At 40.3% G+C, this 260,992-nt stretch overlaps 3 protein-coding genes across 11 annotated transcripts in view; 2 read left to right on the top strand and 1 right to left on the bottom strand.

The window, feature by feature from the left end:
- LOC121318559 (CD9 antigen-like) overlaps nt 1-28,640 on the top strand; it is a 29,001-nt gene extending 361 nt beyond the window's left edge. Inside the window, exons 1-8 of one of the 2 annotated variants that reach the window (XM_041255354.1) lie at nt 8,352-8,495; nt 21,312-21,414; nt 23,516-23,613; nt 24,554-24,628; nt 24,963-25,064; nt 25,357-25,449; nt 26,121-26,204; nt 28,458-28,637. In XM_041255354.1, coding sequence (XP_041111288.1) covers nt 8,430-8,495; nt 21,312-21,414; nt 23,516-23,613; nt 24,554-24,628; nt 24,963-25,064; nt 25,357-25,449; nt 26,121-26,204; nt 28,458-28,523 — 687 coding nt within the window. In that variant the 5' untranslated portion in view covers nt 8,352-8,429 and the 3' untranslated portion in view covers nt 28,524-28,637. Of the gene's footprint in view, nt 1-8,351; nt 8,496-21,311; nt 21,415-23,515; nt 23,614-24,553; nt 24,629-24,962; nt 25,065-25,356; nt 25,450-26,120; nt 26,205-28,457 lie in introns of those variants that run through there. The other variant, XM_041255355.1, reaches the window with a different exon arrangement.
- Nucleotides 28,641-82,218: 53,578 nt separating this feature from the next.
- LOC121318556 (epidermal growth factor receptor kinase substrate 8-like) lies at nt 82,219-180,179 on the top strand. Of its 8 annotated transcripts, none has more exons than XM_041255352.1 (23): nt 82,219-82,474; nt 104,543-104,626; nt 105,212-105,295; nt 131,345-131,419; nt 132,142-132,218; nt 139,593-139,660; nt 139,999-140,160; nt 141,062-141,211; nt 144,444-144,526; nt 146,042-146,181; nt 148,397-148,470; nt 152,635-152,761; nt 154,297-154,385; nt 154,739-154,813; nt 154,911-155,059; nt 156,233-156,413; nt 157,012-157,046; nt 165,216-165,327; nt 166,206-166,352; nt 171,388-171,616; nt 172,841-173,036; nt 174,017-174,149; nt 177,826-180,179. In XM_041255352.1, exons 4-23 carry the CDS (start codon nt 131,370-131,372, stop codon nt 177,937-177,939), a joined length of 2,391 nt encoding a protein of 796 aa, XP_041111286.1. In that variant the 5' UTR covers nt 82,219-82,474; nt 104,543-104,626; nt 105,212-105,295; nt 131,345-131,369; the 3' UTR covers nt 177,940-180,179. The 8 variants fall into 8 exon arrangements, with proteins under 8 accessions (XP_041111286.1, XP_041111279.1, XP_041111280.1 ...); XM_041255345.1 differs by having other exon boundaries at nt 157,012-157,145; XM_041255346.1 differs by having other exon boundaries at nt 105,209-105,295; nt 157,012-157,145.
- A 1,327-nt stretch (nt 180,180-181,506) lies between these two features.
- On the bottom strand, nt 181,507-234,180 carry LOC121318558 (receptor-type tyrosine-protein phosphatase O-like). The gene is made up of 27 exons (XM_041255353.1): nt 233,749-234,180; nt 215,856-216,123; nt 213,944-214,102; nt 213,181-213,333; nt 212,479-212,913; nt 212,159-212,320; nt 210,686-210,882; nt 209,629-209,752; nt 206,845-207,038; nt 205,528-205,639; nt 203,522-203,685; nt 202,785-202,905; nt 201,980-202,113; nt 198,269-198,398; nt 197,398-197,518; nt 196,122-196,190; nt 193,205-193,288; nt 192,198-192,233; nt 190,471-190,552; nt 189,462-189,552; nt 188,061-188,137; nt 187,320-187,454; nt 186,698-186,820; nt 184,926-185,080; nt 184,120-184,255; nt 183,305-183,426; nt 181,507-181,631 (listed from the first exon to the last, which is right to left on the bottom strand). The coding sequence occupies exons 1-26, from the start codon at nt 233,842-233,844 to the stop codon at nt 183,322-183,324; spliced, it is 3,663 nt and encodes a 1,220-aa protein (XP_041111287.1). The 5' UTR covers nt 233,845-234,180; the 3' UTR covers nt 181,507-181,631; nt 183,305-183,321.
- Between the last annotated feature and the right edge of the window lie 26,812 nt (nt 234,181-260,992).

Below are 260,992 nucleotides of genomic sequence, written 5' to 3'. Positions count from 1 at the left end.
GGATGGTGCATTGCTATAAACATTTCAACTAGCGTTTGTTGGAGTTTCTAGAGACATGTATGACAAGTAATTCGAACATTTAAGGAGGGAGGACCAGTTTCAAGTGGTGACTTTTAGTTTGTTTGGGCGTGGCCGAGTTTCTAGTTTCAGGTGAGTCTAGAAAGACTTGATTTTGTAACACGACGCAGTTCTAACTACCTTTTCATGTTGTGGGGATAGCTTTTTTTTTTTTTTTTTATCTAAATAGCAAAAAATAAAAAAAATAAAGTTGCTAGTTTAATGTTTCAAAATAAGAACCCAACACCTATAACAGCGCAAGTTGTATCTCTTGAATTAGTACATGTTTTGTCAACATAACATGTTCACGTTACGTATTCAAGCCACTGTTGTATTAAAGTCTAAAGAATTGTCGTGGCCCAGTTTAAAATACCTAGTCCAAGTGTGTAAAATGTGAGTATAAACTACTAGCGAATGAGGATTGATGTATTTATGTTTGTGTTCTTTCGTCACTTATAAATAATTGCCTATATGGCTATCTTAAAGAAGGCAGTTACGTACGTTCGTTTAAAACATTACCAAGGTAAACCATGAACAGATGGGTATGGATTATTCTCGGTCGAGCAATAAATAGGAGCATTTAATCCAATTATATGAGCTCAAACCTGGTTCGTTAACTCCGGGCTGTAATTAAATTGAGGGTAATTCCCTTAATTGTGGAATTCTATTAGGCAACAGGCAGCGTTTGTTTTGTTGCTTTATTTTGGAAGTATGCCCTACTGCGAATTGAGAATTCATCTCTTTATAAAACTGTAGCCAAAATGACTTTAAAACTCGACTAGGATATTGTGGAGCATTCTGGCCACAACAGAGTGCTACATTTGAGGGATACAGAATAGGTACTCTAAAATACTGTACAATTTCGTATATATTTATAGGCAGTTGTTTACTTCTCTTTCCTGCGTTCTTTTGACAGTGGCCAGACTGTGTGCTGGCTTCTCAGTTTACATTCTTAAAAGGTGGTTCCATTTCTCCTTTCCACTTGTTACTAAATTTCTAGGTTGTTGTTATTACTTAGGGATGGACATAAAACTCCTGTTGCATAGTAGTATCACCCATTCCAGGTTTTAATATTACTAGTTTGATTAGCCACAATTTACAGGTGACAAGCTCTATTAAATTCAGACCAGGAATGGATCGAACTGTTCTGCAATGGGAGTCTTGTTTCCACCGGTTACTGTATAAAATATAAACAAAGATCCAAAATGTTTTCAACAGAATTTGTGGGCTATTATAATATTGCTAGTGTTAATAAGATAAAAGAAAATGAATTGTAAAATCTTGTTACTCACTATAGGTCACTTATGGGACCACTGGCATTGTGGGATAAATTGAACCCACTTTCCACCTGTAGCGTACATGAGGTCTAAACCAAAGAATTACTTTAAGCTTGTCATAGAGATTATGTCCAACAGGGATACAATTGACAGTGGTGGAACTCAATAAAGACTGATTTTCTTCAGCTTGTTTTTAAATAAAAGGTTTGTTTTTTACTGCCCTGTAATGCTCATTTGTGTCACATCTGATATAATGCTTAGATCCAGCCTCACAAGACATATTAGTTTTGCCTGGGCATTAGCAGAAGAATTGATAGAAAATGTATATTGAGAAGTGAAGGCGTGTTTACAGCATGCAGGAGGTACAGCAGACTAGATGCATTCTGTGATATGGGAACTAACAGATACAAGTAACAGTCTTTCTATCCAATAAACTGTCAAAGTTTTAAAACTTTAAAACCCATAGGTCTTCTTTGGAGCATACACACTGTGTTAAATACCCAGATACCCAGGTCCTTTTTGTGTAATATTAATGTGTTAAGTGCAGGATACATATTTAAATACTATATAGTACACATACATTTAATCCCTTCAGCTCTGTAGACTTGCGTAACCTTTTTCAGTACTGGAAATGTCAAAATAATAATAATAATCTGTCTGAGTTCAGTTATACTTTTTATTTAACCCAAAACAAAATAGGTAGGCCTGAACGTTTCGTAAGTGTGTAATGTTTTTTCTCATACTGATTGAATTTTGTACTTTACACCTTACGCATTATAGAGTGTAACCCAACAGGGTGTTGTTTGCGTTCTGATTTGGTTCCTGAGAAGAATAGTCACAGCAGTTCTTATTGAGGTGTATTTACTGCTGTGTGTTATTGTTTCCTGTAAAACATTGCTATCCTGTCAGTTAAGAAAAGGCTTAATGCAAAGCTTGTGTTAACGTTGTCTATGCTTACAACTGCGTTGCCATATTTTCTACATTTTCTTTAAATTCTGAAATTTAATAATTGATACCTGGGTAGTTAAGAGACCTGGGTCAGGTCATTTAAAACCCAACAGGTACCTGTGCCAACCTCTAATATTAATATAATAATGTTGATTTTGTAACCTACTAACCTTGGGATTTCATTAAAAAGATTATTTATATGCTGCTTCCACTGCACTTTTGCATAATCCAGGGATGGAAATAAGACTCCTGTTGCATAGCAGTGTGATCCATTCCTGGTTTTGCTGTGAGTTTAATAACACACCTGGGCTTGTTTCACACAGTTTCTGTTGCATTTGTCTTTGCCCTGCTAATCGTTGATGTTCTCTCACTTGAGGAAACTAACACAGTTGGCTTGTATTGCAAGCTCCATCGTGAAAAGTTGTGAAATAAAAACAGGCACTGGAACTGCAACAAGACTCAAGTGTGTAAACAACATTTAACCCTACTCATCCTGGTTACGTGTGCAGGCACAGTAATCATTGTTTTCACACAAACAGAATCGACTTGTTTTTGTAGTACTGACTCCATGTTTTGGTTTGTATGATTTGATTTCTGTTCAGTAGTTTCACCAAGTAAAGTTTAAACTGCCCTGCTTCAGTTTTGAGAAGAAATCATGATAGCTATTGTGCTTCAGCATCCCCCTACTGGTCAGACGTCCCATGAGACTCCTATTGCATAGTAGTTTCACCCATTTCAGATTTTACTGCGAACTTGATTAGCCACAGTGTATAGGTAACAAGCTCAGGTGTGTCTTGCTAAGCTCATAGTAAATCCAGGAATACATCAAACTGCTTTGCAATGGGAGTCTTATTTTCGTCCCTGGGCTCTAGAGGAGGTGGGGGTAGGTGTAGGTGAGTGTTTGTGCTGTGATTTTTGTATTGTTTAGCAATGGTGTAGTGAAGGCTAATGCTTAACCCCCACATAGTTATTCTTTTGTTTGAGCCGCTTGTTTTGGCCCTCATGCCGTGTTTATTTTGTTCCTGGTTTTGTGCTTGTTTTGTTAAATAAATATGTGCATAAGTGCTTAAAGTGCAGCTTTCTGTCTCTGGGGCTCTGTCCTGCCGGTAACAGCTTGGCCCGTGATTCTACCCTTATTTCGCAGGGTGAATTAAATTCTAAGAAAAATGGTTTGTTTTGTTTTAAACTAAACTGATATGTCACTAAAATCATTCAGTATGTTATTTATTTGCTTGTTTTGTTTATGCCTTTTTTTAAAGTACATTAAGTGGTTACTACTGTACAATTCAAAGATCAATCCCACCCCCGATTGCTCTCTCAGTGTAATTGTGCAAAAAATCAAAGTGGATGTTAAATATTAGTTAATTATTTATTCATTGTTTTATTTATAGATTGCCATGGCAACCCCCAAATAACCTATTGTAACCCTTGTTCAGCGTGACTACAGAGCGTGATTAAATCAAGCATGTGGAAACTACGCATAAAGCAGCCCTATTATATCAAGCAACTTGTCTTTTGTGATTGCCTTTGAACATAAAAATGGCCTCTTCACAATAACCTTTTTAAATCACTCATAAAAATGTATTTTAAGGGGCTGATGTAAGGATCAATCAATCTGCAGTATTTTATATAGCGCCTTTCATAGTGGACCACCATTACAAAGCGCAGTAACAACAACAAAATCCATAATACTTCAAATACAGAAATGCATATTGCATTTTACAGGCTGATATATATAAAACATAATACATTAAATAGTGGAAAGTACACAATGCATGATAGCAGCATAATACATGAAATAGTAGCAGCAGCTAATAGCAGGCGTAATGCAAACAGTTGCGGCTGCAAAATCCAAATTGCTTCGCAGCTAGGTGATTATTTTGCACTGCAGCCTATGCAAGCTTAAGAGGTGTGCAAATTACTCAACACCCACAAACAATGAGTTGCAGTGATGATAATGAGGGTTGCAATGAGTGCTGCCTGTGCATCAGGTTATTTAGCGGCTGCACTTACAGCCCAGAGGTGATGTAAGTTAGGAGTACAAAGAGCAGTAGGTGCTGTATGAGGTTTCTGGAGCACGAAAGTCACATGGAAAGTCGCAGGAAGGGCAGCAAAGTCCTCTTGATGTACAGAAAAGAAAGTAAGTTTCCTGAGGAGGAGCTGAGAGTCCTTACAGCTAAGGTCACTCCGCATGAAATTGTTATATGGAGAAGACTCTGCCAATATCAGTTATTCTACCTGGATGGTGGAGAATGTCAATGCTGTCTGTTACCAGGAGGGCAGTCAACCAGGTGATGAAAAAGCTAAATTCAGCTATTAGGTCTTGGATGACCTGCAGAGTAAGACAATAATGCCTTACCACCACATCCTCCAGTATTCCAAACAACGTCACCCTGGGTTTGAATATGAAGGGTCTTCTCCGTACTTTTTCATGCTTTTATTTTGTATTACTGTTTTTATGAATGATTTGTCTCTTTTGCCATTGATTTTTATAATGTTATTTCTTTGCTGCCTTCTCCAATCCAGTTCCCCCTTGAAAAATGAGCTGTATATCTCAAGGGTTCTGTCTGTTAAAAATATTTCAAATGGCAGAGAAGGTCCTATTTGAATGGCTAAACAAGACATCATTTCCATTAGGGGAATAGATTGAACCTTTCTGTGCACTGTAAATCACTAGTGCACCACTCTGGCACTCAAGATTCAGTCCAGTCCAAGTCTTTATTCCAACAGGACAGAGGCTGGGTGTGAACCGGCAACACCGCACAGTGCAAGCGAGCATCTGAACTACAATGCAAAAGAGCCAGGCTGGTTTTAGAGCTTCTAAACTCATAACCCCAACAGGAGAGAGAATCCGTAACGGCAGTGCATAAGTGGTCCAGATTACAAAACACTTAAGAGACCCCTGTTACCACTTGAGCTCCGTATACATAAAAAACACACTCACAAAAAAGAGCTTTGTTGTTCTTGTCCTTATTGGTGAATGTTTGCATAGTTTTACAGCTTGTCTCAAGTTTTAGGTATGAATTTAGACCTTGATTAATTGCTAATCTTGGAGTACTCTGTTAGACTAGGTAAGGCAGTAAAAGGTTAGAGGTAATCTGTGCAGGGATGGACATTAGAAAGTGACACAGGAGTTCCAATGTAATTTTTGTTCCCATCCAGTCCCATCAGAATTTTTCCCATCCCGTACAATTCCATACATATAATTTGTTTTCATTCCCGTCCAATCACATCTTGTCAAAAAATGCCCGGTTCCATCCCATCCTGTGATATTTAAGAAAAAGAGACTGATTTCTTTTAGCCTCTTGCTGTACGACATACCTTTCAGGCAGGATATTTTTCCGGTTACCCGTGTTTTTCATTCTCATCCTGTTCCCAGTTTAATTTAATATGTCATTCACTACAACCACACAAATCTACAACGTTTTGTTATCACAGTGTGTTGATAACCAAAACAAAAACTTGAGGGCTTTTGAGTTTCACTCCAATTTGAACTCCCAATAACTTTAATCTGATTATTTGCTGAAGTTGACATATTTAAAATAAGTTTAGGTATTTTACAGTTTTACTGTAAATGTTAGTTGCAATCAACGATGGCAAGATGCAGTGGGGTTGCACTGAGTGGGTGGGCCAGTGATATCACTAAATGGGGTGTGTCAATTAAACTGTCTTGGTAAATATATGGATACCCAGAAGTCTGAGTGTGCATTTGATTGGTTTAATTTTACAACATCTCATATTGTTTGGTTTTAATATTACAACATCTAAAGTTCTTGTAGCTCGTCTGACAAATAATGTACTGCTCTTCCTGCAGCCTTTAGTGTTGCTTCCACCTGTTCCTGCAGCCTTCAGTTCTGCTTCTGTCTGTTCTTGTGAGATTTAAAATGCTTTATTCCTTGTCCCACCCGTTCCTGCCAGTTTAATTTCCGTTTCCATCCATTCCTGCAAACATAAAGAGAAATACCCCAGCCAGGGCTGCTTTTAAACTTTATTCGATGGAAATACTGAACAGAAATCAAGCTTGTATTAAAACCTGGAATAGGTTTACTGAAGTAAAAAATAACAATGGTCATGCTTGCACTGTTTCTCAGTAGTGACTTAATTGGTTTCCTCTTACATCACTGTGTCCCTCCAGTGTCACATGTCCATGTTGCTTACATTTCTCTTACTGTTGTGTATTGTTTGAAATGACCCACAGGGGTTCTGGGTTATGTGGTTCCAATTAGGTATATGGTGACAGTTACTAGGTTGATTTGAAAATGGGGTACAAGAGAAATCACTTAATGAATATTGTGCACAATACCCTGCCGACGGCTGAAGTCTCTGCGGCAGGATGAAGACGTCTGCCTTGCCTTCCAGTGACTGAGTCCAGCTGTGCTGAAGCAGGAGAGGAGGAACTCAGACTCTGAATAATAAGTGCAAGTTAGTTCTGCTCAACTATCTAATGTTTTGGCCTGTGCATATTATTTTACTCGTAAATGTATGCTATCAAGGACCGCTTTTGTAAAGACAATTTGTCTATATACATATGAAACAGGTGGGGTTTGTTACGTGCGTGGGTCATCACTGAACAATACTGAGGCAGACACAGAGCTTTGGGTGTTGACATGCCACACAGGCGCACAGATTTAATTACAACACAAGTGCTGCCACTAGGATACCAGCAATGGTAACCCTAGTGTCACATTTAAAGCAAACAAAGCTAAAAATAAGTTTGGCAAGCACAAGTCTCACTAAAAGGAACGTCTCTCTTCAGGAACCTACAACTCTACGATAACCCTCTCCTATACTGTTTGGGATCAACATCCCCTACACTGACCTACTTCTGGGCATTCTACGGGAACTCCTGCCTCTCCAGACAGCCTCGGCTCAGCAATGCCTTCACGAGCACCATCTCGGAGTGGAAGGGTTTTGTGTAGTTCCTGCAGAGCGGACGCTCTCCTGCTTGATGTTAACAAACACAAGCTTTTGCTCAGCGCCCCTCTGAAGCACTGGCCATACAGTAGCCTCGAGCTGTGGCACAGAACTTTTTGAGCTCGGCTCCGCGCAGCTGGCCTGGGCACGCCCCCCAACCAATCCGGACCACCTGATCAGCAACTTGCTCAATTAATTCCTTAGCAACGCATCCCAGCTGCTTCCATAAAGGCATGTATGCACTCGAGAACCAGCGACGGGGTCGCCCAGTCACAAAATACTTGTTAAATGTAAATGCTTGTTAAAGTCAGCAGCTGGTTGTTCACAAGCTTTGATAGAAACAGATAACCAAACAAAGTTCAATCAGCACTTGCAAACATTTTGTTTTAAAGTTTCCTAATAATACTAAATCGCATGCAGTGAAGCATTTGCCAAAATACTATATATACTATAATATTTTATCCTGTGTACAGATGTCTTCCCTTAAATAACACCACTCCTAATTCCAATGTTAAAAAAAAAAAAAAAAAAAAAAAAAAAAAAACACATACCTGTTTCCTTTAAGAAAATATTACTGAAATTACAGAAATAGAAAAGATGCACTTTTGTTTGTAATAGTGTCACCATGACACTGCACCTGTGTGCCTCTGTCCCCAACGGCATGAGATGACAGCTTACACCAGGGCTTTCCAAACACGGTCCCGGAGAGCCATTCCACTCCAGGTTTAACAGGTAAAACGAGATAATGAACAATTTCAGGGTCTGGATGGGTTCAGCACAATTAAACAATTTGAACAGGGTTGGAACAAAGAGCAGGAGTTGTGGGCCAACTTTGGACACCCCTGTCTTTTATACAATAAGAAAACACCCTGCAGAAGATGTGTTCATAAGAGGAGGAGGAAAAAAGTATATCTAAAGTGCATTAAACATATTTGGGGTTAAATGCCAGGATTGATGACAGACTAGTATTTTGTAATGGCCTGGTTATTTGAAACCACATTTTAAATGGGGTTTATTTAGGGTGTAATTCACTTCAGTTGGAGTAAGGTGAATGAATACACGTCATGCTTGCAGCATGGCTGGAGGCAGTAGGAGGAGAGGCTGCTAAGGTAGTGGTTTGGGTGTGTCTGTTTAACTCCAGCCGTCAGAGCACAGGGAACCATTTGCAGCTCAGATACAACTAGAGCAGGACAAGCCAATCCTCCTTGTAAAAATCTCCGAACCAAAGAGAACATGGCCGTTACAGGAGGTACAAACTGCATCAAATACCTGCTGTTTGCGTTCAACTTTATTTTCTGGGTAAGTCTTTCAAAAAATGCAGTCTGGAGTCATTAATGAAAGATGTGTTTAATGTAATGTGTGTTGTTTAGGGAGCTCTGGGGGAAGCCAGACCTTCAGTGCATTACAAGTGTTAAAGTATTTGTTTATTGCACTAATGTTACTGTATGTGTGAAAACCAAAAAGTAATTGAGTCAGGGTTGTTCAGTATATGTAGTTGCTTTTCTTTTGATCTCTGACTGTTTTGAGGTAACTCTCAAGGTCACTAACAGTCTCTTATCGAGCACCACAAACGTTTTGGTTCATGTTGTCATGTTTTGCTTACCAGTCTCGCATAGCTTTCTTTGTGTGTTTTTTTTTTTTTTTTTCTTTTTACTGTGCATGGGCAAGATTTCCATTAGAATTTCTTGTTAATGATTTACAGGTTGTGAAATTACTTTTATTAGCTGACAAAATGAATTGAGAGTTGAAAGAAATCAATTAGAAGTTGAAAAACATTCATCTTGAATAAAAGCTGAGTAGTCAGGGGTTTAAATTTACTGGCTCTGCTTGGGTGTAGTCTGTCTGAATCGCACCCACATTGTAAAGATGGCATCATACACATCACAGGGTATGAAACTGTTTTATTTAATTTTGGGGGGGGGGTTGTAACTCGTAAGTTGAATGAAAAGGAAACCTGTTTAGTAAAATAATATGGTTGTCTTAGTGAAGGCAGACGTTTGAGGTAAGACTAGTTGAATACAATTATTCCAAAAGCTTTGAAGTAAAACATCTTGCTTTGTTTTCTAAACCTGCTGTCTAGTTTACCAGCCTCATTCTCTCGTCTTTTTATATTTATGGGTAGCAAATCCTTGCGGGAATGTGTTGTCCTGTTTGAATCTGCTCCTCCAGGGGAGATTTCCCGAATCCGTAGGAGGGGAGGGGTCACAGCAAGAGCAAATGTTACTATTAATGAGTAATGCAAAAACTGCTTTTACCGTCACTTACATTAAACCCTTGGTCAAAAACCAAACCGGGTTGGTGTTTATACTGGTCTTTAACCCCAATCCAAATATTTGTGTGCTGAAGAAACAAATAGAGGTGTATTCAGATAATGGGAATGGAGCATCTGTACACTGCCATGGTTTAAAATATTGAATGGGAACTAATTTTAAAAGTAATTTGTCTTACTTTCAAAGACATGAATACAGTTAAGGGATTCATGCACACTGTTAGAGTTTCTGGCTTTCTCACAGTCCCCTTCTTTTAATGATTTAAACTACAGTGTTTCAACTATATGGAAATCAGACTCCTATTGCATTGCAGTTTCATCCATTCTAAGTTTTGCTATGAACTTCCTTAGAGCCACAGTGTGTATAGGGAATGAGCTTAGGTGTGTCCTAGTAAAACCAGGAATGGATCAAACTGCTATGCAATGGGAGTATTTTTCCCATCCCTGCTGTTTGCAATACAGAAGCTGTAACGACATGGATTCAAAAGAAATATGAAAACATTGTCTTGTATGCTTTCACTAAAGAATGGCCCTGTGCCGTGTTCAGCGGAGGAAGTTTGTTTTTATTTCAGAATGCCTGGCAAGGTTACCCAACTTAGCAGCACTCTAATATTCTGAATGTGGCCTCATAAAGGATTTGAGTTCATTTTTCAATACGAGCAAACAAGAAAAACCTGTAATTACATGGCTGGCATTCTTAAACGGTTTCAAATGTGTAGTCCCGTTTGATGGTGGCTGCTTTCAGGTTTCGCTGCATTGAAAAGATTAAGTTGGTTAGTTTGGGCGGGACCACAGGCATTCCGGGTTTGATTGTATGTTTTATATATATTATAAACCCACCAACCATATGTGACGTTTTAAAAAAAAAAAAAATTGTGGTGCTGATTGAAAAACCTCACTGTTCTATTTTAGTTCATGCCATTTCCTTTTAATCCCAGTTAGTTGGTAGTACAGAACTCGTCACCCACATCTCAAGAAATGTAAACCGTTATTAGCTGAATCTGTGCTTTCTCTACTAAATTTGTGCAGCTTCATGCTCTTTAAACTAGCAGTTTTTTGTGCGTTTTGTTGGCAGGGATGGAAATAAGACTCCTATTGCATAGAGTTTCACCCATTCTAGGTTTTACTATGAGCTACATTAGCCCAAGGTGACCAGACATCCCATTGTCCCCAGAACCGTTGTTGGTTCGCTCATTTCGTCACATTTCTTTCCCACAGCAAGCACCATCTCGCTGGTAACAGAAATTACAGAATATTGTATTTTCATGAACAACTAGTAGTATTAAACAGTGGCTGTACAGTGCCGTGCAAATCTTCAATTACTGTACCGTAACGTTCATAATTACATTCAATCACAGAGAATTGCGGGTGGGTTTAAAAACATATGTTTGTCCTTCAGTAAAAGAAGCAAATGTCATGGCTCGATTTACTGGGGATCCCTTTAAGTTTCACCAAATTTAGTTTTATTTCTAAATTTCCTTTTAACATGTTAAATATGGTATGTGTGTGATATATATATAATGCCACATATATAATGCCACATATGAATATGATATATATATATAGTATATATATATATATATATATATATATATATAATATAATATAGATATATATATATATATATACTGTATATAAATATAGATAATCTTTCATAAAAATGGTGTATCTCACCATTTGAACTGCATTAGCTGTCCAATCGCATTTGTTTACATAAAAATATACAGAGTGGGTGGGTAAGTTTTAAACGTCGGATACCTGAATTCAACTGTCATGTGGTAACATGGATGACCGCCACGTCACGACAAAAAGTTATCAATATCATATCACCACATAATTATTGTGTAAAATACCATTATACACAGCTGTAACAATTACCATATTCACACAATTATTGTTTTGAGATTCAGATTTTATTAGGGAGATCCCCTAAATCCCTTTTCAGAAAGATACAGGGTATTAATGCTTGTGAGAGGGTAGCCATCTGACAGGCAGGAGATCGAGACGAAGGTTGAAGTTGATACGCCTTGTTTGTATATTCATTTACATACAAACAAAAAACCGAGCGGAAAAGTTTCGGTGGAACCCAGCATTAGTGGAATCCTCGCACAAGGTAGACAGTCCGTCGGGAGCGCAAACTTTGTTTGCCACACATCTGTGACCGGTATATATATTCTCTGCTTGAAGTAAAAAGAAACGAACTATGGCTGTGGTTGTTTGACTTCTTATTCACTCAAAGTGTTACGAACCTCTGGCACTGTTCGATGTCCGTCTTTACACGCATGCTGTCAACGCAAAATGACGAAAAACACTTTAGAGTCGCAGTTAGCTTTGGACTTGCAGACAGACTGTACGGTGAATAAAGATACTGAACTAATATTCTCTCTTCAATAATAAACAAACTACTGGCTGTTGGTGGTTTCGACTTGCTTATTCACTCTTCGGTATCCGACCCTGGCTCTGGTTCGCTCTCTTTCACATGCACACATGTCTGAATTTCAGCTGCTTTAGTCCAGTTAGCTTTGGTTTTGCAGCAGCCCTGAGGTGAATAAATGAAACCTTTTTATACCTGAAGCCTCGCTGGAACACACCTACCTGCTGATTAGATTCCACACCTTGTAATCGCATACAACAGACAGGCTCTCCCAGGAGCGTTAGCTACTTCATTAATTACAGTAAATACACACTATTTATAATATACATTTACACAAAAAAACCTTCACTGTCCTGCCACAGAGCTGTATACACTTATACGTGGGTTGTGTTGCTCAAGAGCTTGATCATGGCAGATAACGGCAGATATGTGGCAGGCAGATACATGACGGATTATTGTATATATGAAGGAAAGTAATCGCTAATATAAAAACTCAATGTTTTTAATAATTGGCTACAATGTTTCGGCTTCTTCCTTCTTCAGATAGCATATTAAAAGTAGCTGGGTAGGCTGATGTTATATAGATATAAATATTGTTATACATATATCCTGAGAGGTAAGAATGTGATGTGACTAGGCTAAAGAACCATTACCACTCTTGGTAGAAATGTGCAATTGAGTTGTTTTTTTAGAGACCTGCCCTTTGTAAAGTGATCCCAGTGGCAGAATCAGCTGTTCTTCAGCATGTTCCTGAGGCTCGCTCTAGATGTGTCGGAGGCAGTTGGGTCAATTCCTGCTTTTCAATTTCAGTTGCTTTTTAAAATCAATTCCAATTCCCTTTTTAATCCAATCTAATTCCAGGACTTGAAATTGGAAGTTGATTTTAAAAGGAATGGGAATTGACCCAACCCAGGTCCAAGGCCAGGAATATTCCCGAAACTGTGGTGGAATCTGACAGTACTGGAAACTACAGTTTGTTTTGTTGTTGTTCTGGTAGTCCAGAAACTACCAGAATAGAGTCACTAGAAAACTTAAGCATTTCACCAATTGAATATTGATTTTGGTTTTAAATAAATAAAGAACATAAGAACATAAAGTTTACAAACAAGAGGCCATTCGGCCCATCTTGCTCATTTGGTTGTTAGTAGCTTATTGATCCCAGAATCTCATCAAGCAGCTTCTTGAAGGATCCCAGGGTGTCTGCTTCAACAACATTACTGGGGAGTTGCTTCCAGACCCTCACAATTCCCTGTGTAAAAAAGTGCCTCCTATTTTTTATTCCGAATGCCCCTTTGCCTAATCTCCAGGTTTAAAAAAAAAAAAAAAAAAGTCCCTTTTAGAATTTGGAATGCTTGAATCAGGTCGCCGCCTAGTCTTCTTTGTTCAAGACTGAATAGATTAAATTCTTTTAGCCTGTCTGCATATGACATGATTTTTAAATCCAGGATAATTCTGGTCGCTCTTCTTTGCACTCTTTCTAGAGCAGCAATATACTTTTATGTAGCGAGGTGACCAGAACTGAACACAATATTCAAGATGAGATCTTAACAATACATTGTACAATTTTTATTGTATCTTGTTGGCTTTTTTTATAGCTTCCCCACATTGTCTAGATGAAGACATTTCTGAGTCAACAAAAACTCCTAGGTCTTTTCATAGATTCCTTCAATTTCAGTATCTCCCATATGATATTTATAATGCACTTTATCTCCTGCATGCAGTACCTTACACTTTTCTCTACTAAACGTAATTTGCCATGTCTGCCCAGTTTGAATCTTGTCTAAGTCATTTTGAATGACGTTTGCTGCTGCAACAGTGTTTGCCACTCCTACTTTTGTGTCATCTGTAAATTTAACAAGTTTGCTTACTATAACAGAATCTAAGTCATTTTAATGTAGATTAGGAATAGCAGAGGACCTAATACTGATCCCTATGGTACTCCACTGGTTACCTTGCTCCATTTTGAGGTTTCTCCTCTAATGAGTACTTTCTGTTTTCTACATGTTAACCACTCCCTAATCCATGTACATGCATTTCCTTGAATCCCTACTGCGTTCAATTTGAGAATTCATCTTTTTATGTGAAAAGTTTTCTGGAAATCTAAATAAACCATGTCATATGCTTTGCAATTATCTGTTATCGATGTTGCATCCTCAAAAAAATCAAGCAAGTTAGTTAGACACGATCTCCCTTTCCTAAAACCATGTTGACTGTCTCCCAGGATACTGTTACCATATAGGTAATTTTCCATTCTGGATCTTATTATAGTTTCCATATAATAGAAGTCAGACTTATTGGTCTGTAGTTACCTGGTTCGGTTTTGTTTCCCTTTTTGTGGATCGGTATTACATTTTGCAATTCTCCAGTTTGTAGGTACAACTCCTGTGTCGAGACTGTTGCATCATCTTGGTTAGCGGTTTGTAAATAACTACTTTCACTTTTTTGAGTACTATTGAGAGGATCTCATCCAGCCCAGCAGATTTGTTTATTTTAAGAGGCCCTAGTCCCTTTAACACTTCTGTCTTGGTTATGCTAAAGTTATTTAAAACTGGATAGGAACAAGTTGACGTGGGGCATGTTGTCCGTATCCTCCTTTGTAAAAACTAGTGAAAAGTAATCAGTTTAATATAACTTTTTTTTGCTATTTGTATCTCTTGGGACATTTAACCTCCTCTTTGAACGTTCTCTTGCAGTTGTAATATTGGGGGAGAAAAAAGGTATAGCGAACTGATATTTTATCCTGATTTATTAATGTAAAAAAAAATTATTTGGCTTTGAGGGTCACTTGAAGGAATACTTTATAACACCCGCCACAATCAGCCTTGAGTAATCTTTTCAGAATCTGTTCTTGTTAGAAAGATGAGTAAGCATGGCAAAAAATAATCTTCGAACAGAAAATGGTACCGAACACACACATGTAAATATTAAACCAGTAACAGATAAAATACCAGGAACGTCTATCCCTTTTAAATGACTTCTGATTGTCAGAATGGTTTACAGTGTTTTTTTTTTTTTAAAAGCTGGAAATATACAGCCATAACAACCCATAGCATGAGGAAATAACATTGTAAAACAGGTGGAGTTGAGCACATAATCCCCTGTGAATGAAGTGTCTGGAGAGCATGCATTCCTCATTCACCAATGGTTACCATGGTGACAGGCCTAGGTAGATTCATGGACACAGAACAGCAGGCTTATTTTACGCACTGTTGCGTTTACTGCCAGGTAACTTTTAATCTTCATAATGCAGGTCTACAGGAAACTGAACATTCAAATCAGCCTGAATGGACATTTTAGTGCTGTTGCCACTAATATCAGCTATACAGAAATATAGATAGCCCTAAGATCACTTAACTAACGATATCCACATCTTGCCCTTAAAGTCCTGAAGTAGTTTATGAAATGTGTCCATTAGAATGATGTGGTAGTCCTAGATAACATCTTCAGATCTCTGCTCGGCTGTAGATAGGTGTCCTGTCCACTAGATGATATCCAGAATCAGACTGGTAATAATCAAAACTTACATTTACACAAGGAACAGTGAATCTTGTTGTCATAGAGGCTGTGAAATATCCCTGCCTTTCCTCCGGAGAGGGAGTTCACAACTGCAAAGGTTCCAAGCTGAATGAAATGAATGTTTTATTTTTAATCGTATTACTATATGCTCCAGCTACAGAAACTGCACCCCCCCCCCCCCCCCCACACACACACACACTTTTGAAGCCAAACTACTGGCTTGAACGCCACTGAATCTATTAGTTACTTAACTGTGCATCTCTTGTCGAGTTCAATGTGAATTAGGAATCCAGGAATCAATTCACGTTGAATTTGATTGAGGGATCGTGCAGGTTTTACACAAGGACTGTATTCGTCAATCCAGGGCACCTTGGAGGCCAGACAGGAATGGCTGTCAGTCATACTGTGGACTTCTGTTGAATCAGGAAGAGCAAAGCTGCATTGAATACTCCCTTAATCAACTGAAACCCTCTCTATTTCAGCACTCTACTAACCCTCATTCTGTTTGTTCTGTTCCCTCCATTTACCTGCTTCCCTCGTTTCATGTTGTTTCCTGTATCACAGCTGTAATTTTTGTTTTTTGGTTTTAGTTTCATGTTCTCAATTCTTTATACTTTGCTTCCAGCATTGTGTGTTTTAAAAAAAACAAAAAAAAACTCAAAGAACAAAAGAAAATATGATGCAAATAGTAAATTAAAGCTGAGAATTCACACTGTTAGAAACTATAGAAACCCCAAGAACTCCAAGCTTATCATTACCTAGATGAATGTGGTATGATATAACATGGGATGCAAACCCTTATGAAAACTGATCACAGTAAAGGCACAACAGATTGTAATAAAATACAGTAAAAGCAAGCTTTGTACAGTCCATATAGATATGGTAAAGCACATAAAAATGGTAAGCTATGGTAAATGCATGGGAAACATGCAGCTTTACCATGGTAAACTTTAAGGGTAGAAATGGTGCCCTGTAGTTTTGAGCTCTGATAGGAAAGGGCATTTTGTGATCTGAAAGAAGTACCACCCTTGAGCAGAGAGGGTGCATTTTCTTTGGGTACAGGTCTTCAACCCACGGTCATTTGATATACACAAAACTAAATGTCAAGTGCAAGCAAATAAAGATGATTAGGCCAGCTCCTGCAGTGCAGTACGCACCTGGCCGAATTAACTACTCATGTGTACTCCATTGCCGTCAGCGCTGTGCCTGATGTGTCATTCATTTCTGTTTTGAATCTGAGGCACATATTCAAAAGCCCCAGTAGTTTAAATAACTTGTTGTGAAATGCCTGCTGTGGCTTGCCTCCCTTCTGTAGTTCTTGCATGAATAGGAGGAGAGGCTCCAGTGAGTCATTTGAGAACTCCTGCATTGTTTTATACACTAGTTGGCAACACAGCGTTCCAGTTTCCAAACTCAGATGAGGGGTTAATTTGCAAGTCCTTATTTCCAGTGCTGTCTGTTTAGTTGTGCTGCAGGGATGGAAATAAGACTCCTATCGCATAGCCGTTTCACCCATTCCAGGTTATAATGTACTTAGACTGGTTTAAGTCAAAATAAATATGGACATACATTCATTCTCAGGAAATAAGTCCAGAAAATGTAATGAATTTTTAAATGCAAGTTAAAGGCCATATCCTTTGGGAATGTAACACTGGATTATAAAAGTTTCTTGGTTTTTCTTTTTTTTTTTTTTTTTAAATTGTGTTAAATTGTGTTAATTATTTTTCATACACCAAATGACAACTAACTTTGAAATAGCAACTTTGTAGGCGATATAAGCCACTTCGGACCGCGGTTCTCGTGAAATATACACACATCTTCGGCTCCGGGCTAATGACCAGCCAGGCGTGTGTATTTTTCATAGGGACCACACCCGTTTGTGGTTTATACCCTGCATATATTACGAACAGAAAAAAAGACTAAACTAAATTAGGTGCAATTGCTGAATAGTAGTAAAGACATGTAAAGCGAGAAGAGATAATAAAAGCGATATAATTTAATCAGACTGCAAAAGACAGCTGCAGTGCGTTTGGGCAGAAGATAGAGACTCGGGTTGAAGTTGATAAGCCCCCCGCAGGCAAACAGGATCACAGTGTATAGAGCACATACAGCACGGTGTATAAAAACATTGGTAGGATCTACAATATATGAACTAATCTTCTCTGTTCAGTAATAGACTAATGTTGCTGAAGAGCTTGATCACGGTGTCTATGTGAAAGGTGGGTATGCGATGGATTGCTATAGAATAAGCGCTCATTTTCATCAGATTAATCGGCCTGTCTCTGGTATTGTTCAAACAATAAGGCACGAAACCCTAATCGACAGGCAGATGAGAACTTGAAGCATATAGGGGAGCTATGGTAAATCAACACTGGTACATTAGGTCAGGTCTTGAAACAAAAATGCTGTGCCCCTTCCTTACTGATAAGATCGGGTACCTTTTTTTTGTTTTGTTTACAAATGAATCTCTATCCAAGCCTGTCCAGTCTGCTGCATTGCTACAGAAACTGGAAAGAGGCAGTGTTTTCACATCTCCAAATATGCATGAGGGGAAGAATTTGGATAACAAATCCTCAGCTATAACTAAGCTAGCTATGGTAAAATGCTTGTGTTTGTTTAGGGTGTGTGGTCTGTTCGAGATTGAATCCACTAATGTGAGTTTCATTTCACACGGTGTGTGTGTTTAATATCCATCAAGCTTCATGTTTATTTAATATTTTATTTCCTGGCAGATGCCCTTGTCCAGGTACATTATTACATCATTTGTTTGCATGATGTATAAATTTAGTGTAAATCGAGATTTCACTAACTGCATGGAAATCGTCAGATTAGCCCAATACCGTTATATGTGTGCCGGTGTGTACTATTCACCATGCATAGTGCTGTGTATTGATTGTCACGTAATCTTGGCGGAAAACTAAAATGTAGTACTACACACATTTAAACAAGAAATGGATGTCTCTAAAACAGCTAAAAACGTGTCTGCAGCAGATCACGTAAAGCAGCATTCAGCATGAGTTTTACACAGCGATGGAGGTAAGCTCTTCTGTGCCTCTTGCAACGTTACTGTAGATAACTATGGAAAATCAGCTGTTGACAGGCATTTAGATTCAAGTATTCGCTGAAAGAGAGGCAGAGATCCAGAGCAATACTGTGACTGCTTTACTTGCACAAAAAAAAGTGAACCGACTGAGGCGTTTGTTTGCACAAATATCCCTTTTGAAAAATTGGACAACCAAAGTTCTGTAAATACTTCAGACTGTAGCAAATGGTGGAGCCCAGCTGAGACGTGAATACTTAAGTTGGCGCTTATCACAAGCATGAAATTATGGATCAGTATGTGTTACACATTGTATTTGCTTTGCGTAGAACTGAAAGCTGTCCTTGCAGAAACAGTTTACGTACAGGCTGTTAATTACAACACCATTTCGCAAGCTGTTCTAAAGTGCTTGAATAATTGGTCAGTGAATTTATCTATTACTGCTTTCGATTAATATATTCATATTAAAATCAATATATATAACTATACGACGAAATATATAGATATAATATATCTCGTATATATGGCATATATATATATATATATATATATATATATATATTATATATATATATATATGTGTGTGTGTGTATATATATATATATATATATATATATATATATATATATAATATATATATATATATATATATATATATATATAAATTTTAAATAGCATATGTTAGGGATCCTGCCGCCGTGAATTAAAAAAAAAAAAAAAAAAAAAATCTTTTATGTAGTAAACTTCATGCTAAAGGACAAAGTTGCATATATTCAGACGCTCATGTTTATGATATAGCTGCTTGTCAATTATCCTCCTTGTTTATTTTGGTTTTGGCAGAAGTGTTTACAAAGCATATGAGACTTTGTTTGTTTGTTTGTCACTGTATATTCAGAGAAGAGCAGGCAAAAGGGGCCACTGGTATCCTATCAATGTTTTCTTAAAATCAGTTTGGATTTATTTAATACATTACTATGTGTAGGCCTTTGAAGGAGACAAGGCTGTTCTGTAAATTAATCTTCAACTCAGAAACAGAACTGAGATCAGTAAAATGCAACATTGCCTTAGTACATGAGTACTTTCAATAAATACTGTACATACTTTAATGCTAACTTATGGGGACTGCAGGTAATGTTACATTGAACCCCTGTACAAAAACTTGGTCTTGCAATAAAAACAAAAATAGCAATTCTTATTTTGCTTTGTTGACCACAAAAAAATATGGCTGTGAAGCAAATACAGAAACAGATTTTTTTTTTATTCCAACTGCAGTTGGAATATACTTAATAAAAGGCTGTTGCTAAAGAAAATAGTAATAATGTATTGATCCCTTAGCAATATAAAGCATCCCAACTCTGTCCAAACAGAATGTTGTATTTATTATATACAGTTGCCTTCCAAAAATTCAGTTGACAGATAAATAAATTGATGGGTTAGGTGGAGGGGCACTAAGACGGCACTGAGAAATCCAGAATCCAGTTGCTTATTCACCACTCACGATCTCCCTCTCGCAAGAGAAGCAATTAACATTTGCCAATAGTGTGCAAATATAAAATTGCCAACACCCACATCCATGGTGTACAGTAGCAAAATATGAGCAAGGAAGAAATCTTATTGCATGATGTAACCCGACTTCATTACTGCCTCAAACGAGACTCCGTGTTGGGGTGTCTTAAACTCTATATGTAATACAAGATGTCGCTAACAAGCTAATCACATTTGGAAGTTTGTGCACATTAGCCTTTGAATATATATATATATATATATATGCAATCTAGCTGCTGCTTTATGTATGTCCATTTTGGCTTTGTTTTTCTATCATGTTGTTTGAGCAGAATAGCACATGGAGCACTCTGCCACCCTAACGTGGTCTATGACGAAATCTGCTGTCTCTGGTAATGATCCCCCTTGTCCCATCAGTGCCTGTCCAGTTCCTTGTAGCTGATTGATTCCAGAACTTCATCTAGTGGCACTCCTCACTGTGCTTTTCCTATTTTCTGTTATGTCTTTCTTTACCGGATTCCCTCTTTTTTTTTTATCTGTACAGTTTCCACGATTCACTTTATTTCACTCGCTGACGTCCTGTCAAGTCTTGCATTTTCCCCTCCCATGCTTGCTGTACCTGAAACGCCTATTCAAGGTTAATGTTTTATTTCTGCAAATTCCTTATTCCGGATCACGAAAATATATACTATAATTTGTGGCTGTAGATCACACCAAACCCTGTGAACCAAAACTAATTTCGACATTGAGAAATAATGGAAATGTTTGTCATAGAATGGTCTACGTTTATTTTGGTATTACTACATCCCAGTGATTCTACATCAACAATGTGGCTGGATCACCCATTCCATACGCCCACCAAAAAACAAAACAAACAAAGAAATAGGTTTCAATTTACTTTCCTGTGTACCTTTTCCCTGGTTCTGTGGTTCACTTAAAATATTGAGAAGAATGAACTTAAGGGGTGAAAAATAAGACTGCCATTGCATAGCTTGTTATCTATACACTGGGGCTAATCAAACACGTTAACCTGGAATGGTGTTATTTCCTTCACTGAATTTTGTTCTAGGCTCAATAGATTAGTGTAACGTTTAACTGAGAATTGGAATGGCACGTGACAGTTTCCACGTCTTTGTTAGTGTTGCTGTTTTATGATTCCTGATTTTTAAAGAGAAGTCAACCCGCATGCTTTGTTGCAATCCAGTGTGTGTGATTTTTAGAAATAGATGCACAAGTGCTAAATGAACCAAACTGGGATAAGTGTGTGTTTGGTTGTAGCACAGAGGGTAGTGCATATTGTGTCATGAAGTCTGTCAATCCAACTTTTCTCCAAATCCCACTCGTAGAAGATTCATATAGAAAACTTTAATTTGCTCATGAAAAATTTATTTTATACCGTCTCTCTCGCTTCAGCTTGCAGGAACGGCTGTGCTTGCTGTTGGGTTATGGCTGCGCTTTGACTCCAAGACAAAAGCCATCTTTGAAATGGATACCAACCCCACCACATTCTACACAGGTGAGACTTGGGATTGGGGGAGCCGAGAGGGGCAAGGAATGAACCATGCGAGACACAGTAGTGTGCACATTTATTGGAACGCCTCAAGATTGGTTATTTTATATCCTTTAGATACCTACCTGCATGAAACCCTCTGGGTGTCAGAATTTTAATTTTCCATCAGTAATTGGTAATATAGAAACAATAGGCCCTCATGTATAAAAATGTAAGACCACTTTATGCTTTAATTAGGCATCTTAAACAACTTTTGAAAGTCTCATGCATTTTACCATTGATGGCTATATGTTCCTTTTTTCTTTACTATTTTAAATTAATTGTATGTGTAGCCTATTCATCATCAGTTTAATTAGTCACTAATTTGCCTATTTTGAATTTTTTTTTCCTATTTTTTTTATTTTTTTATTGCATATGCACAACAAATCAAAACTACAGACAGTGGAGTGTTCTGATAAATGTACACGCTGCTGTAGTTAAAAATCAAGGACTTTTAAGAACATAAATACCAAAACACATAGCATATAAGAGCATTGTGTGTGCAGCCAACCTTACCCTTAGAGACCTTGCATGCCACATGTTGACTAGTAGAACAGCCCACTGAAACTGAAGCCGATTGCAAGGCTGTTAATACTAAAACATGCAGGCTTGCCTTTATCCAAATGCAGATAGCATGTAAATTTTGGAGGCTGAGTTTGAATAAGCATCTCCTGTCGAAGAGAGATTGTGCAGTTCAGCCTGACACCTTTTAGAATAAGAGCAGTAGCCCATACTCTTGGGGAAATGCCGTTTTCCAAATTGTATTTATTTTTTTGGTTAGGGCAGTCTTTAAGTGCCTTGGGTATATTTTCAGTTTTTTTTTTTTTTTTTTTTTTCTTTTTCAAACTCTGACCTGTAACAAAACTGATACTTGTTGTACTGTATGTCCAGCACTTACCATGACTCATTAAATGGCAGTATACAGCACTTAGTCCAGTGTGCTGGACTCTGCACAAGCCGAGTTTTAATTGAGAGGACAGTATGAGTTTGTCAGAAGTTCCTTGTTGTTTTTACAATCAGAATTGTAGGCATTATTTATTTAAAGAAGTTTTTTTGCAGGTTTTTGTAAACCCTGAATTAAACAGAAAAGTGGACATAGAAATAATAGGTTATGTAAAGGTCTCTAATCTATTGAATAGCTGTGCTATATAATGATTTGCTGAATCCCCTTGGAATGGGGCTTTTTCTTTCTTTTATCCATCAAAAAAAAATTATTGCATATTTGAAAACCTTGTTTTTCTCCATAGTTATACTATGTATTTAGCATGGTTTGCCATGCTTTTTAATATGCTATACCATACCTCTGGTCTTTACTGTAGTGAGTACATTTCTTTTAATATGCTTTACCATATCTTGCTATTATTTTTTTTCCCAAATGTTAGCTGGAGGAGGAATGAAATTATTGGAAACTGCATCACCCAACGTGTTGCATTGTTTACAATACCCCAGATATGGAAATAAGACGCCAGGTTTTACTATGGGCTGGATTAGTCAGTGTCTAGGCACCAAGCACGGGTGTTACTGGAAACTCCTAATCCAGGAGTGAATCAAACTGTTATGCAATGGGAGTCTTCTTTCCACTGCTGTACCATGATGTTAAACTGTCTTGATCAAATGATCGTCCACATACCTCTGGATAACCAGTTTGGCAACATCAGACAGCATAGCCTGACACTTAATAGGAGCGGTTCAGGGCACAAAGAATGGAGGCATTGTGATTTTTTTTTTTTGCTTTCTGTGCAAGTGGCAGTTCATTTCTGCCTCTGCTTGTTGACATTTGTAGGCGTATAGCACCTATACTGCAAAGGCGGGGGCTTGGCTATGCTGAAAATCTTTAATTATGGCTGGAATCCTGTGGGACGTGTGGTTGTTTCTGTTTCGGGGTAGTGATGTCAGTATGCATTTTTAGAGAAGAATAACATGATGATCTATTTCAGGAAGCATTCTCAAAAGCCATTTTAAGATCTCTAATTTTAATAAAGTAAAAGTGGTGTGATGTTAACTGCTTTCATGCAGCAGGTGTCCGGTGGAATGTCACTCTGGTTTATTTGTGTTATGTTGTGTCTAGGTGTCTACATATTGATCGGTGCTGGGGCTCTCATGATGGTCGTGGGGTTCCTGGGGTGCTGTGGTGCCATTCAGGAGTCTCCCTGCATGCTCGGCCTGGTAAGGATTCTCATGCTGTAGCAGTCACTTGGCCCTTAAAGAATTGGCATGTCCTTAGAAAAGTGTCCCACAGTAAAGTGTAACAAAGCACAGTGAAAGCATGGTAAATTGTAGGGAAGCATTGTAAAGCACAGAGAGGCGTGGTAAATCATAGCAAACAAGCCAAGGTAAAGTAACCTTTATGCAGGTTCCCCGTAGTAAAAGCACATCATAGCGACACATGATAAAAGCACAGGAAAGCATTGCAAACCACAGAGGTATAAAACAGCAGAGTTAAAAGCATGGGACTACAGTAAACTGGGAAACGCATGAGAACTGCTGTGAAAATGTACTTTGGTAAACTGTTTTATAAGCGTACTACGCCTGACAGCAAAAACATTCCTAATGGAATATCAGACAGACAGTAATCTTCTATGATCCATGCACTGTGAACACTATTACTGAAAAGCAATAGCAATGTTTTTTTTTTTTCTTAGGAGGACTCAATTATAATAACAATAACGGCGAAATTGTTTGCTGTAATTGCAATTCCAATGTTATTTTGTTCAATTGCAATTTGTTACAATTATGCGGCAGTAATCCCAATTCTAACTGCAATTACACTAAAAGTAACCTGAACAACTACACAAATGATCATATTTACTCTATTTATACAAATGCTGACATACTATAAGGTTTTTTTTTTTTTTTTTTTTTCAAACATATAATGGGGGGGGGTCACCAAAAGTGGTTGAAAATCTGAGCATAATGATCGCTCAGTGTAAAAGACAGCATTGAACTGAATGGTTAAGCTTGGAAAGGTGTGTAATTGACCCTGGAGCTGCTTCAGATCATGTTCCCTGTTGCACCGTGTGTGTGTTTTTTTTTTTTTTTTTTGTTTAGCAGTGAATTTGACAATGGCAGCCACAAACTTTCTAATTCATTGTTGCTTTGATTTTAGTTCTTTGCTTTCCTGCTCCTCATATTTGCCATTGAAATTGCGGCTGGAATTTGGGGCTTTTCCAACAAAGACAAGGTAAGTGTCCATCAGTAAGATTACTGGGCATTGATCAATCAAGGGGGTGGGGTGGGGTGGTGTAGTTCATGTGGACAAAATAAGACCGTACTGATTTAAAACTGATGCAGCTTGCAAAGTACATACTTGCTAGTTTTATTATAATATGTTTTTTTGTTTGTTTTGTGTAACTGATATAAGAAAATAATGCAAAATTAAATAATTGAGGGGGACCGGTAGTGCAATGTATTTACTTTTGTTTAAATTGAATTGCAAGCCAGTCATTTTATATTATTTTACATGATTTTAAGGTTTAAGGTTTTCCTCCTCCTCAATTTATTGTTATTTTTTAAAGGTTGTTGGTGAGGTAGAAACATTCTACAAAGAGACATATAAAAACTACGTCTTGACCAAACAGCCAGCCTTGAAGGAAACTCTGAAGGCTTTTCATCACGGAGTAAGTATCGAATATTTTAGATTTCATACATTTTAACATTCAATTTGCTAAAATATTCCATTACTGGGGCCAAAAAGAAACCCGTTTCCAGTCATGGTGTAAGGAGTTTTAAATGAATAAAGAAACCACATCCTACACCACGACAGCATGTGGAAGACCTACCCGGTCGAAACCTGTCCTAAACAGCACTAGAACTTGAACCAGCTTCGAGAGTCAGCCTGTTTGTGTTTTGAAGTTCTGTTGATGTTTGTTTCCAGACTAACCCAATGGTTTGTGTCTGTTTTGTTTTCAGCTGAACTGCTGTGGGATTGGTGGAACTCTGGAGCCTGTTGTGAGGGATACCTGCCCTGAAAAAGATGGTGTTATTGCATCATTAACTGTGCAGGTATGTATATGTTTAGTTTGTACAGATATGGCCAAAAGTTAGCATTATACAATTATTGGATTGAGACATTCATTTAAAAAAATTTAAACTATATGAAAATAATTTTAGATTTTTTATTTTAACATTAATCAAAGAAACAACAGAATTATATTGTAAAAGTCTACCGAAAGCCATAATAGTGGTACAGTATTTCATGTTATATTTTGAAATTTCACATTTTTCCATTTTTGCCAATATATGGAAAACTATAAAGCAGTATGTAAATCGGTATTCTAACGTAATATTATTCAGCAGGTTTAATTCGACTTTATGAAGCAAAATGGGTTAATTCTATAGGGTGTTGCAACACTTTTGGCCATGCTGTGACAGGAATGTGTTGTAGAAACAGATTCAGAACAGAAAGGAGGCACTTCTTCACACAGAGTGTTGTGGGGATGGAATGAGTTGCCCAGGGTTGTCGAGCCATGTTGTTGATGCTGAATCACTGGGATCCTTTTAATGTCCCAGTGATACCTATACAGTGGACATTGGCCCATCCAAAACTTCAATTTTAGTTATTGGCATCAACCAAAAAGATGCTGCTACTTCTCTTTCATTTTATAAAATTAAATGCACCCATCTGTCCGATTTTGCTGTATTTAATATAGGATTCATTTTCCTTTCATTTCCAGTCTTGTCCAGCTGCCATTAATGAGGTGTTCAACTCCAAGCTTCACATCATTGGAGGTGTTGGAATCGGCATCGCTGTCATCATGGTAAGGGGCTCCAGTTCTTCTGCACAACTCGAGTGGCAGTGTCTGGGACCCTGTGTAATTTTGTAGCTTAACATAGAAGGGGTATGCATTTAATTGTGTGCTATTTTAATCAGTTCTGACACAAGCAAAGTTTACTTAAATCAGGGTTGAACAACCTGAGTTCACCAAGGGGCCACATGGATCCATTTTATAAGATGTTGAAATCTTAGCTTTTAATGTTCAAAAAGTGATGTTTGATTACTTGTTAATTTCTGACTACACCTCAAATCTCACTCTGTACATTAATTGATTTGACCTTTACGGTTTCCATAGTTTTCTTTTTCATATTTTAAAGCTATTTTAAGCATAGCCTACTTGAATATCGCACGTTTACGGTGACTATATAGATATGTTAACGTTGCCGAAAGTGTTGCATATACACCTGCCTCGTATATCCCAAACTTTCTGAGAATGTAAGAGTACATTGTAACATTGAAACTTGAGTAGCTATTGAAACAATCTTTTAAAAATGTATCAAACTTTTGCTGGAAACAAAAGTAGTTTTAAAATGGTCTGTGTTGGTTGCAAAAAAAAAGTAACAAGCAGACAAAATTAGATTTTTTTAAAAACAACCTTGAATTACATATTCAGCAACATTTGAGATTTGTAAACCTTATGTTGACACACTAATTACAATGACCATGTAATTGCCATTGACTGTTTTTTGCTGCCTTTAATCCCAAAACATTAAACGCGGGAGAAACGTGAACTGCAAACCTAAGATGACAAAACCAAAGCTTTTGTGTTTCTTTATACACTCTGTACATTTCTAATAGTATGTAGAAATTATTATTTTTTACTGCGCTTTAAAACCACAGATACCGTCATGTTATATAGTAAATTATATAACATCATATACGCCACTGGAGCCTCTCAACCTAAAAAAATTATATTAATATAAAAAATTTAAGCATCTTGTACGACTAAGCATAGACGTAAACAGTGTTTACATTGTCTATTATTACAAAGGCAGACACACGGTTGAAATCAATGCAGTTCTTCACAAGTGTTTAATAGCGTTACCTACTGTAATGTGGAAAGAATCAAGATGCAGTGCATCTACTAAGTAAGCAGTAAGTTCCTCTGAATTCGCAGTTGTAAATCTCTGTGGGATGAAAATAATGTACTAAACACAGTTAGCTTGATCATCAGTGGCCTCGTCGCATACAACGTAAACTGACGGAATGGTTCATTTTGCCATTTTAAATATTCTTTGTGTGCTGCTACACTTTAGGGAGGTACTCTCATCTGAGTGTGTCACTGTTAGGCACGGCATCACGATTCAGGATCTTTTTTTTTTGTCAGCTGTCTGCATTTTTAATGTTAATCGTACACTGCAAACTGATACATCAACCATTTTAAACTTCCCGCATGTTACGTCATTGTACAATATAAGGAATTCACCACTCATGAAGCTGGTATTTGCTTGACCCTGTTGCCTTAGTAACCAAATGTGATTGATGTCAGACCATGTACAGCTACTGTAGTGCTATTAATACTTGATATAAGTATGACAGGTGGAGAGTAATGTGAAATACTGTAAGAAATAAAATGCACATTTTTCACTTAGGCAGTCAAATACACAGTTTCTGTTCAATACAGGTAGTGTAGCATGCACGGGGCAAGGCAGAATACAAATGGAATTAAATCTTGGTATCGGCGCTATTCTTTAGTGCGAGAGGTCCCGGGTTCGCACCCACCCTCCATCTATGTGTGGATTGCCCCTCCCTGTGTGATGCGCCTGCTTGCGTTAACAGAGATTGCTAGTATGATCTGTGCTCAGTCTGTACCTAGTTATTGCCTATTACCTAGTTATTGCGGTATTTTGTGATGTAATTTGCATACATTTCTGTCTGTTAACATTATTCATTCTATTTAAATGACTGGAACACAATACTTTTTCTATGCACTTTCTTTCACGTGCTAGGATGCCTGCCACTGGTTAGTGAATACAGCAGGTGTACAAAGCATGCAGTAAAGAGGCTTACTGGGTGCAAAACATGTTACCTCTGTTTAGTGAATGAGGCCCTAAATTAGGCATAATAAACAGTACCCCCCCCCCCCCCCTTGTTGTTTCACTATCTGACTATCGGTACATTTGAATTAATTTACTAAATTCGTGGATCACTGAATACAGAATTAATGAGGAAACATTTGTACTGTAAATCTGAACCTTAACCTGTGCTGTTTTGTTTTTTTCTTTCTCTCTCTCAGATCTTTGGCATGATCTTCAGTATGGTGCTGTGCTGTGCGATCCGCAGGAATAGGGAGATGGTGTAAATGTGTCTGCCTGTGTCGATGCCTTGCTGTTTTGAATGGGACGTTTTTATAGTTTTGTTCATTTTGCTCTAGCAGATTTGTGTGTGTGTGTATATATATATATATATATATATATATATATATATATATATATATATATATATATATATATATATATATATATATATATATATATATATATAATCTATAGGAATTTTGTAAAGCAGAGTGTCGAACTGTATTCTTATTTTGGTCGCAAATTATGGGTTTGTTTTTTAATTGCATGTTGTGTTTAAACGTCGTGCAAAAAAATATTTGCAGATAAATTTTAGCGGAAAAATAAACACCTTTTAATTTGAATGACGTACAACCCATTAAACTAATATAATGCTCTTTTCGATTTTTATGTAAGTTTAAAAAAAAAAAAAAAAAAAAAAACTGGAAATTAGTGCTGTACGGTTTATTTCTGACCATGTTTGTAACTAATCTGGGTTTGTGACTTTTTTTACTTTTAATGGATTTCTTTTCCTTTATGTCTTCCCTGTAGTCTCCATTTTTTTCCTTTCATTCCTTTGTTTTTATTGTTTTCATTCTAACTTTAAATTCATTCACTCTGTCCATTCAGGGGTTGGCAACTTGTCGGTACACAGACCCATGTGTCCATGGCAAGAGTTATCAATGTCTGTGGCTGGCGCATTTACTTGTTGGCACCTCTTTTTTTTTTTCCCCCTAAAACTGGTAACTTCATTTACTTGGGAGAGGTGCTTTCACTGTGCTTTAGTTCATGTTACTGTGCTGTTATTTATCAGACTTTTCTAAGTGGTGAGCAGGCAGGGCAGCCCTCATTCGGTTAAGTCTATTAGGACTAAATTCTCAAAGCTATTTAGACCAATTCATCATTAGCACAATGTTTTCAGAAAGGAGAAACCAGACATAAACAACTAAGACTTTTCCAGATGCAGAACCCATCTGTTAGGAAAGCCACAGTACTGCCTATCAGTGGTGTAGTCCTGAATCTGAAGAGACTGGAACACCACTAAAACTAGATTTTCTTAACCTTTTAGGGTCCACCCAATGTTAATTATCCCGCCAACGACCTTGCCCTTTAACTCTTTTTACTCTGGCACTGTGAGAGACAGCCCTGCTTGACATTGAAAAGAGATTCAGACCTTTACAATGAGGTCCTACTTGTGTATTTCCAGTAGACGACCATTTAAGGAGATAGTCTTGATTGCGAGTGTGTTGGAATGTTGCTGCTGGGCTGAAGACAGACCTACCTTGGTGCAGTAAACAAACATTTTCACACAAAATCTTTACAAAATAAGAGAAATGACAACATCGAAAGGAACAAAGACCTTTTTTTCCCCCCCGATAAATTATATATATATGTATATATATATGTGTGTGTAACTATTTATTATGTAATGTGTAATTTCCGCTGCTTTTTCCTTAGAACCTGATTGGTTAACTGGAATCTCGCGCAAGCATTCTCAACGAGAACCAGTCCTCACAGTGCAGTCGCTAGTCACGTTGATCAGAGAAGAGCAGCAAGTAAATTCATTTTCAGAAATACAAAAAAAAATTGAAGGTAGCCATGGCCAAAAGGCATTTAGCCCTGCATGGGGAAAATAGTACTTTGTTATTTCAGAGAGAGAGGAAGGAGCAATTGAATATATGTGCTGGGGACAAATAATGAAGCAGTTAAAATCAACAGCGGCGTGGGAGCACAGTGGAAAACCGGTGAAAAAGGAAATTAAAAATTGTAAGCATGTCTTCTGTTGAGAAAGAAATGTTTGTAAAGCAGGCAGATCAGGCCAAGTTAAACTGTCAGGTTTTCTCAGCAGGGACAAAGCTGATTTTGAAAACTATCTTTCCCTTGCCTACAGCTTTGCCAAAGAAAAAACTACCGTTCACTGCAGCTGAAACATTTAAAGACATTGCAACTAAAATTGATTCAGTTAGTTGCATTTTAGAGACTACATAGCAGTGCTAGAACAGTTGCAAGAAATACTGAAAAAATTGGACATTATCTTTTTGCCGAACGTTTTGATCTCTTGTGAAACACCATTTGGACATGTAATGTGGGATGAAAGCACAGATTGCAGTGAAAAAATCCAATTACTGGTGTATTACAGATTTGATGACACCAAGCAGAACAAAATAACGTTTTTGAGGCTACTTGAAATAACCAAGAGACGCTCTTCTGAAAATATATCGAATGATCATTGCGTTTTTTGACTGTGAGCTCTACCCAATAGAAAAGTTAGTTGGCTTTACTTCAGATGGCGCAGCTGTAATGATTGGCTGCAGGGAGAAAGTACCATTTCTGCAAAGCTAAAAAGTTATTTTGGGGAACTGTTTATTCAACACTGTATGACACATCGGCAGGTTTTAATGGCACAAGATGCAGAAAAGGAAATCTCTGATTTTGTAGAGGATACAACTAAAGCTGCACTGTCATTATAGTGGGCCGGTAAAAAAAGAAAGTGTTTGCTTAGATTTTTGAGTTAAATGATGAATATACCCACTTAGTTACCTATAAAAACATTCGCTGGCTGAGTCTTGCAGCATGTATCGAGCGGTTTGTAACTTTAAGAATGAGCCTTGCACAGCACTTTGAAAAAGAGGCAAATGGCAACTTAGGGTCAATTTACTATCATGAACACTGGAGTCTTGCAAGAGATGCTGCAAAATTCATTTTGTACTTGCTGTCTTTAAATTGAATTATGCCATTCCTTGCACACATGAATCAAGCTGTGCAGAAAAAAGTGGACTTGTGTTCTGCTTACACATCTGTCCAGAAGTACTTAAGAGTAATTCAGAAACCTTTCCTGCAAGGCGGAGATGATGACCCAGTGTTTGTTGAGCCAGGCCAGTTGAAAATCCCTAATGATAATTTAAGTGGATTCTTTGAGGAGTGCGAGTCAGAGCACCATCTATCTGAATCTAAAATCTTATAAATAAAGGTCACATTTGTCAGGAATGCAAAAACATTGCACGACTCGTTTCAGAAGATTCCCAGAAAAGAACCGGTTAAACACATATTTTTTCTGAATCCCTTAAATCCCCTACCCGATATAACCGAGCTGCCCAAAACTGGGCAAAGGTTTTCTAAGCATATCTGTGTTTCTGAACTGGAATCACAATGCTTGTTGTTTTGTCATGATGATGCAGTGAACACATGGTTTAAGTCAGACAGATGCAGTAATGACATTGCAGCATTAAAAACAGTGAGGAATACAAGGAGCTAGCCAGGTTGCCATTTTCTTGTTAACACTAAGTCCAGGCACTTGCAATTGTGAATGGGGCTTCAGTCATTTGAATGGGATCAAAACCTTTACCTGTACCTGTAACCTTTATCGACTGGGACCATGCCATGTTGATGCCAGCTTAAGAATTGTTACCTGCCCATATACTACAGCTTCAAAGTTCACAAAACAGAGAGTGTAGGGCGGGCCTAATCACATGACACAATTACAGTTGAGGTATTTATTACATTTTTAAAGTTCAGATTTGTTGTGAATGTACTTATTTATTCCTTGAGAAAAATTGGTTCAAATTGATATATATATATATATATATATATATATATATATATATATATATATATACACACACACACACACACACACATGATTGTATATAGCTTCCATTTTGTTTGTCTGAGGCTAATATGTTTTTTTGTTTGTTTTTTTTTAATGTTTGCTGTTACTGGACATGGTGCTGACCCCTGTTTTCATTCATATTTTTTTACAAGGGAAACATTTGACTTTATAGGATCCAGAAAAAAAAAGCATTGATTACTGATGGACTGCTTTATTGTACAATATATTAAAACAACAATTTATGAAGCAAGAGAATGAAGGAAAGAGATCAAATGAAGGAAGGAAAAAGTGAATGAAGATGGATATAAATAAGGAAATAGCAAGACAATGAATAGAAGATGAAGTGGGAGAGTGGAAGAAAAAGAATGAAAGTGGGAGAGAATGATGGACAGAGGAAAATAAAGAAACACGGAATACAAAAAAAGAATGAAATAAAAAAAACTTAAAAAAAAAACATGTATCTGCCAGCTGAAGCATATCTTCCCATCCATAAGATGGGGCTGCTTATTGTGGCTTGAATAACCAGCAAGGTGGCAACCAGGGCAACATAACCCTAAACAGCTATGATATTGCGCATCTGATCCACAAACACGAAAAAACTATATAGATATATCAGCCCAGCAGCAACATTCCAACACACTCGCAATCAAGACTATCTCCTTAAATGGTCGTCTACTGGAAATATACAAGTAGGACCTCGTTGTAAAAGTCTGAATCTCTTTTCAATGTCAAGCAGGGCTGTCTCTCACAGTGCCTGAGTAAAAAGAGTTAAAGGGCAAGGTCGTTAGCGGGATAATTAATATTGGGTGGACCCTAAAAGGTTAAGAAAATCTAGTTTTAGTGGTGTTACGGTCTCTTCAGATTCAGGACTACACCACTGATAGGCAGTACTGTGGCTTTCCTAACAGATGGGTTCTGCATCTGGAAAAGTCTCAGTTGTTTATGTCTGGTTTCTCCTTTCTGAAAACATTGTGCTAATGATGAATTGGTCTAAATAGCTTTGAGAATTTAGTCCTAATAGACTTAACTGAATGAGGGCTGCCCTGCCTGCTCACCACTTAGAAAAGTCTTATAAATAGCAGCACAGCAACATGTACTAAAGCACAGTGAAAGCATGGTGTCACAGATTGTTTTATTTTATGTCTTCTTATGTATTTTTTTTATTCACTTGATATATGTATTAGTTTGATATGTCTAGCTTCTGTTCTATGAGTTCCATTCTGTGGAACTAAATCTGTTGTTTTTAAGATGACAGTGAAATATATATATATATATATATATATATATATATATATATATATATATATATATATATATATATATATATATTTCACTGTCATCTTAAAAACAACAGATTTAGTTCCACAGAATGGAACTCATATATATATATACACACATATAAAGAAATGTGAATTTTCCAGGAAAAGAAAAAAAAGAAAGAAAAGCATTTGTGTCACACTCCCTGTTCTTGTGTTGGATACAGCATGACTCACTAAAGGGAGTATTCATGTCCATAGATTGTGTGCATATTGCATTCCTTTTCAAGTGCCTTGCACTAGACAGCTCTAATCAACAGGAAGGGTTGGACTTATGTCTGTGACTGATGTATCCACTTGTACAACAGAAGTATAATCAACGCCTTGGGAATCTTTCAAAGTGACTTGAGTTTCTCTTTTCCTCACCCTCTCCTCGACACACACAAAAAGAAACAAACGAGGCATTTAACCAAGCAGACGGATTCTAAAATAAGATTCAGACCTGTAGCACAAATTCAATCGTTGTTTTTCAAAAATAATTTGTTTTTTGGGTAATACTTTACAGTGTGTCTCTAATTACTGTGCATTTACATAGTAGTTACTTAGTAGATATAGGTGTACTTACACATAATTACAATGCTATTGTGCATAGTTCCAATGTACTTAGCATGTAAATCTTTTTGCATGATATAACCCTAATCATTTTCTGATACAATTGTGTACTTACATATATCGTGCAAAAAGATTTACAAATTAACTACATAGTAACTATGTATAATTATGTGCAAGCACATGTGTATTTACTAAGTAACTACTATGTAAATACACAGTAATTAGAGACACAGTGTTATCGTTTTGTATTTTAACTGGTTCTGCTGTATAAAGGGCTCACTTATAATGGTGGGGGCAATGTAGTATTATTAATAGTGGTAGTAGTAGTAGTAATATTAGTAGTAGTAGTCATAGTAAGTTGTAGTACGGTTATTTATTAGTAACAAAAGTATTATTATTATTGTTATTGTTATTATTATTATTATTATTATAGTCATGGAACAGTCTGTACAGGTTCTCCCCAGCACCCAATCATATTACACAGACCTCCCAGGTGCATTGTGATGCAGGCAGTCCCGTTCCCCCTCCCCTCTGGTGCCTCACAGTAGTGTATGTGTGTGTGTGTGTGTGCGTGTGTGTTGCTGGGAGGAGAATCTGTGTGGAATTCCACGTCCTGTCAGCAGTGAGGTTCTTATCTCCTGGAGGGGATGAGGAGGTGACTTAAGCTTTCAGGACAAACAGGGAGCTTGTTTTCTGAAAGTGCAGGAAGGTCCATTCGCAGTTACCCTCTAAAAGCTGTTTAATTGCACAGGAGATAAGGTGGGGAGTGTATTGTTGAACAGGGTAATGATGACTAACCTTACAATAAGTTGGATAAAGTGTTTTTTTTTTTTCTTTTTTTTTTTTTTGTTTCAATATAAGATTGCCGAGCCTAATATATACTATAGTTTGCATACACTGTAGGATTCATAAAACACTATTATAGGATTTCCACATATATTACATTATTCAGGAATGGAAAGAAGACTCCCATTGCACAGCTGTTTGATCCATACCTAGTTTTACTGTGCGTTTAATAAGACACACCTGAGCTTGTTATCTGTTCACTGTGGCTGATCAAGCTCATAGTAACCTGGAATGGGTAAAACCGCTGTGCAATAGGAGTGTTATTTCCATCCCTGGTATTTCTAAAGGCTTGCCAACATGGCTGTAGTATTTTATACAGTAATTATACAGGACATGTTGTTGCTATTCTAGATGGCATTATTTGACACTTTAAGTGACACAAACACACCCTCACTAACGACAACTCTTGCAATGGTTACTTTAAATACATACTCTACAAAAGGCAAATTGAGCAAACCAAAATAGCATTTCAGTGAAACTTTTAAAAAGATACCGCATTGTAAATAGACTTTTTGCTGATTCCAGTTTGTGCTGAGTGACCTCAGCCGAAGGAGTCTCAGCTTCTCAGAAAACTTGTATTTTCTTTTCCATACGCTGCCCTTCCTCTGCCATCTTTTTGTTTTGCTTCGTATTTTCATGCTCCACAAATATCATACAGTGACTACTGCTCTCTTTACTCTGAACTCTGCAAGTGCAGCTGCTCAATAGACCGATGCGCTCATTGAGACCCTCATTATCATAATTGCAGATCATTGTTTGGGCAAGTTGAGCAAGTTGCATAGCTCTTAAGCTTACAAAAGGCACAGTGCAAAATAATTTCCTGGCTACAATGCAATTTGAATTTTGAATCCACAATTATTTGCACTGCACCTACAGTATACTTACTTCTACCCCATAAAGACCAATACTTTTATTTATCAGAGTCCACAGCTCTGTCAGCTTCTCAGGTCACACACACAAATGGTCCTTATACTATTAGCTCCGCCACTTATGCAGATCAGGGTTCCAGAGCTCACGCACATCCCATTGGTCCTCAGCCGCATACTAGGACCAAAGGGCACAGACAAACAACAGTCAATCACAGGGGGAGATGCAGAACTCGTACATGCAGGCTAGCATTACACAGACAGAGTTAAACAAAGTAGCAGCAGGAAATACACAGCAGGAATAACAGTACACAGATCATTACATTTCCCACCACCTTTTCCCCAAAAGTCGGCAGGGCACAATGCCTGAGAGTCCAGCTGACGTCGTTGTAATACTGTACATGTTTTTCAACAGCAGCAGCTGCAGTGGCTTCAGCACAGTCAGGGTGCAGCTGCCGAGTGATGCAATGAGGTCCTCGAACTCCAGAATAACCTCTCTTCCCCTCCGAGTGACTGTAGCGCAATGTGCTCGGATCCAGTATGGTTCGGATACCCAGCTTGGTTGGGCAGCAGAGGACACAAAAGTCCCTGTTTCAAGCAGGCAGCCGGCGGTATCATTGCAGCAGCGCCTCCCCTTGGGGAGAGTCTGTTACAGGTCCTGAACTGGTGGCAGGGGTCTGTGGTACTGACAGGGAAAGTTGTTGACTGAATAGCTAGTGGGGTGGCTGCTGGTGAAGGGGTCTCATGGCTGGTTCTGGCCCGTGGTAAGGGGTGAGTCTTCCATCAGTAGAGCACAACTTTCCAGTTTCAGATGCAAAGTTGCACCCAGTAGATCCCCTCGCCTACCCATTGCAGCACGGTACAAGGTCCCATCCAGGGAGGGTCCAGTATTGGAGACTGCCCCTTCTTCTGGTGAGGGCTGTAAACCCACACCAACTCCCTGGACTGAAAGTGGCGTCCTCTCTCCCATAGATCGTAGTTCTGCCATTATCAGATTCCAACGGCTTCAAGCTGACTGGATGGAAGATTTGGTGCTTGATATTTAAAGAGTGGTTACTGGCAGGTTACTATGGACTCGGATTATGTACTGTAAATTCAGAGTACACACAAAAAATTTAGTTCAGTATTACAGCGTCCACACTTTTTAAAATGCCAAGTAGTATACATGCTGGTTTAAAAGAAACTAATAGTTTAAATGCATACTGTGGGCAGGGCTTCATATTAACACAAACCACAGACCACTTAATGTTATCTCAAATAAGGCAGTCCAAGACTCACACTAATATAGGTGTTTGAAACCAGCTATAAGACTTACTGTTTATCTACCCGCTACAATCTTTGTGAGTCCAGCAGGGTAAGAAAAGGACCCTGCGAGGATGAAAGCCTTGTGACAGCTTTTTAGTGTTGCTGGAGCTTTGAGCATCAAGGCACTAATATGAGCACTGGGCGGTGTTGTGTGTCACAGGTTCTGTTCCCAGTCAGTGATGACTGTGTAAGGTTCACAGAGTTGTAGAGAATCCCACCAGAGTTTTCTGAATGAAGGTAAACATGGAATTAACTCCTTTGTTATGCTCTAAGCATGAGACCAGACCATGTTTCAAATTTGAACCATTTATTAGTTCCAAATACCCACATTACATTCTACGTTGAACGTTATTGTTTAGGAACAATACTTGCCACTAGAATTTATAGAGACAGACAACTGATCAGATTACCTGAACTCCTGGAGAGACTCAGAATGATACACTGATGGTCCTGGAGGTATTAGAGGCTTCTATGTCTGTGTCACCACTATGCCCGGTATTTATGTCATATGGTTTAAAGACATGCATGATCACAGTCTGTTTGTTATCATACTAATTCTCAATAGAATTGAGCCGTTTAGCTGCTACTCCATTCAGGCACAACCATCTGCTAACCAATCTCTTTTACAAGGTTATCCTTTTAACCAATACATTTTACTCTCAAGATTCCAAATACATTTTTATCCCACAAATGCAGACGAGTCCGGCTCTTCTGCATTGTGATTGAGACGCTTCCATGCCCGTTTGTGTTAGACACGAGAGAAGTGTGCAGTTTGTGTTTAAGTGCTTTCACACCTAATTCTTTTGAACCTTTGATGCTGATTGAAGTGCGGTGGGCATGGAGTGATATGTGAAACCTCTGATAACCACATAATTGCACCACAATGGGCATCAAACCAAGTGAACTTGAAATGGCTGTCTCAGTTAGCTTGGAGGGGAACTCTGAACATTTGCCACTTTGCTCCGTTTCAAAGTTTTGCAATGTGAAACCAAACATATACCGCTCCAAACAGTGAAGCAAATTGTGGAAGTGAAATACTTCAGCAAACACCAGGGAAAGTGTCTAGCCACTGTTACACATACGCAATGCAGGGCTTGTCAAAAAAAAGATTACTGTGCTCTATATAAAATTACAAAAGTGATCTAATAAAATCAAAGCAGAAAGTCTAAATGACTACAGAATACAAAATGAGCTTTAAATGAAGAATTTGGAAAGGCCAATACAGGAATGTCATTTCAGTTAATAGATGACTGTGCTTGTTTCTTTTGAAATACATTTTGCTTGTTAAGTTTGTCGTATAAAAATTGATAACGAACGATTTGTCCAAAGTATTATTTAAGAAAATAGAAAGCTGGCATTGTGTGATTGACTTGCTGAAAGTTTTTTCTTTTTTTTGGGTCAAACACCAGGGTACTTAAAAACAAACCACTGGAGCCTTCTCACAATAAACAGGTTGATTTTGGCCGCATACTGTATTCTGCTAAAGTGCTTTTATTTTTCTTCAATTCCTTGATGCTGTTGCAACTGCAATTTAAAAGTTAAACAGGGAGCCAGGTTAAACTAATTAGATCAGCTACCATTTAAACATGTGAAAGCTAACAGACGGCACTACCAAGATAAAATTCAAAAACTAGCCATGGCTGAGGAAGTTAAACAGAATGTTAATTATTAAACACATAATCAGAATTATCAAACAAATGATCCATAAGATTCATCGTTTTATTTTTGAATGGTGATAACACAACTAAATACAATGAACTTGTTGATTCCACTGGTACATTATAGAAAACAGCAAAACCAGAATGATTAAACAATCTTACTGTTTCCAAACAGGACAAAAAAAAAAAAAGGGCCAAAAACTGGGACGAACCCAGTTTTCCCGGAACGTCTGGTAATCCTAATTTATAAACAATTCATAAAAAGGCAAAGTTGTAACATTGGTTCCAGTGAGGCTAAGGGACACCATCAGTCTATATTTAACTAAATTGCATGTTCTGAGATTGTCTTTATATACATATTTAAAATTCCATACTGAAAAGTCGAAGACTAAACAACATGCTTTAATATTTATTTTATTTATTTATTTTTAACTTGTTATGGAAAAATTTTATGAATTACTTTATTAATTGAAAGTGGTTAGTTCTAAGAACATGAGTCAAAATAGGTTCTGAATTATCCAGCAAATTTATACTGTATATTAAATGATAGATTCAGACTAATATATTTGGAAGTGAATTGCATAAACATTGAATTAAGACTAAAAGGTCTGGGGTTTACAAGTGGCTCCCCGGGTAAAAGAATAGCTGCATGGTGTGCAGGGTAAGCCATACAGTAAGGGGAGCGCAGGTTTGTTTCCTGGATGTTTGAAGTCATCGGTCTTCGCTGGGGATTCTAGAGGGAGCATCGCATTGTGTCTGGCGCTCCTGTGGGTTAGGGAGGCAAAACCGTCAGGGAGTGCTTCTCCTCATCACTCTACAACAGATCCTGCTGGCCTTGTGAGTTCAGAGCAGACACCTGCAGGGATGGCCTTTGACCTCCAGAGGCCAGTAGCCGCATTCAAATTTCTGGGTGCAGAAGAGGAAACTGGTTCGCTCGTGGGAATAGAGGATGCCTACTGAACCTTCAGTTCTCCTGAGCTGAGTGAGGAATTGCTGCATTGAGGGAAAAAAAAATATATATATATTGGGCATTATAAATTGGGGAGAAATTCAGGGGTAAAATAATTGGACACTGAATTAATTAAAAAAATAATTAAAATACTGAATGGTCTTTAGATGGTATTTTAGTCCCATAATGAGCAGAAAAAAAACACTTTTTAATAAGAACACACAAAGGGCTTGCACCGATCAAAGGACATCTCATCAGTTACTCTTCTCTACACTGAAAATCGTGTTCCGTTCAGCTTCCCGTCTCATTAAATAATCTGTGACACCATAAACATGGGCTCTGCAGATGGACAAATGTTTACTTACTCCTTCGTTATTATTTACATGCTGCTAACTCACACTGATCAAATTAAAAAATCACTGATGATTCCTTGCCTATTTAGGCTGGGTCTGAAGCAATGACGCTGGCATGAACAGGAGTATACAGTGCTACTCATATGCAGCAATACCTTATGGACAAAAACACAATCTTACATTTATTTTTAGTTTGATCTATTCCATTCCTACAAGCTTGATTAGCCAGGCAAGAAGCTCAGATGTGTCCCAGTAAAACCAAGAATAGATCAAACTGCTGCACAATGGGAGTTTTATTTCCATCCCTAGCTTATATAGTAGTGGTGTCGACTTCAGCCCTGTTAAAATGTATGTAGGCAACATAAGTATGATAGGCATCATTGTGTCTGTTGTAATGCAATATGATGGTTACTTTGCAACACATTCTATAAATGCATGTTGACAATCAAAAATGCTCTCTAATATCTATTAGGAATCACATATCAAAAATCAACCAATCACAAAACTATTTGCAAATATCTCATCCTGTGCACAGATGTCATCCAGTGTATATAAATCAATAATAATAATAATAATAATAATAATAATAATAATAATAATAATAATAATAATAATAATATACACCCAACTGTGCATAATAAGGCTGTAATTCTTTTGAGGGTGTCTGGTGACATATATAACACAAGAACAATAGCTTGTTTACTATGTATAATAATAATAATAATAATAATAATAATAATAATAATAATAATAATAATAATAATAATAATAATAATAATAAATCAATGACCACTAAAAAAAGTGTATTTGTGTTAAACAGTCATCAACTATGATTCTACTCTGGGTTAGACCATCAGACTGTTTCTGAACACCTTCTAACATTATATATCCCATGAGCATGCCCAAGCCCAGACATAAATAAATCCACAAATAACCATGCTGATCCCATTTTGGTTTCAGTGATTCCTGACAGTACTACTGGGCACTCCCAGCCTTTTATTGAAATCTTCATGTTCAGTGAAAAGAGGGAGGAGAACACAAAACCTAAAAATCATCTTTCATCATTGGCCTTCGCAGAGCACTGCCTTCCTCAAAAAACTCCCAGAAGATTAATTTTCAATTAATGATTTAATAAAAGCAAATCACAGGATAACCCTGTTCCCTACGGTAAAAGCAATGGAACGTATAATAAAGCACAGTGAATCCCGATAAAGCACAGGTAAGAATTGTAAAGCATATTAAAAAAATAAACCATGGTAAACTAACCCTTATTAAAGTTTCCCATGATAAGAGCACAGCAAAGTGTAATAAAGCACAGTAAAAGCATGGTAAAGCATAGGGACGCATTAACGCCCGAAGCGGTATGGTCAAATATACTGTATTAATAAACATGGCAAACCAGGGGAAACCAATAGTATAACCACGAGAACAGCATAGGGTTAGCTGCAAAATGGCCATGCAAATAACTGCGGTAAACTTCTATAAGGGAACCAATTACTTTATTCTGGAGTAATAATCTGAATCAAGTGAGGGACATGCACCCCCCACGCCCCCACCAAGATCCCACGTGAAGTAACGAAAGGAAACAAATGTTGTTTAATTTCTGTTTTAGTTCACATGTCACAAAACAAAGGGTTATTAGTTAAAATTACAAGGGACTGTCACTTAGCAAGCTGTATAAACTGTAAGTTCCTGATAACCATTTCGCAGAGGAAATGATAAGGGTTCCAGGAAGCTGCAGCAGCTTTGAATCCTTTGAGCTGAAAAAGCGGCAAGATCCAGCAAAAAAGAGACAGGGGGGCCAGTGATGATGAGGCCAGTGCTAATAAGAGGTGAGGAATGGATTTGAAAGCACTTCTTCAAAGGAGGACCCAGGGAAAATGTAATTGTGGTGTTTTGGTTGACACTTCTTTAAAAGCGGCCATTGATAACGTGCCTGACGCTAATGACCCTGGTTCCCTGAAAGAGAATGACAACCATTACCGAATGGGAAGAGCCTCTCTGACCATCAATCACTGAGCATATATACAAAAGCTGTCCTATCAGGGCCCTGCTGTGAGCGGGACGTCCCTCCCACCTCCTGTTGAAGAGGGACGTCCTCACAGTAGCACATCGCCATTTTCTTTCTAAAACAGAGGGAATCAGGGTTATGGTAATAACCTAACGTAAGGTAAAAATACCACCTTTGGTAAAAAGGATGGATTTGTTCTTAATATTACCCGCGAGTCATTCCCAGTGAAAGCCATACGTGTGTCATCAATGGACAGCGCGTGGAGCTCACTTACTCATCTGGCAGCATAATGGCTATTAAAAATGTCACTTTTAATGAAACAGGACACAATTCTGCTGACGCCATGGGCTAACAGGACCAGTTCTAGATCCCACTTGGAGACCATACTTTTCATGGGAGGACGCAGCCTCCGAGCCCCTTCAAGAAATTACACTGCCAGGAAATGTGCCCCAGTGGACACCGAGTCAATTTTGTCATGACACACTGATATTGCTGCCAGGTATACCTTCAAAGTGGTCGCTGATTTTCCTGCGTCAAACAAGTGTTGTAAGAAGGTTAATATCGTTTCAATCGAGCAAGTCACAGGATCGCGACCTTCGGCAAGGCATCAGTCTTGGAAAACTTTCCATTTATATGAGTACTGGGCTCTAGTGCTCAGCGCCCTTGCAGACTGTAGTGTTTCTACTACTGCATCTGGCAAACCTCGTCTGACTAGACGGCTTCGTTCAACGGCCAGACCCAGAGTTAGAGCTGGGCTGGGTTCAGGTGCCATAATAGCCCCTCTGCTTGGCTCAGGGGGTCCTTGCACAGTGGGAGCTGCCATGGCTGATCCGACAACATGTCGGAGAGGAGAACAAACCAGGGGTGTCTCGGCCATCTGGGTGCAACCAGCAAAACCTGTGCTCTCTCCACCCTGATCCTCTCTAGCACCAGGTGTATTAATGATAGCAGAGGGAACGCATACTAGAGTCCCTGTGGGTAGCGGTGAGTCTACTCCCATGGGGCTCCCGTCTCTCTCCATGGAGAACCATAGGGGGCAGTGTGGACTCGGCTGTGGCAAAGAGGTCGACTCGTGTTGGTCGAAACCTCTCCCAAATCTGTTTCACCACTTGAGGGTGCAGCCTCCACTCTGAGCTGTCTGGAGCTCTTCTGGACAGGAGGTCTGCTGCCTTGTTGACCACATAAGGGAAGTTTCTGTCCGTCCAGGACAGGACTCTGTGCGCTGCGTGGTGAAGAACCGGTCAGCGCAGACTGCCTTGCTGATTTATGTAGGCTACCACTGTGGCATTGTCCGCGAAAATGGGATAACGCCAGGCTCACTGCTTGCAGCTCTTGTGCATTTATGAGCACTTGTTATCAATGTCGCAGCCCAGGCTGGAGGTGTCTGCAGTGATCACTTCCCTTCTGTGAGGGGATCCGAGGGGAGATCCGAGGCGCAGATTGCCTGGACTGAGCCACCACTCCAGTGTCTTCTGAGACCGGGTGCACCTTGAGCGTATTCACACAGGCATGAAGCAGGCATATTCTCAGCAGCCCTAGTGGAAGGATTCTCGAGGCGGCTGCCATCAGCCCCAACAACCTTTGATATAGTTTGTCCTGTAGGAGAGCTTCCTCTCTGAATAGGGAGTGTGTGGTCTCCAACGACCGAATCCTATCTTCCAATAGTGGGGCAAGTATGCTCACAGAGTTCAGTTTGAACACTGTGGACTAAGACGGTATGAAGTTGCTCTTCTGTTAGTGTATTGACAGCCCTAACTTTGCCACATGATCTATGACCTATGATATGCTTTTGACTGCGTGCAAACCAACCAATCATCCAGATAGTTTAGGATCTGAATACCCCTCAGCCTGAGTGGAGCCAGTGCTGCATCCATGCACTTTGAAAATGTGCAGGGCACCAGCGAGAGGCCAAATGGCAGCATGCAGAATTCGTACATAATTGGTCTGAAACCGCCGTCCCTCTTGGGCACCAGGAAGTACCTAGAGTAGAAGCCGCTGAGGGCATCGTTTAGACTTACCAAGTATACAGCATTGTTCCTTTGAAGATTGGCGATCTCCTGTTGAAGGAGTATCATCCTTGCTGTTTCCATGGTGGTGAGGAGCACACCCTTGAAAGGTGGCAGACCTATGAGGAATTGTAGAGTGTGTAGAATTGTAAAATTGATAGCACCCAGGAGTCCCGGGTGCAGTTTTGCCATGGGTTGTTGCCGTTGCCAGTCTGGTTGTGGGGTGGTTTGATGGCAGCCGGGGCCCCTCAGGGGCGGTTTCCCTTGGGCTTGGGAGGAGGTGGGTCTTTCTTAGGCCCAGGTCTCGGTCTCCAGCCGGAGAACCGGTTACCCCTGGCCTTCGGTGGTTCCCTGCCGCTGGCCTTGCCTTTGCCTCTGCCTCTGCCTGCTTGCCTGCTCTGGATGGAGGGTGGTGTTCAGACTCTTTTACCCCAGCAGGCTGCAAATGCCACCTTGGGTGCGAAAACTTTGAGGTGACCTCCGTGGCCTTGTGGGACCTCTCAAGGCTCACATCAATGGTCGCCCTAAAAGTCTGCCCCGGTGTAATAGGGGCATCCAGCAGCGCAACCTTCTCGGTCTCCACAACCTTGGCTTGTGTTAGCCACAAATGCCAGCGAGCGGCCACCATTGCTGCCAGGAACCTCCCTGATGCCTGACCTAACTCCCCCATTAGGTTAGTCATCGCCTTAGCCACCACCTGGCACTCCCCTGTGTCTGCCAGTGTAGCTCTGTCCAGCAGCCTCTCTGCCAACTGGTTTTGGTAGAGTACCAGTATGGCTACGGCGTTCGTTGCTTGCACTGACAGCGCTGCCAACGTGTATGCCTTCTTCAGCATCGCATCCGTTGTCCTGCAAGGCTTGGACGGGCAGGTTGGGTCCTTATCCCCCCTGGTGAAGGTGGAACCTTGCACCAACACCGTGACCATGTCTCCGATAATGGGGAATGTGCCTCGGCCCGCTTCTTGGGCTCCTGCAGTATAAAGCAGAGACTCTGCTGTTCTGGAGGCTGAGGGTGCAGACGCCGGGTTGCTCCAGGAGGAGCGCACTAATTCCAGGAAGTCCTGGCATAAAGGGAATGCATGCTGTGGGTGTCCTTTCTGTTGGAGGAAGCGGTTCCCCCTGCCGCCTTGTTCTGCTGGCCAGGGAATGTCCATGGCTGCAGCTGCATGCTGCATTATGGCCCAGAACTCTTCCCTCTGCAACACATGTGGCAAGGGCAGTAAGGAGCCTCCCACTGTGGCCTGCCCGATGGAGGTGGTTGGGTCCGAGACCTCCGATCTGGATGCCGACAAGGACAGCTCACCTGGGCTAGGTGGTCTAGGTAGACGGGATGGGAAATGAGACTGTGGGGGCTGGGGCTGCCCCGTAGTAGGGGGCAGTCTGCCCTGAGATTTTAATAGGGTCTCCAGCATGGTCTGCTGAGCCCTTACAGTCTCTGCCAGTTCCATGAAGCGCCGCTCGGCTTAGCTTGGGTGCCTGTGACGGAATCGTCTACACCTGCGTGGAGAAGGGGAGCAGTGCCTGAGTGGCGACCATCTGTCCCTGAGGAAGGGGAGCAGTGCCTGCGCGGTGACCGCCTGTCCCCTGGTGAGCATCCCCTCGAGTGGTACCGCCTCAGCGGTGACCATCTCGTCTCCCTTGAGAGGTGTCTGCCTCTGTACTGGTGATGGGGGAGGGGAGGGTGACCCAGGTGAGCATGAGAGCTCCCTGGTCACTGTAGCAAAGGGGGTTCTGCATGACCTCTGTGGAGGCTCTTGGACCACTGATCTCATTCTCCCCTGGCTGGAGGAGAGAGACTGGGGATAGGGTTGCTCTCTGTCGCTTAGTTCTCCTCGAGAACTTCCTACGGGGAGAGCAGTCCAGCTCACCTGTCAGTGCTTTGGCTGCATGTTCTGGCCCTAGACATCTGGCGCAGGACCGGTGCTCATCCTACCTTGGTAGCTTCGCCGCGCATTGGTCACACTGGTGGAACCCAGCGGAGGACCCAATCAATTGGACCAACATGGCTTTGCAGGTGAACTGCTGTGCTTGGTGCCGACAGTAGCATGGTGGGTGCTGAGCTGTAGACACTTTAGAGCGATTCACTGGTGCCGAATTAATCGGTCCTGGGATCGGCATCGATGTGAGCGCTGTCGGTGCCGAGTTGGTGCCGAGTCAATCGGTGCGGAGGTCGGTGCCAATGTGTAGTGCATTCGGTGCCTGGCTATAGATAGCCCAGAAGCTATTCACCGGTGTCGAATCAGTTAGTGCCAGGATCAGCGTTGAAAAGAGAGCGGTCGGTGCCGAGAGGTCAGTGCCAAGTCAATCGGTGCCGAAGTCTGTGCCGACATGTAGTGCGGTCAGTGCCGGGCTGTAGACGGCCTCGAAGAGGTTCACCGGTGCCGAATCAATCGGTGCCGGGAACGGCATTGTTTTTCTCAACCTCGCGATCGGCAGGAGAAACTGCGGTTGATGCCGAGGTATGCAGTCTATTCAGTCGGTGTGGTTGCCGAGGACAAGCGCAGCCGAGCTAGGAAAGCCAGAGGATTGAGAGGGGCGCTAGGCCTGAGCTGTTTTTTTTTGGTCACTGTGACTAATTAAATCACTGAAGAGGACGACGGCGCAAGCCTGCAGAGTCTCCTTACAGCACCACAACACTGCTTTCTGGTGTGTTCCGCCAGCTCCAATACAGCATTGGATTATACTGATTATGGTGGGGGGGGAGCGGGGGGACTCGTTTAAAAGCACAGTCTTTTTATTATTTTTTTTTTTTTAATGTTCCCAGTTTTTTAGATTGTACTACTTCCCCTGGTAGGCTATGCATTTATAATTCTCTGTGTAAAAAAGTGCTTCCTACCTTCTGTTCTAAACTTACTTTTACTCAACTTCCATTCATGTCCTTTTATTCCTCACTAGTCTGTGTTGAAGTACTGTCTTGGGTTAACTTTATCTAGACCATTTGTGATTTTAAAGATTTCAGTCAAATGCCCTCTTTCTCTTATTTTTTCCAGGCTGAAATGTTGTACTTATTTGAACCTGTCCTCATAGCTCATGTCATTAAGTCCTGGGATCAGCTTAGTTGCCCTTCTCATTACCTTCTTGAGTGAAATGATTGGTCAGACTTTAAGGAATTTTTTGTTGGTGGTTCGTTGGAAACAGGTAATGAACAAAAATAAGGACCATTGATTAATGCATTTCCTGGAAGTGTTGATATTCCAGGTGCACAACAAAACCAAACGTTTTTTTTGTTTGTTTGTTTTGTTTTTTTTTTTTTTTTTTTTTGTCATGAGCGCCCCTTGTGTTGTTAATTTGTATTTACTGTGCTTGAAGTTACTGGCAGGAAACCCTGAAATAAAAGGAAGAATTTCTCTCCCCACTCCATTGGTACGTCATCTTCATCAGCAGTTCAAATACAGTCGCACAATTAGTTGTAAAGTTTTCAGTAATTTAAAATGTTTATATGATCAACTTTTCCTCTTTGATTCACTCAGGGAATAAATTGCGTTATCCATTATCTAACCAATAACATCTTGCTTAATAACAGGGCAAAATAAATCTGCTTGCATTCTTACACTTCCTTGGTCCTTTCCAGTGTTTACCATATTTCCAAAATCAAAAAAACATGTTTGCTAAAATAGGTGTCAAAACTACACATTTCAGACCGACATAGCAAATTAAAATCAATTCATCCCACCCCTTCAAAACCCAAATCGTGCAACTAGTTTTCAAGCAATCAGCTGCTTTCCCTATTGACTGGCATATTTTGCAGCCAGTACCATGACCCTAAAAACACTGCTGAGGTGAAATGACCAAGGTAGTGATTTCCTGAAAGTAAGACACGCAAACTGAGAACTTGCAGTTAAGACTTTTGCTTGCTGTGTGCAGGGTTGTCTGTTTGCACCCAGACTCTGACCTGTTATATTTACCAGTATTTCTCATTTTGGTGGGTAATTAATGAATTAATATTCAAGTCAAGTAGTGAAAAATTTCAGCTAGTGCCACCTTCAGTGTACTGATGTGAGTATCTGTTTTGCAAGGCTGTAGTTCAAAACTTCAAATAAATAATTAGTCAATTAGTCAAATGTTTAGGTGTCAAACAAAAATCAGAGGAAAATACTTTAACCCCTGAAGGTACATGTGTCCCAAAAATAAAAACGATGCTAGCTTTCTTATTTTTGCAATGAGGTGCATGAAACAGGGTTTCAAATTTACTGACAGGGTGGATCTGGTCATTTAAATTGTCAGCTTCCTCCTTGTGAGGAAGTCAAGTCACTCTCAAATGCATTTTAAGAAGAAACCGCTTGAACAGCCCCTCAGTTCCTTGTGAATGAGTCACGCTGTGGAAAGCTTGGGATCTCCGTTCATGTTCTTCATATGTATTTACTGTGCAGTTAGATAGTGAAAGGAAACTGGATATGAAAACAAGAAGCTCTGCTAGTTTTTATCTGAAATGTGTTTGAAATCTGTTGCATGAGTCATTCGATGACCCGTCAATCACATTTTGACTTCTCTATAACTTTTGACCCCATGACCTGGTCAGTCTGAAAATTTAAATTTGAGCTTTTTTGACTGAAACAGCCCTGCAAACTAAGTGTGGTGTAAATGAAAGATGGCAGGTTTTAAAATACAACTTTTTTGATTTGTCATGTAATGACCAGCATATGATTTTTGTGTCATTTATTTACAGGCTTATAAGGGTTTATACAGGCTTTCTCGTCATGTGAAATTTTTTCAAATGGCTTCTTATTTAAATGCATTTGAGAGTGACTCAAGTACCACAAGGAGGAAGCTGACAATTTGGATGAGCAGATCCAACCTGTCAGTACATTTTAAACCCTGTTTCGTGCACCTCGTTGCAAACATTTTTAAAAAGTTATCACTGTTTTTATTTGTGGGACATGTGTCCCTGGTACCTTAAAGGTTTATCCAGAAAGTAAATTCATGAGCTTGTTATTTTATACAAAAACCATCTAAACTGTTAAAACAAATTGGTGAAAAGATGTAAACGAGAATCTGCCTGAAGATGATTAGGAGACCCTGTACAAAACATCAAGCTTTCAACTCCTTGCTCAACTTTTTCAGTTCAAAATGATTTAGCACATTTATTACACACCCTACAAAATGAAAGAAATTAAAATGATCTACATCAGACACTTGTTGGAGGTGTGAAAGAAAAGCAGCTGCTCCGTTTCATATTTTCTGGGAATGTCAGAAGACAAAGGCCTTCTGGAAAGCTTAGATTTTAATTGTCAGAACGTCCTACTGCTGGTAAATTGAACACCAACTCTTGCCTATCATCTTATCCCTGGTATTTATCATTCTATAGTAATCCGTCACATATCTGCCCTAACTGTTTAAAAGCCATAATCAACCTCTTCAGCAACGTTTGTTTATTATTGATCAGAGAAGATTAGTTTGTCCCGTCTCGATCTCCTGCCTGTCACTCAGCAGCGAATGCAAGCACCCACACAGCAGACATTAATACCCTGTATCTTTCTAAACAATGGATTTAGGGGAGCTCCCTAATAAAACCTGAATCTCATAACAATAATTGTGTGAATATAGTAATTGTTACAGCTGTGTATAATGGTATTTAAAACAGGATTCGTTAATCTGACTTTTTACATATCCACCCTTACTCTGGTCCCACCACAGTCGGATATGCGATGGATTTCTGTAATTATAAGTCATGTCCCCATTGGATCCTACCAGCAGCGACTACACTTCTAATGTCACTGAGAGTGTGGATCTCACACTCAGAATGTCAACAACAAAGCATACGAAACATTTAAACCACAGCAGATTGTATACAAAACAGATTAAATCTGTTAACGTCAGCTTTTCGTCAGTTTTTTTATTTAGATTTAATTACTTATCATATGTTTCTAAGTGTTTGGTGGCTCACTCTAATCAAGTTGAGAGTGTACTTTCTCTTACACTCTTTGTATGACAGGTCTGGCACAGCTATGACAGGCCTGAGTGCCAGAAAAAGTACTCTCAACTTTATTAGAGGTCACCACCAAACACTTAGCAACATACATTAGCAGCAGTCAGATACAATCGTTCTCCCATTGTCTCTGCAGTCTTTGTTATTGTCTTTGTTGATGTACTGCCTTTGTAAACAAATTCAATGAACAAGGCAACAGCTCAGATAAGGATTAGAATAACATTTATTAGATGCAGTGTTACACTACAACATTGTGGTCCAGGATCTTGCCTTATGACCAGCGGGAGCTGCCCTCTTTTGAGGAGAGTCTGTGACAGAAATCAGGGGACACCCAAGGCTGGATTAGGGGACCCTGTGACCCCACCCCCACAGGGAGACACAGAAAAGAGGAGGAGGGGTGGGGGAGAAGAAAGAAACTATCTATTTGATTATTCTGGGATTGGAAGTGTCTAAAATATGCTTGATGTTTACATGATTTGAAGGATAAATTTCCCTGCCTGAACCATTGCTTTGCCGCATGGCTGTCTGGCATTCCAAGTCTTATTACCAAATACCTTTAGTGCTTGTGCTGTTTTCATTGAACTTTGGCTGAAATAATGTAACAATAATCTTGGCATTTGACAAAATATCCAATTGAAAGTTTTTCATTTTAGTTGCTTAGAAAACTGCGTTCATATTGTATGGGCTACAAAAACCTGAACAATCTATTCGTCTCCTGATAGTTCACAAAATCAATGTGCAAATGATTTTACAATTAAACATCCATCATTTAAAAATATGTACTCAAGCGGCGTCAGGAAGGAAAGCGATCACTGGCCAAAATGATGTGTGGAGGACAAGAGGCCCGGACTGAAACAAAATGGTTTTCTTGCAGATAATATTACAAGAAAACAAATGTTAAAAACTGTAACACTATTAGTTTGGCCACAGTACCATTGATTAATCCTCATTACGTCTTTGGTAGAAAACTCATAGAATTCACAAGAAAACAAACTCTTTCTTGTTAAAACCATCGTTCTACAATTTAAAAGATAGACTCTTTAGAGGCTTTCCGTAATTCTAGAGGGGAGGTTCAGCCCACTATGCTAACTCTTTTGGTTACCCAATACTATATAAGCAGAGCCCGCCTTTCACTAAATGTTTTGCAAGTCTTTCTCCCTGCCTCACCACCTCCTCTGTATCTCCTTTAGGGGGCAGTGGTCCTCCATCTCCCAGCCCTGACCTCGTCTGAGGTCTCACCTGAATTGAGGATGGCTCCTGTTGGACCAGGAGGTCATATCCTGGACCAAACAGTCTAATGATCCCACTCTGTACCTCGATCTATGAATTGCAAGTCAACTAGCGCTGAGGACCTCCCCCACTTCAGCACTGCACACATTTGACTGAAGTGTCCCTTTCCTGTCGAGTCTAGCTATTGATCAATGGAATGAAAAGAAGCGGATTAAAATGTTTTTTTTTTGATACTCTGCTTGGTATCTTATCACCCAAAACATTGCAGCTCTGGGTTATTCCATATTACATTTTATACAGTTCATCTTGTAACCCACCTGCTTGGATTTTGATGATTTTTGGTACCAAGTATTAACTAGACAATGGGATCATATTCTATAGATCTAAGTAGGGGCACATCTAGCCAAAGTTTAAATCATTATAAGAATGGGACTGAAAAAAACACCATCTATTTAGCAAAGTGGTGGCTCTGGCAGAGAACTCACTTTGGCCATTGATCACATTACATAAACATATATTTCAGCATCTTCCAATACCAGACTAGATCATCATTTTAATAGCTAGTATCTTATGTATCCCTCAATAAACAATACATCCAATGATCGGCAAGAAAGGGATTTATATCTTACCTCAATCCACTACGTCCCTGCTATGCGCCAGAGTTCACCTCCTCCTCTCCGGCCTCCACCTGCCTTTTGGCTTTGTCTAACAGGGAGGGCAGCTACCCTGCCCCCCTGCCCATGACTTCCCTACGGTCAGCCTCTCCACTTATCTGTGAGCTAATTTATGGGCAGGGGTACCTTAAAAGGAGAGGCCAATTAATATAGTGTAAAATATGTATAATGTAGTACTGTTGGCTAGTCTAAGCTTAAATAAATAATCTATGACCCGAGTTTCCTGACTGAACTAACAGTGTGTGTGAGCCTCTGGAGTGAAAATGTACAGGTTTGGTTCTAATGTCATATTTAAATTCTACTAGTATCTATTTCCACCACTGTTTATATCAATTGACTAGACCCCTATATCTTGCCAAGAACTAGACCTGTCACAAGTTGCATCAGGTGTTATAATCCCTATAGGGGGTGCCTGTCTGTCCGTTTGACTTTCCTTCTGCACAGTGTGTCATTTTTAGACTTTTGCATAAAGCTGGAGAATCCAGTTGTTGTCTATTAACATTTAAACTCATAATGAACTTGCAGCAACCTTTTCTAAACCAGAGCCCGTCCCTTGCAGGCAATTTTCGACTAACCCAGACGATTTACAAAGGGTAACTCTTTAGATGTATCTCTAATTACTGTATGTTTTCATAGCAGTTACATGGTAAATACATGTGTACTTACACATAATTACAATGTTATTAAGCAAAATTACAATGTACTTGACATGTACATTTTTTCCACAGTATATGTAATATATGCTTGCCATGCTATTGGCAGGCTGCAATACATTCAGAACTCTGTCGCTCGCATTTCAATTGACTCCAAATTGGGTTCTGTTTGTTGTTTGTACTATGCTTTGTTTTTAGTGTTATTGTTCTAAACTGTACAGCACTTTGAGGTGTTTGCATCTAGGCACTACAATTTTACCATGCTTTTCCCTGCTTATACTGTGCGTGTATCATAGTTTACCTTGGTCTGCCATGTTTATCAGTATGCTTACCGTACCGTACTATTCTTTGCAATGCTTGCCTGTGGTTTACTGTGCTTTCAATATACTTTATTTAACTTTGCTATGTGTGGCAAAGTGGTGAATACGTGCAGGTGAGTGCAGTGCAGAGTGGATAAATGACACAGACGATGTTATACAGGTGCAAGGGTGTTTATTAAAATAATTCAATGTCCAGAGCCTTATAGCAAACCTGCAAATAATAATAATGTTGGAAGTGATACAGCGGCGTGTATCACTTCTAATTTATAATCCCACGGGTCTGACCCATAACCCAAAGTCCAGGTGAGTGGTGATATCCGGGTTTTACGCTGGCCTGCGGCTGCAGCTCCGGATCGTGCTCAGTAGTCTTAGTGAAAACAACACAAGACAAACAGTGTTAAAACACAAACAAGCAGGGCACTCATGGTTTCGGTATACAAACGGGCTCCTTCTGGGTTATTTAGCGTAACCATCTGCAAAGGAACAGATCACAAAGCCACGCCCCCCTACTTATACCCTCGCCCATGACCCCTAGGTTAACGAGTGCATCTGCTCCTCCAGTCCTCAGATGCCACTCCGTTTACTGTCCGGGTCTGTGAGCTTGGGTGCCGTAGCTCCACCCCTTTCCTAAATGGCCGACTTCCACCTACCGTTCAGAATAAATTGTCTTGCCATTTGTTTAAGGTTACTCTGTTCCTTCTTTCTAGTGCCCTCACCGGTCGGGAAGGAGATCTAACACCAAGCGTCATTCGGTATGCTATTATTAAGGGGAAACACAATAAATGTTATCATGTGGCCAAGGAAGAAGAAATGCCCCCTTGGTGTTATGGGAGGTTTTTTTGGAAGCAGAGAAATAATGATTTGTTTATTTAGCAGACGCCTTTATCCAAAGTGACTTAGAGATTAGTGTTAAATAATGTGTTGCCTAAGTGATTTCTATTTCCTGTAAGTTAATTTATTTCAAAGAGTTTAAGAAAATAAAACACAGCTGCATTACTGTAGAAGACAAGTAAAGAATGAAAATATCTTCAATGCTAGAAAAGGGGGGGGGGCAGAATATATATTTTTGTGGTAACAGTATGTGCAACTAATAAGAGCTTGTGGATGCTATAAAATGTAGCTGTTTTTTCTATTTGATAAGTAGAGTATAGGGTGGAGTGAGCAGACAAGTGCAGCCTGTGTCTTGGTAATCGCAGGGGCAGTCCCCAAGAACTACCCAACGCTGCATTTACAAAGCTTTTGAAACAGCAAAAATACCACAAACATTCTTACCAAAAAAAAAAGATACTGTTGCAAGTCGTAAAAATATGTACTTGGGTGTTTATTGAAGCACATGAAAGCCGTTATGTTTAAATGAAAGCTGTAATTTTCAGAAATTTTCAGAATGTAATTTTCAGGGAAACGCAAGTTCTGTTCTGTGTCTCGTACGTGCTGTTTAAATGAAGTTGACTTTGGTATTCACAGACAGTGAGTAGAATCCAGTGATCATTCAGTTTGAAATGTAAAGGAAGTCTTCTAATTTGTAATTTTTACCCCTCATCTCTTTAATCTGAAATGTTGACACACTGTGGTCGTAAAAAGTGAAAACACTGTGAATTCCTTCAGAGGAAGTGCATATAATATTGAGGTGGTATTCAGTCGGAATTCATTATGAATTTGTGGCCATTATTTTAAAATTGTTTAAATAAATAATGTTGTTCTTTTTTTTATTAATGATTGCATAGCCTATACATTCATAACCTCTAGTCTTGATTATTGTAATTCCTTGTTTGTTGTATATTATATTAAACCAAAACAATAAAAAATAATAATGATCTGATTCTCTCTGGCCTTTTTCAATGAATATAATTGAATTAATAGAGAATAAAAAAATAGTAAGATTTGGCGGCAAACAATTGACCGGGCGTCGCCGGGTGGGGATTAAGTCGGCCAGGGTGTCCTCGGCTCACCGCGTACCAGCGACCCCTGTAGTCTGGCCAGGCGCCTGAGGGCTTGCCTGTAAGCTGCCAGAGAGCTACATTGTCCTCCAATGCTGTAGCTCTTGGGTGGCTGCATGGTGAGTCCGCATTGTGGGGGAAAAAAAATGGTTGGCTGACGGCACATTCTTCGGAGGACAGCGTGTGTTCGTCTTCGCCTTCCCGAGTCAGCGCAAGGGTGGTAACAGTGAGCTGAGCCTAAAAATAATTGGGAGAAAATAATAAAAATATTTGGCAACAACTACATTTATATATATAAAAGTGTTGGGGTGCTTTTTTTTTTTTTTAATCAATGTCGTCCTGGAGTCCTCTGAATGCCTTTTAATTTGTTTGTTTTTTAAACCATTTAAATGCAAAACGTGTATACAGGATTTTTTATGTATTTATTATTTGCCTTGTGATTGCCTTTAATTATTTTTTCTGAACTTACTACTACTTTGCATATGATGTGGAATATATGAATGTAAACCTCTAGCACTAGTACATACAATACTCTAAAATAAGCGTATTATGATTTTGAATGTGCGCTTCTTAAGGGTGGTATTATTGCTTGCGCCCCGGCACCTCTTTCTTTACAAATTAAGCACTAGTTCCCAATGAGTTAGCGAAATTGATTTTAAATTGAATAATAACTTAGAAGGTCCATTATGGATCAGGGCCATCCTACCTCCGAGAACTACTGACTCTGTATATTCCTATTTGTTCCTTGAAATCAGAAAATGCTGTTTTTAGTCCTTGTTTTTTGAAACTCTATCAGAGTTGACATTTGGTAGGTTGAAACACTGAACTCTTATGTCTAAATAGAAAGCCTACTTTTTGTAATGTGCTTTTATAGAATTGATTGCAGCTGGAGATCAGTTAAAATCCCTTTGTCACTGGCAGTATGCATTTTCATTTTAAATATAACTTGATCAAAAGCAGAGTAAGACAGACATTGCAACAAAAATGGTGTTTATTTTAAATGTTTTTATGACAAGCCCAGCAGACGAGCCTCAACTGTTTAATAGACCGACCCAAAAGTTTTTCAGTGCTTCTCTTGGTTCACACTATATTTACAAGCTGTAGTAAATTGTCACTTTTGGAAATTGGCTTCAATCGCAGATCTTTATCTGAAGGAGTGTATTCATTAGTAACCCTTTTCATCGGCTTTTAATGGCAGCGTTTCAGTATCATAAAAGTACTGGATGAGTGCTGTAAGGGTTGACTCCAGCTAAAATTAGCAACATCAAAAGAGTCCCAATGAGGAAAGTACAGAAGAAACGTCCACAGCACACCACAAACGTGGTCAAGCTTTGAAGGCAGTCATCGCCCATGGGAATCACCAGTGGCTATTTCTAGTCTAAAGCTCCAGGCATTCATTACTGCTGAAAGCTGTGGTTACAATAAGCAACACAACGCCCTAAACAAAAATAACAGCTTCCAAGTAAAGAGTGTCGCAAAGTAGGAACATGTGTTCTCTACAGGGTGTTTGGTTTACAAGGCTGTGGAAGGCTGTTCAGTGTGTGGCGCTCTGCTTCGGTAAAGTTTGCTCTAGGAAAGGTCTCAACAGGAGTGTAAGGGTCAGAGGGTGTGACTAGATCACATCATTACAGAACCTGTACAATGAGATAAATCAATCACAAGCAAGCCTGTGTGTTTGGGTCCAGTCACTGCTGCTTGATCTTTGTGCAATGGTTACATTGCAGGCCTTTGTGTACATTGGGGTCAATTTTAATGATCAAAAACAACCAGGAAATCTGTGAAGTTAAGAGTGCACTGTAAAAAATGTCTGTAAATTCAACAGTAAAAATATTGTAAATAGCGAAGGTAAAATGCCTTCTCTTATAAAATGACAATTTACCTGAAGTTTAACAGCAAATTACCTTGATACTAAAAACAAGAAAATGTGTTTATTTTTACAGAACGTTTCCTTAAAAAAAAAAAGGTTTTTACATTAAAAAACTAAAAACTGATATTTTCCGTTGTTTTAACTGACCGTAGATATTACATCTAATTGTGTTAAAACTGGAATCCCAGAATCCATTACGGGTCAGATTGCAAATAGTAGTGTTTTAACAGTGTTATTTCTGTTATTATTTTTTCATGTTTTAACTGAGCAAATTTCTTTAAAAAAACATGTGTGGCGTTTATGGTTAAATATCGTAGATATTACATCTAATTATGTTAAACTGGTCCATTCCTATGGGATGATTTTTGTTTGATAGTGTGTCATTCAATCGACTGATCTCAATCAGATCGGGTGTCAGAATCCGTCCTTTTTAAAAGATCACCGACGTTTTTAGTTCAGTTAACCACGTGAACACATGTGCTGACATCCTCAAAAAGAAACTTGCGCCTTTACTTCAAAATAAGAAAACACTAAAAAAAGAAGTCAGCAACTGCTTGGAAACGTACCTTTAGCATAATCGGTAACAGGTCTATCCCGACTGGTTTGAAAAAAACTCTTATGAAAAAAACAAAACAAAAACAAGACCCATTCTGATGTAAGTTGAGAGGTGGCAATAGGCCCTTGGAGGAGGCATTATGGTCCAGTGGTTAAAGCCCAGGTCTTATAACCAGAAGATCATCAGTTCAAATCCCACCTCTGCCATTGACTGACACTGTGTGACCCTGAGCAAGTCACTTAACCTCCTTGTGCCCTATCCTGCAGATGAAATGTTAAATTAATGTCCTATTGTAAGTGACCTTGCATATAATGCAGGGTTCACAGCCTACCTCTGTAAAGTCATTTGTGATGGTGGTCCACTATGAAAGGCTCTATATAAAGATGTTATTATTATACAATGTTACCATTTGATGTGCCTCTCCAGCTGTCTTCTGTGGCATTGTGCTTGAAGCTTGGCAAGGCAACCTGTCTAACACTGGAGTGAAAGGGCAGTCTGGATAACACAACGACTTCTTTTCTGTGTGTTTTTTTTCACAATGCTTCCACGCTGTATCGTGGTTTGTGCAATACAGCTCTAGTCTCATCTAGACGAATATTTCGGATGACCTTCATCAGTGTTGTGTTTCAAACGGTTACATGTCTTGGCAGTGTTCTAGCAAACAAACATTTGGGCTAATGCCTTCATCGCAACTTGCTTTATTATAATTCTAAATCGGAAAGTGTAAGTTTAGTCCTGCTGTGTTTAGGGTGCCCGAGACAGGTAACATGTACTAGGATGCATTGAGAAATGGTCCTATTGTGCAGGAGGGTCTGAAACAGAAAGATAATGAGCTCTGGTGATAAATCTCCCTCCCGACCTGTGAGGGCACTAAAGAACAAGAGGAGAAGTATCTGGAAGGGCTGGCCTTTCCGGGACCGGGAAGTCGGTCAACCTGGAAGGAAGCGAAACTCTGTTGTAAGACCTTATTGACCTGAAAGGTAAACGAGGGGCAGCTGCAAGCAATAAGGCCGTTTACCAAGATGTCATGCGGGATTACATATAGGGGCCAGAGTAACGCTGATCTTTTCCTTTGTTTGGGTAAAGCTCGGTGGAGAGAAGGACTGAGAGAGGAGCTCTTATAAAAAAGGAAGACGTGTTACGTGTTTTGTGTTGTGTTTGTCTGTGTTGAAATTGTCCATGTTTTTGCTCCACCAGACAGTTAAAGCACACATCCGGAGCTGTCGCCGTGGGTCAGCACTATTCGGATCACCACTGCACTACCGTCACGAAAATACCTGTGTTTGCATTCACCACCAGCACGACTGCACTCACCCAGGACTGGTGACCGTGTGTTCGTTTTGTTCAGGACTGTGCCCTGTTTTGTTATCCCCGTGCCTTACACATTGTTGTGTATTAGTGGAGATTTATTATTTTACGGTCACCAGACCTGGAATACAATAAAAACACTTTTCACCAGATTACAATTGTCTGCCTGTCACTCCTGCACCGCATCACCGCTACACCTGTTCCCCATTCACCAGCCACTTTGCCACATGTGGTTTCAGGTCTGGGATGGACCGCAATGTGCTGGCGGAGTTGCTGCAGGCACTGGAGAGCAGGCGCAACGCAGAGGAGAGAAGGAGGGAGGAGCGCTACACAGCGCTCATTGAATGGGTAGGGCTGGTCATTGCCGCAGCGACGGCCCCTACCGCAACACCACTGATGTCGTCCCCGAAGGCACGGGCGATGAAGATGTTGGCAGAGAATGACCCGGAGGCGTATTTGGTGGTGTTCGAGCGGCTGGCTACCATGATGGCTTGGCCACAGGAGTTCTGGGCAAGCCAGTTGGGAATCTGTCTGATCGGGGAGGCTCAGGCAGCCTACAATGCCATGAGCGACCATCACGCCACCGATTACGACCTGGTCAAACAGGCTATCCTCCGCCGCCTTAATATAACTGCAGAGACCCACCAGGTGCAGTATAGGGAGTACCGGAGAGCCCCGGAGACACGCACCAGGGTGGTTGCAGAATGGTTGCGCGACCACATGGTGCATTGGCTGATCCTCGGGAAGAAGACCGCCCAACAGATGGGCGAAGCCATTGTGGTCGAACAATTCTGCCATGTGGTAAGCGCCGAAACCCAGGCGTGCATACAGCACCACAATCATGACACCCTGGAGGAGGCGGTCAAATTGGCCAAAGATTTCAAAGACTCCCTGACTTCTGCCCGGGTCGGCATACTTTCTGTCCCTGCCCTTTGCAGTAGCCAACCTTTCGCTCCCTCTCCTCCAACACCACCACCACCTCCCTCGTTCCCGGGACCCAGACCTCTGAGAACACCAAACCCACTGGGCCTCCTTGCCTCCCCCCCATGGAGACCAAAGTTGGCCCCCAGCTGGGGTAGAGGTGCTGCCCCTGCCCCGTTGCCCTACCAGCAGCAGGACAGATTTCTAACCTCTGCTCCCTCTGTCCCTCCTATCTGTTTTAGTTTCAACCAACGGGACAAATGGCCAGGTCGTACCCCACTGCCAAGGTCAGGTGGCCATCTCCTGTATCCATGGAGACACAACGGCATACCCCACCCTAAAAGTATATCTATCGGTAGGACCAATAAAATGTCACCTCATAGTAGGGGTGGCGGAAAGGTTGCCACACCCAGTTATTCTGGGCCGAGACAAGCCAAAACTCAAACAATTAATGCAAATATTGGCAGTCTCAGGCACACGCATAAACGTGGCAGAAAAAAGAAAAGGGAACGAATTGGTGATGTGTTTCCTTTTCATACTGAAATGTTTTCCCCTCTTTCCATCCTAGAAAAACAAATAAGGAGATACGGACTGCGAAATGGGAGGGAGTGTCTTTGAGACAAGGCTGGGGTCTGGTGGGAAAGTGCTGTGTTGGTAACAAATGCCAGTTGAAGGGAGTGGGAACGCAGTGTGACCGAGAGGGTGAGATTACTGGGCTAGGTAGGGCAGAGGCTATTCCAGCCCCTCTCAATGTACCGGACCTGTGGTACTCAAGCACGGACATAGTGTGGGGCCAACATAATGAACCATCACTAGTGCACGCTTGGGGGCAGGTCCGGTCTATTGAAGGTAAGGATGTTGATGGTGCTGGGGCGCTAGTACATCCACACTTCAGTATCAAGGGGCAGTTACTGTATAGGGTAAACCTAGCCGCGGGCACAGGACAGCCTGTAACACAATTGTTGGTTCTCCCTTCTTGTCGAACCGAGATCATGAGGCTGGCGCATGATATTCCTTTTGCTGGGCTCCTCGGAGCCAAGAAGATAAGGGAATGGATATTGGCTCGATTCTATTGGGTAGGTCTTCATATTGATGTGTCGAGATATGTAGCCACATGCCCAGACCACCAGCAAGTAGCACCGGGTCGAGTGCGCCCCGCCCTTTTGGTCCCACTGCCGATTATTTCCACTCCTTTTGAGCGCATTGCAATGGAAATAGTGGGCCCTTGCTACCTTCTGACTCCGGGTATATGCATATATTAGTAGTGGTGGATTATGCAATGCAATACCCGGAGGCAGTTCCATTGAGGTCCACGAGTGCCGCTGCAATAGCCACCGAGTTAGCGCAGATTATGGCTAGAGTAGGGATCCCCAAGGAGATTTTGACCGATCACGGAACCAGTTTTTTGTCCAATACTTTACAGCAGGTGTACAAAATATTGAAAATACGTCCCATCAGGACATCCGTTTATCATCCACAATCGGACGGTCTGGTGGAATACTTTAATCAGACCCTAAAATCAATGCTGAGGCGATTCGTAACACAAGAGCAAAAACATTGGGCATAGCTTCTTCCCTACCTCCTTTTTGCGGTGAGAGAAGTGCCGCAGAGTTCAACGGGGTTCTCCCCCTTTGAGCTCCTGTATGGCCGGCAGTCTCGCGGCATTCTCGACCTGCTGAGAGAGGGGTGGGAGGAGCACAAAGGCTCGTCTAAAAATGTAGTGAAGTATGTGCTCCTACTACGAGATCGCTTGGATTTGGTCAGTCGCTTGGCCCAAGAAAACCTCAGATCGGCTCAGCACCGACAGAAGCAGTATTACAACCAAAATGCACAGATTCGAACCTTTCGACCAGGGGACAAGGTAATGCTGCTACTTCCCTCATCAGAATCAAAACTGTGTGCTAAATGGCAGGGGCCATATGAGGTGATTCGGGCTATAGGGAAAGTAAATTATGAAATTAGACAGCCCGATCGCCAGAATGAACGTGAAATTTACCATGTTAATTTGTTAAAGACCTGGCAGGCAAGGGAAGTCTTATTTATAGCCCCAGGCAATATGGAGGATGATTTAGGCTCCTGTCCAGAGACCCCGAGCACAAGAGTGATTTCTATGGGGGAACAATTGGTTCCGGATCAGCAAAGAGAGCTGTTTAAGCTTATTGAGGAGTTCAGAGATGTTTTTTCTGACATGTCTGGCAGAACAAACTTAGTTGAATATGACATTATCTCTCCACCAGGTGTCACAGTGCGAGAGAGACCATTCCAGATCCCGAAAAGTCGACGAAGTGGCGTTCGCAAAGACGTTTGGGATATGCTTGAGCTTGGGGTGATTGAAGTGGTGCGAGTGGTGCAGTCCGATTGTCATAAGAAAGACGGCACCAACCGCTTCTGCGTGTATTTCAGAAAGGTAAACGCTATTGCTAAGTTCGATGCATATCCCATGCCTCGGGTCAACGAACTTTTAGACAGACTGGGAAAAGTGAGGTTTATTTCAACTCTGGACCTGACGAAAGGATACTGGCAAATTCCTTTAACCCGCAGCTCCAGAAAGAAAATCGCATCTTCAACATCAGAAGGGCTGTTCCACTTTAAAACCATACCATTTGGGCTACATGGTGCGCCTGCTGCCTTTCAGAGACTGATGGACCAGGTTTTACGCCCACATCATCAATATGCAGCAGCGTATATTGAGGACGTGGTGATTTACAGCTCCACCTGGCGAGAGCATTTGGCTAGGGTTGCAGCCGTTCTTCAGTCTCTAAGGGCAGCCCGGCTGACAGCTAACTTGAACCAAAACAAAGACTCAATATTTGGGATTTTTAATGGGGAATGGAAGGGTGAGACCTGTGGTCACCAAAATCCAGGCTTTGGTTGATGCAGCGATCCCCAAAACCAAGACCCAGGTGAGGTCACTACTGGGCTTAGCCGGTTATTACCGCCTCTTCATCCCTGAGTACACCACAGTGGTTAACCCATTAGTCGACCACACCAAAAAGAGTGCTCCAAATTTAATTAAATGGTCAGCTGAGTGTCAGGGGGCGTTTGATACTATTAAGTGTACACTTTGCCAGGCCCCCACTCTTATCACACCGGATTTCACCAAGAGATTCATCCTCCACACCGACGCATCGGGTGTAGGTTAGGGTGCAGTCTTGTCCCAAAAAGTAGCTGGAGTAGAACACCCGATATTGTACCTGAGCAAAAATTTGTTACCTCGGGAACGTAACTACTCCGTAGTCGAAAAAGAGTGTTTGGCCATTAAATGGGCTACTCACTCTTTACGATACTACCTGCTGGAACACTCATTTGATCTGGTCACGATCGTCTGCACGCACCCAGGACTGGTGACCGCGTCTTGTGTTTTTGTTCTGGACTGTGCCCAGTCTTTGTTATCCCCGCGCTTTACACATTGTTGTGTATAGCCGGGGATTTATAATTTAACGGTCACCAGACCTGGATTACCAATTAAAGCACCATGAAATACCGTTGTCTGTTCATCACTCCTGCACCGCATCACCGCTACACCTGTTCCCCTTACCAACCACTTTGCCACAGGAACATATTGAAATTGAAATTTGAATGCGACAACGATAATTTTTTCTACTTTAAATTATGTTTAAATCGCAAAATATTTTGAAATACCTATTTTTAGACCATGAAATAAGCTATTCTTTTACGTGAATAAAATACAGCCCTAGTTGTCAATCAATCTTTCTCCTCGGGTCACTCATTCACATATGGAGAGTGGAGACTGAACCAAAAGTACTAAAAAACAAGAAACGATGACATATGTAAGCTAAGAATAAATATATTAATGTTATACTGGCCCTAACGGACGAGGATCTGGGGGATGAGGGTAGTTGTGTTGGGACTTTTATTTTAGTTTCCTTATTCATTTAGCTCTTCCTCCCTGAGCAGCTAAAGCGAGCCCCACTCAAACACACACATATTTGCATCAGACTCTAGCTGGCAGTGAGGAAGGCCCTGTGGCCTGCGTGTCTGTTTTCTCCACTCATAAGGTTTCCTTCACCACCTTGGAGTGTCTCCCCCCCCAACCACTACTTGCGGCTCATATCAAAAAAAAAACTGTGGAGCTGCTTCATCCTGCAAGCACAACCAAACAAGAACAAGCAAGCTATTGAGCATTCACCCCACTCTGGAGAAAAGTAGAAACAATCCACTTTAAACAAATATTATACCCTCTAAATTAGCATAATTTGAATGTGTTCATCTGTTTATGGAGAGCTGCACAAACCCATTATTCGATTATTGGGATTGAACGCTCCACTGAAATCAGGTGCTGACAATCAGGCAAGGGTCACTACTGCTGATTGGACTGATTCACCATTCAGAGTGAAATGAGTGAAGAAACAGTTGCTTGGGATCACTGCTTTTCTTAAACTGTAAAGAACAGTAATCCACACAAAACCAAGCAGCTGCTTCTGCACTAGTTTCTCCTGTGGAGAGCTTGATCGAATAATCAGTTTGTGCAGCACTACAGTCTATTATCCCAGCCTGTGCTCTCGTGCTATATTTAAACCTCCAGTGTGACGATCTTTTACTGTTTAAACTATTATACACATTTTCAATGAGTAAGTAAATGTGACAGGGTCTTCCTCGGGTCACACGTGTGGGTAGCCACTGTTCAAGAATACAGAGAGACAGACGTGGTGTTGAAACACCGGCACAGGCGTGGAGGTTTTATTCTCACACAAACAGAAAACGAAAGTAAAATAAAGGCGGTCATGTGACGTTACCAACGATGGTAACGCACAGAGGACAAATACAGCAAACTGTACAAAAAGTGCAAAATAAAACACAATACCACAAACTATAACTCAAAAGGTGCCGTGAAAACGGCAAGCCTCGCAGCAGCCCCGCCTGTGCGTTGTGGTCCATTAATCCCACTGCTAACACCACGTGTGGCAAAGTGGCTAGTGGAGGGGAACAGGTGTAGCGGTGATGCGATGCAGGAGTGACAGGCAGACAACAGTTTCCAGTGGAAAAGGTGCTTTTATTTATAATCCAGGTCTGGTGACCGTTAAATAATAAATCCCTGGCTATACACAACAATGTGTAAAGCGCAGGGATAGCAATAACAGGGACACAGTCCCGAACAAAACAAACACACGGTCACCAGTCCTGGATGAGTGCAGACGTGCTTGTGGTGGGTGAAGACACTGTATTTCGTGACGGTTCTGTGCAGTGGTGATCCGGATTGTGCTGACCCTGGTCGACAGCTCCGGATAGGTGAGTTAACTGTCTGGTGGTGCAAAACGCAGACAATTACAAACAAACACAACAAAACACAACACGTAATTCTCTGTAACAACGAGAGCTCCTCTCTTGTTCCTTCTCTCTCCGAACGTTTACCCAAAAGAAGGGGTTAACTCACCTATGTTGGAGCTGTCTAATAGTATACAAAACATTGTGTTGTATTTTTTACATTCACTAGGGGCAGTTGCAGGGGGACAAGTTAATGCTAAGTTAAATTGCTTAGCTTAGCACACCCTTAGTGTGTTAATATTGGATTTTCAACTAACTGCCTGAACTGTACGTGCTCCTGTATGATTTGGGGAGTTTACTGTGGCATCCAGTTGTGAGACCCATAGACGGACACTGCAGGGATGGAAATAAGGTTCCCATTGCTTAGCAGTCTGATCCATTCCTGGTTTTATAAGGAGTTTAATAAGACAGAGTTTGTTACCTATACACTGTGGTTAATCAAGCTCATAGTAAAACCTGGAATGGATGAAACTGCTATGCGATAGGAGTCTTGTTTCCATCCCTGCACTATGTAAATAAAAACACCTGTTTCTTTAAATTTCCAGTTACACCTGAAGAAGAGACATTTGAGGTACTGAAAGCAAGAGAGTTAGTATCACAGTTAATTTAGTAAAGAGCAAGGCATCATCAAATCTATTATATTACCTTTTATAACATAGCAAATACAAATCTGGTTCAACAGCAGTCAGACAATGTAACACTTACATGTAGCATGGTGCTGTGTGTGGCTCTCTTCCCTCTAGAATGGTTCTGGGTGTGGCTCTCTTACCTTTAGCATGGTGCTGATGGGTGTGGCTCTCTTATCTCTAGCATAGTGCAGGGTGTGGCTATCTTACCTCTAGCATGCTGCTGGGTGTGGCTCTCTTATCTCTAGCATAGTGCAGGGTGTGGCTATCTTACCTCTAGCATGCTGCTGGGTGTGGCTCTCTTATCTCTAGCATAGTGCAGGGTGTGGCTCTCTTACCTCTAGCACTGTGCAGGGTGTAGCTCTCTTACCTCTAGCATGGTCCAGAGTGTGGCTCTCTTACCTCTAGCACGGTGCTGGTTTTGGCTCTTACCTCTAGCATGGTCCAGGGTGTGGCTCTCTTACCTCTAGCACGGTGCAGGGTGTGGCTCTCTTACCTCTAGCACGGTGCTGGTTTTGGCTCTCTTACCCCTAGCATGGGCCAGGGTGTGGCTCTCTTACCTCTAGCACGGTGCTAGTTTTGGCTCTTTTACCTCTAGCATGGTCCAGGGTGTGGCTCTCTTACCTCTAGCACGGTGCTGGTTTTGGCTCTCTTACCTCTAGCATGGTCCAGGGTGTGGCTCTCTTACCTCTAGCACGGTGCTGGTTTTGGCTCTCTCTTTCTGTGTCTCTTTCACTGGTGCTCTGTATTGGTTTTCAGTCACATCTTGTGGTTCTTTCACCAGCTCTGCAACATCCATGCTTTTCACCGAGGCGATACTGAAGGCATACAAGTACTGCAAAGGAAAGTGTCGGCTGATGGCACACGCTTCAGAGGACAACATGTGTTCACCTTCGCCCCTCCCAAGTCAGCTCAGGGGTCTAAATAATTGGGCATTTCAAATTGGGAGAAAAATAATAAAAATAATTGGCAATGACTAAATTTAAAAAAAAAAAAAAAAAAAGATGGTTCTCACACAGTTTTAAAAAGAAGATTACAGTGTGGTGGTGGCATTTTGGAAACATTCAAGTTCTGGTCACACGGTTTTGGGCATATCACTGATTGGTCTTTGCCGCCCTCTGCTGGTGAAACTGTTGAAAGACAGCTCCAGCAGGCATTAAAAAAAAAAACTAAACCACCACACATGCAGCAAGGAATCTCTCCATTGGCCATAACTAGCTAGGGCAACAAACATTCCTTTAGTAGTGTACCTCATGACTAGTGTCAAAACCTGTTCATGCAGCTCCAAACTGCTCTGAGCTGTAACTATTAATGTAACAAATTGCATATGTCAAACTGCACCTTTTTCTTGCGTGTATTGTTGATGTTGGCCAGTGCGGTGAACCTGCTGACGAGTTGCAGCACCATGTGGTTCCTGCAGGAATGAGAACAGCAGTGAACATAGGGTTTCACTCAGTGGAACACCTCAGAATGAGATGAGCTGTATTCACATGGTATTTACTAACTGACGTTAATTTTAGTATGCGTGCTAAAGTGACTCATTAGCGCGTATGGAAACCAGGCTTTAACCACTGGCAGGCATGCTATTTAAAACTCTTTTTCTAGCCCAGAAATCAGCGATGTGCAGTTTGAGTAATTCAGTTTAGTGAATCAATTCAACAGATGTGTTCGTTTGATTCACTAACGCGAAATAAATACATCTTGCTGAATCATTTGGTTATGAAAATGTTTTTGAACAAAAAAAGTCCAGAAATGCTAATTAATTGTCTAGGGCAGGGGTGTCAAACTCACCCGGCAGCTAGGGCTATTTAAGTTAAGACTGTTCACTTGGTGGGCCGCACCTAAAAAAAATAAAAAAGTTCCTGGCATGCTGTGAAAATGCGATTTAGTAAACAGTACCACTGTGAAATTTACCTTTTTAGGACTTCTGTCCAGACACTTGGCACTTCTTTATTGGCACACTTAATAACAATGCTCATTACGTGTTCTAATTCTACAATTTTTCCACATAATGCCTGTTGACGCAGAATCCAGTGTAATAAAATAGTTACTTCTGCATTTCTTTCGTAAAAACCAGCACTCTGCTTGCCAGTCCACTCTTTTGCTCGGTTCTTTTGCTTTCTTCCAAGGTAATTCTACAATTTTCATGGCTTCTGGAAGTTAAAAAATCATTTCTTGTGGTTCATGCTTAAACTTAAAAGTGCTTCAATAACATTAAGGTTAATAATAATCTTTATATATAGTGCCTTTCATAGTGGACTACCATCACAAAGCACTTTACAAGATATGAGACTAGGCTGTGTGAACAATGCATCAACTGCAGAACCACTTACACGAATGCTTCGCCCAAAAGAAGGAGCACAGGGAGGTCAAGTGACTTGCTCAGGGTCACAAAACGAGTTAATGGCTGAGCAGGGATTTGAACCAGGTACCTCCTGCTTATAAGCCCATTTCTTGAACCACTAGACCACACATTACCTGCCATTTTGGTAATACACTCATCAACCTTATTACGAGACAGACTGATGTTAGAAACTTTCAGGGCATACTACATCAGCTGCTTTTATCATGCACCTTTGAACAAATTCACCATCTGTAAAAGGTTTGGCAGCACATGCAATCTCTTTGTTACCAATACAACTGGCATCCACAGCACAGTCATTTTTTTTTTCTCAGTTTCTTAAAAACTTTGCATTGAAACTCCATAGCTTCTTTCATTTCCATTAAACTCAAAATACATTGCTATCAGTGGTGTAGTACTAGGACTACTCCCGTAGTCAGTACTGCAGGACTGGTGGTTTTCCAGCCAAATTTGTCATGTTTTGAAAGCATCTTGTGAGTCTGTCTTTGGTGGTTTAGTTATTTTCTATTCTATTCCTTTTGATTATGAGGTCATCACCAGCGCAGAACTTCAATCACCATGATGCCCTGTATAGTATATCACGTTATACCTCCATCTTTTCTGGAGTTCTGCATCCAATAAAATTACGAATCACACAAACGCTGTTACTTTCTATTCGTCACCAATTTCAGAACTGTACAATTACAATTGTTTTTCAGTTTATTTTTAAAGAATGTATCCGCTGACAGTTCTGGACAATTCAATTTTACACGACATTCTGAATGCATGTTTTTTTTTTGTTTTGTTTGTTTTTCCTCCCCAGACATACCACATTTGATTTTATCAGATTAAAACAATTTTGGAAGGAAGAACAAATATTTAGCTTAACCCTTGTTAGCTTTTGTTATGTTAGAATGGTGTAATTTATCCTTAGATCTCTTTTGATTTCTTAGTAAACCCTTATAAAATTGTGTGGTGATGTCCACTGTAATCAAGTGGTCAGAGTGAGCTGAAGTGTGCAACAGCAGGACCTGGTATTCACATCCTGGAACAGAGGACAGTATTAACATTAAAACACTGAATGAGATGAAGATTCAATCAAGGCTTGGCATCCATTTCCATAACTGCTGTTATTGGAACATTCATTCCTATTTTCATAAACATGCATGCTTTTCTAAACACTGTTGTTTAAAAAGCTGCTGCTGCTTCCTGATATATGATCATTTCTGTGTTCCAGTAAGACCATGTGACCAACAGCACAGGAACACTTAATAAAATTGATAAAAAGTACACTTACTCGGGAGACACACATGTGGCTCTAGATAAGATAACTTTTCTTAATTTTTTTATGTTTTTAACAGTATCAAAACCAAACAATACACACACATACAAAAGTACAATCATCAAAACAGTGGCAGATCTAATACATCTGCCTTAAAACTTATGTAGTAATGGTATTAAGTTTATCAATAATTCACCCCAGGAGGAAAACACCAGCAGGGATGATATAAAAGTTAAGAGTGGCAGTTTTAATATCTGCCACTGTTTAGATCATTAGACCCCAATATGTATTAGGACATCAAGTAGTCATCATGAAAGTGTGTTTTTCAAAATTTTAAAGAGTTCACATGTTTACCTGACTATTTGCATACTGCCACACTTCCCTGAGATTCAGTGATGTCAGCAGGATGTCGACCCCTCTGAACTTGGAGCTGGACACCAGAGGGGCCGTCAGCGAGTCCACATCCTTGGGAGAAAAGCAGTAGGCTGGGGCCAGCTCCCGTTGAGCCTCCCTGCCACCAAGATGGGCTATCTCCACCCCTGACGCCCCTGTGAAAACCCCCTTGCGTCCTGCGATACAGCACAGAAATTGTTTGAAATTTTGATTTCATTCATGTTGCTCATGTTTTTCAACCGAGTTTGAAAAGGCCAATTCAAATGTCTCCATCCGCACTATCCAATGGATGTCATCAAGCTACCGAACCCTGGAGACGAAGGGCCCACCTGGGAAGTGAGTGTCTGAACTCGAGGAGCACCTGTGCAACAAGACTCACAGAAGCCCATCGAAGAGAAGCAATCGGTAAAAAATAATTGCCAATTCAAAATTAAACAATTATATATATATATATATATATATATATATATATATATATATATATATATATATATATATATATATAAGTATGCCTCGCCAACCGCACACATATTTGCTAACATTCATGCTAAGAATTCATGTATACGCAGTTTTCCTTTTGTATACCATTTTGCCAACTGCGGCATGTAGATTTGTGTATACGCGGTTTTGCACAGAAACATTGACGCATTCACATTTGCTTCCGCTCCATCGTGTGTATTCTTGCGCTCTTCCATCTCACCAGCATCTCCCCTACCAGTACCAGCATCATCTCTCGCTTTGTCTCGTTTACTAGTTATAGTAGTATGCACATGCGGTCTCGTTGCTACGTGTTAACTTAGCGTAATTGTCAACAACACCCTGGCCTTCAACTCTAAGGATTCAAGGTAAATAAAACATTACATTTTATTATGTTATTACCCAGTATGTTATCCCGCAGGAGGACAGGCACAACATGTGCGCTTGGTGCCTAGGCCCCGATCAAGCCGCCTCAGCCCTGAAAGGCTCCTGCAATATCTACGCGGCTTTTCAGCCCCATGTGCTCGCGAATCACCTGGAGAGAGTCACACGGGGGCGTTCCTCGTCATCCGCAGAGGGATCCTCCCAGTCACACCTCTCGACACCGTCACAGAGCCCCTTTGGGGAGATCCCCTGTTCTCAGGCGTCTGTATCCACCCGTAGCCACTCCCCGTCGCCTCCGGCTAGACAGGTGAAGAAGTCCCGGCAGGCGCGGGACATCATGGATATGAAAGCTCAGATCGGTCGGATCATGGAGCTTTTGGAGAGGCAGGCCCCAACGGCTCCGGCCGTGGGCCCCCGTGTGGTGTCCCCCCCACCCCCTGTGCCGGTCACAATCTCTGTACCACCCCCTGACCCTTCCGTGGGAGAGCAGGGCGAGGGGATCGACCAGGTGCTCTGTTTGGACGAGGACACACTCTCCGTCGCCTCCTCGTGGGGGAAGCCGCTTTCCCACTGGATATGGAGCTCGAGACGGACCCTGAATTTCCAGCTGATACGTTCCGAGGCTGCCTCGGTTACTAGCGTGCCGCATTGGCAGGGTCTGTACATGTGCTTCTGGGGCGTGTGGCATACCTGCATGTCCCTTAGACAGGGTAGGCACAGCCGTCAGAGGGCAGAGCCGTCTTTCGACCACATGACATGGCTCCCCGAGCACAACCCTTCCCAGCTTTCCCCAATTTTATGGAGGATGTGGGTTCGCCACAGCGCCGGCACAGTTGAGATATGGTTCTCCTCTGGTCTCGCTGGAGGGGGCAGAGAAGCTGGGCCTGGCCGGGTTTCCCTCTGTGGACTCCACCATCGTAGCCTTGGTTAAGGCTCCTCCGGCGGGAGGTATGCCTGGGACCCTGTGTGCCCGAACCTGCAGAGCAGGGTGACTGAGACACACGTCCAGAGGGCTTAAGTGGCAAAAGCCCAGAGTACCCACCTAGCAAACACATCCAGTATGCTGGTTGCGTACTTGGATGGGATTTTGCGTGACGCCCGCTCCCAGAGTCGGTGGCCGTGGAGTTGTAATTATTATCACATACTTTGCTCCAGATCTCTGGCCTGCAGAGTCAGACTCTGGGCCGGAGTCTGGCGGGTCTAGTGGTCGCGCACAGACAGCTGATGCTGATAAAGCCCCGATGTTGGACGTGCCCATATCACCAGGCCACACCTTTGGCCCGGCACTGGAGGAGATCCTGCAGCAGTCTCTTCAGTCGAGTGGCAGGACCCTCCCTCAGCGTGGTGGACATGGCCACAGCCGGCCCACACAGCAAAGCGGGTTAGTGAGCTGCAGGCCCTGTTGTGCATAGCTCCTGCATGCGTATTTGGGATGATGGTAGCAGAGTGTCACTGCGTGCAAACCCTGCTTTTCTCCCCAAGGTGGTTACAGCCTTCCACATGAATCAGTCTGTGGAACTAGAGTCCTTTCATCCTCCACCGTTTGCTACGGAGGAGGATAAGAAGTTGAACCTTCTTTGCCCGGTACGGGCATTGAGTTGTTATGTGGATAGGATGAGAGTGCTGCATCATTCTGACCAGCTCTTCGTCTGCCTCGGGACATGGACCCTGGAACAGCCCCTCTCGAAACAGCGACTGTCGCATTGGATTGCGGACAGTCTCAGCTGCATATGATGGTGCCGGCTTACCCCCACCTGGGCGGGTAGCAGCACATTCTACGAGAGGTGTGGCTACGTCATGGGCCCTCTGAAAGGGAACGTTAGTTTACCTACCGTAAACCTGATTCCCTGAAAGAGAAGATGGCCACCAACCACAAGGTTGCATCGGTCGACATCACGAGAGTGAGTCTCCCCTGCGTGATGCTTATGTACCCTCGGAAGGTGGGACCGAGGGGGTCACCGAGAGAAGAGGGCCTATAGGCATCTTTGATAGAAAGAACTCAGTGACACCTACCAATAGGCAGGCGTGTATCCCATAATGATGTTTTGGTGGCCATCTTCTCTTTCAGGGAACCAGGTTTACAGTAGGTAACCTTTTTTTTTCCACTTATCTACACACCATACTCCACACCGTTAAGGGGAAAAAAGGTTTTATTGAGAAAAAAATTATATATTAGAAATACAAAACTGAAAGCTCATAATTGGATAAGTCTCCACCCCCGAGTTAATACTTGGTGGAAGCACCTTTGTCAGCAATTACAGCTGTGACTCTTTGGGGATAGGTCTTTACCAACTTTGCACACCTAGATTTGGCAATATTTGACCATTCTTTACAAAACTGTTCAAGCTCTGTCAAGTTCCTTGGGGAGCGTTGATGGACAGTAATCTTCAAGTCATCAATTTTCATCTTCAAATGGATCCTTTTTTCCTCAGCTTTATAAAATATTAGGCACTGTGGCAGAGCAAAGCTCTGCCCTTTTTAAATTGGCAGGGATGGGGTTAACTTCCCCTGCCTGCCTGGGTTTATTATGTTCAGGTGGCTGGGGTTGATTAGTTGATTAGGTTGATTAACGATCAATCAGCGCCCAGCCACCTGATATAAAAGGAGGCCTCAGCTTCTCATTTGGGAGAAGGGAGCTGAGGAAGCAGGTTGGTGTTTGTTTTGTGGTTTTTTGAATTTTCTAAATCCAGTGAAGGCATTGCCCAGCCTGGAAACTTTATTTTTGTGAATTTTGTTTTTGCTTTATTTGTGTTTGAGTATCTGTTATTTTGCCCTTGTGCACTTTATTTTTGTTTATTTATAATAAAATAGTTATTTTTTTGAACTGCAGTCTGTCTCTGGGCCTCTATCCACTCGCCAGCCTGCCACAGGCACATTAGTTATCAGCTACACACATTAGACACCATCATTCATAGTCAGCATCATTGTAAAGCACTGAGAGGCACCGCAGCAGAATAAAATTGGTGAATTGGAGAGGTGGTTGAGGACTCAGTCAACAAAATGTATTCAAATCAAAATAACTCAGAGCTTCAACTAAACAAAGAACAAAACCTAGTGAGTCCTCAGGCTCACCTCCAATGAATTTCAGATAACGAGAATCGGGCACATATTCCATTGGCTAAATAATCCCATTTGTGATTACATCACCCTGTCTTGCCCAGCTGCACTGGCTACTTGTAAAGTTAGGGATTACTTTCAAAACTCTCCTGCTCACTACAATGCCCTTCATCACACAAGTCCCGAGTACCTCCTCAACCTGCTGTCCCGCTAAGTCCCTGCCCACAAGCTGAGGTCCTCTGACTCTGGCCTGCTTGTTATCCCCAAGCAAAAGTGCACCACACTTGGGGAATTCTCGTTTAGCTTAATGGCTCCGACTCTTTGGAACTCTCTCCCAGCTTTGGTTTGTGATGCTCCCACCGGCGCTCGCTTTAAATCAACTCTTAAGACCCATCTGTTCTCTTGCTTTCCATGCTCTTTAAGCCTGATATATGCTATTAGCTGCTGTGTGGTTACTACTATTTTATGTATTATGCTACTGTCATGTATTATGCACTTTCCAATGTATTCAATGTTTTTTTTTTTTTACTGTATATCGTTGTAACAGGGAGAGATCTGTGCTGACTCTGCTGGCGTGTTCACGGGCTGCAGGAAGAGGGCGGCAGTTGTCCAACAACCGCCTTTGAGTCATGGCAGTGATACGGGGAGGTGGGAAAGTGGGTGTGTGGACTTTCCCTCTCTCTGAATGGCTGAGAGGCGCGTCTTGGGAGATTGTTAGCCCTATAAATTAACGCTCTGTTGTTTCCTCAGATCTGCCCTTTTAAACGCGCAGAGTGCGCGGAAATGCTGGTCCACGACCAAACGGAACGGAACGGAGGTTCAGAGCGAGACAGTGAGGGAGGGGAACCCTTGGGCAGATCCCTGAATAAGGATAGCTGAGCAGGCTAGGTAGCCGGCAGCGTAGGACGGTGATCCGGGTTCCACGGGCAGCGGCGACTGGGATATTGCTGCAGAGTGCAGCACCTTTTCTTTGTAGTTTTGTTACTGTTTTATTTTTCCTGTTTCTTTGTGCCTTCGATTTTTGCAGTATTGTTTTGAAGCACCTGCGAGTGTGCCTGAACTGTTTACCCTTGCTTGGTATTCCCATGGTTCTGTTTACCATAGTTGGTAAGCAGACCACGGACCAACAGCGCCCTCTGCGGGCTAAAGAAACCCAACGCGCCCCTGAAATAAAACTGGGCACCTGTGTGGTGTTTTCAATTACACCTGTCTGTCTCCTGGTCAGTGAATTACCCACACCCCTTCCACAATCGTGTATTATGCATTTCTCTGTATTTAAGGTATTATGGATTTTCTTATTGTTAGTGCATCTTGTAAAGCGCTTTGTGATGGTGGTCCACTGTGAAAGGCGCTATATAAAATAAAGATTAATTAATTAATTGGTTCTCACAGCTATCAAAGAAAACAACGGGATTTTCATTTTACAGGCTAAACTATCACATGAGCAGTGGTGGTGCCAGGCTCTCCCTGGTGAGTGAGCTGAGGGGGGCTAGGCAAAAATTTGAAGGGGCTATACTCCACTTTGTGTGGGCACATATAGTGTCAATGTTTCCAGGTCTCGCAAACTTCAGTATTAGGATGGTAAAATCTGATGCAGATTAAGTGCCTGTTAATAACAACAATTTACCGATGCCGAATTACAATTTACAAGTGTTACAGTGCAGTATAAAGTGAGTGCTGTAGTAACAGGGCTGAGGCTGGGCGCAAACCAGCGACCCCTCACACCTCAAGCAAACGTTCAATCACTCTCGTCAAACATTTCTGTGACTTCACCTTTTGATCTTTCAGTGGATTAAATCTACTACCTAAAAAAGGGCTGTGTGGCTTTGAAGAGAAGGGGAGTGCGAGCAGATATAGTCTTGATTAACGAATCCAGAGTTTGAGAGATGAATCCACAGAAAACTGTTGATTCGTAAACAAAACCACAGTCACTACAATTCAACAAATAAAATGAATGACATTTTATTAAGCAGCAATTATTTAATCAATTAGCCTATACTTTTACATTAAACATAGTTTGCAATTTCACTAAATTGAAGAACAATTATAATTACATAAATGATATAGTATTGGCCTATTAACAATGCATAAAAATAAATAAATGAATAAATCCAAACTCACTTCCACACAAACATCCCTGTCCTAATTCCTATTTCACACTTCTTGTGGACAGGTTCACTACCACCCGCAATTTACATCATTGGTAATCTCTTCATGACAAACCGATCAACTTCTTGGTTTCTTACTCTGCGGCATTTCAGAAAACTTGTGTTTTTGCTCCTCACTTGTCCTCTTGTATGCACGTACAGCATTCTATCTATGGCCAGTGGTTTCACAATTAACTGTTCATCAACTCCTTTATTATACAAACGTGTAGCAGCTGTAGCTCTCAAACTGGGATTTATATAAAAGCCTTCAAATCCAGTTTGTTTACACATCTTTCCTACAATCTGGCTCAACTGATTAACGCCACCTGGTCGGCTGCTACACCATTGGGTACACAGTACAGAAAAGCCGCAGGTAAAACGCTTAACACTTCCCATCTTTCAATCTGTAAATTAAATATGTATTTACAAATACATAAGGTAAACATCCTTGTTAATATGCCTTTATTAAACACGACTTGTGTGACAATGTAATAGGTTGCAGCGCAACAGTAATTAAAGTAGTTTTATAATAAATACAAGTTATAATATACTACTTATATAATTAAATACCATCAGACTCAAACTGTTCGAGGAGGCTCCGTATTTCTAAGCTTTTGTCATCTTGGCCTCGAGTGTCTTCACTTTCTGCCTCTAGACCTCCTTTCTTTCCCTTATAGAGTTCTCAACCCCTCCTGTGATGCCTCCTAGGCTTGGCAAATCTTTGCCTATATCAAGTATTAAGTCTGTATAAATGCCATTAACAGGTTTGGGGCCTCCACCAGTTTGGGGGTATTTCCTATTTGATTTTGCTTTGGTGTGCTTGGCGTGTAATTTACTTTCAAGTCGGGCTTAAGTTGGAAGTAGTAACGACGTCATAAGCAGTTGAGACGGCGTAATTTACGCTTACTTTGTGCACTCCACCCCAGGTCAGGCTCTGCAACGGCAGTGTGTCACACAACGCTGCCGGTTACACTGCAATAAAAAAAAAAAAAAAGGCATTTACGAAATGGACAAACAACTTTAACATTTATAGGTTTAAGCTAGGGGGGATAACTCAGTACCAAACGGATAATATCCAGGAATGTTTATTTGTTGCATATATATAAAATAAAATAATTTCTAGAAATATGGTCGCGCACGATATGCACAGCTAACTTTTGCTTTGGTATTTTGGCCACTGTCTGGTTGGAGCCGCAGGAGGTGCTGAGCGGGGCGCTCCTCTTGCGAGTTCTTCAGCATGTGCTCCGTGATGGCGCTGTACACCTTACAGTACTCTTCCACGCTGCGTCCGAGGATCTGGAGCTCTCTCGTTTCAAATCTCTGAGGGGTTGCCGAGCTCAGGTCTTCCTCTCTGGGTCTGAGGTCTGGAATGACGCCAGTATTTCTAATGTAGCGTTCCTCTAGTCCTGCGATGGCGAACCTGTGGCACGCTGAGTCGTATTTGTTGGCAAGCCGAGTGAGCAGCTATCTGTTTCATTTATTTATTTATTTTTGCGCGCCCTCTGAGTGGCACTTTGGAAAGCCAGTCAGTTTGATTTGAAGGACGGCCCCGCCCCCAGTAATTAAGCAGTGGTAACTGTAGCCGTTATTTCACGGTTGGTTGTTTATGCTGCTGAGCTGCTTTATTCAAGTACCTGAAATAAGAAATCTGATCAAAAACAGTAAGTCTGTCCCATGGAGGATCAAATGTAATTGTGGTCAGCTATGGATGTGTCAACGGGACACGCTAGGAGATAGGGATCGTTAGCCGGATGCTTGTAGCATTTTACTGGCCGTCATCTCCTGAACTAAATGGAGAAATTGCCACAATCTTTCATACTTTACACTCGGGGTCGGGGGTCTGCGAGCCTTAAATAGGTCTAAATTACATAACCAAGCACTTTCGGCTTACGTCTTTTCTAAAAAGATGTACAACTATTCGTACACGTGTTAATGTGCAGTGCAAGGTCTTTTGCAGATGTCACGGGCGGCAACACGTGTATTTGTGCATTAAACTTTAAAGCAAATGTCCCATGCTGTTTTGATTGTCAAACCTTTCCCTTGTAATAAATACCGAAAATATATTCCACTGTCACATACTCGTATCTCAAACTATGTGTTCTTTGTTTGATGCACTGTTTTATTTTTTTAAATACTATTTTAATCTTAATTATGGGTCATACTGTGGTATGTTGTTACCCCACTTCATACAGTGTGGAAAAGCAGGTTGTAAATTCTCAAAAAACAATCGTCTCAAAATATATTATGCCTCTGATATGTAGAGTACATTTGTGGATAGTCCTTTTTTTCAAGGTAGTTTGACACCACAGAAATCTTTTTCTAATAAGTATGTTATCAGCTACTCGTTTTTTAAATAGTTATTCTACAAAATGTAAAAGCAGTAGATATGTTTTATGTAAGTAAATATACAGTTGAAAAAATGACGGTACACCGTTAATGGTTGTCACTGTTTAATTGCAAACAAAAAAACAAAACAGTTATGGTCAGGGTTACTGGTGCAGCGCGCCAATTGAGCAAACGTCTTATATTTATTGTATGATGCACTGTGATTGTTGCTTTTACTGATGTTTAGCGTTATAATTCTTAAACTTAATGCGTCATGAAATGTGATTTATGTATTTTACTGTAGTTTAGCAATATAATATTCAAACTATATTTATTGTATGCACTGTATTCTTTGACAAGCTGTGAAGTGTTTTGAGATGATGTTCCACTATGAAAGGTGCAATATAAAATGAAGACTGATTGATCTTACTTGAATAAGGATTAAAGAGTCATTTTCCAAAATATATAGAGGGGCATATGCAAAAGTTGATGGGTCCCTGTGAGGTGCACTATCACTATTGCTTTTTATGTCTGTAAATTTACAAAACAATATAACATAATCTGTGAGCAAAAATTGATTTAGGGACGGAAAGAACACGCATATTCATAATTATTCATTTTTTGTCTGAATTTGATCAGTCTTGCTGCCTCACTTTGCCTCCCACTGGTCTGCAGCGAAGTAGTCTTCCACTGCCTTCTACCACAACCACGCTCCCCGGCTGCAGTCTCCAGCAAGAACAGCATGTGAGTGTAGATTAGAATGTGCAGTGTACTTAGGGACAGGGAATGGGGAATGTAAGGGAATTGCTTAGAACAGATTGCGAGTTCTCAGGGACAAGAGGAAATTATGGGCAGTGAGGGGAGACCAGCATTAAGTGCCCAGTGAAGTATAAAGGGGAACAGGAGTGGGATGAGGTTGAAAAGAGAGAGAGTGTATGTTTGGTCTGGCAGTTATGATGGGGATGGGGATGGGGATATGGATGGGCTGGGGGGAGGGGATGTGGTGGGCAATATTAACTGTGGCCATTTTTTGTTAGGTATGGCACCCAGCAAATATCTGCAATAGTGGGGTAGCTGTTCATGCTGAAAGCTGCTGTTGTATAGAGACCTCTTCTGGGGAGATAGTAAGACAACCTGTTTCAGCGTGCTTCTGAAGAAAAACATTCTCGTCAGTTAACTGAAAAGTGAAGTGAAGGTTAAGAATTTGAGCACAATCAAAAAAGCTAAACTTCAGACAGATAGTGGTAGATCCTTCCAGGAGGGTGGACAGAAACATTTGGATTGGTTGACAGTAAAGGGAAAGTGCTGTGTGTTATTTGTAATGAAAGTGTTGTTTATCGAACCTCAAGTGTAAAACGCCATTTTGATACCAACCACAAAAACATTACAGATCTTAATGAGAGTGAAAGGAAAGAATTCCTTCAAAGGGCAGTGAGGAGGTATCAAAACCAGACTCGTTTTTAGTACTTATCTTAAAAAAACAAACCATTTGGTGGCTGCAAGCTTCAAATTATCTCATTGCATTGCAAAGCATGGCAAACCCTTGTCAGATGGTGAATATATCAAGAGTGCCATGCTGGCTAGTGCTGGTTCTTTATTTCATGACTTCCCTAACAAGGATAAAATTGTGCAGCGCATCACAGATATGCCACTCAGTAGAAATACTGTCAAAGACAGAATCCTGCTCATGGCTGAAGATGTTAGCCGGCAGCTCACCGCTGAGTTGCAAAAGTCAGAGTTTTATTCACTGTGTCTGGATGAAAGTACTGATGTCAGTAACCTTGCAAGGTTAGCAGTAATCGTGCCGTATGCAGCTGGTGAAAACATGCGGGAAGAATTAGTGAAACTGTTATCTCTGCCAGGGAGGACAACAGGGAATGATATCTTTAATGCTGTCAGAGGGGCATTTTTGGCTGAAAATATCAGCTTGGAAAAAGTAGTTTCTGTTACAACTGATGGTGCACCTAGCATGGTTGGTGCAACATCAGGTTATATTCAGTACCTTGTGCAGGAGGCAAAACATCCAGTTGTCCAGTTTCACTGTTTGATCCATCAGGAAGCCTTGTCAGCTAGAGATAGCAGCAAGAAACTGGATGACATCCTTAAGATAGTCACAAAGATTGTAAATTACATCATGGCTCGAGCTCTAAATTTCCGCCAGTTCCAGATGCTTCTTGATGAGGTTCAGTCACAGTACTCAACTTTATTGATGTATAATAATGTCAGGTGGCTAAGCCGAGGACGAGTGCTGGAGAGATTTGTGGCCTGCTTAGATGAAGTAAGGCTGTTCATGGATGAAAAAGGGGAAAACTATCCACAACTCACTGATATTGTGTGGCTTAACACCCTTATGTTTTTCACTGACTTCACCAAACATTTTAATGACGTGAACCAAAAATTGCAGGGTTTTGGCAAAACAGCTGAAAGCATGTTTGGGGATATCAGGGCTTTTGAAAGAAAGTTAGAGGTGTTTGAAAGAGACATTGACTGTGGACAGCTCAAATACTTCCCAAACCTGAAAACACATTTGCAGAAATCTGCACACTTTTCAGACAGTCACAGTTAGCTGCAGGAAGTTTACCACCAGTTTTCCAAAATCGTGGGGGCTTCTAGGGAAGCATTTGCAGCCAGGTTTTTTCAGTTCCTCAACATGGAGGCAACACTGTCTTTCATGAGCAGTCCTGACACAGCCATGTTTGACCAGCTGAATATTTCCCAGTTGGAATGGCTGGGACTTGAAAGTTTGGAAATGGAATTGTTGGAATTTCAAGAAAGTGCAGTGTGGAAAAGAAAATTCACTGATCTGCATGTAACATTACAGCAGATTGAGTGTGACAGAGTAGATGGGGAAAAAGCAGAAAGTGCAGAAAATGAGATATTAAAAGTCTGGAATTCTTTGCCAAATTCTTTCACTTCTAACTTTTTTTGGCTCATCATATTTTTGTGAGCAGCTGTTTTCTGGCATGAATTTGATCAAATCAGACATGCGCAACAGGCTGACAGATGACATGAGTGATGCATGTGTTGCTCTAAAAATGACTGACTGTGAACCACGGGTTGAAAAAATGTCAGCAGATATTCAGCAGCAGAAGTCCCATTAGTCATAGGAATGTAAATATTGTTCCCCCACACCTGCTCTCCAGGCAACAGAGGGGGGGGGGGGGTTGGGGAGGTTGCGAGGGGATGAGGGCGGATGGAGGGTGTTCTGTCCTAGTTAATGTAATGTTCTTGATTATTTTGTATTGTGAATTGCTGTTTTTTTGGTGTGCTTGCTTAATAAAAACTCAATTACAAAAAAAGGAAGGTAAATATTGTTTTAAAAAGTTACCGTTTAGCTGCCGTATAACCTTTTACACCCCTAATTAATCATTGGTACCCTTGGCACTTAGTGATGCATAGTAAAAAAAAAAATCCAACTTTTGGCACTCCAGCTAAAAAAGGTTCGCCATACCTGCTCTAGGTCCTCAATCTCTCGCAGACGTTCCAGCTCCTTCGGCTACTCTACTTTCTTGCTGTGCCTTTCACCTTTGACATCAAGAGATACAGTACGCCCTGGTTATTGCCAACACTAGGGGGCGCACTGAACTTCAAGCTCCGCTAGCTCTGCTCAATAACAGCATACATTGCCTTTTTTTCTAATGTCTTTCTAATAGGTAATGTAAAAGTTGACCATAGTAAAGCATAGGTAAGCATTGTAAATAATAATGAGGTGTGATAACGCATATTAATAAACATGGCAAACCTGTGGTAAATTGCATAGTATAAACATGAGAAAAGCATGGTAAAACTGCAAAAATACCAAGGTAAACTTTTATAAGGTAAGAAATAAAAAAAATAAAAACTGTGAATCTCCCGCCTCCTCTAGAGCTCCCTCCACCTTCGACTGTCCCGGGACACTGAGAGCTGGCTGTAGGATTGGGGAGCTCCTGCCCAGCACAAGTGGTCTATAGGGCGCACCAACGCTTCCTGAAACACACACTGAGCAACTTCAAATAATTAGAACCCTCACACTAAACACTGGGCTGGATACTGAAAGCTATCTACTCCAAATAGCCACTAGCTCAATTTTTACGAGAGAGAGAGAGAGAGAGAGAGAGAACACAATTATAAGGACTAAAAAGCCACTTAAGACTACTTCCAACTTTATAAGAGAAGTCTGAGTAGTTTATATAAATAAAGTTTGGTAACTTGGTAACTTTATTGGGTACGTGACTCCTTTCTGAAAACAACGTTGGAGTAAACAGCTTTGAGAACGTAGCCCATTGTACCTGGCTAGGTAAATAAATGGCATTTTGCATATTTTTTCTATTTTGTATTTATTTATTTTTTTACAATGGGTTAAAAGTTTAAAGTGAATATTAATGCGCAGCCTTACAATACACTTTTATCTCAACACACAATCAGACATGTAAATGCTTGGTAGCGATTAAAAAAGGTATAGTGGAGAGTGTAGATGGCGCTGTTGTCTGCGGAGAAACAGGAGAGGTGCGGCAGGCCATTTGGATAAACGAGCCTTAACAAAATATGAACATTGGAGAGAGACAGAAGCAGTGAAGGTAGTGCACACGGGTTAACTACATGGTTATTTGCTTCTGTCTACGTTACCTGTTTCCCAAAATTACTATCAACTTTTTTTTTTAGCAAGACAGCTGCATAGTTATTTTTTGTGTGTGCTGGCGATAAACTATTTTTGGTTTGAACTAGGTTTGCAGTTCGACCAGTTCGTGCAAAATGAATAGTTCCATACGGTAACCGGAGGAGGAAAAGCACGGTGGTTTTGTTCTACGCCGTCTTAGGTAAGGTGTTTTGTATTGTTTTTAATTATAGTTTGCGTCAAACTGTTAGGAACACTAGAGGCGTATGTATCGTTGCTTTATTTAGACTGTTACTGTGTTGGGATTATACAGTACATAATTGTTTTTTTTTTTACATGCACAGTTAATTTGAATGAACACTATTGTAATATAATTTCATAAGTACACACACGTGCATGTATACGTTTTAAACTTGTATTTTAATGCAATGTAGAGGGATTGATAAATTGGTTTAGCAGTTTGTTTTTAAAGACAACATCACGCGTTACAACAACAACAGATTAACGTTTCTATCTCGGCGTTATTCTAATAAATAAGTACACCTCAAAGTAGTAAGTCACTGATAGTGTCAGCGTTACTATTCGTACGGAATATCAGCAGTTTATCATGGGTTTCACGACATTTGACTATTTGTTTACAGGCTGTTATAGTCTAGGTTACAACAGTGCGCTTTAAATGTTAATTATTCTTATATGCAGACATTTATATAATCTTTGCTAAAAAGTATTCCTTTGGGGTCGTTTTCGCCTCTTGTAATGTGATACTAGGCTGTAGGTTTGGGTGCCACACCTGTGTGTTCACTACAGTCGGTACAATACTGCGGTCCAGTCTGTCTACTCAACCACGGTTTGGCATCTACGGTTATCATAAACACCCGCCTTTCACTTCCTTCCACCCATACATTTAAGCTTACAAAATTAGTTTTTAATTAATTAAAACCCGTATTCAGAAACAAAAAACAAAACATTCTTTTGGACAAGCATGCATTTGTTGCTCGAGATGTAAGGAGTTCTTTGTGTCGAACGGGAACCCCCGCCGGATACTGAAGCTGCAGGCAAGCGCCAATAATAATATACCAGTTAATAATGCAGTCAACTAAGTTTTAATAGCCCTGCTTTTGTCCCCCAGTCGTTTAAAATGTACCCGCGTATTCGTGTGTATGCAACTGTACAGAATACTGAGTACAGTATATTGCATGGAGTTTTTGTTGCAGATGAGGTGAAATTGAATTGCTCCCAAATACGGGTGTGTTGTTATTTTCTTGGGTTAAAGATTACATTGGACGTTTTGTGAGATACTGGGTGACTTGTTTTTTAAAGAGCATGGCTTGTTTGTGAATGTGTTGATATGTGCTATATGCACTGCATGGGCTCTTCATTGTTTGAATGTGTATAGGAGGCATGTTGATCAGTACAATAATAAGTTAGCAGATGTTTTCCCATGTCTGTTATTAGAATGAGTTTTTGCATATTTGAGGATTGTAACCAATTTTGAAAAAGTCCATTGTGTTTTTTTAAACCTTTTCAGTAACCCCTTTTTAATTTCTGTTTTGCTGTCTGAGCTGAATCAAAGCTTGAGGGTGTGATATTCAGTAAAGTATAATGAATAGACAGGGATGGAAATAAGACTCCTATTGCATAGCAGTTTAACCCATTCCAGGTTTTACTACCAACTTGATTAGCCACAGTATGTATAGGTAACAAGCTCAGGAGTATCGTTACTGTCTTACTAAACTCATAGTAAAACCAAGAGTGGATCAAACTGCTATGCAACAGGAGTGTCATTTCTGTCCCTTATGTAAGAACTGCCCAACTGCTGTTGAAAAGCAGACTCTAACACAAACACTAGGCTGTCTACTACTTGTCCTTTTCAAAGCCATTAACAAAATTAGATACTTTTGAGAGAGTTCAACATGGCAGTATGTAGACAGCTGAAAGTTGTGTATTTGGCAGAGTAAGGTCATATCTACCGATTCCTAACCCCAACTTCTTTTAAGGAATAAGAAGCTGGTATTCATTGTGGACTGACCACTTATCCCTCATCAACAGTTCAAACACATTGTACATTGGTCCTGTTGAGTCAGTGCTCTCCTTGCTGCCTGCAGTAGCCTTCTACCCTATCGACAGCCTGTATAGTTGCCTAGTAAGCTGTGCTGTATCAGAGTGAACTAAGAAAGACCTGCAAAAAATCTGATAGCAGCACTTGTTGAAAAGCATTTACGTTTGGCTTGAACTCCTTAGCTTTCTCAAAGTCGGACCATGGAGGGCAGTAACTGCAAAGACTTGTGTGAAAATGCAACACAGTGTGTCTGGCATGCTATGGGTGTAATTCAGAGATTTCTTCTACATTCACATGTACTTTGCATGCCTGTTATTTAAATGATCACTGTAATAGACAACCGAATCGGCAACTCAGCAGAAGTCATAAACGCTCTGCTATGTAAAGGTGGTGTTCTAAAGTAGACCAGTGTAAAATGGGATAATTGAAGTTCTTCATAAATTTCACGCTGAGGGAAATCAAGAGGCTGTGTACAGAAACCTCTCAGCCTGACGTTGGTGCTGGGCAGCCTGTTCATCCCTTCAGGTACACAAGGAGGAGCGGTAGTTTAAGTATCACAAGAAGGGAAATGACAATTTGGATGACTAGATCCAACCTGTCAGTAAATCCTGTAATCCTGTTTCGTGCACCTAATGAAAAGTTGGCATCATTTTTATTTGTGGGACACATCATATGCCTCTTGTACCTTAAAGGGTTCAAACCTGAAGTTTTATATAAAATTCAAAATTGGCCATGTAAATAAGTGAGTGATGTATAGGCTTGCTTGTTTTTTTCAATCTTTATTTTTCAATTTATATGTTAACAGTTTTAATTTTATATATAAAGAGGAGATCTGATGCCTTTTATTTGACTAGCTAAACAATAATTCATTTAGCTAGTCCAATAAAAGGTATAACATCCTCTTCTCTTTCTGTCATCTATGGATTGATATGGCTACCATTTCATCTAACAACAATTTTGCATATCTAATATATGAAAAACTGAGTAATTAGCAAGGGTTTAAAATCCTCTATTAGCAACATTACTACCACAACCCCACTTGCCTGTGCCTTTTACTGCTGAAGTTTTATATATATATATATATATATATATATATATATATATATATATATATATATATATATATATAATTACATACAGTACCAGTCAAAAGTTTGAGTACACTTGCTGGAAGCTAAGTTTTTTTCATAATTGACAATGTTTTATGTCATATACGTTTCTGTAAAAATGAAAACACATATTACAATATACAAAACATAAGGAGTATCAAAGCTATGTAAAAGAAAATTGAAAATTGTCTCTAAATCCTGGATTCCTCCAAATAGCCACCCTTTGCATTAATAACAGTCTCAGAAACATGAGGCATTCGGTTAACAAGTTTCAGTAGGAAATCACCTGTCGTGTCTTCCCAGCTCTTCTGGAGCAATTCCCAGAGATGTAGGGCACTTGTGGGTAGCTTTGCTTTGACTCTTCTGTCCAATTCGCCCCATACAAGTTCTGTGAGATTGAGGTATGGAGACTGGGCAGGCCAGGTCATTAGATTGAGTTGTCCTTCACTTTCCTTCACCAGATAGTTCTTGCACAACTTTGAGGTGAGTTTCGGGTCATTAGCTTGCTGAAGAATGAAGAACTGCCCAACTAGCCGTAATCCTGATGGAATGGCATGCCTCTGAACTATGCTATGATAGCCATGCTGGTTGAGCTCGCCATGGACTTGGTAAAGATCACCAACTCTGTCACCAGCAAAGCAACCCCAGACCATGACACTGCCTCCCCCATGCTTGACAGTGGGAACCACACATGCAGAACTCATGCGCTCGCCCTCTCTGCGTCTTACAAATACTCAGCGGTTGAACCTAGATATTTCAAATTTTGACTCATCAGACCATAAGACCGACTTCCACTCATCAAATGTCCAGTTTCTGTGTTTTTTGGCCCAGGCAAGTCTCTTTCTCTTATTCTACACTCTTAACAATGGTTTCTTTGCAGCAATTCTTCCAGTTAGGCCAGCTTCACGCAATCTCCTCTGAACAGTTGATGTGACTCGAATGAACTTGTTCTCTGATTCTGAGGTCACCCTTGGCCTGCCTGACCTTGTTCAGTCCTCATGAGTGCCAGTTTCTTTAAATAGTTTGGTCTTGGCAACAGCAGTTACAGAGAACATCTAACAAAGACACTTTTATACTTGGGCCAGTGTTCTAACACCTTGTTATACACATTTCAGACTCTTAACTGACTTGGTCTTCAGACTGAAATCCCCTTGCTTTGTGTGACCATTTCATTGAAATTGACAAGATTTACATTTTCATTTAAAAATTAAATTTTTCACTGCAGTTCACTTATGATTATCAGCTTATATAAGTACATATCATATAATGAAACATTAAGTGTTTATAGACAAGTTTATACAGTTAAAAGCATAGATAATCATGAAAAACCTGTTTTCAAGCAGGTGTACTCAAACTTTTGACTGGTACTGTGTGTGTGTGTGTGTGTATATATATATATATATATATATATATATATATATATATATATATATATATATATATATATATATATATATATATACATATATATATATACACACACACACACACACACACACTGACGCACAAAACAAATGCAACATTCAAGTCTAATGGATTTAATAAAATATTTTAAACATAGATATCAAACAAAATCACAGAAAATGTGAACAAAAGTACAGATTAAAGAATCATGATAAGTTTTCAGTGTGAAACGTGACACACTTTCAAAATGAAAACATTACAGTGTTAGTATATGGTACGACCTCTCTGAGCATTAACACAGTCTTGGCAGTGTTGATGCATAGATCTCATCAGCCTCTGGATAGACTGCTGTGGGATGTTCTGATGGCATTGGCTTGCAGGAACAGAAAAACTGTTGCCTCAAGGACATCATCAATGTATCGCTGAGCAGTAAGGTTGCTTTACCAAACACAAAGGCATTCTGGTGTTAAAGGAGATTCCTCCCCATATCATCACACTTACACTGCCCCACCGGTTGGCTTGAACAATGCAACAGTAAGCATAACGCTCGCCATGACGTCTCCACACATATTGTCTCCCGTCAGGTCTGTCAATTTCAAAACGGCATTCATCGGGCAATGAAACGCTCCACCACTCTCTGCCGCCATCTAACATGTTCTCTGGCCCACAGAAGACGGCGATTTCGTCTCTCAGCTGTCAACATGTTCCCCCTGAATGGCCTCTGAGCATGCAAATCATTTTCATGCAGACTGCGAGCTAATCATTCTGCTGATGCGCAGGTTATTACTTCCTGAAATTTCTCGTGTGTAGCCATTGCAGTCTGAAAACAATTACACAGATGGATCAGTCTGATGTGAAGGTTCTGTAGTTTGCATACTTAGCCCATAGAAAACAATATGAAAGACTTCACACACATCATTCTGTATTTGAAAAGTAAGTAAGTGCATAATGTTTATTCAGGTGGTGTTCCTGTGATATTCAGACGGAATTTATTAGGAATTTGAGGCTTATTTTTAAAATGTTAGGGATGATTGTCCGTCCGACTTTCTGTATATCCCTGTGTTTGTCACTCTCTCTCTCTGAAGTTACTGATGCATTGAATTGATAGCAGCTACCATGTTTTCAGTGGCCCGTCGTGGAGCTCTCTGTATTGACTTCACCCCAAGTGTGGCTGCACTGCTGTGTTCTAATGCAGGCTGGGTGTCGTGTCGTATCTGCTGCTGCAGCTCCAGTGCGCTCCATGCTGGAAAGGTCAGTTTAGAGCACACTTGACTATGTGGTGCCTCTAGTCCCTTGTGTTGTGGAGGACTTGCCGTCACACCCCAGTGCTAAGAGACACATGCAGAGCTGATTCAACAGAAGTGGCACGTTCCTTACTGGAGGAAATGCTTCCCCCTGGGACCAGTTTATTAGAAAAATATCTTCAGAAACCAGTTATTGTAGAGCTGCTGAGTTCTGACTTGCATTTTACTTTCTAGGGATTTTATACAGTAGAGAGGGGTGGGTTCCTTTAAGCAAAGATTAAAATGAATTGGACGGGGCTCCCGAGTAAAAGCGCTCTGCGTGAGTGCAGGATGCGCCCTATAGCCTGGATGTCGCTGGTTCGAGTCTGCGCTGTTCCACAGCCGACAGTGGACGGGAGTTCCCAGCTCAATTGGCTGAGCATCGCCGGGGGGGGGGGGTGGCGGTCTAGGTCGGCCAGGATGTCCTCGGCTCACCACGCACCAGCGACCCCTGTAGTCTGGCCGGGTACCTGCGGGCTTGCCTATTAGCTGCCCGGGAGCTGCGTTATCCTCCCACACTGTAGCTCCTGGGTGGCTGCATGGTGAATCCGCAGTGGGTAAAGAAGTAGTCGGCTGACGGCACACGTTTCGGAGGACAGCGTGTGTTCGTCTTCGTCGCTCCCGAGTCAGCGAGTCATTTCAAATTGGGAGAAAATAAAAAATAATTGGCAACGACTAAATTTATTTAAATAAAAAAAATGGAAGGACATGTAAACAGTAAGTGTGCATGAACAGATTATTCGATTAGTGGGATTGAGCTCTTCCCCGGAAGACGGTCACTGGTGCTGATCGGGCTGATTCACCATTCAGAGTGAAACGAGTCAAGAAACAGCTGCTTGGATTTGCGACGATCGCTGCTTTTCTTACTGTGGAGAACAACGGTCCACTCAAACCCAAGCAGCTGCTTCTTCACTTGAATCAACACCAATGACCCTCCTCTGTGAAGAGCTTGATAATACTTGAATAATCTGTTTGTGCAGCACTAGTGAACAGACTGACATGCAGACAAATGACAGACTGATGTATTGACGTCTCTCCTGTGATCTGATGCCTGGGACATGCATGTTGATAATTAGCATTACCAGTTAAAGGTGAAGCTGTTTACTCTTTAAGTGATGTTTGGTGAATTTGGCTAGAGTAGGGTCTTGAAGTGGTTTGACTATGATAGATGACTGCTTCTCTTCAATATTGTCAATACAGTACTCGGCAATGCTGAGAGAGTTTAGAATGTCAGTCCTCGGGCTTACATCTACCTCATGGGCTTCCTGAAGTTTGTTTTGCAGCCTGTTACTCCTGCTAGCTTAATTTGTATCAGAAGATGTTTTACACTGTCACTGGACTAGCATTTGAGCTCTGGAAATCTGTTGTGCTCGAGTACTATATGTAAGTCTGTATTGATTTCACGAATTCTGCGAAATTTACCCATTACCATGTACTGTGTAGTTCCCCGTGAAAATTTCCATTGCTGAAAGAATAGTGTAAATGTACATACAGTGCCTATAGAAAGTCTACACCCTTTTTCAAAATGTTCACCTTTTGTTGCCTTATAGCCTGGAATTAAAATGCATAATTTTTTTTTTTCATTTAGGTACACATCCTACCCCACAACTTCCAAGTGAAAAAAATATTCTGGAAATTTGTAGATAATTAAAAACATATAGTTTGGTTGGATAAGTGTCCACCCCCTTGTAAAAGAAAGTTTAAAGTAGCTCAGGTGTAACCAATCGCCTTCAAAATCACACACCAAGTTAAGTGGCCTCCACCTGTGTTAACTTGTAGTGATTCACATGATTTCAGGATACATTCAGCAGTTCATGTAGGTTCTTTCTGCTGGGTAGTGCATTTCAAAGCAAATACTCAACCATGAGCACCGAGGCGCTTTCAAAAGAACTCCGGGATAAAAGTTGTTGAAAGGCACAGTTCAGGGGATGGGTATAAAGAAAATCAAAGGCCTTGAGTATTCCTTGGAGCACGGTCAAGACGATTATTAAGAAGTGGAAGGTGTATGGCAAGACCCTGCCTAGATCACGCTGTCCCTCCAAACTGGATGACCGAGCAAGAAGGAGACTGATCAGAGAGGCTACCAAGGGGCCAGTAGCAACTTTGCAAGAGCTACAGGCTTTTATAGCCAAGACTAGTCAAAGTGTGCATGTGACAACAATCTCCCAAGCACTCCACAAATCTGACCTGTATGGTAGGGTGGCAAGAATGAAGACATTACTCAAGAAAGCCCACCTTGAATCCCATTTGAAGTATGCAAAAAAACACAGATTCTGTAGGCATGTGCCAGAACTTTTTGGCCTAAATGCAAAGCGTTATGTTTGGCGCAAACACATCACCCAAAGAACACCATGCCTACTGTGAAGCATGATGGTAGCATCATCATGTTATGGGGATGTTTCTCATCAGCAGGGACTGGGGCACTTGTCAGGATAGAAGGGAAAATGAATGGAGCAAAGTACAGAGAAGTCCTTGAGGAAAACCTGCTGCCCTGTGCAAGAAAGCTGAAACTGGAATGGAAGTTCACTTTTCATCATGACAACAACCCAAAGCACACAGCCAGAGCTACACTGGAGTGGCTAAGGAACAACAAGGTAAATGTAAATGTCCTTGAGAGGCCCAGTCAGATCCCCACCCTAAATCCAATCGAATATTTGTGGCTTATATATTGCTGTCCATCAATGCTCCCCAAGGAAGTTGACAGAGCTTGAGCAGTTTTGTAAAGAAGAATGGTCAAATATTGCCAAATCTAGGTGTGCAAAGCAGGGAGAGACCTATCCCAACCGCATTACAGCTGTAATTGCTGCCAAAGGTGCTTCCACCAAGTATTAACTCAGGGGGGTGGAGACTTATTTAATTATGATCTTTGTTTTGTATTATATAATTTTTTTCTCAATAAAAACTTCTTCCCCCCTAACAGTGTGGAGTATGGTGTGTAGACAAGTGGAAATAATCCTCATTTAGGCACTGACACAACAGAATGTGAACAAAGTTCAAGGGGGTATAGACTTTCCATAGGCACCCTATGTATCACTAAAATAAGTGTAGCAAATGTTTTCCTTATTGACACACTGCCTGTTATACTGCATTTAGGAACCTGGAAGCCAGCTTAATTTGCTTTCAGTAAATGATTGAACACACACTGTATAGAGCGGCACGATTTCTTTAAAATGTCTTCAATGAAAAAGCTGCATTAAAGATTGGAAATATTTCTGCTAAAGACCAATCTGTCCAGAACAAGAAGGGGGCATTTCATGTGTCTGTTTCTCATATTCATTTGTTTTTATTTTGTTTTGATAATTTACTGACTGGGGAAAATAGAATGTCTATAAATGGTGGAATTAAGAAAAAAAATACAATTTTGCATTACTGTTTTTCAGGTAAGCATTTAAATATTTAGGAACATTTTTTGTCTGTGAAAGTGACTAATTTTGAATGGGGCAACGCTATTTTTTCTGCTTTAATAAATATGCATAATCCTGAAATATCTTGGAATGCCTGTTTTTATACTTTGACATAAGCCATTTTTTACAGTGGGGAAAAATGCAGCCCTAACTATATGATTTAATTTGGAATTCTCTTTAACAGCCTTTCTACAGTTCAGCCTGTTAAAGGTTAATAAACTACAACACAAGTGACCTTCCGAGGGAGACTGGGAGGAAGACACAGAACAATGTGTATTGCTTTAATAGTCAAGTTTAATCTAATCTAACAACAGCACAGACAGTGATACATAAATGGATTACTGTTTCATCTTGCAGTGCGTCATCCTGTAATCACTAAAGTATATTGTAAGTCACATCCCCGTTGGAACCTACCGCAGAAGCAGCAACAACACTTCAAATGTTGCTGAGTTTATACAGGTCTTGCGCTCAGAATGTCAATGATCAAGCATGCTAAACATTTAAGCCACAATAGAATCTATATAAACAGATTCAATGTGTTAATATCACTTTGAGAGTATATTTTTTCTTGTGCTCTTTGTGTGACAGACTCCCTGACACTGGAAAGAGTGTGTGAGAAATAGCCCCTCTAACCACTCGGAAACCTACATTAAGATAGGATTCTGATTCCTTCTAAATAATGGGTGAAACACAGTTTTTTTTTAGTTAAGCAAACCGGGGAAAAAAAAGTTTTTTCAAACTAAACACAGACACCGGGAACATTCCCAACTTCCTCTGGATTGTACTGCTGTTTAAATAAATAGTCTGTGTGTGCGTCACAATTTCTACAACATATTTTGCGGTTCATTCATTGTTTATGAGAGCTGCACGGACCAGTTATTATTGGGATCGAATGTTCCACAGAAGTCAGGTGAGGGTTACTGGCATGGTGCGATGGGGTGGTTTTTTTTTTTTTTTTCCCCTGGCTCTGCTTTTTTTTTTTTTATCCCTGGGACTGCACTTTCAGTTGTCATCCCCGGGGGGGGGGAGGATAAATGTACCCCACCCCTGATAAAATATTTTTAATTTACAATGGCTTTCTTCTGAACATTTTAAACATCTGCTATTTAAAATTATAAACGTATGCTGCATCACTTTTGCACAAACTGACTTCAAAAAGCTTGGTCTAAGCACTTCAGGTCGTAAGATCAGTAGCAAATTGTATTTTAAAAAAAAAATTGAATTTGGTTTTGCTGGAGCCGGATCGTGAAGTTCGGCTGTATAAAGTGCATCAGGCTCGGATTCCACTCGCCCGTCATTGTCACCCAAAAGTAGTGCTGTACTAGCAAGACAAATTAACCAATGAAAATCAACTCTGTGAGTGGCATTCAGTTGCTCTATTTCAAACCGTTATTTTTTTATTGTCATTGGAAGTGCATACTATACTAAACGATTGAGAGGTTATGTGCAACAACGCAAGTAATTGTCATGTGTGTTTTAATATTATTTTAGTTGCTGTAAGCGTAGGTAGTTTTTATTGTCTCTTGACACCGTAGCCATACAAGTAATAACTGCATTTATGTTGCATGATGGCAGATTTGGCAAGTGTGTGATTCCTAAAAGATTTTTTAGAAGTTGATTTGGTATAAGTAACTTTGTGATTGTCTTAACTGTCTCTTTGTCTATTTTATCTCTCAACTGGAAATTTGATAAATCGCACCCAGGTCACTGATGTTGATCAGGCTGATTCACCATTCAGAGTGCAACTAGCGAAGAAACAGCTGCTTGGATTTGTGATGATTGCTGCTTTTGTTAGACTCTGTGTTGAACAGTGTGGCAGGGCAGAGGCCCAGCTGCTGTAAGTAGTGTGTGTGTGGGGGAGTGTAAGGTTGTCAGGGATGGGGTTCTGTCCCTGCCAGCAATCACAGGTGTGGCCATTCCCCAATTAGGCATACCTGTCAACACAAAATACAGGAGCTTTTGTTAAGTGAAATCTCATATCTGCCATTTTTTGGAAATAATAGAAAATCGAGATTGGGGTAGGGAGGGTGCAAGTGCGTGGCTAAGTATGTATGTTTGCCTCACGCACTAATGCATGCCCTCCGCAGGACTCCCTGGGTCCTAAACCCTGCTGTGTACAGACGGAATTGCAGTAATCACACACCGGACATGAATGTTGTAGACATTAAAGGTTTGCTAACATAAGGGGGTTTAACAGTAGAATATGGAAGAAAATCTGTCCCTGGAAATATCCGGTAGAAGCGTCCAAAATACGGGGGAGTCCTCGGTGAATAGGGGAGAGTTGACAGGTCTGATTAGGTAATTGGTACGACTTGGGGATTAGCCACATGTATAAAGGAAGTAAAATCCTTTGTTTTGTCGCAGGAGTTTGTGCTGTGTTTTTTGTATTGTTTTGTAACATTGTAGTGAGGGCTAATGGTTTGTTCTTTTGTTTGAGCCCCTTATTTTGGCCCTCATGCCGTGTTTATTTTGTTCCTGGTTTTGTTAAATAAACATGTGCATACATGCATAAACTGCAGCTTTCTGTCTCTAGGGCTATTTCCTGTCTAACGGCTTGGGCCGTGACACTATCCTGACACAAGCAGCGACCCACACGAACCCAAGCAACTGTTTCTTCACTTGTTTCACTTTGAATGGTAAATTAGCCCGATCAACACCAACGACCCTCACCTGTGGAGATCTTGATCTGAATAATAAGTTAGTGCAGCTCTAGTAAACAATATAGATTAGTCATAGGTGAAGGGGAATCATACGTCGGTGTGGAGAGCAAAGACCAAAGTCATCCCACATGCATTGTTGACAGAAAAGGTCAATAATCTGGGTGTGTACAGTATGGGTTTTGTCTGTCTGAATGTCATGCTTTAAATCTTTACATATTTAGTTAACCTCTTGAAACTTGCTATTTACCTTCTTTAGCACAGATATCACTATGTAACACAATTTTTGTTCCTGGGTAGTAAGTGTTATTTCCTAATTGCTTATGCCTCAAAAGTATAGAAAATGGCTATTATTCCCCACAAACTTTGCTTTTGTGACCAGGACAGTCATTTCAAAAAATCACTATTTCCAATGGGAAAACGGGCAAATGTGTGTCTTTTTGTTCACATAAAGTCAGAAAAAAAAAACATATGAATCCAAATTAACATGTATTTATACCAAATACAAAAATGACTACAGAAGATTTAGAAGTGAGTAGTTTTTCGAGATTTACGATTATACTGTATTTACAGTAATTGTAAAGCTCGAAAAACTACTCTGTTCTAAATCTTTTGTAGTCATTTTTGTATTAGTTTAGTATAAATACATGTTAATTTGGATTCATATGTTGTCTTTTCGTTCACATAGTTAGAAAAAAACAACATATGAATCCAAATTAACATGTATTTATACTAAAGTAATACAAAAATGACTACAAAAGATTTAGAACTGAGTAGTTTTCAAAAGCAAAGTTTGTGGGGAATAATAGCCATTTTCTATACTTTTGAGGCATAAGCAATTAGGAAATAACACTTACTACCCAGGAACCAAAAAAAAAAAAAAATTTACACAGTGTTATTGATAACCTGTTCTAAACAGTTTCTGGGTCACACATTTTTTTTTCATGTAGAGAACACTTGTCAAACTGTGATGCAAATAGCAATATTTATAGCTTGTGTTCGAAGGCTGTGTATGGAGGCTGTCTAGCTCATGTCACCCTCTGTGTGGTCCTGTATCTGAAGGTGTACAATAAAACAAAACACGTCAACAAAGATCCCAAAGCGCATCACATAAATGAACAAGTAAACCATTAAATTAAAAACATTGAAATGAGACAAAAAAATGTGGTTGTAATTTAAAAATGACATAAAAAGCTAGTAGTTTGTAAAAAACAAAACAAAAAAAATTAGGATTCAAGTCTAAAAGTAACATTTCATAAAATTAGAATTAAAGACAAAGTTTAATTGTAAAATTAGAAAAGACGAAAGTTAAAAATTGTGATAAAATGTGATTTTAAAAACTGCAGAGAATTCTGATTTCCAAAAGCAGGATGCCTGTCAACTGAAAGACTTCCTGCTCATCCTGTAGGTTTTTCTGTTATACAAAATGATAAAAAGGTATAAAAGCAGCCTGGTTAGCTCTTTCTCTGTTTTTACAGTAAAGAGCTGGCATGATTGAGCGCTTGTGAAGGAGTTCGTTGTCCTGTAATGTAAACTGCATGTGAAGGGTGACTGCGCTCATGAGAAATTCAAGCAGCTGATGAGTGTCCATTTCAGTCTGGTGACATGAGAGGGGGAGTCCCCCGGGAATCCGCTGAGACACAAAATATGAGCAGCTGAATCAGAGTGATTACATTTTCAAAAGTGTACCTGTAATGTTATTGAGAACATAAGCACAGTTTGGGAATGAGAAAAGGAAATTCAGCACATCATTCTTTCCTACTTCACCTGGTAGGCTATTCCATGCATTTCTAACTATCTCTCTGTGCTACATTTGAAGTAGTGTCTTGGGTTAACTTTATACAAGCTAGAATTTTAAAGACTTCAGTGGACGGCAATAAACTTTCATTGACTTTTTGTTGAAAAAACTACTTTCTCTTTCTCTGATATTAAATGCATTATGCAAAATACTGTTTGAAGGAGTCACTGAAAAAAACTATTTGTGATTTCTTATACCAGCAAAAAGGAGGAAGACAAATAACTTATTACAGTAGATCTTTGTTTCTTTCTTTCTTTCAAATATAAATCAATATATAGGTCGTTGTTACCTTGTTAAAGGAGGGCAAACCAAAACTTTGAAACATCACCTCTGTTCCTCCGAAATTTAAAACCAGTTCCCTAGAACCTCACAGGTCTGCAGGAGAGATGCTGGGAGTGAGGCTGACCTACAGCACAGGAAGTACAGTACTTTAAAATGTAGTGCAGTATACCTTGCAATAGCAAACCTGTTGGGGTCCAAACCTTTTGTTGTCCATGGCAAAATGACAAATCAAAATGAACGATACTGTTGGAGTAAGATATAGAGATGATATTGTGGATAAAAGTAGAATTACACTTACCTGTTTGTGACATGTATCTAGTATTCTGCCTTCTCTTTATCCTTGTTTTGAAGAAAACGCAGAACAAAATCCTGAATTAAAACAGACTTGAAACATTTGTTCATCAAGTCTCGGTTCTTTTTGGCTTTGTCGTGTCTGTTGCATGGTAGCGTCATGTTTTTTCGCCTGTGCTTTTTGACAACCCGTATTCACGACCGCTTCAAAAAGCACAAGTTTTAAGACTATCACAATCCGATCCTATACTTTCTGGTGGTGCCTGTGCGTCTGTAACTTTCTGTCGTGACTTCTTATCATGATGCCTGTGGCTCTACCTCTGGTTTAAGAGGTGGCGTGTGGGAGTGTAAAATGATTCTGAGGATCAGCTTGCTCACACTATTTTACTCTATCGGCCCATGTGTTTGTAATGGAAGGCTTGTTTGTCCATATGTGTTTGTAGTAACAATTGTGCTAATTTTTCTGTTGATTAACCCTTTTACGACTTGGAATTGACTGAAGCAGAACCATGACTATTAGAGGTATGCTCTCTAATACTGTAGTACTGCACAGAAGGGTCTAGTAAAATTGGAAGTGCAAGATGGGGAGGTGACGGCAGCTTTGGACATAATGCATCTCATCCTACCTGAACCTTGTGATCTTTATGCACTTTGAATGTGTTTTTTGAAATGAGTCACATTGAGGTCTGTCTCCAAGGATATATGGAATTATGCTTCCATGGCAATAAAGTACAGGAAACTATTTTTATTTCTTTCTGCACACCCCAGTATTAAAACAAAGTGGCATTCCTCTGAGCTGAGAATAAGAGGCGCCACTGCTCGGCTTATTTGTCCATTCCTGGAAGAGTGTGGCAAAATAATGCACTGTGAAAATAAAACGTTATTAAAACGTGCTGGCCAAGGGGGAGTGTATTAACTTCAGTATGTATGTGATCTGCTAACATCTCCTGCTATCAATAGAGTTCCATCAGGGATGAAAATAATCCTATTGCATAGCAGTTTTATCCAATCCAAGTTTTATTAGAAGCTTGATTAGCCACATGTGTAGGTATCAAGCTCATGTGTGTCTAATTAAACTGATAGTAAAACCAGGAATGGATCAAACTGCAATGCAATGGGAGTCTAATTCCAAAATGTTTTTCCAATATTACAACAGCAAGAGAACATTCAAAGAGGAGATTAAATGTTTAAGAGATACAAATGGCAAAATCGTAGAGGAAGAAAAAAAAATAGCAAATATGTTAAATGATTACTTTTCACAAGTTTTTACAAAGGAAGATACTGACAACATGCCCCACATGTCATCCAGTTCCTATCCAGTTTTAAATAACTTTAGCATAACTGAGGCAGAAGTGTTAAAGGGACTAGGAGCTCTTAAAATAAACAAATCCCCTGGGCCGGATGAGATCCTCCCAGTAGTACTCAAAGAAATGAAAGAAGTAATTTACAAACCGCTAACCAAGATCATGCAGCAGTCTCTTGACACAGGGGTGGTACCGACAGACTGGAAAATTGCAAACGTAATACCGATCCACAAAAAGGGAAACAAAACTGAACCAGGTAACTACAGACCAGTAAGCCTGACTTCTATTATATGCAAACTTATGGAAACTATAATAAGAGCCAAAATGGAAAATTACCTATATGGTAACAGGGTACTGGGAGACAGTCAACATGGTTTTAGGAAAGGGAGATCGTGCCTAACTAACTTGCTTGATTTTTTTGAGGATGCAACATCGATAATGGATAATTGCAAAGCATATGACATGGTTTATTTAGATTTCCAGAAAGCTTTTGACAAAGTCCCGCACAAAAGATTAATTCTCAAACTGAACGCAGTTGGGATTCAAGGAAACACATGTACATGGATTAGGGAGTGGTTAACATGTAGAAAACAGAAAGTACTGATTAGAGGAAAAACCTCAGAATGGAGTGTGGTAACCAGCGGTGTACCACAGGGATCAGTATTAGGTCCTCTGCTATTCCTAATCTACATTAATGATTTAGATTCTGGTATAGTAAGCAAACTTGTTAAATTTGCAGACGACACAAAAGTAGGAGGAGTGGCAAACACTGTTGCAGCAGCAAAGGTCATTCAAAATGATCTAGACAAGATTCAGAACTGGGCAGACACATGGCAAATGACATTTAATAGAGAAAAGTGTAAGGTACTGCACGCAGGAAATAAAAATGTACATTATAAATATCATATGGGAGATATTGAAATTGGAGAAGGAATCTATGAAAAAGACCTAGGAGTTTTTGTTGACTCAGAAATGTCTTCATCTAGGCAATGTGGGGAAGCTATAAAAAAGGCTAACAAGATACTCGGATACATTGTGAAAAGTGTTGAATTTAAATCAAGGGAAGTAATGTTAAAACTGTACAATGCACTTGTAAGACCTCATCTTGAATATTGTGTGCAGTTCTGGTCACCTCGCTATAAAAAAGATATTGCTGCTCTAGAAAGAGTGCAAAGAAGAGCGACCAGAATTATTCCGGGCTTAAAAGGCATGTCATATGCAGACAGGCTAAAAGAATTGAATCTGTTCAGTCTTGAACAAAGAAGACTACGTGGCGACCTAATTCAAGCATTCAAAATTCTAAAAGGTATTGACAGTGTCGACGCAAGGGACTTTTTCAGCCTGAAAAAAGAAACAAGGACCAGGGGTCACAAATGGAGTTTAGAAAAAGGGGCATTCAGAACAGAAAATAGGAGACACTTTTTTACACAGAGAATTGTGAGGGTCTGGAATCAACTCCCCAGTAATGTTGTTGAAGCTGACACCCTGGGATCCTTCAAGAAGCTGCTTGATGAGATTTTGGGATCAATAAGCTACTAACAACCAAACGAGCAAGATGGGCCGAATGGCCTCCTCTCGTTTGTAAACTTTCTTATGTTCTTATGTTCTTAGTTAGGGGTTCTGGCTTTCAGATTAAACTGGGCTATAGTTCTGCACACTGGTTGGCTGACATACAATCAGGTCCTAAGAAATACCTTTCAATGTTTTTACAAAAAGGATCCTGATCATTGTTTATCCTTGATTTTATAATCGCTACCCAACAATAAGAAGTAGGTAGGGGTAGTGGTACTATTAGCCATATCAATGTAAATTATTAGCAAAGATGAGGAAATGGATCACACATTTCTAAGCAACCTAGAGCTGCAAAAGCTGCCCAGGAGGACCAACCTCAAGAACACATGTGTTAGTGACAAGCCACACAGAGCTAAATAAAGAACATGGAATATCAGGGAAGCCTATTGTTCTGCCACGCACTCCACTAAAAAAGAATTTCATGCGGACAAGGAACAAACAGGCAGGGGCTCAGTATAAAGCTACGAGTTGACATAAACTTGGAGACTGAAACACTGCTAAATATTCAGGGAACCTGCTCCCTTTTCTCCACTTCTAGCGGCACCTGTTTTGTTCTTGTGATTTGCATCTCAATGAATCGTCTTTGTGGTGAAAAATGCTCTGCGAGCTGTTACTAGAAAGGATTGCCAGCCACAGACATTAATTTTCTTTAACTCAAGAATCCCCTGTACTTAAATATCTTTCATTAAACAGCTGCTTGTTTGAAATAACTAATATACATTGCCTATATGAATTTGATATATTTCAAATAAACATATAATGTATTTTTGATCCTTGGTTGCCTGTTTTGGCTCTTGAGTGTTTGCTTGTTAAATATCTTGGTATCACTTAAGCTGAGGGAACACAAAGCCACTTTGTGTCTTAGAACTTGGTTTCAGGAGACTAGGTTTCAGGCCACTGCATGGCACACCAGAGGAGACTTGGGGTTTTGATACAGCAAAGTTGCTTAAAAATAGGTTTCCTGGAACCAGGTTTCAAGCCACGGTTCCTGAAAAAAGTGGCTTGATGTTCTCTTAGTTTTAGTCAACATTGTCTCCTCAGATATCTACAGAAGATTTGGTTAAGTTGTCTCACGAGAGCAGCGGCACGCAAATGCTGTTCATTTTCTACCAGTCCTGAGTGCCTGGGTGGTAAGTTTGTTCTTCCTTCTCCTCCCTAAAAAATGGTTCCTGCAATATTGACTGCCAACATTGGCACAACATACAGCACGGTGTGTGGCTATCACAATTGCAGAAAACCATTATATGCATTGGGAGACGGGACGGTTATTGAAAACAGGCAAGAACGTCCAAGAACAAGCAGAGGTGCCCTGATCATTTTGGCTGGGGAGCTTTAGAAGCTGGAATGAATAGACAAACTGGTGTGGGTATGTGATAAATCTACGGTATTGCCACATCCATTCCAAATATTGGATTGTAATAATTATAATGCAGTAACTGCTCTTATTACTGGCCTAACGTAAATTATCTGCAACCTGCGTGGAATTCTAGTCACATTCCTTAAAGTGTGCACTACTCCACACTCTGTAGGGGTGTTCTCTCTCGAATGAGCTATGCTGTCTTCTTGTGGCATTAATAAACATAATCGCACAATTGCCCCATAAGTTATGTTTTGCAGTATAGTCATGGTTGATAGACGGATACTTCTAGCTGTTTTTGAACTACTGCACGACAGACACTTTAACTTGGCACAGTAGTACTGCTGTGCAATTGCATGGAAACGGTTTTGTGAACAACAGTTACATGAATGTCAATACATGGTAACACGCCATTTCCATGGAATTACATGTGTATTTCACTTAAGCCACTGGCAATTCTGGTATCAGAGGAGTTAATCCATTAAACAGTCCTAGCATTGCATCTCTTCATCTATGTCTTTTTTTATTCAGCTTCTTTAAGTCTTAATCTTCCTTGTATTCTCCTCACCCCTTACAAGTTTTCAAGAGCTGGCAAGTTTGAGTTTGTTTTGTTACACATCTAGGTCACAATGAGGTTTGTTTTTGGTGGAATTTTGCAAAATGTTATCTGTTTGTAACAAGAATGTATTCTGCATACTACAGCACAACGGTTAGGGTACAGAATGTCAGAACTTAGATTTTTACAATGGTATTTACAGAACTGGTCATACAGTTGTGTTGCAGCTTGATACGAACATTCATTATTATTCATACAATGTGGTGGAGTTATACTAAAATAAATAATGAAATAATGTTTAACACTAAAACAACAAACTGTATAAAACTACCTTAGTGTGTTTTAGCTTGCGGTCGATCACCATGCGTTGCACTTAGCTGGGTGCCTCTTGTCTTCGTATAAATGCACAAAGCGGTTGGGCAGAGATGAGCTGTTTAAGGGGAAGAAAACAAATCTTTGTCCCATATTTGTGTCCCTTTGAGTCAGATTCATGGGATTCTTTCCTCAGTGATTAGTGGTGTTGCCTGATTGGGAACCAATACACCGGAACAGGAAGGAGTGTCTATCTGTTCCTATATGAGGAAGAAAAGCAGATTTGTTCAGTATCTTTCTTGGCAAGGTGCAGGGGTGAGATAACAGGCAGTTCTGCCAGGAGAACATGTTGGAAATTATAAATGGCAAGATAAATAAATATCTCCTTATCAGATGGGGAAAAACAATCCAATCAAGGCCTGTGTTTTTTTTTACTTTTTGCCAGCAATATTTTTTTTTTCTGTAGTTGGCTTTTCAATATCTTGGGCTAATTTGTAAGTTATCTGATAAACTACTGGATGTGTAAACATGGTTTTGCTGATAGATTAGATTTGTGGCTTTTATGCATAATGTTACCAGAATGTTAACCGTGTTAGATTTGTGAATGCATGCTGAATAGATCCATGTATATTATGGTGCATCTCGCAACATTCTCATTTATTTAATAAAGAATAACTATATACTATCCTCCTGGGCCAAAGTGGCCGGCAGTCAAGGCTAGTCAGTGGCAGGAATAGCAAACACTCAGGCAGTTTTAGAGATTTTTGCACATATTTATTAATTCACAAAACACAGGAACCAGAACAAATCCAAAACAGCACCCAAGCACAGTTATCATGGTTCGTTCTTTCTTTCTTTCTTTCTTTCTTTCTTTTTCTTTCTCTTGTCTGTCGCGGTTCTGTTCAGAGTGTTCAGGCTGGGCAATTCCTTCCCTGAACTCTCCTGTCTTGCTCCTACATGCTCCAAACACTCTCGCTAAACAAAGGATGTGGCTCCTGTTTTATAGCACTTGGCAGGGTTTAACTGACCACCAGTTAAGCCCCAGTCACATTCTGCACCTAGATTTAAAACATTTCAACTTTATTTACACCACTCAAACATGTTTTGCACATGCATGCAGCACCTCTGCTCTGCCACAACTCTTAAAATAACATACACTATTTGCATGCTTGCCTTCAAGAAAATAATACTGCCATATTAAAAAATAAACAATTTGGCAACACCCTGCACTTCACATCTGCACTAAGCAGTGCACAATGTGCTTGTCTATTAAAGTTGCTTAAGGAAATATTATTTCCACACAGAAGTCTACGACTGTATCACGATAAACAAGCAAGGCACCTTCCATTCCACAATGGAGTGTTTGTTTGAAAGCAAGCTGAGCCCAGGAGGAGGTCTGTAGCCACAATTGCCGTTCAGTGTTGGTTTTCTAGTGTATGGATTTCCTAAAGCTTTATCGGAAGTGAAGTAAACAGAGGAGTTGCATGTTTGAAGGTGGCAGTTTTACCTGTAACACAGGAAGTCAGTGGATTCATAGCGGGATTGGAAAGTCTTGAGTAATGTAGGTGTGGAAAATGTTTGAGAGCAGTCGAGATTACAGGGCATACCTTATTTAGAAATTCTAAAAGAAACCTAATGAATTGAATGACAAACATTTAAACTGGCACAAATATTCTGGATCAAGAAGATAAATGGATGGATTCCGGTCACACTTTTTTGCCAGTGTAAACGCTACTGAGCACGTTCCAGAGTTTGTCCTCTTATTTCAAGTGTTGAGATCATATTCCAGACAACAGGACAGATTCCGGTCACTTTTTTCAGTGTAAACGCGTTGAGGGCTTATTCTGGAAAGATTAATCAGTGTGTTCAACATTTGTCATTGAATTTATGAAGGTTCTTTTAGTTTAAATGTGTAACTGTCTGGCTACTGCACTATCGTGGTAACTACTGATGTGATAAGTATGTAATTACATGGGAAGGACCTATGCCTTGGTGTTACTATGCAATAACATCATGTAATAATGCTGGTTTGAAGACCATTTCCATGTAATTTTGACAGTATTTACCATGTGAGAGCAGGAACTTGTGTTAATTACCTGATTATTACAATGTAATTACATAACAATACATGCCCTCTAAAGTGCTATCAAGTGCTTTTCATCCTTGGTTGTGTGTGTGTATGTATATGTATATGTATATATATATATATATATATATATATATATATATATATATATATATATATATATATATATATATATATATAAACCTGCAATCGAACTAAAAGTCCAATGTAAGTCCAATATATGCATGTTTTGTAAGATCTTGTGTATACTGTGAAATCAGTATTGCTCTGTTGATCAGGCACTAACTAAATATAAATCTTTTAATAAAAACAAGCGTTAATATATAAGCCTTTATTCTGCATAGAACTGATTAATTTACTTTTCCAGGAACTGACCAGTTTAACCTTTAAAAATTCACGCAAACATGTCAGAGTCTTGTGCCAAACAGCTTCCTGGGAGATGCCAGCGGGGCCTCCATTTTTGTTGTCTTTTCGGTTACCATGGCGATGAATAGTAGAGGGTTGTTTGTAGGCAGCAGTCCTTACTGCTCGCAAGTCACTGCTGGTTTGAGATTGCACTTAGACACACATGCACACACTGCCTCTGACACTACACAACAGCCCGGCCTTAATGAGGCAGTAATTGGAGGGCTGTTGCTTACTTTCCTGTACCTGACAATGATAGTAAATCCATTGATAACCTCCCACTGAAGGTGGGGGGCCTGCCTTGTCATTCATAATGCTGCATGTCTTCACTCACGAGCCAGCTGTGTGATTGTGGACAAGCCCTGATCATTCCTCCTCCTGTCTCCGCCAGGTCCGTGGGCTGGTCGAAGCTGTGGCTTTTTTAATTGGCTTTGATGGTATGGACGGACAGGCTGCCTGAGAACAACAAAACAAGGTACGTGTATTATATGATAGTCCTGTTTGTCTACTTGCGTGTGTACAGCACATGGCAAGCCTACTGCTGCTTGCTGTTAACCTTTTGAAAAGTTCTGTTGAAATCACAAAAGTCATTTTTTTTTATATTTGTCAGTTTTTCATTGTGTATGGAAAACTACAAAGCAGTTACGTATGTAATCCAGTATGTTTTTCAGCAGGTTTCATTCGACTTTATGAAGCAAAATGTGTTCATTCTATTGGGTGATGCAAATATTTTAGCTGTAGCTGTACAGCCTCCACAATGCACCTGACTTGACTCAGTTTCCTCTCAAATGAATACTCCAATTATTATTATTTTTTTTTACAGTAATATAAAACTGCTGTTGCTTAACGTGTGTGTTAAGATAACAATGGGCTCAATCAAGTGAAAAGGTTTGAAGTTAATCATGAATGGCGGAGAGAAAAGCGGCAGTTAAGTGTGGCAGGTTTTCTGAAGTGTGAAACAAACAAAAAAGAAAAAAAATCTCAGAAAGGCTTGGGTGATATTGAGACAGACCTCACGTGTAAATGACAAACGAGTGACTGTAATGCTTTATGTAAGCAGGTGGAGATCCCTCTCAGCAAATACCAGTAAAACAGGCGTGTCCAGCCACAGTCCTGGAGGGCCATTCCACTCGCAGTTTAACAGGTAAAAAGAGATCCTGAACTACTTCAGGGACTGGAATGATGGAGGTTTAATTGGTTAAATTAAACTATTTAGAACAGAGTTGGAACAAAGACCAGGAGAGGAAGGGTTAACGCTGCCCCCCCTGCAGTAAACAGTATTCTTAGATGGTGTTGTCCGTGGAGAGCTTGCTTGTGGTTGCATAGCTTGATTATACAGCAGCAATGCCAGTGTGTCTCAGAACTGACAAATTCTCTTGTGTTCCCTTGTGTTCAACAGCAGTAGGTTAGTAATGTAGCTCAGAAGAAAAACAAAAAATAAAAAAAATATCCTTATATAATCGTGTTTTTATGTACTCATTAGAACTGACAGTAAACTCTGGCATAGAGTTTTAGAACATTCACAACACGAGCTTGTATGGCAGTAAACTTGTTAAACATTTCTTTGTAAACTGCCTGGGACACTACCCCTTTTCAACTGTACAAGCAACGCAGCCGAAGAGATGACAAATTCTTCACATTGATCAACATTTAAACTGTATATTTAAAAGAATACAGTAATTACGTGCCCTTTCTCTTGAAAAGCATATCCATCTTAGATTGCTCCAGATTTTTTGTGCTTTTCTCAATACGCACTGTTTCAATCTTGTTACCTCCTCACACCTGTTGCTATGGTTGCAGTTTATGTGAAAATTGCATAAGTCACACAGGATTCTCACTACAATAGGTTATCTAGGAATTAGCCTACCAAAGTGTTGGGTGTGAGAATTTCAATTTTCGGTCAGTAATCGGTGCTATAGAAACAATAGGCACTCATACAGATCTTGATTCGATCCATGTACACAGGGGCAGTGTCATTTGCATATAAACAGAGTAAGCAGAAGCTGTATTGAGGTCTTTAGAATTTTACTCTGTTTGTTGTTCCAAACAGGTTAGTCAGTGATGACCAATCAGGGCGGGCTGTAATCCATATTATGTGTCCTCCCTTTTATAGCTGTGCAGTCATAAACCCTGCCTAGATCCCATCACCCAGGCATGCAAACATGTTTTAATGGGCTTTGGGAACATGAGCACACAGCCGACGAATGACCCCATAGCACTGTATTTGTGCAGGTGTGTCTGTTTGTATTTGTGTGTGTGAGAGCGCAGTCGTGCTGTATTGGCACTGCTAGTAAATTAAATCAAGCGTTACAGTATGTATCTACCGGCACGTGAAAACCAGTGAATTATTCATGTCACTGCTTTCTACGGTGATATTGAGGGACAGGATGTAAAGTAAATCTACTTCTAGTCACTGTTACTGCTGACAACGGTCTGAGTGTCTGTGTAAAGCTGGTGGAATGAACCTGTATCAGTATCACTATGTTAACAGACAGCATCCAGTGCCTTGAAAAAATATTCAGCCCCCATCCCTTTTTTCACATTTAAGAGTCAGATTCAGAATTTCAAATAGATTAAATCAGGATTTTTTTCCACTGATCTACAAAGCCTTGAGCACCATGTTAAATCAAAAGAAAAATTCCAAAAGCTTTCAACAATTTACTAAAAATGAAAAACGGAAATTATCAGATTAAAAAAATATTCATACCCATTGTAATTGCAAGCCTAAATTCGCTCAGGTTCAATATATTACCTCAACAAGACACAATTTGTTGATGGACTCCACCTATGTAAGAAATTAGTGGATCACCTGCTTTAAATTAATCTGTGAGGGTAAATACAGCTCTGTCTGTATGGTCCCACAGTATGGTAGAGACTTTCAAAAGAAAGAATCAAGACAAAAGAGCATTCTAAGCAAATCAGGAATGTGATTATAGAGAAGCACAAATCTAGGGAAGGGTACAAAACCATTTCAAAGGCATTGAACATCCCACGGAGCTCAGTGCAGTCCATCGTACAGAAGTGGGAAAAATACGAAACTACCACCATACTGCCTAGATCAGGCTGCCCCTCTAAACTTAGTTGCCGGACAAGAAGCGCACTTCTTAGGGAAGCTACTGTGAGGCCAACTGTGACTCTGAGTTTCAGCAGTCAGTGGCTGTGATGGACGATGATATTTATGTGTCAACAATCTCCAAGACATTCCACAAAAAGGGCCTTTATGGGAGAGTGGCAAGGAAGAAGCCCTGTCTGAAAAAAAAACATATCCTTGCCCGCAAGGAGTTTGCAAAACATCACCTAGAAGATACTGCAGTTAGTGGCAGAATGTCCTGTGCTCTGATGAAACTAAAGTGGAACTTTTTGGCCTGAACGCAAAACGATATGTGTGGCGCAAATCAAACACTGCACACCAGCCAGGTAACACCATCCCTACCGTAAAGTGTGGCAGTGGTAGCATCATGTTATGGGGATGCTTTTCAGCAGCAGTGACTGGCAGTATTGTCAGGATTGATGGGAGGATGAATGGCACACAATACAGAGAAATCCTGGATAAAAACCTGCGCCACTCTGCCAGAAAACTCAAACTGCGGAAGAAGTTTGTCTTTCAACAGGACAATGATCCAAAGCACACTGCCAGAGCAACACTGGAGTGGCTTAAAAATGAAGAAAATAAACGTCCTTGAGTGACCCAGACCTTAATCCCATTGAAAATCTGTGTCAAGACCTCAAAATTGCTGTCCATCACCATTCCCCAACTAAATTTACACAGCTTGAGCAATTTTGAGAGGAGGAATGGGCAAATATTGCTCCATCACGGTGTGCAAAGTTAATAGAGACTACTGGCTGTAATGGCTGCCAGAGGTGGTTCAACCAAGTATTGAACAGGGGGTTGAACACTTAAAAAAATTATGACATTTCAGTTTTTTAATTTTTATTATTTTATTGTTTAATAAAATGTGAAGAAGAATCTGTGACTCACAAATAAAAATTCCCAGTCTAATGCATCAAAATCCCAGGCCGTGAGACTTTTAATGTGAAAAAAGGGATGGGGGTTGAATACTTTTTCAAGGCACTATAAATGTATTTGCTCAGGGATGTAGATAAGACTCCTATTACACAGCAGTTTCACACATTCCAGGTTTTAAGATAAGCTTGCTTAGCCACAATGTGTAGATAACAAGCTTAGGAGTGTATTGGAATTAGTTCTAGTGGTTTCTTCATTGGGGATGTCAGATTAACCCCTTCAGGGACACAAAGAATTGAGCGCTTGCTCAAACTGTTTCTTCTTAATATACATTTGAGAGCGACTCAGGAGTCACAAGGAGGAAACTGATAATTTGGATGAAAAAATCCAAGCTGTCAGTAAATTTTTTAAACCTTGTTTCGTACACCTAATTACAAAAATAAGAACGTTACCATAATTTTATTTGTGGGACACATATGTCCTTTGTACCTTAGTGGGTTAACAATTACAGCAATAATTACATTAGTTGATAAAATCAATTTTACAAACTCACCTTGTCCCCATTAGTTTATCTAACAGAGGTTTGAAGATCATAAAGAGTAACAAAGTACCTCAGACTTTTGTCTACTTACATTATTAAAGTCAATTGTTCTACCCCTCCTTAAACCAATACATACCATTTCCTTTACACATGGTGAGCTCATTAACTTGGCCACCATGTGGTTAACCATTGTCAGACCATGCTACTGTAGGGTAGTAAGTACAGCTGGTACACCAGAGTGTAACCATTAACATGTCCCCTCTGCAACACTGTGCTACCAGTTAAAGGAAGTACAATAGGAAGAAATACCACATGGAATACACTTGGTATTTTCTACATTGACTCAGATTGTTGCAGGGGGATGGGTTAATGGTTACACTCTGGTGTCCCAGGTAAGCTTACAAGTTGATCCTGTCCTGTAGATGTGGATTCTATAGCAGGGCACTGACTTGCTCTGTGTTAGCTGACTCTGCCTTGTAGAGATTACAACAAAGACCTGTGAGGGATGTAAATAGCCAGGATAATAAATCCTCTTTATTCCCACACGGGAGGAAGGCGGTGAGCTGCTTCTCACACAACAATGCAAGAGACTGAGCAATGGAGTTGAGAGGAAATGAAATAGTGTAAGCTTTCAGTGAGACCACGGCAAACTGGGGTTACAAGACACTGGAACACACCATCCGCAAAGATTAGGCAAGAGGCTGCTTGTTTTTAACGTGGGCTCAAACGTTTTGTAGATTGTGTTGATTTTTGTCTTGATTGTTTTTTTGTTTTTTTTTGTGGCACCTTCCTGGGACCCAATACCAGAAAGTAAGCACAGTTTTTTTTTTTTTTTTTTTTCTGCGTTGTTGTTAATCGTTTTCCTAGACTTGAATGCAGTGTTGGTAAAGAGTTAAAGCTGAGTTAAGTCTTTTGGCCACTCTTTTATTCCTGTTCATACAAGTAGAAACAATAGTTTTGTCACTGCTACCATACCCTCCTGTTTCTAATCGTATCACTTCCTTCAGATGATTCCTCCATTCTGCAACAGAGGGAGGTTTTGATTCTTTCTAGTGACACACAATTATCATCTTTGCCAATATGCTTGCTGAAAGTATTAACCTTTCTTTGTGGCCTTAGCTAACTCGAAAGAAAAATCTCTTAAGATACCGTTCTGTGTTAACTTGAAGTTGTGGTGCTGATTTTTTCCTTTGGATTGGAGAGAGAAGCCTGGGCTCCCTTGCTAAGATAGGGTGTAGCTGGGAGGGACATGGCAGGTTTCAGTTGACAATTCCCAGCCTGTGGTTGAATACTGGATACCTCAAAGGCAGTACAGTATATGATGATTGTCAAGCTTAAACACAGATCCCAATCCGTGTTTGTGTCTACCCAGAATAACCACCTTTTGTCTATTTAGCAGATAAGAATAGAGCACTTGGTTGCAGAACTGCATATGGGTTTTTATTTTCCATTTGTATCTTGGAGAAAAAAGGAGCAGGACAGAACTCTGTGTACAGTTTTATTTGTTTCAGTCGAGGACTAAGACATCAAGGGGAACCGCCCAGTTTCCAAGCAACAACATTTGTAATAAAAGCCAGCAGTAACTATTTGATGTTTACCAGTACATCAAGTAAAATAAGTTGCAAGTTAGAACACCACCTAAAAATAGTTTGCCTAAAAACTGACTAAAGTGCAATCAAACAGTAATAAGAGAGTTATTCAACATTACTGATGCTACAGAAAGTTTTTTTTTTTTTTTTTTAAGGCAATTGCATAAAACACCATGTTACATTACCACACTTAGTTTTCCCATTTAAGTGTTCTTTGAGTTTATAGAGTTATGAGTTTATTGAGTTTTATATACTTTTGCAGGGTAACACAATTACAGTAAGCTGTCATAACAATATAATGTAGCTTTAATTAAAGAGGTAGATGCCAGTAAAAAATACTCCAAAAAATTAAAGTAACTTGTTCTCAAACGAGGACAGTGGCACTTTATGGTATTGGCATTGCTAGTCTAACCCATTAAGGAAAAACATGTCCTTAAGTGTTGTACTTTAACTTAATACAATGGTTTAGGCAACCAGCCCCAGGCACTTAATGTGAAAGATTGTTCACTGCTAATTACATGTTTGTAAACGTAAAATAAAATATAGTGTTTGCTCCAGGTTACAGTAGCCTCTACAAGGTCCTAGTTAAAAAAATAAAAATAAAAAAGCTCCCCTTTGGCCTCTGTTAATTCTCAAACCCAAATTGAAACAAGTAAATAAAGCTAATACTTTACAATACTGTAGCAAACTCAACTGTGATCAAGTTGGCAGGCTGAGCTCAGAAATGAGAAAGCTTTGATCAGGGATGGAAATCAGACTTGATTAGCCCCAGTGTATAGGTAACAAGCTCAGGTGTGTCTCATTAAACTCCTAGTAAAACCAGGAGTGGATCAGATCGCTTCGCAGTGGCAGTCTTATTTCCATCCCTGTTGGAGAATCAAGTCCAATTCACCCCCGCTCCCACTCCCCCCACCCCCCGGGAAGGTCTCTCTTGATAGTTTTATTTTGAGGTTTATCATTTAGCTTTGGCAGCTTTGGTCCCCACAACCCCACACTGAAACACAAAGAGAGGAAGAGAGCAAGAGAAACACAGCAGTGTAGACAAGTACAGGCTGAGAAGCAAACAAATCCATCCCAGACTGGCTTCTGTTCCCAGTGGGACAGAGAAGAAACCCCATTAAGACCTCCCAGGCCTCATAAATCATTCATATGTCAGCCTGCAGGGCTGCAATGTTTCATTTATATTTCAGTAAGCAGCTTCACCCCTGAACTGTAGACAGACAGCCTCTGTGTCTTTTTTCCTGCGGCAGTAACATGTCCCTGTAGTACTGCTTCACTGGTTCTAAACTAGCCCTCTGGGCAAGCATTAGGTCATCTCAAGAGCTGACTTTATTTCTGCATCCCTGACCTGTAGGAAGGACTCTCGGAATTTTCAATTGAGCTGCCACTGTGAATGAAGGGTCCTTGCTTGCTGTCTGTAATGTATTCACTGACTGGTGTGTTAGTTGGTTGATAGAAAACAGAGGGGTGGGCCGGCATGGAGCAGAATGCTGCGCTATAGTGTTGTGAAGCTCAGCTGGACAAAGATTCAAAGCATTGCAAATAACACTGAAGCTACGGCATGAAAAGTAGAACCGTGATCCATGTCCACTGTATGAAAAAATTGAAGTGTTGCACACATACACAGCGATAATAATAAAACAATATTATAAGAACATAAGAACATTTCCAAATAAGAGGAGGCCATTCTGCCCATCTAAGCTTGTCTGGTTCCTAGGAGCTGATTGATCTCAGAACTTTGTCAAATTGGGTCTTAAAGGATCCCAGTGATTCTGCCTCAATAACATGACTAGGCAGCTCATTACATACCCTCACCACTCTCTGTGTGAAGAAATGTCTCCACTTCATTTCCAACTGTGTCTTCTGGTCCTGGTTTCTGAACTGCACTTAAAGCAATGTTTTAGGTGCACTGTGCTTTATCACCTGGAAAGCGCTAAAGGTACTGCACACTGCCCCCTATATCATTTAACATTATTTAAAACAAATATTATAAGAAAATACTGCTTTGAGACAAGGTTGAGAACATGCCAGTTCTACAGGTGCTTTTAGTTTGTGTGGACTGTTTCCCATTTGTTATTTGAAGGAGGTTTGAAAAATAATGATAGTGCAGCCTGCCTCTGTTGCAGAGTAATTTACTGTATTGAAGGAAATGTGTTATTTGCTAACGATGGGCATCTCCTGAGTATAACAGAATGCTAAAGACGATATCATATTTATATGTTTGAGACTTCTGTCACTAGTGTCTCCTGATCCACTTTTCACAATGTTCCAGAACTCCTTTATACTACACGATGCATTTATTTAATCATTGAATTATTCTAACGAGGAGACAATACACAAACACATAACGATATTGCCTTTTAAAGAACCTCAATAAGTACAGATTTCTTTAATTTATTTAAGAAAATGCAGCATGTTTTTCACAAGTCTAATACGAAGAATCTCCTTGTGGACTCCCTGGGCTCCTCTTGAATCGGTATAAGCTGTTCAATATTCCATGCTGTGTTGTCTGTACAGAGTGCTAGGCTAGCCAGAAACACTATCGTGTTGATATGCTGAACACTATCTCACATTGATGTCCTGTCTGCGCAAAATCAAAGAAACAGCCAGTAGAGACTCCCGATACTGAAAACTGCATCTCGTTGAGCAGAAGAAACACACTAAGAAATCGCCTAACTGCAAGGCAGTACCTTCCTGCCTAACTTCAGAAACCTGAGACAGGTTACAGCAAACTAACTAATAGGCTATAAGGATGCCCTAGGGACAGCAGTGTGTTGATTCATTACAATGCTTCACACAGTCATTCAGCACTGTTAATAAATCAATCACATTTAAGATACCACTGAACCTAGGAGACAGATTGCTCGTTAATATCCGGAGAACTATTTTTAAAGAGGAGACAAAGGTATTTAGTGAGCAAATAGTTTGAGTGAAGTTATCCGGAAACAAATTGCTCATTCACAGTATTACTGCTTTCCTAGAAAAAGGAGAACATTTCAGGGTACCATTCTACTTGTGAGAGGTCTTGCACATTAAAATACTTTGCATATGTTTAAAGAGGAGACGATTATCTATTCAGGAATACCAGAGTCTTTAGTAAGTAAGGAGCGTGAGGAAAAATGAGCAATACAATCCACGTCCCTAGTCTGCTATGTAATTCATTTCTTCATTCTATAGTTTGTGTTGGTACTATATTTACTGCTGTAGCTGTTGAGATTTATTTTCAGCCTCTAAAGCTGAGGGAACACAAAGCCACCTTGTGACTTGGAACTTGGTTTCAGGCCACAGCATGGCACAACTAGGGAGACTTGGGTCTTGATACAGAAAGGTTGCCTCAATCAAACTAGGTCTCCTGGAACCAGGTTTCAAGACACTGTACCTGAAAAAGTGGCTTCATATTCCCAACGTTAATCTCCTGAGATCCTTGTCAATGTCATAGCTAATAAGTCCGAAAACATCTTTTTGGGTGTGACAGAAAAATATGCCTATTGCCATTGTTGTGCAGGGATCATACATCCTTTTGTGTGTGCGCATAGCAAAATACAAATAAAACAAATGTATTTCTATATTTGCTCACTTCATTCGCGGCACTCGTTATGCTTGCATTGTGCATTACTCCATTTAAATCACTAGTTTTAATCATTTCTGATTCACAAGCTCATGCCCGTGTGCACAGCTCTTTAACGTGCAAGTCCATGCCTATTGACGCGTTTGATTTGGCATTGTATGCTGCAGAGCTGCGCTTACACTCCGACTTTTAAGAGTGTTTTTAACATTTATGTATTCTGACCTTTTTTTGTTAAATCTGGGAAATACGCCATTTACATTAAATCCTTGAAAAAATACCTGTTAAAACATGTTTTTTTTGTTTTACACGTCGCCCTTCTTCACTGACACACTTGCCACTGCAAACATAATATCTCGGGTTCTACAAGTTTTAAAGTGATAGTCAATGGCTCATTTGATGATCACGGTTTGCTGCTGTAAGCAGTGAATGTGATTGAAACTTAAATGGTTTGCAAAACTTCTGGGATTTCAAAGAGAAATGGCAGTGGAGAACTATGTGTGGCTGGTAGTGGTTAATTTTCAAGACACAGCTTCCAACACCCACTTGATCGCATGGAAGGTGTAATATGATTCGCTCTGCAATGTGAAAAGGGGAAAAAAAAAAAAACCCTCTTGGTTTGATTATTAACAAACTCTTGTGAAATAACCGAAAGCCTGGCTGCTGCTCACAGTTCAGCGCAGGACTGCTGAAGTGTAAACATGAAGAGAGACTGTCGAACCACAAGGCTAGGAAGTCTGTGAATATCTCGGAAGCTGGAACTCTAAAGGTAAGGGAGCATTGAAACGACCTTTTTGAACAGAGCAGTGTCTCTGGGGCTTGTACACAGCAGCGTGCCTCAAATTCACGACTCCTGTGCTGTGTCCTTTTATTGAAGTTGTGTGGATCTGTTGGCGGAATCTCTGGAAGGACATTTCTGTGCGGCCAGGCTTTAGATACTGATTTTACCAGCTGTACTTTACCAGTGTTTCAATCAATCAACCCTTTAGCTATATGCAGACTGTTTCTAGTTTGAATTTGATTCTTCATTCAAAGATCTTGACTGTAGCTGTCAATTACGCAAAATATATTAAGTACAGATTTCGGTGTATCTAGGGGATATCAGTATTGACTGGTCAGGGACTTAGACTGCCTTTAAAAAAATATAAATAATAATAATAATGTTTCCCCCTGCAATGTTCAACACTGAATCAATTAATCACATTCAGCTTTTATTGCAGGCCAAGCAGAGGAATGCTATTATAATGAATAGGGGCCCTGTAAAAAAAATAAAATAAGAGGAAGAATCACCCTCTGCTGGTTGCTTTGGCCCTGGACCTGTGGGCTTCCCCTTCTTGGGCAGTGGAAGCTCTGCCATCAGGCTCCTCCCACTTGGGTGCAGGACGTTCGGGTGCCTCCCACTCAGGTGTTGGCAGCTCGGGCCCACACCAGGTCCGTCCATGTCTTCTTTCTCCCCCTCCTCAGACTCGGTCCACAATCTGGATCATCCACTCCAAGGCCCCCATCATCCCTGGATATCCTCTGGTGATTGCCTTTTGTTGGACTTCTGGTTTCAGCCTGATGAAATCCATGAGGATATCCGGGGTGCTGTCTCCCAGCAGATGTCTCCCCTCTGTCCTTAGCCACAGGGGGGCACTGGGGTCCCTCAGCCATCTCTGATACCTCTCCATTCTGCTTTGGAGAGGTGCCCCTTCCTTTCCCCTCTGGACTGCACTCTCCCTTGTAGTGCATCTTTGTGGTGAAGTGCAGGCAACACCCACTTTGAACAAGTAGAGCTGCAGGCTTTTATCTTGGTGACCATCTCCGAATTAACCATCAATGAATTAACTCCAGAGATGGCCACCTTCAGCACGAGTTGTGTGTGGATGGGGCTTCCCCATCAATGCTGCCAAACAATAACAAGGAAAACATTGAATTTTTAAATCAACACAAAATACATTCAAACCAATGCTAACAATAGCCCTAGTTCCCAAACAATACATTCTTTTAAAAAATAATACACCAATACATTTCAAATCTTACAATAACAATCACCCATGCTTTAATAAACAAAACATTTATTTACATGCAGGGCTTTGCCCTGCCCCTCTGTTTATGTGTAGGGCTTTTCCTCTGCCCTGCCACAGTCTTAGAAATAGTAAAATATCCCCTTCAGTCACTGTGTGTATAATTCTACCATGTTTCCTGTCTGTAGATCTATTTTGTAATGCCTGTATGTTGTGGCAGAGCAACTTCACAAACTCCACTGAGTTCACACAAACAGTTTTAAAATTTCCAAACATTACATTGAAAAATCGTAACCGAAGGGAATGTAATGCATATCAACCAGGACGTGACCCAAACCCTTTAAAAACGTACTGCTGTAAATGGACAGGATTGAAGCAGCAGAACTGTGCTCACAGCAGACTGTGTCCAGCTGGCTACAGGTAGAGTAAGGGACAAATCCAATTCTGGTGGAGGCGGTACTGTTGATTGGAGATGAACAAACTTTGGATCACTGGACTTGTACAGGAAATGTATTTGCCAGTAATGTCTGTTTTTCTTATTTAGCACTGTATGGGACAATTGTCCAACAGAACACTGCTTGAGATGTACTGTAAGGCCCAGAGGCAAAAATTAAACTTAACAAGTGACACCCAATCTGCTGCTGTAGAGTCAGTGGAAGCGGTGAGGGATTATTCTGTATGGTTTAATCACCAAACCCTTCCGATACTAAAACACGCACACACGCAGCGCCAGGAAGCACAGCCACAGACACTTCCAAAGAGAGGAGTATACAAATGATCTGTTATCTGTGTTGTCAGTTATTGATGGTCTTAAATCGATTTTTAACACCCTTGTAGTACAGTACAGCAGTTCTCTCTCGCACACCCTTTTTCCCCAGTAGTAATGACACATTTCTAAGGTCTTGATTTCGCTGGAAGTTATTTAGTGTATTGAACTCTGGGGGTTCTGTCTGGAGTTAGTTTGTCTGTCTCTGTTACACTTCCATATATATATCTATATATCTGCTAATCCAATTGTGACGCAACAAGCTAAGGACATTATTTCAGCACAGCTTATTTAAAAAAGGTTTATTTTGGTGATCTTTTTTAATAAGATTGGCTGAAATATGTTTGTCCTCACTCAGACCCCTGATTTACTAAATACCTTGGCATCTCTGAGTAGATCATTAGCTTCTCTTTAAAATTCTGCAAGTATAGTGGTACTGCAAATTGTACTTTTTCTTGGTAAGCAGTAAAACTGGGGAGTTTGTTGCTGGATAACTTTACTAATTGCTGAAGAGGCGATTCTTCTATATTCATATAAGATATTTAGTAAGTAAAAGGGTCTGAGTGAGGGAAAAATGGGCAGTAAAATCACCAGCCCCAGTCATTCTCTAAATTTTGTTTCCAAAATTTGTCGGTTCTGTGTGTATACACACTGAATTTTAAGACCACAAAAGTCTCTCTCTTGGATGACAATCGCTACTTGAACAAGCATGGCTAGTCACAATGTAGCACAAGTTCTTGAGAGTATCGGTGTCTGGGAGTTATGACGTCAGCTCTATCTGCATGCAAGACAGTTTTGTATCTGATATGCACCACTGACTGAATAGTTAAGAAACAGACAGATGTCAATCTTGTGCTCTTTTGAAACCACATTCCAGCTGCATTGCTAGGCTTGGGAGAGTTTTTGAATGGTTCTTTTCCATTGTTGTGAACAGTGAATCTACCAGAACAGTTTGTCTCTAATTCTGTCTGTTTCTGTTGATGCAATTGATTTGAGCCTGACAGACTTGTCAATTGAATGGAATGGTCTGCAGTAATAATAACCACACACACATGGCATTGAAGAGAGCTGGGTGGGTCAGCTAAATACTGTGTAAAACAGCTGAGCCCATGACTTCAAACTTGTCTTTATCAATTGCACAGGGATACCAAATGAAAAGCATGACTCATTTTGAAGAAGGACAACATACAATTACAATATGTAATGTAATATGTAGTTCTAGGGTGTAGTTACGACCAATATAACAATTGGCCTCTGGAAATTTGTTTGTGGGGTGCGTGTATAAATTACGCAATAGTCAAGTAAAGGGGATTTGGTTCAGAAGTTGGGATTTGGTTTGTTAATGGTTTGTTTTCATCTCTTCCAGTACTGGGGCAGTGGTTACTATAGCAATTTTTATTTTTATTTTTTTTGCATTTGACTGACCACAAATCTCACACATTAAAAAAAAAAAAAGAAATAATACTCAGTTTGGTCAAATATAAAAGTCTCTCTTTTATTGTCTGTGTTACTGTATATAAAATATCAAATGACTGATATGGTTGAACGCTGTAATTCCATCTCGGAATCTAAGAACAATAGACCATTATGGGATTAGAAGCCCATTATGGGATTAGAAACCTTGAAAAAGCTGTCAGCCAATCAGCAGCCTTGCAGGAGTTCCATTAAGAGATTAGAACATGTGATGTCAGCCAATTGGCAGCCTTGTTATTTGAAGCAACTTGGAATCCTGGGAAGAAACAATGACACCCACACCACTGGTATGAACTTGAACTTTGAACTTTTCCCAAATATAATAATATATTCTGAAACAATATTTTTTTCAGTCACCAAATAAAAATGTTGGCTGTAAGGACTTTTTTTTTTTTTTTTAAGTGTTTATAAATGTACCTGTACTTGGTTTAACAGATATACAGTATATCTTTCTGCCATCTTTCTGTGTACGGTCATATTCAAGATTCTTTAATAAAGAATGGCAACAGTATCAAATGTAGTCTAGTAGTAAATAATATATTTTATATAAAGAAAAGCAAATATAATTCAGGAGAATGAGATTATAGTTTAGTACCAATTACTTAATTATCCAGAGAAGATGAGTGAACGCATGCCTTCCTCTGAATCCTCGACAGATGACATTTTATTTGCAGAATGCTTTGTTTTGTGTTTAAGATAAGCAGTGGATTACACCGGATAGATAAGTGTGCTTCACTGTTGCATTCTGCTTTAACGTTTTGGTTCAGAGTCACACAGACAACTAAGCTTCTCTCCGAAAGGCCGATCTATTTGATTTATAGTAGTTTGACCTTATAAATGCTGAAGTTACTGATGCACATCAGCAACTAAAGCACTGTACAGGGCTGTAGCCTGTTTGAGTGGTGCAGTTTGTTATGGACGTACAATTATATGTCAGTTACATTTTTGGCTCTATCTTGAGAACCACTCGCCCATTTGTGATGAAACATGGCAAAGATGTTCTCAAGAACACCCTTTTGCTGGCATCTGATTGGTTAGCCTAATAAAGGCTAAAATCAGATTAATCTTTGCAGTCGAGGAGTCTTGTTTATGTGAGTGTTGGTCAAGGTAACCTAAACCTGATTTATTATTTTTAATTAAGGCATGGAAAGAACTTTTTAACTTAAGTTTTAGATTTTTAATGAATAGGAACATTAAAATGTCTTTATGACAAATCAGAACCCTGTTGTAATAGTTTGTCTCTCTTGACTTGCACTGCAAGAATATTCTGCTTTTCACATTTAATATTTTGACACGACAGAAAAGAAATATGAACGCAATCGTTTCCAAAGTGCAGTGGAATTTAACAGGAGTGTCTGCCCTTAGTAACACACCTACCTTTGGCACAGTTAAAATGATCAATCTTTCGTTCAGCTCAATGCCAAAAACCTATTAGTTTGTTGTGTCCCTGTCTTCTGAAGGCTTTTGACCACCAGTCAGAATGTAGGATTTCTCAAGTGTTTTCAAGCCAGACAGATAAGTAGGCGCTTTATAGTGAAAACACGCACATTAAATCTGATGTTTATCTCCTTCTGCATGTTTCTGTGTTATAATGCTCAATATATCTGGTGAACACGCCACCTTACCATATGACCTACCCTGCAGAGTCTGTGTCAAGTCCTGTTTTTCAATTCCAATTAATTTTTAAAATCTATTCCCAATTCCTCATTCAAAGGAATTGATAATTGTTTTGGTTGTTCAATTGCTTTCATTTGATTTAATTGATTAAAAAAAAACAGTGGGTTCAATTGAAGTAATTTGTTGCCAAGGTGAGATGCTTGTTTTAACACTGCCAATTGCAATTTTGACCAATGACATGTTGGAATTGAAAGGGAATGGGAATTGGACTTGGAAATTAGATTTTTAAAATGGAGTTGAAAACCCCCAACGTGCTACTCTAATCTAATTTCTTTTTTGCTCGAACCCTCTCCCCTTTCCTTCCATTCCACTTTTCATTCCTTTGTAAAACCCTCACTATCCCTCCCCATCTTTCACACTACCTGTATACTGTTCAGTGCTCCTACTGGCCTCACCCACTATTGAAAGACTGATCACAGTGATGGGTGCTGTCTAGCTCCTGTAGGGAGGGACCACCCCTTCCTAACTGACCCTGTACTACCACCACATACAGTTACAAAGAGGAAGGCACAAGCCAAAACATGTGTCTGCTTGACTTGGTTTCTTTTTTCTGGTTAGTTTTAGTTTCTTAAAACTTCTACCTTTTAATACAGATTAAGAACCAATAATCCAATTGTCACTCTTAGGATATTCTTTAGCACAACAATTTCAGAATCTGGGGGTACATGGAGCAGGAGTGGAAATAAGATACCTGCTCCACAGCATTTTCACCTATTTAGTCCAAGCTTGATTAGCCCTGGTGGATAGGTAACAAGTTCAGGTGCCTCTTATTAGACTCCTAGTAAAACCAGGAATGGATCAAACCGCTATGCAGTGGGTGTTATTTCCATCCGTGTAGAGGAACCTATCTCTCCGTTTGTCGTGTTGTACATGCAGTGGGTGCAGATCTTGAAGCTCTAATTTCTGATACTGATACAGTATACAGCAGCAGGGTTATACTTGTCGAAATCTACTCCTGTGAAGAAAGATTTATTCATAATGCATCAGCATTTAATGCTATCAAAAAGCTATTATTGTGTAGAGGTATTTATGCTGCAGTAGATGTATAACTTCCAAATGCTTTTATTACTTCCCGGAATAGAGCCAAACAATCATAATCACTCTTTAAAAGCCTTCTCTTTGAATGGTGATAACATTCATTGCTCTCCAGTCACGATCTGCCTCAATCGTTGCACGATTCCTGTTTGCTAACAGCTGTAGTTTGTGCTCAGTGTGTGTGGCTGCTTAGTGGGTGCCGTGGTGATGGAGGGGAGAACACTGACCTACAGACGTCCGAGTTTCAGTGCCCAAACCCTGGATGTGCTTCATCTGCCAACATCTTTGGATAAACACTTGTAAAGCTTCCTGATCCTTCTGTAGAGTGTGTACTGCGTATGGAGTGCTTTCAGTAACCTTTCATCTCCCCTCCTGAAAGGTTTCTTTGAGTGCTGAGTTTTATCAATGCAGTCCTTTCATTGCTACAGTCACACAGGAACAGCCACAAGTCATGCTTGCTTGTGGATATTTTAAAAAGCATTTCCAATTCAGGTGATGATGTGTGTGCTCTGCCAGCTCATTGCTTCTTCAGCCAAACGGAGAGCATGGGATTCAACTCCAGCAGCGGGGTTCAGACTGGGGCTGCTGCTGTGGTTCAAGAATAGACTGAACTACTTAAAAGAATGACCCTAAGTCCTGTATGAACATTAAATCAACCAATTACTGAATTTCTCAATTCCAGTACATCTTTATCTTGTGTATAGATGTCACCCCGTGCATAGGACATATGGCACAATTATAGTAATTATAATTTAATAAACACTTTTTTTATATTAAGTAACAGTTCCAGTTGTTTAGTGATTGGTTATCTAGTATGCCTTGTGTGGGGTGTCTTTGTAAGAGAGATACTTTTGCACAATTTGAGCAGCCAGGCACTAATTGCACAAGATGACACCTCTTTACAATGTCTAAACTTATAAAACGAGAAATAATCTGCTATATATATATATATCTGTGTGTCCAATTGTGATTGTCTGAACATGGGGTTATGGCTCCCTGTCCCCTCTGTCTATCTGTACTTTTTCATGATTTCTGATGGCTCTCAGTTTGTATTTACAGTAAGTTCACAACACGATGGAGCGAGCAGCCCCCCTGCTTCATGTTGGTACGCTCTTCTATGTGACAGGGTCCAGCACAGAGAGCGCGCGGGGCTCTAATACCTGCAGAACAACATGGGGGAGAGAGAGGGGGCTGCTTCAGAGAAGCTTCAATGTTAGGTTATCACAGGGATGGAAACAAGACTCTTATTGCACACCTCTCAGATGTCAACTTAAAAAAAAAAAAAAAAAAAAAAAAAAAAAAAAAAAAAAAACTGCAGTTGTTGGAATGGTGTCGCAGCACAATCTGGTACACAATGCTCCAAACGGACAGGGATGGAAATGGGACTCCTATTGCATAGCAGTTTCACCCATTCCAGGTTTTAATATGAGCTTGATTAGCCACAGTGTGTATAGGTAACAACCTTAGGTGCGTCTTATTAAACTCATAGTCAAACCAGGAATGGCTCGAACTGCTGTGTGATGGGAGTCTTATTGCCATCCCTGTAATAACTTCTCTGGAGCAGCCCCCTCCCCCTCACCTATGTTGGTCCACAGGTATTAGAGTCCCCCGCTGGGAAAGTGGCACTGAAGCAAATAGTATGAAAATTGGCTTTAAATCCTTAGTTACATATATTAACTGCTGCCAAAGTGGATTTGTTTTCATGCTAATTGCATAACTGGCAAGTAACTTTCTGATCCCTTATCACAATGCCAACAGCTGCGCGTGTGCTTCAGACAAGAAGGTGCTTTGTGATATTTGCAAATAAGGTAGTTATTTTTTCCATTGCTCTTTTGATGTTAATTTATCAGATTGTATCTCCACAGCATTTAAACACCTTGTCAGCACTTCGTTGAATTACAGCTGGAACACGGCATAGAATCCTCAAGGTTCCTGTATGTGTCATTGCACAGTATCAGCAGTGGGGGGTGCACAGTTGTTGTTTGAATGTTTGCCATACCTTGAAGACAGTCATACTGATGGAGTCACAGACACCAGTGCACCAAATATCATAACCATTACCAACGCATTTTACCAGTGTTTAAACAACGACCTGTCAGATGACAGCTCAGCTTCTCATATATATTCTCCACTTAGACCATGTGGGCTGTTATAAGTTAATATGTGGTTTGTAGGGCATCTGCTGTTAAAGATGTCATCTTATGTGTTTGAGCTGAATGGTTCTGTCTGCTTAAACTCTACAAAATGATGTGTGATCACTGTTCAACACAAAGTAGTGGTGCTGTTTTTTAACTTTAGGACAATGTGTATGTTGACAAATCTCTAAAGGTCTTTGGTTGATCTCTTCTCTTATGTGATTTACACTTTATAAATCAAAATTATAGTGGTGCAGGAGATTGAGGTGATTCTCCTAATAAAGTGGCCAGTGCATGTTGTTAACAGTGGATTTCAAGCCTGAGCGAGCTATAGGCTATTAGCCAGCTATTCACCTGGAAGTGCCAGAGCTCTGTATCCTATTACAAAGTCATGGACTCCTAGAGTGCGTTCAGGTTCCCTCCTGCTTCCCTGGGAGCTATTTAAGCACACCACTTGTTGGCAGATTAAGTCTGACCCACGTTGCTGGCAAATTAGATTATCTAGATTGTGAGAGAGGTGGGGCAGGCTGGGTTTGTTATGTCAGAGTGCGGAGTGGGAGTGCGCTGAAGAGAGTTTCTTTAAGGAGAGCTGTGCAATTCGCACAGGCTACAGCTCTGCAAGACAGATTTCCTACAGCAAACGGGCAGGGGGCAGCCTGCCCTGGGAGAAAGCGGGGGAAACAGGAAGGTGGATCTGTGTGCTCCCACTTGGAGAGTGAAAGCAGACGGAGCCACACTGTGGCAAAGGACTCCTGCAAGGGGTGTTTCATTGTAGAGTTTAGCTGAGTGTTCAATGTTTTAAAATGCTGAGTGTTTAATACAGAGGTAGCAAAGTAAAGGGTAATTTATATTCACTTTCCCAGTGTTCAAAGATATTTGAGTATTGTTCACACCGCTCACATTGATGGCAAACGTCATAAGAAGGTAAGGGGACAGCGATAATAAAGATCTATTTAAATTAACAAGACAGGCAAGGGCAGGGCTGCAGAACAGCTGTGCGCATGCACACAGTGTGTGTCAATTGATGTGGTTGGGAGTGGGACCCGAAGACTTTCTTTAATTTTTTGGGCGCTGACAGGAACATTCTAATGTCAGCATCAGCTACCGCTGGAAAACCCCTTCTTAGCTATTTTTTGTACAGCTAATCAAATCTCTTATCAGATTCAAAGTAAAATAGAAATATAAAGCCAAGCCTGTAACTTGCGACTTGTGTTAATTATGAATGTATAATTAATTGTTTCTGGAAGGTGACTACTAATACGACTTTACTTTTAAAGGTACTATATTACACATTTTTTAATGAATTTTTATTTTGCTGTAGTATAAATGTTTGATGCACGGACCTTTGATTTGCTTAAAGTTCCATTATCACGGTTGTCCAGTCAAAATGAAACCTCCCACTGCTTCATTGACATGGGACTTTATGGTAGGCACACAGCCGCATTCTATGATTCTATCAGTTAGGTTCCATTGAGAGAATCAGTGTCCAGTAAACCATTTCAGTGCCACGTTTTTAATTTCTGACCATGTCATTGATGCAGACAGTCGCTTTCAGACACTCTACAAGCTGTATTTTATGATTCTCTCTGTAAAGTTCAATTTCTTTGTGCATAAAAACATTTCCAGTATGATGTGACATTCCCCACTGGCTCCTAGGAAGCCTTGTTTTGCTTCACAAAACCTCCCAGTTCTAGTTATGATATCAAGGGAATTCCATAGCAGCTGGACCCATTCCTGGTTCAATAAGACACACCTGAGCTTGTTACCTATACACACTATGACTAATAAAGCTTGTAAAACTTGGAGAGAGTGAAACGGCTATGCAATCGGAGTCTTCTTTCCATCCCTGAATGGTGCTGTTGTAGTCAGTCTCTTGGGCTACAGTACTTGTTCTGAATTATAGCTGTTTGAACAAAGAGACCAATTTTGTATAAAGAGCGTTTAAAAACGACTCGCGTTTCTTTACCACTTTACAAAACCTGTTGCATTTATCTGTATGTTTGTTTTTAGTACTGCTGTGTCTCTTATGACTGAGTGTTTAAAATAAAGAAATAACCTGAGCAACCTGTCAGGCCTTCGCTTTGACTAGATGCACAGTTACTGCTTTTGTGTTTTCACAGCATGCAGCAGATTGCCCACAGTGCACTGCTTTTCATAACCCTGATATAATGTGACCTCCATTTCATTGCCTTTTTGTATTGCATGTAGGAGTACATGGCTCGTTTTTTATAAAAGTGGTCCAATGGTTAAAGAAAAGTCACTTAACCGCCTTAAAACCACGTAAAACCGAGGTCTTATTGTAAGTGACTCTGCAGCAGTTGTTGGTGCTTAGTTCACCCTTCCTAGTCTCCAAGTTGCTTTGGGTAAAAGCGTCTGCTAAATGACTAATTAATAATAATGAAAGCATGGTAAAGCATAGATCAGCATTGTAAATCCCAGAGAGGAACGGTAAAGCGTATTAAAAAACATGGCACCATGGTAAACTATACTGAGTGCATACTCTTATTAAGGCAGCCTTTATACAACGGAATCGGTTATAAGGCTGCCTTGTCGCGGCTCCCATTCCTCCATACTGTCATTAATTACAGAAGCAGTTTCGTTCTTGTTTGGAGGAGGAAGACCAGTAGCTCAGTCTCGTAACTGTGGCTCCCGACTAGAGCATTATAAAGGGACCACTGCAAAAGTAGCATACAAATGTACTGTGGTAAACCTTAAGGGCTAGCTCACTACTGGTGAGAAAACCCCAGTAGGGATAATGAAGTTAAGGTATGGTGGCGTTTCGGGCCGCCACTGTTAAAAATAGCCTCTGTCTTTAGTTAAAAGGGAGTTTTACTGCACTTTCCACTGAGTGATTCTGGGAAGTGGAGACCAGCTGTAACTGAGTCAAGGTTTTTGTCTCTAACAAGGTTGAAGGTCATGTGTTTTTTCTCTGTGGATGGCTGTGTCAGGCCCATTCCACTTTACATATGTTACAGCAACATTAATGACTCTAGAAATCACTCCTTATGGGTTTTTAAAATTAGAATATCTATTTTTATTTTTTTCCTTTAGGAAGCTTTTGGCTTTATAAACCAAGTTTGCAATGCTGGAGGGTGTGTCCAGTGTCATCTTCAGTTCAATCCCTGGAAATGTCGAAGGCCAGTGGCCGCAACACGTCTGCATTAGCATGAATTCTCTTCTACAGTTTTTATAATTTTTTTTTTTTTAATAATAATGATACAGGCTTGATAGCTGACATTTGGTGAGTGCTTGGGGTTTTGATGATTTAATTTGGAACTTTTGTTTGAGCCTTTAGCACTCTGTGAATACAGAACATTGCTGCACATGCTTTTTTTCAGCGTGCTCCTATTTCTTTAAGTTCAATCCCTTTCGCAGTCTATAGCCCCTTTCACACTGATGCTCCTACCTGGCTTACAATCTCACGTAGTGTGGGACCACGTACCTGGGTTGTACCCGGAGTGACACCGACCCACCTCGAAATGTGGGTCAATACGCTTTGACCCGGGTCAAGCGATACAAAATGCATGATGGGTGTTCGTAAGCGTGCTAATTAACAAACAGCCATGCCTGCGAGAAGGTTTCACTTCCGCAAAGAAACATTTCTGTTTAGCCATATTTTTGTTGAAAATATGCTTCTGGGGCATTGATATGTGCATTGTGCACTTGCGTCTGCCACCCAGGTTAACCCTGCTTTTCAAAAGCAGTGTGAAGTCGTGTAGCTGACCCGGGTAGCGCATGCCAGTGTGAAAGGGGCTGATGAAGCAGCAGGTAACAGATCGTTCTGGTGATACAGCAGTCTGAATGGGTGACTCTGCTATTGAAATGTTAGCAGGCTTCCAAAAATCAGTAAACAAAAATGTATCGCAATATATACAACAACAAACAAACAGCAGAGACATCAACCAGGAGTTTTGTTTCTTGTTTCCTTCACCATTTCAGGTTGTCACTATCCAGTTTAAAAGCACAGTATGTCATACAAGCACCTCAATAATAATACTGCTACTAATAAAAACAACATTATTAAAAAATGCTTAATAATAAATAATATCCATACTGATCATTGAGTTTGGCTTCCTCCTGTAAATTCTCAGATTTCCCTCTTGGCGTTTTTTAAATTAAATGTATTGTGCATCGTGGGTTACAAATTAACAATACAGAACCCAGCTTGCTGTAGCAACTTCTACAAGAGCGGTACAGTGAATAATATCCCCTGAAGAAGTTTATTTTGTCATCTTAAGCAGCCTTTAAAAGCCTTTTTATTGTAGCAATTCCTCAGGGATTCCTCACTGTATTGAGGTGACTCACGGGCTGTGTCTTCCAGATTTTGCCAAGAGGATTGCAAAAGAAACTCTGGCCATACTCTTTCCTTAAAGTGTTTCTTTGTCCCATTCTCTTGATGAGAACGAGCTGTAGCTGTTTTGCCAGAGGCAGTGTGTTTGGCTTGTGAAGTTCTGAACAGACAGTACAGTACAGTACATACCCAGCAGCAGATATTGTTTCTCATGACTTCCCTGCCCCGGCATGTCAGTGCAGAACTGAAGGGAGAGGACTGGCCAGGACACAGAAAGCACAGATACTGAGAACTAAATATATAAAGTATACCCACGCTCCCCCTCCCGCCCTCCCCTGGCTCTGCATGGGAAAAGCAGGGTTTTTATTTATTTAATGGTCATACTAGTACTTTAACGGACAAAAATTCAAAGGGCATAATAATAGGAGCATGCTATAGACTGCCAGATTCAGACGGTGAGCAAAATAATCTGTTGTACAATGACATTAGACATGTATGTAGCAAAGGAGAAGCCATACTAATGGGGGATTTCAACTTCCCCCATATAAAATGGGAAAACCCGGTGGGTAGCACAAAGGATGAAATAGAAATGGTGGAAATGACAAATGACTGCTTCCTAACACAATTTGTCAAGGCACCGACTAGAGGGGAGGCATGCCTTGATTTAGTCTTTTCAAATAACGAAGACAGAGTAACTAAAACAGAGGTCAGAGAACCACTGGCAAACTCAGACCACAACATGGTCTCATTTGAAGTGTTTTTTAAAACCCCAAAAGTAAAGACTAAAGCTAAGGTTTACAATTTTAGAAAAGCAAACTATGAAGGTATGAAACAGAGACTAACAGAAGTAGATTGGAGTAAAATAGAGAAAACACCCACTGAAAAAGGATGGTTGTTCTTCAAAAATGTATTACATTTACATAACAATTACATCCCTAAAGTCGACAAATCTAAATGTAAAACTAAATTGCCAAAATGGTTTAATTGATCAATTAAAAAAAATATTCAGCGAAAAAAGGCACTTTACAGACCATTAAAAAAGGACCAAAAAGAAAGAACACAGAAAGACTACACGGAACTGCAAACGCAAGTCAAAAAGGAAGTTAGAAAGGCCAAGAGAGAAATAGAAATGAACATTGCTAAAGGGGTCTAAAACCAATTCCAAAATGTTTTTCCAATATTACAAGAGCAAGAGAACATTCAAAGAGGAGGTTAAATGTTTAAGAGATACAAATGGCAAAATCGTAGATGAATTAAAAAAAATAGCAAATATATTAAATGATTACTTTTCACAGTTTTTACAAAGGAAGATACGAACAACATGCCCCACATGTCATCCAGTTCCTATCCAGTTTTAAATAACTTTAGCATAACTGAGGCAGAAGTATTAACGGGACTAGGAGCTCTTAAAATAAACAAATCCCCTGGGCCGGATGAGATCCTCCCAATAGTACTCAAAGAAATGAAAGAAGTCATTTACAAACCGCTAACCAAGATCATGCAGCAGTCTCTTGACACAGGGGTGGTACCGACAGACTGGAAAATTACAAACTTAATACCGATCCACAAAAAGGGAAACTACAGACCAGTAAGCCTGACTTCTATTATATGCAAACTTATGGAAACTATAATAAGATCCAAAATGGAAAATTACCTATATGGTAACAGGGTACTGGGAGACAGTCAACATGGTTTTAGGAAAGGGAGATCGTGTCTAACTAACTTGCTTGATTTTTTTTTAATGGATAATTGCAAAGCATATGACATGGTTTATTTAGATTTCCAGAAAGCTTTTGACAAAGTCCCGCACAAAAGATTAATTCTCAAACTGAACGCAGTTGGGATTCAAGGAAACATGTACATGGATTAGGGAGTGGTTAACATGTAGAAAACAAAAGTACTGATTAGAGGAAAAACCTCAGAATGGAGTGTGGTAACCAGTGGTGTACCACAGGGGTCAGTATTAGGTCCTCTGCTATTCCTAATCTACATTAATGATTTAGATTCTGGTATAGTAAGCAAACTTGTTAAATTTTCAGACGACACAAAAATAGGATTAGTGGCAAACACTGTTGCAGCAGCAAAGGTCATTCAAAATGATCTAGACAAGATTCAAAACTGGGCAGACACATGGCAAATGACATTTAATAGAGAAAAGTGTAAGGTACTGCACACAGGAAATAAAAATGTACATTATAAATATCATATGGGAGATACTGAAATTGGAGAAGGAATCTATGAAAAAGACCTAGGAGTTTTTGTTGACTCAGAAGTGTCTTCATCTAGACAATGTGGGGAAGCTATAAAAAAGGCTAACAAGATGCTCGGATACATTGTGAAAAGTGTTGAATTTAAATCAAGGGAAGTAATCTTAAAACTGTACAATGCATTAGTAAGACCTCATCTTGAATATTGTGTTCAGTTCTGGTCACCTCGCTATAAAAAAGATATTGCTGCTCTAGAAAGAGTGCAGAGAAGAGCGACCAGAATTATTCCGGGCTTAAAAGGCATGTCATATGCAGACAGGCTAAAAGAATTTAATCTGTTCAGTCTTGAACAAAGAAGACTATGCGGCAACCTGATTCAAGCATTCAGTATTCTAAAAGGTATTGATAATGTCGACCCAAGGGACTTTTTTGACCTGAAAAAAGAAACAAGGACCAGGGGTCACAAATGGAGATTAGGCAAAGGGGCATTCAGAACAGAAAATAGGAGGCACTTTTTTACACGGAGAATTGTGAGGGTCTGGAATCAACTTCCCAGTAATGTTGTTGAAGCTGACACCCTGGGATCCTTCAAGAAGCTGCTTGATGAGATTCTGGGATCAATAAGCTACTAACAACCAAACGAGCAAGATGGCTCGAATGGCTTCCTCTCATTTGTAAACTTTCTTATGTTGTTATGAGGCCTTAAATTTCTGAAATTAAGCTGCGTTCACGATGGGTCTGTTTAGAGCAGGGGTGCCCAGTCCTGGTCCTGGAGAGCCGGTGTCCCTCCTGGTTTTTGTTCCAACTGAACACTAAATTGCTTAATTGGGCCAATTAAGCTTCTAATAAGTGCTTGATTGGTCCAGTTAAGTAATTTAGGGGACAGTTGGAACAAAATCCAGGAGGACACCGGCCCTCCAGGAACAGGATTGGGCACCCCTGGTTTAGAGGTAAGCAGTCACAGCCCAAGCTGTTACTGACAGGAATGAGACTCGGAGACAGAGAGCTGCAGTTAAAGCACTAATACGCACCATTTAAAAAAATATATGAAATAAATACAGGAACAAATTAAGAATTTTTCGCACTTTTAAAAGTTACAAACCTATACATGTTCCAAACGATTCACTCAGATTTTGTGGTCCCTTTTTTAGATGTTTTTATATAGGCAGATAATCTTAACAGATCAAATGTATCGTCAGTCAGCCAGTCAATTAATCAATTATTGACACTCCTTGCTTCAATTAAGCATTCATTGATCGATTAACCACCCTGATGCCCTCTTCAGAGCCTCATGCCTGTGTATATTATACTATTAACACATGCAAGTTTTCAGTTGTTTCAAGTTAATTTCTATGGTTAGTGTACATTATTTTTTTGCTTTGCTTTTTAATAATGGTTCTCCAAATGCATATGTTATGTATAATCTCTCTGTATGTCTTAATTTAGCACGAAACTTCACCAAACTGGCTACAATCAATATTATAAGTTACGCCCCCATTTGAACCTATCAGCAGCAACTAAACTTACAATGTTGCTGAGAGTGTAGATCTCACATTCAGAATGTCAATGACGAAGCATTCGAAACATGTAAACCACAACAGGTTCTATAGAAACAGATTAAGCACATTATCAGCTTTTTTTCAGTTTTTAAAAAAAAAAAAATAATTTAATTTAGATTTAATGATAATGTACTGTCTGTTTCTAAGTGTTGAGAGTGCACTTTTTCTCCTGCAGTTTGTATGACAGTCTGATACAGCAAAGAGTGCGTGAGAATGAAATACACACTCAGCTTGACTAAAGGGAGCCACATGCATGCAAAAGCTGCACACTGTGTGCCTGCACTGGTTTTGTATTTACAGCTATGGAGGGGGCTGTGTGTTACTGACTATTAAAATGGTTTTGTATTCATGTGTACCACTTACCTATACTTCTCTCTGTCTTCAGATTAGGATTGTAAGTGACGGTCACCATGAATGGATACGTTTCTTCAAATTACCCTGTCGGGGGGCTGGTGACCAAGTGAGTACATACTGAACAAATAATACACAACAAGAGCAAAATGGCATACTTCTCAAAGATTTTATTTAAATGTGAAACACATGAAAAGATCTATGTCTGTGGAGAAGCAGGCAGTGAAAAAAACATAAAGAAACACAATTCACAATATTGAAATGTTATTGAAAGAGAAGGAAAAGTGGAAATATAGGGAAAGCACTACATGGTTTTATTTTTCATGTAATGCATTGTAACAAAATTTGTCAAACTTTCAGGAACCAGAAGGTACACTCAATTCTGGCAGGCTCCACTATTATTTTTGGGGGGTTAAAATGAAGTATAAATGACCCACCCCAGTCTTTCTGCATCAGTAATAAATGTATACTATTTGACGTCCTGCTGCACTTGCTTGATAGATTGCTTGTTAAATTCGTTTGTAAAGAGAAATATCAAAACACATGTCACCTAACAGCTATAGGACACTTTGGAGACAATAGTCTTTCTTTGCATAGCACCCTCGACTCGGACAGGGTCAGGATTGATTTAAAGTTTAATTGACAGTTAAGCACTTCAACATTCCGGCGGGCATCTATACAAAATAGTAGCCCGCTAGTTCTGGAAGCTGATCTGCTGTTCGCACTCATTCATTTTCTAGTTTTAAATACAATTGCGAGTATCATCACCCCCCTAATAACAGCTGTCATAAAGAGGGAACTGAATCCATGTCTTTGCCCTTTGTCTTGCAGTGGAGTTGGTTCCCAGTCTCCTGAGCTCTCTGGAAAGGACACAGCCTCCTCTAAGAGCAGTGCAAAGGCCTTGTATGGTAGGTGTGAAGAGCACCAGAGCTGAGATAATAACAGCATGCTTACCTCATTTATATATTTCTGCAGGACTGTCACCAAGACATCTATTTACAAAGCAGTCCTGTCGTTGACTGGGGTACAGCAAACCCACCCATCCTGTTTCATGATGATATAAGGGTCTTCTTTTCTGATTTCAGGCAGTACATATTCAATTGTTGTGCATGTTGTTTTTACTAGGCTTTCACATTGAAAGCAGTTGTAGGTGTGTTATGGAAAGTCTTGTTCTTGATGTCATTTGTGAAGAATGATGCTCAGTTTTGCCTGTAATGGGTGTGTAAAAGGTGTCTGATTGTGCAAAATAGGATTAGTTTATGGGATGACTTGAAAGGATTAATATTCTTGAACTGAAACGCTTTCCACAAGAAAGTCCAAACAGTTTTACAACTTGTAACTGTAATATGCCTGTAGTGGGCTGTAATTCCAAGTGACATTGAATTTATACATCCCCTTAAAGTGCATCATCATTCTTAAAATCTATCATTGTCCTTTCATATGCATCACATTTTCCTATGAAAGATGCACATGTTATGGTGAACTTGGTTTTTTTAATGGTATTTGATTCACAGCAAAGCTCTTATTGCCCCTTTTTAAGATATTTCATTGCAAGTTCCGGCACCTTTACACTTCAAGAGGTCACATTAACCCTTTAAAGCACAAGGCACATGTGTGTCCCACAAAGAAAACCATGCGAAAAGCAGTGTACTATACGGAGGAGGAAAGCCAAAGTGCGGTGCTTCTGGGAGTTGGAGTTCTTTTAGTCTCGGAAGTCAGTTCAGTAACAAGTCACTGCTCTTCCAATGGCCCATGTGTTTTCAGTGTCCATCATGCGACCTTTTGAATTGGAACACCGAGCCGCGTAGGAAGTGCAGCAGGAACATACCTTCAAGCAGTGATCAGTACAGTTAGTTCATTGATAACTTGGAACAAATACCAGTAAAAAGATGAATAAATAAATAAAAGTACAAGTTTACCATAATTTGACTTGGTTAATTGAAATGCGACTGTATATGTTGTATTCAAACTGGATTTAAAATGGATGCCAAAGTAATTTTATTATTTAATAATAATAATAATAATAATAATAATAATAATAATAATAATAATAATAATAATAATAATAGTGTTGTTGTTAATAATAATAATAATAATAATAATAATAATAATAATAATAATAATAACAATATGTGTTCCAACATAATAAGTGTTCCAATTCAATTCAAAAAATAATAATAATCAGTTGCAGTCAATGTTTAATGAATGCAATCACAGTATATATTCAGCATCTTATTTTGCCAAATGAACGAGTCATGAAAAATAATCCCTTTTGATTCTAAAAAGAATCGGGGAAATCTGGACACAGACTGCAATAAGAGTCCATTACGATTTCTGAAGCAGTACTATCTGATATACGGGGGACTGGTCATTAAGGAGTGCAGATTCTACTGTTTTAACAGAATCATTTGAACCAATTGAGGTGGATAATTTAAGAGTGCAGACCTTTGGTGCGTTTTTATTAGTTAACGAATCATAAATCCTGGTAGAACTGACTGCTTTTGAGCTCCTTGACTAGGACTTGTTGAAGATGTTTGTTATCTCAGTCTAGCAGACCACACGCACAGTGTACATGAGTGTTCAGGTATGCAACTTCATCATCCTTGTTTCTTCATTTGAATCTACATGGCGTATTTCCTGAATGACAAGACGGCAGTGTTGTGAGATAACAAAGTATAGAAAACCTCCTTTCTTTCTTTATCTAGTGTCTGCCTTCATAGGTTGCGTTTTATTGTGAAGCCAGTCTTTACAAAGGATTTATGCTTCCCTAGAAATGCCAGGGCACAGGAAACTGTCTCCTACAGAAACAATTACTGTAGTTTCTTGTTGTATGCTGTAAATGAGAAGGCTCAATACAAGAAAAAAAAAAAGAAAACCTTGCTCACATCTCATTACACATCGCTACAAGAATAAAAAGCCTAACATTTTAACCCTGTCATGCCCATTTCTGTATCACATCTGGTACAGTGCTTGGCCACACCTATATTATTTTTTAAATCCAGCCCCACAAGCCAAATTTTTTCATATGCAGTGCATTGTGTTGCCAGACAGGAAAAATAAGTGGTTTGTTACAGAAATCTAGTTACATAATTAAAATAGCTTATTTTTTGGACATTACAGGGTTAAACTCTAGCCAGTGTTTAATCTGTAATCATTAGAAGAATAGATGACTTTTTCTTTTACTTTATTATTATGCTTTCATTCCATGACAAACCAGAATGAAACAAACTGGCACACAACCTCAGTCATCTGGAACGAGAAGAATACAGCACCAGAAATGAGCTTCACAAACAAGTGACAGCCTTGGAGCAGAGCTTGCTTAGCGGAATGTCATTTTTAATAATGGCACAAACTGTTAGGAGTGGGTGGATCAAGATTGAATAAAGCTTTCATTTGATGTGCACATTCTGTTTGACATTTCAAACGCTCAGAAAATCTGATCAAAGCAAGCAGTTTGTATATTTAGCCACCTTTTTACTGAAACATGGTACATTTTAATCAAATAATTGGTTCCTGCAGCTCTATGTCGTATACATATAAGTCTGGGAAAATCATGATACAATTATCTGCAAATTTCCGAAGGTAAACGAATATAACTTGGTCTGTGTTGTGGAAATGCAGGTAATCCTTCCTCTGTTGGTTCTGTTTATAAACCACAGAGCCGGCTTCCCAGTATATGCACTTCCACAACTTATATTAGTTCAGATACAAAACGTGGGGGCTGTGATGTGTATACATCCCTGCATTTCCATACATCAGCATGTTGAACTGAGATAGTAACATTTGATGCAAGATGACATTATAGCATAGGAAATTGATTTTTGATAGCTTTTCAGTTTTTTTTTTTTCCCCACTTCACCTCTTTTCTGAAGTAGCCCCATTGAATACAACCCCATGTGTGTGTATAGTGTGTAAGTGCACCCCCTGCAAGGAGGCGATTGCACCAATCCACAGTTATACCTCCTGTTACTTCCGTTAGAGTACCACCCCGTTACTCTTTCGTAGGGTGATGTGCTGGATTGATCAGTTTGTCGTGAACCCCAACGTTGCTGTGTGATTCAAGTCAAGGTGATTGCCATGCAGTGACCTGGATTATGAGGAGTTCACACGCACACACGCCTCTGTTCTGCTGAGTCCTTCATTATGAAAAGATGTTGAAATCCAATCTGTCTATTTTATTTCTTCTGTTTGGTATACTAATGATAATGATGCTAATAACGATCTAATTAACAGGCTCACGTGCTGCACGCTCAGTGATGACGTGTTCTATTTTTGTAGCAGGGAGGCTCTTGTGCTCGTCCTCCCTGCCTGACTGCATTGTTCCTCCGCTGATGGGTTTACGGTGTGTAGGAACCTTGCAGAAGAAGCTGGGCTGTGTCCTTGAGAGCCTGTAAAGCTCTGAGTGTTTGTATGTTATTTTTTTTCAACGCGATGCTTTGTTGACTTTCATTTTGTGGCTCAAACTTTTGAAAGGACTGTCGTATTAACTGTATACCGGACAGACGGGTTAGTAGTTGTTGTTTATTTTTTTCCACCAGTAAGCTATACGTGTGTATATGGAGTGCTGTGATTGGATATGATCATTTAAACATTACCACTTAACTATTCGTGTCTCCGCCTCAACAGCACACCCTACTGGTGACGCGTTACAAAATCTTATAGGCCTGTGTACCTCACTGTCAAGAACTGCATTTGACATTCCACACAACTCTCTTCAGTGGTTTCATTATTACAACCCTATATATTGCACTAACCAAGGGGTTCATGTACATGTTCTCACCCTCTATTCATCCAAAATTCTGCTGCTCGCCTTGTCTTTTCCTTTCCTCATTTCTCCCACGCTACACCACTCCTCTGTTCTCTGCACTGGCTCCCTATAGCTACTCTTGTACTCGCCTATTGCTATCTTGAAATTTCTGCTCCCTCCTATCTCCAATCATTTCTCCCTACACCCCCTCTCGCCCCCTCTGCTCCTCTGCCTTGGGCAGACTAGCTGTACCCCCACCTTCTGCTACCCCACGTCCATTGCCTGGTCCTTCTCCATCCTTGCCTCTCAGTGGTGGAATGACCTACCCACGGATATCAGGACTGCACAGTCCCTGACCACCTTCCGACATCTCCTCAAGAGAGCTGTTCAGACAGCCTGTAAACACTGTCGACTATACTGTACTATATGGCACTCAATTGTACCAGTACTTGTTCTTGAACGTAACTGCTCCATACCTTGCTGCATGCAACTACTGCTTCTAACTATAACTACTTAGCATATCTTGTATTTGATTTTACTGTTATAGATAACTCCAGGTTTTTTTTTTTTTTTTTTTTGGTAATTGCTCTTATTTGAAATGATTCTCATCCATTTGTCATACTTACTATGTGTTCTTACTGGACTTACTCATATTAGAAAATATTTACTATACGTTTTAAGTGCTCTTAGTCAAACTCGCTCTTACTTATAATTTACTTTATTCTTTATTTTGCTCTTACTTGAATTTGATCTTCTTGTACTTTCATAACTGCTCTTACCTGTATTGCGATATACTGTAATGTGATATTTTATAATGTGACAACTTGAAATGTGATATTTTATAATGTGATACTTTCTACTGTGATACTTTAACAATTGTAAGTCACCCTGGATAAGGGTGTCTGCTAATAATAAATAAATAATAATAATAATAATAAATAGGAACAACCACATTATCACTGCCCCCCTTAGAGTGCTAACCAAAGCTGGGAACATTTGTTTTAAATTTTAAAAAGTATATGCAGATGTTGCATGCTCTGCTCCAGGGTTGGAGTTCATGCCTGTGTTTTCAATTCAGTTTCCTGTTCCATTTTAAAATCCATTCCCAATTCCATTTCCAACAATAATTGTTGTGGTTGTTTTAACTGTTTTGTTAAATTTAATTGACTAACATTGACTTCAATTTAACTAATTTGTTGCCGCTGTGAGACGCTCATTTTACCAGAATGCTGCCAATTGCAATTCTGATCAATGATGTCTTGGAATTGATTTAAAAGGGAAAAGGAACTGGAATTGAACATTGACCCCAACCCCACTTTGCTCAAAGTTTAATAAAGTTTAATATCCTGCTCTTGGTTCATCAGACTTGCTCACATAGCCTACAAAAGTGTGTCCCTTTGACCAAATCATGGAAATTGACCATTACCATGGGAAGTAATGCGGCATCAAATCTTTACCCAAATGTTCACTGTGGCGCATCTAAAATATGTATATCCCTTTGAAAGTACACCGACTATAAGAAGCACCCCCCCACCCCCATGCACACTGCAGCACTGGGGTACTCGCCCCCTCTCCCCAGCCTCTTTGTTAACGTGCAGACATTGCCGTTTCTCAAAGGAGACTGTTCTGTACCCTGCTATGCCCATTGCCTCTCTTGTTTCCCTTCCTTCACTCAGGGATGGACGGGCTGTACTTCTTCAGATCATCATCCAAACATAAAAAGAAAGGTTAGAAAGGACCCCACAGTGGTTTGTTTGGTGATTTTTGTGGTGCCTGGTCTGGCTGTTCAAAAATGTCTTGCAAAACCAAAACTACAGTTTCAGTAATCCTTGTGACGCCCAGGCAGGAAATAAAACAGCCATCCTACTATGTATGAAGTACAGCTAAATATAATATCCATCATATCTTTAATCAGAGATTTTTCATGTACCAGATCTCTAACTTCTGTAAAGCAAGCAATGTGTGCAGGCGAGGTTAGCCATGAATTGCAAACAACATAATATCTATAGCAAATTATATAAGTGAAGTCTTTTAATGTCAGTTAAACTTCCATAGCAACTTGTTGTCCTGTGCCTGCGTTCACCATAAAACCAATTTCAGAAAAGAATGAATGTTTTTGGTTTTGCAGCATTAATAGATTGCCTTTTCGTTTGCTGTGTTGCTGCAGAAAAGAGCCCCGTTTCCAAGCATAGTGTTGTTACAAAGTTAAAATAGTCAGATGACATCAAAATGGTGATCTTTCTGCATGTGTGTTGCATCCAAGCACGCACAGTGAACAAGAGCACTTGTAACATTCAGTAACTGCTGAAGAAATCGATGACACATGAGTTGATTGCAGCAAGCAGCAGTGCTGGTGGTAAGTACTGGGAGCGTTGCAGCAAGTAGCAGTGCTGGTGGTCAGCTGCAAAAACAACCCATGTCATTTCAACAGCTAAACCAAGCAGGGTAGTGAGCCAATGAGAAGATGCACAATCTTTACCTTCACCAGCAGGGGTCACTGAAGGGTGACTAAAAATAAATACTCTGCTCTGTTAATGCAGCCATGACACTTATTTCCTTTTTTCCCTAGATTATCCCATTCAGATGTATTGAATTCAATTAGATTTGTATACGGTACATAGATTAGCAAATATATAAAAAGAGATTATGGAAAACAAAAATGAGATGCTTATATTGGACATAATGGGATGAGGCAGATAAAGCCAATTTAAAGAAAATAAGTAGAATTCAAGGCCTTTTTAAGAAGCGTTTCTCTGTAATATTAATCTGGATATTTCCCCTTTTTAATGAACACGAGATACTGAGCGGCTGTTCAAACGGTTTCTTCTTTAAAATAAATTTGACAGCGACTCAAATATCATGAGGAGGAAAATGACAATTTGGATGAGCAGATCCAGTCAGTACATTTGAAACCCTGTTTTGTGCACCTCATTAAAAAGTATGAACGTTAGCGTCATTTTTATTTGTGGGTCACACATGTTCCCTGTACTTTTAACTGTCAAATATGTCCCTTGTGCCTTCAAGGGTTAAAACAGGTCCCCAAAACACACACAGAGCCGCATACAGCTATTGCCAAAAGTTTAGCATCACCCTCTAGAATGAACTAATTTAGCTTCATACAGTTAAATACAACCTGCTGAATAATGTTACATTAACATATTGAATTACATACTGCTTTGCAGTATCGCATATACTTAACCAAAAACTGACAAATTTAAAAATATGACATTTTGAAATCTACCTTGAAATACTGTACTACTATGAAGGCTTCCGGTAGACTTATGCAATATATTTCTGTAGTTTCTTTGATTACATAATGTTAAATAAAGTATTTTAAATGAGGTTCATATAGTTTCATTTTAATTGTCTCAATCCTAAAATTCTAGGTGATGCAAAACTTTTGGCCATAGCTGTATGTGTTTTCAACTGCATTATTTAAAAACAGAAAACATGTTTTCCCTTGACAGTACAGCCAAGCAATTGTCCATGCTCTGCTGTCTTGATCTGGATCTCTCTCTCTCTCTGTTTTGCACAGAGCAAAGGAAGAACTATGCGAGGAACAGCCTTTCCAGCATGTCTGAGACTACACAGTACCGGGTTGAGGTAAGGATGCCCTCTTCAGTTCTGCAGCAGCATCATGACCACTATCAGTCAGGCTTGTTAATCTCCTTTACTTTTCCTAAGCATTTAAACTCCACATGCAGTATTATTCTCTATACTCTTATACTTTCAACTGTGCAAACACATAGGCTAACACCTATATTTCTCATTGCATAGCAGTTTTATCCATTCCTGGTTTAACAATATATACCTGAGCTTGTTGCCTATTCCCTGTGTCTAATCCAGCTCCTATTAAAAGCTGGAATGGGTGTAACTGCTATGCAACAGGAGTCTTGTTTCCCTTCCCTGGGTGACTGTATGTTCTTCTTGGCCGCGAGCAGCACCTGACCACCTTTGTGATGGACCGCAAGGAGGCCATGGTGACCATGGAGGACGGGCTCCGGAAGCTAAAGCTGCTGGACGCTAAGGGGAAGGTGTGGACCCAGGACATGCTGCTGCAGGTGGACGACAAGGCAGTCAGCCTTATCGATGTGGAGACCACGGTGAGCCCGCCTCCATTGAAGGATTCATATTCCAGGACATCTTGTCCTGTGTATAGGTGTCGTCCCGTGCATTGGACACGAGACAATTCCTGAGTTAAAAAAACAAAACAAAGTTATCTTTTAATATAAGTTCTTGAGTACAATCTTCTATTTTCATTCTATATAATGTATAAGGTTTTTCCTATTATAACAGAAATTAACTCGCACAGTTTGAGCAGATTTTCAGTCCTCTCGTTCAAACTGCACAACATGCATAACAATGAGACACCCTACACGCTGGTAATAAGGTTCCCATTGCATAGCAGTTTGATCCACTCCTGGCTTCACTATGTGTTTTCGTTAGACACATCTGAGCTTGTTACCTACATACACACTGAGTCTTATTTCTACACCTCTGCTACATTTTCTCTGCTACTTTTTTAACCACACATACAGAACAAATCTGAACAAGGTTTAGGTTTAATGGCTAGATTCTCAAAATCATTAGAGCTTTTCATTCGGGAAGGAAAAGCATAGCCAGAAATAAACAACTCTGGCTTTTAATGTTGGGGTTTGTGAGTCATCCTAAATTGTTTGTCACTATTTTTAGAATTGTAATGGGTGTTTTTATCCTTGGTACATAAAGTTGTGCTAATGGCAATATTGATTAAATAGCTTTGTGACCTACAGAAAGACTGTCTGGGAGACATCAGACAGTAATTCTGGCGCTCAGTGTGTACTCAGTTTACTCAGTACAAGCAGGGAAGATATGAGATTTTAAAAAAAGGAAGTCTGTGGTATAATAGTTTTCCAATTGAGTAAAATAAAATTTGATGAATTCTTTTACTGTCTTTTTTAAAAACATGTTTTTTTTAAAACTGTAGTACCGTGATGCTGATGGCACTGTGGTGGTGTTTTTCAGAATGAGCTGGAGCATTTTCCCCTGAGCACAATCCAGCACTGCCAGTCTGTGATGAATGCCTGCAGCTACGACTCCATCTTAGCGCTGGTGTGTAAAGAACCGGGCCAGGCCAAGCCAGACCTGCACCTCTTCCAGTGCGACGAGATCAAGGTGGGTTGCACCCACAGTCTACGAAACAAGTGCAGCCGCCTTCCATAGTTTACCCACCCGTACCTTCTATTTTATCAGAGTGATGACCTTGTTGACAGTCCAGTTCATTTATGTCCCCCAACATTAATATTAGAACCAGGCTCACAAACCCCGCCCCCCTCCATAAACCTCTGAATTAAGCAAGTATTCCTGCAACTGTCTGCAGCAGTGAGGGCTCAACGGTGAAGACACTGAAAAAGACATTTAGTCATTGAATCTAATACATTTCTGTTAGTATTCTAATTTTGTGTTTTATTAGCTATGGATAATTAGATAATAAGTATTTGAAATGTTTAAAGCACAACAGGCTCTGTATAAAAAAGTTAAGTGTGTTATATCAGGTTTTCGTCTGCTTTTTATTTAGTTTTAGTAACTTACAACTAGGGGTCTACCTAATTCATGATTTCGCCAATGCATACAGGACTATTACAGTGTGAAAAGAAAAGAAACCTAATTTAAGTGAACTACTGCACACCGCAAGAGATGCAAATTACATGCCCTAATTCTGTAGATAGGCTTTTTCCCCAAAGAAACTACATGCAGTATATTTGCACATCTTATAATGTGACTTTGGAGAAAATACAATCGATCACTATTTAGCTTCAGAATAAAAAAACGAAAGGTTACTACAGAGGCTGCTGAACAGAAGGTAAAACATATAACAGCTTTCAGAAAACAAATTTGAAAGTCAGTGCAGAGAAAAGTTTTCCTGTCCGTTGTATCCAAGTTAAATCAGTACTACAGGCACGATCTAGCACAGCCACCTCACTTCAAACAACCTGCTGCTTACTTTTTAAATGCAGTTGGAATTTTAGACCCGAATAGGCATGTTTTCTTTCTTTTGACTCAGTACTAATAAAATAAATTCCTGGATGGGACAAAAAACATGACAACGAACATGCTGCATATATGGCCTTTATTAAGATGCCCTTGGGTAACCAAGTTTTGGGACTGTTTCTAAACGATTTCTGCATCTGTGTAACTTAGTGATGCGTTGCACTTCCAACCAATTCAGTGGATGCAGAATGTGCAGCCTCAGTGTATGGGCAAGTCTTCGCTGAATGAAGGCAGCACCTGCTGGGGGGATGTTTCTTGCTTGCCTTTAATAAATGATAGCACTCCATTTTAGAACCGGTAAGGCTATTACAGTGCTCTGAAATAGTATCTACTTAGGTTTATTTAATGTTTCAGCAGGTCTGCGAAATCCTAATTTTATTCCATAACCTACCTGATTTTAATTAGACTCTTACTTATAAAGTATGTTTCTAAGTGTTTGGTGGCTGCCTCTAATCCAAGCTGAGTGAACTTTCTCTTGGACTCTTTACATGCTTGATACTGCAAAGGAAGTGTGAGACATGCATGCTCACTTCTAAATTTACATTAACTTCATTAAGTGCAGCTCAGAAATAATATGAAAGCCATGCAAGTCACTGCACCTTTAAAATATGGTGCTGTGGTGTGTTTGAGTGTGTGGGTATTAGTCAAAGTCCACCAAGCTTAAACCATAGCATGCATTGTTTAGGATTAACTAGTAGAGATGCCTGCTGCTACAAAAACAGGAGTTCCTCATTCAGTGAACTGGAAAGCTGGAGATTGCGTGCACGTCACATGCTCGGTTATCGGCTCCTTGGTAAATGTTTGCTTAATGTCAGGTATCTGGGATGTGGCACTGGTTTTTCAAAAACACTGATTTCGCTGGAAAGAAACCTTTGGAACTTTTTTTTAAAACACATTTTAAGTAACTATATTGGATAGATAAGCAGAGATGTAGTAAAATATATCTCATGTCAGTATTAGCTAATCAATTATGGGAATGCGGAAGCAAGTACATTGTGTAAAATCGTCCGACGTATAGCTTGACCAGGTAAATGTCTTGAAGGCATTTAGATCAGGAATTTCAAGAACCAGGGCACATAACTCGCAATCTATGGACATGTTTAGAGTTTCTTTATTAATATAAAAGGCCTGGACTCCTATTGTATAGCAGTTTCACCCATTCCAGGTTTTACTACAAGCTTGATTTGCCCCAATGCGTAGGTAACAAGCTCAGGTGTGTCTTAAAACTCATAGTAAAACCTAGGAAAGGATCGATGCAATGGGAGTCTTATTCCCATTCCTGTAAAATATTGCTAAAGTGTTATTTTGTTTACTTTTTTTATTTTTTTAAAAAAAACTTACAAGCTTCAGCCATTGCTTTTCTATTTTTGGTTCCATCTGCCATGGGCCAAGATAAACACAATCTTTGACATCAATCTGGTTTCTTTCCATTGACAGCGCTGGGAGACATTTATTCAGTCTCACACTATTTGAAAAAATTAAGTCAGTATTTTTTAAGTGTGATTTGTTACTAAATCAAGTTGATATTCATAAATCTTCTGCATGCATGTTTCAAAGAAGCCAACATCCAGAACAGTTTTGTGCATATCAAAGTGTATTTATTCATAAAAATGAAATGAAATAACTCGCGATCAGCACCGGTGTCTGCAGCTCCTCTCTCTCTTGACAGGATTTAATTCTGCATTTGACCGTTTCACACACTCTACAACTTGGCCTGATTTTATATTAAATCCCACTGGGAAAGAAATGAATTCTTTCTCATGTGACACTGAGCGCAAACTCAAAGCATGACTTGTAAGATTGCAATCCACTTTTTATTCCAGTCGCTCATGTCTTCTTTTGTACTCTTTTATGACTTTCTTGTCTGTTTACACTTACCAAGAGTATATCTCAAACAAACACATTTTTATATATATATATATATATCAAACAAACACATTATATATATATATATATATATATATATATATATATATATATATATATATATATATATATATATAGATACATAAAAAAAGAGAAACATCATCTGTAATTGACCAACCCAGGACTGGAAGACGCACAAAGCTGTGTAACAAGGATGAGCAATATTTGAAGATAATATCCTTAAGGAATAGAAAGAAGACAAGCATTGAATTGACAACAGAACTGGCAGAAGGCACAGGTGTCGTTATCCATCAAATCAACGATATCCAAGGGTTTTTGGCTTGTTTTTGTCCACGCAGTGATGCCTATATGTGCCTGTATTCACCTAGAAGTGTATCCTAGTCTGTAGGTGGAGGTTTTTTAAAAATGTGACTCTGTACAGCAATTAAAAAGAAAACTTAATACAATAATGAAGTGTTGTTCCCTGCAGGCGAACCTGATCCACTCGGATATTGAAAGCGCAATCAGTGACAACAAAGGTGGGAAGCAGAAGAAAAGGTCAGACACACTCAGGTACTGCTTGCTCTTGTTTGTTACTATATGTGAACAGACCCAGTGCACCTAGGATTATCAAAGCCTGCTTCGTAAAAAAAATCCTTAGGGAGGGAAACATAAATACTACCCTTGAGCTTTGAATAGGGTTTAAACACAGCCCAATTAATTATATCTAGAGCTTCTGATTTTTGGTTTTAACCGATAAAACACCCCCAATACAAAAATAATTAAATCAGTGGATAGCTAATAAACACTGTAGAAATGGTTAATCTACTCATGTTGACTTTACCCTTTTCACATAAAAAAATAAATAAATAAAACCTACTACAAAAATAATAAATACATTTCCCTGTGCTGCTGGGCAATGTCCCGCCTTCCTGACTTGTATCTTATCATTGATTAGTTCTGAATACTTTAAACCACCCCCCCCCCCCCCACCCCCCAACTACTGAGTGACAGCACATTCCTACATTTCTGTTGAAGACTCCGCTTGCAAAGTTTAAAATGAGATTACAATCAGGATGGAGGCTTGTTAGCGGGATTTAAAGCTGTATTACAGCTAAGGTACAGAGGATTTAACACAGAATTGTGGCGAAATTTACAAAAATGTCTACACCAAAAACCTCAGAATGTGCCCGTGCCCGTGACCATAGAGATTTCATGGAAGACAGCAAGGGAAAGAAGGTACAACTTAAGTGTGTTAGTATACATGTTTCACTCAAAAAAAATGGAAAGTAACCAGAAACACTAATTTCATACAGTATATCAAAAACAAAAGCCCTGAAAAAAAAAGATTTACAAAAAACTCGAAAATAGCTCAAAATAAGCACCTAAAAATACAATTAATAAAACCCGAAAAACAGAAGCCCTATTTATATCACAGCGGGTGTTCAAAACTCTTTGACCCTTGAACCCTGCTCCCAGACCCCTCTCCATTAACTGGCATACTGGGTAATTATGGTACAAACTACATATGTTGTACATTAAACACAAGCAACAGCTTCTTTTTTTCCTCCATCTGGCAATATTTATGTAAAAAAATGTTTTTTATAATGATTCCTGACTGCAGATTAAAAATCAGAAGTACAAAATACAAAGCTGAGAATCCAAATGTTTGTTAACAAAAGAAGGGTGTGTGTCCCTGTTTTGCAATGTGAAAGGTGCTGTGAATGAAACAGCTCCCCCTATGAGTCGCATCGGGAGTTGCGAATGTCAAGTTCAGTGCATTCTAAATTCCAATATTCGCTCCCTCTCACGCTGTCCTTGGCATGTTCTCCAGTGCTGTAGTTTAGTCTCCTGGTGATATTACGCCCACATACTGTATAACTATAACCACCAATAATAACATAAGATCATAAAGGAAGTAACTTTTTTTTAAATAGTGAGCTGTCAGAGTTAAGTCAGGGATGGAAATAAGACTACGAGCTTGATTAGCCACTGTGTACGTAATAGGCTCAGGCCTAAATGCTAAATCCACTTTTCCAAGATGGCACTGCAGTCTATCTTCAACACTCCCCTGTTTTTCCTCCCCAGGATGATTTTGAAGAACGACAGTGCAATCCCTCCGCCCCCCTCTGCCCCGGCACCGGTCCCCCCTGCCACTGTTACTCAGGTGGATGTGAAGAGCAGGGTGGCAGCCTGGTCAGCCTGGGCAGCTGCTGAGAACCAAGACTGTGAGTGAAGTGCACAACATACTAACTACCCAGACACTTTCATATACACTGCAGACTGCAACCAACCAACCAACTAACCAGACACTTCACACACTGCTGAGCAACAAACAAACCAGACACTTCACACACACACACACACACACACACACACACACACACACACACTGCAGAGCAAAGCAACCAACTAGACACTTCACACACACACACTGCCAAGACAATTCACACACACACACACACACTCACAACCAATCAGACACTTCACATGCTGCAGAGCAAACCAACCAACAAACCAGACACTTCACACACAGCAAAGCAACCAAACCAACCAGACACTACACATACACACGCACACATACAGTACTGTGCAAAAGTTTTAGGCAGGTGTGAAAAATGCTGTAAAGTAAGAATGCTTTCAAAAATAGACATGTTAATAGATTATATTTATCAATTAAATACAAAGTGAGTGAACAGAAGAAAAATCTACATCAAATCCATATTTGGTGTGACCACCATTTGCCTTCAAAACAGCATCAATTCTTCTAGGTACACTTGCACACAGTTTTTGAAGGAACTCGGCAGGTAGGTTGGCCCAAAAATCTTGGAGAACTAACCACAGTTCTTCTGTGGATTTAGGCAGCCTCAGTTGCTTCTCTCTCTTCATGTAATCCCAGACAGACTCGATGATATTGAGATCAGGGCTCTGTGGGGGCCATACCCTCACTTCCAGGACTCCTTGTTCTTCTTTACGCTAAAGATAGTTCTTAATGACTTTCACTGTATGTTTGGGGTCGTTGTCACGCTGCAGAATAAATTTGGGGCCAATCAGATGCCTCCCTGATGGTATTGCATGATGGATAAGTATCTGCCTGTACTTCTCAGCATTGAGGAGACCATTAATTCTGACCAAATCCCCAACTCCATTTGCAGAAATGCAGCCCCAAATTTGCAAGGAACCTCCACCATGCTTCACTGTTGCCTGCAGACACTCATTCGTGTACCGCTCTCCAGCCCTTTGGCGAACAAACTGCCTTGTGCTACAGCCAAATATTCCTGTGTTTTCATGCATAGTTGAGTCGCTTGGCCTTGTTTCCACGTCGGAGGTATGGCTTTTTGGCCGCAAGTCTTACATGAAGGCCACTTCTGACCAGACTTCTCTGGACAGTAGATGGGTGTACCAGGGTCCCACTGTTTTCTGCCAGTTCTGAGCTGATGGCATTGCTGGACATCTTCCAATTGCGAAGGGAAGTAAGCATGATGTGTCTTTCATCTGCTGCATTAAGTTTCCTTGGCTGACCACTGCGTCTACGGTCCTCAACGTTGCCCATTTCTTTGTGCTTCTTCAAAAGAGCTTGGACAGCACATCTGGAAACCCCTGTCTGCCTTGAAATTTCTGCCTGGGAGAGACCTTGCTGATGCAGTATAACTACCTTGTATCTTGTTGCTGTCCTCAGTCTTGCCATGGTGTATGACTTTAGACAGTAAACTGTCTTCAGCAATCTCACCTTGTTAGCTGAGTTTAGCTGTTCCTCACCCAGTTTTATTCCTCCTACACAGCTGTTTCTGTTTCAATTAATGATTGTGTTTCAACCTACATATTGAATTGATGATCATTAGCACCTGTTTGGTATAATTGTTTAATCATACACCTGATTATGCCTACAAAATCCCTGACTTTGTGCAAGTGTACCTAGAAGAATTGATGCTGTTTTGAAAGCAAACGGTGGTCACACAAAGTATGGATTTGATTTAGATTTTTCTTCTGTTCATTCACTTTGCATTTAGTTAATTGATAAATATAATCTATTAACATGTCTATTTTTGAAAGCATTCTTACTTTACAGCATTTTTTCACACCTGCCTAAAACTTTTGCACAATACTGTATATATATATAATTTCAGTAGTGTTATGTGTCCTATGCATGAGGTGGCACCTATACACATGATAGGATGTCCTAGAATATTAATTCTTCAAAGTTGATGAGTTGATTTCTCATTTGTAATTTATAGTGTAAAGTATATGTAAGATATAACACAAGAGCTGCCCCAGATGGCATCTTCAACTGTATGTCAGTGATTGAATGCAGAGTTACCTCATATCATGGTGTCCTAAGAGGCTGAATGATCTGTGTTTCATTACCTCATATCATGGTGTTCTAAGAGGCTGAATGATTGTTAGATCTGTTTCCACCCCCTCTCGTCCACATCTCTCTCACAGGTGATAAGCAGAAGATGTTTCCAGAGTATGAGGAGACCCTGGAGATGATGGGAGCGCGCGTGGTCCGCGATGTGGTACGAGACTGTGTGTAACAGAGCAGGATCTGGGCACAAACCAGCGACCCCACACACTGCAAGCAAGCTTCTTAACCTCTTTGCAAAAGAGCCAGGCTCATCTGCATTCGTGCTTATAGAGCAGGGGGCAGAATTGGTATAAACTGCAGTGTATCACACAGCACTGCCCGCTACATGCCCACAGCTTCTTTACATTGTAGAGTCAAGGACTGTAGAAATCAGTGTGCTTTACTGCAGGGGTTCCCTAACTTTCTTGGCTCAAGGCCCCTGTAACAGGGGGTCTTAGTACCTGCTACTTTTGTTGTGGGTGTCCGCTGAATGGGAGAGAGACAAAGAGGGATTCAGTTGACAGCGCCACTCAGGAGTCCAGGTTTTATTTCAAATAAACAAAGTTGCAGTGACAGGTGGCTGCCACTAGGTTACCAGCAATGATTGCCCTAGTGCAGGAGGACATACACAGACAGATTGTAATTAAAATAAAACTGTTGTGGGATCTAAATCTCCTAAATTATTCCATACACAATTCACTCACCCTGGTTCTCCACAAAGTAGTGAGGCTGCACGCTTGCTGGAACTAGAACAAAAGAACTGGCTTTCCAGCTCCTTTTTTATAAGAACATAAGAACATAAGAAAGTTTACAAACGAGAGGAGGCCATTCGGCCCATCTTGCTCGTTTGGTTGTTAGTAGCTTATTGATCCCAAAATCTCATCAAGCAGCTTCTTGAAGGATCCCAGGGTGTCAGCTTCAACAACATTACTGGGGAGTTTATTCCAGACCCTCACAGTTCTCTGTGTAAAAAAGTGTCTCCTATTTTCTGTTCTGAATGCCCCTTTTTCTAAACTCCATTTGTGATCCCTGGTCCTTGTTTCCTTGTGACCCCTGGTCCCCCATACCATGTGGCTGGGTTTAATTGATCTTCAGTTAAGCCCCAGCCACATTCCGCACATGAATTTGGCAGAGTTGGATTTAACCCCATCCTTACTAAACTTCAATTCGAAAGTTTCAACTTTATTTAGAACTACAAAAACCTGCCATATCTAGTACACACATGTGTTCAATAATTTATTTAAACTATACACATAAACAGTACATTATTTACACGTGCAGGGCTTTTGCCCAGCCACAGCCCCCCTGTGACATTATTCATCCTGACTGAGGACCCCCACCCCAAGTTTAGATTGTGATCCCTTTAGTGAGAGAGGTTGTCATTTTGTACTGGTAGAAGTGCCGCTTTCATTGTGTTCAGTATCATTTCTCAGCCTTTGAGAAACCGCTCATAATCACTGCACTCCATTGTACACACTGTGTCTGACTGCAAACACAACATAAACCTGCCTGGAAAGGTAAGCTGGAGCTTTATGGCTGATTTTATTTATGTTTGGGGGGGGGGGGGGGGGGGATATACCAAGAACTTCTACAGACCAAAACATACAATGACATTTCTTTTTTAAATTTTTTTGACTGCAAATGTAACCTAACCCCTGCTCTACCAGACTTATTTTCTGTAAGATTGCTGACAATATAACCGCTTTATTTTATTCTGTAAATGTTCTCACTAAACTCAAATTGAAATGGTTTATCTAGTAAAATAACAAGTTCAACATTCAAAGGAAGCTCTGTAATACCAGACACATGAAAACCATCATCATTTTGAAACTCATTGAAAGTGTGCTGAATGGAAGAAGGGCTGACTCTTTGTAGTTGGCATTTTCTTTGAGATTAAATTAACACGCATTTGAATCAATGTTAATGCTAATAGTACGTTTTTGTTGTGTAGTTCTCTGAGCACAGTACACAGAGGAAGACACTAGCCTAAAAGACTGACCGCTTTACTTAGTTTAGTATAAGCTTTGCCTTAGAATTCTGATTTGGTGTTTTAACTGTTGTGATTTTTTTTTTTTTATCTCATAAAGAAACGTTTTTGTATGATGATCTTGTTAAGTGATATTTTGATGTGTCATAATTTGGAAGAAGTTGAACTCAGGTGAATTCCTGTTTCAGCTGAACCCCCTTCACTGAGAGGGAAGCAGATTCTCACAGCATCCTGTAAACAGCTGCTCCATATATACTACTATGGCCAAATATTTAGCATCACCTAGAATTTTAGGATTGGGACGTTAATTTAAAAAAAAAAAAAAAAAAAAAAAGATGAACATTATTTTTTTTATTTAACATCATGTTATAAAAGGGACAAAATGATATTACAAAAGTCTAATAGTAGTACAGTATTTCATGTTAGATTTTGAAATGTCACATTTTTACATTTTTGTCAGTTTTCCGTTATGTATGGAAAACTACAAATTGCCACGTAATTCATTATTCATTAATGTCACATTATTGAGCAGGTTTCATTCGACTTTATGAAGCTAAATTAGTTAATTCTATAGGGGGATGGAAGACTTCTGGCCATATCTGTACACTGGGTGAGAGCCCCATTCAAACCTGTGGAATGATGTGGTAGCAGGAGATCTTTTAAGTCTCTGTCCTTGTGATTGAATTACTGAATGAGATTCTTTTGCATGAGAAAGTCCATTTGATCATTTGATGCATTGCGACCTAGATCCGTGTGTGTGTGTGTGTGTATGTATATATATATACACACACACACACATAAAGTATTCAGACCCCTGACCAATTCTCTCATATTACTGAATTACAAGTGGTACATTGAAATTTCGTTCTGTTCGATATTTTATTTTAAAACACAAACTCAAAATCAATTATTGTAAGGTGACATTGGATTTATGTTGGGAAATATTTTTAAGAAAAATAAAAAACTGAAATATCTTGCTTGCATAAGTATTCAACCCCCACACATTAATATTTGGTAGAGCCACCTTTTGCTGCAATAACAGCTTTAAGTCTTTTGGGGTAAGTATGTACCAGCTTTGCACACAGTGTCGGAGTGATTTTGGCCCATTCTTCTTGGCAGATTTGCTCCAGGTTGTTCAGGTTGGTTGGACGACGCTTGTGGACCGCAATTTTCAAATAGTGCCACAGATTCTCAATGGGATTGAGATCAGGACTGTGACTGGGCCACTGTAGGACATTCATTTTTTGTTCTTGAGCCACTCCAATGTTGCTTCACTGCTGGTGTGTCTTGAGGCATGGGCAGTGTTAGGTTTGCGCCACACATAGTGCTTTGAGTTTTGGCCAAAAAGCTCTATCTTGGTCTCATCTCACCACAAAACCTTTTCCCACATCGCAGCTGGGTCACTCTCATGCTTTCTGGCAAACTCCAGACGTGCTTTCAGATGGTACTTTTTGAGTAACTGCTTCTTTCTTGCCACCCTCCCATACAGGCCAGTGTTATGCAGAGCTCTTGATATGGTTGACTGGTGCACCATTACTCCACTCCCAACCACTGAACTCTGTAGCTCCTTCAAAGTGATTGTTGGCCTCTCTGTGGCTTCTCTCACAAGTCTCCTTCTTGTTTGAGCGCTGAGTTTTGAGGGATGGCCTTTTCTTGGCAGTGCCTGGGTGGTGTGATGCAGCTTCCACTTCCTGATTTATTGATCCAACTGTGCTCACTGGGATATCCAAACACTTGGATATTATTTTGTACCCTTCCCCTAATCTATGCATTTGTATTACTTTATCTCTAACTTCTGTAGAATGCTCTTTGGTCTTCATTTTCCTTCAGATTCACAGTCTTACCAATGATCCTTCAACAGTGGAGTTTTTATCCAGAAAATGTGACAGCAACTTTAATGGTTCACAGGTGGAGGCCAATGGTAAGGTAATTGTGTCCTCGTTAGGGCAATTTCTTTCATCGGTGCAAACTGGGAGCTTCCACAGCACAGGGGTTGAATACTTATGCAAGCAAGATATTTCAGTTTTTTATTTTTCTTTAAAATATTTCCCAACATAAAACCAATGTCACCTTACAATAATTGATTCTGAGTTTCAGTGTTTAAAAATAAAATATCAAACAGAACGAAATTTCAATGTACCATTTGTAATTCAGTAATATGAGAGAATTGGTCAGGGGTCTGAATACTTTTGCAAGGCACTGTGTATGTATATATGTGTGTGTGTGTGTATATATATATATATATATATATATATATATATATATATATATATATATATATATATATATATATATATATATATATATATATATAATAATATACACACACATTTTTTTTTTTTTTTGCAGCAAATTCTAAACCATCTTTTGGACGACATTGAGTATTTCGTCACCAAACTTCAGAAATCAGCTGAAGCCTTTTCTGAACTGTCAAAGAGGAAGAAATCCAAGAAAAGTAAAAAGAAGGCACCGGGAGGTAAGATGTGTGCCCTTAATAAACTGGGAGCAATCTGTGTGCGTTTTAGGATTGGCTAAACCAGATTGGTGTTTGTTTAGATTACAAAAATTACAAAATGTGCTGTCTGTAATGCAGAGGACCTTGAAGCAATTGCTTTTCAAACTGTTTGCTAGAATGTCCACTATATTTAAAACCTGACATTGGGTTTGTTCCTACCTACTTCTAAACCAGTATGTATTTACACTGGAAACGCACAGGTCTTTGAGTAGTGCTTTAAATACAAGCGTGCAAACACATTGATGTTGTGTTTAAACATGACACCTGTCTGATGAGCATCAGCATACTGAAGCTTGTCTTTGAATGTCACGGCTGCTGTTCAGCCAGCTGTTTAGTTTTAGTAAAAGTTTTAGTCTTACAGTTTTTGCTCAAGAGACAACTTCCCAACATTTAATATGTTTGACAAAGGCAAGTTTGAAAACAAACAGTGGCGGTACTTCTAGGCTTTTGATGCCATGGTAACTCACATTTCTATTTAAATCCATTGATATGTTTGTGATGTCATTTACTACATAGTCATTGATGTAACAATGTACTATTCTGTTCTATTGAAACCTTCAGGCATCCAGGCACTAAGCATTTTCATTTATTCTTCTGTATTGTACATGATCTAATTTATAATTCTAAAAGGACACATTTTTAGGCCATTAATATTGTTCTTTTTTTTTTAATAGTGCTGAATTATTGGTTTGTTTACTTTTTCATTTCTTATGTTTGAGAGGTGATTCTGGATTCGGTACCTGTCTCTCCTGCATATAGTTTTGCATGATGGGTTTCTTATGACTGAGTATTTATTTTCTCTTTGTGATTTCACTTATACTTTACATGATTTCCATTACGTGAGAGTAGATGTTGAACTTCATGCTGATTTGAACTCGGCTCTCGCTCTTGCGTGTATACACAGTGCTCACCCTTTGTAGCACATCTCGTTATAGTGTGGAATCGGTTATAACATGGTAGGATAGTGGCTCCCATTTGCTCCATAATCCATTACAGTAGTCCTTTTGGACTTGTCGTAAGGCAGAACACAAATAGCACGGTCTTGTAACTATGGGTCTTCACTATAGCATTATAAAAGGGTGAGCACTGTATTTGTTTGATTGGTGATTCTGTTTTTATTATTTTATATATATATATATATATATATATATATATATATTATATATATATATATATATATATATATATATATAAAGCTCTAAGAATTCCTTACTATCTTTATCACTCTGTTAACTAAAAAGGATGGTCTGACTTGAACTCCTCAGTGTCTCCTTGTCCGTTTACAGCATTCACTTATTTACACATTATAACAAGAGAAACTTTATGAGCATCTTGTGCTTGTTTTAATGGTCATGTAACCTTCAGACTGTGTTCCCCCTGACTCTGCTACTATAAAATAAATATAACTTGAAGGCTTGTGATTCTCCTCTAGAGAACTGCTTCAAACCAGGTTCCTGCAGAACTGAAATAACTGCTGCTCTGTTTGTGCCCACTAGAGGGAGTCCTGACTCTTCGGGCGAAGCCACCGACTCAAGAACAGTTTGTCGACTGTTTACAGAAGTTTAAGCATGCCTTCAACGTGCTGGTATGTCTGCAGAGTGATGCTACGTGTTTGAGTTGGAAAAGTGTGTTCAATGTCTCTTTATGACTCCTGTGGACATTTTTGAATTCAGATGGTAAAAATCTTACAATTGAGAATGGAATCTTTGCATTCCTGTGTTGACATTTAAAATGAGCCCCCAGTAGAATTGATTCAGGTGTTACACATTGTATATCATAATATGTATCTTTACAGTTAACCAAATGACCGTGTCACGAATTGATATATAATAGACCATAATTTTGTTGACTAAACACCCATGTTGACACCCAAAGTATGTTTCACGTGCTTAGACTTCATTCATTTGCCCTCTTAGTAACACGGCTTCTCTCCTGCAGGGCAAGTTACAATCCCACATTGAGAACCCAAGTGCCACCGATCTGATCCACTTCCTGTTCACACCTCTCAACATGGTGAGCACCAGCACAGCCCCGAGGACTTGCACACACACAGTGTTGAAGTGCCCAGTCCTGCTAGAACAGTTGTGACGTGTTTGCTTCCTTCTCTCAGGTGATCCAGACCACAGGGGGGGTAGAACTGGCCAGCAGCATCCTCAGTCCCTTGCTAACGAGAGACTCTGTTGACTTCCTGCACTCCTGCCTCACTCCAGTGGAAAGGCAGTTGTGGGTGTCTCTCGGCGATGCCTGGACCAAACCAAGGTGAACAGACTGGACACCACTTCGCACTGGAGCAGGGCTGTTCAGTTCATTTCGTCTTACACGACAAGATATATAATTTCAATAGGGCTACAGGCTCAGCTTCAGTTTTATACTATTCCAGCCCTGTATGGCTCCCCAGTGTGGATTCTTGTGTGGTATTCTGTTCAGGGCTTCTAACGAATTTGATAAAAAGTGCAAGGATAGTCTTTGGTAGAATCAAGTGCAGTCAAAATGCAAAGAAATGCGTCTCTTTAAACATACCTCATGTTTCAGGGCTAGAAATAAGTCTCCTATTGTACAGCAGTTTCACCCATTCCAGGTTTTACTGTGAGCTTGAATAGCCAGTGTGTACAAGCTCAGGTGTAAAACCAGGAATCCATCAAACTGTTATGCAACGGGGGTGTTATTTCCATCCCTGTGTTTTAATGAGCACAAACATACTGAAGCCATGTCTTCGGTGCAGTTAGGTCAGACCTCTTTCTTTTTTTATAATGTCTTTGCATCCACTGTCACTCGCTTTAAGTGAACTCTCAAGACCCACCTGTTCTCTCTTGCTTTCCATGCTCTTTAAGCCTGAAATCTGCTATTAGCTACTGCTACTATTTCACGCATTATGTTACTATCATGTATTATGCACTTTCCACTGTATTTAATGTACTATTTAATGTATTATGCTACTATCATATATTATTTCCCCCTGTGTTTAATGTATTATGCATTGGTTTTACTGCATCTTGTAAAGCGCTTGGTGATGGTGGTCACTATGAAAGGTGCTATATAGAATAAAGATTAATTGATTGCTCTTTTAACCAAATAGTTTGGGCAGCTATGTTTGGTATTCAATCAATCAACCTTTATTTTATAGCACCTTCATAGTGGACCACCATCACAAAGCACTTTACAAATTTCAGTAACAAGAAAATCCATAATATTTTTAAATTCAAATATTCAGTTATTTACTGGTACACACAACATGAGGGCGTTCCATAATGCCTGTCTTTTAACCAGAGGCATGCTCTAGTCCTTAGTGTGGGGTTCGAGTGTCATGTGTTTAAATTGTGAGCTGCTGCTGCGTATTTAATGGCAATGCAATGGATCTCTGAGACATGAAACTGAGGTTACAATCCACCACCTTGTCCCGATTACTGCGTCCCGTTTCTCTCCCTGGCGCAGGAGTGACTGGCCCAAGGACCAATACATCCCCACCTATGTGCCTCGGTTCCGCAACGGCTGGGAGCCACCCCTGCTGAGCTTCATGGGGAGCCAGCGGGAGCAAGACCTCCACCAGCTGGCAGAGTCTGTGAGCCAGGCTGCTGAGCACCGCAGAGAGGAGCATCGCAGGCTGTCCCTCGAGGTGTGGGCGGAGTCTACTGTACCAGCTTTCACTGTGTGGGAGCGGCATCTACTGTATCAGCTTTCGCTGTGTGGGGGCGGAGTCTACTGTACCAGCTTTCACTGTGTGGGGGCGGAGTCTACTGTACCAGCTTTCACTTTGTGCGGGGGCGGAGTCTACTGTACCAGCTTTCGCTGTGTGGGAGCGGAGTCTACTGTACCAGCTTTCACTGTGTGGGGGCGGAGTCTACTGTACCAGCTTTTGCTGTGTGGGGGCGGAGTCTACTGTACCAGCTTTTGCTGTGCGGGGGCGGAGTCTACTTTACCAGCTTTCGCTGTGCGGGGGCGGAGTCTACTGTACCAGCTTTTACTGTGTGCAGGGGCGGAGTCTATACCAGCTTTACTATCTGTGTGGGTGCAAGCAAATTTTTTTACAAGGTATTGTGAGGATACACTGTGAGATAGACTTGCTGTCTATACACACTGCTGCTATAGATTATACTGAGTGTCTTTTAAATAACAAAGTGTGGGTTATGCATTTTAAATCTGTTTCAATACTGCTAAATGGTGAGTACTTCCTTGTTCACTACAATAATATCTTTCTTTTCATTTTCTTCTAGCAACCCAGTGTCCAGGACTTCCCTCCAGCCGATGGGTATGCATTCAGTAACACAGCTTTCAAACGAGGGCTTCCTCTGGACCAGGAGTCAGCCGTGGCTGCCTTTAAGCAGGTGGTCAGCCGGCATGTAGATAGGTAACAGTATGGACCCCATGGTGTGTCCCAGGCCCTGGAGAGCTGCCAGTGCTTCACTGTCAGGGAGGGGAGGTGTGCGGGCTCCTGATCTGTCTCTCCGTCAGCCGCTAAAGCCAATCACTCTGCTTTCTTTCATGCCTTTACATAATAAAAAGTGTACTGTCCCCATTCCAAAGAAAACTAATGCTGGTCCGATTTTAACTTCAGTTCATCTTTTCTTTTTTTTGCAACCCATTACCCAGTCAAGCCAACCTCCTGTCTTTACACAGCAAACCGAAGCGTGGTCATGGAAGCTATCCCCTGCCCCTGTGTGAGTGCCCAGCCCAGATGGTCAGATTGGCACAGGCAGGATTCAAACCATGCCTGCATGACTCTCGCAGTAGTGCCTTTACTTTCTATATTTAAAGTGATGTCTCACACTGTGGTGCTGAAATGCAGCTGCATTGTAATACAACAGTCACAGCTTCTCTAGGTTTGCTAATAAGATATATTCACAGGATCCTCTCTGACTAGTCTGTGGTTTCAGATAAACAATCAGTCAAAATGTATTGTTACAATTAAATATAATTCATAACCTAATTTGTCAGTTTTGAACACTGCAGTTATACCTCATTTCAGTGGCGACTGGTGGCTTGAAACCCCCCTCCCCCCCAAAAAAACCTAAAGAACCGTGCTCAAACATTAAACTAGCTTTCTAACATTACCAGATCTTTCATCACAAGCAGTTCTACGCCAGATTGTCACAATCAAGAGAGGTGCAAACAACACTTTGCAGGCAAGGGTCTCATCGATAGCTCCACCTGCACTAACCTGAGCGTTTGAAATTGAAGGATCGTCACACTCTCGTCCTTTTAATAACCATTCTGAACTACACAAGAGTCAGGTTCAGTTTCTGTTGATATCCCTGGCGTTGGTGGTTTAGCTTTTTTGTTTTGTCGTTGTAGCTGTCTTTTTGCCATTGTACAGGGCTACATCAAATACACTCTGTTTTAGCATATCTTTTAAATAAAATAAATAAAAATAACTATATATAATTTCATTCATACTTATGGTTGTTCATTTTTGTTAACTAACATTCTGTGTTCAAAGCAAAGCAAAACCATTTTATTTAATCTCACAAATCCTGACTAATTTAATTACCGTTTGACTGGTGCAGGACTGCCGGTGGTAGCTGCTAACTGTTGATGAACCGTCTGAAGACAACAAGCTTTCTGTCGTTTACACCAAAACAAATAGTAATTTTTATTTTTTTTTCCTTTCCCGTATCACTTTCCCCATACTTCATGTCGTTCACTGAGTGTTACGTCACATTGCGCATCCGTTTGTACTGTAAAGTGTAAAAGCTGTGTGCATTGTCCAATCAGAAGAGTTCAAGGTTGAACCTCTCACGAATGACAGCAAATAGCCCAATCTTTTCTTGAAAGCAGGCAGTGGCGATGCATAGGGGGGCACGTGACCAGGTATGCTCCCCCTATGCATCGCCACTGTCTGCTTTCAAGAAAAAACGAACAAAAAAAAAAAAAAATATATATATACCCACACACACACACACAGTGCCTTGCAAAAGTATTCATACCCCTTACTAATTCTCTCATATTACCGAATTACAAATGGTACATTGAAATTTCGTTCTGTTTGATATTTTATTTTTAAACACAAACTCAGAATCAATTATTGTAAGGTGACTTTGGTTTTATATTGGGAAATATTTTTAAGAAAAATAAAAATAACTGAAATATCTTGCTTGCAGAAGTATTCAGCCCCTGTGTTGTGGAAGCTCCCAGTTTGCACTGATGAAAGAAGTTGCCCTAACGAGGACACAATTACCTTACCATTGGCCTCCACCTGTGAACCATTAAAGTTGCTGTCACATTTTCTGGATAAAAACCCCACTGTTCAAGGATCATTGGTAAGGCTGTGAATCTGAAGTAAAATGAAGACCAAAGCGCATTATACAGAAGTTAGAGATAAAGTATTACAAATGCATAGATTAGGGAACGGGTAAAAAATAATATCCAAGTGTTTGGATATCCCAGTGAACACAGTTGGATCAATAATCAGGAAGTGGAAGCTGCATCACACCACCCAGGCACTGCCAAGAAAAGACCGTCCCTCAAAACTCAGCGCTCAAACAAGAAGGAGACTTGTGAGAGAAGCCACAGAGAGGCCAACAATCACTTTGAAGGAGCTATAGAGTTCAGTGGCTGGGAGTGGAGTGATGGTGCACCAGTCAACCATATCAAGAGCTCTTGCATGACATTGGCCTGTATGGGAGGGTGGCAAGAAAGAAGCTGTTACTCAAAAAGTACCATCTGAAAGCATGTTTGGAGTTTGTCAGAAAGCATGAGAGTGATCCAGCTGCGATGTAGGAAAAGGTTTTGTGGTGAGATGAGACCAGGATGGAGCTTTTTGGCCAAAACTCAAAGCGCTATGTGTGGCGCAAACCTAACACTGCCCATGCCTCAAGACACACCATCCCTACAGTGAAGTATGGTGGTGGCAGCATCATGCTGTGAGGATGCTTCTCGTCAGCAGGGTCTGGGCATCTTGTTACAATTGAAGGAAGAATGGATGTAGCAAAATACAGGAAAATACTGCAAGAGAATCTGCTTCAGTCCGCTAAAAAACTGAAGCTTGGGAAGAAATTCACCTTTCAGCAGGACAATGATCCAAAGCAACATTAGAGTGGCTCAAGAACAAAAAGGTGAATGTCCTACAGTGGCCCAGTCAAAGTCCTGATCTCATTCCCATTGAGAATCTGTGGCACTATTTGAAAATTGCGGTCCACAAGCGTTGTCCAACTAACCTGAACAACCTGGAGCAAACTGCCAAGAAGAATGGGCCAAAATCACTCCGACACTGTGTGCAAAGCTGGTACATACTTACCCCAAAAGACTTAAAGCTGTTATTGCAGCAAAAGGTGGCTCTACCAAATATTAATGTGTGGGGGTTGAATACTTATGCAAGCAAGATATTTCAGTTTTTTATTTTTCTTAAAAATATTTCCCAACATAAATCCAATGTCACCTTACAATAATTGATTTTGAGTTTGTGTTTTAAAATAAAATATCGAACAGAACGAAATTTCAATGTACCACTTGTAATTCAGTAATATGAGAGAATTGGTCAGGGATCTGAATACTTTTGCAAGGCACTGTGTGTGTGTGTGTGTGTGTGTGTGTGTGTGTATATATATATATATATATATATATATATATATATACACACACACACACACACACACACACAAGTTGAAAACTTAGCTGTAACTGTACTCTAAGTGCTTCATAAAACTAAACAAAGTGTCTGGGCAAGTATTGTTCTTGTGTCTTGAAAAAAGACCTCCTTTATTGAAATGTGTCTAGTTCACATAAAAGTAGAGCCGGAAGTGAAACATTCCCATTGAACAGTATCAGTGTGTCTGATCTCCTCTCATCTAAACACTAGAGTGAACCCCTCCCCACAGGGACAGGTAACTGATAATCCCTTTCCTTTTCATTTGGTTTTAGTGTCCGCCTTCGGAAAGTTGCAACAATAAACCTGTTGTTTTATATACCCTCATTCCATTCCTGACCAATCCTTAAAGAAAACACAGAAAAGCTGTCCTTTGTCTCCTGGTCCCAGCTGACACCGCTGTACAGCTGCAGTGGAGAGGATGTGCCTATCTAACAAGCAGGACACTTTGGAAATGGGACAGTACTGTACACCTATAGCTGCGAAGCATGTAGACTTGGATTATGACACTGCTATCTTTGGCATGCCTTTCTTACAATTTGTGAAGCGCTATTCATTAGTATATTTTTTGCTTTTGAATAGTTTGTGATTTCTTTTGTTTTTTCTCAAAGTTAAGGTGGTATTAAAGCTGTAGTGCCCCAAAATAACTTCCAGTTTCAAACCAAAATTCTTCTTGTCTGTTTTCTTCATTATTACAGTAGTTTAGCCTTTTGAGCACCAACGACTTGAAGTCTGATGGCCGCTACATCATTTTGTGAACCCGTTTGGTACCACTACTGCTTGCTGCGGTGGCATAAGAGGCTAGAAATGCCATCTTCAGCCTCTGTTACAGCTTGGAAAGCAAAACAGAAATTTAGAAAAGGGACACCCACAAGGAGTGTTTTTTATATTATATTTAGCGATCTGTTATATATTTAAAAGGTGGTAATATAAGCTTACAACCTTCCTTCCATGTATTGCATATAAAACCTATGGGACGCTGCACCTCTAAAACCTGACGTTGCCAAACAAATTCTCCCTTTTTCCGTTCTTCAAATTTGATAAGAGGTGAGAGATTTCAAAATGTGCTGATTCTGTACTGCAGTGGTGAGTCTTAGGAAAACTTTGAAACTATTATTTTCCTAAACTTTGCCTCGACTGGATTTAATTTGCAAAGTGAATATACAGTTAACTCTCTCCTTGCCACCATCTTCCTATAAACACCAGCAGTTCTTGGGTGGTTGAAGTGACTCAACTGTTCTTGATAAAACCTGTTTCTGTTCTCTTCTTGTTCTCCGTGCTTTGGGTGTGCATTTTGTGGTGGTTTTCTCAACCTTATGTTCCTGATATTAAGGTAAAGACAGCTCTCCATGGCTGTGACACTATGACTAGCTTAGAACCCATTTGACTGTCCTTTCTGTATATGTTGGGCCAATCAGAGCGGTCCTCTCTGTGTCGGGCCAATCGGAGCCATCAAGGTCATGATGTATGTGTTATATTCTCTTATGTCAAACATGTCCATGTTTGTATCCGCTGTGCATTAAAGCAATTCAATTTGATCACCCCAGCACACCCAGATTGAACATTGGCAGGGCTATATTAACCAAAATGTTGAGAATTATCTGGTGACCCTGAAGCAACTTCATTGAAATGTTGAGATCCTGAGCCAATTATCTTGACAGTGATTATGCAGTGCATTGCATCCCCTGCTGGTCAAAGCTGGCTACTACATGTTGCAATCTGCATAGATTTTGGTGAAAGGAGAACACGCCAGTAGGGATGGAAATAAGACTGCTATTGCACAGCAGCTTCACCCATTTCATGTTTTCCTACAAACAGGATTAGCCATGATCAATAGGTAACAAGCTCAAATGTATCTTATTAAATAGTAAAACTAGGAATAGATCAAACTGCTATGCAATGGGTGCCTTATTTCCATCCCTGACCAGCAATGTTACAGGAAAAGTTAACCAATTTTAGTAAATTAAAGTCCCCATGCTCTATTATTATTATTATTATTATTATTATATTGTACTTTTCCATTCACTAAAATGCTGCAAGTTGAACACAACAGTAAAAACGTTTAGGGGGTGTATTCTTTAATAACACTATGTAACACAATTTTTTTCTTGGGTAGTAAGTGTTATTTCCTAATTGCTTATGCCTCAAAAGTATAGAAAATGGCTATTATTCCCTACAAACTTTGCTTTTGTGACCAGGGCTGTGATATTTTGAAATTTACCTATTTCCAATGAGAAAACGGGTGAATTTTTGTCTTTTCGTTCACGTAAAGTCAGAAAAAAACAACATGTGAATCCAAATTAACATGTATTTATACTAAAGTAATACAAAAATGACTACAGAAGATTTAGAAGTGAGTAGTTTTTCGAGATTTACCATTATACTGTAAATCACTTTCACGAATCAGCCCCCAAATGTAGTCTCCCATCATGCTCTCGTTATACTGTCCTTGGTAGCGGCGTTCAAAGTCCAGTATACCCTGGTGGAAGCGCTCGCCTTGCTCCTCCGAGTACGCGCCCATGTTCTCCTTGAATTTATCAAGATTAGCATCAAGGATATGGACTTTGAGGGACATCCTACAGCCCATTGTTCCGTAGTTCTTCACCAGAGTCTCAACCAGCTCCAAATAGTTTTCGGCCTTGTGATTGCCTAGGAAGCCCCGAACCACTGTGCCAAAGCTGTTCCAAGCCACTTTCTCCTTACTAGTGAGCTTCTTCGGGAATTCATTGCACTCCAGGATCTTCTTTATCTGTGGTCCGACGAAGACACCGGCTTTGACCTTTGCCTCGGACAGCTTAGGGAAGAAGTCTTGAAGGTACTTGAAGGCTGCAGACTCCTTATCTAGAGCAAACAGATTGTTTCATAAGGCCCAATTTGATGTGCAGTGGTGGCATCAGCACCTTCCAGGGGTCCACCAGTGGCTCCCACTTGACGTTGTTCCTCCCCACAGAGAACTCGGTCCGCTGTGGCCAGTCCCGCCTGTGGTAGTGCGCCTTAGTGTCCAAAGATAGCAGGGAAACTTGGTAAAACCCATCAAGAATGCCACCATTTTGAAGTCTCCTATGACCTCCCAGCCGTACTCATCATACCTCAAGGCGTCCAGCAAGGTCTTGATGCTGTTGTAATCCTCTTTTGAGGTGCAACGAGTGAGCCAGGGGAAGAGACGGGTACTTGTTACCATTATGGAGCAGCACGGCTTTGAGGCTCCTGGATGAGCTGTCAATGAAGAGGCGCCACTCATTCTGGTTACAGGCGATTCCGATTGCCTCGAACAGACTGGTCACATTGTGGCAGAAGCAGAGCCCATCTTGACGGGTGAAGAAGCTGGAAAAAGGTTGGTGACGCTTCCTCTGATCTGCGACTTGCACACTTTCATCCAACAAGTTCCATTGCTTGAGCCTAGACGTCAAAAGCTCGGCATTGGACTTGGTGAGACCAAGATCTCTAATCAAGTCGTTGAGATCCTTTTGGTTGGGGTAGTATGGGTTTCTCTCCTCAGCTCCACCTCTGAAATTGTCATCTGGATCTACAACGTCTTCCTCACTCTCTGACTTGCTCTTCTCTTCTAAAGACGGCTGCTCTCTCTCCGGAGGAGTGGGTACGGGGAGCTCATGGCAGTGTGGCACCGGGGCGATGGATGAAGGAAGGTCCGGATACGTGATAGCAGGTGCATTCTTGCCAGTCCGACGTTTGGAAGGGTCCACCATGCAGAAGTAGCAGTTGCTTGAGTGGTCAGTGGGTTCCCGCCAAATTCTTGGGATAGCGAACTTCATGGCTCTCTTTTCCCCTCTGTACCATCCTACAAAAATACATTTATTTCACCCATGACTAATGTGTAAGAGATTCTCGCAACATTTTTCATATATGATATATTTTTTCAATAACATTGAAAATTGTAAAACATTTTAAAATTAAAAACTTTTACAATTTTAAAAATTAACAAATTTTATAACATAAAATTCCAAGCAACAATTGTCCATCTTACCTTCCAGAGTTTTTTTGCAGTGCTCACAGGTGAAATGAGGTGCCCAGGGTTTGTCTTGATCCCCGACAGGCATGCCGAAATATGCCTTGTAGGCCTCGCACATCTTAGCAGATGCTTCCACGGAGTACTTTTTTGCTCTTGTCTTGATAAATTGGCCGCAGACATAGCAAAATGCGTCTGCCGGATGCTTGCAGTCTCTTGATGCCATCTCAGAAAAATGCAGATATGTATCCACTTAGGCAGCTGGAACTAAACTGAACTGATGGGCTTAAGGCCCCTGTATTTATATTACTATTTATATTACTGGAAAGTTCTAGAAGTTACTCCCAAGTTTACGCAGCACTGAATCTATCTGGAATGTTCTGGAAAATAGGTAAATTTCAAAATATCACTGTCCTGGTCACAAAAGCAAAGTTTGTGGGGAATAATAGCCATTTTCTATACTTTTGAGGCATAAGCAATTAGGAAATAACACTTACTACCCAGGAACCAAAAAAAAATAAAAAATTGTTACATGGTGTAATAAGAAACATTATTATTATTTTTTAAATGCATACTTCAGTTAGTCATGTGGGTTTTTAATTAGTTTAAAACTTTAAAGATAAAATAAATGAAAGATTTAAAAAAAAAAAAAAAAAAAAAAAAGGTTGTTCTAGAATTATAATTTTGGGCTGTCTGTCTGTGTCCAGTCAGTATTGAGGCTAGTAGTCAAGCGGTCAACGCCGATATCATCCAGCAAAAAAAAAGAGTGCTAAAGCTGAAACAGGTTATCTACAAGCTGACATGAAAGCACCCTTGTGTCGAGTAGCCCTACATCTTGTCTTTGTTTATCTGTGGTGCAATTGTTACAGAAATTACGAAGCCCATGGGAAACCCCAACCAAAGAACTTTGCCAAATCCAAGTATGACTTTGTAGCGAGAAATGGCACTGAGCTCACTGTGTTGAAGGACGAAATCTTGGAGGTAAAGACGGGAGTTTGAATCATTTTATTGGTTTGTTTCTTAATTAACTCATCTTGAATGCAGAGTAATTAGCTGATATTTGGCATAAACTGATGTATAGACATACTTCAGTATGTTTATAGAAGGAGGAAAGGAATATATGTATAATCTGTGTGCATCTGCTAAACAGAAGATTTAAATGTATCAAGGAGCAGTATAAACATAGATGAGGTTAGAACTGTGCAAGGATGGAAATAAGACTCCTATTGCATAGCAGTTTGATCCATTCCAGGTTTTACTACAAGCTCTATTAGCCCTAGTGCAGGTAACAAGCTCACGTGTGTCTTCTTAAACTCAAGAATGAGTCAAACTGCTATGCAATCGCAGTCTTATTCCCATCCCTGTGGTGTATCCACTATCCTTGATTATCGGTTTAAAGTTGAATGAACAGGGCTCTATGAAGAGGGGAGAGAGTTCCGGTACCCAGAGAAATGTGGTTATGCATGAGTTTGCAACATTTTAACTAAAATATGTAACTTGCATGTTAAAACTGAAATCTGAGAGTACTCGCCAAACACAGCTCTAGTCAAAATAACTTCCACAGGGGCTGACAGGATATTAATGTTGATTGCATTCTGGGTATCGTAGTTCAACAGTATATACAGTAAAAAATAAACAGATTACAATCATGGCTTCTTAGGAAATACAACTTCCAAGGAGCTGGATGCTTTCAAGCACGCAGTGGCAACTTTCAAACATCTCTGCATGTGCTTTTGATCATATTTCTGGCTATAGAAGTGCCGCTATACAAGGCTTTGGAATATAGAAGTGTCAATATTGGGCACCAACCCGTTTGAAGCCCTGTCTTTGAAGCCGCACCTCTCGTTTTGTATCCCCAGGTGCTTGACGACAGGAAGCAGTGGTGGAAGGTTAAAAATGTGAGTGGTGCTTCTGGGTACGTGCCAAACAACATCCTGGAAATTACCAGAGCAAACCAGGAGCTGGGGGTCGGGAGAGCGGAACCCCTGTACAGCCACACCATCCAGGTGAGTCCTGAGAGGAGCTCCACTCCTTGCGCTTGGGAGAGCTGAGCAAGGCCTTTGTCCGCTCCGGGGCAGCGCTGCGTCTGCTGGAGATGTAGCGCTGCTCAGCTCTTTTTATACTTGATAATTGAGAGTACATTGAGAGGGTGGACAATAAGAAAAGTTTTTTTTTTAATGTTATCAGTGTTTTAGACCCTACTACTCTCTCTCTCTAAAAAAAAAAAAAAAAAAGTGCTACCTACCTTCTGTTCTAAATTTGAAGTATCTGTGGTCTCCAATTTTACTGGATGCTTCCTCTAGTTTATAGTTGTTCTGACAAGTGCTTTGCATTTTCCTTGTTTAAAGTCTTGTTTATTATTATTATTATTATTATTATTATTATTATTATTATTATTATTATTATTATTATTATTATTATTTAGTCAGTTCAAGAGAATACGACCAGACAGTTACTGACAAATACTGTCAAACAAATCGGTTCGTTTACACGCCAAAATAGTATCGTAGCTGTTATCATAGCATCCCCGAACGAAAGGGGCTTGAAGATTCATATGTTGATATAATCTTCCCATACAGGGTATGTATATAATATATATATGTATATATATATATATATATATATTCTATATATATATATATATATAATATATATATTATTTAACATTATAAATTGTATATTATAATTTCTTTGACCCTTGGGAAATAGCTAACGATTGGAAGCCGTAATAGTATTACCAGTATTTCATGTTAGATTTAGAAATATCAAATTTTTTTTAATTTGTCAATTTTTCCTTAAATATTATATATGGGAACGAAACTACAAGTGGGCTGTAATGCAATATGTTAACGTGACATTATTCAGCAGGTTTCATTTGACCTTATGAAGCAGAATAGGGGGAAGAAAAACGTTTGGCCATAGCTGTAGTTTGGGGTGTGCAGATGTTTTCAAATGTATTGCTGCAGTGCAGGAAATGAACTCCTGTCACCGGAAAACTTCCAGTGCTGCTGATTAAAGATGTTCAAGGCATGACCTACAGCACAGAAACTAGAGAAAAAGAGAGGCCCAAAAGCTTTTTCATTGCTGAGTTGGGGTACTAGTTCCCAATATTCTTAACAACCACCATCATACCTATTATTATTATTATTATTATTATTATTATTATTATTATTATTATTATTATTATTTTCAATATCGCTGTCTCGATTTTAAATGTCATTCCTATGGTGTTTCCTTCTCTTTTTACATGTCTGTTGCATTTCCCCCTTTCTTTCCTTTTTGTTTGTCATATATCAAAAGCTCCTGATGCCAAAGAAGGAGTTTGAATTGTTCAAGGTAGGGCTGGGTGTGTCCCGGACTCATCCCCAGTAAATTCCCTCTCCAAGCTGCCTTTATCTAATTGGAACCCATTAGGCACTATGAACTCGAGAGTCCAATTAAACCGCAGGGATTGGACTCCTAACGTCTGGCCTGCTAGAGTATTAGGGTTAGTGATGAAGCTTAGTGATTCTTTTACACCATCTCCAGTTTTCTGAGTATTATATTTCTACATGGTTGGGATTCTGTGATGTGTTTTTTGTATCCTTTACAGTTTCTGCTTGGATTTTTTTTTTTTTTTACCGTTTCAACAATGTGGCTACTTCTAAAAAGCAGAATTTACAGCTGGATCTCTACAGAGGTGGAAATAAGACTCCTATTGCATAGCAGTTTCACCCATTCCTGGTTTTACTATGAGCTTGATTAGCCACAGTATATAGGTAACAAGCTCAGGTGTGTCTGATTTAAACTCGCAGTAAAACCAGGGATGGCTCAAACTGCTTTGCAGTGGGTCTCTTATTTACATCCTTGTTCGAAACAAAATGGCAGTTTCAGAAGGGAAAAGTAACACTTCTGTTTTCAAACTGCCTCCACTCTTTGAAGCAGACCATGTGGCTGAAAAGTAATAGTTAGAATCTTATCATAAAAATATGGAGATGAGGTACTCTTTCAGGCCAGATGTTGCTAAGTGCCCTCCTCACATTATCCATACTTGTAGATTAAATGGTGTGCCTGTGTGTTTTGGAGTTTGTTGGATTGAGGACTGGATGTATAGAAATGCAATGCTTTAATGGAGCATTTCTGCGTTCAGCTTCATTTGCAGTGAAGCTAGTGTTACTGTAGCTGCTTTGTTCTTTAACAGAAACACGTGTGGATTCAGTTGGTTTGTTTCTTGTTTTTTTTTTCTTTGTTTTTTGTTTGTGTTTTTATCTCCAGACTGTGTTTTTTAAGCATGTGGTTGAAGATGGCCTTTGGAATATCCGTTTCATGTATAATATGTTCTTAATACACAGCAGACTCAGTTCTTGTGACCAGCTTGCTATGAAACCCAGTTCGCTTTTAACCCCGAAGCTTCATCTCTCAGTACACTAGGAAAGCCAACAAGTTATTTCCATAGCAACTGACTTGACAAACACAGAAAAACAAAACATAGATGGCATCATCAAATAGCTTTTATGCTAACGCTTTTTGTTCAAACCAAAAGCAATACATGTGGTTAAATTGCTGTCAATTAATCATCACGCAGTTAACTGTCTTAAAGAAATGCCAGCATCGATTCAGAATGTGGGACATGTTGGCATAGAATTCCAAATGCCAGCTGTCTATGAAAATAAATAATTGGTAAGGGAGCAGTTCCCCTTGTGATTGAAATGATTGATATAATAGAGAGAAAAGCCCCCAGCCCCCTTTTTTAATTGTACAATATAAAATATTGAGCTGTAACATCTCAAGCTTCAGTAAACTAAAGTATTGTAAATGGGCCAGTATAGAAGGCAAACTGATCCTTGGGAAAAGCTGAGAAATTTCCCAGCAGCGACAGGCTGGGCGTTAATTCCATTCATCACACACTCCCAGCAGCAACAGGCTGGGTGTTCGTTTCATTCATCACACACTCCCAGCAGCGACGCTCACAGGCTGGGTGTTCGTTCCATTCATCACACACTCCCAGCAGCGACAGGCTGGGCGTTAATTCCATTCATCACACACTATCAGCAGCGACAGGCTGGGCGTTAATTCCATTCATCACACACTATCAGCAGCGACAGGCTGGGTGTTCGTTTCATTCATCACACACTCCCAGCAGCGACGCTCACAGGCTGGGTGTTCGTTCCATTCATCACACACTCCCAGCAGCGACAGGCTGGGCGTTAATTCCATTCATCACACACTATCAGCAGCGACAGGCTGGGTGTTTGTTTCATTCATCACACACTCCCAGCAGCGACGCTCACAGGCTGAGCACACAGACTCTGACTCGCTCCTCCTGTTCAGTGTGGATCAGGAACAGTCTATGTAGCAGCCCCCTTGAGCAGACCTGTATTTAGGACGTGTTAATAAAAACATCAAGACATTTGTGTTTTTATTGCACCGTACATCAGAAACACAGGCAGGAGCAGAGAGTATTAGAAAGGATGTAGTGTATGGAGAAGAGGGTGAGTCTCATTGTCATAAGTGGAAAGGATCTGTACCTCTCCTACTTAAAGAATCTCAACTCCAATCCTAGCATTGAAACGGGGCTGATTTGTAAAAAATAAATAAATAAATACTTTAGTTCTATGATGCACTGAGATTCTCTTTTCTAATGCGAACTAGCCATTGCCATTAAAGAGCATTGACCGTGAATCTATCTGGTAAACAGATCTGCTTCTGAGTCAATGTATAGTAAAGATTTTTTTTGTTTTGTTGTGAATTTCTTATTGCAGTATAAGTATTTTATTTTTTTTATTGCAATGTTTTTATGTTTATCATTGATTTATTTATTTATTTATTTTTTTCCTGCAAGCAATTACTTGGAGAGTTATCAGAGGTAACTGCGATAATGAATTACCAAACACATGCTGCACAGTAAATGAGGCGGTTTATCTTATGAAATAAATACACGTCGACGTTGCAACTTTGGTGCTCGTTGAAACACTCTTCACTAACACTAAATAACAACTGCGGGGACTCCCAAGTGGTGCATCCAGTGAAGGTGTTCTGTGTGCAGTGCAGCCTGCCCTGTATCCTGGAGGTTGTCGGTTCGAGTCCAGGCCATTCCACTGCTGGCCATGGATGGGAGTTCCCAGGGGACGGCGCACAGTTGGCCCGAGCGCCACCCGGGGGGGTGGGCCTAGGTTGGCTAGGGTGTCCTGGGCTCACCGCGCACCAGTGCCCCCTGTAGACTAGCTAGGAACCTGCTAGCCTACCTGTAAGGTCGCAATATTACTTTCTTACATTCAGGAAACAAAATCAAGGCAAAACTATGCAAGCAAGAAGTCAGCAGGTAGACTTAGTAACAGAGAGACAGTTTAAAACATGTCAGTATTAGAGCAGCACAGCCCAGAATCAAACAGAATAATTGCAAATATCATTCAAACCAAACAAGTGGGTAAGACATGCATTTAAATGGCATCGCCAGTGAGAGCAACACCTGTTTTTAGCTATTGTAACCAGCAGGGATCACTGTTTGATAACAAATCCATATATATGATTTGTGGTGGATGTTTAGTGTGACACGCTACTACTGTATACAGTAACTATGACCATAGCAGTTCTGCCTATCGATTTCACTTGAAAAAAGGGGTTGGCCAAAACTGCTGTAATGTACAATTCTGTATTCTGTAGCCAACTGTATTTTGTAGTTTGGTTTTCATGAAACTGTTGTTGGCATCATTAACAGCAGCCTATAAACTATTTATTCTAATCCTTTTATAAAACAGGGCCATATCTTCAAAGTGTTTACTCAAGTCTTTAATTATGTCCTATTTTTTTTTCTTTTTCTGAAGAGAGAAATCAATATTAGTTACCAAACAACTCAAGGGGCGTGGGATACTTTGTGTTCTATTACTTGGCTGTTTGGTTCTGGCTTTGTCAAATTAGGAGATGTTTTTCTTCGTACAAAAAATAGGAGTTAAAGACTGGAGTAAACACTGAAAACAGCCTACTGATTAATTGCATTTTGTTCATGTGTATATGTATTATACATGTGCATTAACCAGGGTCCTGTATCCCATTGCTCCACAGAAACAGAAGACAGACCCGAAACAGCTGAATCCCATCCCCCCAGCCCCCTCGCCGGGGAGGGGAGGCGGCCCCCCAGCTCCGCTCCCCACCCCTCCCTTGGTGCCCGGGCCCTTCGCTGGGGGGTGGCGCCCCCCCGCCAACGTGAGCCGACAGAACAGTGGCAACTCCAGTGACAGCGGGAGCATGGTGCTGAGAGAGAGCCAGCGGGACAGGCAGCTCCCAGTCAACCGTGAGTCCACACGCAGGAACCGGTTATTTCATTGGTGTTGATCGGGCTAATCCAAACAGCTGCTTGGGTTTGTGTGGATTGCTGTCCTCTTGAGTCTAAAAAAAGCAGCAATTATTACGAATCCTAGCGACGGCTTCTTCACTTGTTTCACTTTGAATGGTAAATTAGCCTGAAGAACAGCAATGACCCTGACCTGATGTCCGCACCAGATTTCTGTGGAGAGCTCAATCCGACAGTAACTAGTCGGATAATAGGTTTGTGCAGCTGCTAGCCTCCTCTGAAGACAGGTGAGAGCGAGTGTACTTGTAGTTTTGTGTATATCTAGAGCAGTGGCTCTCAAACAGGGGGTCGGGGCCCCCCACCTAATGGCTGCAGTGCATTACAACAGGTCCTCTTTTAGAAGTAGTTGCATTTTTAAACTAATAGCACTTTTCGTGACCAAGACCATCCCAGAACTCTCTACAAATGTTTGTTTAATTTTATTTAAAAGCTAAATAAACAAACAAGTCTTGAGACGACATTTGAAAACGTTCAGTATCAGGATCCCTAATAAGCTGCAGTGGGGTGTTTGAGTCCAGGAGTATTGCACATAAAAGCCCTGTTGGGCTTCAAGGATGAAGGATATATATATATATATATATATATATATATATATATATATATATATAATATATATATATATATATATATATATATATATATATATATAATTTATAAGTACAAAATATATACAAAAAGACAATTTAAAAAAAATGTTTATTTGTTCAAAAATTGCCTGTATTGCCTGACTTTTTGACTTTTAAAAATGAGAATCAGAGTACTGAAACAGACCAGACAATCTGTACCATTTTTAGTATGGTACAGATTGCGATTGCTACGAATCACTACCTTGAACAGGGTCTCGACTAGTTCGGGAGAGCAAGAGAGATTCTCTATTGTAGTAGTAAACTTCACCAGCTGAAACATTTGTCTGAGTTTTACTTTCCAGTCCAGGGATGGAAATAAGACTCCCATTGCACTGCTGTTTCATCCATCCCATGGGTTAATTAATTAATACCAACTTGATTAGCCACGGTATATCGGTCATAAGCTCAGGTGTCCTATTAAACTCATAGTAAAACCAGGAATGGATCAAACTGGTTATGCAATGGGAGTGTTATTCCCATCACTGCAGTTGAGTGCTTGAAGCAGTTAAGTGAAGTGTGGTGCTGTCGCCCCCTGCAGGCAGGAAGTCTCACATGGAGGAGGTGCAGGACGAGCTCATGCACAGGCTGACGATCGGGCGCAGTGGGGCCCCCAAGAAGATCCAGGGGCCCCAGAGAGGCAGCAGCAGTGCGGGAGGGCCGGGGGTCGTCCTCTCGTACAGTTCCCCCCCAGAGGAGGTGAAGGCCTGGCTGCAGGCAAAGGGATTCAGCCCTGTGTGAGTACCATCGCCTCCAGAGACCGACTGAACTATGAATGGTCTGAATTCATACCAATGAGCTTGATAACTTCTAGCAATTGGCTAAAAAACATATCTAATAAAAGACAAGGACGCCCACTGTGAGACTGACTAGAATTCTTTTATTATTATTAATTTTCAGTTTTCACTACAAAGGTAAATAGCAATGGATGTAAAGTTTGATTTGTACGGAATGACTACTCCCTCAGTGAGAACCACAACAGAGTGTTGCTACAGTTAATCATAATGGCTTTCTATAAAGTAAACCAAGTGAAATTAATTTACATGAAAGACTGATTTAAACAGGATAGTGGATTCCAGGCTATTAGGCTTACCGTTTATCTAATATAGTAAATGACTCTCAAAACCCTTTGACATGTGAAGTGCTTGAAATCGGCAGACTTATACTTATACTATGTGTTTGGATGTTCCCAAGAGTATTTATTTGTTTTTCATATTTCAATGATCAGCTTTACCAAGCTTTGAATCCAGATCTCCCCACAGCAACAGCAATGCTTATAATCCATAAAAACAAACAATAAGGACGTCAAGAAATCTACCTTCACAAGCACAGTACCTACAGTAGACTAGGCTGTACGAAACTCTTTTTACAATTACGTGACACAGTGCAAACTTTAATAAAAGGAATGAACCGAGGTAATATTTACTGCAGGGTAAGTCACAAGTGAAATGCCAAGTGAGAGGTGGATTCCCTTTTCTACACTGAACTGCAGTGTGAAGTGCAAGCCCTTTTCTATACTGATCTGCAGTGTGAGAGGTGGTATCTCTGCTACACTGATCTGCAGTGAGAGAGGACCAATCTCTTTGCTACACTGATCTGCACTGTGAGAGGTGCAATCTCTTTGCTATACTGATCTGCAGTGTGAGAGATGGTATCTCTTTTCTATACTGATCTGCAGTGTGAGAGGTGGTGTTTGTAATGTGTTTTCTGTCTGCAGGACCATCACCAGTCTGGGAGTGCTGACGGGGGCCCAGCTCTTCTCTCTCAACAAGGACGAGCTGCGGACTGTGTGCCCAGATGATGGGGGTCGAGTCTACAGCCAGGTCACTGTGCAGAAGGCTACTCTGGAGGTACTGCTGTACGGCAGCATCTGCTTCGAAGTGTCCAGCGGCTACCTCTGATCCAGCTGAGAGTGGATTTGATGCGTTAGGCCCATGAGTCGGGTCTGTCATGCATAACACTCCATTTGATTAGAGGTAGCCACCGAACAGAAGTCATTAAATCGCAATAAAAAAAGACGAAAAGCTGATCTAACATTTAGAATTCTTTGTCATTGACATTCTGAGTGCGAGTTCTATATTGACGTCATACTGTAAGGGTAGTTGCTGTTAAAAGGTTCCAGTGGGGACGTGGCTTACAATATTGATCTGCACAGTTGCGCAAGCGGCTCTAACTCTGTATTGATCCTGTTGCCCTCCACCCCACCCCACCCCCCCTCGTGATTTACAGTATTGATCCATTCATGAACATTCCTACATACAGTAAAAAATACAGTAGACGTGTTGCTGCAAACAAGCCTTGTAAGAGCAGCTGCTGCTTATGAGCATTTCCCTGGGAACACTTTCCCTTTTTGTGGGAAGAACAGACAAAATGCCAAGAAGTCTCTTACTGAAAGAGGTACAGAGGTTGGTACAGGTACTGATGTTTGATTTTTCTTAAAACATAAAAATAAAACGTGATGCTTTTATAACGTTAACTCAATACCGTTTTCTTGATACAAATGCAGAACAGAGCACATGTTTAAAATGTACAGCATGTCTACTAATGTAATACTGTAGCAATAATAATAAATATACATTGCACAATAGATTCTCATTCTGAATGTTATTTTACAAATATACTAGAAAATGAGAATACAGCATGTACTGCAGCTGCTTTACGCATCAGAGAAAGCAGGCTGCCTTTGGTCAGACGACACTCCCCATAGCAGCAACAGAAAAGCAACATAGCAAAAGGGCACTGATATGCTGCTACTAACGAGCGTCTACTGTACAGTGCAATCAATCAAAACAGTCCACTGAGAGTGGTGTTATTCAGATCTGCTGGTAAAACGCACCCCGTTGGATTATAGATGTCACTTGGCTCTGGTTACAGGGTTATACAGAGTGACTGGACTTCATTCACTGTATACAGCTGCAACTGCTCTCTATCGGCTTGCTTGCTTGCTTGCTTGCCTGGCTGCCTGTACTTGCCAATGTTCAAGTGTCTATAGATCTTTACAAAAGTATGATAAATATGCATGCATGGCTGTGGAGGAGAAAACCTCCTAGACACATTTTCACACTACACAAATAAATAAATAAAACCCAATCAGTACTGAAACCCTGTGATTGCCATTCCCTTCAGCCACAGCTGTGGGTGTAATGATACACCAATGTCACTATATGATGCGTATCGCGATATGCGATGGTCCTGGTGAGCTACCTGTATGATGCACAATAAGATCTAATGGTTATTTAATGATAGACAATTTTGTTAAGACAAAAATTAAATAGGATGAGGAGAGTATGTATCCATACCAACTATAAAACACGCTTATTCTTCATTGAAGAACCACTTGATCTACAAGGAGCTACATTATGCTTTTGGTCCTGAATCACGATACAAATGACACATGCCTCTATTACGGCACCATATATAATGTAAAGAAAGCATCAAGATTCATCGATACAGAGTGAATCGTTACGCCCCGACCCACAGTCCCTGCGTTTTCCTTATGTGTTTAAGGCATATTATTAAGGCAGTGCAAAGAGGTTACAATAAGTTGGTGATCAATTAATACCTGATTCACACTACCGAATGAATGCATGGTTATCACATATTGAAAAGGAGTATGGCAGTTGTTTTCAAGGTGTGCAGATCATGCATTGTTTAGAGAACGTAGATACTGTAGGTTATCGAAGCACATTCAGCTATTCCCCAGACTGCTTATCATTTCAGTAGCAAATCTCAACAAGGTTATTTCTGAAAACCAACAGGTGTGCCGGGATGGAAATAAGACTCCTATTGTATAGCAATTTCACCCATTCCAGGTTTTACTCTGGTTAGGTAACAAGCTTTAGGTGTGTCTTATTAAACTCGTAGCAGAACCAGGAATGGATCAAACCCTTATGCAATGGGAGTCGTATTTCCACGACTGTGTGGGGGTGCAGAGAAAGTGAAGGGGTGTATGTTGTTTCTGAGCGGTCCCGTTCTTGGGTTGCTTGTGATCAGGCCTGGTTTATATGAGGTGCTGTGCTGGTGGCCTGGGCAGTGTTTCTGTGGCTTGCAGCACCATATCAGTGTTGTCCTGTGCTGCTGGCCTGGGCAGTGTTGCTGTGGTTTTTCTCTTCCTCTTTGCAGGTTTTCTGCTGACTCCACACGGCCTGCATCTACTGATTTTCATTCCTGTAAAGTGACAGGTATTGCTGTTTAAAGAGAGGGGGACCTGTCTGCGTTGGCCTGGTTTTAGTTTCTAACGGGCACTCTAACAGACGGGGGGGTGGGGTTAAAGTGCCGTTCTGCTTCATCCAGTTTCCACAACATATCGCGTTTCAACTTTGTGTCACCTCAAAGCGATGTACGTATTGAATACAAAACTACTGTTAAATAAACTGGGTTAGGGAGGCAAAACAAAAAGGGACCATTTCCCATCATCGCACTACAGCGGACCCTGCTGGCCAGGCGCCTAGTGAGTTTAGAGTGGACACCTGCAGGGCTACCTTCAGTTCTCCTGAGCTTTGTGGGGAATTGCTCTGGTGAGGGGAAAAAATTATTGGAAATTCTAAATTGAGGAGAAAACTGGGGTCAAAATAATTAGGAACACTAAATAAATAAATAAAAAAACAAACACTACAAAGCCCAAATAATAAGAATATAAAATACGATTTAATGAGCCTCATAATTTATTAGGTAAAATTCTGTACAGTGTGAATTATGTAAGGAAGCGGTTGTATTGAAATAGACACAGATTTGGCACTCCTGGAGTTAGTGTTGGGAGCATTTTGTTCTGATGTGTGAATCTGTTTACTTTTTAAATAGACATTCTGGCCAACAGAGACTGAGCTCTGTCTTTTTAAAAAGGAAAAAGAGATATATCCTTCCTAGTATATGGCGATCTAGCTTCTCCCCCCCCCCCCTGACTAAGTGATTCTCCTAAAACCCAATAGTTGAACTCTAACCCTAACCTACTGATTCCTTCTTTGTTTACAATCCTATATGCAGTGCCTAACCTCAACCCTGAACTATGCAATCATTGACAAACTATCAGCACTAAAATGAAACCTAGCAACAAAACATAAGCAGTATATCAACACATGCTGTGGCTAATCTAGTTGATATAGAGTGCTGGATTGTGGTATTTCACATAGTGTCTTTCACCATCTTGTCAGAATCCGTCACTTTATTTACATGTCTCTGTCAGTGGCTTCTTTTGTGTTTGTGTCCAGTCGTAGTTTATGCAATGTTGCTGTCGTCTTCGTCAGCATTTTTAGCCGCCTTAAAGTAGTTCATAGTAGAAGTTCTTAATTTTATCCTATTAAGAGGGCTATTCACTTAATCACAGTTGTGTGGGAGATGCGAGTCATGTGACTGTTCCCTATTGTGCGATTTCCGCCTCGACTACACAACGTCACTGGTTGTGTGTCTGTGCCAAAAGCCAGCACACTACTGTCAGCACTCAGCTAGATAAGCGGCAGCCTATGCGGGTATACCCCAAGCGATCATATCCCAGCCCTGTGCATGATCTCTTCCTCTTTTCTCTTCCAGGGCTCGAGTGGCTCGTCAGAGCTGCAGGAGATCATGCGGAGACGGCAGGAGAAGCTCAGCTTAGTGGCCTGTGACTCCGGGGTCGAGTCCTTCGACGAGGGAAGCGGTCACTAGAGAGCCGTGTGTTAACCTTCCCTTCCTGTGCATTGTGTTTTAGGACGCAGTGGACAGAACAGCCGCTTTCAGTAAGATCATACGCCAGCGTCAAGAGCTGTTGGATCAGTGACCCCCGAACCATGTACCATCACACTGTAGCTTACCAGGAGAGCAAATGCTTAATACCTTTATTCATTTTGGAAATTGAACACATACCCTTTCTGAAGACTTTTGTCCAAGTTACCCAAATAAAAGCACAAGTGAAAAAAGGGTACTTGTTGCAGTAAAGTGTTTTAAAAATTATGATTAATTGATTGTCTAAGTATTATTATTATTGTTGTTGTTTATTATTTACATTTGGTTCATTAGACAACAAGTATATATTTTTGTGTGCTTTATGTTGATTTTGAGGAATGCCAAAAAAAAACACAACATTTAAGGGTAAGATTAAGAAGACTACAGCTATGGAAAGTCTTCAGTATACAAATGACTTGGGTTTTTTTGTTAGAAATATGAAGTGTGGGCTTGTACACGTCCAATAATTGTTGTATATTAAGCTGCTAAGAATGTGGTCTTTGTGCGCTGTGCTGATTCGGGCCCCTTCATCAATCTCACTGCATCACAGGTTATCCATTCTTCATGGCAAATTAAAACAGCTTAGTGGCACTCGATAAAAAAAATACAGTCCTTGTGTTGTTTCCGTTCCATAGTCAGATTCAATCAAGGCACCTCCTTTCTATATTAACGTCAGGGCTTTTTTCATGCAAGTTTGTGACACTGATGCAAACACACTTCAGGGGAAGTTCATGAGAAGTCATCTTGCGTCTGATAGTTTGATTGACTCGCCTCAACAAAGCGTCACAAAGCAGTTTTGTATTGTTTTGATGGTATCTCCCATCATCTGTTAAACACTCAATACTGCTGGATTTAGACTAGAATATATTTTTCAATTTGCAGCAGTGAAAAATAATTATCGTATTGCACAGCAGTCACTCATTCCAGGTTTTGGTATGTGCTTAATTAACACCAGTGTCTAGGTAACCAGCTCAGGTGTGTTTTATCAAACTCGCAGTAAAACCAGGTATGGATCAAACTGCTATGCAATGGGAGTCTTATTGCCTTACCTGAAATCTGTCAGTTTCTTCTTAGGACAGTCAGAGGATAGGACAAGGGAAGGGGGAGGACTTGTTGGAACCACAGTGCTTGAACAGGCACAGTCAATGGATTAGGCCAGTATAACCCTCCTTTGACTAGCTAAGAGAACAGAAAGGGAGTTTCAAGTGTTTTAGGCAATATTAAATAAACCAGGTTATCAAATTGCTTGATATAGGTCGTTTTTGTGTGCGTGTTCGACCATAAATGGAATTATCTGACCAAGGCTCATGGCAGTGTAGATTAGGGATATTGAAACAGTGGTGCCGTCTGGATTTTAATGGGTTCACAAACTAAGGTGTGATCCTTTGAGCGGCCTGCTTGACTGCTATGCTATGAAGTGAACCCTCCCCTTTGAACATTCCTACCGGATTTACCCTCTTGGCACCTCCAGCACACCTTGGGCTACCCCACTCTCAATAGTCAATGCCCACATTGCTCAAGTTCTGTTGTGACACTGCTGCAAAGTGACCTTGTCGCTTTGTCTGTTTAATGGCTGTGAAACCACCTCTGCAAGAACAAGATTTTCACATTGCTGTTCTGTGCCAATGCGAGTCAGAGTCTGTGCTTCTGTTGTATGCAGTCAGTCCCATTGTGACACAGCAAGCTAGTGGATGGAATGGAACGTGAGGGATTGTTCTGTGAGATTGATCCCGGAAACTAAGCATACAGTAATTGTCTCAGAGATTTTGTACCCCCTTACTGCAGGCACATTTGAGTTTTTTGTTAAATAAAACCCAAAGCTCGTGTACAAAGTGTACTTTTTTTCAGTTTCTGGTGTCTGTTGTAAACGTGTTCTTTAGAAAATGATTTTGTTTGTAACTTGATTCTTGCACCCCTCTCCCCTATTTATGATATGAAAAATGTAAAAAAATAAATATATTGTTTGAAAAGTAGTAAATGTTTTTTTGGAGACATAGCTTGTGATTGTATTTTATTTTTTCCCCCAAAATGAAAATGTGCAATCTGTTGCTTAAATGAAAAAGTTAATGTATATTTGAGAATAATCCATGGAGAATGATTTATAATTGTATTTGTATAGTCTTTGTGGTGCCTTTTTCCCCCACATGATCCTGCTGAATTTCTGCAATAAACAGTATTCTGTAGATCCGACTCCTCCATTTCACTTGGATGTGTGGATATATGCAGGACTTGCATCATAGCCCACTAGTTTTGTCTGGTTCATCCCAAAACTTTGTCAAGTCAGATATTTTCTGACTTGATTGTGTAACAGTAAGCCTCTGTTACACTAACGTTCACTCCCATTGTGTCGCTTGCCAACACATAAGTGCATTCAGTACTTAGTTTGATAAAACGTTGAGTTCTTTAAAGGCAAAGTCATTTTGGAGCTTTGAAGATCCATAATAATTGTACGATTGATAATGTTCCATATTAAAAAAAAAAACTGCACTCACAAAGGTTTGGATAAAATAGCTTTGAGAAGAATATGCAGAAGACTTCAGATAACAAGTTTATATCTTATACAACCCACTTTGTAGCAAAGTGTCTATGCACACAGACAGACACAAGACATCTTGAATGAAAAACTTTAAATTAAATTTCATTTTCCAGTCTGTGAAAGTGTTTATTATTTCATACCCAATCTGTTTGGAAAGGGTGCAAAAAAAAAACAAAAAAAAACCCACATTATAGTCAACATGTGTCTAAATGTACACACACACACAAACAGTGCAACGTATGACATTGAAAACTAGCACAGGTACACAGTGCAGTAAGGTTACACACACTGGCTCCCTCACCCAGGGTCTGTGACCGCAGTCTCCGCACTCCAGTTCACAGGCTAACGAGATCACGCTCGTTCAGCTGGTGACAGTAGAAGGGCTAGCTCTGTTATAGGCAGTGCAGACAATGGGTATTAATACTGTAGAACGAGCAAGGTTCAGTTTGCCATTCAGTTTGTTATATTTACTGTACCGTACAGTGGGAATACTAATGCTACTGTAGCTTATGCAATTCGAAGCAACGTGAGACAGTGTTAGTTTTCTTTTTTTCTTTTTTTTTTACAAATCCTATTACAAAAATTGAAACTACTTTGTTTTTTAACTTAATCCTGAGATTTAAAAAAAACTAATGGTGTTTACTGTATCCACAATGGAGTAACTCATCGTTCAGCAATATTACAGCACATCACACTAAACGCTACCCCCAGTTTCACGAGGGTGGGTCAAATGCTCCTTGCACTTCCCTCCCCCCTCCCTGCCCCACAGAAAAGCGTTGTGGTCCCCAATCCCAGAATGCCAGGCGGTCTCCAATGGTAGCTGTTGTTTTGATGTTCCCGGTGTTGGTGTCCTCTCTCCTTGTTTGGTCCAGTACAGTGTTGTCCCAGATGGAGTAGCCCTCCATAGACAATACAGATACTTTAAGGCAAAGTTCCTCGCGAATGTTTCTACCATTTCAAAACACAAAACGTCCTGTTTCTTTTGTTTGTTTTGTTTTCTTGGTTGTTTTTTGGTATCAATGGCAGGAAAAGTCTTTCCTGGCAGAAAGCAAGCACTAAAGCCTGAAGCAAGGGAAGGAGGTAAGTGGACTGTCTTTACCTGGTGAGACAGAGAGAGAGAGAATAGAGATAATGAGTTACTATCCCCACACAACACAAGGAAACATTTAAAAAGCAGCTTCGAATGACATTCTTAGTTCTTTTTACTTAACTGTTGTTTTATTTATTACCAGTGGTATAGTCCTAAATCTGAAGGTACCGGAATGCCACAAAACAACAATTACTATACAAATTTACATTTTATTTGCACACGGAATTCTAGTAACATATAAATGGTAAGTATTTCCACAAAGTGTCTTTCTCCATCTTGTCAGAATGCTTTATTTAGGTGTCTGTGTGTCTGTTGCTTTGTTTGTGTTTGGGTCCGCTGTCGTAGTTGATGCACTGTTGCTGTCCTCCAGCATTTTTAGCCACCTTAAATAAGTAGTTTGTAATAAAAGAAGTTCCTAATGCTCTTTTCATTGCATCAAGAGGACTACTGAATCAGACAGTGTGGGAGATGTGAGTTATATTACTTAGCTTGCCTATTATGTGCGTTCCTACACCAACTACACCACTGGTTACAGCAAGACCAGCACTCACTTCACATCTTTTAAAAAAAGATGACTATATCTTTATTTAAATTATTTTTTAAAAATAGTAGACACGCAAGCAGATGTGTTGCGGCTAGATGCCTTCCTCAGTGTGTATTCAAACAGAGTTAATTACAATTTTATAGAATTAATTGGTGAATATTACAACTGGGTAATGGGTTTGTTTTTAGAGGGAAAGAGTCACCAATCGATAAAATAACATACACAACTGTTTTTTCAATAGATTCTTTTACAATTCATGATTTTATCCGACAATACAATTACAAAAATGGAACCAATGAAAGTTCCTTATTTAGATCTGGAGATTCAGCTCCGATCACCACGCCTCCTTGGATTCTAAACCAATTCAATAGCAACGAATCCAAGGGAGCAGATACCAGATCTCCAATTAGGTTAAACTTCTCCCTACTGCATTCGTTTTATTGCAGTTACTGCCATGGTTTTACAATTTCTGATCAGCGAGTTCCGCTGCTAGTAAATTATATTTTCTATTTTTATATTGTTTTCAAATTGCAGTCCAGTCTATGAGCCAAGATTTGAAAGGTCTTTAGTTTTTTAGTTTCTCTGTTCCTCTGATATAAAAAGGTGTAGCAAGCTATATAAAGGGTTGAAAGTGGTTGCATCACCCTTGTGTGGAACTTGAACAATTTCTGTTTCAACAACATAAAGTCCTGATATTATCATAGTTACAACGGCAACATGGACCTTAGAGAAAACTGGGGTGTAGCGATTCATAGTGTATTGAAGAATCCTGATGCTTTCTTTACAGGATATATCGTATAATAGAGGTATGTATTGTTTGTATCATGACACAAGACCAAAAGCACAGCACAGCTCCTTGTTATTACACATCACACTGTACAAGTGGCCAATTAAGGCAATCCCATGTATCATGATTCATACTGTATGGGAACCTGCATGTCGTGAGATTAGCGTATCGCTACACCACTAATAGAAAACACACTCTGAGTATTACCAAGCACTTCTATGTGTTGGCTAAAGGACTCACAGTATCCCATTTAGTATGAGAGTGTGACTCCCTGAACAGCGAGGTTTCTCTAGGCATGCACCCTGGCTGAATGCATATGTTTTGTTAGTCTGTGTGCTGCACTGTACTCACACTGTGCAAGTCTGCAGTTAGGACTTGCTGGTGTTCTCGTAGATGATTTCTCCAGCGCTGTGGATCTGTTTCCTCTTCCTCCACATCAGCTTTACACACTGGTGAATAAATACATACTGCTCCTGGAGAGAGAGAGGGAGAGCGGGGAGTGCTGGGGTCTTAAATCCACACTTTATAGTTTTATTTATTGTATTTATTTTTAATCCTGTAATGCCCATTTCTATATCCCACATGATACAATGCTTAACCACCCGTCTCGGGCCACCACCGTGTATAATAAAACAGTAAAACACAGACACTTGCAGAAAAATTATCGTTCACCATGTGTTTTTTACAACTAGTTTTTTTAACCTGTAATTTACTCCTCTTGCCACAAATGTCGATATAGCCTCCACAGTAAACCACGTAATAAGAAATCATTAAACAATCATCTCATTACATTAACCAATTGAATTGATCATTCAGTTGCTACAAAGTAAGTATTAGCAGATTAATAAACAGAACACTGTAGGTGGCTTCTGACATTTATTTAACCCTTACATCACTGTGAATATGTAAACAGGATTTTAAAAGGAAGTTTTTTTCAATATTATTTCAGAGAACTCATAAGTGTAAATACATTATTACCAGAACACTTTTACACAAATCATTGTGAAGGTAATTTTATAAGGACCTGCTCACAGCTGCACAGTGCTCACCAAAAACAGTATTCATGATAGCGGAAACACAGCTGCAGAGTGCCCTCTACTGGGCACTTCCATTTCCTTCAAGGCCACCTCCCCTCTCGACCCCCAACCCCCGACCTGGCTCTGTACCTCTGTCTGCACCATGGACAGCCTGTGGGATCGCATCTCTGCCACCAGCCCCAGAATGTCCACAAAGTCGTGCTCCCGTATGTGCTGCAGCAAGCGATCTAAGGCTATGAAGGTCCCAGTTCTTCCCACACCAGCACTGAGAAAACCAAACACACCCCAGCTTAGCAGTGGGAAATGCGTTCATCCTGCCACCACCACTTCCTGTGCAACAGGGTTTAGGATCCCCCCTGAAACCACCTTCACAAAGGAAGCGTCCGGTGGTTTTAATACCTGTCGCACAGGGAGTGAATCTACAGCACCGGTGGAGATTAAATAGACTTAACCTGATTCAAAATGAAAATCCAGAAAACTTCTACAGAAGAAACGTAAATTACGAAAAAATGTAATTGTGACAAATTACAACATCAAAAGAACACTGACTATACTCCAGATCCTACAGGATAAAGTAGACATTGCCTAAACACTGTCAAGTTAAGAATATCTCAGTATGTATTTTGTCTATTCACTTTTATACATAATTTAGAACTGAACAGTTTCTTTTTTTTCAGACCAAAGTGTCTGTAAAGTGACCTAATTAGAAAAAGCTGGAGTACCACAAATAAAAATTATGTAAATGTTCTTATTTTTGCAAGGCAGTGTACAAAACAGGGTTTAAAAATGTACTGACAACTTGGATCTGGTCATCCAAATTGTCAGTTTCCTCCTCGCGACATTTGATATTTTAAGAAGAAACTGTTTGAACAACTGCTTAATTCCTTATGTAGCTTTAAGGGGTTAATCCCAGCGCAGTGTCCCCCCGCCCTTACCTGCAGTGCACCAGGACAGGTCCTTTCCTCCTGGCAGCCTGCTGCCTGACGATCTGTACAAACTGTAGGATGCTTTCGGCTGCGTTGACGGTGGGCACACCGTGGTCTGGCCAGGAGGTGTAGTTCAGATGCAGGACGTCCTGAATCTCATCCGCCTGGAACACAAGCAGAGCATGGTTAGGAGGGTGAGGAGGGGGTTCACCCACAGAAACAGCTCCCAGAAGAGAAGGGGGTTCACGCACATAGAGATGCAGCTCCCAGGTGAGGAGGGGGTTCACACACATAGAGAAGCAGCTCCCAGGAGAGGAGGGAGAGGAGAGGGTTCACACACATTGAGAAGCGGCTCCCAGGAGAGGAGGGAGAGGAGGGGGTTCACACACATTGAGAAGCAGCTCCCAGGAGAGGAGGGAGAGAAGAGGGTTCACACACATTGAGAAGCAGCTCCCAGGAGAGGAGGGAGAGGAGAGGGTTCACACACATTGAGAAGCAGCTCCCAGGAGAGGTGGGGGAGGAGGGGGTTCAGACACATTGAGAAGCAGCTCCCAGGAGAGGAGAGGGTTCATACACATTGAGAAGCAGCTCCCAGGAAAGGAGGGAGAAGAGGGGGTTCACACACATTGAGAAGCAGCTCCCAGGAGAGGGGTTCACGCACAGAGAAGCAGAGAGGAGAGAGAGAGGGATAGGAGGGTGAGGAGGGGAGGAAGGGGGAAGAGGATGAGGAAGGAGATGAGGGGGAGGAGGGAGAGAAGACAGCTTAAACAACTCAGCAGAACATAGCTACAGCTGGGTTAAAATGAAGAAGTAATCTGGTTCATAAAGAAATCAAGTTTATACCACGGGTGGCCAACCCTGGTCCCAGAGCCACAATCCTGCAGGTTTTCTGGGTATCTTTAAATCATCAATAAATCATTCAAAATGTGAGTGTTGACCAATTTTCAATGAATATAATTGAGAACTCATGTGGAACGAAAACCAAGACGACCCTGCGGCTCTCCAGGACCAAGGTTGGCACACCTGGATTATATATTCCACTGTGAGCGGTCCCTTATAACAGTTTACTAACTACAGTATTCTTGCATGACATTTTTGCAGTTTTCCCCAATGCTTTTCCCACGGTTATACTCTGCATTTACCATAGCTTTCCCTGGATTGCCATGTTAATTAATGTGCTTTACCATACCTTGCTATTCTTTATAACAGGTGTGGCCAAAGTCGGCTCTTCCACTCCTGGTCTTTGTTCCAACCCTGTTCTGAATCATTTAATTGAACCAAATAAACCCATCCAGACCCTGCAGTAGTTCATTATCTCATTTTACCTGGAGTGGAATATCTCATTAAACCTGGAGTGGAATAGCCCTCCAGGACTGGGATTGACACCCCTGCTTTATGTTCTTATTACACCTTGCTATGCTTTTACAATGGTAAACTTTTATAAGGGCTGTGAAGGTCATTTTTACAAGGCTTTGGGTATTAAGGTAAAACTATACAGTAAGAAACTGAAGCTGAAAGCATCTGAGGTTGTATTTTAGGTACACTGAAGAAGGCACCAGCTGACAAGTTTGTCTGCATGACTAAGCTTCTTGTAGTTTTTACCTTAGTAATCCGATTGAGAGTTTTGAAGTTAGGATTGTTTTGGTGTTAAATGTAATCCCAATCTGTTCAATGCCTGTTTCTCCTGTGCTCATCCTCCTCCTCACAGATATCTAAACAAGCCCAGCTGTATGATTACATTGATGCCAGAGTCAGTGCAGTGACAATGTATCCACACTTACGTAGCTCAGTCTAAAGTTGCGAATGGCCCACTCCGTCACTTCCTTCTCGGACGTCATCTCCACGGTGACATCTCCGTACGCAACAGGCTCTTCGGTGAAAGGCCAGTAATGGTCACATTTTACCTGCAATGACAAGATGAGCTTTATCATGTAGGAAAATCCATTCATATTTATATGCAATGCATCCACACTGCTTTTCAAGCCAAGCAGCTCCCTGGTGTAGGAGCTCTGCGTGTGACTGGTGAGGTGCTGTGACTCACTCTCCTGGTGTAGGAGCTCTGCGTGTGACTGGTGAGGTGCTGTGACTCGCTCTCCTGGTGTAGGAGAGCTCTGCGTGTGACTGGTGAGGTGCTGTGACTCGCTCTCCTGGTGTAGGAGAGCTCTGCGTGTGACTGGTGAGGTGCTGTGACTCGCTCTCCTGGTGTAGGAGAGCTCTGCGTGTGACTGGTGAGGTGCTGTGACTCGCTCTCCTGGTGTAGGAGAGCTCTGCGTGTGACTGGTGAGGTGCTGTGACTCGCTCTCCTGGTGTAGGAGAGCTCTGCGTGTGACTGGTGAGGTGCTGTGACTCGCTCTCCTGGTGTAGGAGAGCTCTGCGTGTGACTGGTGAGGTGCTGTGACTCACTCGCCGCCGCTCGCTGCACTGGGTCAGCATGACCACCATGTGACACTTCTGCTGAAGGACCATCTTCCAGAAGTCGTTCCTGGTCTCAGGCAGGGGCCCCTGGGTGGCGATATACTCCTGAGGAGACCGGTACCCCTGGAGGAGCAAAACAGAGTCACAAACTCACCTGCAAACCAGCAACACAAAATATGAGAACACGAGCAGACACACATTCCCACGCAGCTCCTCCTTTACTCTTTACCGTGGAACCCTTGTCTCAGTCGCATGTGGTTAATGTATCCAGCATTTAACGGTTGCTTAGATGTAAATGTTAATAAACATCCACAACCCCACATTCTAATACTCTCAATAAAAGTATAATTTAACTAAATTACATCACAACAGGATTCATCTGGCCAGCCCCTCAAATCTCAATAGTAGTGAATACATTGTCCAATCCCTAGTTAATCTATTTCTGATTATTAAAAGATATACACCCACATCACCAATATCTATTGACTCTGTTGCACTGACTTATCCGTCTAGATAATTAAAAGTAGTTCAGAAGCAAATACCGAGATTATCATTGGGCGTAAAAGCTGGGTTTGAAAACAGTAGGAGTTAATGTTATTCAGGAACAGTAAATAAACTAGCAGGGATCTTTTTGGATGTGCATCTGTTTGAATTAAATTGAGCCCTGAATCCTGCCGCTGCTTGCTGGTGCATCTCTGAGCACACACAGGGAAGCGCCGCCTGGCTTACAGGAATGTAATTGGCGTTGATGTAATCGGAGCCTTCGTCATTGTGCATGGAAATCAATTTCACACGGCTGAAGTCATCTGCAAATAAACAGAAAGAGGCACACCGGCAGAGGTCACTTTCCCATCCACAACATGCACCATGAGCACAATTGAATATATGTTCCCACCGTCACTGCAATAAACACATCAATGCCATAAAGACTGAAGCACAAGAGATGCCTAGATACGCGGCCTGTCTGTCTACAGACTCTGTATTGCTACTTGTGAACTTAGATGTGGAGGACCTTCAACCTTTAAGGGGTATTTATGGGCAGGTATTAAATAAAGCTATTCATTAATGTGTTGATTTCTAAACAAGGAAAGCTGTCCTTCCCTCATCTTTACAATTAAGTACCACTTAACAGCGATTAACTTCCACAAATTTCTCTCTCATCCGGGGTGCTGACATTTTTAATGACGTAAAGACTGCAAACTGACAACACAAATATTTTCATTGTCATCAGTTTACAACCTCGATATTTTTAGTAAAAATGTCAGCTCTCCGGATAGAGGAAAGTTTGCATACAATAGGCTTTTAAAACAAGTTAATTGCCATTGATTGGTACTCGGTTGTAAAGGTGAGAGAAGGACAGCCTATATTCTTATGAAATCAGTAGATTAATAAATTTAATTATTTAACAGCTGCTGATTAAAAGCAACAACAAGTATGAGTACGAGCATCAGAACGCCCCTAATGTTTACAGTACAGAAGAATTTTTGCTTTAATTTTCATTTACAGCTATGGCGAAAAGTTTTGCATCACCCTATGGAATTAACTAATTTTGCTTCATAAAGGTCAATGAAACTTATGAATAGTGTCACATTACCATATTGAATTACATACTGCTTTGTAGTTTTCCTATATACTTAACAAAATGTGACATTTTGAAATACTGTACTACTATTACGGCTTTTGCAATTTCATTTTGTGGTTTTCTTTGATTACATGATATTAAATAAAATATCTATCTTTTTAAAATTATGTCTCAAACCTAAAATTGTAGGTAATGCAAAACGTTTGGCCACAGCTGTATAGTGTATCTTAAAGGGATGATTTGTATCTTCCTAATATTTAATGTCTTCCTTGTATAATATCCTATTAGGTTTGTTCTGTACGATTCTCTGTTGTTGTTTCTGCAAACCGCCTCATCTATGGTGGCTTCAGAGCACAGCACCATTCTAATATGCTTCCCCAGCTCCCTTCGCAGCTTAAGGAGTCTTTTCAGAAGCACAACAATGGAACACTCTAATAGAATATCAACAGGTAAGAAATTGAATATTGTAGAAATGAAAACTGTGTAAAGTTCCCTTTCATGTTATGACAGAAACAGCCCCGGCTCTTAGCAACAGTTCTGGGACTCACAAGGCAGGATGTTGGTGTATCGGTTCTTGGCTCTGTTTACAGGCAGGTCTGCAGCTTCGTGTGGGAGATCCAAGCCCACATGCTTCAGGTCCTGAAAAGAAAACCAGATCCTGTCAGACAATGAAAGCTCTTTCGACACTCTGCTGTTTGTTTCTGTTGGGTGGCTGCCTCTAATCAAGTTGAGAGTGGATTTCATTCTCGTGCACTCTTTGCTGTGTCGGGTCGGGTCTATCATACAAAGAGTGCAGGAGAAAGCACACTCTCAGCTTGATCAGAGGCAGCCACAGAATACTTTAACATATTAGAAGTCATTAAATCTACATAAAAACAGATGAAACAATTATATTAATGTACTGTATGTTTCTATAGAACCTGCTGTGGTTGAAATGTTTCAAATGCTCTGTCATTGTCATTCCAAGTGTGAGATCTATATTCTCAGAGACATTATAAGAGTAGCTGCTGCTGATAGGTTTCAATGGGGGCATAACTTATAATGGAAGTGAATTTCCTGCCATTATAATTTCACCACCAAACTGCAAACTGTTTCTTTTGTTTGTTTGTTTTAAGAGATGTTAGATTATGTTTAATTTCCTAAATGTTTCAACGTCAGCATTAAACAAGTTAAAACGTTACTTTTGTGTGACCATGAGATAAGTGCTGCTACTTTTTTTTTTTTTACAATGCTCTACAACACTAATTTGGATGAGGCTAAATGTGTACAACATTTATGAGTATATGGAAAATACTAAATATTGATTCAGTGACCTAAAGCTGAAGGAACACAAAGCCACTTTGTGGCTTGGAACTTGGTTTCAGGAGACTGGGTTTCAGGTCACTGCATGGCACACCAGGGGAGACTTGGGGTTGCCTCAAACCTCAAAGTTGCCTCAAACTAGGTCTCCTAGAACCAGGTTTCAAGCCACTGTTCTGAAAAAGTGGCTTTGTGTTCCCTGAGCTTCACACTGTGCCTACTGTATCAACACTACAGCTGACCTCAAATCAGCCTCACCTCAAACTGCAGAGAGAACTTGTAACCAGAGTCTCTGTTCATGTCTTTCATGTAGGTGTCAAAGTCATCTAACTGGACCGGGCTGGAAGAAAGGCAGGAAGGAAGCACTCGGTTTTATTGTGATATTCATTCAGACCTTGAGCTCAGGTAGACATACGTTTCCTTAGACATGTTCATCAGTGTAATGCGTTCTGCTGTTTTGTGAATTCGTAGGGGTACCGTGCCCCAAAACCCCATTTCCATATTCTGTAGTAAAACTTTGACATGTCATGCAGTTATTGCTTATTGATTTGTGCACTTGCCATCGTCTGGATTTCGATTTGTCTGTTAGTTTTTCAAATCTCTGCACTTGCCGCAGTCTGCCTTTTAGAGTCATGAGACAGAGGGCCATTGTCACATACTTTGACTGAATATTACAGTTTGTTATAACTAGCTGCTATAGTTTGTTACAATATCATACATTTTACCATTTGTGGTTATGTGTTCCTTTTCTCTCTTATACGTGAGATCAACATCGTGTTATAAAGGAGCACGGAATAAATGCGGGTAACTAGATCTGCATGGATTTACAGGGCTTAATTCAAAATGAATGACTTCCGAACTCAGTGGAAGTGCAGAAGATATTCAGGTGTTATTCCTGTGGTGTTCAGCCGGAATTCATTAGAGATTTGAAATGCCATTATTTTAAAGTGTTACCCACATATCACCCAAGTGTATGCATCAGCCAAAGCGTCTCTGTATTAATAAGAGCCAGTAAAACAAAAGGAAACTTGATCCAAAGTGTCAGGTAACTAGATGGCGCTGGCTCTTCTATTATAAAGTGTCAGGTCACTAGATGGCGCTGGCTCGTCTGTTACAAAGTGTCAGGTCACTAGATGGCGCTGGCTCGTCTATTACAAAGTGTCAGGACACTAGATGGCGCTGGCACGTCTGTTACAAAGTGTCAGGTCACTAGATGGCGCTGGCTCGTCTGTTACAAAGTGTCAGGTCACTAGATGGCGCTGGCTCGTCTATTACAAAGTGTCAGGACACTAGATGGTACTGGCTCTTGCTTCTATAAAGGCATTCTAGCCAAGGTTATAGAAACAGAAAGTTCTTATAAAATCCATGGCATTAAGAACACTCAGAACGGCTGGAAACAGCATACAAACAAGTTGTTTTTTAACTTGGGTTTCCAACAGTAACATGAAAACTGATCAATAAAAATAAATACAATACTCAAATAAAATGAAAAATATAATACTGAAGAATTAGCATGAGGGACTTGCCAAAACCTTTGTCTTTCTGTATTGGAATCCACCCTATCACTGAGATTCTGCAGACACTGCTAAACTACTTCTGGAATCATCCCTTTACAGTGCCTGCATCACAAACGATCATGCATTTGCAAGACTTACCTTTTTTTCCCCTATTAAAAGCAAAACCTAGCAAGTGTAGTAAAGCACAGTGAAAGCAAGGTCAGAGAAGAATGATAGAAAACCATGGGGAGCCATGGCATACGATTAGTACTGTATTTTCTATCGATCTCAATCTCTATACATTTGCTTTCTATTACTGTCTATATAACTTGTCAACAATAACTGTAGAAATGTATGGAGCACTACATCCTGTTCTGGATTTCTAAAACCATCTATACAAATCTATAGGTTTTCAATCTAGAATTTTCACCCGCGCCCCCCCGCCCCCCCATCTCAAACCCATGATTTGAAACATAATAAAATGCTTACTTTGTTAGCTTCCTCTTCTTCAAAGCTGTTTTGCGCCTTTAAAATAATAATACAATTATTATTATTATAATACATTTGTCCATAAATGCGTTTCAGAAACAAAACAATACACAGAGCCCACACTAGCTGCATATGAAATAAAAAGAGGATATACATTTTATATTAAAATGGCATCTCTGCAATACAGTACAGTTGTACACAGATAGGCTGGAACCCGCAATATTGTAGACCTTAGAGGCCAATACAATACATGTTGATTTCGATTCAATAGGGAATTGGACATAGCTCATTGTATTACCTCTTCCTAATTCCTGTTTTTAATGGGTTTAAAATGCAAGTATATAAAATATTTCAAACTTCTGAAGGTTTATTCGTTCAAATGATAACAAAATAGCCTGATTTTTCTTATTTCTGTGTGAGAAATATGGGAAAATATTTCCCATTGTTTACAATTTGAAAGGTTGACTGGCTTGACAAAACAATTTCTGGAAAAGTCAATTGACACTGTAGCATTGCACTTGAAACCTGGCGAAAAATTTATGGATTTTACTGTATATATATATAAGATAATATATATATATATATATATATATATATATATATATACACACACATACATAGTAGGATTTTTACTGGCACTAAGGCAGCTGATTCCACTGCTGCCAGTAGCTGCACAAAACACATTCTTAATATGACCACCTGTTTCACTTTCTCTAAACTTAAAGTCAATAAAATACAAGTATTCTTCTTTCTTTTCTGATGGTGTTAAACTCCTGGCAGCAGACTTTTTGCAGTTTCTTACTGGCAGTAGAATTTGCACTGGTAATAGGAAACCCCAGAAAGGCTGCTGCCAGGATATATTCTGCTGGTCTTAATATATACATATCCTACAGTTTATTCTTTAACCCTAAAATTAGAACCATGAAATCCACTCTCCCTCCGTGTGTTAGTGAGTTAAGACAGTCATGTAAGCATGTTTCACACGGCAGTTTAAGTGCGATACTCACCAGGGATTAATATAAAAAGCCATGAGATAGTCAGTCCAAAGGCATGACGGCAAGAGGGTGAGGAAGGCAAAAATGCTCCTGCGCCTGGAAAATGAATTGTACACGGGGACAGACAGACAAAACAGTGTGCTCCGTTAGGAAGTGCGAGGAGGTGGCAGAGAAAAGACAACATCCATGTGCTTTAGGGGTGGGGTTAGTCTTTCATTAGCAGTTAACACAAGACGTAGGAATAGGAATATACGAACATGTCCTATCGTGCAGTTTGGGCGAGAGGACCGCAAAGTGAAGCTTAAATGATTACTGAAACTATTAAAATCTCAGTAGCGCTACATTTAAAAAAAACTAAAACTTAACACATTCAACACTGTACTCAACTGTACTCATGAACTAACATGCTGTTGTTTTAACCCTCATAAAGTGACATGGTGCTTTAGTATGAGTAATTATGTGGATCTAGTGACTTGATTTTTATTTCCTTTTAGGTAGTTGTCAGGCACCCACCCTGTTACACTATGCAAAGTATAATTCTAGTCCAGAAAACTGGTTGAATTTCCTAAATTGTTTTAGGTTTAGACCCCAAGCGTAATGTATTGGCGGGCCCAACCTTCTTGCGTGAATATCTCAGGCATCTTAACAGCTAGCTTCCTGGCTTGTTTGAAAGTACAGAATTAGAGCTTAACAATGAGACATCTCATTTCCAATGAACAGACGTTCCTAAGCGAAACTACAGCAAACCAAAACTAAGGCTTGAGTCAGCTCCTAAGTTTCGTTTGTTGCTTATTACTTGGTCACGTGAACAGATAGCATTCCAGTTTCAACGTAATTTAAAAGCGCAGACTGTGCACTTTCCATTGATGCGAGGCATGCCCGTATGCGTACTTCCTACCACCCCTCATTCAGTGCTCCAGTGCTGTGACGCGCAGCAAATTGGTAGGTGTGTTCAAGTGCCTGTAACTGAAGAACGGAAAGAGCTAGGAACACAGTCAATATTCCAAATGAAAAAGGCTTGCCTCTTTCCAATGATATCTCACGTGCCTAGATGACATGTTCCTAAAATAAACTACAGCGCCCAGAAAACAGTGGTGCCTTCACTTGCTAGGAGGCAGCTGTGTGCCTTATCGATTTTGCATAGCATAAACAACACATTATAGCAAACGACAGCTAGAAGTAAAGGAAAAGCAAAATAAAGTGTTCATATACACATTTGCATTCATTCATTCATTCATTTGCTCCAGTTGTTAGTTTTATGTTGTTTTATTCCTGGGGTCCATTTGGACCCCAGGCTACCAGGAAAGTCTGTTTTCCAACGTATCCTTATGAGGGTTAAACTTTACAACCGTGCTGTACGTTCTTTGCATGAGATGACATGGACACACTGGAGGAGAAGATGTACTGGCAGACTGACAAATCCTGTCTGGTGGATTTCTCATACGTGACGTATAATAATAAAAATCACAAAAATAATATATAAAATATATACAGTCTGTGCCGCCTAATCACGTACTGATAATTGGGATTGCTGCTTAAATGGGATACAACTCTGGGAGACCGTTCTTCCCAATGCTATTGATGTCGTTTAATTGGGATACAGTATTTTCAAATGATGAATAGAGACCGCTTTTCAGAGCAAGACAGGTTCGCGTAGCACAATGCAGTGAGTACGTGATTACACTGTGACTTGCGTAAATCACGTTAAACTCCTGAAGGAGCTGGAGTATCCTGTGGTTTCTCAGGCTGCTGTTGCAAAGAAAGTTGGGGTGTCAACATCGCAGGCGCGATTAATTTTGCTTAGGAACAGAAAAACATTGGACGTGTATTTTAAATTATGTATAACATTTAATAATAATGCAATGTGATTTCATTCTTTTTTTTTCATTAACAATCCAAAAAGTGTGAACAAGGTCGTCTCAACTGCCTCTCGTTTAATTACGACAGCCGCTTATTCAGGATATTTCTCCTTCTCCCGAGGCGTCTCGATAAAGTGGCGTGGACTGTATTACTAGTATTCCATTTCTTATCCCGTCAACATCTGATTGTGCGATGTGTGTTCTGTATGGCGTTCTATGGCTGTTTGGATCATGACTTGCCATGCTTACTAACTATTCCAACAAAATGTTTACTTTTACTACCTGCTTCTGAAAAGACTCCTAAAAGCTGAACTCAGGGTTTCAAACAAAATGACATGATACGGCAGCTAGAAAATTAAAGGCGGCTTCGATGTTTCACAAACAGACTGGAAATCGCCGTGAATTGGTCTTACATAACAAATATGGTAATAATTGTTTTTTTTGTTATTTTTTTTTGCTGAGAAAGGCAGCTTTTTCGACTCTACAGGTCACTGAAATGATAGACAGGGCAGTGGATGTCAGTTTCATTCAGTGGAGGCTGAGCTGAGCTGGGCTGCTCAGGTTCACAAAGTAAAGCCATTATGAGGCTGGGTTTATTGCTGCATATTCCAATCCTATGTCAATAAGTGGGGCAATCAATTCCACTGTCAAATAACATCCTGTAAACAGCATATGAGAAAGTGCTGTAAAGCCCATAAGTAAGGCAAAGTGCACTGCAGCCTGTGCAACACTGATCTGCATCCCACAATCAGCCCTGCGGACTCTCTTCAGAAGCATGTTTTTGTATGAATAGTTAGTAAGCACACCACAAAAGGATCTAAGCAGAAACAATAGAGAATCATAAACAGCATACATAATAAAACACAAAACATTAAAAGTACATTGCATGTTAAATCAGGTGAATCGTGCATTAGCCTCAAGACGAATATTTTGAACAGTTTTGAGATGCAAATGATTCCCAGTCTGGCAGTATAAAACAGGATAAGAAGTGAGATATTGAGAAGACATGCTGCTCTAAAGTGAGCACCTCCAGCCATAGCATTGCGCGTCAGAGCAGGCAAGGCACCTACCAGTTATAGGGCAGCTTCCCACCCCTCTCCAAGGAAGCAAAGTTAACAAATGTCCCGGCACCACATTCCCTGAAACACAAAAAACAACAGGGCAGGTTAAGCTCAGGTGTAGAAGACAGACAACAGAAAGGAAACGACAACACTAAAATTATACTGGAATACGTCAAAGTAAAGACACTTCAGAATAGTCCTGATACCTGCTTCACAGAAATCAAACCCTTTACCGAGGATACATGGACTTGAATAGTCCTTTTACTAGACTGTCTCTCCTTGTGTGCCAGTGATGAGAGGTCTCAAAAATTAGAGCGAGTAGTAGGTTGAGACTGTGTCTAAACTAGACTCGTTTCCACTGCCTGTCCCCAGATACAGCTGAGCTGGCCTGTCTGGGTGAGGTGTAGCTGGAGTGTTTCCACTGAAGCTCCGCTATACCTCAGACAGCACAGTTTCGTATCTCATACCCAATGGAGCCACACTGTGCGGTGTGGAAGTACGGCATTGAAAGGCGTGTGCTAAAGAGACAAACTGCTTTGAACAATGGCGGCTGTGTTGAAAACAAACCAGACAAAGTTGTTGCTTCGTGGGAGCAGAAGAAATTCCAGCTCTACTCAACATTTGGGTGGAACACCACATTCAAGAGTAGCTGTCAGGCCCAGTTAGAAATTTAAAAGCCTTTGACAAAAACATGGAAGATCTGCAGCAGCAGGGAACAGATAAAGCTTTGTATCATCTTATAGAATTAATAAATGGTGCTTCCTAAAGTTAAATGAAACCTGCTGAATAACGTTACATTAGCATATTGAATTACATGCCGCTTGGTAATTTGCCGTATACTTAAAGAAAAAAATTATTGAAAAATGTGACATTTCGAAATCTAACATGAAATACTGTGCTACAATTACGAACACAATTATGTTCATGTAGTTTTTTTTTTTTTTTTTTTTTTTTATTCTTCTGTCTCAATCCTAAAATTCTAGGCGATGCAAAACTTTTGGCCATTGCTGTAGAGTTGAGATTGTATGTACAGTATGCTCTATTCATTGATAAGTTCTTAATCCAAATTGCAATTCATATAATTTAAAATTAACCAATGTTTTTGTTTTTCTTATTCTTTTATTGATTTGAATTGTAATTTAAATAATTTAGGTCAGATTCATTTTTACTAAAAATGTTCGAGGAAGGGGGGGGTACCCTGAACCCCCCAAACCACAGGGATAGTCAGGACCAACATTCTGGTTGATGACACTTGGGAGCTGTGCCAGCCTCTGGATTCACTCACCTGCCCATCTGCATGTGTTTCTTCCTGAGCACCAGGAGGAGGAGCAGGAGCAGGCCGAGGAGCAGGATGCTGAGGACAGCCAGCGCAGAGATCACCAACACATTGGGGTTCATCTCAGGCACTGCAAAACAACAAGAGGAACTCTGGACAATCTGCACTGCATAACAACAAGAGTGACCATGCCTTTTGAGGTACCTGAGGAAGCTGACTGCAGGGAAGCCATGAGCAGGGGAGGATAGCTGCCCGTCCTCCCATCCCCCGTTAGACAAAACCAACAAGCAAGTGGGCTGGGGAGGAGGAGGTGAACTCTGGCGCACAGCGGGGATGTGGATTGAGGTAAGATATAAATCCCTTCCATGCTGATCACTGGATGTATTGTTTCTCAAAGCATAAATAAGAAACTAGCTATTCGAGTCATGATTTAGTCTGGTATTGGGAAAGCCTATAATATGCTTGATGTTTACAAGATTTGATCGATGGTCAAACTGAGCTCCCTGCCATAGCCAACGCATTGCTTAATTAATGGCAACAGATACAGACATCTTTTTCAATGTCACTGTTGAAATGATGTTGTGTATTGAGACAGTATTGGGGCTCTGCACTGCAGTAGAGAGTGGAGTGGCATATATAGCGGGCAGTGTTGTTGCTGTGTGATACACCTGCTGTTACAGATTCTGTCCTGTCAGTGAGATACGATTAAAATCTCTAAAACCATGAGTGCAGACTAGTCTGGCTCTTTTGCACAGTGGTTGAGACGCTCACTCGCTCTCTTGCGGTGTGTTGGGTCGTTGGTTTGAACCCGGCCTCCGCTCTGTTGCACATACCCAGTGTGGAGACCCTTATGTAAGAGGGGTCTCTCTGTTACACATACCCAGTGTGGAGACCCTGATGTAGGCAGGCTCGCTGGGAGTGCTGTGGCTGAAGCTGGTCACACTGCAGTTATAGGCTGTTGAGGGGAGCAGGCTGGAGACGGTAACCATATGAGAGTTCACACTCAGCTGCTGTTAACAAGAGAAAGAGACCAGCATGAGGAGAGGGGGGGGGGGGTGGATTTAAACAGAAGCTTCATAGGGGCATGAAATAGAACTTTCACAAAAAAGTTCAAAGCACCCCTGTTGATTGACTAGAGCTCTCAGAGCCATTCCACTCCAGGTTTAACAGATAAAATAATTAATTACTTCAGGTTCTGGAACAAAGACCAGGACTGGAAGGACCAACTTTGGGCAGGCCTGTATTAACTAAGCTCTGCTCTAGGGGCACCAGGTGAGGTTAGACATGATTCTGAGAGCTCTACTGAACAAGAGAGAAGGACAGGCGTGAAAGTGGCTTCCATTTGCATATTTTTGAAGATAATGGAGGGGTGCAAGGAGTGCATTGGAGTGTGCTTTGCACCGATGCGTGGCTATATCGGAGAATGACAATACTCTTTAAATCGTTGCTGTTGTTTCGCTTTGAGACGACTTAAAACGTCATCTGAAACATTATTCCAACATTAAAGCCATGAAATGTGCAATCATACTGGGCTGCAGTCGCTACGTACTGTGATATGAAAATGAGGAACAAAAAAGGCTTCAAAATCCATGTGCAATGGCATATTATAAATTAGAGTTTCTGCAACTACAAGTCAAACCCGCTTCACATCCCTCCTGTGAACTGAACATTGGAATGTGCCGAATGCCAGATTAGAATGGAAGCCAACATGTGCAAGCTCCTGATAACATCCCTGTGGTTATTATCACACTGTGCTTAATAATAATTCACATGTATCAGTCATACAGATGGTTTTCATTTCATTAGGAGGTTTCCAGGTAACTAAGTCGCTGTACAGTATTGAAATATTTAGAATCCAGTAACACTTTACATTGTGTCTCTAATTACTGTGTATTTACATAGTAGTTACTTAAATATATGTGTACTTACAATGTTATTATGCATAGTTACCATGTACTTAATGTGTACACTTTTTGGCACGATATAACCCTAATCCCTTTCTGATACAACTGTGTACTTACATATATCACACAAAAAATTTACACATTAAGTACTATGCACATGAAGTGTAATGATGTGTAAGTACGCATGTATTTACTAAGCAACCACTATGTAAATACAAAGTAATTAGAGATACTTAATGTAAAGCGTTACCCAAAATATAAAGTACTGCAGCACAATATAGCATGCAGAAAACTTATAGATCTCTATTGTTTTTACATGCAATGTGTTGCACATGCACAGTGTAACAGAGGGTATACTGAAAAACAATGTTAACAATGGACACGACTGTAATCAATGCAAAACCGAGTCCGAGTTCCACAGCAAAATATGTTTATTTGTTGTGTCAATTCCTCTGTGTTTTTACCCATTAAGTGCCATTGTTTTCATTTGAGGACAGGTTACTTTGTAATTTTTTGGAGCACTTTTAACTGGCATCTATCTGTAATTTTATTTTTCTGTTTATTATATTGTTATGATGTTTGCTCTAATGTTGTTAACTGCAAAAGCCAAGTCTAAATGTAACTGTTCATTCTGCAAATATAGCCCTTCAGATGCTTTTATGACGGATCAATATAAAATAAGAAACTGAATCCTAAAAATGATGCATTTCTTGGTGTTTTCCTGCCCACAGTGATGATAAAGATCCATTTTCTATGTTGAGCTTCATAACTGGTGTGACATTTCAATGCTCCGATTATGGGAACATGTCTAACTGGACTGCCCTCAAAACAGGATGCAGCAGTTTGTAGCCAAGGATTTACTTTTGTTTTTTTTTTTTTTTTTTACCATAAAGAAATATTGATTTAGAATGTATCAAATTACACAAATACAGCTTGAGTTGTGATTTTTTCAAACAAAAGTGAATTTGGTATGTAATGGGTTGATGCTTGTTTTGCCAGGGTATTGGTGAACTCCTGTAAAGCCAATTCTGTCCTTTTGACGAAATACACATACACGCACACTGCAGTCACATTCTCGTCATTCATTTTCACAAGACGATCATGCAATACAAGGAGGTAGTGTGAACAAGGTAGCATCATGCAATACAAGGAGTTAGTGTGAACAGGGTAGCATCATGCAATACAAGGAGTTAGTGTGAACAGGGTAGCATCATGCAATACAAGGAGTTAGTGTGAACAGGGTAGCATCATGCAATACAAGGAGTTAGTGTGAACAGGGTAGCATGTCTTTCAAGTTTTTCTTCCTCCTACTGCAAAAAAAATCCTCACTACTCGGCAGTAATTTTGTCGTATTTTGATCTGTTAGATATAGATTTGTTGCATTTATCAAGTACAATTTTTTGGTGGTGTCAGTAACCAATTAAAGGTTAAAGTTAACTGATGAGAAAGAAACTGGCAGATGAAGGAAAATAAAATGTGTGTAGTAAAATACATTTCCTGTAAGTTACTAACATTATCCCATAGTTTATCTTTCTGTTCATTAAACTGCATCAAGACACATGTAGTTTCAGCTGATACCTCTCTCAAAGGGCAACAAGCAGTGCCTGGATAAAATTCTAGTCAGTAAGCCCCGCACTGCGAACAGCCAGATGCTTTTAATTGTTCTATTTTTACACTGGCTTTTTATCTTCATTTTTGCTTTGAGTTTGTTTTTGTTACAATTAGAACCACATTTTTGTGTGTCTTTTTTTAAATTTCTCTTTTAATACATTTTGTATTAGACTGCTTTTAATGGTTTAATTGTTATTTGTGTGTGTGTGTGTGTGTGTGTGTGTGTGTGTGTGTGTGTGTGTGTGTGTGTGTGTGTGTGTGTGTGTGTGTGTGTGTGTGTGTGTGTGTGTGTGTGTGAAGGGCTTGGGATCCTTGTGATGAAAGTCGCTATAGAAACATGAACTCTATATAAATTTGATTGAGAAATGAGTCAGAGTGAAGAAACTCCTACAGAAGAGGAAACAGGAAGTCTATTTCTGCGAGTGTAGATTTTTTAACATGATTACTAACGACACAGCGATGCCAGCTTTCTGAGACAGGGAGGAAGTGAGCAGACCAGACTGGGCACCTATACTATACATCTGGAACTGTGCCAACTCCTCCCTGTCACTCTTGGATTTGAAAGGTTACAAAAAGGGAAATCCCATTCACTCTGTAGCACTGAACACTCTTAACACTTGCTACACTGTTACTAACTAGTAAGCTACTGTACATGTGTAAAAATATATTGCATTAGCTCCTGCCTGAACGCCAAAACTTGGGCACTGGGGAGATCTTTTGCAAGTGGGCTTATATGTGGCTATATAGTTAACAGTACAGTTTAGAAACAGCTTAACATAGTCATTACCAAAAAAAAAAAAAAAAAAAAAAATTAACATGTAAATAAGATTGTTGTTAACAGGGATGGCAATAGATTCTTACTGCATAGCAGTTTCACCCATTCCATTACTATGAGCTTGATTAGACACAGTGTACTGGTAACAAGCTCAGGTGTGTCTTATTAAACTTCGAGTGAAACCAGGAATGGATCAAACGACTATGCATCAGGAGTCTCATTTTCATCCTTGAGTTAATAACCTTCAACATGACAGATTTGTTTTAATGAAGAGTCTGTGCTGCCGTCTCTTGTCTCTTACCTTCAGCTCTCCGTCTGACTCCACTTGCTTGCAGAAGACCCTGTAGAAGTCGACCACCCCCTCCTCCACCCACAGCAATGTCACAGAGGTCTGGCTCTTGTTAACAGCAAACAAAGACTTCGGAGGGGCTGGTTCTGCAACAACACAGCTCTTCAGAGACTCCCTACATATTACCCCTGCCTCAGATCTCACCCAACACAACCCACAGGCTCCAGCTCTGACACTGAGCTCAAACTTCCTGTTGGTGCTACATTAATTCTTTGATGTAGCTATTTTCTGCAGAGAAAAGCGGCCTCAATGATGATCAATTACCCTGCCGATTACATGTCCAGTATATAGCATCAAGCATCCCAGGACACTTTGCAAAAGCAGATTTAGATTTAATCAAATGGCTGATCAAAAAGAAAAGCCTTTGGCCTAAAATTAAAGTGACATGCGGTTATCGTTGATCAATCTCCACACTGTCTGACTTTGATGGTGATGAGACAGAACGTAATTGTCACATACTTTGACTGAAGGCTTGTTTTAACTAGCCATCACTTTGCCATGCTTTCACGGTGCTTTACTACTAAGGCTTTACTATGGGGAAACTTTTAAAAAGGTTAGTCTACCATGATTTGTTTTTTAATATGTTTTACCATACCTTCCTGTTCTTTACAGTGCTTACCTATTTTTTACCATGCTTTACTACAAAGTTTTTACTATGGGGAAATGTTTCGAAAGGTCTGCCCAATGGAATGAGATTAAGCCAGCAATGACGGAGCCTGGAGGGCCCGGACAGCTTCCTTCTCGGGTTGGTACTGACCCAGTTTGATGATTCTCGGCTGGGACGTGTTCTTGCTGCGCTCGGTGCAGGCCGTGACTGTGAGGTTGTAGATGTCTCCAGGAGGCAAGCTCAGCACTGCTCTCATGACACTCCGAGACACCTGGGAATGCAAGGAGGAGGCTACCTGTCACTATCAGAGGACTTTATTTACTGGATTCATTATCCTGCGTTTTATCACAGAACAGACAGCACTGCCATTCTAGGAACAGGAGAGAGACTGTCTAGATTAGTGGCACACAACTGTGGCTCTTTCAGACCACTCCAAACCTTCAGTTATTGGTTCTTTCACCCACAAACTGGATGAGATGACATTTGAATACTTCTTAAAAATCAGCTTTAAAAGTAGCGTCAAATCTCATAGTAATTATCTGTTTACCTGCCCCTTGCTTTCTTAGGATGTTTGCAATTATGTCAAACTTGCTTTGAGTTTGTCTGAAGTTTTTACCTGTCTGGGACTGAAGATAGTTCCTCATTCAATCCCAATCATGTGACAAAATGACCTTTGAACTTGCTGACCCCACTTACTTCCCCTCTGCAGAGTCTAAGCCAGCAGAGTTGAAAGGCCGAACACCAGGCAGTTAGGATTATCCAGAAATGCTCAAAGGCAGATAAAGCCACAGAAAAATGATAATAACTAAAAATACTGGTGCATCAGAAGCCATAATTGCAAACCTAATATAAAAACAGAATGATACCAGGAGTGCAAAGCGACTCACATCAGAAGAGATGCTCTTCTTCACCCTCTTCCTCCCCTCCGCCACCACCAGCCAGTGCAGCATCCTGGAGTGGGCCAGATCCGTGTAGCCTTCGCCGTATTTCCAGCCGATATTCAGCAGCCTGTCGGAGTATTCGACCGAGGAAATCTCTGGGGCTTCAGGGGCTGAGGAACAGACAAGGCCCCAATAAACAAACAAACATTTAAACAAGAGTAATATACTGACTGTCATTACGTGTCACAGCCCCACTGAAACCTATTAGAATTTTAGGATTGAGACATAATAAAAATATACACATACACACAGTTATAATCAAAAGTTTACATACCCCAATGGAAATTTATTATTTCTAGAAATTTCTCAAAAACAAAGAATTTTAGGAAAAATCTTTTGTGGCAAAAAAAAGTTACGAGAAATAGATGTCTACAATTATTTATTTCAGCAATTTTTTGCAAAACTCCAAAAATGCTAATTCAAAAGTATTCATACTTTTGATGCTATGACAGTATTGTCTAAAAGGTGCTAGAAATTTCAATATGATAATGCAGAACCTAATTCTAGAAAAGTCCAGAAAATGCTGGATTGTAGGTGAACATTCTTAGAAAGTATAAAAGGGTTAGGCATAGGATGTTTGCTGTCATTACCAATAAGTCAATATAGGAAAAAGTAAACAGCTATCTGAAGACATTAGGAAAAACATTATTTATCGTCATAAAGATGGAGAAGGACACAAGAAGATTTCTAAGCATTTGAGTATCCCAATTTTAACTAATGTTTCTATTATTAAGAAATACAAGACTAATAGTACTGTCACAGCACTCCCTCGGTCTGGAAGAAAGAAGGTTCTTTCACCAAGAACAGGGAGAAGAATTGTGGGGAAGGTTAATAACAATCCGAGATTGACTGCCAAAGATATTCAAAGTGGCTTGGCTGCAAGTGGGACTGGGGTTTCCATTTCAACCATAGGTCGAGTATTGCATGGTGAAGGCCTCAATGGTCGCAGGCCAAAGAAAAAGCCACTCTTAGGAAAACGTCACAAGGACAATCAACTAAAGTTTTCAAAACTGTATCTGAATGATGGATATGAGTTCTGGTCAAAGTTTTTGTGGAGTGATGAAACAGAAATCTATTTGGTCACGCTGACAGTCATTACGTTTGAAGAAAGTCTGGTGAGGCATACAAAGAAAAGAACACCATACCTACTGTCAAGCATGGAGGTGGTAATATCCTTCTATCGGGCTGTTTTTCCTCTAACGACACAGGAAATTTTGTTCTAATATATGGTAAAATGGATTCCATAGCATACCAAAAGAAACCCTCCGCTACAAAACACGGTTTAAAGTGCAACTGAACGTTTCCACACAACAATGATCCAAAGCACTCGTCAAAATCTACTTCAGAATGGTTAAAGAAGAATAAAATCAAGGTTCTGGAATAGCCTAGTTACAGTCCCAATCTAAATCCGATTGAGAATCTTTGGTATTTAAAGGCGGCTGTGTACTAGTCCTCGGAATTTGAATGAAGTGGAGCTATCCCAAGTGGAGATATCCCAGCTCTGCCACTGACTATGAATATAATGTAGATATTTTATTTAACATCATGTAATCAAAGAAACTACAAAATTATACTGCAAAAGTCTAATGGAAGCCCTAATAGTACAGTATCATGTAAATTTCAAAACAGGGAGCCACCGAACACCGAATCACATAATGCATGGTGTAGAGACAGCTGTTTCTATTTATTTGTCCAGTCTCAATTAAAAAGTGTGTGCTGTAATCTCTGGTATTTTAAAGACACTTCTACCGAAAGGGATCATTTGTTGTTTAGTAAATAAATGAATAGTAAAATAAGAAATCAATATTAAGTGTCCTGTAGTATTTCTTAATTTAGCACTATTGTGGGTTTTATAATTTTGTATGTTTTGTAAATAACCTCTGTTCTCTCGCACTGGAAACGCAGCGCTCTGATTGGCTGGTGCTGCTCACGTGATTTCTGAAAGTCTCTACCTGTGATGAAGCTCACGGTGGAACTGTCACAGCAGCTGAGTTCCGGCTCTCCCCAGGTCTCCATGGTAACACGGAAGTTATAGTACCAGGCAGGCAGTAGATTGGTCACTTTCTGAAATAACAAAAACAGAAATAAATAAACAATTTTGAGATTTACGATTATATTGTAAATACAGTATAATCGTAAATCTCGAAAAACTACTCACTTCTAAATCTTTTGTAGTCATTTTTGTATTACTTTAGTATAAATACATGTTAATTTGGATTCATATGTTGTTTTTTTCTGACTTTATGTGAACAAAAAGACACACATTTGCCCATTTTCCCATTGGAAATAGTGATATTTTGAAATATCACTGTCCTGGTCACAAAAGCAAAGTTTGTGGGGAATAATAGCCATTTTCTATACTTTTGAGGCATAAGCAATTAGGAAATAACACTTACTACCCAGGAACAAAAATTGTGTTACATAGTGTTATTATTTTTTGGTATTAGTAGACAGCCAACATGTTCCGGAGCTGTTGCCAAGGGCCAGCACTAAACCTGGAACAACACTGGACAACTGTCACGGACAACATTTGTATCAGCCACCACGAGCATTACTGCACGCACCCAGGACTGGTGACCGTGTTAGTATATTGTGGGAAGGATATGCATTATTATTGTTTGGGACTGCAACCCCGCTGTTATTTACATTGTACACTACACATTGTTGTGTACTGCCGGGGATTTATTATTTGGTTACCAGAGCTGGAATTCTAAATAAAACAAGCACTTTCCAACTGGATAACAAACCTCTGTCTGTTCATTACGCACCGCTTCACACCTGCACCTGTGCACTGCAAACCACTTTGCCACAATGCCCTGGTAACTATACTCACTTATTGAAATATATTAATGTGTTTGTGATGTAATTTACTACACAGTTAACGATGTAACAATCTACTATTCCTTTCTATTTAAACCTTCTATTTAAAGAGCTAACTTAACACTGCAAATAATTGTTTATCCTACTGACTGTGGCCAACGCTTACTTGTAAGCTGATAAATAATGTGCATCACCAGCAGACTTCGTCATATGATATGCAAGCTTAAATAAAAGAGGCACCAGTGAGATGCTCAGCACTATATATAGGTTAAGAGGTGCGCGGTAATTAAAAAATAAATAAATAAATAAATAAAATAAAAAATCCTGAACCTTCAAGCCCCCCCGCCAGGATACACTGCACTCCCCGGTTTGAGAACCACTGGCCCAGACCAATAACAGCACAGCCAGAGCCATTCCCCAGTACAGCTCTCTCATACAGAATAAATTACCACTGAGGCCGTTAGGGAAACTGTGCCAGCGATCTCGTAGTAGGTGCTCCACTCTGAGGTCAGCGTGGCTGGGTTGAAATAGAACATTTCTACCACATATTTGCGAAAGGTCACGTGGTAGGGTCGGCTCCAGCTCAGAATGAGCGCCGTGGGCTCCAGTGGGTACAGAACCAGGTCCCGGATCCCAGTGGGTTCTGGAAAAAGACAGACGAGCTGTGGGTCAGTGGGAGTCAATAAGCAGACTGCGGTGTGACTTTCCACCTCCAGTACCTTTAGCATTACTGTCCGCTGCAGTGGTTAGTAACTACTAGATAACTGACCGCAGTTAGAATAACACAAGACTAGGTCCGTTATCTGCAGGTACTGAACACAGCAGAGGATACTAATTAGAATCAGTGTACCCAGGTGAATATAACCTACTGCACAATGCTACATAAAGGAAGGCATCTACACCTATCTCTTTCATTTATGTTTTGCTGTTTCTCAGTCGCTGGCAGGCACTCTCATCCTCACGGATGAACTGATTAAGACATTCTGTGAAGAATCGTTTTACCCACGCCGAGGGCCATGTCATGCCCTGTAGTCCCTCATCCTTTAGTCCTTTCAGACTCTCATGAGAACACTGCTGTTTGCTTAAATCAGGGAAAATTGAACTGTAGCAAAAAACCTTATTTTAATCCCAGAAGCGATCATGTTCAAGTTATATTTGGCTGCTTGACTTCTTATTGTGTCGAGTGAGTGTTTGAAACTTTGGAAGCTATATCAAACTGGAATATCAGTGACTGAGCTTCTGCACTGTGTCTTGTGAATCATAGCAGGTATTAACTACCTCTGTTGAACAGTGCCTTTGACGAGAGGCTTTTTCATTTTACTCTCTCTTGTACAGTGTCAAAAATGAGCAGTCTGGCCATACACAACATTGTTAACCGTAAAGGGTGTAACGGTGTGTGACCTCCAATAAAGTAACACCCTGCCTCCATCTGGCCACGTGGGGCCCTGTTTTGACCGTGTTGGGAAGCTGAAATCTTGAGAGATGTCAAGTCCAGTCCAGTCCAGCAGTCCAGTGCAGTCCAGTAACGTAGTTACCCTGGAGCAGAGGTGTTTGCCTGAGCCAGACCAAGCTATTGTCCAGTTCTGAGAGGTGAAATTGGGGAATACATCACAGTAACTTTGAAGCAGAGAGCTGTTTACAATCTCTGTCATTTCTATCTCCAAGCTTATACAGTAACATACACTGAACAAAAATATAAACTCAACATGTTAAGTGTTGGTCCCATGTTTCATGAGCTGAAATAAAAGATCCCAGAAATTTTCCATATGCACAAAAAGCTTATTTCTCTCAAATTTTGTGCATAAATTTGTTTACAACCCTGTTAGTGAGCATTTCTCCTTTGCCAAGATAATCCATCCACCTGACAAGTGTGGCATATCAAGAAGCTGATTAAACAGCATGATCATTACACTGTTGCACCTTGTGCTGGGAACAATAAAAGGCTACTCTAAAATGTGTAGTATTGTCACACAACACAATGCCACAGATGTCTCAAGTTTTGAGGGAGCGTGCATTTGGCAGGCTGACTGCAGGAATGTCCACCAGAGCTGTTGCCAGAGAACTGAATGTTCATTTCTCTATCATAAGCCGCCTCCAACGTCATTTTAGAGAATTTGACAGTACGTCCAACTGGCCTCACAACCGCAGACCACGTGTAACCACGCCAGCCCAGGACCTCCACATCAGGCTTCTTCACCTGCGGGATCGTCTGAAACCAGCCACTCGGACAGCTGATGAAACTGTGGGTTTGCACAACCAAAGAATTTCTGCACAAACTGTCAGAAACCGTCTCAGGGAAGATCATCTGCATACTCGTCGTCCTCACCAGGGTCTTGACCTGACTGCAGTTCACCATCGTAACCGACTTCAGTGGGCAAATGCTCATCTTCGATGGCTGCTGGCACGCTGGAGAAGTGTGCTCTTCACGGATGAATCCCGGTTTCAACTGTACCGGGCAGATGGCAGACAGCGTGTATGGGGGCGAGTGGTTTGCTGATATCAATGTTGTGAACAGAGTGCCCCATGGTGGCGGTGGGGTTATGGTATGGGCAGACAATTGCATTTTATCGATGGCAATTTGAATGCACAGAGATACCGTGACGAGATCCTGAGGCCCAGTGTCGTGCCATTCATCCGCCGCCATCACCTCATGTTTCAGCATGATAATGCACGGCCCCATGTCGCAAGGATCTGTATACAATTCCGGGAAGCTGAAAATATCCCAGTTCTTCCATGGCCTGTATACTCACCAGACATGTCACCCATTGAGCATGTTTGGGATGCTCTGGATTGACGTGTACGACAGTGTGTTCCAGTTCCCGCCAATATCCAGCAACTTCGTACAGCCATTGAAGAGGAGTGGGACAACATTCCACAGGCCACAATCAACATACCGATCAACTCTATGCGAAGGAGATGTGTCGGGCAAATGGTGGTCACACCAGATACTGACTGGTTTTCTGATCCACGCCCCTACTTTTTTTTTTAAGGTATCTGTGATCAACAGATGCATATCTGTATTCCCAGTCATGTGAAATCCACAGATTAGGGCCTAATGAATTTATTTCAATTAACTGATTTCCTTACATGAACTGTAACTCAGCAAAATCTTTGCAATTGTTGCATGTTGCGTTTATATTTTTGTTCAGTGTACTATCCCCACTTTCCCCTAAATAGAAGAAATAAACTAAGCAAACGCATAGTATCACTTGCAAGGTCTCTTAAGAGTTTACCTATTCCAAATATTACTGGTTCTGAAGGCGGTCCAACCAGAGGCCCGTTCTTGTGATAGACCACAACCTGGTACTGTGCTCCTGGAGTCAGGTTCTCAATACTCCTGCTCCTGCTGGAGTTCACCTGTGGGATGGAGGAAGTCAGTTCTCATGTGAATGAGGCTCTCATTGTATCCCGAAGCTTGTAGCGCCAGGAATCTTAGATGCCGTGCACTTCTGATCGCTATGACGTTCTTACATGTGCATGTTAGTCAACAGGGGAAGCAGCCGATTGGTTAATGACAGCAAATAAGGTGCTGAAGGGGAGGGGAAAATGTGCCTTTCTAGTGCAAGAGTACATGAAAGCATGACTTGCTATAACATGTGGGGGGTTTCAAACTGCACATTTGAAACCTTTATATCATATGGAAACGCACAACATGTATGATTTATGGTTTGCTACATTAAACTGGACTTTACATTTCTGCTCTGCACACCAATTACACTTTAACACATATCACCTGCTCTGCACTTCGGTCTCAAACATGCAGCTTTGATAGAAACACCTGGTATAGTAAACATGTATTCTAAACCATGATATCTGTTGCTAAACCAACGGCTGGTTACACTGACCTAGACTAGCAGCAATCTTTAATTACTTTACCTAAAATTAACACAGAATTAACACATTTTGCTTCATAAAGTCATATGACATTAACATTTTGAATTATACCACTTTGCAGTTTTCCATATACCGGTACATATTGAAAAATATGACATTTGAAATACTGTACTACTAATATGGTTTCTGGTAGATTTTTGCAATATCACTTATTGGTTTCTTTGATTACATGAATCCTAAATTCTGAGGTGATGCAAAACTTTTGGCTATAGCTGTAGGTTTGTGAAACCAGCCATAGGTTTAAAATATCCGCTTGTTGCAATGGCTCTGTCTTTTAAAGTTGCACATTTAAGACCTATGCAGGTAATGAAAGTGTAAGAATTATAGCATGTAAAGATTTTGTTTAGTTTAACTGTGAGTTGGCCTCCTTGCTGTGCTGTGCTAAGCGGAGTGTACCTGGGTGCAGTAATGGTTCTCCATCCTCTGGCTCGGTTTGGGTTTGTTGCAGGTGAGGGAGCGCACCGAGACCAGGCTGCCACTGTGTGCCTCCTGGGACGGGCTCCAGGACAGGGAGGCACTGGTGGAGCTCAGCAGCCTCACGCTCACATCCCGGGGCCTCTCTTGTAATGCCTCAAACCACTCTCCTTCAGGGCCTGGAACACAAACACACTGCTGCCAGGCTGGAGAGTGCACAGTCAGGAGAGCTGTGAGACAGCACTGCCCTTGTTCCCATCATGCACTGGGATTGAGTTACTTCACACTAGCTTATTGACTTGACAGTCCATGCCACCTTTTGATTGGGCGAGACTCTTTAGTCTAGAAGCAACAAGAGAAACATCAGAAGCAGTATCCAAGGCACACTGTATAAATGAACATCAGCACAACATATTGTGATCAGAAACGTTTTTGTGATTTTAGTCATTTCAACCTGTAACTAGTGTCATAAGAAAATGATCTACATTGCAGTTAGGGGTGTAATAGTCCTCGAAGGTACAAAGTGGTGTAGTGGAGTCGGAACACTCCGGAACGCCGTTCCAGTAATATTTTCTATAGGCAGCAGTGTAGTCGAGCCAGAACTAATAATAGATAATCACGACTCACATCACCCTCACAAATGTCTGATTCAGTGAGTAGTCCTCTTGATGCGAACGCAGCTCAGACACTGAACCACCTTATGCTCTGTCTTTTGGATGAGATGTAAAACCCATGTCGAAACTGTACAGAAATCGGGTACACCGAAGTGTAACTATTAACCGCCCCCCCCCGCAAGACTCTCTCCCTCGTGGAGCACTACACAGCTAAGGTCAAACTATAAGGAACTACGTTAAGTAGACAAACGTTTCAGCTAGTGCCTTCTTCAGTGTACTACTGGGGAGGAAATAAGACTTTACTGCATAGCAGTTTCACCCATTCCAGGTTTTACTATGAGCTTGATTAGCCACAGCACATAGGTAACAAGCTCAGGTGTTTAAACTCAAAGTAAAACCAGGATTAGATCAAACTGCCATCATATATCCATCCCTGTACTATCCAAAGCGTTTCTTACACAGAAATGTGCCTGGGTATTAGAACATCTTCAAATTTGTTATTGCCTGAAAACCGTGGTGTAAATCAGTAAATCAGTGATGTAGAAACATAGTGTAAAAATGTTAGACCACTTTATGTTTTAATTAAACAACTAAAAAGTCTCATGTATTTTACTATTTGTTGCTATGTGTTCAATTTCTCTTACTAGTTTAAATTAACTGCATGTGCAGCCTATTAAAGTCAATCACTAATTTGCTTATTTTGACAATTTTCCTTGATTTCAAATGCACAACATATCAAAACTACAGAAGCAATGTGGTGCATATGCACACTGCTGTCACTGGAGTCCCTGACCCTTCAGTGTTGAGTGTTTTGCAGTTGTGGGCAAGGCTAGACACTCACTCAGGTAGAAAGTGAAGCTGGTGTCGCTGGTGCTCTCTCGTGCTTCACACACCCCTGACGAGCTGACCGTTGTGATAGATGCAGTGTACGTCCCCGGCTCCTTCAGCTCCACGGAGAAATCACGGGTGTGCTCGTCCACGCCGACCACGTCAGTGGAGTTCCCTACAACAACATGAGTGTGACATATAGTACAATACAGCAAATCTGCTGCGATCCAGCACACATGAACCCCTGTATATATTCACCAAATCACTATCATGCCTCCTCCGCTACAAGCATAATGTAAGAAAAATCATAAAACATGCAAATACACAGCCTACCGTCCCTATAGATGTAGATGTTGAAGCCGTCGTAGGAGGTGGGGGGGAGTGGAGGCAGCCACTGGAGCTGCAGCAACAGAGCGGGGAATGGGGTGGTGGCTGGGGGAGACACGGCAGCCGAGCCCAGCTCGTTTTGATCCTCGTAATCCTCCACTGGCCGGTTCACAAACTCTTCACTCTCACCAGGGCTGGGTGGCCCAAAGGAGGGCCAGGAGGGCTGGGTCGGGGTGGGTGTGGGAGAGGGCTGGGTGTCCGAGCCATTGTAGTTGTAATCTACCCAGCTGTAGGATTCGTTCATGTGCTCCGTCAGGTCGTAAGGCAGCAGAGTGCTGGCCTCCTCTTCCCCCTGGCTGCTCCCAGCCTCGGCCTCACCCGAAAAGGTACCCGCGGTGATGTGGACCATCTGGTGGGAGATGTTGGTGGGAGGGTTGGGAACTGCGGAGGAGAAGGAGGGCGGATTAAGTCTCTGTAATGCTTTGCTGATGCATTTGTGATACTGTCCAGCACACCCATAATAATGCACACTTTTAAAGTTATTTAAATTAAAAGGTATTGCAAAGAATAGCGAGGTATGGTGAGGCATATTAATAAACACGACAAACCAGGGTAAACTATGGTAAATGCATAGGAAATCATGGCAAAACTGCAAAAATACAGTGCTTCTTTTGCATGTAAAAGTCAGTAAGAGGCTGAGGACTGTACCAGTTCTGTGCTGTTTGGGCTCGTGTCCGACCCCACTGTATCTGACCAAGGTGCTCCTATTGACTGTGGCTTCAGACACCAGCTGGAATGTAATGTTGCTGTAGCACATCCCAGGCAACCAGTGCTTGAAAACTGTTTTCCCCCTGAAGAAATCTAAAAAAAACACCATTAATAGTACTTTACTTATTCATCTTTCTCCAGGCTGCACACAAATGATATTGATCTCAGTCTACTGTGAAACTGGGAGAAGCTAGTTGTTGTTTAGCTATCAGCAGGGGTTTGCAAACACATTATTTTCATTTTCCCAGAACTGATTATGGAAACCGAGAGACAAACCTATAAACTGTAAATAAAGTTGACTGTTTCTCAAGACACTCCACTGCAATAGGATTCTTCTGACGGTTTCATACTGAATTTAGCACAGCTCTGAGCCATAGTCATAAAACTTAGTCACGCTGGGCAGAGTGTGCAACACATTATTAAACAACGTGGACGAACAAAGCACTCTGACTGTAAAGAATTTCAACCTGTCGCTTTATCTTTGTACACATTAATAATTGTATGCTCCGGCCTATCAAAACAGTTAGGTTAGAACTCCATTACAATTCAAACTTCTGTAACCATGGTGACACTCAATTTGAATCAGCTGTACAAGGTTTATAGAAAGGTCAAGTTAAGAAACTTTACCCAGAACATTCTAAAAAATGGGTGTCATTTTGGGTCAAACTCATGTTCCCTCAGCTTAAGCGATCCTGCCTCATACCTTTATACAGCATGGAGCGCTGCTCCTTGTCTTCAAGGTAGCTGATGTTTACTCTTGTGAAAACATTGAACTTTTCTGGGTACTTGATCTCAAAGATCACTCCTTTCTCAGGGGATGGCTTATAATCATGTATCAGGACGTTGGTCACTGGAAGAGGTTCTGGGAATAAGAGAGAACAATCATTTGAAAAAATTAGTGCTACCTTCCCTTCACTGGCGCTACAACGGCAATCATCTAATACAATGGGGCAATGATAGCTAACTATACCCTTCCCAAATGGTCTTCAGTGGCAGACTGTGGCACCACAATGATTCTGTACCAATAGGCAATGGTAGCACAAAGGCAGGTTCCGTATAATGGGATACGGCTAACGTTGGTAGATAGGTACTACAGTACGCTAACTATACCCTTCTCAAATGATCAATGGCTCTAAATGGTGCTACAGTGGCACTAAGGGGCAATGGTAGGATAAGGGCAGCTAGAATGGAATGATGCTGCCATTGGTGAATAGTACCATGGTGTGCTAACTATACCCCTTCTAATCTATCTCCACAGCCAATGCAACAGGGAGGAGAAATTGTAACACAAGAGCAGCTACAATAGGTTAAGTTTGTCATTGGTAGAATGGAACCACAGTGGAATATGTTTTATATTTTGACACATGAATTGTATCACATTGATGTGAAGAAGCATCATACATACGGCTTCTGTTTTTCGGGTTTTATTAATTGTATTTTTCGGTGCTTATTTTTAGCTATTTTCGAGTTTTATGAAAATCGTTTTTTTCCGGGGCTTTCATTTTTTATATACTATATGAAATTAGTGTTTTTAGTTACTTTCCAAAATGCTTAAGTGTTTTGTTTTTGTTTGTTTTTTTCTGTCAAAATATGTCTACAGTAGTAGCTCGACAGTACTTGCAAACCTAAATTGTACCTTCCTTCCTTTGCTGTCTTCCACAATGAAATCCCTATGGTCACGGGCACATTCTTCTGGGGTTTTTGTGTGTAGGCATTTTTGTACATTTCGCCACAATTCTGTTTTAAATCCTCCATATTTTAACTGTAATACAGCTTTAAATCCTGCTAAAAAGCCTGATCTGGTTTTAAATCTCGTAAGCTGAGTCACCAATAGAAATGTAGGAATGTGCTGTCACTCAGTAGTTGGGGCGGGTTTAAAGTATTCAGAAAGAAATAATGCTAGATGCAAGTCAGGAAAGCGGGACATTGCATAACAGCACAGGGAAATGTTATTATTTTTGTAGTAGGGCAATACATTCAGAGTGGGATCACAATGGGATTGCTCAAAAGGATGGCCCTCCATTTGTAGCTTAAGGGTTTTATAGATCTGTCTCCAAACTAATGCTTTTGTATCCAGCTTCATAATAGTAGGGGACAAAAAAGGCAAGCCCAGTTACACACAACAAAATATTAAGACGTTTACGAGCATTGTTATTGGACAGAGTACAGTGATGTGACCTCCCCATCCCCCAGTCTTTGGTTAAATATAAATGAAAACCTCAGGGTGTGGGAATTCCTATTTCCGCTCTGTAATCAGTGATATAGAAACAATAAGCACTCATGTGAAAATGTTAGGCTGCTTTGTGTTTTAATTAGGCATCTTAAATTTCTAAAAAGTCTCCTGCATTTTGCCATGTGTGGCCACGTATTCCTTTTCTTTTACTATTTTAAATGCATTGCGTGTGTGGTCTATTAAAGTCTTCAATTAAATTAGACAATCACTAATTTGCCTAGTTTGACAATTTTCCAAGACTTTCATTTACAGTGGTTTGACTTCATATGCAAATCAAAACTACAAGAAGCGCTGTTGTATTTGATATTGTGTTTGTAATATTGGTTAAACTAAGCTTCAGTTCCGCTGTGCTTGTACATGCTGAAGCCTGGTGTTTGCTCACTTGTTAGTACAGTGACGGACTGGGCCTGCTTGGTCATGTTGTCTTTCATCACCATGAGAGTGATGATGTAATAAAGGCCATGGTAGCTGGCGTTGAACACCAGGGGAGGCGGGAGGTCGGTGCTGTTCGCATTGTCGAACTCCAGGAAGTAGTTCTTGGACTCCCCTGTGATCTTCACAATATAAGCTGACCCGCTCAGGTCCGATCGCTCCAGCGCCATGACAAGGCTGGTGTCATCTTCCACTGTGACGAGGAAAGATGTGGCACTCTGTAAAAACAAAGAGGTATTCAGAGGTATGCAATTAAAAAGACAAAGACAATGTTGAGCTATATTGCAAAAAGGTTGGAAAGGTTATGCTAAGATTATACAATGCCCTAGTTAGACCCCATCTAGTATACTGTGTGCAGTTTTGGTCACCTCACTACAAAGACCACACCATTGCACTGGGGAAGATAAAGAGAAGGGCAACTAGGCTGAACCCAGGACTTAATGACATGAGTTATGAGGACAGGTTGAGATAATTACAACTTTTCAGCCTAGAAAAAAAGAAGGGAAAGAAGGGACTTGATTGAAGTCTTTAAAATCATAAATGGTCTAGATAAAGTTAACCCAAGAGAGTACTTCAAATTTAGCACAGAGAGGTCATAAATGGAAGTTGAGTAGTTTAGGAAGCACATGTTTACAGTTACAAATGTATGGATTAGCCTACAGGGGAAGCTGTAGGATCTAAAACACTGGGAACATTAAAAAAAAAAAAAAAAACTAGATTATGTGTTTTTAAATAATGATTTCAACTGCATAGAAATCCACCCTTGTGTTCAGTATAAGGGGCTGCAATCCCAAGACTATAAAACAAGCACCTCAATTGTGTAACAAGACCAGCATTCAGTAAAGGCTTTGTTAAACAAACATGTTTTAAAAGAAAAAAAAAACTAATTTGCAACTAAAGCTGACTGTAATCATAATCCAATGGTATTCCTGAATCGCTACATATCAAAGCTAATATCAAAGCTAATATCAATGGTGATTCAGTTGAATAGATTGTGCAGGGTAGATTCTGCATGGGAGATAGTTGTTTAATGGGACTGCTTTTTTCAATTGCTTTAGCCTTTCATGATTGAATTCCACTTCTCTTCCCCTGAATGTAGTAAAGACAGAACGGCTTGATCAGTTGACACAAGTTGCAAGACGGATTTCAGATCCTTTATGATTCACTTCATTAATCTCAACAGTAAATCTTTACTGCAATTCATTTAAAGCCTGAAAACCAGATACCATCACTCTAGTGGAAGGCAGCGCGTCAGATTCCATGAAGATTTCACTGCCGCAAGGAACGTTTCCGTTTATTCTGTTTAGCCATATTTTTATTGATTGAGACACAGCATGAGCCAGATTGCTGCAGGGGTGAAGAAACATTTCCTCTAAATCAACAGAGAAGCTTGGATGGACGCGTCCATAACAAGCTGCTTCTGAGACATTGAGTTACCCAGGTCAAGACAGTGGGTCCAACCCGGGTAGAGCATGCCAGTGTGAAAAGGGCTATATTTAATAATCTATGAACACAAACGATAGAATACTTCTCTTCAATAGCCCAAGCTGGAGGGTAATGATGTGTTCTTGCAGTTACTTTATGTTCACAGTATGTTGCATCGCTACTGTAGTTATTAATATAAAGTATGACAGGATCAATAAGGCAGATCCAAGCATTGTTACTTCTGGCCAGTGGGCGACAGCTCCCAGCTGCCTTTTCACACCCGGAGAATTCGTCAGCACTGGAGATGTTCCACTACTTCCAATTACAATTCAATGCATGGTGACACTATGGAGCCCAGAACCCTTGCAGCTATTCCCATGTGATCAGAGAGAGAGAAAGGGAGAGAGCGAGAGTGTGAGGGTTCAAAACTTCCACTGGTCCTACAGCAAGTCCTGGGGTTCAGAACTCCTTGTTCCGGTATATTATATGATTGAAACCAACAGGCTAAATCTGCTCTGAACTGACTGCACTGGAATCAGTCTCACCGGTGAGTATGTAGGTTGACTGTTAGGAGTTGCTCATGTTCATGTATCTAAAGGGAAGGAACAATGTCTTTAACAGGGGTTACTCCTGGCTATTCAATCATTTAAATAATATGCTTGATGGTAATTCGGAAACCCAAGACTGACTGCAGGGCTAGTGTATGTTTGTAACCCTGTATATATTAGCTGAAATATGATATTATAATAACAACAACAATAATAATAATAATAATAATAATAATAATAATAATAATAATAATATAATAATAATAATAATAATATACTGAGATATATTTGATAATATTGAGAATAAAGCATAGTAGAACTCAAAATTGTACAGCTGATGTCATGAAAAGGGCCTCTGTGAAAGTGAAAGTCCTCTTATTGGCTAAAAGATCCTCAGAAGTCTAAAATAGGCTACATCTTCTAATGATCCCCAGATCAGATACACACTGGGAAATACAAACTGTACACTGTGAGGAAAAAAAAAACATAAGAAATTCTACATCAAATACTAAACTGAAAGCAAGCTTTCAGTCACTGTTTAAAAAAAATACAGGACAGTTGTTTTTTGACTGGCGTATCTTGAAGTTGGTAGCAAACTATAGGTCCCACAAAGTTGCCACATGAGAAATGGTTTAATACGTCCCAACTTTGAATATATTTCATTATTTAGCAGGGATTTTTTTTTAATAAACAAAGCATGCCGTCCCCTTGGTTTTTGCTCTTGAAAGATAGTGGTAGTTAGTGAGTTAAGATAGTGATTTAAATGGTAACGTGAGAAACTCTGTCTCTGAACATTGTTTGAATTGATGAAAGTAGGAGATTTCCACTACCTGTGGGTGTAACCTGTCCTGTATTTTAATGTCTGTAACTTGTATTTAGGGGCTTGAATACTACCTGTCAAGATCTGTAGGTTTACCTGCAGCTTCTGCATGTGACTGGGTTCTGTACTGTCTTTGGATTTCCTTCATTCCTGAATTAAACTCTTTTGATCGAAGATTACCTGGAGAAGACTGACTTATTTTTAAGAAGAAAGCCAAGCTTTGTAAGGTTAGTTATCTCAGGTGCTATTTCACTAGAACCTCATGACTCAGTACGTTGCCATGGCACTATCTCACGGGAACCTTGGGACTCAGTGTGTTGCCATGGCGCAATCTCACTGGAACCTCAGGACTTGTGTGTTGCCATGACAGCTTAATTGAAGTGTCTTAGTTTGACTATTCAAAGAAATAGTTGAGTTCATGCTGCTAGCTGGTGTGTACATTTCTAATTTATTACAACTCCGATGGGGGGAAAAAAAACCATACAGTTGCTTTTGTTAACCTGTACCCTACAAGTTAGGCTGCAAAAACAGTAGCTGCTCCTCCATAAAATGGCTGCAAAAGTACCGTAATGTATACAGAGTATAGAGACAGTTATGAGCTGCTTTGGTAGTACTTGAAAGTTGGTGCTGACTTTCAATATGCTTCTAATAGTTTTCCAACAAAAGAAAAATATTCATGCCAGCTGCAGTTCAGAAGTGCTGTAGTGTTCTATGCAAGGGATGACATCTGTACACAGGATAAGATCAGACTTTCACAAACGCGATCTTGTGATTGAGGCCGATTTCTAATATCTTATCTGCAATTTTAAATTTCTCATCAATCAAGCTGCCGCATAGCCTTCTGAACCAGGAGCTGCTCTTCCTCTTATAAACCACCTCTGAAGAGTGAGATCAGAGAGCTGTCAACTCAATAGACTTCTATGCCTTTGGCACCTCTGAAGAGCCACAGGATCCCAATTAATACATCCCTGGTCGCAGGCAGGCCCTGCTGCCATGTTGGGTCAGTCATTTCACTGCAGCACAGAGCTGGGATAAGCCCTGGTGAATTCTATGGGTATGCATTCAGGCTGCTAATGAACTCAGATTTAACCAGCTCTTTCAGCAACATTCAGTACACCCCCCATCGCCACAGCTGAACATTCAGAACGAGAGCTCTCAGTGTGACGACTGTGACCTCTCAACAGTACAGAATAAGAAATGACAAGGAATAGTTCAATGAAAACTGGAGCAGTGATATTTAACCCCTTGAGGTACACAACTAATAGAGTGTTTGTTTCAAACAGTTTCCTCTTAAAAACCATTTGTGAGTAGCTCAAGTATCATGAGGAACAAACTGACCTTTTGGACGACCAGCTCCAACCTGGCAGTGTATTTTAAACTGTGTTTCGGGCACCTCATTGCAAAAATAAGAAAGTTAGCATCATTTCTATTTGTGCGGTTGTGTTTAAAGGCTTAAGGCTTTGATGTCATTAGGTAATCTAATGAGGGGCTGGTTTTACGGTAGAGTATGTTCACGTAACTGATTTACAGTATGTGAAATAACTTCATGTGTTCTCAAAATGTGACAGAAACAAAACAGACCGAGAGACACTCCCATCATGTACCACCACAAAACGATACTCCCAATTAGCTAACTAAAGAAGCCTTCGCTCTTTGTTCCCGGAATGTTTTTTTTTTTTTTTTTTTTTTTTTACAAAAGGCTCCAGCCAAGCCGGTTAGGATCAACCTGACAGCTCGCATCATCTCTTGAGAACTACCCATTCAACATGAATCATTTTAGTCCTTTAATGGGAACTTCCCCTAAATAATTGATAATTTATATATATATATATATATATATATATATATATATATCATATATATATATATATATAGACACACACACACACACACACACACACACACACACACACAAAGCATGGCCTTTTACCCCAGGAGACCTGCGACAAAGCACTCCTTGGCTGGGAGTCTGGATTTTTGAGAGTAATTGCTCTCAAAGCTGCATTCCTCCCTCCCCCCTCCCCTTCGTGGTGGAGAAAAAAAAAAAAAAAAAAGAAAAAAAAAAATAAAAAAATACACTGTTGTTTTTCTCATTGCCGTGTAGTATGCAGTTCCGCATGAAAGTCCCCATTTCTGATAGAATAGTGTTTAGCTATACGTTTTTGTTTTTTGTTTTTTTCACATGAAAATAAATACAGCAAAAGTCTGCCTTATTGACGCACTACCTGTTACACTGCAAATAGGAACCTGGCAGCCGGTTTAGTTTGCCTCTGGTAAATGACTGAATTTCTTTAAAATGTCTTCAAGCAAAAAAGACACCAGCTGTGTCCAGTACAACGAGGGGAGATTTCATGTTTCGTTTTACATTTCTGTTTTTATTTGTTTAATAATTCACTGATGGTGAAAACAGAATTTCTTTAAAAGGTGGACGTAAAAAATAAAATTGTACAAGTTAGCATGACAACGTTATTATTTTCTGTTTTAATAAATATTAATGTTTAAAATTGTGAAATATCTTGAAATACCATTTTGTGAAATGCCATGAAATAAGCCATTTTTAAACAAGAAAAATATTACAGCCCTACTTATAGATCTAAAGCCCCTTTCACACTGGCACTCCTACCCGGGTCCCGACCTGGTTTGTGGCTACCCGGGTCACAATCCTGCGCCGTGTGAAACCACACCTGGGTGATACCAGGGTCGCAGTGACCCACCTCATGATGCTTTGACCCGGGTCGAGCAAGACAAAATGCATGATGGCCGTTCGTAAGCTGAAGAAATAGCAAACGGCCTCGTCTGCATGAAGGTTTCACTTCTGCAAGGAATGTTTCTGCTTAGCCATATTTTTGTTGATTGAAACACCATGAGCCAGATTGCAGCAGAGATGAAGAAACATTTGTTCTAATCAACATTAGATTTAACAATTTTCACCCTGAAATTTGTCCCCAACAATTCTGTTTCATACCAAGAAACGCACATTTATGTAACTCAAGAATTCATATACCAGAAGGCTGTCTGTTTAATGTGCTGTGGTGCTGCTGCAGGTCAGCTGTCACTGTTGATAAGCTTTCTGCTTTATTGATCACTAATTAGAGGAGTTAAAAATACTTCTCCATGAACAAAAGCGTGATAGCATTGAACTTCTTGACAGGCAGAATCAATTTCACGTAATCTACTGGGAATGCAGTCTTTGAACATGCAAATTTCACAGAAACCTCATTTACTGCAATACATTTCACTGCAGACACAAGGGCTGTATTACATAGTCCCGCTCGCCCCCAATTCTGAATTTTTTATTCTTTAAAAGACGTTTTCATAGCACAGGTTTTAAAGGAATGACTACCTGCATATAAAGTAGTTCATTATATTCAACTTTGCTCCATGCAGAAGTGTTTTCAACTTTAAGCATGTGACTGCCAATTAGCACATGACTGCTAATTAAAAAAGTAATTACTTCCCTCAAATGATAAACTGTTTTTATTTTTTTTTTATTAGCTTATAAAAATTGTGTAAGGGAATTCAATTCAAATTGGTTACAAATTGTTCTGAGAGAAAGAGATAAAAATCACATATAAACAGAATACCTCTACCTAGCACTGGAAATAAAATCACATGCGCAGGTTTCTTTTTTATACAGTTTTCATTGGTTGAAATAGATTCCAGTTCAGAATGGCAGTTAAGGAGTTAACTGTCTCTACGACTTATCAATTTATTTCATAATGAAACCTTACCAGCCATATCAGAGAGCCACACTCAAAAATGGTCCCTAGCCAACCTTACGCAAGTGGTTAAAAATTAAAGGGAGGGTCTTTTAGACAAGTTGCTGTCATGAATGACATCAGTATTGTTTTATTTATCAGGTGCATTACATCATTGCACGAACCAAACAATAATATAGCGTACACAATCGCCTTTAAGGCATGTATTTATTTGCTCATTGTATTGGCTGCCCTGTGTCTACTGTCCTGCATGTTTCATTTAATATCATTCCCAGTGTGCTCACCCAGCAGCTCCACATAATTCAAAATCCTGCTACAAGCTTTGCACGCATCAGCCTAGCTTTGGCTGCCATTTTCAGTCCCCATTAATCTCTACGCACTAAAAACCTACTGCACTGCACAGCCCTCACTCCCTACTTCCAACGGATTCCATCACTGGGTCTAATAAAACACGTCGGCCCACGGTGACATCCTAAACAAACAACAGAGAAAGCTTAGCTGTTCATTTTTCACATCACTTGCTGGCACACACCCGCTGAGGGCAGCTCACCGCAATTAACTACCCACGTCCCACTCATCACTAATGCATCAGGGTTACAGTAATTAAAAAGTGGGTAATGCCCCTGCTCGGAGGAAAGCTGGGGCTCGGTGTCTCCGTGTCCCTTTATGCGGCCTCTTGAAGTGGAATATGCCTGCAGATCTTTAAAAGGTATCCTAAGCCCTCTTTTGTGTTGATCAGACATTATTGTCACATTGTTATAGAGCTTAATACGAGCAGAGCAAATGGCACTGCATTCAAGGGCAGTTTTCTTCCATTTAATTTCTTAGCCAGTCTCCCTTTTAAACAGTTTTGAGGACAGATGGGTGTATTGACTGTTTTTTATAGTCTGCCAGAGAGGTGAATCGAGAGAGTCCGGTGGGGCAGGTCAATGAAGTTCTACACAAACACGATGAGCAGCAGCTAATTGATGTTTCTGGATGAGCAGGGATTCTGCTGTAAATGAAAAACATTGCAGGACAAGCAGACAAACATTTCAGCTAGCACGCCAGGTTTGGTGTGCTGTTCTTATGTCCTGTAGAGCGTAGTGAAAAAACAGGACTCTTTTTTTTCTTCAATTCATTGACACAATAGCAACTCTGAAGCAATTCAAATCACTGTATATATAATAACTAGGGCTTCTGTTTTTCGGGTTTTATTAATTGTATTTTTCGGTGCTTATTTTTAGCTATTTTTGAGTTTTATGTAAATCATTTTTTTCAGGGCTTTCGTTTTTGATATACTGTATGAAATTAGTGTTTCTGGTTGCTTTCCAAAATGCTTGAGCGTTTTTTGTTTTTGTTTTTTTTTTTTGGGGGGGGGAGGGGTTCTGTCAAAATATGTATAGTAGTAACTCGACAGTACTTAAGTTGTACCTTTTTTCCATTGCTGTCTCACACAATGAAATCCCTACGGTCACGGGCACATTCTTCTGGGGTTTTTGTGTGTAGGCATTTTTGTACATTTTGCCACAATTCTGTTTTAAATCTTCCGTATCTTAACTGTAATACAGCTTTAAATCCCACTAACAAGCCTCCATCCTGATTGTAATCTCATTTTAAATCTCACAAGCGGAGTCTCCAATAGAAATGTAGGAATGTGCTGTCACTCAGTAGTTGGGGCGGGTTTAAAGAATTCAGAATGAATCAATGATAGATGCACTGGGAAATGTATTTATTATTATTTTTGTAGTAAGTTTTATTTTTTAATGGGAAAAGGGTAAAATCAAAGTGAATTGATTAACCATTTCCACAGTTTTTCATGTGTTTCCAAGTGTTTATTGGCTGTCCACTGATTTCATTTTTTTTTTTGTATCAGGGGTGTTTTATCAGGTTTTATCGGTTAAAACTAAAAATCAGAAGCCCTAATAATAACACAATCATAATTTAAAAGTTAAGCATTGCATGTATTTATTATAGCTCACAACATTATATACACAATTGTAGTCAAAAATTGACACGCTCCAATGGAAATTTATTATTTCTAGAAATTTTTCCAAAGCAAAGAATTTTAGGAAAAATCTTTTGGAGCAAAAGTTTTGCTTTTGTGGATGAGGAAAAAGATAAGTCTACAATTATTTATTTCAGCAATTTTTTGGGAAAAACTCCAAAAATGCTAGTTCAAAAGTATTCATACCCTTTGATGCTATGACAGTATTGTCTACAAGGTACTAGAAATTTCAATATGATAATGCAGAACCTAATTGCAGAAAAGTCTAGAAAATGCTGAATTGTAGGTGAACATTCTTGGAGAGTATAAAAGGGGTTAGGAATGGGATGATTGGTGCCATTAACAATAAGTCAATATGGGAAAAAAGTAAAGAGCTATCTAAAGACCTTAAGCAGAAAATTATTTATTGTCATAAAGCTGGACAAGGACAGAAGAAGATTTCCAAGCATCAGAGTATCACAATTTCAACTATTATTTCTATTATCCAGAAGTACAAGGCTCATGGTACTGTCACAATGCTCCCTCTGTCTGGAAGTAGAATTATGAGGAAGGCTAATAACAATCTCAGATTGACTGCCAAAGACATTCAAAGTGAACTGGCTGCAAGTGGGACTGGGGTTTCCATTTCAACCATAGGTCGAGTACTGCATGGTGAAGGTCTTAATGGTCGCAGGCCAAGGAAAAAGCCACTCTTAGGAAAACACCACAGGGACAATCGCTTAAAGTTTGCAAAATGGCATCTGAATGATGGATAAGAGTTCTGGTCAAAGGTTTTGTGGAGTGATGAATCAAAAATCAAGCTATCTGGTCATGCTGATAGTAATTACGTTTGGAGAAAGTCTGGTGACGGGTACAAGAAAAGAACACCATACCTACTGTCAAGCATGGAGGTGGTAACATCCTTATATGGGGCTGTTTTTCCCCTAATTGCACAGGAAATATAGTTCCAATAATTGGTCAAATGGATTCCCGAGCATACTAAAAGATATTGGCCAATCATCTGAAACACTCTGCTACAAATCTTGGTTTAAAGCACAACTGGACCTTCCAATAAATCAAAATTGATCAAAAAACTCATCAAAATCTACTTTAGAATAGTTAAAGAATAATAAAATGAAGGTTCTGGAATGGCGTAGTCAAAGTCCTGATCTAAATACAATTGATAACACCGTGTAACAATTTTTTTTTTTTTTTTTTTTTTTGGTTCCTGGGTAGTAAGTGTTATTTCCTAATTGCTTAAGCCTCAAAAGTATAGAAAATGGCTATTAGTCCCCACAAACTTTGCTTTTGTGACCAGGACAGTGATATTTTGAAATTTACCTATTTTCCAGAACATTCTAGATAGATTCAGTGCTGAGTAAACTTGGAGTAACTTCTAGAACTTTCTAGAACTTTCCAGTAATATAAATAGTAGTATAAATACAGGGGCCTTAAGCCCACCAGTTCAGTTTAGTTCCAGCTGCCTAGCAGAGTACAGCTGGGAGGTCATAGGAGACTTCAAAATGGTGGCATTCCTGATGGGTCTCCAAGGCGGTTTTACCAAGTTTCCCTGCTATCATTGCCTTTGGGACAGCAGGGACACCAAGGCGCACTACCACAGCGGACCGAGTTCTCTGTGGGGAGGAACAACGTCAAATGGGAGCCACTGGTGGACCCCCGGAAGGTGCTGATGCCACCACTGCACATCAAATTGGGCCTTATGAAACTATTTTTCAGAGCTCTAGATAAGGAGTCAGCAGCCTTCAAGTACCTTCAAGACTTCTTCCCTAAGCTGTCTGAGGCAAAGGTCAAAGCCGGTGTCTTCGTCGGACCACAGATAAAGAAGATCCTGGAGTGCAATGAATTCCCGAAGAAGCTCACTAGTAAGGAGAAAGCGGCTTGGAACAGCTTTGGCGCAGTGGTTCGGGGCTTCCTGGGCAATCACAAGGCCGAAAACTATGTGGAGCTGGTTGAGACTCTGGTGAAGAACTACGGAACAATGGGCTGTAGGATGTGCCTCAAAGTCCATATCCTTGAGGCTCATCTTGATAAATTTAAGGAGAACATGGGAGCGTACTCGGAGGAGCAAGGCGAGCGCTTCCACCACGGTATACTGGACTTTGAACGCCGCTACCAAGGACAGTATAACGAGAACATGATGGGAGACTACATTTGGGGGCTGATTCGTGAAAGTGATTTACTGTAAAATCGTAAATCTCAAAAAACTACTCACTTCTAAATCTTTTGTAGTCATTTTTGTATTACTTCAGTATAAATACATGTTAATTTGGATTCATATGTTGTTTTTTTCTGACTTTATGTGAACGAAAAGACACAAATTCGCCCGTTTTCTCATTGGAAATAGGTACATTTCTAAATATCACTGTCCTGGTCACAAAAGCAAAGTTTGTGGGGACTAATAGCCATTTTCTAAACTTTTGAGGCATAAGCAATTAGGAAATAACACTTACTACCCAAGAACAAAAATTGTGTTACATAGTGTAATCTTTGGTATGAGTTGAAGAAGGCTGTGCACAAGAGACGTCCTCGGAATTTGAATGAACTGGAACAATTTTTTGTTGAAGAATGGTCAAAAATCACTAAAAAGTCATGTCAAAAGCCCCTTCACAAATATCCTAATAGTTTAAAAGAGGTTATTATTGCTAAATTTGCCTCAACTAGCTATTAATTTTATTTTCCTTGTCAAGGTATGAATACTTTTGAATTAGCAGTTTTTTTAAATAAATAATTGTAGGAATCTATTTCTTGTAACTTTTTTCCCTCATCCACAAAAGCAAAACACAAAGATCTTTCATTTTATATTTTCAGGGGACAGAGACAGAGCTACAATTGAAGAGCTTGTTTGACCTGCCTACCTGAGTAGCGTCATTCACTCACTCATCTCATTCATAAAAACTACAGAAAATAGGCATATATTTAAAAATGTACTTTAAAAGGTATTTTTATTGACAACATGACTATATAAAATATTTAATGAGATATATAAGACTAATTTATTTTAAAACACATTATTATTAAAACTGTCTCTTCTTTTGTGTTTGTATTTTACATTTCGCAATTTGAGCAAAAAAATTTGCTCAAAGACCAAAATTATCTTTAATTTCATTCTTTGATAATTTGTAAATGCCCAAATCACAAAATGGTTATTTTTGTCAGTGATTTTTTGACTGAATCCTGAATCATGTGTAAATAATATATATATATATATTAATATATATATATATATATATATATATATATATATATATATATATATATATATATATAAAATTTTTAAGCTGCTGTTCCTGAAAAATTGGCTTTGTGTTCCCTCAACTTAAGGGAAAACAGACACAGCAGTGCGGTTTTAGATATTTTCTGAAGCAGACTGCAGTAAAAGTATTTTATCAAAGAGAGTCCATTGCTATGCAAGGCGAAGACATTGAACAGTTCACTCAGCCCATACATAAAAATGTATATACAGTATGGACTGGACTGAATTTTAATCAACTTGCCACAACAAGACAGGCACACTTTCCTCTCTGGCACTGAAACTAGACCAGCTGCATCAGACCAGCCAGCCAGACAGCCTTCGATCGACAGATTCTTCCCACGATGGACAAGGGCATCAGAGAAGATCAGCACGATAATATAACATGCTACCGGCATTCTTCTCCTGACCCCCGGATAACCCTGCCGCATCATCAGGCACACAAGTGTCGTGAACTTTCAAGTACCAGAGAGCCTGTATAGCAACAAAACCACACGTGTCACTCTACTATTCCTGTTACAGTATGTAATAATTGCCACTGAATGTGTGGGCATGGGTCTGTAGTCCTTTGGCTAGTGCCTACAGAAATCTTCAGCAAAATCTCCTAGACTCTGCAAAGAGAAAAATGTATTCTCTGCAAAAGAACTTGCGGCACTGACTTTTCAATGAGAAACAGTGTTAATAAGCATAAAAATACATAAGAACAAGAAAGTCACAGTTAGTTAAGAAAGCAATAACCAGGACAGGGTGGGTGGGAAGACACGATCTTACGCAGGCCTGGGCAATAGGCCTCGTGCCTCACAGTGGTTAGGGACCCTGATCTGCTGGTAATGGCAGCTCAGCCCATTCCTGTGTTAATTAAAAGCTGTGATGGCTGTACTCCATCTCCATGGGTTGGAATAATTAAAAGTAAACACGGGGGATCAGATGATTTCACAAAAGCTTACCGAAAGCTTACCAGTCGTATCAGAGCTCAAAAAGGTTCCCTATCCGACCTCATGCAAGTGGCTACAAATTAAAGATGTTTTACTTTTGCATGAAGCAGACAATAATATAGAGGACCTCAGGACTGTTCACAGCTGTTCTGTGTGAGACTTTCCAACCTCGTCCCACTCCGAGACACAAACCGCTACAGTAACACAAGACCTCACAGCTGAGGCTGTTAACTCTACAGTGTGTTGAACTGCATCCAGACTCCACATTTAAATAGGCCTTAAATATACTGGTATTATAACTTTGAAAGTGACGAATTTACCATGTTTTGTTTTTTTAATATGCTTTACCAAATCTCTCTGGGATCAATAATGCTTGCCTGTGCTTTATCATGTTTTGTTACACTTTGCTATGCTTTTACTGTGGGAAACTGATAAGGGCTGGTTTACCATGGTTTGTTTTTTAATATGCTTTGCCATACCTATCTGTGCTTTACAGTGCTTACCTGTGCTTTATTACACTGTGCTATGCTTTTCAAAGGGTTAGTTTACCATGTTTTATTTTTTAATGTTTTACCATTCTACTTTGTGCTTTGCAATGCTTGTGTACGCTTTGCCATACTTTCACTGTGCTTTATTATACTTTGCTGTGCTTTTACTGTGGGAAACGTATAAGGGTAAGGCCATAGCAGTGTTTTTAACTGCAGAGTTTTGAAAAGTCAGCATGATACAGTGACAAACAGAAAATTTATCTGTACCAAGTTGCTCTTAAAGTTAAAATGACAATATCACCAACACTTCTAGGTCTATGTGTTCTTCTCAGTCTGTTGCTCAGTTTGTGCAGAATGTTTGCCAATAAAATCAGAAAAAGAAGAAGATGATGATGATTATAATGTTTCCGTCACAACTGCTCAAACAAGATCCAACTTTGCAGTCCATGTTCTGTACTTTGGCTGATGCTATTTTCGTTTGCTAGCACTGGAGCCCTTTTAGAGAAGAAGATCTGATGACAATGCATGATAATGCATGAGGGGGATCGATCAATGAATACAAATACAGTGCGTATTATTCACTGGTGAGCCACCGGAGACAGCACTGCCACTAAATACAATAATTACAAATTGCACGAAGAGCTGGCCAATATTTACATTGAATTACAATTACAATAATACTCTAGAACATAAAGCTGTGGGAACATGAAGACACTCTGTGGCTTGGAACTTGGTTTCAGGAGGCTAGGTTTCAGACTACTGCATGGCTCACCAGGGGAGACAGGGTTTGAAACAGCAAAGTTGCCTCAAACTAGATCTCCCAGTCTTCTGGAACCAGGTTTCAAGCCACTGTTCCTGAAAAATTGAATTTGTGTTCCCTCAGCTTTCGACATTTCCAGAGATTTGTGCCTTTGGCTCAGGCTCATTTCTATATGGATATAGAACAGCGAACATCTATGCATGTGTAAAAATGGACAGGCCAAGGCTGAAAGCAGAGTCCTGCTTACATGCTTTGAGTGCTGATATAACCCATACACAGCCGTGCGCAGTTCTATAACTATTACATCCTGCTTTATTATTAATAGAAGTTAAGAATACAACTAATTGTTTTCTAATCATTGCTGAACTATATTTAGTACATTGTCAATTTAATTGAAAAGAGGGAAAAGGTTGAGGAAGAGAATATCTTTAAGTGGCTGAAGTACACGCCCCATTGTGACGTCACTGTTTTCAATAGACTTCGAGTTGAGTCACCAAATTCCTTGTGTACCTTACGGGGTTAATCAGAATGACTGATAAACATGGATTCATTCCATGGCCCCCCTCCCCTGTACAGCCCTTTACTCTCTCCCCTTCCTGGCCAGCTCATTCTCTCCTGTGTCTTTACTTGCTTATCTGAAGAGAACCCAGAATTCACACACTGACGTGCCGCAGAGGAGGTCTCTATGGGTCTGGATTGATGGCAATCCGCTCTCTCTTGTTTCTTCATAATAAAAAAAGGTACTGAATGGATGTAGAGCCAGAACATAATGAGTACTTAAATGCAGTGTTCTCCCATCAAACTGTCACTTAAACCCATGGCAGCTTACCAACTCTCAGCTTCAACGGCCTTCCAGCAGCTTCTTGCTGAGGGTTTTTTTTTTTTTTTTTTTTTTGCCAATAAATCCAATGGAAAAAAACTTATAGGTGTAGTTTCCCATGTGTTTTTTAAACAATATATTTTTTGGCAAAAGGGCAGCTGGAAGGTGGTATACCCAATATTTCACAATATCACAAAAAAGACTGAAAATTGTAACATTTCATGCGTGCTTTCGTTTCACGGCAGTACTAAAAGTTTATCCTATCATCTTAATTATTATTTAATGTATTTCCTTCAAACAGAATCAGAAAATGAAGAGCTATATCATACTTTTTCTTCAGCTAACCTAAAGAAAATAGTTACGTACATTAGTGTTCAAAAGTTTGGAGCAACAAATGTTTTAAAGCAAGACTAAGGGTGGGGATTGCTTAAGCCATTTTTCTCACTCAGACCCCTTACTAACTAAATACCCTGGTAAATACTGTAATGAGCGACACATCTCACAAGTAGAATGGTACCCTGAAATGTTCTCCTTTTTCTAGGAAAGCAGTAAAACTGGGGATGGGGAGTTTGTTGCCGGATAACTTCACTCAGACTAATTGCTCACTAAATATTTTGGTATCCCTGAATAGATAACCATCTCCTCTTTAAAAAACCTGCTAAGGATTTTAATGAGCAATCCGTCTCACAAATGCAGTGGTTCCAGAAATATGATTAATTTACTAACAATGGTGAATGACTGGGTGGAGTAAAGTAGAGATACCCAAAACATGATATTCTTGAGTGGTGACTGCCAAGACTAGTACAATACTCAGTGTAGTGCTGTCCGTTGGCAGTCCTTAGCCAGTAACGTATTTTTGAGGGTAAAATGAAGTAGTAGGTGGATCATATTTGGGGTATCACTTGCGGAAGAGACTGTTCATTAAAATCTCTTGCAGTTTTAAAGAGGAGATATCTTGGTATTCCTGAATAGAAAATCATCCATGACAACTATATCAGTGATGTAAAACCACAGACACATTCTATTGAGCGCCATGGTAACAGCCCTATTACTTTTGGAACAGACACTTTAATGTAGAAACTGAGGTCATTATTCCACCGTTGATAGGCACGGATTTGCCCAACAAGCCCCTGTAATTAAGTTAGGGGAAACATAACTGGGTTCTCTTCAGATAAGGATCTCAATAACTGCCCACCTTTTCCTGTAAACAGCAGCAATTAAGAATGCCTAATTTCCTGCTCCACTCATTATCATGGGTAGGGTCAATAACTGAATCCTAGTCTTCAGGACAGTAGGAACCAAACTGAATCACTTCAGCATGCTTTGAAGACATGGGCTTTTACCCTTAGTAAAGTATATTACTGAAATGATGATCAGACATACCTAAACAAGGGGAGTTCTGAATCCCAGGACTGGGTGCAGCAGAGCTAGGGTGGGTTCCTAACCCTGACTTGTAATGAAACGACATGTTATATTTTAATATTAAGCCATATTCACATATTTGTTTAAAGATTATTATTTTTCAATAGCCAGTTTAAAGTCATAGTCATCAAATGTTTCAATACTACTGCTAGATTCTTTAAAAAACGTCCGTTTTCGTGCTGCATTAAAGAACTTGCAATCAAATCAATATCGTCATTCATTTTTAAATACAAAAAGAAAACTGATAGGACTACATATCACCTGAAACTGAGTTACGGTTTAAATGTGTTCAAAGTAAAGCAACACCAAATTCTCTCAACGTGTAACCAGAATGACAGCAGAGTGCACGGATTTATTAGAACACCCATTGCTTCTCTAGATTTGTTGTGCACTTGAAATCAAACCATTAGTAACTGAAAAGTAACATTCTCAGAATAGGCAAATTAGTTATTGTATAATGTCATTGATTACGTTAATAAGCCGCACATGCAATTCATTAAAAAATAGTAGGAGAAAAGGAAGATGTCTAATTAAAAGCACAAAGTGGTCCAGCATTTTCACACGAGAGCCTACTGTTTCTACATCACCGATTACTGACACAAATTTGAAATTCTCACACCCTGAGGTTTTCGTACAGGTAGGTGTATACAAACTATAAAATGACAAATTATGATGTGTTCCAATACATTTGCACATTACTGTACTCTCTAGTTGCCTAGCCTAAATTTGTCTAGTTCCTCATCGACCGTTTCTACAGAATGTCCGTCCTTGATGCAGCTCTGGTAAGTATCCTGCTAGAATTAATCAAGTAAATCAACCGCAGCTGAACATTTAACTGCCATTTGCAAAACAAACAAACAAACAAATTTGAAGCAATTTTATTTTCATTCTGGACGTTTTAGTTTCAACAATAATTTATCTGTATAATTTTTGACATCCCTTTGCGATGCACTTTGCGTTTGAGAACACTGACTATGTTTAACCCCTTAATGTACAGAAGGAATTGTGAGGTTGTTCAAACAGTTTCTTCATTTGAGAGTGACTCGAGTACCACGAGGAGAAAACTGCCCATTTGGATGACTAGATCCCACCTATCAGTCAGTACATTTAGCCCTGTATCGTGCACCTCATTGCAAAAACAAGAAAGTTAGCATCATTTTATTTTCATTTTCATTTGTGGGACACATATATCCCTTGTACTTTAAATTGTTAACCGCGTTGCCCACGTTACCAGTGGAAACTCGTTCTCCGGTTTCTCTAAGAGTAATGGACAAGACGATGACAACATTATAATTAATACATAAGAATCGCTCAGCGTCTAACCCCATTTTTGCCTGAGATTAAAGCACGTTTCATTTAGATCTAGTCGATGTACAGCGTCTGGTCTTGTATTCAGTTACTGCCGGCACATTTGGTCAGAAACAACAGCGTGCATTTGGGTGTGTTAAAACAACAATGCCAGCAAATAATTAAATATACGGTTTTTTTTTTTTTTTTTTTTTTTTTTTTTTTTTTTTTTTTTTTTTTTTTTTCTGCTTAAAGCAGAAATGTAAGGAGTACCCATAGCCAAACCCACAACAACAAACAGAGCCCCGGTTTGGTACATCCCAGATATCGCCGGTGTAATAAAACGGGTAAACGCAATTACCCAGTGTTTAAATCACCCTACCTGGTAGTTTAAAAGGAAACATACGACGTAGTATAGCACCATTGGGACGGCCGCAGTCCTTCTTTCCAGTTCGCAATTCACTGAAACTGTGCACATCTCAATGATGAGGCAGTTCTGCAAGACTTGTGGTGGAAACAATGGCGAACCTTCTGCAGCATCCGATCACTGGCACCATCAGATTCTCTGCAACCAAAAAGGCTCCCGATGGTGTGAACAAATTTCACTGATACATGTGTCAGAGGCGTCACTTCGCAGAGACAGAGGGGTGGTGTCACTGCGCTCCAAAAACCGCCACCGGCAAAAGGAAATGTTTTCTGATGAATGAGCAGCAAAAGTCGAGAAAAAAAAGCATCCCGTATCACATTCCTGATGAAACCAACATGCATCCCCCCTCTCCACGCCCCTCCCACGTCTCGCATCCACGGAACGGTTGAAGAAAAGCACCAGTACAGCGGTCCAGATGTTTCTTTTTAAAACCCCCCCCCCCGGCTTTATTCACGAGTCTGCGTCAATTTAAAATGTACAGAGGAGGCTGTGTTTTTTTTTTTTTTTTTTGCGGGGGGGGTGGGGGGGGGGGGGGGTTTGCTGCGGGTTAATAAACTATTAATTTAATTGCGACGCGTGCAGTTTTGCTATGTAGGCAAAATACACAATTAATTTAAATGTTACAATCTTTATTTAAATCTATAGATAATATATATATATATATATTATATATTATTATATATATCTATAATAGCATGTACAAGTAACGTTATAACTATATATATTATATATATATTGTAATAATCTTACAACAAAAATTTGTTTTTAAACATCGCTTTGTCCATACAGGGATGTGTGGAACGATAAAAGTATATTAACACTACATAACTGAAAACTTGTAAAACACAATGTTCCTTTAAAAAAGTGTGCAATTGTACAATTCAGTTCCCTTTCAATTCGAAGACGACCACCAATGTGCTTGAGCACAGTGCAAAAGATGTTTAGTGCACGGCCATGCACAACACCAGGCCCATTTCAGACAAGTCTGGGTTCCATCCCTGCATGGCTTACAATGCGAATATCCCGCAAGAGGATAAACATACCTTCTGTGCGCGGTGCTTGGGCATCCAACATGCCACCTTTGCCCTCGAGAGGGACATGGCCTGCAGCAGCTGTGAGGCTTTTCAGCCCCGGATGAAAGAAGCTTGTTTGGAGAGGGCCACGAGGTAGAGCTCCGCGTCCTCTATGGCTGGACCGTCGGCGGCTCTTGGAGCCCCAGAGCCCCTCCTCTATGTCCTGTCGCAGGACCCCCTGCTGGGCATCTCCCGCAGACATCCCCATCTCTGCATGTGAGAAGGGTGAAGCGTTCCAAGCAGGCGATGGACATTACGGACCTCAAAGCCCAGATGGCCCTGGTCCTGGAGATCTTGGTCAAGCAGGCACGGACGACCCCGGCCTCTGTCCAGGCCCCGTTGCAGCTCCAATTGCCATAACCCCCCCCCCCCCCCCCGACCTGCCTTCCCCAGAGGAGTTCAGGGTAGATGGCAAGAGGCGTACCAGCTGTCACAAGAGGACACGCTTTCCATAGCGGCCTCTGGGGAGGGAGCCTCCTTGTCCTCTGATATGCAGGTAGGCAAGCCCCCTGCTGAGGAAGAACCTGGCTTTGAGGTAGCCTCAGAAGCGAGTGCTGCCCCGTTGTCTAGCTCGGTTTTGGCACTTATGGGATGCACTGCAGCCTTCCTGCAGGTCCCCTGGATGCCAGGGTTCCCACCAGTAGACTCCACCATCGCGGCCCTGGTTATGGCCCTGACAGAGGGTGAGTTAGCTAGAGACCCCGCGTGCCCGAACCCTCAATGCAAGGTGACGGAAACGCATCTCAAGTGGTCATATGCAGCAGAGGTGCAGGCAATTCGCTTGTCTAACACGGCGAGTGTGCTCACGGCTTATATGGACGGTGTACTACATGAGACCTCTCTTCCTGAGCCGGTGGCCATGGAGTTATGTCTCCTGTCCAGCACGCTACTGCAGATTTCCAGCCTCCAAAGGCAAGCTCTTGGCCAGAGCCTGGCTAGCTTGATTGTGGCTCTGCTGGGTGACCTAATGCCCCTTTTCTACTTGCACACCCAAGTCGAGCCGGTGCCGAGTAGAGCCAGCCTGGTACAGCTTGGGTAGCTGGACTTGCTTTTACACTAGAGAAAGACGAGCCAAGCTGAAAGATGTCACGCATAATGAACATGCTGAGTTGATTAAATTAAATGTCACAGACTGCAAAAATAGAACTAAGCTTTAATTTAATAAAATAATTTTTTATCATGTATTTTTTAATGCGGCAAGGTACTGAGAATGCGCATGTGTGTGTACACGCATAAACAAAGGAAGCAAACACGGAGGACCATATTACAGCTATACATAATTTAATTACATCCTTATGAAATGACATGTGGTTTAAAGTTTCTATTTTAATTTTTTTTGATGCATCAATTAATAGTGCCAGCCCTAATATCTATAGTGCTCCCTCGGTATAAGGCTCTGTTATCACGCGCCTTGGATACAGCATGTCCCCCGATTCCCTACTAGCGAGTCATACAATATTTCTACAGTATATACAGTACCGGTGTTGTTCAAACTGTAAACAACTTCTCAGTCTAACTTCCGTTTCTGTCTCTCCCTTTTGATACAGTATGTGAACTGAAGAAAAGCTGCACTGGCCTTTATAACACAGACATCTTATTCAGCATTAGTTTTATAACTAAATAAATATTAGGCCTATTACGTGTTTATCTTTCCGAATGTATTTACTTTTTTTCTGCGAGAGGAGATGCAGCTTTCTCTGGGAGACGAGACGTCACTTGCTCTTGACGTGACGCTTGAGCATGATGATGAAATGCTATAACCCCACCCACACCCTGCTTCGCCCCCCTGAGCCAGATTCAGATATGTTGCAAGGCTGGAGTTTCACGGCTTGGTTCTGGCTCCGCTCGGGTATTTGCTAGTGTAAATACACCCGTACCGTGAGGGTGTGGAGTCCTCATGGTACGGGTGTGCTAATGTAAATGGCACATAAGGCATCGCCTACAGGGCACACCAGCAGCAAACAACCGGACTCACCCTGCAGGCAGAAGGAATGCAGGACGTGGCCAGTCAACATACCAGCATCTCAACAGCCCAGGCAGGGCCCCTAGCAGCCTCAGACCCCTTTCTCGGCACAACAGCTGCAGTACTAACGCACTTGCACCTCAGACTCCTGGGTGCTCGCCACTATGCAAAACTGTTACACGTTTCAATTCCGCATGGGACCTCCTCCCTTTCGAGGAATACTTTCCTCCCTCTCTAGGCGTCAGTACTTCAGAAGGAAGTGGCCGCCTTGCTGTACAAGCGAGTCATTCGTCTCATAGACCCCACCTCCCACAGAGAGGGGTACTACTCGAAATGTTTTCTGATACCCAAAAAAGATGACGGCTTTTGCCCCATCTTAGACCTGAGGCTCCTCAACAGGTTCTTAAAAGAAAGAAGGTTCCAAATGCTGATGCACCGTCACATTCACCAGACCATCCGGCTGGGCGACTGGTTCACCACCGTGGACTTATGGGACACGTACTTTGACTTTCCCATTCGTCCAGAGCACAGGAAGTGTCTCCGCTTCTCTTTTCAAGGAAGCGTTTATGAATTTGCTGTGCTACCATTTGGCCTCTCCCTAGCTCCTAATACGTTTTCAAAGTGACTGCAGGGGATCAGAGTAATGTCATCACACATAGTTGTCAGACAACAGAGTTGCAGCTATCCAGGGTTGCCTCTCCCTGTTTCAACAGGGATCGCAGTTCACCCTCCTGTTGTGCCAGAAACTATTGGGTCCGATGGCCGCAGCCATATTGGCCATTCAGCTGGTTCTGTTTTGCATGCGCCCGCTACAAGCGTGGCTCAATGCTTTCCACCTCAACACCAAACGTGACTGACATCATCATGCTCGACAGCCCTACGCTGGTGGAGGACGACCTCTCACCTGCGCAAAAGGTTGCGAATGGGAGTACTATTGAACTGACAAGTGGTGATGACAAAAGCCTCCAACTTAGGTTGAGGGGCAGTCTGGAAAGGCAGAGGAGTAAGCCGATCCTGGCGGTCTCCCTTGCTCTCCATCACTTTCTCCCGGTGCTGAGTGGTACACGTGTTGATCCAGACGGACAACACAACAGTGGTGGCATATGTCAAGCACCAGGGTGGCCTACAGTCCCCGGTGTTACATCGTATGGCCTTCAGGCTTTTGTCATGGGCTCAGAGGAACTTGCTGTCCCTACGGGCGATGCACATTCTCGATTGGTGAACTGGGCAGCGGACCTCCTCTCCAGGAATGGTCCACACTGTCAAGAGTGGAGCGCATTGGCAACAGTTCAGAAAGGCGCAGGTCGATCTCTTCACCTCGGCAGAGACGACACATTGCCCCCTATGTACTCCCTCCACGTCTACTCGGCGTAGAGCCGTAGCGCACAAATGGCCCAAAGCGTTTTTTGTACGCTTCCCGTCTATATCGCTGCTCCCGGCCTTTCTCAAAAAAGTCAGGTTAGAGTAAGTGTCAGTTCTCCAAGTGGCCCCCAAGTGGCCCAGGAGAATCTGGTTTTCAACCGTGTGCCTGCTGTTGCATGGCCAGCCCTGGGAGATTCCACTACGCATGGATCACCTCAGTCAGCTCTCTTTGTGACCCGGAAGTGGCAGGTACCAGCTATGGGTCTGGCCCCTGAAAGGGACTACTGGTTAGCCCTAGGGCTATCGGGTGCGGTTGTGGGTACGTTGCAGAGACACTAGAAGCCATGACCCCATGTCTTGACCTATGCCAGTCATCTTACAGTTTCTGTAAGAACTGCTTGATGCTGGTAGGTCACCTTCCACTTTGAAGGTGTATTTAGTGACTATGTCTGCTTGTCATGCCCCCATAGATTCGATGTCTCCAGGCGCGCATTTTTTGGCTACCCGATTTCTTAAAGGTGCTCAGTAATTACGCCCTCCCAGGAGGTCAGTTCTCCCCGGAGTCTTAATGTAGCCATAATATTGTACTGGAGGCTCTCACGAAGGCCCTGTTTGAGCCCATACACTCCATAGAGTTGAAGTACCTGAATATGAAAACAGCCTTCCTCTTGGCCATCGCCTTTGCTACGGTGGTGTGGCAATGTTGCCCCGCCTCTGTGTATTTCTGTGCTGTATGTTGCGTCTGGTGTGTTAATGTTGTTGTATAGTCATTGGTACACAGGATATAATATAGTCTGATGTCATCCACTACAGCCGTCTTTGTGACAGTGGGTCAGTGAGCTACAGGCACTGTCTGTGAACAGCTCCTGCGTGCGTATTTGGGAGTATGGCAGCAGGGTGTCTGCGCACCAACCCTGCTTTCCTCCCCAAGGTAATCACAGCCTTCCACCTTAATCAGTCTGTGGAACTGGAGTCCTTCCATCCACCTCCATTTGCTTCAATGGAGGGTGAGAGATTGAATTTCCTCTGCCCAGTGCGGGCATTGAGATGCTACTTGCATAGAACAAGAGCTCTGCGTCAATCTGACCAAAAGCTTTATAATCCCATTTTTTTTACTCATTACGACTTGCACCATAAGCTCTGGCTCTCAGCACCATGCTGAAGAATTTTGCTTGCTTTGTTAGAATTGCTATTATAAAGACATCATACTTGCTCTGATTGCCCAATTGCTTTTATTTGAAGCCAGTTTAATTGACTTAACACACAGTGAAATGAAATAATTTGTTGCCACTGTGAAAAGCTAATTTACAGAAGAGCCCTGGGGCCATATGAGAACAAATTAATAAAAACTCTCAATTTTTGATCAATGATCAGAGCTGAAACTAGGCATTTTAGCGCCCAGGGCAGACAATCATATTTCACCCGATACACATGCCAGTGTCAGTGACACACTGTCAGTTATGGTTGAAAAGCGTACAATGTTTACTGCTGCTAATGCGTAACACCTGTCAAATGCAGGTTGGCTTAAACCACGATCAATGTAGCACTGTTGGTGATCAGCAACCAATAGCAAGCTAGCCAATAGCAAGGGTCATATGTCTTAAATGTTGTTGTTTTTTCTAATTAAGTTCTATTTTTTTGGCAAAATAGTTATAGAAATGTGTTCTACTCAATCAAGAGACAATTGTTATTAAACTTGTCTTGATGTCAGTTATTATAAAAAACACCTTTTTTTTTATTAAATAGTAATTCCAAAAATAACACTGAACATTCATGAAGGTGTGGAGAACAAAATCTGAAAATACCAGAACTTTTATCTTTTGTAGTTTTTAAGATATTGTCGTTTTTGTAAAATAGATGCTGTTCAGCTTATTAGCATATGTGTTGTTGACATCACTGAAACGGGCTGGGAAAACTAGAGTCTGGCCTGAGGCCTATGTAAAAAATCGTTTTTTGGTTCTCTGTCTCCTGTAACTCAGCAACTCCCCTTCCCCCTGAGGTTCATACGCCCCCTGCCTGCCAAATGTTGCATAATGTGATTTCTCATAGATGGCATAAAGAAACATTTCTTTAAAGTGACTGTGGCAGGCTGGCGAGTGGATAGAGGCCCAGAGACAGACTACAGTTAAAAAATACATACTTTTATTATAAATAAACACAAAAATAAAAGGGCACAAGGGCCAAAACAAAGGGATTTAAACACAAATAAAGCAATACAAAAAGCAAACTTACAAAAATAAATTTCCAGGCTGGGCGATGCCATCACTGGATTCAAAATTTCAAAAATACAAACAACCCAAAAACCACCAACCTGCTTTCTCAGCTCCCTCCTCCTCAATGAGAAGTAGAGGCCTCCTTTTATGTCAGGTGGCTGGGCACTGATTGATCGTTAATTAAGTTAATCATATAATCAACTAATCAACCCCAGCCACCTGAACATAATAAACTCAGGCAGGTAGGGGAAATTAACCCCATCCCTGTCAATTTCTAAACGGCAGAGCTTTGCTCTGCCACAGTAACATAAACCCAATTTTTTTTTAATGGATTGCTAATTTCCAATCCCAGAACACTTTGAATGGAGTGTCTGCGTGCTACGGTTCCTGAGATACGCCTGACAAAGTGCTTTTTCATGCCATAGAGATGAGTGGGACGGGAGGTGGGCTCTTATTTGACCCCATAACTCTGTAACCCCTAGGGCAGGGGGGTCTTTTTAGATGCCCAAGGGTCTTCGCTATCCAGAGAGCGAACCTCTACTCCAGTCCATTCAGTGTTCTGGTATCAGAATAGCAATGTGTAATGATCTATAAAAAATTAAATAAAATAAAATAAAAATATCGCAAACCATGTTTACTGTTATATGCAAAAAAGAGCATCTATAGCAGGCTATCAAACAGGCTCTGAAAAGCGGATGAAAAATGTGTTATCTGAGACATCTGGTAGATGAATTCCAAAGTACTTCGCTCTTTTGGTTCTGCAGCAGTAGCTGTCCTTACATGCATATTTGAATTGAAGTTAAATAGCTCTTTTCGGGTGTAACTCTCGAACCTGAGCCCCTAGAACCACTGTTCAACGTGTTTTAGACTCAAGAGAACGCCACAAACTAGTATTGGTACCCCAAAAACTCTTCCTTTCTCTTTTCAACTGATTTTGCTGCCGCTCTCTCTCTCTGTCGGTCCTTCCACTGCCCTCTTTTTTAGGTTTGCTCACGCAGTTCCTTCTGGGAATGTAGTTTACTGTCTATGTGAGCATGCGTGCAGGCACATAGCGTCCTTCAATTACCTTTCCTCTGACCTCGTTACATTCCTCCCCTTAAGCATGGACCCCATGGAAGACGAGAAGAAGGAATGTAAGAGCGGAACTGGAGCAGTACACAATCTGGTAGTGAAAGGCTGCAAGCTTAAAAACCATCGGGTGACCCGGGCGTTAGTGTCCTTATGAGTCCAGGACCCACTTAATTGCCAGACACTCTCTATCTCGTATTTGGTTTCTCGGGGAAGTAACTTCCGGCTTATGTAGAGGATAGGGTGTTCCTCCTCATCAACATCTTGGGAAAGGACTTCACCGATACCAGTACCTGATGGATCTGTCTGAACCAGCAGGGGCTGAGAGAAATCCGGAGAATGCAAAACCGGTGCAGTGTACAAGGCCAGTTTCAGCTTTTGGAACATGGTTTCTGATTCTGGTTTCCACTTCACCCGGGCAGATTGAGCGTTCCGGGTCAGATCACACAGGGGCTCTGCAGTAGCTGCAAAATCTTGAATGAACTGCCGATAATAACCAGTTATTCTAAGGAAAACATGTACCTGCTTTTTATTGACTGGGGCCAATTTGGTGTGGCAGCCACTTTTTTCTCTTGGGTTTTAATCAATCCTCACCCAACGGGTTGATAAATGTTACTAAAAGGCAGGGACTGTACACAATAACACACATAGACAGCAATAAAGGTTTCAAAATAAATCAGAACAATAAACAATAGTGCAAATAGTCTCTTAACCAAGGTGCAGACGGGATTCAATTACCGTTGTGGGTTGTCCTCAAAAAAATTTGTCAGTTTTCCAATCGAAGTCCGCCGCCAGTCCAAAAGGTCTTTCTCGGTGAAATCCAGTTGTTGTTTTTTTTTATATATTTATTTATTTTATAATGGTTCTTTTAAAAATAGCAAATGGTTGGGTTATTTGTTCTCAATTTTCTTCCAATAAATAAAGACTGGTACCACATTTAACATCTTGTGGTTCAGGATGGGAAGTTTTAAGGGGTGTTTATCTATTTGCATTTTTTTCTTAATTATTTTTTTTGTTGACTATCCTATTGTAATGCATTGGTTTACCTTTATTACGCAGGTGCTTAATACGTGTTATAAAATGTGCATTTAAATTCCAGACTCTAAATAATCATTTATAGTAGTGCAGGTACTGAAGGCTGCAGGAGTGAATAAATAAATAGACAATCCTGCACACTGCAGGGGAAGCAAACAACACAGATATGTCATAATAAACTGGTGACACCATGATGTTTGTTTGTGTAGAACCAGTTTTGTGGTTAAGACCGTTGCTAAGGAAATGACACATTCCCTTTGCTAGTGCAGAGGTGCATGCAGTCTTCAGACTATGCTAGTGGGGTGCTGACAGGTGAATACATTGAGAACTGCAAACAAAATTATTACTTGAGTGGCAATGCATTTCAGTCATTTTTCCACCCCTTCCAGCTTTGCGCCTGTGGTGGCTATGTCAATTATGTGGTGGAATTGATTAAAAGGGAATGGGAATTGATTTTTAAAAGGAATTGGAATTGAAAAAAAAGTAATTTGCGCACCTTTCCAGGCAGCTTTAACAGCAACATCCAGGTGTGTTGTCATGGTGAACTGACAGTGGTTAATTTCATAGGTTTTACCACAAGTCTGCAATACAGCCCCCCCCCCCCACCAAGTGCCCTGCATTTCGGGGCTCAGATGCACCCTGAACAAGCATGCCAGTTGAAACTTGGGATTTGTTCTTGCTAAAAAGGAGCACAGGGGGTCTTGGTCATTGTGGCACAGGGGGTCTTGCCAGCGTTTATAGACCAGTTAGGTCCATTCTCTGTCTGAAGTAGGGTTACCAGACAACCCAGGAAGACTTGTCCCAGTTTTCAGCCTCAATTTTTTGTCCCGATTGGAAACAGTAAAATTGTTAAATTGTCCCGGTTTTGCTATTGTATTTACATTTTTTCAAGGAAAAAACTATCAGTGTACTGTACAAGTTAACAGCAAAGTAATTTAAGTTTTGTTAAAGCCAGATCACAGGTTTAACTGGTAATAACTGATCTATTTTTTCAAATTTTTTTATACATCTTTTTGTACATTTAACATGTTTTGATTAGATGGAAATAGAATGAAAACAACAAGCTGTTATGATCTGCAATAAACACGCCAGATATTAAATTTTTAAGTTATGACTGTGTTGTTATATACTCCAATTTGAATTGAAGAAAACAAAAAAAGCCCCCTTTTTTCACTACGGTAACCCTAGTCTGAGGAATGTCCCTATAAGTCCTGTATTTTGTCTCAGAGTGACTTCATGATTGTATTGTATGTCAATTTTGATTTGGAATGTAGGTCTTTGCTCTCCCACAGGAGACCCTATGAATAGTCTTACTGGAGGTCAGACCTGTATTGACCTAGATTGTGTCTGAAAACCCCCTAATCTTCTTCCAAATAACTTGAATGAATCGGCACCTCGGCCCATTGAATTGAATGGAAAGGCAAGGGCTGGACGCAAACCTCAAACCATACAGTTCAAAGAGGAACTACTTACCATTCAACTGAACAGCAGGCTCTGTAGTGGAGTGGTAAGTATGGGTACGATGCTGATGTCAGTATTATTAACTCATCAGCTGCTAGGAGATTAATTACAAACTTAGTGTTACTATTATAATTTCTTTGGTTTTTTTACCCCTGTTGCTTTCCCCAATTTACAATAGAATGTCCCATTCCGTTCCCTCACTGCAGCAACTCTCACAGCATCTTTGAAGGCCAGTAGAATTCCTCCTATCCCACCTCCAAGCCATTCGGCTCTGAAGACAAAGACTGCTCAGCAGGTGTCTGCTTGAGGTCCCTGGCAGGCACCTCCCTACCCCATAGAAGCTCCAGACCCAATGCGATGTTTCAGGATCAACAACTTCACACAGCCAGGACACTCCCCTGCATTCTCCCTGCGCACCCCTCACGGTCCCGCCTTTACCAGAGGAGACTCTCAAGTTCCCCCTCAACGTGATCTTTAATGTCCACAAAGTAGACAGGACCACGGCTTTACAAATCCTGTGTTCTAAAATAGTGAAGTTCATCCCCATCATGGCTGACAATTGAGTGTGTGATTTGTTTTATTGTGATGTATTGCTCCCAGCAGTTACACACCTCAGATGTGACAGACTTTCCCCTGTTTTTTTGGGGGAGGATATATATATATATATATATATATATATATATATATATATATATATATATATATATATATATATATACATACATATATATACAGTGCTGTTAAAAAGTATTTGCCTGATTTGCTGCATTTTTTCAAATTTCTGACAGTGAATGTTATCAGATCTTCAACCAAAATCGAATATTAGATAAAAGGGACCCTGAGTGAACAAATAACACAAAATTTTAATATTTATTTCATTTATTTATTAAAGAAAGTCATGCAACACCCAATGCCCCTGTGTAAAAAAGTAATCGTCCATCAAAACTAGTACTTTACAAGTATTAAACACACTTGAAGGTTCTAAACTGGTCTTATGCCTTAGCCTTAACACAGCTCCCTACCCAGAAGCAGATTTGCTATTTTATACACCTGCAGGTGTGCCTCATTAAAATTAGAGCTAGGTGATTCCAATCCTGGCTAATACCAACCAAGTGGCATTCTGGGGGATGTAGTCCTGCAGCAAACCGCTGGACTACATCTTTCATCCACCTACTCTGCCACAAACAATATAGACCTCCCAAGTATCCCAAGAGAAACGTTCTTTTTTTCACAAGCATTTCAACCAAAATCTTCATCAAATGAAACGATTAAAATTAAAACGATCCATGTTAATGCTTAATCTAATAATGTCTTTCGCAAATACATCTTCATAAAAACATAAAAATACAATATGCATCGTAGTTTGTTCGCTAGTACCACCTAGTGGATCAATATTTGATTGCCATGGAAAGTAGACTAGTTTTCAGTGCAGTACAGGATACACCAGAAATGTAGTTATTAACCCGACAGACCCCTTCATTTGTGTTGAGTAGATACTGTAGATAAGGGACACAAAGATCAGAAGGTAATAAATGGTGGTATATTAAATTGAAAATACTTTTTAATTGTCCCTTTAGTTACATTTGTAGTGTATCCAATTATTTTACTCCTGTTCTTCTCCCTAGTGTAGAATGTCCCTTTATGCTTTCTCACTGCAGCAATTGCCCACACAGCTCAGGAGAACTGAAGGTCGGTGGACGTCCTCTGATCTCACGACCGAGCCACACCCACACTCTTTACACCCAGGAGCTCCACAGCAGAGTCCATAGAGGAGCACGAAGGCTGGCTCTGCAAGTGTCCTCTTGAGCTCACATGGCAAGACGGGTCCACTGAAGCGCGGTGAGGTGACTTAAAGGGATTCTTTATACAGTAGCAGTACCATCTTAGATCATAGTTTTGACAAAACTCCCAAGCTGAAGTGAGGTGGTTTCAGATATGACGAGTAAAGGTGTGCAACTGTGTCTGTTCCCTAACTGGCAACTGCGAAAAGCTCTATTCAGTTATAGAGGGGTTTGAAAGTACAACACCACACCGCTAGTGGTCATTTTTCAAAATTCAACCTCAGATTTTTTAAACTGGAATTGTTAGCGCATAATGAACACGAACACAGGTAATACCATAGGACATAAGGACTAAAACAATAGGAAATGCAGATGCTGTATAAGTCATGTCCCCTTTGAAATCTATTAGCAGCAGCTACTCTTATAATGTCGCTGAGAGTGTAGATCTCACACTTGGAATGTAAACAACAAAGCATTCGAAACATTTCAACCACAGCAGGCTCTATGGAAACTGCATTAGTGCATTAATATCAGGTTTTCGTCTGTTTTTTTTTTTTATTTAGATTTAATGACTTCTAATGTGTTTCTAAATGTTCTGTGGCTTCCTCTAATCAAGGTGAGATCATACTTTCTCTTACAAGGTGCCTTGAATAATATGATGTTTGTTTTGGGCAGTGGGTTACAATCATTCAGGGGCCAAGTTTACACCAAACAACTCATGTCATCTGTAACCTGAGCATAGGGTTATCAGACGTGTCAGGGAAAACTGGGATTGTCCCAGTTTTCACCCTAAATTTTTTGTCAAGGTTGGAAAAGGAAACACTGTGAAATTTTCCCAGTTTTGCTTTTGTATTCACATTTTTTTCTTTAAAGTAAAAAACTGTAGCAAGCAGTGTGCTCAGCAAATTAAGGCTATTAGGCTGTGTTAACATCATTCAAAAATAAAATAAACAATCTGCTGGATTATGCATGTGTGCTTAACATAATTGCAATGTTATCATGCATAGTTGCAATGTCCTTAACATATGAATCTTTTTGCACGTTATATGTAAGCACACAATTGTATCAGAAATAGGGCTAGGGTTAGGAATAAAGTTATCATGTAAAAAAAAAGTTACATTAAGTACATTATAACTATGCATAATAACATTGCAATTATGTGTAAGTATACATACATTTATTAAGTAACTACTATGTAAAAGCGCTAATTGGAGACACAATGTAAAGTGGTACCTATATCACATGATTAAATTGTAATAGTTTATCTAATTTATGATCTAATATCTGATCTAAAAATGTCCTGGTTTTCACATCCGAGCACCGTATTTGAACCCAGACTTTCAGAGTTTTGAGGTTACTGTTGTGTTTTCTTTCATTTTAAACGCCCCCAGCATCTTTGATATAAGCCAGTTCTTGCTGAACTCTGATATTTTAATTTAACCTTTTGAACTTTAATTTCCTGCATTCCTGTGCGGTGTTTTTCCATGGGCTGAAGGGCATGTATCTCATTGAACACAGAGTTCTTTCCACACTTATTGTTGCTCCTTTGATTTTCTGTGTTCTTTTCATTAGAGTCTTTATTTATTCAATTTTACAGATTGTTGTTTTTGCTATTTTTATCCGTCTTTTCTGCGCAAAGGTGGCTCTGGTTAGAGGCTTGGGCAAGATGCTGCTTCAGTTAGTGTTGAGTGTACCAGGGGTGAAGGCACAGTCTCTTACTTTGTGCCTAGCCTTTGGCCAGCAGAGTCTGTCCCTGTTTTTAAATTTCCTATAAAAACATATATCTTTGAAAATACATGTCTTGGTACATTGCCTAAAGGTTGTGAATTGATTCTACTAGCTGACTAACAAATCAAATATCCTTATTCATGTTAAACTAGTTTTTAATCACCTTTGTACTAGTGAAATGTGATCAGAGCTTTGAGAGGACCTGGCCTCGAAAGGTGCTATATAAGTGCAATGTTGTTACTGTTGTATTAACACATGGTCTGCCATCTATACTGTCCTATCTCCTCAAGGAACACCCCAAACATTAACCCCCTCCCCATGGCCTGGCATCACTACTTGGAGTCGTTCAGAGTGATTCTTAATGTAATTAATGTCATTCTATTGTGTGTGTTTTTATTTTATCTGCGTTACGATGCTAGGAGTTCAAGAGCTGCTCTTCAGTTCCAATTGCCTGGCATATGTAATGCAGGCTAGATCAGCCAAAGTGTCTTTATATTAGTAAGCGCAAGCGCCATCTAGTGCATATCTTGTGTATTACCATCTGCTAAACGTCTGTAAAGACAGTTTGGCGGCTCTAGGCTGTGTTACATAAACTGTACCTACGGCAGGCAACTAGGGACCATTTTCTTTGTATTTTTTCACAGCAGTGATGTACACAATTCAAACTTTTCCTTCTTGCATGTTAGGAAATAAACAGGGTTGCTTAACAACTGTTGAAAGAAAACACTGTGTGCATATGATGGCATTAGGCCTAATTAAATACTAAGAGTGCATTCTTAAGCGGCCCTTCCTATGAATTCCCATCTTTGTTATCGTGGTTTCTCATTATGCTAAGATAAACCTGGACTCTCCCAGCATCTCCCAGTACTCTTAATTGTCTCTTTTACACTGGGGCCCTGCAGATAGCCCAATGAAACAATATGTTTTGTATTTCCAAAGAGTTCAAGTCAGTGACATCTATTTCAGCTCTTTGTTTTCATTTGTGAAAGGCTGTGCAGCAAAGCGGCACCACTTTTGCTGTGCTGAAGAATGAATTCAGCCTAAAGCAGTGGTGCGCAAAGTGGGGGCAGCGGAGAGTCAGTAAGGTGGGCGTGACTATGACTAAAGGGGCACTTCTATACAAAACTTTTTTTTTTTTAAAGGCTAGAACATTTTAAATAAAATAAATGACAGCTAATAAGTCCAAGTTTTTACCTTTCAAATGAGAAGCTGAAGATCACTCTAGGATTTGTACAACCGGAGAAGTGATGTTTGAAGTGACGAGTGTGAGTGAAACTCCAGTGAACAGAGCTGAAATGACGGTTACCATGTATGGGACAACAAGTGTAAAGAAAAAAAAAACACTAAGTTTTAACAGCTGTTTTTAAAAAAAAAAAAAAAAATGTAAATCACTTTTTTTCTCCCTAGATTTAGCAAAATTACATACATGTTAACGAACACATTCTTAAAAGTCGGAGTGTAAATGCAGCTCTGCAGCATACAATACCAAATCAAATGCGTCAGTGGGCGTGGGCTTGAATGTTAGCTTCAGATTTAGCTGGCAAAATATACATACTGATGCACAAAAGAAACACAACACTCATGTCTAATGGATTTAATTAAATATTTTAAATATAGATATCAAACAAAATCACAGAAAATATGAACAAAAATAAAGATAAAAAATCGTGTTTATCAAGTTTTCAGTTTAAAACGCCACACACAGTCAAAATGATAACAGTAAAAGTTAGTACCAGGTATGACCTCCCTGAGCATTAATACAATCCTGGCAGCGCTGACACATAGACCTGATCAGCCTCTGGATGGACTGCTGTGGGAAGTTCCGCTGCTCTTCTTGAGCAGCTGCAGCTAGAAGGTTGGCTGGTCGCAGTTGTCTCCTGTGGATGGCACTGGCGATTTGGTCCCACAGACGTTCTGTTGGACTCAGGTCAGAAGAAAAGCTGGCCATGGCAAGACCTCAACATTGTTTTCTTGAAGTTGTGCAACTATAATCTTAGCACTGTGTGGTCTTGCATTGTCCTGCTGGAAAATCAATACTTCCGGATTGCCTTGCAGGAACAGAATCATTGTTGCCTCAAGGACTTCGTCAATGTATGCCCTCTATCTGTATCAAAGGCATTCTTGTGTTAAAGGAGATTCCTCCCCACATCATCACACTTCCACCGCCCCACCGGTTGGCTTAAACAACGCAACAGTCAGCATAAAGCTCATCATGACGTCTCCACACACGTCTTCCGGCAGGGCTGTCCAGGGCAAAACGGCATTCATCGGTGAATGAAACACTCCACCACTCTCTCTGCCGTAACCTCAGATGCTGTCTGGCCCACAGAAGACAGTGATTTAGTCTCTCAGCTTTCAACATGTTACCCCTGAACTGCCTACAAGCATGCAAATCATTTTCATGCAGATGGCGAGCTAATCATTCTGCTGATGCGCAGGTTATTTCTTCCTGGAATATCTCGTGCTGTAACCAGTGCAGTCTGAAAACAATTAAGAAGATGGATCAGTCGGATATGACGGTCCTGGGCTGATGTGGTGACCCTCTGCCTTCCAGGACGTGGCCTGTTTATCAGAGCCGGTAGTCTGCTGATTGTTGAAGCAGAACATTTCATTCTCCGGGCAGCTTCCCTCACAGACAGGCCACCTAAAAATCATGCCAATAGCAATCAGATGATCTTCATTACTCAAACGGGGCATGGTCGTATCTTTTGCTGTTCTTGCATTAATTAAAATAGTGTCTTTTCGCATGGCTGTTAATACAGATTCTTAATCAATTTGAACTCAACTCAACACCTGGTGTTTGTATGAAATCACATGACTTGAGCTCAGTATTTTGTTATCTCAAGGAGCAATACTACTCAAACAATACCCATCTGCTCACTATATAAAATGTAAATAACATTATGTATGTGCCCAATGAGTTATTTATGTAAAACTTAGACCGCTGCATTTTCATTGTACATTATAACCCTGATATATTTTTTCAGATTAATTTTTTTAGACTTAATTGCTGAACGGTAATGTTTTTCAAATGCATCTGTTAGGTAAATGTTGAATCACCAAGTTTAAAAAAAAAAAAAAGATTTAACTTACATTAATTTTTTTACAAATGTATTTGTTAGAAATGTTAGCTAAATGTTGACTTGCCAATTGTAAAATAAAATATTTAAATTCACTGATTTATTTGTTAGAAAACCAGATTTAACATGTCAGCTAAATGTTCACTCGCTAAGTGTCAAAAAAAAAAAAAAAAAGATTTATAGACTGAGCTAGCGAAATCTGGTCTTTTTGGGGTTAAGTCTAGGAAAGAAAATAAGTGACTTACATGAAAATACACCTGTTAAAATATATAGGAAAGTTCTAACATTTTAATATGTGTGTGTGGTGTGGGGTGGGAGAGGCGGGACATATTGTGTGCTAAAAAAGGGGGACGACATATAAACAGTTTGCCCACTATTGGCCTAGTGAACAGATACAGGAATGAGGGGACTCAGATGAGGTTTATTAAATCCAAGTCACTATTTCAAGTTTAGCAACGAGTAAGGCTGAGTAAAAGTAAAAGAAAGTTTAGTACAGAAGGTAGGAAACATAAACAGAGTTATAAATGCATGGAACAGCCCACCAGATGAAGTAGCAACATCTGCAACACTAGAAATATTAAAAATATATATATATTCAGTCCTGTTAATTAGGTTATCTTTGTAGGGATCAATCAACGAGACACTGATCTGTATGGAAGACCACCACTCTTGCATGTTAAATTACCTGAAATAAAGGCCCTGTTTATCATCTCATTCTTTCTCTTCAATAACCAACCAGCTGCTTCTCCTCAAAAACATCATGCTACACATACGGCACTGAAGCCCTCTGATAGGGTTAGAGTTCTTTGGCACCTCAAAGTTCCTCCTGTTGCCATGGCTGCCGTTCAGAGGCTGGTAGGTGATCTTCATCTCATAGAGTTCCTGCCAGGTGAAGGAAGCAACAGGCTTGGTGTGTTCATCCAGGTGGGTGATGAAGCCCTCATCAGGGGGTTTGGTGACACTGAAGAACAGTCTGGACTGAGGTGTCTCGTTGTCCACGGCATTTCAGAGATGCAATGCTCAGCAGGGTCAGGCTTCGCATAGCCACAATGGGCCGAACAGTATTAGGGGCCAACAACCAGGGCAATTGCCCAGGCCCTAGGCCATGGGGGCCTGTGGCAAAGTGGTTAATAGTGTGCAGGTGCAGGTGATGAAAGGACAGACAGACAATTGTAATCCAAGAGCAAAAGGTTTGTTTTATTTTATTCCTTATGTCTGTGCATGACGGCGAAACAAACAGTAAATACTAATGCTGGTAAGTAATACAGCAGCATATATTATTTACATTTATAATCCCTGGACTGGTCCCAAAATAATAGTCCTGTTATTGTATCCCCACATTAAACACAAAACACACATACTAGTCAGTTTAATGCGTGAATTAGTGATTGTGGTACAATACAATTTACTGTGATACAAGTGAAAGTGCTGATCCGGCTTTGTGCTGGCCCAAGGCAACACTCCGGATACATGTTAGCCGTCTGGTGGTTTATAAACACAGACAGTTACTAACAGACACAAACAAACAAAACACTCACGAATATTCTTAAAACACAGGTTCATTTCAGTAGTGGTTACTGCATCTCTGAAGGTCCTTCAGGTTCAAGTTCACAAACCAAGCGAAGGAACTGATTACGATTCTCTGCACCCCTTATATGCTCTCATGCATGACCCCTTGGTAAGCGAATGCAGTTGCCTTTACAATCTACGGCTGCTATATTGTTTCCCTTCCAGGTCGATATGTTCTTGCAACGGAGTCTTGCCTTTTTCCAGACTGACCGATTTCCCGACCCAGGGAAAGAACTGTCTGGCCAACCCATCAAAAAAACTTTGTCCTCGCTTAGTACCCTCACAGGTCGGGAGGGAGATTTACAACCAAGGTTCATTGTATTTCTATCACAGGGGTGTCACATAGGTTAATTAAGGTCCTATCTGCAGTAGTGAAAAACATACAGTTAATGCAAAAATCCATAATATAGTACCACATACTGTATATCATCTTAAAGTGGCACAGTCTAGTTCGTGACACTGTTTAATTGTACAAAATTATATTAATACAAAATCGATACCTTTTAACATAGGTAAATAACAATAATAAGGCCTACTGATCTTTTAAGTTCGCATTTTGAATTTTAAAAGTGATTTGTTTGTTTCTTATGTGAAAGTCCTTTTTCCAAGCAGAGCAGCTGTGGAAATCCTCCAATGCGTGGATGCTCTGGTCTCGGTTAATCTGGCTCAATATTTAGAGGAGCGTGGGCACTGTTGATGCGTGTGTGTTCCATGTACATTTCCTGATGGCATGACAACCCTGTGAAAGTGTTTGATTGTGCTTCTGCTAATAATATAATATGATTTAGACATTCTTTTCAGCACACCGCTGAATATGGCATCCATACAAGCTCTTGTTAGAAAAATCAGCCCAGCTTTACATGAATGCAGAATTTTGTAAACCCACTTGTATAACTTATAAGCTAATTTTTTCTCTTAATTGTTTCAAAAAAATTTAAAAAAATAATAGGCGTTTATGTCTTTCGAGAATGAAGAACTAGAATTAAGAGTAGCTTCCTAATGCGTTAATGTTAATGTTAACTTAATGTTAAAATCTTTCAATTGTTTGCTTTTTTTTCTTTCTCTTTCTAAATGTAGATTCAATGCAGAACTGATGAAAGTTTAAACCTCTGCTTCCTGGTGCATGCATAATGACTTCCTGTGCTGTAGGTCACATGGTCTGATTGCAACGAGACTATGAATCTTTCCTGGAGTCGAGGAATTTATTTGGTATTAAGGAATGTTTAACACAAGAAAAATCTGAGGGGGGTGGAGAGGTGCTTTTAAAGATACCTTGCTTAGCACTCTTTAAACGATAGGGTGGGGGGGCCCTCCAGTCTGTGTATCTTTTGAGGGTGACGGAGGTTCCAGTCACTATTGTAATCAGCCGATCGGTGAAAGAAAACCACTTCAGACAGATATATGTGATGAAGCAATCAAGGCAACATTTATTCTTGTGTCAGCACTTGATTTTCCCCTACTCCACTTTCACCAAGAGAGTCACTGTCGTCTTCTGGTGATCGACAGGGCCTTCTGGATAATGCGTCCGCATTTCCATGTTTGGAACCCTCTCTATATTGAATGACCCGAGTTGTACATGTCTAACTGAAGAGCCCACCTCACACGTCTTCCACAGGGATCATTATCCATTGGGATTTCCCCAGTCCCATCAAGGGTTGGTGGTGAGTTATGATGGTGAACAAATTATCTCTCAAATTGTGTCTGAAATGTCTCATCAACAATACAATAACCCAAAGCTCATGATCATATGTTCACCTTTAGTTTCCGCCTTCAAAAGAGCATGGCTGGCATATCAAATTACTTTTTCTTGCCCATGTTGTTTCTGAACCAATATTAAACCTACAGCATACAGGGAGGTGCCAGTGTACAGTGTAAATGCTAAGTTGAAGTCTGGGTAAGATTGGAGCATTAGTCAAAGCCTGTTTAAAGTATTAAATGCCTCCACACAATCTTGAGTCCAGTCAAAAATAACTGCTTTATGAGTTAAAAGATGAAGTGGTACTGCTTTGAGGGCAAAACGGGGCACAAATCTTCTATTATATGAACAGAGACCTATAAAAGCAAGAAACGCTGTTGTGTTTTTCTGTCGGAGCATTGCTGGATGTAATCTATCAGCCACGGACAGGCTGAACACTATGTCCCAAGAATGTCATGGAGGGTCAAAACATTTACCATTTATCTGGTCGTAGTTTTAACTGTGAATCTCGTAGCTGTTCAAACACCTCCGTAAGATTCTGCATATGGTGTTCAAAGGACTTGCCAACGCAATAATGCTGTCCAAATAGACAACACACATAGTCCAGTGAAGGCCCTGGAGTACCAACTCCATTAACTACTGGAACTTGATGGTGATGTTAGTGAGGCCCATCAGCATGACTTTGAATTGGTACAAGCCCTTTCCAGTTGTGCAGACAGTCTTTTCCTTATCTGCTTCTTCCATCTTAACTTGCTAGTATCCGCTGGATAAGTCTATACTGCTGAACAAGACCATGGTTGGGGATGGGAATGCCTGACAGTATCTGAATTTAATTTGCTGTAGCCCACACAAAATCTATAACTCCCATTGGTGAGGACGATGGACTTGGTTCGGTGACATCATTCTTTAATAGCGGTCTAATTGTCGCTGAATCTCGACTTTGATGGTGGAGAGCACTTATGCTTGTTACCGCACTGGGAAAACATCTTTGGTATGAATGTGACATTTGACTATCTTAGACCATAATCTCCAGGTTCAAAACTAAACACATCTCTATAGTCACTGAGAAGTTGCTTGACTTGAACCAGTTGGTTCTGAGTTATGTGCGAAGGCTCCTTATCTATTACTCATAGGAAGTGGTGATGTTACACACTGACTTATCAACCAAATGGTATTCACTGTCATCTTGATCCGTGACAGCAAAAAGCTAGCCAATATGTACATCAGAACCTCTAGTTAATTCCTCCCAGGTCATATTCAGTATTCTTACAACAGTCAGTCCATTTTCAACAGGAGACATTGTTCTTGCAAAAACAAGGCCATGCACTTGAAAATAAGCCGGTTCTAAAATTCCCACATATCCATTACGGGTTAATCCATACCTGGAAACTTGGCTCCACTTTAGCAGTGTTAATTATTTCTGTCATGGGTGGTAAAGTGAGGGATGGCAACAATGCTATATTTCAGCAAACAGGGACAAACTTTCCAGCCTTCTGTAGAGGTATGGACTGGTTCAGAAATGTAATGTGTCCCAGTCTAGCATCAATGACTATTCCATGTTCTTGAATAAAGTCCCAACCAAGCAGGACAGATTTATAAGTGTTACAGACTATGTGCACTTTATTCTGGACTATAATATATCCCAAGCATAGGTTAACAGCAATTGACCCTAGTATAGCAAGACTGTTTCCTTAAACTGCCTGGGCTGGCATATAGGTTTCATTCAAGGGTCTATTCTTTAGAGCTGGTACCCCCATGTGTATTTAAGAGAAATACTGGAGCCTGTGTCCAACAGGAAGCTTACCTCCTGCTTTTCTGTGATGTCCCAAATGTAAGAGGATGGTGGCTCGGTGGTTTTGTAGGTAGCTGAGGCCTGGCCCACAGCACCAGCTACTGGAAGTTTCCCTGGTCCTATGGGCCTGCAAAACGGACATGTTCTTGAGCCTGGTGAAGGAGACCGATGAGTAGGGGCCAGTCAAGTTGGATGCTCCCTATAGTCTCTGTTTCTAGGCTCACGTGGGTAAGGACTATGTGTGCTCTGATCTATAATATCAATCAGAGTTTCTCCATTGTTGAGTATCAGGTGGTATCTCATAAACTCCTCCTCTGTAAATGGGACTTGGACTGCATCGCCTCATGAAGTATGCAACACCGTCTCATTGTTGCCTGCGTCACTGGGGATAGGCATCACAATATGTTAATCAGAGGTATATTGCTTACCTCTTTGATGGCTATCAGATCTTGAATTATGATACACAGTCGGAGGATATTCCTCATCCCTCTGAGACACAGGTCTAACTTCATGCCTTTGCTCCTTTTGAAGCTTCATCCCTTTGTAATTGTTGCATCTGAGTTACCAATTGATCTATTGTACCATGCAGGCGCTTCTGTTTACTTTCGCTTCCTACACAATTTGCACAGAGTCTTGACAGCCGTGTCTTTACTAGTAGATGGAGCCAGTGATTTGCCACTTTAAGAGCATCTTCCGTGGTTTGTGATCCAAACTCATATATTTTAGCTTGCAAACTAGTCTGCTAAGAACCCCCTTTAATAGTTTCTTCTCCATATTCAGGGAAGGCCAGTTTAACCAATGTAGCAATCTCTGTTGCATAAACCTCCAGTTGTTCATTTGGTGATTTTGGTCTAGCATGTACATATGTCTGGAAAGTAGTTAAAAACTGATTCTGGCTCAATACAGATAGCACTAATTTTTTCTTTTTTGTAGCTTCGTCATACTTCCTCTTTACTGCTTGGGGCAGCTTGTCCCAATAGCTAAAGACATATCCTCCCAAATTGTTGGAAAAAGTGTTGGAAGGAGCTCAGGCTGCATATCAGGTATGATATTACAGCACATTTAAAACCTGCAAATCCACTAGGTAAAACATTATTTTCCATTCCCAATAAAGCATGGAGGCAATTCAGCTCTAAAAGGCAATCTGTACTGTCTTCTGCCATCATGAATATACTATCTTTGTTTGACATGGATTTTCTTTATAACTCTCTGTTATTCTTTTTATTTTTTGTTTGTACTCACTGAGGGAAACTGAAAGTAACCCCTTCAGACAGATGTTATTGACACTACAATAACTGGATGACTCCTTTCCTTCTTAACTAATAGACATGTGAACTGATATTCTTGCAAGGTTGAAGCTGGTTCTTAATTCAAGTTGCAAAATATCTGCAGCAAATAGTCTGGACCAGCATTCTAGTTGATGAAACGTGTGACCTATGCAATTTTACCTCCAGCTTTTAACTTCAGCCTAACCTTGAATTGTCTGTCCCATCCATTCCAATTGCTTTTCAGTCCCCCAGGGATGACTGAAAAATAACCTTGTCTAGACTATAACAAATGCTATGCATAGTGTGGATTCTCCTGGAGCAATTTGTATCAGCCTAATCGACATCTTGTATTAGTGGCGTACTTACCCATAGGGATGGAAATAAGCCTCCCACTGCATAGCAGTTTGATCCATTCTTTGTTTTACTATGAGTTTAATAAGACACACCTGTGCTTGTTACCTACAGACTGTGGCTAATCAAGCTGGTAGTAAAACCGGGAATGGGTGACCCTGCTATGCAGTAGAAGTCTTATTTCTATCCTTTTACCCAGCATACGCCTGAATCATGGAAACATTAGCATTGAGGTCATAGCCGATCGACGTCAATGAGTACTTGATGGTTGCTATGCATTTTAAAGTAAAAGCTTAATCTATATTAAAACAAGTTCTGGCATGCAGGCTGAATCTACACTAAAGTGCATTATACAAACCTCTCAGCTAAAGTTATTTTAAGTGTTCAGATCACCAGTGAAGGGATAAACTGGATCGCTTTAAGTTTATTAACTTTTTCCCCAATTTCTTTTTGCTTTTTTACTGTCAAACCCCTAAAAAACAGGGGAAAGTCTCACATCCGAGGTGCCAAACATCAGAATACAACAACCATACGCTCAATATTTCCAGCTGAAGAATACCTTTATTGAGGAGTCACAATAAAACAGCAAAGTCTTTTTCAAGGGAATTCTCAGTCCCCTTACATTTTTTTTTATCTGTCTGCTAAATGCGTGGTTCTAATTTCAATTACTATAATCTTTTAGTCTTCTTTGTCTTTTAAATGATATACAGTGCAGTCCATTTATAAGAATCACATCCATCCTGGATGATTTGATTCTTATAAGCGGTTGATTCTTAAAAGCAGGCCGATATGATTACTGTGGTGCAGAGTCAAAGTTAGTATGAGAATGATAAGCGCTTGTTCCCTGGCTGCAGTGTAATGGGTTGACCACTAGATGTTCATGAGTTGTTTGCTTTATTAGCAGTTGTGTTGCCACCGCAGTGTAAGAAAAATAAAACCAACACCAGTTTAAAGCTGTAGATGAAGACTCCAGTATGACAATTTATACTGTCCTCGGCCACTCTGTCATATTACAATTAGCAAAAGCGTGCCATCAGCAGTTTATATACAGTACAGATGTCAATGGTACTGAATTATTGAGGACAATACATCAAAACAAGTTCTCGTGGGTAAGCAGCTTGTTATATGATCAGAATTATGTTTACTCAAGGCTACAGAATTGTTTTACTACTATACTTGAGGAGCGACCGTCTCGTGAGGGTGCCTAGTTTTACTGCCATGTGGTGTTACGTGTAATGGCCTTTGAATTAAAATTACATCACAGTACAGTATTTTACTGTCAGGACTACCACCGCATTTAAGCATCTATGGCTTATTTATCTTCTGTTGTGATACAAATCTCAGTTTGTCATTAAGTGGAGATGCAAAGCTCTGCAATCACCCCCCCCCCACACCCTCCTCACAGCACCGCGCCGCAATCCCAATCCCTCTACATGCAAATCACACAATAATACTGCTGTACTCAGTATGTATTCAATGAATGTGTATCCACTTTATTGAAACACATTTTCACTAATGGAGAACACAAAAAACATACCTGCACAATGCAGTGGCACAGTCACGTTTGATTACAAACAATGCAGTGTCTTCTGCATTATTACACTATCCATTGTGCGTACGTGTCTAATTACGCGAGATGTGATCAAATTCAAATTCAAAAACAGCTTTTATTGGCTGTACATGTCATTGCACTTGATCAACTATCGTATTACATGCAGTCAGTTTGCCCCAGAGTGGATATTCTAGTGGATTGCTTGATTTTACAATCAGAGTATTTTACATTGGCTGGTATAGGAATGATTTGGTCCCAGTGGTTTTGATCACTATATGCGTTGATTTTTATATCAGTGATTCTTATAAACGGACTGCACTGTATTAGTCTGTGACAAGATGCTTTCATCCGAGCTCTTCAGTTCTAGTTTTGCCGCCGTAAATAAATGTGTCTTCATAGAATTAAGAGCCAGTTATGCTGGCAATACACAGCTGTGCTTACTAATACAACATATAGGCTGATCTAGAATACATTAGATATGCCTATAGCAGGGATCTGGAATTGAAGAGCGGCTGCTGAATTCAAAGCATATTAACACAAGCGCCACAGCATTTAAGTAATTTGCGATAATTCCACTAGGAATGATTGCGCAAATCACAACAAAAACTACAACAACAACAATGCTGTGTGGTCCAGTGGTTAAAGAAAGGGGCTTGTAACCAGGAAGGCCCTGGTTCAAATTCTGGCTCACTCACTGACTCACTGTGTGACCTTGAGCAAGTCACTTAACCTCCTTGTAGTCCATCTTTTGAGTGAGACATTGTTGTAAGTGACTGCAGCTGATGCATAGTTCACACACCCTCGTCTCTGTAAGTTGCCTTGGATAAAGGTGCCTGCTAAATAAACAAACAATAATAACAACAACAACAATCCATGTCATTGAAATCTACTTATTACACTTGGTGTCTTACAACAAATGACATCTGCGAAACTTATATCACTGTGACAGTAATGATTATTTATTTGCTTGTTATAATTTGTCACTGTTTTATTTTTTGTTAGTACAGTTAAACCTCACTAATAAGGCCAGTCAGTGACTTTAATACAGGGGTAACTTTATTACTGCAGTTATTATGAACATTCTTGTAACAAACAATATCATAATTATCATAACAAACATAATTGACATAATTTAAAAAGTGTAGGCCATTTATTTAACGGACAGCATAATCATTCTTGTTATTAGAGTTTGCTGTTTTCTGTGTTCATATAATATGAATCAGTGGTTTGAAATTATGGCCTTTGATTGGTTAAAACCTCATCATAGGAGCAAAAATAGATTGAACTATTGCCCTAACATCCTTACACCACTGGTCAATAGTCTCCATCTGTCATGTGATTGGGTCACAGTCCCGTTTCTTTTCAAAGAAATGCCTTTATCTTCACTCCTCAAAACAAGAGAAAATGGCGAAATGTGAAGAAAAAAAAATTGCTCAATAGTGCTTTGTTGACATAAAATTAATTACAAAACATACTATAAATGAAAGATGCTCCAAACACTAAAATGATGATTAAAACATCACTTTCACCGTTTTCTGACTTTCTGAAATTGAAACAAATTCAACTCGACAAAAACAAATATGACGGGCGGGATATAAACTGGATTATGCACAGTCAGGAAACCAGACTGAGACAGAGAAAAACTTTACTAACTATACGGTATGAACTTCAAAAACATTTTCTGTTATTTATTTATTTATGTATGTATGTATGTATGTATGTATGTATGTATGTATATGTATGCTGTATCAGCTACAATTAAACAAAATATATAAAGTCATATTTACTATCCAACCTTGCCTCACTTATTTTCTTGACTGATTCATATATTAAATATTTACTGCAGACTCAGTCATAGTGAAAAATTAATAATTTCCCACTATAACCCTCTTTTTCAGTCCATATTTACTATATACAGTGCCTATAGAAAGTCTACACCCCCTTTCAAAATGTTTACCGATTGTTGCCTTATAGCCTGGAATTAAAATGCATGAAAATAGTTTTTTTTGTTCATGTATCTACACATCCTACCCCACAACTTCCAAGTGAAAAAAATATTCTAGAAATTTGTAGAAAATTAATTTAAAAATAAAAACTGAAATAGCTTGTTGGATAAGTGTCCACCCCCCTTGTAATAGCAATCCTAAATTAGCTCAGGTGTAATCCATCACCTTCAAAATCACACACCAAGTTAAGTGGCCTCCACC

Source organism: Polyodon spathula, chromosome 7, assembly GCF_017654505.1.
Source record: "Polyodon spathula isolate WHYD16114869_AA chromosome 7, ASM1765450v1, whole genome shotgun sequence".
Taxonomy (NCBI): Eukaryota; Metazoa; Chordata; class Actinopteri; order Acipenseriformes; family Polyodontidae; genus Polyodon; species Polyodon spathula.
This window is presented reverse-complemented; position numbering and strand designations above follow the sequence as displayed.

What these genes read in the sequence shown, in the direction of transcription:
- LOC121318558 (XM_041255353.1), bottom strand. Translation starts at nt 233,844, where the DNA reads ATGTGCACAGTTTCAGTGAATTGCGAACTGGAAAGAAGGACTGCGGCC. An exon ending in GCCCAAACAGCACAGAACTG is followed by an intron (nt 212,914 to 213,180) that starts GTACAGTCCTCA and finishes TCTCCTCCGCAG; the next exon opens with TTCCCAACCCTCCCACCAAC. An exon ending in CAGCTTCACTTTCTACCTGA is followed by an intron (nt 210,883 to 212,158) that starts GTGAGTGTCTAG and finishes TTTGTGTTCCAG; the next exon opens with GCCCTGAAGGAGAGTGGTTT.
- LOC121318556 (XM_041255347.1), top strand. Translation starts at nt 131,370, where the DNA reads ATGAATGGATACGTTTCTTCAAATTACCCTGTCGGGGGGCTGGTGACC. An exon ending in GTCGGGGGGCTGGTGACCAA is followed by an intron (nt 131,420 to 132,141) that starts GTGAGTACATAC and finishes TTTGTCTTGCAG; the next exon opens with TGGAGTTGGTTCCCAGTCTC. An exon ending in TAAAAAGAAGGCACCGGGAG is followed by an intron (nt 152,762 to 154,296) that starts GTAAGATGTGTG and finishes TGTGCCCACTAG; the next exon opens with AGGGAGTCCTGACTCTTCGG.